The 288,358-nt window shown below is 39.9% G+C and overlaps 1 protein-coding gene across 35 annotated transcripts; it reads left to right on the top strand.

Moving 5' to 3' along the window:
* The first annotated feature begins 70,120 nt into the window (after positions 1-70,120).
* On the top strand, positions 70,121-267,669 carry MBNL1 (muscleblind like splicing regulator 1). Of its 35 annotated transcripts, none has more exons than XM_077826805.1 (12): positions 70,210-70,661; positions 108,293-109,234; positions 230,911-231,081; positions 232,459-232,551; positions 239,693-239,893; positions 246,655-246,912; positions 248,145-248,198; positions 248,998-249,151; positions 256,660-256,695; positions 257,407-257,501; positions 260,975-261,049; positions 264,225-267,669. In XM_077826805.1, exons 2-11 carry the CDS (start codon positions 109,061-109,063, stop codon positions 261,029-261,031), a joined length of 1,293 nt encoding a protein of 430 aa, XP_077682931.1. In that variant the 5' UTR covers positions 70,210-70,661; positions 108,293-109,060; the 3' UTR covers positions 261,032-261,049; positions 264,225-267,669. The 35 variants fall into 35 exon arrangements, with proteins under 35 accessions (XP_077682920.1, XP_077682923.1, XP_077682931.1 ...); XM_077826825.1 differs by lacking the exon at positions 108,293-109,234 and adding an exon at positions 156,589-156,620 and having other exon boundaries at positions 70,215-70,661; XM_077826819.1 differs by lacking the exon at positions 108,293-109,234 and adding an exon at positions 156,537-156,620 and having other exon boundaries at positions 70,215-70,661.
* Positions 267,670-288,358: the final 20,689 nt, after the last annotated feature.

Below are 288,358 nucleotides of genomic sequence, written 5' to 3'. Positions count from 1 at the left end.
TTTTTTAATCACCCACTTCAGCACCTTCCCCTAAATGGCAATAGACTAGAAAAGCTTTAAGAAACTGCCCTACAAATGGAAGTAGAGAATAGGATTGGGCCAAATCTCCTGACTAAAGGTAAGTAAAGGAGACATGACCCTTATTTTAACCTTGAATTAACATTTTCATTGGTAGAACACTTTGAAAGAGATCCTGACTTTTATGCAGTAAGACTCTTCATTTAGATGAGCATTATAATGAATCTGGTGCAAAATTACCAGTCAGCATAATAACCAGCTTCTTTGTTTTATCAGAATAGAGAGGATTAACTTCTAGATACCTAATTAAATAATAAGGCCAACATTTTAAAAAAGGAAAGACTTTGGTATTTGTTCATATAACTTTTCCCCATGCAGTCATTTGTAATTAGGTAAACCCTATCTGATTTGTGTGAACAAATGCAGCTTGAACACACCAGTTAAAATATTTGCCCTCTCAAATCTTTGGGGTGCAAACTTAGAGACAACTTTTGAAAATGTTGGCCTACATTTGTATTAATAATCAATTAAATGCAAATACATAATGTTCACCGACTGGTATTTTTGTTTCATGTGGTCAGATCTCCTGAAGAGGTGCCCGAAAAAATAGGTGAGAAATATTTAAAGTAAGATGCAGCTTTTGCCAATCTGAGCTGTGAATTATGAGTGAAGAGGTGACCTTTTTTCAACGCTTTGCACAAGTTTTAATCACTGTTGGAGTGATGCAGACAAAACCGTATGCACCCCGCAGTGTCTGCATTGGGCGCTTTCTGCTGCCACACAGTCTGTCTTGTGCACTAATTATTTCAGAATAAAGTGATTTTTTTTTTAAATTCTGGAATAGAGTACCCACATGGGGAGCTACTCTGGAATAGCCATTGCAGAATACTGTATTCCACATGAAATATTCTGGTCAATTTCCCTGTGTAGACAAGCCCTTCGTACTGGAGCATTAATATTCTGCCAATACTTCAGTGTGAGTTTCATTGAATAACACTGAGTTCTTGGGTTTTTTTAAATCCTTCTTTTCTGCAGGGCAGTTGTAACTCTTCAGGAATGTATTCCTGTATCAGTAAAGCTTTCAGTGACCCTGAATTCATGATCCATAGTAAATAAAACCAAGCAGACGGAGTATTAAACACCATTTTTACTGTATAGCATGCAACTTGGCTAGTTAGATAGAAGTTGCACAGAGAAGAACAAAATTAAAGCAACTAACAGCAAACTATAAAATTTTCATTGTGCTTTGTGGATTAACATGACCCTTACAATACTTCATTTTACAAATGCTGTGTATAAAATGTCATTTCTCTTTGCAATGCTTTCTTCCTTTTAAAAGTGTCTTTTGTTCAGGTTACCATTGATATCAAACACATAATATTTTAATGAACTATCTTATATTGTACAACGACAAAGGAACATAAAGCCACAAGTGACTAACTTTGGCTAATGGGAACTTAAATTCTACCTCTATAAGAAATTATATTCTAATTGCAAAAATTAAAAAAACACTTCATATATTTGGATGGTGTGGTTTGCTGCTGTAAAAACATTGACAATTATGAATTAAGAGACTCAGCTCTCATCTTCCTCATGAAAGTCACAAGTGAGATAAGAATTTGACATCCAAGCTAGGAAATTGTATAGAAACAAGAAATCAAGTAGAAATTCAAATCTCTCTTGAGACTCTTGCAAGGAAGATATGAAAGTCACTTTCATAATGAAGTGACTTTTCACAGAATAATGAATTAGAATTTTAATGACATGTATATTCCAAATCAATATGACTTCAAAGTTAAAAAGTTATATCTCCTTAGAGAATTGTGTCCATTATTATTCTGAATAGGTGAATAAATGTTTATGATGTACTGCATGAAGAACAAAAGAAGGGAGGAAAAAAGGAAATCCACTACTGGTAACAAACATAGTCCTAAACAGATTGAGCTTTCAATATTTTCAGTATCTTCTAGAGCAATTAAATTATAACTTGTTGCAAGTTACAAACCATTACCGACTCCATAGACATTTTCATGACGTGCTAAGAACCTCTTGAGAAATGACAAACCACCTTAGCAATAACTGTCTTCACTGGGAATTCAAATCTCTCAGTAATTTTTGAAGATTGGCTCTAGAGATCACTTCCTTTTGAAGATTGGCTCTAAAGATAGTAACATAACAGGGGCCAAGGATGAAATCCTGGCCCCACTGAAGTGAATGGTAGTTGCACCATTGTGTTCAGTAGTGCAGGTTCAGACCCCAAGACCCTACATACAGAGTACAATAATTCTAAGACAGTCCAAGCCTGAGTTAGGTTACAATCCAGTTTATGATGAAGGCATCACAGTATTTCAGTCTTGCTAAAATGGCATTAGGACAAGAACTACTGGGAAACTATACCCCAGTCAGCCTATCTGAGATACCTAGAAAGATACAAATTACAAAAAAATTACAAAGATTACAAATTATTAAACAGTCAATTTGTAAGCACTTAGAGGATAATAAGTAATAACCAATATGGATATGTCAAGAATAAATCATGCCAACTCCTCCTGATTTACTTCTTTGACAAGAGTCCTTGTTTAGTGGGTAGAGGGAAGCAGTAGACTTGATATACCTTGATTTTAGTAAAGTTTTGACAGTCCCACATGACATTCTCATAAGCAAACTAGGAAAATGTGATCTAGATTAAGTTACTATAAAGTGAGTATACAGTTGGTTGAAAAAATGTACTCAGTAGTTGCCAATAATTTGCTATCTAAATTCTGGGAGGATGTATCTAGTGGGGTCCCTCTGGGATCTATCCTGGGTCCATTACTAGTCAAACATTTTCATTAGTGACTTGAATAATGGAGTGGGGAGTATGCTTATAAAATTTGTAGATTACGCCAAGCTAGAAGTGGTTGCAAGCACTTTGGAGGACAGGATTGGAATTCAAAAATGACCTTGATAAATAGGAGATTTGGTCTGGTCTGAAATAAGATGACATTCAATAAAGACAAGTACAAAGTACGATGATGAGGAAAGAAAAATCAAATGCAAAATGGGGAATAACTCACTAATCAGTAGTACTGCAGAAAAGGTTAGAGTGGATCAAGAATTGTATATGAACCAGTAATGTGACCATGTGAAAGGCTAACAGGAGTCCTGTACATAAGACGAGGGAGATAATTCTTCCACTCAGATACTCCTCAGATGGAGTATTGTGTCCAGTTTTGGGTATATCACTTTAAGATCACTTTAAGAAAGATGTGCACAAAGTGGAGAAAGTCCAGATGAGGGCAACAGTAATAATAGAAGGTTTAGAAATTTGATCTATGAGGAAAGGTTACAAAAAACTGAGTAGAGAAAAATTTAATCTAGTATGTAGAGAGACTGAGAAATCACCAGGCAGAAGCTAGTTTACACCATAATCAACAGGAATCACTAGACATATTTGTGGCATAGATGCCAGATGCCAACATACAGACTTCCACATGAAGTTGTCAAGTAGAAACTAGTGTGAGGAAATGAGAGCTCCCTAGAAACCTTAAGAAGGACACTTAGTAGATAGGGCAGAATAGTACATCTCAATGCCATGGAGCAATTGGAAGCAGCAGCAAATGACAGAAAAGAATGGAAGAAACTGTCTTCCGCCCTCTGTGCCAAAATTGGCATGCAAAGTTTTAAAAAAAACCAAACCACAGCATCACAGTAACAATGAAAACTGCGCTATTGCTTCTTACATCTTAAATACAACTTGGTTTCTAGGAAAGGAAAGATAATACAAAACATGCAAATATCTGTATTTTCCTTTGTAAAATTTTGTGTATTGTTTTATTTCCAGCACTAACATAATATCCATTTTGGCTTTCACTAACATCTCTGCAAAGCAATTCAGAAATAATGGAAAATCTGGATCTGATGTGTCTATTTCAACAGATTTAATTTTTTTAAACTACAGAACCTGTGTTTTGAAGATGGTTCCCCACTGTGTGAGTTAAACCAGTGTAATAAACAGCTCCCCATCTTTTCCTCTCCCTGATTCCTCCCTTTGCCTCAGGTCAGGCTTCTACATGTGCAACAGATCATGGTGGGCTCATAGCGCCTCCTTTTGGGTCACCATGAAGACACAGGAGCTATGCTATGCACAGGGTTGCTCCTTGCCCATCTTCCTATCAGGTGGCCAGCATTGCTAAATGCTGCCCCGAGCAGCAGCAGAATGTTTCATACTGGCCCATTTGGTGTTAGAATGCTGAAAGGAACCTGAATTGGCTCCACAAAACTCAGTATGGATGAGTCTGCTGATCTTGCATTCTGTTCTGTTTTGTAGTAGAACACGGTGGCATTCCATTTGGCACTTCAGAGATGAATATTTGATTCATGGGGCAGCACTAGACAGGTACAAAAATTAGCAGTATAACATATGTAGATTTGTGCTAGAAAGTTTTGGAGCAGATTTCTGCACAATGGGCCAAATTATGCCCCAAAATGCTCCCATTGAAGCTAAAAGTAGTTTTCTACATGCATCTCAGGGTAAGATCTGGCCCTAAATTAGACCTCTGTGGGCTAAATTCAGCAGTCATAGAATTATAGAATATCAGGGTTGGAAGGGACCTCAGGAGGTCATCTAGTCCAATCCCCTTCTCAAAGAAGGACCAATCCGCAACTAAATCATCCCAGCCAGGGCTTTGTCAAGCCTGACCTTAAAAACTTCTAAGGAAGGAGATTCCACCACCTCCCTAGGTAATGCATTCTAGTGTTTCACCACCCTCCTAGTGAAAAAGTTTTTCCTAATATCCAACCTAAACCTCCCCCACTGCAACTTGAGACCATTACTCCTTGTTCTGTCATCTGCTACCACTGAGAACAGTCTAGAGCCATCCTCTTTGGAACCCCCTTTCAGGTAGTTGAAAACAGCTATCAAATCCCCCCTCATTCTTCTGCAGACTAAACAATCCTAGTTCCCTCAGTCTCTCCTCGTAAGTCATGTGTTCCCGTCCCCTAATAATTTTTGTTGCCCTCCGCTGGACGTTTTCCAATTTTTCCACATCCTTCTTGTAGTGTGGGGCCCAAAACTGGACAAAGTACTCCAGATGAGGCCTCACCAATGTCGAATAGAGGGGAAACGATCACGTCCCTCGATCTGCTGGCAATGCCCCTACTTATACATCCCAAAATGCCATTGGCCTTCTTGGCAACAAGGGCACACTGTTGACTCATATCCAGCTTCTCGTCCACTGTAACCCCTAGGTCCTTTTCTGCAGAACTGCTGCCGAGCCATTCGGTCCCTAGTCTGTAGCGGTGCATTGGATTCTTCCTTCCTAAGTGCAGGACTCTGCACTTGTCCTTGTTGAACCTCATCAGATTTCTTTCGGCCCAGTCCTCTAATTTGTCTAGGGCCCTCTATATCCTATCCCTATCCTCCAGCGTATCCACCTCTCCTCCCAGTTTAGTGTCACCTGCAAACTTGCTGAGGGTGCAACACCATCCTCCAGATCATTTATGAAGATATTGAACAAAACCGGCCCGAGGACCGACCCTTGGGGCACTCCACTTGATACTGGCTGCCAACTAGACATGGAGCCATTGATCACTACCCATTGAGCCCGACAATCTAGCCAACTTTCTATCCACCTTATCGTCCATTCATCCAGCCCATACTTCTTTAACTTGCTGACAAGAATACTGTGGGAGACCGTGTCAAAAGCTTTGCTAAAGTCAAGGAACAACATGTCCATGCTTTCCCCTCATCCACAGAGGCAGTTATCTCGTCATAAAAGGCAATTAGATTAGTCAGGCATGACTTGCCCTTGGTGAATCCATGCTGACTGTTCCTGATCACTTTCCTCTCCTCTAAATGCTTCAGAATTGATTCCTTGAGGACCTGCTCCATGATTTTTCCAGGGACTGAGGTGAGGCTGACTGGCCTGTAGTTTCCAGGATCCTCCTTCTTCCCTTTTTTAAAGATGGGCACTACATTAGCCTTTTTCCAGTCGTCCGGGACTTCCCCCGATTGCCATGAGTTTTCAAAGATAATGGCCAATGGCTCTGCAATCACATCCGCCAACTCCTTTAGCACTCTCGGATGCAGCACATCCGGCCCCATGGACTTGTGTTCGTCCAGCTTTTCTAAATAGTCCCGAACCACTTCTTTCTCCACAGAGGGCTGGTCACCTCCTCCCATGCTGTGCTGTCCAGTGCAGTAGTCTGGGAGCTGACCTTATTCGTGAAGACAGAGGCAAAAAAAGCATTCAGTACATTAGCTTCCACATCCTCTGTCACTAGGTTGCCTCCCTCATTCAGTAAGGGGCCCACACTTTCCTTGACTTTCTTCTTGTTGCTAACATACCTGAAGAAACCCTTCTTGTTACTCTTAACATCTCTTGCTAGCTGCAACTCCAAGTGTGATTTGGCCTTCCTGATTTCACTCCTGCATGCCCGAGCAATATTTTTATACTCATCCCTGGTCATTTGTCCAATCTTCCACTTCTTGTAGGCTTCTTTTTTGTGTTTAAGATCAGCAAGGATTTCACTGTGAAGCCAAGCTGGTCGCCTGCCATATTTACTATTCTTTCTACACTTCGGGATGGTTTGTCCCTGTAACCTCAACAAGGATTCTTTAAAATACAGCCAAGCTCTCCTGGACTCCTTTCCCCCTCATGTTATTCTCCCAGGGGATCCTGCCCATCAGTTTCCTGAGAGAGTCAAAGTCTGCTTTTCTGAAGTCCAGGGTCCGTATTCTGCTGCTCTTCTTTCTTCCCTGTGTCAGGACCCTGAACTCGACTATCTCATGGTCACTGCCTCCCAGGTTCCCATCCACTTTTGCTTCCCCTACTAATTCTTCCTGGTTTGTGAGCAGCAGGCCAAGAAGAGCTCTGCCCCTAGTTGGTTCCTCCAGCACTTGCACCAGGAAATTGTCCCCTACACTTTCCAGAAACTTCCTGGATTGTCTGCACCACTGTATTGCTCTCCCAGCAGATATCAGGGTGATTGAAGTCTCCCATGAGAACCAGGGCCTGTGATCTAGTAACTTCCGTGAGTTGCCAGAAGAAAGCCTCGTCCACCTCATCCCCCTGGTCCAGTGGTCTATAGCAGATTCCCACCACGACATCACCCTTGTTGCTCACACTTCTAAACTTAATCCAGAGACTCTCAGGTTTTTCTGCAGTTTCATACTTGAGCTCTGAGCAGTCATACTGCTCCCTTACATTCTCTGAATGCATCCGATGAAGTGAGCTGTAGCTCATGAAAGCTTATGCTCAAATAAATTTGTTAGTCTCTAAGGTGCCACAAGTACTCCTTTTCTTTTTGCGAATACAGACTAACACGGCTGCTACTCTAAAACTTTACATTCTCTGCAATACCATTCTCCTTAATGGGACAGCAAAGGGGTTTTTAAGACTAGACTGAATTTGGCTCATGATCTTTAACTGCTGTTTCCATTTCAATAAGAAAAAGGTTAATATATTAAAACACATGCTTTTTGCTAACAAATTTATGTACCTTAATATATAAAATTACACATACTTTCCTCTTATGAGTAGCATCACTCTAGTCCTTTAGTCACTAAGATTTTCTTAAGGAGGGACTTTTGTACTGAGAAAACTCAAGTATACCTTACTTTGAAACCAAGATCCATTTGACCTCACATCTTAATTTAAAAATAAAAAAATTTACTTTCCACTTTTGCTGCTTATCAGAAGAGATGTTTAAATGAGTGTATTTTCTGACAGCCCATCTGCTCTTCTACTCAGTCTTGCAACAATCTCATGATGGAGAGAGTTGTGATATTAGTCAGTTTAAAACACAAAATTGCTAAGTTTTAAACACAGCAATGAGACGTTACCTCAGGACAAAGCAGGAAAAGTTGCGTTGTGAGGGAGCAGGTTTTTATTCATGTTGTATATACTTACATAGAATATAAACAGTAAAAATATTGAAGACCATATTTTGTGATAATGGATGTATGCACACACAGCTGTGAGAAATCGCCATGTTTGTTCGTGCACGTTGGATAACCGTGCACATAAATGGGCATTTAGCCGGCAGACATCCAGTTTGTATGTACAAATGTCCATTCACAGCTATAAATGTAGGTTTTTGCAGACTGAAGATACACTTGCATTTTTGCTTTTGATGTCTCTTAAGTGGTGTACTTAAACTTACAACTATATATCTTCCTGGGAGTATGTTGTTGGTTGGTTTTCAGGCTGATTGCATATTGAAATTTTTTTTATATGACAAACTTAGTTTGCAAAACTTCCTGTCTAAAGTCTTTGTGCTAATTTTAACTCCTCAAACACATTTAGGTAAAAAGGTCTCCTCAGATGTGGTGTTGCTATCTATTTACAGGGGGTCAAATTCTGCTTTCAGTTACACAGGTGTAATTCTGGAATAAGGTAATTGAAGTTGATGGATTTACTCCAAATTTACACCAGCATAACAGAGCACAGTTTTGCCTAATATAGCTATTTCCCCCTTCTATCTTTGCACATATTGCAGCTCAATAGTATTCTAGTTAGTCTGAATAAATAGACTGTAAAGGGTACTTCAGCTATCCAGCTGCAAATCTGTAAACTTGGATGCACATTTTGCACATGCCACTGAGTACACATGGAAATAGTATTTAAGTACAAATGGTATTTATGTGAACAAATGGGATAGGTAAGTTCTATTTAACTAATCTGCACACACTGAAATGCCCACATCTACTTTTCAGACAAGATGAAAGTTCAGTTCTGTACTTTCAAATAAATATTGCTAATGAAAGTTACGAAGATAGGCTGCAAAACCTAAAACCTCCAAAACATAGCTTGTTTAAATATACTATGGGTACCAAGGCAGGATTTTTCTTTTATTTCTAACAGGACTAAACAAGGAAATAAGTCAGTCCTAATTAAACCACTACACCCAGAATGTTGTTAGAACAGTAAATCTTTGCACATTGTGTACTATTAGACATTTTCTCTAATTTGTAATATGGGGCTCTTTTCCTGTAAATTATGTCAATGTTACAATATTTTTCATGCTTGAACTGGGCTGTAAAATCATGCAAGATACTTTGCTTTCATTGTAGTCTTAGTCTCAACCAACTTGGGAAGCTGGACTCAGTTAGGTGAAAATGTAAAGAATTACAGCCAGGAAGCTCTACTGTTGTTAAAAAGCTACAGAGCTCACACCAATTTTTTCCCCAAGTGTTTGAAATGTTCCAGTGGTGCTTCCTGATTTTTAACTGTTGATCATTTGAGTCCAACCATACTTTAACCCTTAGAAAGCTAGCTAAACTCCATGTTTTAGTCACCTGAAGAGAAGCTATTTTGTTTTGGTTTTTATGCAGATGCTCGGGTTGGAGGGAAAGATTTTTCATGTACTGTGTGGTTGGTAATAACATGAGAGGACTGCATGTTTCTAAAACTAAACTGGCTCTTTATTGAGAACTATTTAGAGAGATATTGCAACTTCAGCTATCATTCAAACCATATGCAAACAGTCTGACGTCCTAGTGCCTCCTTCAAACTCTTCCATCCTGCAACTTGTGCTCCTCCCTCCAAGTTTCATGTAGGTTGCTGCAGGTTTCTAGCTGCTGGGACAAAGGACAGGTTTAGACCTTTGGGACAAAGCTAGTCTCACTAGCTCCCGCCACTTTCCTGCAGTAGAGAACCTTTCTCCTTGCATGATTTGCATTCTTACCATGACTGCCACCTCTTTCCCTGCTCAAATCCCATTCCCCCTGTCAGGCCAGGAACTAGCAGGGACATGGTGTTACTTATACAAAGCTGATGAAGGTAGACAGTACTATCACAGATCCCATGGTCCTTACGCAAAGTAATTTGATTTGATTGATCCCTTGGTCCTTATGCAAAATCACCTGGCACTGGCCACTTGTGGAAGACAGGATACTGGGCTAGATGGAGCCTTGGTCTGACCCAGTAGGACCATTCTTATGTTCTTAAAATGTAGAGCTGAGATATATGGCAGTCAGCTTGACTGTAAAATAGAGGTGTTTGGGTTCTCTGAGAGTGCTGTGGTGAGAGGCACAAGTGTAGAAAGGGGCTCTATGTTGATCACAGAAGGGAATGAGAGATAGCAGAAGCTAGGAAGAAGGAGACAGAAGGGTTGAAAACAAATATAACCCATCTGCCAGATGGCATAGCAATACTAAGATGACGTATACAGGTGCTATTTAAAATAAGTAAGTAGCTTAAGTCCCCACCTAAAACCAGACCCAGTCTAGCTTTGAGAAACTTAACACTTAAAGTTTAGCATACCCTCACACCCATCCTAGGTGCCTTTCCTGGTTTTTCTTCCCCACCTACAAGCACTCAGGAGCGTTAGGAATATGAAACCACATAATCTTTAGTCGGAAAAATAAGCAATATCTATGTACATAATAAAATGGAATCAGCAAAATCTAAACAGTGTATGAGGGTTATGACTGACCCCACAGTCTCAGTTACTAATTTCCAGGCTTGTTTTGGGCACAGAACCTATTCTCCACTCACCTGAACCCCTCTCATAGATTCAATTAGACCTCCAAGTCAAATGGGTGCCAAGAGATGCTCTTGTCAGCCTGTCAGCTCTTGTCCTGTAAAGTCCATTACCCCCAGGTCCCACTCCACTCTGAGGCTTCCAGGTCGTGGTTGAGGAAAGTCACCTCCACTGTGCCAGGTTAAGTTCCAGGAAATGAGCGCCACCACAGCCAAGTTTGGACCCACAAAGTCAGCTCCATCCCTGCCTGTTCTACTTCCATAAATTCAGCTTTGTTGCTACGAGGTCCAGCCCTGCGAAGTCAGCTCCAATCCAGGTCCTATGTATCTAGGTGGGAAAACCAAAGCAAAGCACAACTCCTGGCTTGAGTCCCTGCTCTCTCTTGCTGAATAATCTACTACCTGTCTACCGCCTTTCAGTTTTTCCTCACTTACTTACATGCACCGTTTAACATCTTTTCCAAAAAGTGCAAACAAACAAATGAAACACTCTACAGAAATGCACTGAGGTGAAATTATAAATTAAGCCTGCTACAGACAGTTTTTCCTCTTTCTTCTATAGGGGGAGCAGAGAGATTCTTTTCCCTTTAAGACTTTTTTCTCTGGAGCATACATGTGTAGTCCTCTCTGCACTTCCTGTTCAGAGCACTGAGGATAGGTACTTAGAGGATGTATATATTTGGATCCAGCTATTTAAGGTTAAAAACAAGACTTCTAAGGGCTGGTCTTCACTACAGGGGATGCTGCTGCAGTGAAGACCTTCTAAATCGATGGCAGAGCACTCTCGGGTCGACCCTGGTACTCAGCTTTCCAAGAAGAGTAAGGGAAGTTGACCGGAGAGCGTCTCCTGTCAATGCAGCGTAGTGAAGACACCAGGGTAAGTTGACCTAAGCTACGTCGACTCCAGCTATGTTATTCACATAGCTGGAGTAGCCTAGCTTAGGTCGACTTACCCCCTGTAGTGAAGACAAGCCCTCAGTGAGTAACTGCCTCTGAACTAGAATGAGAGAAAAGGAACTGTATTTTGCAAAATACCTGAATGGATCACATGATCTTGTTTCTAACTTTTTGGAGTGCCAGAGTACTAGTTTTAACAAGGGGTGCTTATAGAAACTGATCTTGCTAGACACTCTTTTTTTAATGTCTATGTCTTTACAAACACCTTGACATCTGGGTGTTCCTTATTGACATAACATGGTTATAGGTCAAAGTGTAAGTATTAATCAAGTTTATGGGGCAACAAATTTATATTTTTTCCTGTAGAAGCAATAAATGCCATTAAAGAAAACATTTCTTACATTTGCAAATGTTTATTGTAAAGCTGAATATGGCAAAGAAACTTCAACACGTCATTCCTCAATGTCTTACATTTCAGTTGAGGGTGGGTAGTACATTACTTAGAGTCACAATCATTTAGTCGTTAAGCTGTTGAAAAGTCTGAAACACTGCAAAATAAAATTTACTTTGTTTGGCTTAAGCAGCAGTCAAAAGTATAATTTACTCCATTATCTCAAGATAAACACTGTTTGGCTTCTAAAAAATAAGTGGTTAAAAGAACAATACAGGGGCAGAGGGAGTTATGTAACTTGGAGGCAGCACAGGTAATATGGAAGAGAGCAATACTGGAAGACCAATAATGAGGGTAGAATTTATTAGCAACTGTGCAAAAGAGAATGAAGTCCCTCTAAAGGTTTTTATCTACACAGTAAATCAAATTTCATGAGCACGGCAACTATTTGTCTGATCTTGCTATGTCTGCCCAGTAACCTTGTCTACTGAAACCCTAAGGACATATGCAGATCTAGAAGTTCACTTAACGGTTCAAGTATTTTGAGTCAGGCATGTTAACTATCAACAGACATGATTAATAATGTGTCAAATGCATGTGAAACTAGTAGTTCAGGGCAGTTCTTCCTGCTAGAGAGATACCACTTAATTTGTTATGCGAGAAGTCTGTAATCGAAGTCCTATGACAAGGTTCTCCTCACTAGCATGTGAATAAGAACCAGATTATAAAGAAAACCATTCCTGATTGCATATTTTTATTTAGAAGAACCATGGTTCAGAAAAAAGATGTAAGGAAGTACCATTATCAAACAAATGTACAGGAACGTAGTCAATGCAGAATCATAAAAGTGTGGTGGAGTCATAACCCACTTTATTGCAGGCGATGCGTAGTCCTGCTATGCAATTTGTGGCTGTAGTTTTTGTAGGAGTTTATTTTATAGGTTCAAATGTGCATTCTGGTTACCAAAGCTTGCAGTCTTTAGAACTGGATATGGGGAGTGAATTGAAAATGGCAGCCATTAGATGAGGCTTCAACAGGGCCAGTAAAACCTCACCGTTTGGCCATAGGATTCAAAATTGATTTCAAATAATAGCACTACTTATGCATCAAGAAAACTTGTGGAGGACATGTCCATTAGTTTTTAAAAGACAGTATTTACTCTCAGTTACTAGACAGTGGCATCTGAAAATATTATTTTCCCCTTTTCTAGAGCAGGAAATAAGTATGGTAAATGAGTTATCTGTTCACAAATGTTGATTATTTGTTGGTGACCACTCTACCTTTATGGGTTTTAGGTAGGTCCTACATGTTCAGTGGCTATGAAGCATCTTCTTAAATTCTTGGTAACTGAAACTATAGCAATTCTTAGGTAGATCAGATTTGGACACTCGGTATGTTCATGATGCAGTTAGACACCCGTAGCTGGTCCATGTCTGCTGACTCAGGCTTACTGGGCTCAGGCTGTGGGGCTGTAAAACTGTGAAGTAGACATTCGGGCTTGCCTGAGCTCTGGGACATCATGAGAGCTCCAGCCCAAACCTGAACATTTACACTGAAATTTTACAGCCCTGCAGCCTCAGCTCCACAAGCCCGAGTCAGCTGATGGGCCAGCTGCGGATGTTTAATTCCAGTGTAAGACATATCCTAAGCCCCATATCTTTAAAAGCACATGCACAAAGTCTGTGAGAACAGACACGTGCACCTGACTTGTGTGCACACAAGTTAGGGTTGCGCTATATAGATGCATGCATGCACAAAACATCAACATGCAGTTTGGGGTTACCATTGTGCAAATGTACATGTACACTTCTGAATATCTGTGTCTAAAATTCTTGACCATGAAGGGAGGACTATTAATTTATAGCAGAACACGTTTTTAAAGTATATTTTGCAAACTATAACTGCCCTACTGGGAATAGGGGCATCTTATTTAAGTTCAAAGGCTAATGTTATTAAAAATAAGAAAATAAAAAAGACTTTCTTTATTATATACACACACAGCAAGAAATGCTGTGTACTGTAGTTTCTGTGGGAACATAGTGTTATCAAGAGATTAAATCTTTTTGCCAGTATTGCACTTTAAATGCAGCCTTGTGTAAAGTTTAAACTATGATCGCTTTCTTCCATGCAACAAATTCAGCCATATATTTTGCTATTTTCTACAGTAGTTATTGGATAAAATTTTCAGAAGTGCCCAATTCCTATTTTCAGACATGACTTAGGCACTTAGGGGTCCAAGGCACTTAGGTGCTTTTGAAGATTTTATACACAGTCTTTTATTCTTACAATATAATAGGAGGTAAAATGGAAATACTTTTAAGACACAAAGCATGCCTTTGCTTTTTCACACACCTTCCATCAGCATTTTCACTTGTAAGTTTTTATAACTGTCTTTGGCAGTGAAAGTGTTACATATTTTTCATAATGTTGAAACTGGTTCATTATAGATGCCGTGCATTGGAAACTGTCTCAGGAACTCCTGCATGTGGTAATGCCGGGTACTTATACAGGCCTCTCTGCCTTTCGTAACAGTTGACTTAAATTTGCATGTTTCAAATGTTTGACCTCTCTTTGTATTCTTTGCAGTTAGACTTGTTTATAGCCATCTCCACTGAAATGCACTCTTCACAAATTAGCTCATGTGCTCTAAGTTCTCTGTCTGTCTACATTATTTTTCATTACATCTCTTCTTCTAATTAAGATTTTTTTCCTTCTCAATCAATCATCCATTATATTAGTGATTAAAAAGCTGAGGATGCAGCACTCATCCCTGTGGTGTTTCACCATTAACATCTTCTCAGCTTGATAAATTCTGCAAATGACTGTTCATGATGATCTTGTCCTCCAACCAATTTTTTAGTTCAGTTTGGTGAGACACCTTTTTATTTATCCTATGAGTCTAGACTTTGCAGGGGGAGGAGTAGCCCGGTGGTTTGAGCATTGGCCTGCTAAACCCAGGGTTGTGAGCTCAATCCTTGAGGGGGCCATTTAGGGATCTGAGGCAAAAATTGGGGATTGGTCCTGCTTTGAGCAGAGGGTTGGACTAGATGACCTCCTGAGGTCCCTTCAAACCCTGATATTCTATGGTTCAAAAACTGAATGGTAAATTTAAAAATTCATGAGTCCATTCAGAATATCTGTGTTGTATCTGCTTCCCCAACTATATCCCTTTATCTACCCTCAAAGTTCACAGAATTCCTGAAGTGTAGTCAGGCATGACCTTCCTTTCCTGAAACAATGTATTTTAAGAAGTGCTTCCGTAAGTGTTATCCCCATGCGATTTAGTTAAAATAAATATAATCCTCTCTTACCTCCTTTTTGTTGATGTTACCACAGTTGTTTTTCCAGTCACACTTGGATAATTAATATCCCCCATGTTCCATGTTTTAGCCTTGGTACAGACTTTTCTTGTGTACTGTCCCAGGGTAGACCTTGGAAATATGTAATTGCTTCATATTGTTATCCTCCACTTTGTCCTCTGCTGATTTAGCACAGAAAGTATACTTTTTCAAGGTAGCCTAGAGAAAAAATGTAATTTCTGTATATGTGACCAACAATCTTGCTATGTGCTTTGTAAAATATTTGCTTAAAATCATGAAGAGAAGATGAAAATGCTTTAGCTTATTTTCTCCCATCAGTGAAGACCAGAGTTTCAATTACTTACTCAGGTTGAGTAGTGCTTTACTATGTATGTAATACAATTTAAAGTCTCTAAATACTGACTTTCTAATGGCAAATACTGTATGTGTACTATTGTCCTTTACGGGAGGCACTGTTTATGTTCATTTACCTCTCTCGTGGCTGGTCCATAGAGGCTATAAACTCAAATTACTAAACCTAACAGAGATTTTCTTTTAGTTTCCTTTAGTCACTCATAGGGGTCCAAGTTACTGTATGTGAAAAGACCTGGCTGTGAAGCTCATATGGGAGAAGTATACCTTAACATCTATCTGGTTGTAGAATCATTAGAAACTTGATGGCTGTTACAAGAAAGCAAGGCTGTACGAACTGGGTTTTCCTCAAATATCACTATTTCTCAAAGGACAGCAATCTGAGAGAAGAATATTGGAATCCAGCTCTGTTCTCCTTGTGTTGAGGAGTGCCCTACTCAGCAAGAAATAATTGTAGGACTGACCTCAAGAGGTCAGCTAAGTATTCTAGACTATCCCTGACAGGTGTTTGTCTAACCTGCTCTTAAAAATCTCCAATGATGGAGATTCCACAATTTGCCTAGACAATTTATTCTAGTGCTTAACTACCCTGACAATTAGGAAGTTTTTCCTAATGTGCAACCTAAACTGCTGTTGCTGCAATTTAAGCCCATTGCCTCTTGTCCTATCCTCAGAGGTTAATGAGAATAATTTACCTACCTCCTCCTTGTAATTAACTTTTATGTACTTGAAAACTGTTATCATATCCCCTGTCAGTCTTCTCTTCTCCAGACTAAACAAATCCAGTTTTTTCAATCTTCCCTTATAGGTCATGTTTTCTAGACCTTTAATCATTTTTTTTGTTCTCCTCTGGACTTTCTCCAATTTGTCCACATCTTTCCTGAAATGTGGCTCCCAGAACTGGACATAATACTCCAGCTAAGGCGTGGAGTAGAGCGGAAGAATTACTTCTCGTGTCTTAATTACAACACTTTTGCTAATACATCCCAGAATGACTTTTTCTTTTTTTGCAACAGGGTTACACTGTGGACTCATATTTAGCATAAAGCATAAACTCATATAAAGCATTTGCAACCCCTCCCGACTTGGTATTATCTGCAAACTTTCTAAGTGTACTCTTTTTGCCATTATTTAAATCATTGATGAAATATTGGAAAGAACTGGACCCAGAATTGATTCCTGTGGGACCCCACTTGATTTGCCATTCCAGCTTGACTGTGAACTACTGATAACTACTCTCTTGGAACAATTTTCCGACCAGCTATGCACCCACCTTATAGTAGCTCCATCTAGGTTGTATTTCCCTAGTTTGTTTATGAGTAGGTCATGCGAGACAGTATCGAAAACCTTACTAAAGTCAAGATAATGCTGCCTTAATTAAGGCAGCAATCGCTCCATGGCATCCAGAATCTCAACAGTTGTCTGGAGTAAGTCCAGAGCGGAGGCAATCACATTGAAGCTTTACAGTAGGATTTGTTGTGAACTTGGAAAATAATATCTTGATCTTGGTAAGAAACTGATCGGTCTGGCTGTCTATTCAATATCCAGCCTGTATCTACTTCCCAAGCATATATTCCCATGGTAGTAGAATAACTAATAGCACAAATGAGTTCTAATTCTTCTCCTTCTAGTGGGAAATTTCTACAAGTCTTGCAGATAATTACATAGCTGCCAGAGCTGGATCTGCTTTTACTGTTGTGTATTGGTGAAAGGTTGTTATGATGGTGGAAACTCAAAATGGAAACCCGAAAGCAATGTTTCTCTAACAAAACAGTGTCAGACCATCTCTGTTCTAAAGGGATCCCTCTCCAGCCCTAGAAAGAGAAATCTCACAGGGAAATTCCAACACACTACAGTCACTACTCTGAGAAGCTGTGTACTGATGGCTCATTAGGAGACAGCTCTGGGATCATGGACTAGAAAGGAGAAGAGCTGTCCTTAGCTTTTCTCTGGCCTTTGAGAGGTAGAGACACCACCACGCAGTTTTCATCTGGAAAACTGTACTGGTGTGTCTTCTATCAAGAAGTAAGTTGGGTCCAGGAGCTGGACAGTAGTTCTGAAGGTATCTTCTGTCCTAGGTAGAATCTTTCCTTAAGTCCTGGAGGCTGACACATCTGCGGGTAAGAGAGGGATCAGGCAGACAGGATCAGTTTCCAGAGGCTGTTGCCTGGCAGTGTTCTTTCAAAACATGAGTATTCCAGGAGATCTTAAATGCATGTAGTATCTAGAGAATGGATCTGTTCAGAGTTAGTGCTTACTCTAGCACATGGGAAACCGCTGTTGATAGATCAGGATTGCGGCAGACCTCTTGCTCTGCAGTTAAAGCCATCAAGAATAGCAAAACAGAAAAAAACAAAGAGAAGCAAAGAAAACAGGCTTTGGTTCAAACATGTGGCCATGTCTTCCCAACATGTGGACACATCTGCAGATCACTCTTCGGTTTTCATTCGCACAAGAAGGCACATTGAATAAAACTGTTTCTCTTTTGTCTACTACGATGGGAGACTCACACCATCTTTAGGCTGAAAAGAGAGATTCTACAGCAGGTTCAGAGAGACTTTGGTCTATGAGTTGGAGAAAGAATCTGCTTTCCAATCCCAAGTGCTAACATACATGATCCCTTCCCATTCTCTGATCCGTAAAGTGCAACAGAAGGTAATTTTCCCCCCCCCCCCACATCAACTATTCTGATAATGAGTATAACATGGTGTGCAATGGCTCTTGTTACTACAACCTTTTGAATCCTGACAAATACTGTTTTCAACCATTAATTTGAATCTCAAACAACTCTTTGATTCATGCCATATTACTATTCCTTTTTTGTGATCATTGTATGTACAGATTTTGTTGGCTTGGAATTTTGCAGAATGGCTCTTCTTCATGAATGCAATCCTGGCCCAAGTGAAATCAAGGGGAGTTTTCCATTGACTTCCAGGGGGATAGGATTTCACTCCATATGAATACCTATATTTACACATCAGCAAAGGTATTTGTGTGAACAAGGGTATTCACTGTTTGTTTTCTATTTCCTATTCAGGGCCGGCTCTAGGTTTTTTGCCACCCCAAGCAAACAAAAAACAAAAAACAAATCTCCGAGAGTGCAACTCCTGAAGAAAAGGAAAAAAAAACAAACCCCCACCCGGAATGCCACCCCTGGCCTAGAGCCAGTCCTGTTCCTGCTCCTGTTTATTTTTCTCCTTTATAAAAAGTTTTCTAATGAGAGAGCAGAAACAGCCTTATGACTTACGTGACCAATTCTGCACAATAAATTGGAGCTGAAATGAATAGTTCACAAGCAACTCATTTGAACAATAGCTATGAATAACAAATAAAGATGCAGTTATCGGATTAGTTTGTGAACAACTTGAAAATGACCAAACAAGCAACAAATATAATTAATAGTAAAAAATGTGTTTAACTAGAAACCACCCACATTTGATGTTAAACAGCAGTGATGTAAATCACACAAAACAATGTGTCAAGTGGGAGTGCAATGATGAATATATCACCAATGTTTATAGTCTACATTTTTGAGGAAAAAATACTTTAGGAACATAATGAGTAACATAAAAGATGGGTCTATCTGATCCATTTTCTGGCCACCAACATTAGTACCCGATACTTTAGGAAAGGGTAGCCTCTCCTGAAACCCACAGTATATCCTACAGTTGTGTAGGATTATATAGGTTTTGATGGCTATAGGATGTGGGGAAGAGAATACTTCTTTCCCAAGCTCTGCAGGGGATCACCTCTTCTTGGATGTAGACACTTGAGGTAGAATAGCCTATTTTTATAATCTGAAAACTACCTTTATGACTCTACATTCTTGTGATTTGATAATGAGAAACTATGATGAAAAATGGGGGGGAAAAGTTTCAGAAAAGATCATTTACAATATATATTAAAACAGTGCCCAAAACTACACCATATGCTTGTTCACCTGAACACAATTCAGGAAAGTGCAAACTGTTCTTACAATGCTGACAGAAGTAGTATGGATTTCAGCTTTGAACAAAGACCATCTCAAGCAGTTGGTGAAGCCAGCCTAATAGTGACATGGAAGTGATCGCTATTGTGCATTCTTCTTGTTCTTAGCATGATAGCAAATAGGCTGCAGATGCCAGAGATAGAGCTGTTAATTCCCAGCGTAGCATACTGCTATATGTATGCAGCTCCAGGAACAATGTTCTTGGAAGCTCTCTCTCTTCTGTTGGATAAGCACTAGTAATCTGGTATCCTAGCACTTCAAACCAGGTTCTCCTTTGGGTCACTCATACCTGATGGCAGTGTTACCGTTACCATGGCTGCTGAAAGATGGGTGTTCCAAATCCACATCATTGTCATCATCATCATCATAAAAAATATTTTACTTGTCAAATTCAGTTGAGTGGTGCGCAAAGTGTATAATGAAAACCAGGATGTTTCCAAAGAGGTCCATCAATCAAATCAAGGGCTTGAACTGGTATACAAAATCATCATAACCCAAAATCCAACATAATTTTTTTAAAAAGTGCACAAAATGCAGACATAAAAAAGGATGAAAAAAGTTTTCACTAGAAGGATGTCACTGATGGAGTTTTACACACCTAAATGAGAAGAGCTTTCCAAACTTGAGAGTTCTTGACAGAGAAAGTCTTGGCTCCGATCTTCAAGATTATATCCAAGTTGTGAAGGATGTCTAACAGCAGGCTGTTTTCTTGTTAATTGCACGATAGTATATGAATATAAAGCGGAGAAGACGAATCCTACCAATAGCTAACTATGCCAATGCATGTTAGCAGGAACCACTGTCCCTACTCAGTTAGGCAGACCTTCAGTTTCATTTTGAAACTTTCTGCAACTCTAACAGAGACATTTAAACTGTTCTTCAAAGAAGTTTATAGTATAACATATCTTGCAAAAAGGATTGCCTGTGTAAGTGTAAGGGTGATCCAAACCAACCTCTCTTCCAAGCAGTTCACAAAAATCAGGAATTATACCCCACAAATAAAACTGGACTAATGGTGAGAGAATTTTATATGAATGTTCATAATCTCTCCCCCTTCTTGTGTCTATATGTTAAAATACATAAAGTCATAGAACATCTGATGTATTCTACAATGCTTAAATCTTTCCAAGTGCCAATAGGTCTGAACTTACATTTACACTTCCACAATATTTTAAAAACATGGAATTTTACATCAATGTCATTACAGCTGCCAACTAAATTATACACTTCTTCATGAAAAACACACCAAATAGTATTATGTTTACTCATAGCAGTTCTTCAAATCATCAGAACAAGGTCCTTCTGCCTCAACTCCGAAGTTCTCTATATTGAGCTGATCCTTTATGCATCTATTAGATGCACCCCTTCACTACTCCACTATTCCTTCTGCAGCTTTTCTTTTGCTGGGAAAGCTGCTTCTTTTTGCCTTTCCTTTCAGAATAACAGAGATTTCCCCCCCCCTTTTTGGATTGTAACACTACCATTGTGTTCAATGATTTAGACCAACTTGGGTTTAAGTTAGGGTTAGATGCTGAACACTTGGTTGCCAACAAAAGTTAGTCACAATAAAAAACCCGAAGCATTAAAACAAGATGTAAATGATCATTTTAAAAGGAGGCAAAATTGTTGTTAAATGGCAGGTAAAGGCTCTATAACTCTAAATATTTATAGCCGTAGACTGTGATTTTGTGAGATCTCCTAGCTAATCAGGGTTGGGGCTGGTTGGGCGTTGGTTCGGAGACCTCAAAGGATAAGGCAAGGTACAGATCACTGTTAAATCAACATCCCATTTGCTCTTGGAGGCACTGCGTTGTTAAAGATGTTATCTTTTCTGTAAGGGGTGTTGACTATTCATAGTCTCATTAAACCTTTTTCAGACTTTGCATTTTTGAAGTATCTGTGCTGCAAAAAGCAGTAAGAAAAGAAACATCCATGCATTTCCCAGCAACCCCATTCTTCATATCATCTATCTAGAGAAAACCCAACTTTTTAATGCTGCTTTTTTCAAGGAATAAAACCCCCGGGTTTTAGAATAGGAAAACTGCACAAAATGCATGATTGGGGAGAAGTGTATGTGAGATCTAGTGTGCCTCAGTGTGCTCTGTATCACCTTAAACTCTTTTCATTCTTAGTATTCTGGCTTTTGGAGTTTTTCCAGTGTCAGTTTTTGAGTCTGTTTTCTGGATAGTTCTGAATGTGGAATCTCCTACAAGAAATCAGGCAATGCCAAGAGAAGCTTTGAAACCAATGTTAGAGACATCAAAGAAGGCTTCCTTTGCTCAATTTCCTCTATTTCACATACAACCAGCGTGGACATGGGTTTTGATCTCAGTTCTTTGGGACTTTGCATGTAGTTCTTGTGTAGTCCATGAGTATGATATAAGCTCCTCACACTTTGTTTTAAGCAAGGTGCTGAGTACAGAATTGACCAACTGTGTAGGTAACCTGAGAGGCAGCCTGAGGAGCAGAGAGTAAAGAATACCGGCATTTCTAGGGTTTCATCATGATCTTTCTCGACACAAGGGGAGGGTTGGGGAGGCAGAGAATATAGCTAATGAGGCAGATTCATCCCTGATTTACCACTGATTCAAATGGCTTTACACCAGAGATTGATTTCGTTCACTGTAGCAAATATGTGAAACAAATATTGCAACACTCAGTGCAGTACACCAAAATTATGATGTATTCCTGCATCCCGATTCAGTGAAGAAGCTGCTCTCTTGATCTTCAGGAACACTGGTGAAGGATATTGTTACTGGTTAAGAGTTTAATTCAACTATTACCAAAATGTCACTTCTGCATATGTGTGTTTGACACATTTAAAAATGTTGTCCACTGTTGATAAAAGAATAACAGTTCCTTCAAATCAGATGAAAAATTCATGCTGTGAAAATATAGCTTCTGTTCATAAGACACTGATTGCCCTAGCTTTTAAAGATAATAAAATGCGGAGCAACAGGGTTGACAAGTTAGAAAACAGAGCCAGGAAGACAAACCTCAGACAGATTGGCGTGCCAAAGGGAGAGATGGTTGCTTTAAAACATGGATGAAGGAAATACTGGTACTGTTTCTTTTGGTAGATTTTATTTGGTACTTTTATCTAGGAGAGCTGAATACAGGAAATAATTTCACCCACCCTCTTCCAAATTGTTTTAATCATCTTGCAAAAATGTGACTGTGAGCTATAGAATTCAAAAACTCTCAAGAATTGGGCAGTCTGGAATTCAAAAGTAATAAGGTTGAGATCTAGCTAGACTGCATACCTTCAGAGCTGACACCAAGGAATGTTTTCTCAAGAGCTTAATGAAAAGGGACCTCATGACTGAGCTTTTTAAAAAATGGCTGATTTTGGGTGCCTCAGTTTCTGCGTGCCCACTTTTAAACTCTTTTAAAGAGGCATTATTTGAATAGGAAGTTGTCTCAGGTCAGGCTCACAAAATCACTAATTGCTTTTTAAAATCTTGATATGTATTTTTATCCCTTCATAGGACAACTCACTATTCCTGATTTTTGGATCAGTCGGAGATGCCCATAATTTTTTTCCTTATTTTCTATGATCCACCTGTTGCCTTCATGCATCTTCAATTTAAAAAGAAAGAAATGTACTCCTCGTTGTTACTTAAAGTATTCTTCCTCCATCATATTAATGTAAGCAGTGTCAGGATGAGCTCCACCCTGACATCTGGTGGTGAGGTGTGGCAAGTTGTGGAAAAGAACTTCAGGGGCCGATCTCATTTGCATAGGCACACCCACCACGCCTAGAATGAGACCATAGCTGCCCAAATGGTCACTTTGGCTGTTGTGGGATCCCCAGTGTCTCTGTTATTGGGGCAGGAAGAATAAATTGTTATTACCCTGATTATGGGAACTGTGCTTGGAACTGTACGTGGCCTTTTGTTATGATGGAGGGATTCACCATCAACTAAGTAGCACTCGCTAGGCAAGGGTCATGGGTTCCAAAACTGTGTGAATGGAGAGAGGCTGTGGACAAGTATTAATACTTGGTAGTATGGGCCCCTTGGTGAGGGCTTTACATGTTAATTGCACTTCCTCCTCTCTCCACTGTGGAATATCAGAGCTAATTTTGATTTCATTAGAAGTCTAGTTATAGGCTGCTGAGCTCACTTTGGGCTGACAGTGCACCAGCACTGGGGCTCCCCTACTACAAGCTGAATTCACCTAAGAGCTGAAATCACTGGGTGTTGTGTTAAGTAGTGGGGGAGCCTGAAGATATATTGTGGAGCAGTTTGCGGGACAGCTGGAGTGCCTTGCGGACCGGCTGGTGAAGCAGTTCGACGCGGAGCAGTTTGTGGATGGCAGGAGCTGCTTGTGGGCCGTGGAGCTGAGCGAAGGAGTTCATGGGGCAGCTGGCGGGGCGGAGTGGAGCGCCGCTATGGAGTTATGGGGCGGTCAGCTTCAGATCATGTAAGGTGCCTCTTTCCCCCGTCCCACTTCCACCCAGGTTGGGAGGTAAAGCTCCGCAGATAAACTTTCGAACTCTGGGGCTGCCCTGACCAGGGACAGAGACTTTTGGGGCATTGGACTTTTGGGACTTTGGGTGATTTGGGGTTGCTGGACTCAAGAACCAAAGGGAAAAGGGCATGCCCCAATTTGCTTGGGGTGGGGTTTTTTTTTTGCTCATGGGTTGTGTTATGAATCCTGTTGGTGGTGTTTCCCCAACATAATGCCACATTGTTTCTCTCTGTTATTAAAAGGCTTTTGCTACACTCAGACTATGTGTTTGCGAGAGGGGAAGTATTGCCTCTTGGAGGCGCCCAGCGGGGGTGGTATATATTTGTCCCAGGTCACTGGGTGGGGGCTCGAGCCGGTTTGCATTGTGTTATTGGAATGGATCCCCTAGATATTGAACCCGGCCCTTGCTGCTGCCAACTCTGACGGGCAGAAGGGTTACATTACATTTGCCTATAAAGTCTTGCTTAATGTTGTGAGCTAATGGCATCTTACACAATGAATTTCCTGTGGTTAAATATAGGATATGAAATCAACTTTAGTTCTTGCTGTTAGAATATTGCATATAATTTGTGTATGTGGATATATTGTATGAATACTAATATTTATATGTCAAATATACAAATTACATATGAACCATTCTTCCTATTTTATTTCTTGACCTCACTATAGTGATATTCACACATTTATTATTCTCTGTAAACTTTGAGACTCCAATAATGAAAGAATCAAGTAACTGGGCTTTCAAATTGGCCACGGGGAACCTCAAGTGGCTTCAGCTTTGGGAATTAAGAAAACAAACAAACTTCAGTGCACAGAAACAGCCACCCCCTCTAGAGCCCTCCATTCTACACCAGAAAGCTTTTCCAGTATTCTTTACACTTCTGTTACATTTAACATACTATCTCCATGCACCTAATTGCCTGTAGTTTTTCTTCAATAGATGTTTACTACTGTGGTCACTGTTAAGAAGTCAACAAGTATCACACAGTGCTGTCTGAGAGAGCGTAGTACAATTCATTAGGAAAGGTACAATTTCAGAGTTCTTTTCAACTTCCTCGGCATATAAATCAAAGTTCAGTATGATCCGGAAGCAAATATGAATGCGTAAAATGCCTGTGATAGTTGTGAGGCTTTGGAAACATGGAATATTCAAAATCTACTGTATTGAGATGTTTGACCCAATGCTATGGACACATGAAAAATTCAAAGAGTATTGCATCACTTTTATAAATGTTATATGTATCTTATGGCTTTTTAGTGATTATATTCCTGGCTCAGTGGATGAGTTCACAGGTGTGTCCTGCAGGAATTCAAGTCGGGGGGGGAGGAGTAATTAATGCAAATTCCCAATGCTGAAACAATGCAGGTAACAATATTTCTGGAGTTGTGCCCCCTGGTTCAGGCAGCCTAAAAGTAAAAGGACTTGGAACTGTATAAAGTAAGAGCCCTGACCTGGTAGAGATGGTCTGACACTCGATCCAAGAGCTGACATGAGTCTGTGACCGGAGACAAGCCCAGTGAGAGTACCTGAAGTACTTTAAAACCTGCCAGAGTCTCTGTGCAGAAGATATCTATAAGCATGTCTATATGCTGTTTATTGCTTTTCAGATATGTTTTCTCGGGCATGTTTTTATTCTGAATAAGTAGTACTTTGCTTTATGAGAGCTGGCTGGTCACTGAATAACCCTGTCATTGCCCCTGAGAGAACAAAACCCCAAGTGCTGAAATGAAGTCAGATTTGCTGAGGTGAATTGCAGGGGCTGAGCCCTGGCACCTCTAGGCTTGGCAATTCATAGTCCCAGCTTGTTGCATCAGTTATGAATGTAAAAAAAAAAAAAATAGCTTGAGCCCCAGCACCTAATTGCTTAAACCCTGGCACCTCTTTCATTACAAATTAAGCATTGTCTAAGACTTTTAAGTGGGATGTCCTAAGAAAGATCATGAAGGCAGTTAACTCAGGAACTGTGGCAATGGCATATAAATGCAAATGCACAAAAGACATGGCACACATTTGTAGTTATCACAAATCACAATGTGAGTGTGTATGTATATCTGAGAGCGAGAGAGAGAGTTGTGTTGCCAGTGGCTCCATTAGCTGAAGCAAGGATGTGGTTCGGGCTCTCAGTGGAAATACATTATTTTAGAAAAATAGTGAAAAAACTTCAGAAATAATTGGGACAATGGAAAGTTTTCTGCTGGTGGCTGGAGTTTTCATCACCAGACTCTGATGTTGGATGTACATGCTATTGCTCTGCACCAGTACGGTGGGCTGGATTTAGTCGTTAAGATTTTAATGTGTTCTACCTTAAAAGACAAGGTCCTGCTGGCAAATAGCAGGAATATATCTTTGTTTTTCTCCCCATGTACGCACAAGGGAGCATCAGTTTACACCTGATTTTTATGACACTTCAGAGGTTCCCTAACACACTGTGGAAATAGTAAGTACAGTTCAGCCTTCTGTCAGGTTATGGTCAGAGGAAGAGTCTATACTGTGTTTCTTTCTACACAGTAACTATGGTATGAGAAGGTGCTTAAACTTACAAATATCTGTGTGAAGGAGGAGTGGGCCTATTTTCAGAGCTGTAAGTGCTTATGTAGGCTCATGGCTGAGCATGTGCTGTAGTCAAAATCATCTTGGTGCGGTGGAGGCTGGTGTCAGGCTCCCACAACACTTAAACCCTGTGGTGGGACTGAGAAGGGTAACGGGCTGCTGACTGAGCGGCAATGCAGTGGGACCTCTGCACTTCATGTGCATTGTGAAAGGGGTCTCCACACTTGCTCCCGAATAGGCTAGTGATACCGTAAGCTAGAAGAAGGACCACAGAATCTATGTTCACAGAATCTAACTTGCCTCATGAGTAGGGTAAATGATCTGTGGCTGCTATTTCCAGCAATAGGCTGGACCAGGAACCCCAGGGTGGTTGCTCTACAGGCTTACACACTGATCTCCTGATGATGGGATGGATTTAGCCTCTCCAAGCCGATCACTATCCTTCACCCATATAACATCTAATTACTCAGGTTTCAGTCAGGTGCAGTGCATTTTGGCCTCTGAGGAAGGAATAATTATTTTAAGCACAGCATTCTACGTGCCTTTGTTTGGTAATGATAAAAAGAATGCTGCTTCTCTCAGTACTACTTCTCTTCTGTAACCTGTACCCATCTCCTGTCTTGGTTGGTTCTGTTTAACTATGTGGCCCTTAATAAAAGCACAGTTTCTGTTTTTCTCATTTTCCTTTTTCCTTGATTTGAAGTTTTTATTATAATGTCATCTCTCTCTCTCTCTCTCTCTCTCTCTGTCTACATGTGCCGTGGTGCTGTTGTATTGATGCCACTGTGCCACTGCAGGGCATCTGGTGAAGATGGTCAGTGCCAACGGGAGCTCTCCCATCAACATCATAAAAGAAGCTCTCCTGTCTACACAGTGTTGTGCACAGGAGTGTGTATGTCGGTGTAACTGATGTCTATCAGAGGGGGTTATGCGACATAAGTTATGCCGACATAAGCTGTAGTGTAGACATAGCCTGAGAGAGAAAAGTATGAATGAGAGCTATTTGGCAGGGAATTCAAATGGGAGTTCTTCATTGTTAAATTATCGAAGTACTTGAGTGAAGTCAAATCCTATGTGCTGTTGCATAGCTTAAATGTTCTTGTGTGTGACTGTATTTGCCAAGAAACATTACTTTATTGCCACATCACTGCCTACAGGTGGCACGATCCAATGTAAGTATTTCTTAGACCAATGGTTCCCAAACTTGTTCTGCTACTTGTGCAGGGAAAGCCTCTGGCGGGCCGGGCCAGTTTGTTTACCTGCCGTGTCTGCAGGTTTGGCCGATCGCGGTTCCCAGTGGCCAAGGTTCTCTGCTCCAGGCCAATGGGAGCTGCTGGAAGCGGCAGCCAGTACGTCCCTTGGCCCGCGCTGCTTCCAGCAGCTCCCATTGGCCAGGAGCAGTGAACCACAGCCACTGGGAGCCGCAATCGGCCAAACCTGCGGACGCAGCAGGTAAACAAACCGGCCCGGCCCGCCAGGGGCTTTCCCTGCACAAGCGGTGAAACAAGTTTGGGAACCACTGTCTTAGACCAATTAGATGCTTCTAGACTGGGGTGAATTAGTCTGATTTTCAGAAGCACTGAGCACCTACAGCTCCACAGAAGTAAATTTGAACTGCTTGTCCTTAGCACATCTGAAAATCATGTTTGTTATTTATTATTTATTGTGGAGGGGATGCATAATTCTCAAGACTTATCTCCCTATGAAATAGTATTTGAAGAAATTACTTTTGAACCTCAAGTAACATGACTGTTGAAATCTAGGATAACAGTTATTCCTTGAGTAGAATATGTATATACAGTACTTTTAAATTATACCCTGCAAATGCAAAAGAAGAAAAATTAAATTCTGCTAATGTAAAAATATGAATCATATCTCAAAATACAGCAATTTAGATTAAATACCTTTTGTCTTTGACAGGAATATAAAATTACCTTAATGTGAAATACTTGACAAATACCAAAACAATTCTAAAATATTCATATGAAATTAAAAATCTGACTCAAGTCTTTTGGTCAACAGTAGATGATCATGAGGTATGTGCTAAGCTTCAAAGTTGTTAATGTTAGTTGGTAATGGCAAACTTGCAATTCCCCCCTCCCCCCCCCCAATGTCCTCTGTCAAGTAAAATGAATAGAGATGGGGATCTCATTCGGTTTGTTTGTACACCCAAAACTTCTCTTGATTTCTGTGAGAATTTTGGTTGTTCAGGATTTTGATAGATGTTAGCTATTTAAGTTCTTGGAAAGAGCAACATAGATTTTTTTTAAATGCATGTGTTCGGAGGACATTTCATAACACAGAATAACAATTTCAAGATAGGTCAAGATCTGGGTCTAATAGGATTAATGGTGTAATTTAAAGCAATGAAAAGTTAGGAGTTGAGATGTTTACTTAAGATACAGGCAGTCATTAAAGGGGCTAGAAACGAGTAATCTGGGTTGGAAGAGGCAACACATTAGAAATATATTGCAAATGCACTGGTGAATTTATCCTCATAAAAGCTAAATGAGGAATATATCCTTATCAATGAGACTTCCTGTACATATTAGTTTGTAAAGTAACTATGCTCTGGGAGCTATTTGCATGGATGTGTCTAAAAATCTCTGGAAATATAAATATGGTTCCAGTCATAACATTACAAGACTTTATTTCAAGCCTGTAATAGTAAGCTTAAGTAATGTCTAAATATTTGGGTTAAACCACAATATCCTATTTTCAGCTATGAACCTATAAACTATAATACACGGATTCCTCCTGCAATAGAATAATTATTCAGTAGGACTGCTCTATACTGCTTTAAACTCTGTTAGCTACAGCTAATATTAAAACATAACTAGCAAAAAGAAGTAGGGTTTGAATTCCACCCTGCTGCGGTACTGGGGCATGCACAGCAACTTAACTCAGCAGTTCATCTGGCATCTCTGGTTTGAGTGGTGTGTATGTGTATCAACTTAAGTGTGCAATTATACTCTGCCTGTAATGTTTGAAACTTTGTCTTTTAACTTTGGTGAAACACTGAAATGTAGAATTAAGTGAAAATTCGTTCAGTTATAAATACAAAATGGACCCGCAAAGAGCGTTAATTGCTTACTGGTGAATTCTGTACATGATGTCAGAACTCTGAAAACTTGGTATTCAGTTTTTGATGCTGCTTTCTTGTAGGCACATGTGTTACAGAATATGTAGTTTTAAAAATCTATCAAATTAACATTTTGTAATATTGTACCTATTGCTTTCACATGACTCATGCACAATTTTAAATCTGGAGATCTAGGGCTACCGTTGTGCCCAGTTTCTGCAGGGACACTGACTAGAAGAGGTTCTTTGCACTCTTTCCTCTCCCTTTCCCCGTCCTCCCTGGGAACCTAATGTAAAAAATCACAAGGTCAAGTATCATTTCACCCAGTGTCTTTTTATTTATTTTGCAATAGTCCCATCCATTCAAAGTGCTAGCTGACTTCTGGACAAACACTTCTGTTTTACTCAAGTGGTTAATCACTGCTTTGCCAAAAATAAAAGCTCTGCCTCCTCAATCTTCAGTAAATGAAAATATCTTCTCATGGACAGAGGCGTGTCATTGTGCAAATAGTCTTCCATTTTTAACAGTCATGGAATTTGGCATGAGTTGACTAATATCAAGCAAAAACCTAGTTTAACCCATCCAGTATACTGTATTGGGTTCACAAATCCAATACTAAACTTTATTACGCTACCACTGTGTTTGCAGCTGTGATTTCCTCATTGTTTTGTAGACATATATTGTATGTTTTCTCAGGAACCTGGTTGAATTGTAACTTTCTTTAGATGGCTACAAGGAAGAAAGATGGAGGAGAAAGTACTATTTGTATTAGTTTTGTTTATAAGAACATTCTTCAGCTGTGGGCCAGAAAAGTATGCAAAGCCTTCTACCTTATGTATAAATGACTGTTTTGGCACAGTGCCACCTAGAGTTGTGCAAGCATAGAAATGGAGATATGAAAAATATTCATTCCTAAATCAGGTGCCGTAAGAACCACCTATCCAAAAAGGAGAATGCGGCTTACATACTTTCCTCAGAGCACTTCTAGTATGCCTGCTAGAACTTTCTCAGATAGTAGGAATTTAGGAATCTTTAACAGGAATCAGAGTAACAGCCGTGTTAGTCTGTATTCGCAAAAAGAAAAGGAGTACTTGTGGCACCTTAGAGACTAACCAATTTATTTGAGCATGAGCTTTCGTGAGCTACAGCTCACTTCATCGGATGCATACCGTGGAAACTGCAGCAGACTTTATATATACACAGAGAATATGAAACAATACCTCCTCCCACCCCACTGTCCTGCTGGTAATAGCTTATCTAAAGTGATCATCAAGTTAGGCCATTTCCAGCACAAATCCAGGTTTTTGTAGAGAGTTGTCACTTTGGATGGGCTATTACCAGCAGGAGAGTGAATTTGTGTGGGGGGGGGGGGGGGTGGAGGGTGAGAAAACCTGGATTTGTGCTGGAAATGGCCCAACTTGATGATCACTTTAGATAAGCTATTACCAGCAGGACAGTGGGGTGGGAGGAGGTATTGTTTCATATTCTCTGTGTGTATATAAAGTCTGCTGCAGTTTCCACGGTATGCATCCGATGAAGTGAGCTGTAGCTCACGAAAGCTCATGCTCAAATAAATTGGTTAGTCTCTAAGGTGCCACAAGTACTCCTTTTCTTTTAACAGGAATGTTAAAGACAAAGCTTAAAAGATTTGTTTCAGAGTAGCAGCCTTGTTAGTCTGTATTCGCAAAAAAAAAAGGAGGACTTGTGGCACCTTAGAGACTAACCAATTTATTTGAGCATAAGCTTTCGATCCGATGAAGTGAGCTGTAGCTCACAAAAGCTTATGCTCAAATAAATTGGTTAGTCTCTAAGGTGCCACAAGTCCTCCTTTTCTTAAAAGATTTGGCATCGATTTTGTTGGGTTGAAAGTTCCAAGATGTGTTTTGAACTAGTTGAGCCATTAGTTCTTGTTGTGCTCAACTGACTTTTCTTGAGGTAGCACTTCCTCTGAATAACTGACAAGAGTAACAACTATAGTCCTGGAAATGCTTTATCAATGCAGCAGGAACCTTACAGCCAATGGGAGGCGTACATTCAATTTACTGGATTTTTGGAGTTGGTGTCCATATTGCCTCGGGCTTTGACAATTTATACTTAAAGCCCAAAGCAGCCTTTTAATATTTTGTAACAACTCAGTATATGATCTCTGAAATAAAAAACACCTTTCTGAAGTTATCCACTCAAATATCTGGGTATTGTTTTATGTTAAAAACACTTTTACAAAAAGCATATTCTTTGTCAAATTAGTGGAAAGAATAGCATGTGGTGGTGTGATTAATGCCTGTGTCCTAAAGCATATGCACTAGGAGGTGGACTTAAGGTTCCTCTGACATTACTGACGCTGGCTCCATTCATAGCCATGAACAAATCAAGAAGGGCCTGACTCAGCAAGGTCACTAAGCATGTGCCTAACTTTAAGCAGGTGAATAGTCACTGAAGTCAATGGGATTTGCATGATTATGTGCTTTTTTTGTATTGGTCCAAATTCTGCCATCAGCACAAAGAAGAACTATCAATTTGCACTTGAGGACAGAATCTGCCCTTTCAGCCAAACTCTCCATCTGTAAAATGGGTAGAGCTGGTTCAACCATTAGTTATTAAATCACCCCCAGTAAATTATGACAGGTTTACTATGCTGTGAGGCCTGCTGAGGGGCTGGGGTCAAGGTTCTGCTCCTTCCTGGCCATGTGCATGTGGGGAGAAACATAGCAGCTCTGCGCAGCACACAGAATGGCAGATAGACACAAGGGAATAAGTTGATGTTTTACATCCCTTTTATTTCCCTGCACTTGTGCGCAGGAGAGGTCACAATCTGGCCCACTGTTGTTTGTGTTTTGTGGTCGATTATCCAAGTCACATAAGAATGGTGCTGCTCTTTAAAAAGACAAATACTGAACCACAAATAAAAAAAATACATATATGATACTAAGTTTTAGACAAATTAAATTTGATGAATATTTTCATGGATACTTGGCAAAAGTGCAAATTGTCGTGACTGACTAATATGATTGCAACATTCATAACAACTGAACTTAAGGGTTTTACTTGCAAAAATACTTGTGAATGAGATGTTCTGCTATTCGACTAGCTCTTGTAATGGGCTCATAATATCTAACAGTGTTTCAAGAATTTTATGAGCATTAATTATTGTTTGTAAAGCACTTTGAAAATAAATGAATAAATGTCAGGTATTAATGTTGAAGATGATCATAATGTATCCCCTTCCTTGAGGCCCATTTAAATGGTTAACTGGGGGGGGGGAGGGGGAGCAACAGGGGAATTTCCTCCTGGACTTGCCAACTCTACTCCTTAATGTTTTACAGGGTCAATTTAACACTACCTTCCCCAGAGTAAGCGTCCTGGATCTGCAGTTCTCCTAGACTTTCCTGATTTATGTGTAAGAGACTTTGAAAAATCCATGCCTTGCTCTTTTTGTATTGGCATAGGACGCTATCACCATGCCATTATGATGGACTATTATTGAATTGCTGATGAAAAGTAATTCTGTTGGTCGCTTTTCTAACACATATTACATACATTTTTAAAAAGTACCCAAAGGTATTAATGTACTTTATAGACTAATCAACTCTAACTGTCATTTTTAAGATATAGAGGTGGAAAACAGTGTCTGAAACCAGAACACTGCCCTCTTTTCTGAGTGAGCAAATTATGTAAAATTATTATTTCAACTGAAGCTAATTTATTATTAATCCAGAAATATTTGTGTGTGCTCAGCTAGAGACACATATAAGTGAAGAAAGCAATAGATGAGCTTTGGCATTTATACAGTGGCCAGAACACTTCCAACTTTGGCAAGAAAGTGCTTGCTGACTTTATGATTAAAACCAGACAAGAAGAGATTCCACAAGGATAAAAACTCATGGCACTCTATTTAGGAAATAGAAGAAGGCGCAGTAAAAATAGAATAAAATGCATTGGTCATAATCCTAGTTGAACTCCCCCTGCTGGCCACTCACCAGGTGGCTGTATTTCGATTTCAGCACTGGATCCAGTGTGCTTAATGTGCAGGTACAGGCTCTGACCTCTCAGGCTCAGTCCTGCATTGTAGATTCCCTGGCTGGTATCACTTCTAGGGCATGGGACCTGGCTGCCCTGATCATACAGCCTCCCCAGCCTTCCACATTTGCAGGTTCTCTGGATTATAGTTTAGCCCTTCAGGAACATGTGATAGTTGGAGCAAGTAACACACAAAGACTTTGCAGAGAGATTTCTAACACAAACACACTTTACACATAGACAAATCACAAGTGACTTACCCATGGAAGATAAAAACTGCACACTAACCCCTCCTCAGTCTCCTCACCACTATTAAGTGTTCTTTGGGATTTAATCACTGTTTTTTCAGGCTCCCAAGACCCTCCTCTCTTCTTTCTTTCCTCATGCCCAGTCTTGCCTTCTTGTTCTGGATGGTTAGCCTGCTACCAAGAGTGCTCCTTCTCCTTTTATATCTTTTAGTTCCCTCCGCCATGTGACTTTCCTGGTCAGCCTCAAAGCCTTTACCAGGTGATCTGCTGCTTGGTTATTGTCCATCTGGACTGGAAAAACTGGTCTTGCAGCTTTGCCCATACTCTTTAGCATACCCATTGTATTGCCAGGGCAAAGTCATTCCATGGTAACAATGCTTCATTGCTCAGCATTGTTCGCTTTGTGTCAATACCCCTTGGAATTTTAGTCCAAGATGGAGGCAAAAAGACAACAGGGAAGGTATAGGACAGTCTTACAAACGAAAGATGCTCACAAAACAAAATGGTGTAGATGCCTACAGAATATACTAAATCAGGAGCGGCCAAACTTACTGACCCTCCAAGCCGCATGCAATAATCTTCAGAAGTTTGAGAGCCGCAAGACATGCACAACCTGCCCCATGGGTCAGCGCCTGCTGGGGTGCGGGGCTTCTGCCCTGATGCCCCCCGGCTGGGCTAACGCCCTTAGATACCCCTCCCTGCAGGGCAAAAGCCCCTAGTTCCACCACCCTGCCACAGGGCAGAAGCCCTGAGCTCCAGTCTTGCAGCGGAGACTGGGGGAGGGTGTATGGGGGGCTATGGGAGCTGCACTTTAACTGTAAAAGAGTTGCATGCAGCTCATGAGCCAGTTTGGCCACAACTGTACTAAATTGTCACAGCATAGTTTTTTATGAAATCACATGTAGAAAGCCCTTGAGAGACAGTGTGAAAGATGGATGGAGAAACGTCTACATAATGGTTCTCCGTGTGGTTAATGTGACCTTGAGAAAATCATTCTCTTTTAATAGAAAGTAAATAAATTCTCTAATATCAATGTGAGTTATCAGTTTTGCTGGGTTATTATACCATTTTCTAATCTATCTTAAAAGCATAGATTTGTGTGGGGATCTGCGTGTCAAAAACCTGGGTTCAACTCCCGGCTTAGCTAATGAATAGCTATGTGAATTTGGGCAAGTGATTTAACCTCTCTATCTCGGCTTCCCCCTAATAATAGGGGGATAATGATACTTACCCATATTTGCAAAAAGCTTGGGGGCTTTTCAGGGGAAAAGGTCTATACAAGAGCTATGTATTACCTTTACTATCTAATCTAATGCATGTGATCTTTTCCAGTGTGTATATATATGCTATGAATAGCCATAAAGTTTAGGCACCAATCACAATTGGCTCACTTGTGCCTGAGAAGTGCAGCCCTGCAATGAGGATGTTTGCACCACCTCAAGGGAGTTCAAGGAAAAACTGGTCCTCAGGAAGGCACAACCCCTCATTGAGCTTCTTAGTGTGTAGGAGGGGTGCACAAGCTACACCATCCTTAAGGGCAGGGCTTACATTCTTATAGAGTATTTCCTGGAGCTACTCACATTTCCTTCCCCACTCCCCCACCTCCCCCTACCAACATGCTATAAAAACTCCAGGGGGTTTGAAAATATTTAGCGGTGCTCCACCTCTGAATAGCTCCAGCTGAATTTAAGGCCTGCTTAAGAGGAAATGAACAGATGATATGCAAAATGTCTCCAATGAAATGTGTGTGTGTGAGAGAGAGAGAGAGATGAAAATTTGGCACAGATCTTCAAAGAATTAGCTGATAGCTCATCTAGACAGATTTTGTCAAGCAAATTGAACACTTAAAATCTAAATGGTATCTAACTGAACATAATATGCTGTGTAACAAGATATCTACTGTCAGTAAGATGATATACTGAATGTATCACTACTATATACTAGTGACCGGCACCAAATTTTAGGTCTGAATGGTAAAAGGCCCAAGTGCTCAGGCTTCATATCTGTTTAAAATCAGTATTCAGTATAGTGCAAACATTAGTTTTTAAAAACTAAAAGTTTTTATCAGCTTGATAAGGCTGAGTTGTAATAACAATGCAGTATCTATGTTTGGTAAAGTACATGGTATCAACAATAACACTGTTTCTGGCTTCTTTAAATAAGAAGGGCATCTGTCAAGTATTTTGGATAGTAGCAGACATGGTAAGGAAAGAGCACTTCAGAAAGTTAGGATATCAAAGCTGCTTGGCTAAAAGATAATTATTATTATTTTTATTTTTATACTTTCACTTTTCATAATCCCATTCCTCTGACTTAATTGGTACATTGCAGATATTTTGGGTACTTTACTGAAGAGTAGCATGTTCATGCGTAAGGCCATTTTTCTGCGCTGAGTGATGTGTTAGCAGTAAAGAAAATAAAATGCAAATTTAAAAAACTGCTTTAAAATAAAGTTTAGTATCTGATGGAATTGAACATGGGAAATTCACAATACAGACTGTCAGTGCTACCTCACCTTGTAACGCTAAGGTATGACATCTTGTAGCATATACTTTAATACTGCCAACTCTTCTGTGTCTCTAATAGAGCTACATTATCAAGGCACTTATGAGTCAGTCTCCAGCTACATTCTGAAAATTTTTTTTAAAATGTTTTGGTTTATTTACTAAATGCTCCAGATAAGTAGAATATAAGGGGACAGGCAAGATTATCTCTAAAGTTAATAATCTTTGTTATTTTTTCTAGGTGCTGAGTTGTGAACATACCAAATATTGCCAGCTCCATCCTGCTAACAATTCTTGAAGGGGCCATTAAATCATCTAGTATGACCTCCTATCTAACACAACCCATAGAAATTCATCCAGTTATTTTTATATTGACCCCAGCTTCATGTCATATCCACCACTGAACGTGGAGACTAGAACTTAGAAGGAAGGTAACTCACATTTTGTTTTCAAAGTTGCATGTATTTTAACTTTTCTTCTTTTAATATCTTTCTCTAATATCCTACAGGGCATTAATAATAATGGGCCAAATCCTAAGGTCCTTAACCAGTTCCTGTTACATCATGACTTGGGCAAAACTCCCATTAGAGTCCATGAGAGTTCTGTCTGAATAGGAAAGGAGTGAAATTTTACTTTATTTTTAAAATTAGGCCCGATAAAATCTCATTTTTATGAAGTGCCTTTCCCCAACTGTCCCAAAGAAGATCCCAAAGTCCTAAACAAGCTGCAAATACATATATAGAAATTACTTTACCCTCATTCCCAATGGGATGGAATGCAGTAGCTTTTAAACAACCCTTAGTAACACTACACATGAATAAAAGAATTACCAAAGAGCTTTTAGTACTCAGGAAAAATATTGCAAAAAAGTGGGACCTAACTTATTTATACCAATAGGCTTATGTGCGGCAAAATGAATGCCAATTTGTTACAGTGAACAGGAGCCTGTGTGTTGGGTCAAAGGACCCTTTTTTAAACATCTTGCATAGTTTGTTTGAGGGCCCAAATTTATCATCATTGCACTGACTATGAATAAAAAATAGACATGTTGTCCATAAAAGGGTGGGGGGAGGGATGTATAACGTATGTAGAGAATTTCTAATGCTAAAATAGGGATCGTAGAAGGAAAACTTAAAAAGTTGCCTCAATGCATAGCAAGTAGTGACATTTATTATCAGGGAAAGAAAAATGTGGGAAGCAGAACGGCTCAGTGTTTCAGCTTCTCCATATTTCTTCCCTCGTAAAGAAGGACAGCTAAGTATTCTTACAAGAACAGTCTAGCAAATCACACTACATTGTTAATCCCTATCATGATTTCCCATCAGTAATTCTGTGTGGTTCTGTATCAGTGCCACTATGTATTCTTTTTATTGTCTCTCGGTTCCAATTATTTCACTTTGTCTGAATATCCCACCCCCCATTTTTTTGTTTGTTGACATAAGTGTACCCGTTCAACTGGTGGCATTTATACAGAGCCGCTTCAGGAGTTCCAACAGGACATCATCAGGAATTAATATTATCCAGTGATTTGTTGTTCTGTAGACCCATTTTTGCAAGAATATTTGGCTGTCGTACTTTGAAAAGGGAAGAAATATGCAGAAATGTGGAAACATTCTACTAACCACATTTTTTAAACTTAATTTTTTATTCCTCTGGTAATAAAGTGTGTTACTAGGCAAATGGATCTCTAAAGACTAATTCCTTTTTATGGCAAGTAACCATGTCAGCTTTAAAAAAACAAAATAAAACTACTACTTCTTTTGGGGCAGGCATTTTGATCATTTTCCTGTTAAAGTGTTTATGTCTATCCTCTGATACTAGAGCTCCCAAAATACCCAAATTTTGGCACAGAGCATGGATTGCGTTTTGTTCTCTAAACTGGTGAGAACAAAAAAGGAAGAATATGTCTAAACATTTAGTTGTAATCATCTGTATAATATCCTTTGTTGATTTTCCAAACAAAAGGTCATCTTCTCCTCTTGATCTTTGTGTAGAACTCCTGTTGAGCTCAACAGACATGCCACAGATGGAATGAGGGTAGAACTTGGCTATTTACAAAAATATTTGTTAAATGACATCTACGGTAGCAGTGAAAAGACTTTGAAGTACTTAACAGTATAAACAATTGTCCTAGAAATATTGTGTTACTTTTGCTGCTGCAGAGAGTACTGTACAGTATGCAAAAGCATGTATTTCAGCCTGGTAAAACATTTGTAACAGAAACTTAAGATGTTCAACATTAGCTTGCTAAAGATTCATCACAATCTACCAAAACTCTCCTATTCAAGCCAGGACTGTGCAGAGAGCCATAAAAGGGAAGGAATATAATTTCATTTGCTGGCTCATACTGCTGAAATGCTAAAATGAGAGAGTAACAGAAATTGTGTCTGCCAGATCTGACAGAGGAGTGTGAAACCATATATACAAAACATGTAAGTTAATGTAGCATTTTCTTTAGCTGGAGTGATAATGCTACTATCATGAGATCTTCTGAACTTCCACATTAAAAAAATATGGTATTCTCTCTTGATTACTTTTAGTTTAAAACACTTGGGTTACTTAGAAGTACATTTATGTTTTGTACATGAAAATGAAATTACATTGTAATTTACTACAGGCTTTTTTTCCCTTTAAGATTACACTTTAATTCTGACGTTAGTGTCAAGCTTCCTCATTGACAAGAATTATGCTTACTAGCAATATACTATTGTGTAAGTTCCTTTAGTATTACTATACATTAAATGCCATGTATTTTATAGTAAATGAACTTACACTTACTCTGCTGTTGTTAGAAGGCAATAAAACACGGTTAAAGTGTTAAAATCAGTACACAAATTATTGTTGTGTTTTAAATTATGATAGTTAAGATCCATTAGCAAACGTCTTGTTTATTGAAAGTGCTGTATATAGAAATAGTTGCTATGTACTTTTCAGAATGCAGCTGACAGTTTTGCAACAAAATTCTTTGTAAAATTTGATTGCTTTGGATCACATAAAAATAAGGTCATGTGAAGCAAGGGAAACAGATGATAACATGTGAGAGCTTTTAAACAGAATATAACATTTACTTATTTTATTGTTAACACAGCAGCATTAATACTATTAGTTAAATACTAGAAGTGACTAACAAGTGCCTGGGTACAATGTCATATCATGAAGTATTTTGTTAGTTTCTAAATATGGCTATTAACCTATTTGTCACTTACACTCTAATTACAATGTAAAAGTCTATTTAACCTCTAAAGTACACAGCGGCATCTTATTTTACTTGTTAAAAAAAAAAAAGTCAGAACTTTTGACCAGACATGTTTGTGTTTAGTTTTTTAAATTTTGTATTTACTCTAAAGGGGAATGGGCAGGGGAAGGAAATGCTAAACTTTACATTTCAAAACAGGAGTGAAATCCAAAGTATAGCTGTTTAGTCAGTGTGGGCCATATGCTGCCCTGGGCTGCAAGGATCTGTGTGTGTGGGAGAGAGAGAGAAAAAAACAATCTTTTTCTTCCTATTCCTTCATTGCAACATCAGGACACATTTACTTCTGAGTCCTCAGGAGATCACCAGGAGGAATGCAGCTCAGCTTCCATGATGGTTGATGCACAATGATTCTCAAGGGTTGTCGTCTGCCAGCTGGGGAGGAGGCCACGTCCCCAGCCAACTCCACACAGGTGTTAGGCAACTGAATGCTAATCCTGTTAAAAGAGGAAATAAGGTACATGCAATATTGTGTCATTCCTACTCCCCTTGGACCATCCTGGCTCTGAGCCCATCCTGCCTTCTATTTAATATGAAGCTGGCAGTACTCTCTTTCCTGCCTCCCCCACCTTGCCCCTCCACCAACATCTATTGCTTAAGGGCCTATTCTTAACTGGAAGAACTGTAGAGGGAAGAAGCTGTCCCTTAATATGGGGCCAGATCACCCTTCTTGTCATAAAATTCTTGTGAGGGATCTGGAGAAGGAGTCTTCTCGAAGAGCCACTTATGGAGGTTCTGCCACATCATCCCATGATAGGAGAGGAAGGGCAGGACTTGGCACCCTGTGACCTGGTGTGTCCTCAGGGAGCTGCACAGATTCCAGGGCATTTACTGAAGCCCAGGGCCACCTGTATGCAGAGGCAATGTACTCCCACGCTGAGTCAGACACCCAAGCGTTTTCCATGTTCGTCCCCTCTTCCTTGGCTATGGCAGCAAAACTACATTGATGCCATGCTACCAGAGATATCATGGCTGACCCTAGAACTTCCTCGACATGGACTGAAGGTGCAGGCTGTATTTCTGAGGGTACTTTCAGAACAGTAACTCATAATGTCCAAGAAGTACCAAACAAGACTGTAGCATGCTAATTCAGATCAGTTACTTCTAATAATGTGGTCACCCATTATTTGACCTAGTATTTTGGCTAAAGAATAACTTTAAAAAAAAAACCTCTGGCATTTGGGACACAAAAGCACCTTTATTTATCCAATTCCAGCGTGAGTGTCTAAATGAAATTAAGTTATTAGACCACGAAGAAAATCCCCAGATTAACTGATACGATTCATCATACTCTGGCATATGTTTTAGCGTCTGGAAAGACTGTATAGTATTCTATGCAGGGAACATATGAATCTCACATGCAGTTGTGTGTGTATTGTCCTATAGACCAAAAGAGGACTTTTGTCTTCATCATTGATGGTTTATTAGTATTACTGCTCAAGTGTTCATCTTATTTTTTAAAAAGTCATTATAAGAACATAATTGCATTTATTTCTGTTTGTTATGATTAACAATAGGATATTCCTGGCATGAAAAATAGGTACTTAACATCTTTTGGGCAGGGGGAAATTTGAATAAAATGTGACCACAGAAAATATTTTTATCTAATATTATGCATTTGTTGCTAGGCTAAAAGCTGTCTATTGAAACGAACTTTCTACTCATCATATATTGAGGGCCTGATACTTGGAATCCTTTATTCATTTATTTCTTGGAGAATATTAAAACTTATTTTTTTAGAAAATAAGGTCTCCAGGATTTGGCTCATAGTAGGTGCTTAAATGCTAGAGTTATGATTTTGGTACAAATTGATGGGTAAATAGCTTGATATTTGTTATAGTTTTATCATATTCTTTCCCTTATTTAGTAGCCATATGAAAGCTGTTCAGCAGTTGTAGAGTATATTGTTTATACTGGGGCTTTGGCTTAAATGTACTGGATAACTGAAGAAGGCTGTAAATTTAAATTGTTAGATTAGTGGACATGAACATAAAAAGAGAAACAAGCATGAGATACTTTTCTCTTTTTCTTTCTGATGATATTTCCTTTTTAGAAGGGCCTATGAAGCTATCTCTAATTAACATAACCCAATGAAGCTTTTGTGATAGATATGGTATATGTCTGAAAATGTTATTTACGCCAACCTAACTCAGTACTTGGGAGTAACCCAGAAACTCTGTTAATCTATCCACTACTTATTGTTATGTTAACTCTTCAGAGGATAAGTGAAGATGTGTATGCATGAAGTTTGCCAAAGAATATATTCTCTAGCAGCTAATACTGGTGGAAAGTCTACCAGTCTCTTTGGTGCCTGAACTAGTTCTGCTATGTTGTAGCCAAAATTCTCTTTAAGAGTCTCTTCTGAAATTGAAATTGCAAAAACTAGGCTACATGTTTGCAACTCGGAATTACATATTGTGGCATTTTGTGCAAGAGATGATCTACGCATCCATATTTGTCCACTTCTATTAGAGAATTTAAGTTGCAATAAAGACAAATATGCAGCCAAATATGGGAAATGCATCAGGTTGAGAAAACATTCTCTGTAGCGCATAAAAGTCCCATAATGCTGTAACCAAACTTTTAATTGCTAGCCTGGAATATCCATTTGGCAGAAAAAGCTATAGTAGGCTTATGGCAGCAGCCACCAAGCTAGTCATTAAGAATTAGAACTGTCCAAAAAAACTTGCAACCATTAGAAAATGTGAAAAAAATGGTGGGGGGTGGGGGTCAGGGGGGAGGAAGAGAATGAAAAATGTTTGTGGATTTTTTGTTGTTGCAATTTTCCACTCCATCCTCCATTTGCACTTTGAACTAACTCTAGTGGAAATATATACATATGTGAAACATTGTTTGACCATTTATTATCATTTCGCCGATCACTAATTTCAGTTATTTTCACTGTGGTGATGGTGGGAGTCCTTCAGTGTCCACACAGATGATGGTTATTCTGGACCAGTTTGTTTTCGTGGTTGCAGGGCTTGTGTGGGCTTGAGAGGCATGTTTCCTGCCTGTTTTGATGGTCTGCCCTTGGAGGCTGAAGAAACTTGGGCAATTCCAGGTGGCTGTAAGGAAGAGTACAGTTCAGTCTTCAGACCACCCTATTCATGGTTTAGTACGACTGTATAATCAACTTTTGTACTCCATTGTTGACACAGTGGCCCTAAATGCTCTCTCTGCCAACTTCCGCATTAGCAGTCATCGTAGTTCATTAATGAACTGTGATGGATGAAACATGAGGGACGACTTTAAGGGTAGTAGAAATTTTGGGATTAATTTGATTAATGCTAATGAAAGGGATTAAGGAAATAAAAATGTAAGGATATGAAATTAATGATGTTTCTAAAATCATTGAGATACTGACATTTTTTACAATCTGTTTTTATCAGGAAAAATAAAAGATATAATGAAGATCTCAAATAAGCTACTCATATTAAAGAGATATGGAGGGAATACTTGGGAAATTCAGACCTATCAGAAACTATCAGGAGGGCTGGAAAATGTGCATTTCACTCTGTTAAGGAAATTTGCTGGTGAACTTGCTGAATTGTTAACAATAACATCTGAAACTGGGCAGGTGCTTGGCTGCAGAAAAGCAAATATAGTACCAATATTCAATTGGAAAGAAAGAAAGAGAAAGAAAGAAAGAAAGAAAGAATTATCCTCGTCTCTAGTAAATTTAATTCCAGTCCCTAGTAAAATAATGGAACAAATATTAAGACAGGAAAAATACTTAAGTATTAAGAGAAAATGGACCCATAAGCAATAAGCAACAAGTGTTTATAATGAACAATTATATTTGCATTCTTTTCAGGCATTTGATATTGTCTCATGAAATCCTACTTGCAAAATACGTATAATTTGCTAGGGCTATGAAAACTTGCACATAGATTAAAATGTGAATGATGGACCGTAAACCATGGCTAATTATCAGTGGCTATTCAGCGTGGTGCCACAGTAGTGTGGGCTAGGTCCAACCTTGTTTGACATCTTTATTCATGCTCTGGAGGTGGAGGGTTGATGAAATTATCAGACGATACTAACTGGGTAACACCAATGAATACTTGTGTGTTGGGCCAGGAAAATTTGAAACATGGAGATGGTAGCAAACTAAGATTCAACTTGAAAAACATAAGCTAAGATATCTAAGGGTAAATGATCAGACACAGATGCTCCATGGCAAAGAGAAACCTACTGTGATGGGGGTGTATAAACACAACACTAGTTAACCATGGGTTAACAGAGCCTGAGTCCATTAGGTGGCACCTGGAGGGTTGTTAGGCATAATTAATGAAGATGAAGAGAGAAGCCTAGGAGACTTGAAGCCTGGAGCTTGAACTAGAGAGTCCTAAGCCAGAAGGACATGTGGGTGGCCAGGAGCAGTGAAGCCTGGGCTAGGAGGCAGTAAAGCCCAAAAGGCTGAAATAGTAAAGCCTAAGGGGCATTTGGAACTGAAGCTTGAGAGACTTTCAAAGAGAAAGAGAATCACTGTGCAGTCACTCTTTGGGGAAGTAGGTTAGTAGGAAAGACTTTTGGAAGGAAGGCCTGTAGGGTGAGGAGGAAGCCTGGGGAGGGAAGATACAGGATCGGAGGAACTTCCTGTGGCTGACCCTAGGGCCAGGGTTGGAATCGGATCTGTGGGGAGAAGCTCTGGGAAGTGTTAGTTGTTACAAAGAGACCAGGAAGGGGCGGGGAGAAAGACCTGAAGAAAGGCTAATGGCAGGAGTCCAACCTGGCAGCAGCAAAGTTTCTAACAGAGTAGACTTTGGCTACTCATCTCAGGGTCCCTGGACTGGAATGAAGTGTAGACAGTGGGCATGGGTTCCCCTACCTTCCACTGGGAAGATGGAGTGACGCCCCCCGATGTAAGGGGATAAGGGCAATTGACCCAAAGTCAGGGGCAAAAGACTTGGCAGAAGGTCTTAGAATTGTTTGTTGAACTCTGGTTTGTTTGACTTTATTACCTGAGAAGGGGTGGACTTCAACATGACCCAGACAGAGGGCCGAGTCGGGAGAAGGCAGACCACCACAGGAGTGGAGCAACAGAGAGAGAGAAAGCAGTTGTTATACCACCCCTGGCATTAGGTTCCATGCCAACGGTGAGTCAACTTTTCTACACTGGTTTGGAAAGCAGCAATTCTGAAACAGATCTAAGGCTGATAGTAATCACCAGGTTAGATATTAATTTGCAGTGCAATAAAGCAGCCAAAAAGGCCAACGTGGTTTTTGGCTGCATTCTCGGGGCATGTGGCAGTAGGCAGGTGAAAGTTTCTCCTCTGTACTTATAGTGGAAGGGTAGCTGGAATATTGGGTTGAGTTTTGGGCACCACAAAACCAGAAATATATTAACAAATTAGAGGGAGATCAGAGAAGAGAAAATTAAAAAGATAATGGTTAGCAGGACTGAGGAAAGTTTGCAGGAGTTAATGTTTAACTTGGCTAAGCAATGACTAAAGGGGAACATGAAAGCTATCTAGAAGTATATGAAAGGTTTGAACATCAAAGAAGGAGAAGATTTATGTAAGTTGTTGCATGGGGGAAAACTAGCGGTGTGAGGGTAAAACTAAAAAAGGAACTTTTAGACTGAATACCTGGAAATACTTCCTGAGTAAGATGTACTGAAACGTAATCTCCTCAAGGAAGTGATGAAAAGCCCATCATTTGGCACATCTAAAACAAGACTGAACAAAGCAATAGAAAGTGTACTCTAGGAAACAATTGTTCTTGGCATTGGGATGGATTACATTGCTTAATATATCTTTGGATAGCATCTTTCATATCTATGATTCTAAGCTTCTAAATTCAGCAGTATGTAATTGCATTGCCAGAGCAGTGTAAAGGGGCCTTGGTGTAAAGGAGAATGAGACCACTAAATGGTTGAAAACTTTTCCTTCAGAAGTCTAGCAGCGACAGTGCTGTTGTAATAACCAAACAATATTCCTCAGGAAATAATAAATATGCATTTGTTTGACAATCCATTTGTTTAAAGTCCTTGGTATTTCAGAGAAATTAAAAGAAATAAATGATGGTTTCTCAGAAAGAATTAGAATTTCTAGGATTTATGGTGCACTCATAAATGATTACCCTCAATGTCCCAATGACTAAGAGAGAGATAATTTTAGAGAAGCGTCAGACAATATTGCAGTTTGAAAAGGATATCTCAGTGGGAGCGAGCTGTTGTGGTAGGTCAGATACTGTTGTTTTGATACTAATAAATACCTAAGGGACAGATTGCTGAGTATTCTTACCCGTCTCTCTCATAGCATCTTAATATTAACAGAGCCCTTCAACATTTACTACTGCAACAGCAAATAATAAAGACAAATTAGAAAAATTTAGTAGCTTGGAATTCACAAGCCAATTTAGTTAGAATATCCGACGACACGCATTATCTTGATTTCACCTTTTACTTGCCTTCTCCAGTATTATTAAGAAATAGATGCCTCAAAAAAAGACTGGGTTGCCTCTTTTAAACCCTACACTTACAATGGCATTTGTTCAAGGAGAAAGTTGCCTTGAGTATAAACAGATGAGAAGTATTAGCTGTTAGGAGGGGTTTCACTCAGTTACTGCAAAGCTCCCTCTCGCTCAGAATCCATGTGCTGAAAACCAACAGTAGTCGCTATTTAAATTGTATATAGAATATACCCAATCCCTTTGGCTCCAAATGCTATACCAGTTGAGCTAAAAGAAAATCTCCAATAGGTATCAGTGGTCGTAAGCAATTTACCTTCTAAAATACAAATCACAAAAGGGCAGTGGTACTTACAATAATTGACCTTATAGTATGCTTTCCATCTCAATATCTCGAAGCTCTTACACAGTCCTCTCATTTCAGCAAATCACATCCTTGACCAGATTCAAATCCCACAATTGAGTCCCAGTCTGTAATATATTAGATGCAGACCGCCATGGTATAGCTGATGACTATGATGTCTATATAGGTATTCAGCACATGGACTTATGAGTGTGGACAGTGCAACAATTACTTAAACAAGAAAAGGCAGTACAAGAAAGTTATACTCTGCCCCCAAATTAGTGTTAAAAATTCTGTTTTGTTTTTTTAATAAAATCACTGGTTCCTGCTATCAGTTCATTTACCAAGAAAGGAAAACTTTGTTCCTAATTTTGGGTCTGCTTGACATGAGATGGAGCAGGAAGACAAAAGCTGTTGTCTCAAAACATTGAGATGAAAATGATTGAAAAGGGTTGCTTTATCTCTAGACTGAAGAGAAAAGAGATTATCCATATGTTTCCCACATTTCCTCTCATTCAGATAATTGTTTCCAAATTAAATCAAGGAGTCCCTTCTATTTTTTTACAAAAAAAAAAAAAACCAAACCAAACAAGCCTCCCTAACTGATTATTGTTAATTGTTGGTGCGTAAGTGGAGAGAGACAGAATACAATATAAACTGTTTTTTAAAAAGCAGGGATCAGCAATCAGACCAGCATACAGCACTCAGTTTGTTTGTTTTTTAAAGAAAATACTAAGGACATTGATCTATCTATTAAGAACAGAAAAAAAATGAACAGTCCAGGCTCAATTTCTGGTGATGACAGGCTGGTGATGACAGGCTGAGGTTTTTTTCCTTCCATCCTCACTGCGGGAAGAGAATTCGAAATAAAACAAGTTACAAGGAAATATTTGCTTAGCTCTGACCATTTACTTCATTCAGAGTCAAGTTACATTTTTAACTCTGAAACTGTGCAGTGCTCCTTTTTTTTTTTATTGTTCAAAGAAAAAAAAACACTGAAAATTCAACATATTAACTTGTAATTTGAACACACAAATGTTCTTCCCTTTTTTTACTGTCATGTGAATAATCTCTCTCTGATCCACGCTTGTGCATGCTCACTCTCTCTCACATACCCTCCCCTACACATACACACGCTGAATATTAAGCTTCCATATAACATATATTGGGTCACATCCTCTTCCTTGTCTAAGCTAAGAAGCTACTGTGTTGTTAATTTGCACTTTCCAAAAGCTATCAGCTAATTTCTTATGTGAAAAGATATTGAACTGGTTTCTGTATTTTACCCTCAACCTGGCCAGCAAAGTTGTTTCTTGTGTTTAAGTCCAGAAATATCTTCTGTATTCAAAGAAGAATTTATTTTATCATTTAGATAATGGGTTCTGTATTTCAGAGAGAAGTTAATTTGCTTCTTTTTATATTTTGTGGATTAGACTGTCCCTTTACAGCACTGCCTTGGTGGGTCCGAGGCTGGTAGAATTCTTTTGGGGGAATTTGGGCCATGGTGCACGTTCTCCCCACACCTAGGACCAGGCTTACTGACAAGGGTAAAGGGAGATCGGGTCATCCATCATCTCTCCCCTTCCTAACTGCTTTGTGGAAGTTAGCACCAGTGTTGGCATAAGCCTGGAGCAATCCTTGCTCCCTGAGCCAAAGTACTGGAACTGTGTCTGGCCTCTGTGTGGGGATGCACAGGGTCAAAGGATTTTTGTGCCATTGTTCCCCAACTTGCATGCCTGTGTAGGGCCAGTCTCAGAATGTGTTTGAGTATATCCTTAAGTAAGGATTCTTGTCCTACTGCAAAATCGGAGCCCTAAGGATTGGTCATAGGTTCAACAGTATCAAAACGGCCTTTCACAGGAGCCTGTATGAAATCTTCCTATGAGGTGTTTAGGTATTAGACTGCGGCACTCTTCTTTACTGATGTGGGTTGAGCAGTATATTGTTGCCTGTGATATGTGTAGGCAGCAGGGGGTGCCAAAGAGATTCCTCTGCCTCAAGCACACACAGAAACAGGTGCTAGATGTGTAGTCATGTTGCTTAATGCGCTACTGGAAGGCGCTCAGATACTAAGGCGATGAGCGGTACAAAAACGTATAGAAAATAGTATAGAAAAACACCAAATGGGCACCACATGGGACTGATTTTCCTCTTACACCAGTGGAAATTGGGCTTCTCCAGTTTTCCAATTTTCACCAAAATCAATAGGGTTCTGCACATTGATGCATGGAACAGTCCCTGAAATTTTGATCAGAAGTGGTATTCAAAAGTGATCTCATAACAAAGTTAGTTTCCATTGAGTTTTGTGTGGGGCCTTGCTTCACTTGTCCAAATAAAGATCTGATCCTGCAAGCTGCTTGAAGCATCCTGAGGATGCTCGCTGCCTGCCAACTCCTATTGAATTCATCAAGCAGTGGGGATGCTAAACACCTCAGAGGACTTGGCCTTAAATTCAAATATTCAAGAAACTCCCAGCTGTGCTCCTTCCACATTCCCTCAAGTGTTCTGGAAGTGAGGAAATTTAACTGTGTTTCCTTAATATCTAGTTTGTGCCATTACATATGTTATAACATATTCTGATGATGTTTTAAGGGACAATATATCCCTAACCATGACCCTATCTTAAACTTTTTTTTTGTCTTGGAATTTGTACAGTACTGTGGGCATATTATTCAAGCATGGCTGCTGGTTATACTCATAAATTATGTTCCATACAGCAAACGATTTGACAAGGCCATGTCATTGCTTTTAGTACCATGACAACAGAGCATCAGGAAGTGGAAAGAGGCTCCGGGGTTGAGAAATTTGTGGTAGCAGAAATGTTAAATTAAAAGTGCTTTTGGTATGCCAAGGCCCTTCCCTGCTAACACTGTCCAATGATAAATGAAGAAAGGAAAAATGTATATTATTTTATAGTAGTTTATAAGCATTAAAATTTACAGCACTCGAATTTGATTTGTTTTTTAAGGAAGATATTAGCAAGAATATCCTGAAGTCAACTTCTGCGATATAATCTGCCATATAGACATCATTCTGTGGTACGACAGTCCTAGCAGACAACTAATTTTTTGAAACACATGAGTGATAACAAATAGGTAGGTTGGAAAATGCTATGACACACAGACAATAACTTGGTGTTACATGAATAAATCAGCAGCCAGGAAAGGAAGAGAAATCACAGCAATTTTTTTGTTGCTCAGAGAAACTGAATATACAATATTTAAAGACCATGAAATTACAGTTAGGGATTATGTCAAGCAAAGAAATGTTTAAAGAATTGAAGCTTTTGATCAGTTTTGTGCATTTCATAATGATGAATATTGAAAGACTATAATTTTATGCTGTCATTTAAGAGGCACACAATAGAATTAGGGGCGTTGGGGGTGACAGACAAACTGTATCACAAGTATGTTGAGCTTTCTAGCCCTTTCTGGCCAAGTAACCTTCAGAGATGTATTGGATTCAGAAGTATCGCCTATTTGGCATTCATCAGAGTCAACTTGTGACGATAGTTGCTACTGCTGATTTGTGAGGCAACAAAAATAATTTTAAAAAAAGATGTGGGAGAATATAAGCCACTTACAGAATGAAGAAAAATGAAAGCATATAATATGATCTTGTTTTGATGCTGTTGACCTTTTTCTATTTAATTTGGACTTTTGAGTTGGTACTTCTTGAACTGGCTTAAATCTTCTTGGCTTCAGCATACTCCCTACGGAATTTTTCAGTTTTATTTCTAGTTACTGCTTGGGATGTGCCATGCTCTGTTTTAGGCTCTATTTTGTTCAGAATTAAAATGTTTTCTTTTCAGAGTTTTCAGTATCATGTATGTGCAGATACTATCCAGTTATACTGTTCATACTGTACAAACCCTATAAGGAAGATTATTCTTATGCATTATATTTGTTTGACTCAATCACATTTTCTTAACAAAAGCAATAATGAGTTGCTTCCCAGAAATAAGATGGCAAATATGTTTATTAGCTACCTTTAGTAGTTCTTTCTGTATTCCAGATATTGCTTACGATCTTGGAGTCATTGTCCTGGTCTATGGCTAGGGCTCCTAGATGCTACGATGATACTGCTACTAATAAACAGAATTGTAATGCTACTGCCAGGTATCAATGACAGTTACTAGGGTCAGACTCATGATTTCCGTAGGGGGGATCCTTGCTAAAATTAGTGAAGTAAATCAAACTCCCACCTAAAAACTTTCTCCTTAGCTTTAGGTGCTTGCAATTTAAATCTTTTGGTCACCTTGCCAGGTGTTTCTTCTCCATTGGCAAATACTCAAGAATTCCTGGCAATATGAAACCGTTATTACCTTTTATTTGGGAAAACATAATTACCATATATTTACATTAAAGAAAAAAAACATTAGCAAAACCCCAGCAGTGTGCTGGGCTATGACCAATCCCACACTCCCAATTATTAATTGCCCAACTATTGAGGCCCAGAATTCTTATTCAGAAGACAACCCCACCTACCTGAAACTTCATTCATGAATTCAATGGTGGTCAAGTAGGCATCATGGGGTGGTTGCCCTCTGGCAGTTCTCAGCAAATCTTGTACCACTAAGTTCTGCTCTGAATTGCAGCTACCCATTCTGTTCTCAGAAAGTCAGCTGCACCAGCAACTGGGTCCAGTCCCACAACGTCAACTCTGCTACAGCCAGTCCAGTCACACAAGGTCAGCTATGCACAGGGATCAGAACCTCTGGGTGGGAAACGCAGAGCAACTTAGGACCCCAGGGTGGAGCCCTGCAGGTCTCATAGTTGAATAGGGGTTCCCTTCTCAGCCAGAATCCATTGCCTATCAGCTCAGGGTGACCAGTGAAAGGTATATGTTATACAATGCATGTACCCTTTCATAAATACATTCACATTAACAAACCATTATCGTTCATAAAATCAGAACATAAACTCCAGATCATGCAACACAACACACTATATGCAACTGTAGGTAAGCAAAATTGTATTTTATATAAATAAGATCTGCCAAGAGCTTGACTTTCCTCTTTCTTATATGCGGGGGGGATGCAGACCTGGCTTTCTGACTCTGGGGTTTACAAAAAAGATTGACATCCCCTGAAATCTAATCTCTGAGGTTTGGACAAGTGGTTTATAGACTGAACATCTCAATATCTTTATCTCCATGAGGTGGAACAAACCTGAGGGTATAAATATAATCTGTAATATCCATTTGCTTTTGTACGTCTCACTAACTGTTGAGTTCACAAATAGCTGCTTTACATGCTGGTGTGTTCATATAAGCATATTCACATGACTTTTAAAAACCACCCTATCAGTTTCTCCCTTACTCCCTTCCCCTCACAGTATTAATTATTAATGATATTTGCATAAAAAAAGGATTGTTCTTGGTCAGGAGTTCATCTGCTTTGGGTGACTTTTGTTTTGTTTTGTTTTTGCTTTCTGAAATCATGCTCCCGTGTTTGTGACACGATATCTCCACAGCAACAGGTCACAAACGGAGCATTATGACTTCTAGTGAGGAACATGTAGAAATCACTGATGGGCTGCCAAGCAACAAAGGTTTCGTTTCAGTACGAACACAAGGACAAAAGTGAAGTTCTTGATTGGGATTTAGTCCGTCCTTTTTCAGGTGAATTTCCACTGAAGACATCGTAAGTCGCTTGGGTAAGAAATGCTGCGCCAGCAGTACCAAATCCTGACTTGGGCAAAAGTAACGAAATCCCATAAAACCCGGCTACATGTGATCTGCGGAAGAAGAAAAATAAGGTAGGGAATGTTCAGGAAAATTACTCAGTAAGGGCTACATCCTGAAACCCTACTAAGTGCCTCATCATTCGCTCTCCTCGGGTGACCTGATGTCCTGATTTTCTAGGGACAGTCCCAATTTTTGGAGCTTTTTCTTACATAGACACCTATTACCCTCATCCCCTGTCCCAATTTTTCATACTTGCTATCTGGTCAACGTATTCTCTCCCCATTTGTGGTTGGAGGTGAAAATTACTCCACAATAGTACAGGATATCTATTAATTACATTTTTTAAAGAAATGAATGTAACATATCTAAATAGGTGCGTACATATATGCATGTATACATTGAGGAATGGGGGGAGAGAGAGCACCATTTGTTTTAAATAAGGATCTTCAGGATCCAGTCAGAAGACGTGACTTAAACAGATTCATGAGCTAAAAGAAATTTTGTCCCTTACAAAGACTGCATTAAATAGATAGGGTTGTGTTTCATTAACAGACAGCAGCATGAGACATGGGCAGAACAGACAGGAGTACTTTGTCATATCTTTTTAAAACAGAGATGCATGAGTAGATTGGATTAGCGTGTCAGAATATAAAAGTTGTATTCACCTTGCTGGGGATACAGTGTGGGACAGATGGCATTTCTCTTCCTCTCCCTCCTCCCACCAGCCCCATTCCCTCTATTTCTCTTTGCAGTTATCTCATGGGCTATAATTTGTTCACCACTACATTGTCTTTTCATTTTGTAGCTGACAATCTAGTATCAAAGAGCTTTAAAATCTTTGGGTCTAGGACATGTCTACACACACAGGTTGTACTGGTTTAACTAAATTGGTTTAGAAACTGATGTTAGGATATAGCTATTCAGACCTATCTGTAAAGGCCTATACTCTAAGAATTTAGGTGTATTCTTATCACTTGGCTAGTTATAGAGGTTTAAAAGAAAGAATCAAAATCACTCTCTGCCGGTGTAAGAGCCTTCTCTTACTGAGACAGTCTGAGGCCCTGTTCTTAGGCTAAGATCTTTGGCTAAGCAACAGAGGCAGCCATAAGCTGGGAAGCGACCGGACACATCCTCACATTCCAAACTAGTCACATTGAAAGAAGGTGCTTTGGGCTGTTAGGAATACACTCCTGTCCTGATAATGCCTATCACCTCTAGAGAAAGGGAAGTGCCTAGAAAATGTAAAAGGAAACTTAGTTTGATAGCATCCTGTCTGGCAAGAACTTACTTATCAATAGCTGGGATGTGAAATCCTCATTTCTTTCAGAGTAACAGCTGTGTTAGTCTGTATTCGCAAAAAGAAAAGGAGTACTTGTGGCACCTTAGAGACTAACCAATTTATTTGAGCATAAGCTTTCGTGAGCTACAGCTCACTTCATTGGATGCATACTGTGGAAAGTATAGAAGATCCTTTTATACACACAAAGCATGAAAAAATGGGTGTTTACCACTACAAAAGGTTTTCTCTCCCCCCACCCCACTCTCCTGTTGGTAATAGGTTATCTAAAGTGATCACTCTCCTGACAATGTGTATGATAATCAAGGTGGGCCATTTCCAGCACAAATCCAGGGTTTAACAAGAACGTCTGTGGGGGGGTGTGTAGGAAAAAACAAGGGGAAATAGGTTACCTTGCATAATGACTTAGCCACTCCCAGGCTCTATTCAAGCCTAAGTTAATTGTATCCAATTTGCAAATGAATTCCAATTCAACAGTCTCTCGCTGGAGTCTGGCTTTGAAGGTTTTTTGTTGTAATATCGCAACTTTCATGTCTGTAATCGCGTGACCAGAGAAATTGAAGTGTTCTCTGACTGGTTTATGAATGTTATAATTCTTAGCATCTGATTTGTGTGCATTTATTCTTTTACGTAGAGACTGTCCAGTTTGACCAATGTACATGGCAGAGGGGCATTGCTGGCACACGATGGTATATATCACATTGGTGGATGTGCAGGTGAACGAGCGTCTGATAGTGTGGCCGATGTTATTAGGCCCTGTGATGGTGTCCCCTGAATAGATATGTGGGCACAGTTGACAACGGGCTTTGTTGCAAGGATAGGTTCCTGGGTTAGTGGTTCTGTCATGTGGTGTGTGGTTGCTGGTGAGTATTTGCTTTAGGTTGGGGGGCTGTCTGTAGGCAAGGACTGGCCTGTCTCCCAAGATTTGTGAGTGTTGGGTCATCCTTCAGGATAGGTTGTAGATCCTTAATAATGCGTTAGAGGGTTTTAGTTAGGGAACACCACCCTATACCGGAAACCTACTGACCGCTATTCCTACCTACATGCCTCCAGCTTTCACCCTGACCACACCACACGATCCATTGTCTACAGCCAAGCTCTGCGATACAACCGCATTTGCTCCAACCCCTCAGACAGAGACAAACACCTACAAGATCTCTATCAAGCATTCTTACAACTACAATACCCACCTGCAGAAGTGAAGAAACAGATTGATAGAGCCAGAAGAGTTCCCAGAAGTCACCTACTACAGGACAGGCCAAACAAAGAAAATAACAGAACACCACTAGCCGTCACCTTCAGCCTGCAACTAAAATCCCTCCAATGCATTATTAAGGATCTACAACCTATCCTGAAGGATGACCCAACACTCTCACAAATCTTGGGAGACAGGCCAGTCCTCGCTTACAGACAGCCCCCCAACCTGAAGCAAACACTCACCAGCAACCACATACCCCACAACAGAACCACTAACCCAGGAACCTATCCTTGCAACAAAGCCCGTTGCCAACTGTGCCCACATATCTATTCAGGGGACACCATCACAGGGCCTAATAACATGGGCCACACTATCAGAGGCTCGTTCACCTGCACATTCACCAATGTGATATATGCCCTCATGTGCCAGCAATGCCCCTCTGCCATGTACATTGGTCAAACTGGACAGTCTCTACGTAAAAGAATAAATGGACACAAATCAGATGTCAAGAATTATAACATTCATAAACCAGTCGGAGAACACTTCAATCTCTCTGGTCATGCGATTACAGACATGAAAGTTGCGATATTACAACAAAAAACCTTCAAAGCCAGACTCCAGCGAGAGACTGTTGAATTGGAATTCATTTGCAAATTGGATACAATTAACTTAGGCTTGAATAGAGCCTGGGAGTGGCTACGTCATTATGCAAGGTAACCTATTTCCCCTTGTTTTTTCCTACCCACCCCCTCAGACGTTCTTGTTAAACCCTGGATTTGTGCTGGAAATGGCCCACCTTGATTATCATACACATTGTAAGGAGAGTGATCACTTTAGATAAGCTATTACCAGCAGGAGAGTGGGGTGGGGGGAAAGAAAACCTTTTGTAATGGTAAAAACCCATTTTTTCATGCTTTGTGTGTATAAAAGGATCTTCTATACTTTCCACAGTATGCATCCGATGAAGTGAGCTGTAGCTCATGAAAGCTTATGCTCAAATAAATTGGTTAGCCCTGGTCTACACTAGGACTTTAGGTCGAATTTAGCAGCATTAAATCGATGTAAACCTGCACCCGTCCACACGATGAAGCCCTTTATTTCGACTTAAAGGGCTCTTAAAATCGATTTCTGTACTCCACCCCGACAAGTGGATTAGCGCTTAAATTGGCCTTGCCGGCTTGAATTTGGGGTACTGTGGACACAATTCGACGGTATTGGCCTCCGGGAGCTATCCCAGAGTGCTCCATTGTGACCGCTCTGGATAGCACTCTCAACTCAGATGCACTGGCCAGGTAGACAGGAAAAGAACCGTGAACTTTTGAATCTCATTTCCTGTTTGGCAGCGTGGCAAGCTGCAGGTGACCATGCAGAGCTCATCAGCAGAGGTGACCATGATGGAGTCCCAGAATTGCCAAAGAGCTCCAGCATGGACCGAACGGGAGGTACGGGATCTGATCGCTGTATGGGGAGAGGAATCCGTGCTATCAGAACTCCGTTCCAGTTTTCGAAATGCCAAAACCTTTGTCAAAATCTCCCAGGGCATGAAGGACAGAGACCATAACAGGGACCCGAAGCAGTGCCGTGTGAAACTGAAGGAGCTGAGGCAAGCCTACCAGAAAACCAGAGAGGCGAACGGCCGCTCCGGGTCAGAGCCCCAAACATGCCGCTTCTATGATGACCTGCATGCCATTTTAGGGGGTTCAGCCACCACTACCCCAGCCATGTTGTTTGACTCCTTCAATGGAGATGGAGGCAACACGGAAGCAGGTTTTGGGGACGAAGATGATGATGATGATGAGGTTGTAGTTAGCTCACAGCAAGCAAGCGGAGAAACCAGTTTTCCCGACAGCCAGGAACTGTTTCTCACCCTGGACCTGGAGCCAGTACCCCCCAAACCCACCCAAGGCTGCCTCCTGGACCCAGCAGGCGGAGAAGGGACCTCCGGTGAGTGTACCTTTTAAAATACTATACATGGTTTAAAAGCAAGCATGTGAAAGGATTACTTTGCCCTGGCATTCGCGGCTCTCCTGGATGTACTCCCAAAGCCTTTGCAAAAGGTTTCTGGGGAGGGCAGCCTTATTGCGCCCTTCATGGTAGGACACTTTACCACTCCAGGCCAGTAACACGTACTCGGGAACCATTGTACAACAAAGCATTGCAGTGTATGTTTGCTGGTGTTCAAACAACATCCGTTCTTTATCTCTCTGTGTTATCCTCAGAAGAGTGAGATATAATTCATGGTCACCTGGTTGAAATAGAGTGCTTTTCTTCAGAGGACACTCAGAGGAGCCCATTCCTGCTGGGCTGTTTGCCTGTGGCTAAACAGAAATGTTCCCCGCTGTTAGCCACAGAGAGGAGGGAGTGTTGAGGGGGTAGCCTTGTAATGCGTCCTTGTAACGAAATGCGTCCTTGTAACGAAAGCACATGTGCTATGTGGGAATGTTAACAGCAAGGTTTACCCTGAAAGAGTGTAGCCACTCTTTTATAAAATGTGTCTTTTTAAATACCGCTGTCCCTTTTTTTTTCTCCACCAGCTGCATGTGTTTCAATGATCACAGGATCTTCTCTTTCCCAGAGGCTAGTGAAGCTTAGAAAGAAAAAAAAACGCACTCGAGATGTAATGTTCTCCGAGCTCATGCTGTCCTCCCACACTGACAGAGCACAGACGAATGCGTGGAGGCAAATAATGTCAGAGTGCAGGAAAGCACAAAATGACCGGGAGGAGAGGAGGCGGGCTGAAGAGAGGGCTGAAGCTCAAATGTGGCGGCAGCGTGATGAGAGGAGGCAAGATTCAATGCTGAGGCTGCTGGAGGACCAAACCAGTATGCTCCAGTGTCTGGCTGAGCTGCAGCAAAGGCAGCTGGAGCACAGACTGCCACTACAGCCCCTGTGTAACCAACCGCCCTCCTCCCCAAGTTCCATAGCCTCCACACCCAGACTCCCAAGAACACGGTGGGGGGGCCACCGGCCAACCAGCCACTCCGCCATAGAGGATTGCCCAAAAAAAAGAAGGCTGGCATTCAATAAATTTTAAAGTTGTAAACTGTTAAAGTGCTGTGTGGCATTTTCCTTCCCTCCTCCACCTCCCCTCCTGGGCTACCTTGGTAGTCATCCCCCTATTTGTGTGATGAATGAATAAAGAATGCATGAATGTGAAGCAACAATGACTTTATTGCCTCTGCAAGTGTTGATCGAAGGGAGGAGGGGAGGGTGGTTAGCTTACAGGGAAGTAGAGTGAACCAAGGGGCGGGGGGTTTCATCAAGGAGAAACAAACAGAACTTTCACACTGTAGCCTGGACAGTCATGAAACTGGTTTTCAAAGCTTCTCTGATGCATACCGCGCCCTCCTGTGCTCTTCTAACTGCCCTGGTGTCTGGCTGCGCGTAACCAGCAGCCAGGCGATTTGCCTCAACCTCCCACCCCGCCATAAACGTCTCCCCCTTACTCTCACAGATATTGTGGATCACACAGCAAGCAGTAATAGCAGTGGGAATATTGGTTTCGCTGAGGTCTAGGAGAGTCAGTAAACTGCGCCAGCGTGCCTTTAAACGTCCAAATGCACATTCTACCACCATTCTGCACTTGCTCAGCCTGTAGTTGAACAGCTCCTGACTACTGTCCAGGCTGCCTGTGTATGGCTTCATGAGCCATGGCATTAAGGGGTGGGTGGGGTCCCCAAGGATACATACAGGCATTTCAACGTCCCCAACAGTTATTTTCTGGTCTGGGAATAAAGTCCCTTCCTGCAGCTTTTGAAACAGACCAGAGTTCCTGAAGATGCGAGCGTCATGTACCTTTCCCGGCCATCCCACTTTGATGCTGGTGAAACGTCCCTTGTGATCCACCAGAGCTTGAAGCACTATTGAAAAGTACCCCTTGCGGTTTATGTACTCGGCAGCTTGGTGCTCCGGTGCCAAGATAGGGATATGGGTTCCGTCTATGGCCCCACCACAGTTAGGGAATCCCATTGCAGCAAAGCCATCCACTATGACCTGCACATTTCCCAGGGTCACTACCCTTGATATCAGCAGATCTTTGATTGCGTGGGCTACTTGCATCACAGCAGCCCCAACAGTAGATTTGCCCACTCCAAATTGATTCCCAACTGACCGGTAGCTGTCTGGCGTTGCAAGCTTCCACAGGGCTATCGCCACTCGCTTCTCAACTGTGAGGGCTGCTTTCATCTTGGTATTCATGTGCCTCAGGGCAAGGGAAAGCAAGTCACAAAGTTCCATGAAAGTGCCCTTACGCATGCGAAAGTTTCGCAGCCACTGGGAATCGTCCCAGACCTGCAATACTATGCGGTCCCACCAGTCTGTGCTTGTTTCCCGAGCCCAGAATCGGCGTTCCACAGCACGAACCTGCCCCATTAGCACCGTGATGCATGCATTGGCAGGGCCCATGCTTTCAGAGAAATCTGTGTCCATGTCCTGATCACTCACGTGACTGCGCTGACGTCGTCTCCTTGCCCGGTATCGCTTTGCCAGGTTCTGGTGCTGCATATACACTGGATAATGCGTGTGGTGTTGAATGTGCTCCTAATTGCCAAAGTGAGCTGAGCGGCCTCCATGCTTGCCTTGGTATGGCGTCCGCACAGAAAAAAGGCGCGGAACGATTGTCTGCCGTTGCTCTGACGGAGGGAGGGGCGACTGACGACATGGCTTACAGGGTTGGCTTCAGGGAGCTAAAATCCACAAAGGGGATAGCTTTACATCAAGGAGTATTTCAGGCAGGACTTCACGGAGGGTTCCAATAAGAAATGGTGCACCTAAGTTATTGTTCTTATTGGAACAAGGAGGGAGCCTGGCTTCTGATTGATACATGGCTAGATTTACCTCACTGCACCTTCTCTGTGAGTGACTGCAGTGTGACCTAGAGGAATGAGTCCCCTAGACGGGGGAGTAGGCAAATGAGTACAAAACAAATCTGGTCTATTTCTTGTTTTGATCCACTCCATCTATCTTTTACATCTTTGGCTGGCAGCACACGGTGCAGAAGGACTGCATGCCATCCACATCTCATGACTGCTCAGCAGAAGATGGTGCAGTAGGACTGCTAGCCATCCTCATCTCTTGCCTGCCCGGCAGAAGATGATGCAGTAGGACTGCTAGCAATCCGTATCGCCTGCCTGCTCACCATAAGACAGTTCAATAGGACTGACTGCAGGACTAAAGAGAATGACCTGGTCAAGTCACTCCAAATTTAGTCCCTGCGCCCATGTCTGCCCAGGCGCTCCCAGCCGACGTGGCCAGGAGCACCTCGGACATGACGAGGACGGCTACCAGTCGTACTGTACCATCTGCTGCCACAAGGCAATGGGTTGCTGCTACTGTGTAGCAATGCCGTACCGCATCTGCCAGCACCCAGGAGACATACGGTGACGGTTACCTGAGCGGGCTCCATGCTTGCCATGGTATGGCGTCTGCACAGGTAACTCAGGAAAAAAGGCGCGAAACGATTGTCTGCCCTTGCTTTCATGGAGGGAGGGAGGGAACGGGGGCCTGACAATATGTACCCAGAACCACCCGCGACAATGTTTTAGCCCCATCAGAGTGCTCCATTGTGACTGCTCTGGACAGCACGCTCAACTCAGATGCACGATTGTTTGCCATTGCTCTGACGGAGGGAGGGGCGACTGAGGACATGGCTTACAGGGTTGGCTTCAGGGAACTAAAATCAACAAAGGGGGTGGCTTTACATCAAGGAGTATTTCAGGGAGGACTTCACGGAGGGTTCCAATAAGAAATGGTGCACCTAAGTTATTGTTCTTATTGGAACAAGGAGGTTAGCCTGGCCTCTGATTGATACATGGCCAGATTTACCTCGCTGCACCTTCTCTGTGAGTGACTGCAGTGTGACCTAGAGGAATGAGTCCCCTAGGCAGGGTAGGGGGGGAAGCAAATGAGTACAAAACAAATCTGGTCTATTTCTTGTTTTGATCCACTCCATCTATCTTTTACATTTTTGGCTGGCAGCAGACAGTGCAGAAGGACTGCATGCCATTCACATCTCATGGCTGCTCGGCAGAAGATGGTACAGTACGACTGCTAGCCATCCTCATCTCTTGCCTGCCCGGCAGAAGATGGTACAATACGACTGCTAGCCATCCTCATCTCTTGCCTGCCCGGCAGAAGATGGTACAGTATGACTGCTAGCAATCCGTATCGCCTGCCTGCTCACCATAAGACGGTTCAATAGGACTGACTGCAGGACTAAAGAGAATGACCTGGTCAAGTCACTCCAAATTTAGTCCCTGCGCCCATGTCTGCCCAGGCGCTCCCAGCCGACGTGGCCAGGAGCACCTCGGACACGACGAGGACGGCTACCAGTCGTACTGCACCGTCTGCTGCCAGAAGGCAATGGGTTGCTGCTACTGTGTAGCAATGCCATACTGCGTCTGCCAGCACCCAGGAGACATACGGTGACGCTTACCTGAGCGGGCTCCATGCTTGCCGTGGTATGGCGTCTGCACAGGTAACTCAGGAAAAAAGGTGCAAAACGATTGTCTGCCCTTGCTTTCATGGAGGGAGGGAGGGAAGGGGGGCCTGACGATATGTACCCAGAACCACCCGCGACAATGTTTTAGCCCCATCAGGCATTGGGATCTCAACCCAGAATTCCAATGGGCAGCGGAGACTGCGGGAACTGTGGGATAGCTATCCACAGTGAAACGCTCCGGAAGTCGACTCTAGCCTCGGTATTGTGGAAGCACTCCGCCGAGTTAATGCACTTAATGCACTTTCTGTGGGGACACACACACTCGAATATATAAAACCGATTTCTAAAAAACCAACTTCTATAAATTCGACCTTATTCCGTAGTGTAGACATACCCTTAGTCTCTAAGGTGCCACAAGTACTCCTTTTCTTTTTCCTCATTTCTTTGTTGTTCTATCACTGTAGTCCCCATTTCCCTATTGTTTGTCTGTATAATCTCTGTCTGGTTCTTTGATTGTTTCTGTCTGCTGTATAATTAATTTTGCTGGGTGTGAACTAATTAAGGTGGTGGGATATAATTGGTTAAATAATCATGTTACAGTATGTTAGGATTGGTTAGTTAAATTTCAATAAAATGATTGGTTAAGGTACAGCTAAGCAGAACTCAAGTTTTACTATATAGTCTGCAGTCAATGAGGAAGTGAGTGGGTGGGTGGGTAGGGGGATGGGAACAGGGAATGGGGGTGGGGAAATTGGAAGCATGTTTGGCTAAGGGCAGGAATGGGAACAGGGACACAGGTGTAAGGCTCTGTGGTGTCAAAGCTGGGAAGGCGGACACTAAGGAAGGAAACTGGAATCATGCTTGCTGGAAGTTCACCCCAATAAACATCGAATTGTTTGCACCTTTGGACTTCGGGTATTGTTGCTCTCTGGTCATGCGAGAAGGACCAGGGAAGTAAGTGGATGAAGGAATAAGCCCCCTAACAACTGAATTAAATTCAGGCGTTGCGGAGTGCCATTTAAAGTGTGGGTGTGGGTGTTTGGGGGAGCATAGATTTGCTCCATACAGTACACTGCCCCCACTAGTCTGATCCTCTTCTTCCCCGCTCAGGTACCCACCCCCATCAACAGTCTGATGACTCTGTGCCCCTCCCCCCCACGCACACAGGTGGCAGTGCAGGTGAGGGGGGTTAGGAGTACTTCAAAGGCTCTTTGCCTCTTACCTTCCCATGAGGCCCTACACCCACCCTGTTCCAGGAACCTCCCTCAGCCCTTGAGGGAGAGGAAGCTTCCCTGCGATCATTGACACACAAGCCCCGCCTTTCCCCTCATGAGTCCCTACCCCTACTCTACCTCCTCCCAGGAGCCTGAGCCACTGAGGAGGGCCCCCTACTAGCTCTTGCCTGGAGCCCCTGCCTCCTCCTTACTCCTCCCTGCTGGCAAACCTTGGGTCCATCTGTCCTGCCTCTGACCCCTGGCACTGAGAGGAGCAGGAGGCTCAGCCACTGTGGTTTTGGCCTGTCCCACAAAGTGGGACCTGGGTGATGTGCCAGCAGCGCTCCCAGCCGTGTGACTTACGTGCTGTAGTAAGAAGAATGCTGCATGGCTGCTGGTGTCCCTGGCATGCTTGCTGTTTATGGTTTCTGGTTGCAATGTGCCAGGGTTTTTTTGTTTTTCTTCCACCCCCTATAAATGTGAACATTGCAACTGGCAACACACAAGGCCTTAAAAAAACTGGGTAGGCTGGTCAAAAAGTGGCAAGGTGGCAACACTGAGTGTTTAAAAGTGGTTGGGCCATGGCACAGTGGCCCCCCTGCTCCGTGGCCTATGAAACTGGTACAGCCCCCTTGTCCAGATGCTCTTAAATTGATTTGAATGCCTCTTTTTCTTTTTGAGAAACTTGGAAGAGAGTCATACTATGTGGTTAGAGTCTGACTCTATAATTAAATATGGGGAGGTTCCCTTTTTTCTGAATTAAGCTCTCCTTTTATAGCTCTCTATACTACTAATAAAGGGCCCTATCAAGGTGAAAATATATGCAGCCTTCTGGGGCAGGCAAATCCTAGAAAGCTGTATTGTCTGCACACTAAGCTGAACTGCTTAAGAGGCAAACTGGAGTAATGTGCAATGACAAAAAAATCTTAGATACCTGGAGTTTATTGAGTTGCTTGCAAAGGGAGTATGGGCAGCTGATGTATGTCAGCGTCTCAGCATGCTGCTCTTATCTCAAAGGACAGCTCCAAAGATGACATGTTCATGTCTAATCTTTTACCTTACAGTCACTGAAAGATAAATAGGCCACCAAGTTTGAGATTTCCTCCCCCACGTCCTGCTCACTACTGTCTGGTTCAGTACACTCAATCTTTCCCCTGTGATTAAGATACTACATATTGCCTTGATAAGTAAGGTATGCCAGCACAGAGGTTCAAAGCCACTCCTCACACAGGTATTCCCATGGTTTTCAAGGGGCATGCACTAACGTAACTCACTGTGTGCATCATTTTTCAGCATGGATTTTGTCTACAAATAGGGCTGTGTTAATAACTTATTTTTCAATTCAGTGGCCGAATTGAAAAAATCCAATTTGGTCAACCAAAAACAATTTCCCCTCTCCTTTTTTGCAAACTGATAAAGTAAACAATATTTTGTTTCAGTTTGAACAAAATGTTTTGTTTAACCCAAAACAAAAGACAGTTTTATATTTAACCTTTTAAAAAAATAAGACTGCAGTAGAATACAAAACCAGAAAGGAGTTACAAATTGAAGAAAGTCACAACATATTTTTCATTCTGGATTGTTTTTGTTTGTTTGGGTTTTTTTGACCAAAACAATTTTAATTCAACCCAAATTCATGAATTGTTTCGGTCAATCCAAATCCATGTTTTTGTCGGGGGAAAAAGTTTTGTGCAAATTTTTTTCACCCAGCTCTGATTACAAACAGTGTAAAACTCAAGCAGTGTGCAACCACTGAAGAGTCAGCCCTTCACCCAGACCACACCACACGATCCATCGTCTACAGCCAAGCTTTACGATACAATCGCATTTGCTCCAACCCCTCAGACAGAGACAAACACCTAAAAGATCTCTGTCAAGCATTCTTACAACTACAATACCCACCTGCTGAAGTGAAGAAACAGACTGACAAAGCCAGAAGAGTACCCAGAAGTCACCTACTACAGGACAGGCCAAACAAAGAAAATAACAGAGCGCCACTAGCCATCACCTTCAGCCCCCAACTAAAACCTCTCCAACACATCATCAAGCACATCAACCTATCCTGAAGGACGACCAATCACTCTCACAAATCTTGGGAGACAGGCCAGTCCTCGCTTACAGACAGCCCCCCAACCTGAAGCAAATACTCACCAGCAACAACACACCACACAACAGAACCACTAACCCAGGAACCTATCCTTGCAACAAAGCCCGTTGCCAACTGTGTCCACATATCTATTCAGGGGACACCATCATAGGGCCTAATCACATCAGCTACACTATCAGAGGCTCATTCACCTGCACATCTACCAATGTGATATATGCCATCTTGTGCCAGCAATGCCCCTCTGCCATGTACATTGGTCAAACTGGACAGTCTCTATGTAAAAGAATAAATGGACACAAATCAGATGTCAAGAATTATAACATTCAAAAACCAGTTGGATAACACTTCAATCTCTCTGGTCACTCGATTACAGACCTAAAAATTGCAATTCTTCAACAAAAAAACTTCAAAAACAGACTCCAATGAGAGACTGCTGAATTGGAATTAATTTGCAAACTGGACACCATTACATTAGGCTTGAATAAAGACTGGGAGTGGATGTGTCATTACACAAAGTAAAAGTATTTCCCCATGTTTATTCGCCCCCCCCCCCCCCCAACTGTTCCTCAGATGTTCTTGTCAACTGCTGGAAATGGCCCACCTTGATTATCACTACAAAAGGTCCCCCCCCACCAGCTCTCCTGCTGGTAATAGCTCACCTTAAGTGATCACTCTGGTTACAGTGTGTATGGTAACACCCATTGTTTCATGTTTTCTATGTATATAAATCTCCCCACTGTATTTTCCACTGAATGCATCCGATGAAGTGAGCTGTAGCTCACGAAAGCTTATGCTCAAATAAATTTGTTAGTCTCTAAGGTGCCACAAGTACTCCTTTTCCTTTTGCGAATACAGATGTCAAAGTCAGATTCAGGACTCACATAATTTGTCAAACACTCTGTTTATTAGCAAAGCACTTTGCTAATGCACCCAGATGTGAGCCCCTCTCTGAGGCTCAAGATAACTTATTTATACAGCTAAGCCAAAGCCAATTTAACATAAGAGACAAAAGAAAGCAGAAACTGACAAATACACATATATATCTTATTTGCATACTAACGTTTACCAATCTCCTAGCTCAGTACGAGCTCTAAGTTAATTAGTTTGAGGACCCATTGTCTCACACTCCTTAATGTTTCTCTTCCTGACAACTATATTTCAACAAACCCTTCAAGTAGCATTTCTTTAATGAATTATAATTTCAATATATTTCATTCTACTTTCACACAGACTAACACGGCTGCTACTCTGAAACCTTCCAAGTTTCTGTACTATAGGGCAGATCCTCAGCTTGTAAAAATTGGCCTAATTACACCAGCTATGGATCTGGCTAAATAATTCTGAATATTGCTATCTTTCATTAACTCCTTGTATACCAAGCCTCTTAGAATACCCAGAGATTATTCTCTCTGAATCTGATCCAGACCCTACTGAAGACCTCATTGACATCAGCAAGCTTTGGATCAGGCCCTTAAAAGGAAATTCAATATACCTAGTGGGTAGGTACAGAGGGTCACATTTTCTGCTGATATAACTCCATTGAAGTCAGTGGGGTTATGCTCGCAAAAAAATTGGCCAAGAACATCTGTTCACAAGAGCACAGTGACAGAAATAGGAAGCATGGCCAAAGATACTTTAACAGTTAAATTATTCAAGCTTTTAGTTATATAAATATAAAAAGATGCAGGGTATATAGTATTTCTCATGCAAGTCAACACCCTTTTCTCATTCAAATACATCCTAACAATCCCCTTTTGAAAAGCACATGAATAATAAAGTTTAAATAATAATAATAATTTAAAATAAAACCAAAACCAAACCCATCTGCCCCTCCTCCCCCATCTACAGTATTTCCTCTTAGAACTTTCCATTGTGTTCTGTCTTTTAGACTGTAAGCTTTTGGGATAGCCTTTATCTTTGTGCTTTGTACCGTTTGTGCTTTTAGCCCATTCACAAAATCAATAATAATAAGGGATCTCAAAGTGTTTCACTTCAATAATTATGTCTCACAACTTAAATAGGAAATATTTAACATCATCCATTGTAAACACCAGTAAACGGAGGCAGAGAGAAGTTTTTTGACTTGCCCGAAGACACAACGTGTGGCAGAGGAAGGAGCAAAAGCCAGGGCTGCTGACTCAGATCCAAGCTCTGACCATTAAACCATATTCAACAGTGAAATAGAAAAGTTGTGTAATACTAGATGCCAACAATCTAATACTTTGAACCTTCCACCTTCTACAGAAGCCATTGTCTTGGACACCTAATTTTGTGAATTTACAGTTAAACCCCTCTACCTGTGAAATAAGAGCAAATGTTTATTATAAATGCATTGTGTGAAGAAGCCTATTTATTTCTACTGTATATACGACGTATAATTTCTTGATAACAGATATTTGAAGTAAGGCATTCCTAGCACTCAAAATATTCGGTGAAAGCTTCAAACCACCTGCAAGGGTTAAAATAAAGCTTATTTTCTTCAAGTAAATGGGACTTCATGGAGTTCTGCTAGAGGCAATTTGTCCCCGATTTCTCTTCTCCTGTACTCCTTTGGACTCTCTCTTTTTGGAAACTTTCTCTTAGATATCCCCAAATACCCACCTAGGCTGTTTCCATAGCATGGTGGGGATTTGCACAAATAATTAATAACAACATGGCTATGCTTCCTGACCCTTTCCTCATATGCAGCCCCCGCCAAGACACTGCTTCTGTGAGCTCCAGAGGAAGAAGGAAATAGTGCAACAGAAGTGGCATGTATAGCCCATGTTTTTGGCCCTCTGCCAATAGCTTGGATCTCAGTTATGCTCATTATGAATGACTAAATTTGGTAACTTATATGATGAGTAAATGAGTAACTCTGTGGAAGTTACTAATTGCACCAGTGTAACTGAGGCGAATTTGCCATATCCACAGTGAAGAAGTCCTGTAGGCTTTTCTTATCCTTTTCAGTTACTGGAATGTTTTATGCAATGCTACATCAGTCTGGAACCCTGTAAATACTCTTTGCTGTAGCCAGCACTGCAGAGGCCTGTGGCTAAATACCTGGATGAACTGACTTATAATCACAGAGACTGCAGTTAGTGATCCCTTGTAGCAACATGACTCTTTATTGCAACTTAACCCAATTATTTAAAAAAAGAACAGATTTCAATCAACACATTCTGCCAAGAGATCAGGTTTTGGTATGTGGGCACGTCTGCATGGAGGGAAGAATTTGAACTATATTATGGATTTTCATTCCGAATATTCCATTGATTACGGTATCTTATACCCCCAGTGGTTAAGTGGGGAGCTCATGTGCATAAGCCTTCATGTAACAAACCAGCATTCTGACATGGGAGAGCTAGGGAGAGAGACACAGAAATGTGAAGAAAGAACATGTCCTTACACTGCTACTAAAAAAATAAAAATAAAGCACCTTTGTGAACTGGGATGCTTGAAGGAGGACAGCTAGGCATCTATTTCCTTCTCTTCCATCTCTATCATAGCCTTGCCTCCGTTTCTAGTTTATCACTTAGGTATTTACACTCTGCTCACCTCCATGGTATCTGTGGAGGGGGTGAAGGAACGTTAGCCTGGTGGTCCCATTTGCCTGACGCAGGTGTTGGCTCTGTTTTGTAGTTATGTTCTGAGTGCACAGCCCCTTATATTCAGCCATAGAGACTAAGTATGTGCAAGGTCTTCCAGACATTGTCTTCAAGAGCCTGTAGGCAGAGGCTATGGTTTGGCAGCCACATAATTGTTATGTAGTTGCCTATGATGATGATTGATGTATTTGTATGATAGAAATTAAGGAGTCCCAGCCAAAGGCTCCATTGTGCGAGGCACTGTACAAACCTTTAATTAGAGACAGTCCCATCATGAGCACAGTGTAATTAGGGAAGACTAACAAAGTGAGTGAGTTTTATTATCCCCATTTTACGGGACAATGACGAACAGAGAGATTTGACCTGCCCAAGGTCACATTGGAAGTTTGTGGCTGTCATAAATATAAAGGGAAGGGTAAACTCCTTTAAAATCCCTCCTGGCCAGAGGAAAAATCCTCTCACCTGTAAAGGGTTAAAAAGCTAAAGGTAACCTCGCTGGCACCTGACCAAAATGACCAATGAGGAGACAAGATACTTTCAAAAGCTAGGAGGAGGGAGAAAAAAAAAGGGTCTGTGTCTGTCTGTGTGATGCTTTTGCCGGAGACAGAACAGGAATGGAGTCTTAGAACTTAGTAAGTAATCTAGCTAGGTATGTGTTAGATTATGATTTCTTTAAATGGCTGAGAAAATAGCTGTGCTGAACAGAATGAATATTCCTGTCTGTGTGTCTTTTTTGTAACGTAAGGTTTTGCCTAGAGGGATTCTCTATGTTTGAATCTAATTACCCCTGATTTTACAGAAGTGATTTCTTTTTACTTCTATTAAAAGTCTTCTTGTAAGAAAACTGAATGCTTTTTCATTGTTCTAAGATCCAAGGGTTTGGGTCTGTGCTCACCTATGCAAATTGGTGAGGATTTTTACCAAACCTTCCCCAGGAAGTGGGGTGCAAGGGTTGGGAGGATTTTGGGGGGAAAGACGTTTCCAAACTACATTTTTTCAGGAACCCAGATAAAGTTTGGTGGTGGCAGTGGAAGTCCAAGGGTAAAATAGTTTGTACCTTGGGGAAGTTTTAACCTAAGTTGGTAAAAGTAAGCTTAGGAGGTTTTCATGCAGGTCCCCACATCTGTACCCTAGAGTTCAGAGTGGGGAAGGAATCTTGACAGTGGCAGGGGCAGAAATTAAGCCAGATGCCTCAGTCTCAGTCCAGCACCTTAACCACAAGACCATCCTTCTGTGTTTGTGGGAAGTGTTTTCTACCTCAGGTTATGTGTAGTGCTGAGCATCTTCAGAGCTATGCTAGGATGCAGAGATCCAGCCACCACTACACTCTACTGCAGAATGCAACAGAATCAGAATTTGGCAACTGTGTTGCCATCTGCAAATCAATCACCCTCACTTTCACCTTACCCTGCAAGGCCATAAATCCCTCCTACTAGATGGGAGAATGTTGAGGAAATTTAGCAAGGAGAACCACACAAAATTCCCAATGGAGCGGTCCCTCCTCACAACCCCTCCTTCCAGATTTTTCCACAGGAGGCCAACATCTGGCTTTGTCATTGAGTGATTGTTTATTGTGCTGTGTATTCTTGCTCTGGTACTTAGCATAGCGTCATCATTTTCGGTAACATCCCCTTGAACTTGGCGTTTAATTAAAAAGTCTGTAGTTTTATAAACCTACTTAGTGCCCAAGACATTAGATTGCCTGTACACATTATTTCCCCTTCATACGTAAACAATAAATATTTGCACACGTTTACAAAGAAACAATAGTTTTCACATAGCTCCTTATTTTTTAGACTGAACAGTGGAAGCATTAATTTTGTTAACTCCAGTAATTCATTAGGCTGCTGTCCATCTATTTGTGAAAGTCTTGTAGAATTCCAGAAGTGAATTCATAAGAGTGATGATCAGTTCATTCAGCTCATTTTATAATGTCTAAAATGTGGCTACTATACAAATGTTTGCACTGGAAGTTAGCTGTCGTTTGTGCAGGAAGCCCAAAGACTATAGTAGCTGTAATACAATTAACAAAAGAGGTTTTAATATATCTTGCCTGCAAAAGTCTGTCATACTTAAGACTTTGCACCTGCCCTGTGATGTTGGTGGCTGAAGGAGGGTGAAATGATAGTCTGTAGATAGTAGCAGTTTCAGTTTTGCAAGGCTTTATCGGTTGCTAACAGACAGCTCTTCAAGAGGAAGGAAGTACAAGACCTGAGGACAAAAAACAAACACCCCCCCGCCATTACCACCAAGTTTCCAGGAACACTTGTTGATTTTCTTGCCAGGCAGGGCAAGTCTGTCTTTTAGACCAGATGTCAGTCGTCAGATTAGCAGTTAGGCCAGACACTAAACATTTTTAACTGGTAGATTTTAAAACACAAGACCAAGAGATCGTTCTTTTAATGTGAACTGTACATGTTAAATTACAGTAGCTGCTTCAAATTAGGGATGTGGCTTTAAATACAAAAGTACTTCCTCTAGCATCTCTCTCTATTTTTTTTTTTAATAGCGGGAAGTAATTTTTGGTTCTTTAAAAAATACATATGCAAACCATAGCCTGTTGCCATGGTTACTACTGTATGCTAATGTGAATAGCTTATTTCACGTTCTTAAACCTATAGGGTTGGGGAAGCATAATTATTCTGGTCTTTCACTATTTCCCCTTTAGCTAGGCCACCATCCTTCTACTGCGAAGAAAGAATGTTGTAATTAGCCCAGAGTGCACAGCAGAACAGAGCTCTTCGAGGTGGTGGTAGCTGTGTCACTGTATTATTTAAGCAGCTTTAAGACCTAACTTACACTTGAGGCAAAACAGGTAAGAACTGAGCTCTCCCATGTTTGTTTGATTGTGTAAGCTGGCATTAGAATTATGGAAAACTGTCTACTAAGCTTCAGTAAGTAATTCTGGACTCTTTGTATTGAATGGAACGTTGTCATTTTGCATCTTGGTGATTTATCTTAAATGAGTGAAGATTTTAATAATAATTTATTATAGACAAGAAATTGGCACTATCTATTTGGAAAGGAAACTTTTTTTGATGTGAAAACTATAACTAACTAAAAAATTATATTCATTTTTATATCAGTACTGAAAAATTTTACTTGTGGATAATCTGTTTAAATTATACTTTCCAAACACTATTTGCAAATGAAGTCCTGCTCTTGCCATTGCATTCCTGTGGGCAGATCCGGGCACCCATGTGGAGTCCATTTGGGGTTCTGGACAGGCAAAGGGGCCACCTGCATAATCTGATTGAAGGATCTCGGCTTAAAACAAACAAGCAAAAAACCATTTTGGTGGCTTTTTCACTGAGCATTATTTTTGTCTCCCTTGTCTTTTACTTCTCTGGAAGTCTCCAAGCAAGTATTCTGATGTGTTTAAACCGATGAGCTGACTGTTTCACAATAGTTTCCACTTTTACTACTTAGTAGTAGTATTTGGAGTATAGTTTTATATTTAAGATGAGAACATAGCTGCCTTGAGGTATTAAGATAGGGTTATTTTATTCCTCCTTTTCATAATGGGGCTACATCCTGTTGACCCCAATGATTAAGTGGCAGGAATAGGGTAAGCAGGAGTTGGTATGAGATGTAGATACTGTTCCAAGTACATTTGTAAAATCTAATATAAATTAAAAAGACATTAATCCCTTGGCACCTGAGCTCCTAATTTCCTGGTATGAAATATTTCACTGCCAATGAATGTCCCACCAGTATTTGGTGACTAAATACTGTGTTGGAATGAAGCCAGAGTCCACCTGGGCTGAACTCTTGCACTTCTCATGACGGGAAGTCAAACTAAATGGAAGTGGACCCCCCATTTCTGACAGCTGAATTCCAGTGCTAATTAAAGGGTAATAAAGAAACCACCTTCACAGAGAACACAAGGGACATAGTGTATAGCATAATTATGCACTATAATATTGATAGGGTGCACTTTGCTCATTTATATGTTGTAGACTAGTGGACATTTGTCTAAATATGTTACTACTTTAAAAAATTAATTACTCTTTGCTGCCAGTTACTTGCAGAGGCAGTTTGTCATTAGATATCTAAGAACCTGCTTTGTGGGTGCTGGTCAGACATCACTGAAAATCAGATCTTAATTGTCAGAGTTAACTCTTAAAGCTGAATATGTTTGTAAAAGAGATTAATCAGTGTAGACACCTGAGCACACAAGTCATCTAAGAGAAACATGGGCAATGAAGTATTTAAATTGTAAACTCTTTGGAGTAGGAACCTTGTCTGCCTCTTTCTAAAGCTCCTAGTATTCATGTGTTCCTATACCAGTTCGTAATAAAAGTGTGCAGGACTGTACTGAAGTAGATTCAGAGACAGGAGTGGAAGAAGGACACAAAGGAGGTGGTTAGTCATCATGGGGCATTAAAGGGGAGTGAGCGAAAAGACACATGAGTAAAGAGGTAAGCTGGAGCAGAATATTTGCCAACTTTGGAGATGTTGGTAATAAGATAAATAGCTGGATATACCCATCTTAGTTACATCTAACCACTAGATCTTTCTTGATTTATATTAATATGTAGATGAAACTACAAATGAGAGTCAAATGTTCTACCCAGATTTCATATTGTAAAAATGGGAGCAATCAGTTTACCTTAAAATAAAGCATCCAAAAGGTGAGAAAACTGCCTTAGTTTCTAGACAAAGGGTAATTATGGTATAAAACAAATAAAAAATAATGCACAGATCTAAATTAAGCTTCTTGAAGACACAGGTATAAACTGGTGTTGTAACTTAGTTGGAAAATAAATAGTCAGGAAGCATGCAGTCAGCAAGGTTTTTTCCTCAAGTGATTACATATCAGCTTTTATAATAAGGATGTCAAATAAACAGAAAAGAACAGAAAACTCCCCAACTAAGCTTTCTAGGACCCTTGGTGTAGTGCCTGACCTTCCTGAAAGCATTCTGCTTCCAAGCAGCTGCTCTGATAGACCATCACCAGAGCACCTGTGAAAGGGAATTAAACTGAGGTTAACCCCTTGTTCACCAAGGATGTGGTTATGCCCCTGCAACCTGTCACAAGGAGTAAACTAGAACACGTCAAAAATCTAAAGGAAAGAAGCAAAGATGAATTATCAGTATTAGTGACAGGACCTTTAAAAGAAGGTAAAGTCTTAAGAGAGCAGAAGGAGATAGGATTGGTTGAACAGATTGTGTTATTGGTCTGCGAGAATCAATACAGCAGAATTCCTGATCAAAATTGAAGAGAGTGAGCTAACAAGGAATATATGGGAAAATAGGGAGACAACCTAATGAGTACTGCTGAGAAAAAAACAGTACCACCAAGTCCTGCTAATTTAATCAGAGAAAGTAGCAAACCTCTTTGGCTTGTGCAAAGAAACTGAATGGAAGTACCGAGAGGAAGTTGTTTTACGCAATGATTTAAAAATTTCAAAAAGTCACCAAGGGTTAAGATATGCAAATAAATCAAAAATCTATTAAACAACTGCTGAGTTACCACGAGAGGAACTATTCTTTTCCATTTATAAGGTTGTATGAAAATATGCTCAGGTCAGTTGGATCTGAGTTATAACCAGCACTGATCAGAATGAGGAAAGGAAACACCGATGTTCAAAGGAAAAGGCAAGGTTGAGACGGGCAAGTCCTAGGTGACCTACAAGTCAGAGGAGCCGGCTTCTCCAGCTCATTTGGTGGAAAACTTTTCTAAAGATGAAGCAAGTCATCAACAGCAGTAGAAAGGGGTAAATCAAAATGACATTGCTGTGGGCTTTCAAAGTTTGAGACCTAATGTGCTGACTATGCCCTACGGGTACTTTGTTCTAATCTCTATTTTTCTTATGACTTATCCATGGATAGTCCATGGGAGACACCTCTGGATCCACTTCTTTTTTCCTCAAGCGAAACAATAGCAATATTAATACTTCTTGTTAAGACCAAAAAAATTGGTCACAGGAGCTGCAGTCTGAAGAAAAGGGATAGAGATGAAAATAAATGTATGGCCTGAAAATGGGAGATTGTTCTTTGAAAGGAATTCATCAGGGCACCACTACATGATCCACAAGTGGTAATGGTATCCAGCTGAGTGTGTTGCTGTGGTAACCAATCACTTCAAGTTAACAGAATCTAGTAAGGGGGTTAAAATTCAGAATAGTAGGAATAGAGGAATGATAAAAATGCAGAATAAAAATCATCAAACATCATCCGATACAGGTGACAAAGTCATTCAGAAAGCTACTCATCAAATTCTTCCAAATAAAAGGAGGATAGGATGGCTGGTACAATAAAGGGCACTGAAAGGCCCTCAAAAATGCAGGGGAAAATGTGGAAACGTACCCACTACATGTTATAATAGCTGAATTAGTCTAAAATAATGACCTGAACCTTCAGCTAGAAGTAAGGACCAGGCCAACCTTACCTAAAATGATATTACGGACTGTTAATGACTTAAACCAGCAAAACTAGGAACATCTGCATTAAAGCAGCCACTTTGTGAGGGGTTTCTGCCTAAAGCAGATATTGCTGCAGTCTCAGAATATTACAGGTTCTGATGTGAGATTTAGTCATTTTTGAGGTTTGTAATGTACATGCATCATTGACAGAGTTTCTTTTGTTCTATTTTCCTTTATTTTAAAGAAACAAAGTTTAAGACATCAAATTCTCATCCTCTTCCAAGATGTTGCCATAACCATACATAATAAGTCTACTTATAAAGTATCTCCTCTCCCTCACTCATGCACTTGGATTTCTACAAAGACCGTGCTATTACAATAATGCACTACACATGTCTTTGAGTGTATACACACTTATTCTTTTACATATATTTGATAAATGACTAGATTACCTTCTCCAAAAATGGAAATTAATAGACAAATTAAATAGTATTAAGTAATTTAAAAACAATAATCATATAATTAAAGCCTTTACATTTTAAATATGCAAGGCATTATAAAATATACAAATTATGACCCTTCATAAAGCACTTAACACACTTTATGTGCATGTGCTTAAGTGCTTTACTGAATCAGTGATTACATAAGTTTATGCATTTAAACCATTATGGGATATTTTTGTTCTGTTTTTACAAAAAAACACCCCTGAAAATCCACTAAAAATCCCCACTACGTAGGGCCTGATTCTGCTCATTGACAGTTTTGCCATAGACTTCATTAGAAGCAAGATCAGGCCTAAAGCGGACCGCTAATATGGCCCTGCTGATTTTTAAATCCCTGAATAATAAGGAACCTACCAATATTAAAGACCTCTGCACTCTGACTCCACCTTTTGTCTTTGACTAATTGGCCTATCATTTAGTTGAGTGACAAAGACTGTAGAAATACAGAAAATGTTACTGGGAATGGAGTAGGATGCATGTCCTAAAAAAGCAGTGCAGATCAAGGAAAAGGGTAAAACTGCATAAGATTCCTACCTATGTGTTTGAGTCTTAAATACCATTGTGATGGGCAGAGTAAATGGATAGCTAGATGGGTAGAGTGTGAATCACCTGAATAACTTCAAAAAGAAAAGGAGTACTTGTGGCACCTTAGAGACTAACCAATTTATAGCTCACGAAAGCTTATGCTCAAATAAATTGGTTATGAAGTGAGCTGTAGCTCACGAAAGCTTATGCTCAAATAAATTGGTTAGTCTCTAAGGTGCCACAAGTACTCCTTTTCTTTTTGCGAATACAGACTAACACGGCTGCTACTCTGAAACCTGAATAACTTCAGCTGGTTTCCCTCTTTCAAAAAATAAGTAAATGCCAAAAAATCTGGAGTGGAAATTTTGACATGAAGTAGCTTTAAGTTATGTCATATATCTATAGTTAATTGTGGGTGGTGCCAGAAGAATTCCTGGGTTTGTATTTATCACACCATCCCTCTGCCCATCAATAAATACTTATTTACATATCCATACAGTCCAGTTTTCAGAGTTAAACACCCATTTCCGTATGTGGACATTCAAACTGGCAATGAAGTTTCCATATGTCTTTGAATACATGCTTCAGAATGAGCCACCATGATCCAATTACACATAATATAGGGGAGAGGCTCAGAAATCATGCCTTGTTTTGAAGAATCATGATGAACTTATGCAATGGCCCCTATATACTATGATGGTGGGTGACTTAAAAATGCATGCAATAATAAAAATAGCTTCCTAAGGCCTGATCTACACCTAAAACTTAGCTTGACTTGGTTACAGTACTCGGGTGTGAATTGAGTGAGAGACGTAGTTAAGCTGATCTAAGCCCTGGTACAGATATAGAAAGGCAATGGAATAATTCTACGAAGCTACCGCCTCTTGAGGGGGTAGATTTACTACAGCAATGGGGAAAAAACCTTCCGTTGCTATAGCATGTCTATAATACAACACTACAGTAGCATAGTGTAGACATACTTTGTGTTGATGTGAGCATCCAAGTGTGGAGCTGGGTGTCCTAAAATAGACATTCATGTTTGAAAACTGACTCCACGGTCAGTCACTCACACATTTTTATATTGCATATACAATACCGTATGTGTGATACTGCACAAGCCACGTACACTAAACTCTCTGGGTGAAATGCTACCCCCACTGAAGTCAAAACTCCGATTGACTTCCAGGGTTGCACCCTTATTGTGTGTTGGTAAAATATGACGGTACACAGCTTTGTGAATTAGAATGCTGTCATTGTATTTTAAAGCACTTGGGGCTAGACAGTGTCTGACTTTGTGCAAGTACATAGAGTTTGGAAAGGTTCAAAAGGAGACTGATGCCATGGTGAGGTTTAAGTTAATTTGTTTAGCCCCATAGCCCAGATTCCAGTTTGGATGCCTTAGGTGTTGGAGTAATCCTTGGGGTATTTAGTCAATAGCTGTGGCAGGGCTTATCTGCTTCTTCCATGGTTAGTGACGAAAACTGAAGTTGTAGCTTTTTTGGTAATAAATTGATTCTCTGGTGGCACAGGCAAACTAATTCTGCAATAACTAAGACCCTGATCTATTCAGGCAAATCCTTGTGCAAATGTGGAGATCTGATTAAATCAACTGGGCTCTGCATAGGAGCAGGGACCAGCCACATAGATTGTTGTGTCAGGGCCTTGCTCTCTTTGCTAGCAATGGTCAAACGGCAATATTCATCAAATGAATAATTTTTTGAAATTCAGGAAATGTTTCAAATACGAAATTAGAGAGTAATTGCTTTCACTATTCATTTTACTTACTCTTTACTCATGCATGGGGTAGTGGCACCATTGCGCTATTTCCTGAAACCTAGGGGCAGTGGATTGACACTTGTAGGTAGTGTTACTCTACAATATCATACAAGATCACCGTAAAGATTATTTTTCCTTTGCTAATGTGTTGTTCCCTACTCCAAAATTACCTGAACTTGCTCTCTTCAGGAGCAATGGAAACACCTAGCTAAGATCCAGTGGCCCAGAAATAGAAGCATACACAGGGCTCTTTCTTCACACTGAGGAAGGATCAGAAGAACTCTTAGTAGAAAAACAAAAATTCACCTTGACTCTAGTTCTGGTGTGGGGTGACTGTTTTTCCTGTTTCACTGAATGTGGAAAGAAATGTGTGTGTTATCTCATTAGAATTACATTGTTGAGTTTTCAGGGGGAAAAAATTGTAACAGCAACATAGACCAACATAAAAGGGATTTTAAAAACATTATAAGTACAAGCTGAATTAAAAATTCCAGGCCAAATCAAAGTTTATAATGACTGGTCATTTTAGGGAGGAATTGGGCTTTAAGCTGGAAGTTTTTTGTAATTTTCTTCCAGAATTATGAAAAGGGTTGGATCATGGAACACACTATGACTTAGAAAGTGTGTGTAGTGGAATATAATAGGGCTAAGGGTGTGATTATTTAAACAAACAGAAGATCTTTTGAGCTCTGGAAAAATACAGTAAATACTCCTGAGACCTAGGAAAAAAGGATACAAACTACAACAGCTGCCATTTTTAAAGTTTTTGTTGTTGTTACCAGAATCTGTAAGGTTGGGAATATTTTACATTATTTGTTTGTGCAAAAGTGTTGCATACTTGCAGTGGGTACTCATAAATCCATTTCCTGGAAATTTGCAGAGCTGAAGCCAATTAGTTGCAACAGAAAGACAGTCTTTTGCAGACCGTGCCTGTGCTTAACTAAGCACATTGGTCCACTGTACAGTGAATATTAAGCAGCAACACTTTACTAAACCGGGCAAAGTCTGAGAGCTTGGTTATATTCTGCATCTAACCTTCAGTCTAACCTTGCAGCCTGATCCTCCCTGTGTCTTTGAGAACCTTTGTGCAAAGGGATTTACTCATTGTCTGAACAGGCGGTCCTCAGGCACAGTAGCGTGCATGTGTCACATTTTCAATATAGTTCAGGGGTTATAATGTTTTACATATAAGATGGCACATACCAACACTCGCTTTTCGGGGATGATTTTTATCCAGATACCTTTTTATACCACATTTTGGTGAACGTCCTGCCAAGTAAAGCCGCTCTTCAGTGGCCCACGGTTATGTACTTGTGTCAGTCCCTCGGGTTTCACGAAGGCAAAACGCTGCAGCAGCATGAAAGCATTTTTTTTTTTTTTTCCTTCCCCCTTTGCATTCTTAAGGCTCGGCAAGTACGCCCAGCGCTTCCTGGTAGGTTTTGCTGAATGGGGGAGGGGGCAGTGCAGGCAGCAACGGAAACCAGACATTAGAGATAAGAGTCTGCACAGCTCGATGCCACAGTCCTTTCACGGCAGCTGAGTGAGTTGTGGCTATCATAATGCTACTGTGACCAGGGACATTTCCCCCCCCAGTCTTTTGTCATCCTGTAATAATGAATCCCACAATGCCTGGGGCAATCTGTCCACAGCCTGGTTGCCTCTGAAAAAAAAAAAAATGTGAGAGGTAAGTTTCCATTTCCACCGTGTCTCTCTCGCTCTCTCTGTCTCTCTCTCTCTCTCTTTTTGTTGTTGTTAATTACAGTCTTTAATTAATTAATGAATATCTTTTTCGCTGTGCAAAATGTAGCTGGCTGAATGAGGAAGTGAGATTAGGCTTTCACTGACTTTCAGTTGGTCAGGCAGGGGCTGGGTTGCCAGGGTTTATGGTTTCATATCGCACACCATCTAGAGCTAAAAAGAAAGCCGTAGGTCGCAATTGCCGTTCTGCTGAAAGCAGCCGCCTTCCTGTGCGGGTTCTGCACGCTCTGTCAGATCGCAGGGGGCCTTGCAGTCCTCAAAAAAGAAAAAGGCGGGGGAGGAGGAAGAGAGAATAGGAAAAAAGCAAACAAACAGGTGCATATAAAGTGTCATAATCACTTCATGATCTTTGTTTGAAGGGAACAGACGATCGAACAGCAGGGGCTCCTAATCGCTTGCAAAGATTTTTGCAGAGGGAAAAGTCTCATCACTTCTTCTCAGTCTACCGTCTAGCTTGGCTTTCATATGGGCCAAATATGTTCAGGGAAAGGTTAATTCTCTGCCTACTGCACATAAATTACGCATGACATGTTTAGCTCTGTTTCCTTATATGGAGAGTGCTGTATTTCAGTACTGGATGTCTTTTGCCAAGTTCGCAGGGTGGAGGACGCCCTGCATAAGAGGTTCTTTTTATTTATTTATTTATTTATTTATTCTGTTTTGTAGTGCGTCACTCAAACTGTAGGAAAAGTGAGTGCGCACACTGGTGTTTAGCAGCTAAAGTTCGGTTTGCATAGTACCATTCACTGAGTGTGAAACTTAAAAAACTACTTTGATTTTGGTTTTCATTCAAAGAAGGAAATAACGAGTCTTGTTTTCTGTTGGGCTGGAATTTTTTAATATTAGCACTATGCCATAAGGAAATATTTTGATACAGAATTCTGTAACGGTAGTAATGTGGTGCTGATTCAGTTTAATTTTTTATCTCCCAACTAGTTTACTGTCATTTGGGTGTAGAGAAACTAATGGAACCAACTTGTACTTAGAAGCTGCCAAGTCCCATTGAAAATAATGGTTCTTTTAAATTGTAAATTAAACAATTACATGGTTTGGTCTACCAAACCTGAAATGGTAGGAATAGCTGAAAAGTTCAGTAACTGTGTGTAGGTATATAGGTACATGCATACAAGTGCACATTATATCTATACAGCAGCATATTAATATATATAGTGTGCATATGTAAATATAGTGTGTGTATGTATATAAATACATCCACTCCTAAATGTCCTGGTCATATTTAATATATACATGTATGTATGTGTACATATAAAATTATTATAATCCTTTGAAAATTATCAGGTAAAGAAAAAAATTAGATCTATCCAAGTTATTTCTAGAGCATCTGTCAGTGTAATATCTCTTGCCAACATAATGGATAAAGGAAAATCAGTTGACATAATTTATGAGGACTTTCAGAAAAAAATCTTCGACACATCTCAAGGGGCTGCTAAGGAAATTAAGCAGTCATACGGTGGGAGGAAAAGTACTGTTGCAGATTTGAAACTAGCTTAGAGGTGGAAAAAGAAATTGAAATAAATGGTCAGTTTTCAACATGGCAAAAGATAAAAACCATTGCTTGTTTCAAGGTTACATACTAGGGCAGGGGTCGGCAACCTTTCAGAAGTGGTGTGCCGAGTCTTCATTTATTCACTCTAATTTAAGTTTTCGCATGCCAGTAATACATTTTAACATTTTTAGAAGGTCTCTTTCTATAAGTCTTTAATATATAACTAAAGTATTGTTGTATATATAGTAAATAAGGTTTTTAAAATTTTAAGAAGCTGCATTTAAAATTAAATTAACATGCAGAGCCCCCCAGACCGGTAGCCAGGACCCAGGCAGCGTGAGTGCCACTGAAAATCAGCTCGTGTGCCACCTTTGGCACATATGCCATAGGTTGCCTACCCCTGTACTAGGGCTATGGTAGTTTATATATTATTAGTGGCCTGGAAAAGGCAGTGAACCATAAAGATACAAAGTCTGTAGATGACACAATTTAGGAAAGACTAGAGAAGACTGTGAAGAACTTCAGAGGGATTTAATAAATCTAGGTGAATGGAATGCACATTGGCAGATGAAGTTCAGTATTGTTAAATATACATTGGAAGGAATAATTTGAACCATTCACACACTTTGTGAGGTTCTAGATTAACCACAGCGACTTTGGCTCAAAACCTGAAGGTTACTGGGGACAGCCTTTGGATGAAAATCTGTATTCGGTATACAGAGATTGTTTTTTGACCAACAAAACAAAATATTAGGATGTATAAATAATGGGATAGAAATATTATAATGACATTTTATATTAATCAATGCAGCACCTTCACCAGGAATTGTGCATTTGGTTCTGGCCACTTTACCCCAAAATCATGTAACAGAAGCAGGAGAGGCAAGTGACAGACAAATGATTGGAGGCACGGAGAGACTTCTGTGTGAGGACAGAGTGAAAAGATTCAGTATGTTTACTTTAGATGGAAGATTAATAAGAGAGGACATGATATGAAATAGGGAAGGTAAGTTGCGTTTTCCTTCACGGGGAACATGAGAAGAGATAATCATAGAAATAGAAAAATTGATAAAAGGAAACCCTCTTTTTACACAATAATAATTAACCCATGGAACTTATTACTGCAAGATATGATTGAGGCCAAGAGGTTGGTAGAATTCAGAAAAAAATTGGACACTTCTATGGACGAAGAGGACTTACACAGATACATTTGATAGAAAAAAATCTCCTGATTTTAGAAGGATTAGGAAGAAACTTCACCTATGAGCAGGTTATTGCATAGCTGTCCATTATGGGATTTATTTGCATTTTCTGTCTGGTATTGGCCACGGTCAGAGATAGGGTCCAGAACTGAGCATTCTATTGGTATGAAACTATGACAATTCCCATGTTTTTTGTAGATGACAGTGAAAAGTAAACTGTATAAAGTGAATAACTGTTTCTGCTGCCATTTAAACCAATGGCAGAGCTCCTGATTTCAGTGGAAGTAAGACTGGACTCTGTCACATTTAAAAAAAAATAGTGTCAAGCTACTCCCTTTTAGAGCAAAATATATAAGCACATGCATTATATATGCAATGAGTTGATGGTAAATCTGTGCACTCAAGCTCAGCACACACAAATCCTAAAGTAAATGTTTTTGTGTGATTGTTTTTGTTTATTTTTATGGTAACATCTACCATGGGCTAGGCACGTTGCAGACAGACACACAGATAACAAAGCTTGGTCCCTCCCCCAAGGAGCTTCCAGTCTAAGAACAGAAAGACAAACAAGTAGACCGGTTAGAAGAAAATGGAACAACAATTAAAATTGTGTGCTGTGTAGTTGTAGCCGTGTCAATCCCAAGATATTGGAGAGACAAGGTGGGTAAGGGAATATCTTTTATTGGACCTCACCACCTTGTTTCCTTAACAAATAAAATTACCATTATATGCATTGTAGTCTGTGTGGCAGAAATGGGTCTTCAGGAGCAGATGTGTTCAGGATGATTGTCTTGTACTAAGAAGCAGATCAGTTGGCGGGCAGGGCAGGAGAATTATGTGGGCGTTGGAAGTCCAGGACTAAATCCACTCCTAATCCACAGGTGAGGCATAGGGAAATGCAACAGCTCATGGTAGAAACTGTGCTTTTTGGGAGAAGTTCTATGGTGTGTGTTATAGAGGAGGCAGGACTAGATGATCATAATGGTCCCTTCTGGCCCTTGAATCCATGAAACTCTATGGTTGCTAAAACAGCCTCGAGGCTGGAATAGAGGCCCTGGTCCCTGTACACCTTCTCTATGGGTGTGAAATTCTCGATAGAGTCCTAAGTGGAGTATAGGATCATGTCCAAGAGGTGAATATAGCTGAACTACTAAGTAATAGTGGCCATAATATAATTAAATTTAACATCTCTGAAGGGTAAAATACAAAAGAACCCCATCACAGTAGCATTTAACTTAAAAAAAGTGAACTACACAAAAATGAGGAGGCTAGTTAAATGGAAATTAAAAGATACAGAAGTGAAATGCCTGCAAGCTGCATGGAAACTATCTAAAATCACCAGAGAGGCTCAAATTAAATGTATACCTCAAATAAAAAAAACCAGAGGATCAAAAAATGCCACCATGGCTAAATAACAGAGTAAAAGAGGCAGGTAAAGATAAAAAGACATATTTTTAAAATTGGAAGTCAAATCCTAAATTAAATGAGCATAAACTCTGGCAAATTAAGTGTAAAAGTATAATTAGGCAGGCCAAAAAAAGAATTTGAAGAGCAACTTGCAAAAGACACAAAAACTAACAGCAGTTATTTGAAGTACATCAGAAGCAGGAAGCGTGCCAAATAATCAGTGGGGGTCACTGGATGATCTAGGTGCTAAAAGAGCAGTGAAGGAAGACAAGGCTGTTGCACAGAAGCTAAATGAATTCTTTGCATTGGTCTTTACTGTAGAGGATGTGGCCATTCTTTACTGCAGACGTGAGCCATTCTTTTTAGGTGACAGATCTGAGGAATTGTATCAGATTGAGCTGTCAACACAAGAGGCTTTGAACAAATTAATCAGTTAAAGAGTAATAAGTCACCAGATGATATTCACTGAAGAGTTCTGAAGGAACTCAAATATGAAATTGCAGAACTACTAACTGTGGTATATAACCTATTTCTTAAATCAGCCTCTGTACCAGATGACTGGAGGACCGATTTATTTTTTTTAAAGGCTCCAGAGGTGATCCTGGATATTACAGGCCAGTAAACCTAATTTCAGTGCTAGGCAAACTGGTTGAAACTATATTAAAGAACAGAATTATCAGAAACATAGATGAATGTGATATGTTGCAGAAGAGTCAACACAGCTTTTGTAAAGGGAAAACATGTCTCCCCAGTCTATTAGAATTCTTTGAGGGGGTCAACAAACATGGACAAGTCGAGATAGTGCACTTGGACTTTCAGATAGCCTTTGATAAGGTCCCTTACTAAAAGCTCTTAAGTAAAATAAGGAATCATGGGGTAAGATAGAAGGTCCTTTCATGGATCAGTAGCTGGTTAAAAAATAGGAACAAAGGTTAGGAATAAATGGTCAGTTTTCACAGTGGAGCGAGGTAAATAGTGGAGTCACCCAGAGATCAGTATTGTGGTCTGTGCTGTTCAGCATATTCATAAATGATCTGGAAAAGGGGGGAAAGAGTGATCTAGCAAAGTTTGCAGATGATACAAAATTACTCAAGATAGTTAAATCCAAAACAGATTGCGAAGAGTTACAAAGGGATCTCACAAAAGTGGGTAACTGGGCAACAAAATGGCAAATGAAATTCAATATTGATAAGTGCAAAGTAACGCACATAGGAAAACATAATCCCAGTTATACATACAAAATGATGGGGTCTAAATTAGCTGTTACCATTCAAGAAAGGGATCTTGGCGTTATTGTGTATAGATCTTTGAAAACATCTGCTCAATGTGCATCAGCAATCAAAAAAGTTAACAGTGTTAAGAACCATTATGAAAAGGAGAGAAAATAAGAGAAAATATAATGCCAGTGTATAAATCCATGGTATACCCACACCTTGAGTACTGCATGCACTTCTGGTTACCCCATCTCAAAAAAGATATATTAGAATTGGAACAAGTACAGAGAAAACAAACAAAATGATTAAGGGTATAGAACAGATCTATATGAGGAGAGATTAAAAAGACTGGCACTGTTCAGCTTGGAAAAGAGACAACTAATGGGGGGATACGATAGAGGTCTATAAAATCATGAATGGTGTGGAGAAAGTGAATAGGGAAGTGTTATTTACCCTTTCACATAACAAGAACCAGGGGTCACCCAGTGAAATTAACAGGCAGCGGGTTTAAAACAAACAAAAGAAAGAAGTTCTTCACACAACCAGTCAACCTGTGGAATTTGTTGCCAAAGGATGTTGTGAAGGTCGAAACTGTGATAAGAAAAGAAATAGATGATAAGTTAATAGGTCCATCAATGGCTATTAGTCACGTTGATTCAGGGATGCAACTCCATGCTCCAGCTGCCCCTAAACCTCTGAAACTGGGACTGGACCACAGGGGTGGATTACTTGATTATTGCCCAATTCTGTTAATTCACTCTGAAGCAGCTGGCAGTGGCCACTGTCTGAAAGCAGGATACTGGGTTAGGTGGACCATTGGTCTGATCCAGTATGGCTGTTCTTATGTTCTTATAGCAGTTTGTGGCCAATATAAGAGTGACCACAATGGCAACATTGCTGCCTTTTCTCGACTCATCCCCAGAAATCCCTCCTTATGCACATCCCTCTCCGCACCTTCACAGAGGTGTTCTTGAGCCCAGCTGTATCACATTTGGGAAGTACAGAGGCTCCCTTCACTCCTGTTTTGACAGCTGTATTCTCCCATATAATGTGAAGTCAACAGTCTCTCATCTTATTATAGTGTATTTTTTCCTATTTCCAGCTAAACTTGGGAAACTTGAACAATAAAATTTGTAAAAAATGAAAATATCATATATTTTTGTAGCTGACAAATAATTCAGGCTTAATTTGGTTTTCGTGTCAGTCGAAGATTCAGATTGGTTTTTATTTTGCCTTATTCTTCCCCTTTAATGATAATTTGTTACTCAGGTAAATTAGAGACCCCCCACAACTAGAAATTCTCCATGTTATCCTGTTTTGAGTCTGTTTTTAATTTTTTCAAGTTTCATAGCTAAAGGCAATAACACACAAAAAAAGTACAGTTCACTGTGTGATCAGTAACTAACACTGAATAGTAATTAATATAAATATCAAGCTGTAGTCTCGCCATTATTCTGCCTAGTGTAGAGAGAGCAAGGACTGAATCAGCAAGGAGGCTGAATTCCCTTTTCATCTCTTAAACATTGATCCTCACCAGAACACTGACCGGTACTACATGTTCTGTGAATAAATTGGTGGCTTTACACTCTTCCATCTTGCATACCTTTCACGAGCACTTAAAAATGTCACCCTTTGTAGAGGAAGGGAGGGCCATGTTTACATGCACTTAATATTATTCAATGGAATCCATCCTGGAGAGCAGGGAACTTCTATTGGACGGATAAATTTTAAGGCTCTGGGACTTCAGGTTGTCTGGGTTAGTAGTTTAGCAGTAGCACTCTCGATTAATGCTTCAAGGCTAGCTCACTCACTTGCACTTTAGACCCATGGAACTTAGAAGCTTTTAAAAGTAAACTTGATCTACAGGAAAAGGGGATTGATGTTTGCTAAATATGTGCTTCGTTAGACAACCCTCCAAGGAGCATTGATCTATGAGAATGTTACTCAGAGGGGCCACTGAAAGTCCAGGAAAAACAGGCTTTATGGACTAAAAAATACTAATCCACAGAACGGAGAGGTGGGCAAGATGTAATTTATTGTCTGCAGCCAGAAGGAGAATAATTAAAGAGAGCTCCATGTTTTCTTGTTTTGTATCAGGGTATAGCAGCCAATATACAGGCTAACCACCTCCTATTCTCTGTTTTTATTTGCTTACAAGTACTGCTTGAGTTCTGCTTCTGGATAGTTAATACAGAGATGGTAATAACACAGGAGAGACCTATAATTAGGAGGATGAGACTTTACACCTCTTGATGACCAGAATAGTGTATGATTGCTACTTAGGAGCTCTTTGGAGAAACTACAACTGTCATACTCCTAAAAGAGCTAAAGCGAAGACAGTCATATTAATTGGTATACAAATAGACCTTGTCGTAAATATTCATTCTCTTTAAAGGCTTAGTATGTGTTTTAATGAAAATGCTATGAAGATTGCTGTAAAGAAAAAAATTTTCTGTTAGCAAAGGCCAGTACATTCTGCTAAAACTGGGGAAAAGTCCTTCCTTTTTTAATAAGATCTTCTGTGATCTCTAGATGTTATCCAGTTTGATGTAATTTTGTTTAGTACTGTATATTTTCACTCCTCTAGGACAGTGGCATTATAGTATAATGTCAAAGAATGGGTCCAATCTCATAATCTCTTATTCCTTCTGAGTAAGGGGTCAGTGTAAAGGGCATAATGAAATTTTATCTATGCATGTGTTATGCACTCAGATACTGTAATGAAGCCTATCTGTCTATTAGAGAGAGCAGCCTGATGTACAAGAATTGGATTGCAAAGTACTAAGATATTCAGATCCAGGATTTTGATTTGCTTAATTATAGAGGTAATAATGGTTAGTCATGACATTTGGTTTCCATAACCAGGCACAGATTCAAATCCTCTCTCCCTGCCCAGGTGAACCATGTTCAGGTCCAGGATTTTACATGCCATCTCCTATGTTAGTGGCTATAGGGATGACCAAGAAGCTTCCCCATGTTTACATGGATGCTCACATTACTGGTCTCTATACTTTCTGCTCCCTGGGGACCATGGAGACTGCTCGCTGTTGATACAGAAACATTTTAAAATTATTTTTCTAACTAATTCAATAAGAAAAACAACATGAAAAGAACATTTTCTTTCTATTAGGGCCATGATTACTTACCAAAGGCATAAACATATGTCTTTTCTTTTATCGCCATCTTCATGACATTTGGCATCTGTTCTGTCACAAATATACAAGTATTACTCCATTTGCATCAATGGGAGTTTGTACATTTAGTAAGGGAAAGAGCTGAGCCCATTACTGCTATATTTTGTTTGTGATGCAACTTTTAACATATGTCTAGTTGGTAAAGGATTATAAATTGAAAAGATGAGGATTTGGGCACGACATGTCATCCAGGAATTTAGTTTCTGGTTTTTGTGTATTAAAATAAATAATGAATACTAGCTCTTGTCCTGGTATCAGACTTCTGCTTTTACCATCAGTAATCTGTACAGGAGAGCAGTATGTGGACATCTCCTTATTCAACATTTTGTTTAAATACTAAGGAAACTGACTAATCTGTTTTTAAAATGTGTGCTGGTTAATGCTGCTAATGTTTTTCTGCTGGTCTCTGAGGCATCTCTGAAATGTTCATTCATGTTTTCTAAAGAAGCTGTCTTGCTACACAACATATGTCTGTGACAACTGTCAAACAAACCCAACTGTTTCAATTGTATATGGTTCTATAGCATATACATCAGTGATTCTGGGCGTATATAGCTCCCCTTGAAGTCTATGTACATTAGACCGTTAGTGGATAGTTTCTGTGAGTCCATGTATTATATGGTTATTGTTGTAAGAGTTCAGTGTACATTAAACTCATGATAAAATACAGGGATGTATCAGGAGAATTATTTTTCCACTGAGATAAATTATTTTTAAAAAGTCTACATACTGTCTGCTTCTATATCTCTGAAATATTCCCTCAAATTATGTTCTGTATTATATTATCACTACAGAAGATTGCCTGTAAAGTCTGACTCTAGTGCAGCAAGCTGGGATAACTGAATCTTTAAAAAAAGGTAAAGTTAATAGTTTCCCATATATATGTGTGTGTGTGTACATAAAGCAATATTTCACACTCAGTATAAAACACAAATAAATAAATTAGTGTTACTGTTCTAATTCTTGTTTGGTTTCAATGGGATGATTGCTACTTGATGTTAATTCAAAACATCATTAGCAAATTTAAAAGATAAAAACATTTCTAATATGTTAGGTAACTTTATTGTACTGTAAAATTAGTGTAGGGCTGGATTAACCCTTCCTGAATTAAAAAAAATAACTGCAGAAGAGAGGGAAAAGAGGGGCAAAAATTAACACTTGGTCCCTTAAAATGGAATAGGTTTTGAGGTCCAGAGAGTGGACAGGGCTATATGGCTGCCAGCCATCTGTTCTACAGTGAATATGCCCTCTCATATATTAGCAGTCACTGAGATGCTTCTTCAGTCTAGTCACCCACAGTCTCCCCGGCAGCACTGATTCCTCAGGAGCCATGTTTTTATTGGTCAAATCACCCATAACTTTGCACTAGCAGCTCTGAAGAGAACATCTCAAGAGTTAATGCTATGGCTGTATGCCTATGCAAGTGGTCAGCTGGGGACGATGCAGTGGAGGCTGGATTATTCTCACTACTCACTTTTAAGCCCCTACTCCTAAAGTCTTGGTGCACCTGTGGATGGCAGGAGTGGGTCAATGCAACAGAGGCAGCATTCTACCTCTTTTCCTGCTTTCAAGAGGAATTCAGCTTGAATTGTGTCTCCTCTTCATGGGATTTGGGGGAATTTTGTGTCATAGGGTGGCCTGATCCTATGAGATTTGCATGGCTGCACCCTTACATTCTCACAGAAGATCTCTAAAGGCAGTGGAGTTATCATCTGTGCATACAGATATGTTTTATGGCTGGGCCCTTAACAGCCAGTTTAAACAATGTTAGTTCTTCTGACTGTTGAGGCTCTTAGTCATTGCCAGAGAAGCGTAAAGGTGCCTTAATGTAAATGAGAATTCAGCCCACATATCAATGAATTGTGTGTGTATATGTATGTCTTTGTTTATGCATGTATATATTTGAGATTTCAGGCTTTGGCCTGTGATATACAGAAGATCAGACTAGATGATTTGGTGGCCCCCCGATAAGAGATTCATAGAAAATTAATATTGTGGACACCTCCAGTGTAAAAGCAAGCTGGACATAATTTTGTATTTGAATCAGAACCAGTTTTAGCATGATAAATTACAGGGTGGATTTGATTTAAATCATGATTTAAATCACTAGTCCGGAAGACTTGATTTAATCATGGATTTCTACATAAACGTGCATTCTTGTTGGTTGTTATAACCTTAATACATATTCTTCACAACTCAGAGATAGATGAGACCCAAATTGGATCTTTCTTATAGCCTGCTGTCATTACAGGTTTTCCCTTCTAGTGAGAGAATGGTATGGTAGATCTCAAATCAATGAAGGCTTCACTCAGAAAGACCTCAAGACTTCTGGAATATGCTGCTCAAAGAGTTTCACTGTTGTTTCTACTGCCTGTCCCTCTCTTCTCACATTTATCTCCAGACTTCTTCTCCTTGTCCAGACCTGTTCTGCCCCCAACAATCTTCTATTCATTGAACTTTTTGAAACTTTGCATTTTTAGAGAGAGGTAAGGGACTGACTCTGTGTACACACATTTGCAGAGGGACAATAGGGTTGAGGTCTGGTATTTCTCATCTCTATATGTTATTTATTTATTTAAAAACATTTTTGCTGTTAACAAGCACGTTACCTCTAGAGACACAAATCCGCAGTTTTAGAACTGCAAAGCTAAGCATCTCTGATGGTATTTTCTAGACTGAGCTCTGAGTCCCATTGGGTAGATAGAAAGATTAACCTAAATAATCTACACAGAAGTCCATGGAACCCATAAGATTGGGTCCCTAATCCATGAACTATTGGAACTCATTTACAAATTTTTTCTTAAACAGTACATGAATATATTGTCTCATACTATAGAATTAGAATTTATAATCCGTATTCCATGATGAGATACCTTTGAGCTACAATGTATAGTAATTAAAATTATTTTAGATAGGATTTTTCCTCAAAAAGCATTTTATCAAAAAAATCTGATTTTTAAAATTTTTTTTTAAATCATTGAATTTTATCCACCCTGATAAATTAGTATTGAAAAGCCTAAACTCTGTATTTTATACAACTGTACAGTTTAAAATGTGAAATGCAGTATGAGTCCTGAAAGTACTCAGGTCCCATACGGATGGCATTTCTTGCATCCATTCATTTATGCAGAGAGTAACGATGCTTTTCTTAGGTGTATGGATGGTAATTTACATTTGAATATGTTCAGTATTTTTTTCTGTTAGAAGCTATATGAATGCATTGTTTGGCAGTGGGAGAAGCTTCTGTTGCAAAAGGATACCCCTCCCTTCCAAATAGATACTGGTCATTAACATCACATTCATAGTTGGGTTCTGATAAGTGTGTCAGTTACACTTTGATACACAAAATGAAGTTTTTTAACAGAATATGCACTGAATTTTTCTTTTAACTTCTACACCACATTTTCTATATCTTGTAGTAAGAAGTTTAGTTTCTAAAGCTTTAGATTTTGTGTGCCAAAAGATTAATAGACTTAGCAGACCTGTTTGTTAAGCTTATTGATGATAATGTAATAAGTCAAGAAATGGTCACAGATCATTTGGTGAAGCAAAATATGCATCAGAGTTGAATTTGGAACAGGCATTTTTTGAAAGACTAATCAAATGTTATAGATAACATTCCCTGACTTTGCTAGCTAATCATACGTTCATGTGGTCTGCAGTGCTTGTATAGGAAGTTCAAAAGATTTATCGTGCAGTCGATAGACATTTAATAGAGTGAAGATAACTAGCAAAAGTGTTCCCTCAGTTAAACACATGTGCAAGTCCAAGTGGTATAAATAGGAATTCACATGCCTAGCTTAGGACCATACATAGCCCTTAGTTTTTACATTAGGCCGGCTTCTGAATTTCATAAAGTCAATATAGAGAAATCCTGAGGCCCTTAGTCAGGCAAGCTGTTATTGACCTTGGTAGTTCTATATATTTTTATTCTATGATCAGCTTCAGTGGGAGTTTGCCTGTTTTTAAAAAGTGAGTAAAACGAATTATGAATTGCATTCATTATCTGAACAGGTAAGAATAAAGGAAAACGCTTTACTTAGAGGGTAAAACTCCTACTAGCTTCCCTGGGAGCAGTATTGGACCTAGAGCCTAAAAATGGACCATATTCCAAATCCTGGAAAGTATGCACATGCTGCTTAACCTTAACCTTGTGAATAGACTTCAGTGGCACTACACACATTAACAATTAATAATTAGTCACATAATTAAGTGCCTGGCTGTCTTGTGGCTCAGGGCGCTCAGCACCTTGCCGATTCAAGCCCTAAAATTGTTCATGATAATTTCTGTCAGAAACAGATAACACATAGATTATGAAGGTTTTGAAAACAGTCCACGGCTTCATAAAACATAAGCTAAATGCAGATGATTGCTTCAGAACATAAAAGTTTTACAGTGTCTGATGTCTTTTTGCATCACCCTTCAAAATTAAACTTCAAGGTCTAGAATAATAAAGTAGCAATGATTCAGTCAAGAGATCCAATCATGTGTGGTAAATGAACAAAGATTTACTTCAAACCCTACTTACATTAACTTTTAACATAGGTTTATTCAGCAAAGCACTGGTCTTTGAGAGAGACCACAGTTCACCTATAGTTTAGGGTATTAAATGGAATGAATTTCATAGACTCAGTTCTACAGATCACCAGACTAACTATCTAATTTTGTAGAGTTTGGCAAAATTGACACTATTTCTCAAGAGATGTAATACTAAGTCATGAGATACAGCACTTCTTGCTGAGAGAGAGAGAGAGAGAGAGAGAGGTGTCATCCCCCAAGTTCTGAGTCCACAAGGCTTTCATTTCAAATATCTGTATTGTACATGCTACTTGGTGGGAGTGGGTGTGTGAGAGAGAGTGTGAGAGAGAAACACCGGTTGTGGCTCCATAGTTAAGGATTAGTTAAGCTTTTCACTTAAAGCAAATGAAAAGCTCAATACTATATGATGTATGAAAATACATCTCTGTATCCTCAAAATTTTTGCACTTGCTCTTTGAGAATAAAATGAATTTTGCTGAGAATATACATCTGTTAGTTTGTTTACAAGTTAAAATTAGTTAAAGATTGATCCTTTAAGAAGTGTAGCACCTAGTATCAGACCTTTTGTTTGGCCCTAATGATCTTAATAATGGAACAACAGAAACTCTTCAAACTTCCCATATGGTTAAAATTCAAAAATTAAAAATTGTGCATAGGGTATGTTGAAAAATTTGTTTAGGATTACTCATCATTTTCCCTATTATTTTTTTTGTAACCGAAAGATTCTCCTTCGGCACAGGCTGAGGAATAAGGGTCTACCACAGAGAATTTCACAAATAACTGACCTTTTAAAAAAATAGCTACCATCTTCCATTGTTCTCAGTGGGACTAAGGCATAGGCTATTTTTAGCAAAGATGGCTATTGTCTCTGTTCACCCATTCCATGTGGCCTTTCTCTCTGTTTCCTGACAGCAGTAGGGGCCACCATCTTTCCTAAGGGACCTTAGCTTCACTTTTATTGGGAACTGTGGGAAGTAGTGGCCATTTTGAAATCTTAACTGAGGTATCTTATAGTTTCAATCCCATTGAGAACAATTCAGTATAACCTCAGAGTTATGAACAGCTCAGGAATGGAGTTTTTTCATAACTCTGAAATGTTCGTAACCTTGTAATCTGTTAATGGTTGTTCTTTCAAAAGTTTACAACTGAACATTAACTTAATACAGCTTTGAAACTTGACTATGCAAAAGAAAAATGCTGCTTCCCCACCCCCTTTTTTTAGTACTTTATGTGTAACACTGTACTGTAATTGGATTTTTTTAATCTCTGCTGCTCCCTGATGGTATACTTCTGGTTCCAAATGAGGTGTGTGGTTAACTAGTCGGTTCGTAACTCTGAGGTTTTGCTGTAGGATGATGTTGGCCATTTAAAAAGAAGGTAATCCTTTGTGAATTATCTGAAGAAGATTTTGTGTACCACCTTCTGCTGAATTAAGAACTTTCAATTATGAAATATGACAGCAAAAATGACCACTAATTTTAAATATTTCTTTTTCAAAACTACCCATTTATCAAATCACTTGAACTCTGCCCTGTAATGACACCATGAGGTGGTAGGGAACTAAAAAAAAAATCTTTAAAAATCAATTTAATCCAACCTGGGTCCACAAACACTAAGATGTCTTAATTAAAATTATATTGTTATTGCATTGTATCAGTGTAAGTTATTTGTACTGAGGGCAAAGCTAAGGTTATTTTGGGTTTCCTAACTGTGCATTTGCATAACTTAACAGGATTTCTTTTAAGTTTAACTTTAATTCTGAATATCCTGGGTTCATAATGTTGGTTTGTTTGTTTTTTTTTTAAATTTAATTTTATAAATACCACATCCCTTTAATACATATTATTGATATGCATTCTCAACCTTAACCCAATTTTAGTGTATTTTTTTATTGGGAATATATGTGTATGTGCATGCATATACACATATATGCATATGTATTTGTACACAAAATATAGTTTTGTGTTATAAAAATATTTAGTTGTGGACATTCTTCTTGCAAATAACATCATGTACCAACTGCTGTGTCAGCTCTGAAAAGTAGAGTAAATATATCTGGAATTTGCCCAAAACGATCTGCAAAACGTTCTAGAGAAGTTGAATATAGTAATATAGAAAATAGCAAAATCCAGAAATAACCCCACAAAATCTTAGAGGGTTATCCCAAACAGTCCTGCAAACCATACTACAAGGTTCCATAGGGTTTCAAAGTTATGGCTTTGAAATTCAGTGTGTTTGGGGAATTAATCTACATGGTACATAACTACTTTACAGAGGACCATTGCAACTTGTCTGAGGTATCTGAGGGTGGTATATGCCACTGGGCTTTGCTCTATGAGAGGTGGCTGGGTGTTGTCTTTGCTTGTGGTACTTTAAGCTTGACCATCTGAAGGAGAGGTAAAAACTCACCTATGCTACCAACGTGGTGGAGAGAAGAGCTATTTTCCCTGTTTGGGAGTTCTGAAGAGAAACTGCCCTTCCCTGCTGCTCTCTCTCCCCACTGCTGGTCGTCTGTGAAATTTGTTGTGGTCCCTGCCTACTCTTCTCACCCCATGCTGGAGTTATTATCTGTGAAAGAATAGGAGATATCTCCATCTGAGTCATAAGGGGAGAAGCTGGGACTCTGACTGTCTCCCTGCAGCTGTTAAGATCTCCTGCCTGTGGTTTCATCAGAGCTTCAGTCTCCCAACCACTCACTCAACCAGGAAGTGAACTAAAGATTGAAGAATGAGAAACTCTCTCACGAAAGCTCATGCTCAAATAAATTGGTTAGTCGCTAAGGTGCCACAAGTACTCCTTTTCTTTTTGCGAATACAGACTAACACGGCTGTTACTCTGAAATCTCTCAGAATTGACTAGCATATTAGAATTAACCCAAATTGGGGCTTCACTTTAAGGGAGGCTTCACTTGTCTTACGCATATGTGTGTGCTCCATACTTAAAATTGATTTTGTTTTTAATCTGGACTACTTTATGGAGGTGGAGGAATATGAATATAGAAATGAGTGCTCAGTAATACCATTTATAAATAACTCTAGCTTTACATATTAACAGTAGCGCTGTCTTTTCTATAAGGCAATACAATTATGCCTGTTTCAGAATAAAACATGCATTTCTTTTAAAACCTGAATAAATTGCTTTAGAAGGAAAATAAGTTTGCTTTATTAATTGGGTCTAGATGCATCACAGTCTTCTAAAGCCTTTAAATTCCATTTTTCCCAGGGGTACCATAAAGTACTATTCAGGCTTCAGAAGCTTTGTAAACCAGGCAGATTTGTCAAGTTTTCCAAGTAGATTGCCAAGCTCGAAGCAACAGTAATTAGACCTGGACTCACCTTAAAAATATATGCTACCATTCCAACATTTTGTTTAATATTCATCTTATGAATTTGGGTATAAGGGCCTCTTTGCTTTAAGTTCTATTCAGAAAGTTTACACCACTCATCTTCATTGATGAGTGCCTTGGCATTTGTCTGATGACATGCACTTACAGTCTGAAAACTTACACTGGCTATTTCAGGCAAGGTACCACTTTACCCATGCCATTCAGTTTCCAGGGAACAAAAGTCTAAACACAGTGATAAACACAGAATGATTTACATATGAGAATAAGTAAATAGTGTTTTGCCTAGGGATACATGAAGCTGCAAGGAAATACATTTTTCAAGTATTTGGAAGTCTACACAGAATTCTTGGTTTTGTATAGTTAGCTTTAAAAAAAAATCTTCTTTTATACATAACCTTGTAGGGAAAATCCTGCAACCCTTAGCGCTTACTCAAGACAAACTCAGGATTTTATTCATAGTGCAATGACAAACGAATGACAGTGAATCAATTCTAGTAATAACATAGTATATACTATAGGTAAATAAAATAAAATAAAAAACATCTGAGAAATCGAAGAAGAGATTAGCGTTTGCTGGTTTTAAAATAAACATTTTTTAGTTTGTATCTCCACTGAAGGAAAGACTCTTGCTGACTCCTATGGGTGTTGGATCAAACTCCTATATTTTATAGCCTACCACGCTCTATAAGAAAACTTTTTTTTTTAATAAACGCACTGTTATTTTTTTTCCTGAAGAAGTAGAGGACTTATTTCTGATCTTTGTTTGTTTGTTTTTTTTAATAGCGAAGGCAAAAATTAAAGGATCTGACCCTTTTGTTGCTGTTGTTTTGTAAGTACTGTGCCACTGGCAGAATCAGTGTTTAAATACAGGGTGTGAGATTCTTTTGCTATATTTTTACTTCGTGTTTTTGCTGTTTGGTATTCTGTCTCTCAGTCTTCCACAGTCAAGATATGTACTAAAGCCTGCTTTGTTCTTGTTCAATATTTTCCGATAGTACTTAAGAATACTCCACTTTCCCGTGTAATGATTAAGATTGCATCAAATTCCATTTTTCAAATAGCAGATTTTTAAAGCTGAGAGAGCACAAGTTCAACTGGATTTATACTGAATAAATTTACTGTATTGTTAAGTTTCTCTATTCTCCGCAGTTAACTTTCATAAAAAAAATCTTTTTAATTAAGAAGAATTCAAACAGAATATAAAAGCTAATTTCATTTTCCTATTGGGGAAAACACTATGGAAAATTTGATAAATATAGCAGAGGTAGACAATAGGGAGGGCAGAAAATACTTTGGACTTAGTGCAGATTCCTTCCAAGGTGCAATGTGACCTTTATAAAAATAGGGTGAAATTGTAAGAACATTAATTGACAATACTGGCGAGTTTGCAATTGTTTAGTTGAGTATCATCTGATGGCCAGTTGTGCTGCTTGAACATGGCTATAAAGAACATGGACCCACACCCTGTCAATCTGTTCAGCAGAGAATCCTCTATTGAACAGTAATGCAGGTAACACCATTTTGCAATGGCTTCTTGGAAGAAAGAGGTTACAGATGTTATACGCTTAAGATGCCCTTTCCCACCATCCATGCAAAATTAAGTAAGACATAAATCTTTTATAAGAGGCCCTGATCCAGAGCATTTAAATGTAGGCTTAACTTTAAGCACGTGAGTATTCCCATTCAGTGGGCTAAAGGCCAGGATTTTTAAAGGTATTTAGCTGGTCCTGTGCTCAATGTTGCATTACCTAACTGATTTAAGAGCCCAAATCCTTTATTTTGAAAGGATTTGGGCACATAGGAGCCTAAATCACATTGACTGTCAGGGGATTTAGACACCCTTGCAATGCTGAATGCAACAATTCCAGAATCTGGTCCGAAGTGCTTTTCTGCATTAGCATCTTAAAATGCTATCTTTTCAATTACAGTATTTTAATAAATCAGTCTAGCCAGGAACTAGATTGCAAATGGCATAGAATATTAACAATATTAATAAAGTGCTAATAAATTAATAATACTTTAATAGTACTTGTGTAATGTAACCTTTAGCTTTTAGATATTTCTTTCAAGTTCTTTATATTTGATTTCTATGCATGATCCTATGGCAAGTTTACGTTAATGAATATAACTTTAGGTGGCCCATTTCACTAAGAAATGTGATAAATCCATAATTTATATGAAGCTGCAAGGACCATTTCTTCTGCAGGAAGGCCCTACATCTATGTTACACTAGGGTGACATGCATTGTATCTTGGTTGTGGACTACAAAAAAGATTACCTACAGAGTATCTGTGTGGAGAGGGGGAGAACGCAGTCTGCTTATGTCTATCAAAAGACAGGCTGTTTGGAAACAATATCTTGGTGTTATTGAGACCATGAGAGTCTTGCATACAGGTATCCTGTTTTAAAGCAAACTGTAAGTGAGTACTGTTACCAGGGACAAACGCAGCTAAGTGTCAAAATGATGAATTCCAAAACATAAATTGTCCTGAGAAATAAACAAGCAGAAGCTACACAACAATGCTGTTGTATTCGACTACAAGGGATGCAAAGATATAGGGAAAAATGTGTGGGGTATTCATGTTGCTTTTGGCTGAGAAGTACCTCTGATTGAGCAGGATAGTCTGATCTGAGCAATACTGTGAGAAGCTCAGAAGATAGTTCAGATGGCTCCCGGCCATACTGCTACCATAAATAGATCAGTGCAGCTGGTTACAACCATCCAGATCCATAACCTGGAAATGGCTGTTAGCAGAGACCTGGAAGGCACAAGCAAGAGATTTTGTGTGCTTAATAGTGACATGGGGGTGGGGAGGGACGGTGTTGGCACTGGACTTTGCCTTACACTGTGCTTTCCCTTTCTTTTGGCACATGCTTCATTTATTAAGTAGTGCAACTTAAATATAGACCGACTTCCAGATATGAGCCTAGGGGTGATTTTGTGTAATACACAAATGATGTGGGTCTAATACAAAGTGATGTTTTGCTCCTCAAATCAGTTTATATATGTAAATTTTATATTGCTATATAATAAATATAAATGTATTAATTAGCCAGATCTCTAACTTTTCAAACTGAAGTGGCTGAGTCTTGATGGACTGAGTCCCATAGATTTTTTTCATCTCAAAAAAGAACAGTCCCATCTCTTAGTTCTTTTGTTCGTTAGCAGTGTTGACTAATTAAGAGCTTTAACCCGACTCCCTAAAATACTTAGACCCTGATCTTGAAAGCACTTACTCATGCGTTCAACTGAAATCAGTGAAACTACTCCTGTTTTCAAAGTTAAGCATACGAGTAGGTCTTTATATAATAATGTAGCCTATGTTTGGACTGAACTCTGTTCAGCCAGTGGAAACGAATATTTATGACTGTACTCAAATATCAGTAGCCTCTCAATATACCTAAGAATCAACTAAAGGAAATTTAAAAAACAAAGAAGTCCTATCTAGGCTGTAGAGTCTTATACAGATGTTGATTTCAGGATCCCAGTATTTTTTTCTTAATCCACAAATAGGGTTTTTAATATGCTGGAAGGGTATATTGAGTACAACTAACAATATAAAATAGAATATATGATAATGAAAGGACAGTAGTTATTGTAACATACAAAATATTCCACTTCAGAAATTGTCATACTTAGAGAAATTGAAGTTCTGAGCTAACATGCGTTCATCCCCATATTATACCCTACCACAGCTGCTGGGGTAAATTTCATTCAGAACATTTAGCCTTGTGACTCCTGTTAACGTTAATGGGAGTCATACAGCTATATATCTCCATACATTAAACTGAAAATGTTTTGCACCGACTTAGTGTGTCCTATGTAAAACGTTCCAGCTACTGAAATGTTTGCGGTTTTTAAAATTGAAACAAATACATCAAATGGGTGTAAAAAGAATGTGAGTAGTACAGTATCGAAGAGTTTTATAAGAGCTGGTAGAGGAGCTTGCTGGGCTGTTAATGTCAATTTTCAATAAGTCTTGATTACAGTCTATAAGTATTTACACAGGAAACAAATATTAATAATGAGCTGTTCCATCTAGCAGAGAAAGATATAACAACCCAATGGTTGGAAGTTGATACTAGACATATTCAAACTGGAAATAAAATGTCATTTTTTAAATGGTGAGAATCATTAATCATTGGAACAATGTACCAAGGGTCATGGTGGATTCTCCATCACTGACCATTTTTAAATCAAGATAGGATGTTATTCTAAAAGGCATGCTCTAATATTAATTTGGGGACGTTTTGTGGCCTGTGCTTAACAGGAGGGCAGACTCGATGATCACCATGGTCACTTCTGGTCTCAGAATCTATTAATCTAGTGTCAATATTTCATTTCAGTTTTTAATTTGAACTATGCACTCTACGGTACATACATACTACAGAATGAACTACAGCTGCTGAAATACTGGTACATATTAGGGATTAGGATCAGACTTTCATGGAGGGCAGATTACGACACATCTGCCTACTGTTGTGTTGCTTGCATCTTGCTCTGAAGCATCTGGTGCTGGCCACTGTTGGAGACAGGATACTGGACAAGTTGAGCCTTGGCAATTCCTAATATTCTACAAATACTAGGGCTTTGGTTCAATTTGAGTGCGTTAGCATTGAGAAATGCTAAAGTTTGGAAATTGAGCTGAATGATTCGTTCAAGTAAATGCAGTACAAATTTAGCTTGCACCGGTTTGGACAACCAACTAGTTTGTCCTATTTTCAAGTAACTTTGCCATATTTTGGCAGGATCATATAGTTGCTACAGTATTTGCCCCTTGTTCTTTAATTAAATGCCCGGACCGTTGAAGATTCTGTTTATATATTGAGAGTGAGCAGAATGTGTTGCATTGTATTTGTTAATAACCAAATTCAGGGCCTTTTTCCTTTTGCCCTCAAAGCAGATGTAAAATAATGCTGCCCACATAAGAACCTGTGATGAATCGTCACTCTTGCCAGGACTCTTGATCATACGCTATGTACTAAAATGTTTTGATGACCTCTGGTCCTGACCTGGAAGGCCGCAGCCAGAGAGGACCAGTAGAGCATGTGAACTGTACCACATTTGGAAGTCAAGGAGATAGTACATATTTGTGTAATTAGAGGTCTGAAATTGGCTCATTACAATACGTAAAGGAAGGGAAAAGATGTATAGGTTTCAGGTAGGCTAGACAAGTAGCCCATTTAACCTCGGGAGACCAGGTTCAAATTCCAGTTTACTAGTACATCACAAATAAATGAGTTTGGTGGTCTCATCCAAGTCTCTAATTCATATTTATTCACACAACTTGGCACAATTCTGCAAGACTGGAATATGCTGATTGGCACTGGAAGAGTGTGGGTGTTGCCAGGCACATTAGCAGAGCTACCTGGAGAAGCTTGCTGGCTCGAGCAAATGCTACTGGCAATAAGTACTAATATTAGTAGTATTTTTGTCATTTATATTGCATAATCCAGTGGGAGCCCAGGGTGATCACCTCAGGATCATTTTGCCTCTTACTGGATTGCAGCCATTCTGGGATGAAACAAAGCCATTCTGTGCAAACGATGCTACAATGGCAGCCCTTTTAGGAAAGGAAGTTGAGAGCAACATACTCAGTTTCAGCTAAGTGAGGACATTTGAACAAATAGTTCTAAATGAAATTTATAAATTCTTTGATGAGCACTTCGATATTAGCAGATTTTTCTCTTGTGAAAAATAATATTTTAAATAATTATAGGGGGTCAGAATCTTGGGGTTATATAGCATCCAAATGAAAGCATCCCCAGCAGCACTTCGTCCTCTAGACACAAACTAAGGTATTGGTTTAATTCTGTGTTAAAGGGAAGCTACTATTAACTGTAATGGTGCAGGATCAGGCCAAAGGGTGGGGAATAAGGGCTTGTTTACATGGTGCCTTAGTCCACACCCACCACACTCACTAATCTGCCTGCGTGGACTCTCCTGGTGCACAGTAAAACTTCCCTATTGTATGTTAATGTAGTGCTCTTTGAAACGGGACTAATTTAGGGAACTTTTAGTGCGAACCGCAGGGTCCACAAGATACTGTGTAGACAAGCCCTAAAACTCAGGTCCCTTGACTCCGTGCTACAACTGCTAGACTAATCAGTTGGAAGGATGTCCAACAGTTCTAAGGAAATGATTTGTTTTTTCTTAGATCTCTAATACTATTTAATAAAAGTTTTGCTTTTTGAATATAATGTTTTAAAGAATTTATTGTGGAATGTTATTTTTATATGTCTGCCTCATATGACATGTTCAGATGAATAACTGCATGTCATTTATGGGCAGACTGGTGATGTTCCATAATTCTCGATACCTGATTGTTATATTTTGCTATCTTGGTAATTTGCTTTTAAATAATGTTGCCAATATGTTCTTACCTACTACCAAAATTGGTCTTAAAAATAAACCTGATTGGAATTCTGTATTAGCAAAATGATATATCTGTTGTAGTTCAGTCAGACTGAGTAAGGTTACACTATTCCAGATGAGGTTTCATAAGTGCCTTGCATAATGGTACTAACACTTACCTGTGTCTACTGGGAATACCTTGCCTGATGCATCCTATGATTATATCGGGGTACTCAAACTGAGCGTCGTGGGGGTTGCGAGTTGTCAGACTCCACCCTCAAACTCCACTTCACCTCTAGCATTTATAATATAAAAAATAAATATAAAAATGTGTTTTTAATTTATGAGGGGGAGTCACACTCAAGGCTTGCTGTGTGAAAGGGGTCACCAATGCAAAAGTTTGAGAACCACTGAATTATATTAACTTCAAAAGGCACTGGATCATACCTATGTGCCATACAGAAACTATTTTACATTAAAATTGTTTCTAATATAGCATATGTTGTATATTTACAATTCAAACTGACTCAAGTATAGAACCTGATCCTACAATTCTCCTCCTGATAAATTTAGTACAGAGGTTGTTGTTTAACTCAAGAGAGTTAATATGGGGTCATTTTGTTGTCTAATTCTCTTAGAAAACTTGACTGTTCTCTTTGCCAGCCCATTTCCTTGTGGATGATAGGGGCTGAAAGCGATATACTTGAAATCATACTACATCCGAAAAGCTTCGAATTCAGAGCTGGCAAACTATGTTCTGCTCTCAATAACAATATTTTCCATAATGCCAAAATGAGAAATGTGCCTCTTAATTTTTCTAGGACCTGATGCCTTGTGGGTCTAGTGACTAAAATTTCTACAACTCCAGACCAATCAATGCCTATCAGATATGTTTATTTTCTAAGAAGTTCTGATGTTCTTTTGGCATTGGCTTGTCTGACAATGTTGTGAGTATGCGAGGTTCTTTGAGTTGTATCTCTCTGGTCATTCTGCAAGACTTGTTTACTTCAAAATTTCAGACTTAGAAAGAGCACCAAGAATAACTTCAGGTTCTGTGAAAGAGCACACTGAAGATGCATGCTGTTCACTCTCTCAGCTCTGAAATCTGTGGCAAATTTGATAATTAGCCTAATTTTTTGTTTTCACTTAATCTTGTGACATTGCTATAATCACATCTCTCACTTGGTCCATGATGTAATTATTGCATTTCTTTCACATTTATTTAGATCTATGTTTAGATATTTTATTGGTAATAGTTACATAAGGCAGAGATATTTTGAAAATGCTATAATTCGGTCAGTTTTTTATATTTCTTGATTTAAATTAAGTCTAATTTGGAAACTGCAGGCTGTGAGATTACATTAACAATATAAATAATATATTAATTTAACTCCATTTCCCATTCTTATTAGAATCATTGTCATAAAGATAGGTTCATGTTGCATAATTCTGTTCTTGCTGACAATTCTCATGACAGTGAGATTAGTTTCTCTTGCTTCTTTGAGCCCAGAATAGTGTACCTCACTACTCTAACCTTTTTTAGTGTTGTGCATTTTCATTGTGTCTGACCTGTACATCTGTTTCTGTAAGGCTTCTGTGGCTGCAAATGGAGAAAACAGGAATGTCCAGCTACTCCAATTACAGGAAGAGTCAAAACAATGGTCCCGCATGGAGTATTTTTCAGTATAAATAAGGCATTCATATTCAGATACCTTATTCTTTTGACAAATTAGAATGAGAATAGAAAAATAGCATATCATTAATCCAGTCATATGACACTTCTTTGTAACAATAATAGGAAGTGATAGAAATTGAACACATTCAGTCATAAACTGGAAATCATAATCGGATGGTCCTCTTCTGTGTTACTTTAACTTTCTCAAGCATTTTCGGTTAACATTTGAATACTTGTTTTGATTTGTGAAGCTATTCATAACCAGTTGCATTGACCCAGTTCAACAGACAGTTAAATCAGTTTCACTTGAGGAATGATTTTTCAAGGATATGATATTTTCTCTCCACATATGTATTTAAACCTGTCCAGAGAAGTACTTCTTTTATTTGCCTTTATTGCATTGCTTTAGCTTGCATCTGCTTTTTTTAAACTAGCCTGTTCATATTTTTCTTTGGTTTCCATTTAAATTCCAAATAATTGATGAGCAAAAAACAACAACAAAATTGCCAAACATTGCCAAAAAGTAATGACTCTCACAGACTGTGGCAATTAAAATTCAGACTTATAGATGAAGTGCACATCAAAAATGAGAAAGCACATCCTTTTGTGCTGAATCCCCTAATAACTGGCCACTAAGGAGCTTCACCGCAAAAGTCTAACTAAAGTTCTTTAAAAAAACATTTAAGCCACATTTCTCACTCTTCTTCTCTGAAGCTATTGTGTTATTTCCTGGTTAAGTGGAGATAGCCCGGAAAGAGCCATCACAAATGTGTGAAGTCTCATTGCAGCCCATGCAGTCCTTTGGTATTTGAAATTTCACACAGTGATTCCTTCTTGGGTATCTTCATGAACCAGAAAATACCAAAAGAATTTCACACTGTGGGGGAAAATAGCTTGGAAGGGTTGGTAAATATATTTTTGTGCTGTGTGTCGTTCCCCCTCCCCCACTTGTTTAGTGGCGACATTCAGCAAATAAATCTGGCCTTAATTTGCTCTTTGTTTTTGCTTTGCAGATTATTTTTAAGGCTGACTCTGAGGGCTGTATTTTCAAAAATATTCATTAAATTCTACCCAAAATAATTTGTGCATAAGCAAGTAATTGTACAGGTAAAATGTGCATTGATACCAGTACTATTTGACATTTGTATAACACCTTCACTCAAAAGATTTACAAATATTAATGAATTAGGTCTCACAACTCCTCTGTGAGATGAGGAAGTATTATTACTTTCATTTTACAGATGGTAAGATCAGTGGGAGTTTTACCATTGACTCTCTGATTTCATCCAGAGAGATTAATGTAAGTGGTTTTCCCAAGATCACACAAAAAGTTCATTACAAGACTAGGAATAAAACCCATATCTCCCAACTCAGAGCCCCGTGCTTTAGCTGCAAGATTGTAATTTCTCCGTGATTTGTACACGCAAAACGGTACTTTTCTATGCAAATAGCCATTTGCATAAGCAATTGCCCATTCTTCATGCACAAATACATATTTTCCTGCACACTTACTGATTTGCATGTGTCCTCTCATGTTTCAGGGGGGGCAATTTAAGCAAGTAGTTTTGAAAACATGGCCCTTAGACCCTTTATAGTATGGCATAAACAGTATATCAGCTGATGTTCTAATACACCTCAGTATTTAGGCACAGATAGTTTGTACTATCTATTGTACTATGGGTATTATGTTAAATAGACAAAAGCAGGAAAATTTATAGTTAGGACTGTGTCACATTTTTAATATAACTTGTGGGGTGCCTGTCGTCTGGATCTACAGCGTCTCGGCTCAAGCATTTTTAGCTTTATTCCCACATGTAATACTGAGACTGAAATGCCTGTGATGAAATATCACCCATAAAATATTATGCGCTTCTGTACAAGACTGTCATAACATGATGAAACATTGGCAAATCAGTTGGCAGTAGATTTGCAAATGGATAAGGCAATACCATGTCAACTTGATTAGGGCCAAATTCATCTACCATAAAATTGTGAGAAAGAAATTGGGAATACTCTCAACATATGTTATCTGCCAGATTATCAAAACCTGGCCTTTTTTGCACCCTCAAAGTTTGAGTGGAAATAATTGCACAAAGTTGCATCCAGGGTTATTTGCCCCGGAATTTCAGTTCATCTAAACATTTAGTGCTGCCCATAGAAAAGTTACCTTGATGGATTTGGTCTACAACACATGGCAAGCCTGCTGAGTGTAGATATATCCTAAATGAAAATAGTGTCTGTGGATATTTCTTTCCAGAACTCCTTTTCTGCTGATGATGTCCATGATGCAAGTGTAGAAAGAGAAAAGTTTGCTGTTTATGGGAGTATAGCACCAGAAGCATAGAAGTATGCAGTTCTGTCACCTAAAAGAGACTGGATAAGTGCAGGATGTGTTAGGGCTCATGCTGCAAAAGAAGATAATTTAGAATTGAGTTATTTGCAAGACCTTCTTTTATGTCTTATTAAGTCATTTGAGATCAGCTGGGTTGTTCTTGTTCACTGTGCTAAGGTTCAGTTTGAATAGGACTGGGGGCAGGGACCCAGTCAGGAACTCATTTCCTGAGGATGTCAGTTGAGGGATCTCCGAAGATGTTTTCAGGGCTTGTCTTCCATATTTAGGTTAGTTTTTTCATGGTCATTTTCCAAAATTGTTTGCATATTTCTGGTTGCTTGTACAAAATATCGGCTTGGTTAAGAATGCACTGAAAAGCAAGCCCTATTTACAATTGATTTTTTGGGGTATATCTTCTAATCTCCAGTTCAGTTTTATTCCCCCTCTATTTTGGTATGCTTAAAACAAACTACTCCGCCACCAACCATTCTGTTCCTTATTGCTTTGCAACCATGCTAAACTGACAAGCACGTTTCCAGAGCTCCGTTTCTGCTGGTGATGTCCATGATGCAAGTGTAGAAAGAGAAAAGTTTGCTGTTTATGGGAGTATAGCACCAGAAGCATAGAAGTATGCAGTTCTGTCACCTAAAAGAGACTGGATAAGTGCAGGATGTGTTAGGGCTCATGCTGCAAAAGAAGATAATTTAGAATTGAGTTATTTGCAAGACCTTCTTTTATGTCTTATTAAGTCATTTGAGATCAGCTGGGTTGTTCTTGTTCACTGTGCTAAGGTTCAGTTTGAATAGGACTGGGGGCAGGGACCCAGTCAGGAACTCATTTCCTGAGGATGTCAGTTGAGGGATCTCCGAAGATGTTTTCAGGGCTTGTCTTCCATATTTAGGTTAGTTTTTTCATGGTCATTTTAACTTCCTCTATTTCTGTGTCTCCTGATTTGAGAAGAGGGAGAGGGTTCTGTTTATTAATTGAATTATTTTTATGTTCAGCAGACTGATTCTTCATAAATTATTGGCATGCTCAAAATATCATCTGCTGACAAGGAGCAACTCCTAATGTCCATTTCTCAAAGTTTCAAAGCTTAGTTTTCTAATGCAAACCTTGTTTAGCATGGACATAAGGTTAAATGGACAAACTGAATTTTTCCTCAATACTTCTCTTCTTGCTGACCGGCAGAATAGAAACGAACAAAAAAACTGCTGAGTTACCCTATTAACATATGAAAGCTTGCAGTTGTATCCTACAGTAACATTGTTTTATAATGTCTTGCAATATGCAGTTTTTTTATTAATGTTATGGCAGCCCATAAAGCAAACTCAGACAATAAGAAATGTAGTCTTATGTCACTGAAAACTTTGCTGTCTGTTAAAACAGTAAGATGGTCATAGTAAATAACCATAGGTTTTTTTCCCAGTAGAACTCAGAGTTCATTTGAATAAATAAACATTTAATAGCCTTCAATACAAGTTTTTGTCATGAAGCAACAGCGAAATCCTGGGAAATAAATATATATTTCATTTAAACTATGAAGATTGTGCTTGAAACTGTTAAACATCAGGAAATAAAGTTATGAATTTTAATGTGCTTTTGTCTGTAACAAGACTTGCTGCAGTTGTCTTGATTTTATAAATAATAATAATAAAACCATCAAAGTTAGCTGTTTCCACAAAGATATTATTTGAATATAAGTTTCTCAGAGGTGCAGAGTTAGAAGCATACACGTAAAGCTAAGACCAGCAGGCATCAGCTCACCGCACTACTTTAATTCAGAGGAGTGTCATTCTGAAGTGCATCATGCTGCTTAAATCAAATTCTGTGATTAATATTTAATGTTACCGTGATGGAATCACTTTCTCCCTTGAGGTTAACTTACATTTTGCCAGACATCCTGACAACACTGCAATTCTTATATTCCCTGTATGACCTGGGCTTTTCCTTGAGAAAGGTCAGAATAAAGGGTGCTTTTGTTCATATCTAGCCTGCCGGTGATATATTGACAAAGTGTCTGCTGGCTGAATGGAATAGTTTTACAGTATTAAACAAGTGCTGATTTCTGTGGAGAGGCAGGACTTATGGGGGTTTAGAAGGAAGTGAATTGGTTAGGTCAGGAGAATGTACCATTTGTGAACTCCCCCTTTCCTTTTATATTCATGTGTCGGATACAGTAGACGGTACGCTGGCTGTGCTCAAGGCAGAACTGGAGAGAAAGCAGCTTGAAAGTGATCTGCAGTTTGAAAGCTTGCTTTTTTTTCTGTCGGGATTCTACAGGCGCTTGTGCTTGTGTTGGAAGCTGTTTTAAAACTAACATGGTTTAATCCACTAACTGCATGTTGGGTAAATTCAAAACCCACATGCTCGTCCTCTTGCAGTGGAATAAGTCACATCTGATGGACATTTTCTGTGCTTATAGCATAGTAATGAACGTCTGACAGGCGCGACCTTTCATAAGACAGCCCACACTATTGGCTTTCTGCCCAGAATATTGCTGCAACACTATCTGTGATTGGTTATCTCTCTATCATGCATTGCTTCACAAGGGAAAACGGCCCCTTTTTTAATAAATCTACGATGGCTGGCTGCAATATGCTACACTGTAAGTATATTGTGTGAAAGAAACAGACAGACTATAATTCTGCATAGTAGTCTAGGAGCACATGGCAAGGCTGTAATGCTGTGGGACCTCAGTGGAATGCTGCTTGGTAAATTTTAACGTATTTGTTTTTTCTACAGGTTGGTACTAAGAAGTGCCTTTCCTGACGTCTCTGCTGCTTGGAACCGCTTCTAGAGCAGTCTCTGCTTTTTGCCTTGCTTGCTGCCAGCTAGACTGCGACGACAGCACATCCACCCTCCACCTCTAGCCCAGACACCCCCATTTCTACTTATAATCAAGAGAAAAGCTCTAAGTATCAGGCATTGCCCTAGGCTGCTTTAGTATAAAAATAAGTTTGCTGAAAAAGTAAGATATCTTCTGCCAGAAAATCAAGGAGAGAAAAAAAATTTCTCGATTGTTGCTCTAAACTGCTGCATCTGTCTATGCCAAACTAATCAATACCGATTGCACCACAAAACGCAATTGCAAATTCAGCTGTGTTGGAGATTACCTTTCAGACAACTTTACTGAAAGCAGCTTGGAAATTCTGTGTCAAAGGGTCTGCCACGTTTTCATGCTTGCATTTTGGGCTCCAAATTGGCACTCGGAATGGGTTACTGAGAGCACAAGGCTAGTTTCAGGCCACACTTTTTAACATTCATCTTACTTATGAACCTAGCATTTCTTTAAATACAAAACCTCTTTCAATTAGCAGTTTCATGCTGTGAATTTCTAGTTGGAAACCTTTTCTTTGATATTGTGACAACACAATTTTACATGTACTTTTAAAGTAGGGAGCGGGAAAAAGAGTATTTTGGAGGTGACATTTTCATCATTTCCAATCTATCAGTTTGGCTGTTTGTTTGTTTGTTTCACTGAAAATTTTAACTACCTGTAAAAATCTAAACATGGCTGTTAGTGTCACACCGATTCGGGACACAAAATGGCTAACACTGGAAGTGTGTAGAGAGTTCCAAAGAGGGACTTGCTCACGACCAGACACGGAATGTAAATTTGCACATCCATCGAAAAGCTGCCAAGTTGAAAATGGACGAGTAATCGCCTGCTTTGATTCATTGAAAGTGAGTAAATATTATATTCTTTTCAAGGATAAATAGTTAATGAATGAAACAATTATAATCAGCAGAACCATAGCGTCTGGGAGGTATGGATTGCTGTCTGTGCTAGAATGGAGATTTATGGCTTTTTTTTATTGCTGATTTGTTGGTTTTGTTTTTCTCAAGGGATGGGGGAGAGGAGAACAAGGGGGAAATAATTGTAACAGAGTTCAAGCTCTCTGGAATTGGTGTGTTTACAGTTACTGATTCCTTAACCCTAAATTGTTATTGGTCTGTAGCTGGTGTAAAAAGCAGTGTATATTTCGTTTAGAAATAGCAAAGTCATAGTAGAGATTCTTTTAAATAAATAAATAAGTAAAAGAGACTGGAAATGCAAACCATGTGTTCTAAATGATGATTTGTTGTTGTCTTGTAACTGCATGTGGATTGTTGCTGGCTCTGGACAGGTAGGCAGTGCATTTGAGATCAGTATTTTCCTTCATAAATTAGCATGGCTACTTCTGAAAGCATCTTTTTTTTCATTTTTTGGACTTCCATGATTTTTTCCTTCCTTCTTACAAATATAATTATTTAATGAAAGGAGTGATGCATTCCTTGGAAAACTTAACTGAAAGCCAGGTATCTCCAGTCATGCAAGGACGACTATAATAGCGAAGTTACAGATTTACTGCCACTTCCAAAAAATATATGCTAGGCAAGCTGTGTAAAGTATAGGACTGGTATTTTCAACTGTCTCTAGTTTCAGGGGTCAGTTGTGAAACATACAGATTTCCAGTTCCTTCTCTTCATTCTTTATTAATTAAATAATCCCAGACTTTAAATAGCCATCCCACAGACTGTAACTTAATACAGCACAGAGTCATAAATCAGAGGCTGATAGAAAAATTATGTCTCTTTGTTTTCTCTAGAATATAATATTGCTGCTCTTAAGGCCAAATCCCAGGAAGAGGAGCGAAGCCTGAGTATATGGGCATTGCTGTGGACAAAAATGTCATGGGCTGAAGGAGGGAATGTTCTGCCTTAGCTAGCTACTGTAGGCCGATTGTATAGCCAGATCAGGATCACAGCTAGAGCAGGGCAGCAAATGGTTTTCCCATCCCACTAAAAATTATGAGATTTCAACAAGTTTTCCTGTTCCAAAATGGAACAAAATGTCAAAACCTTGAAAATTTCTGTGAACCAAAAATTCTAAAGAATGTGGTTCAGATCAATCAAGCATTTTCATATAAATAAATTTGAACCTTTTGTTTTGACTGTGGCCGTTTTTAATGTAAAAACTGTTTTTTTTCATATAGCTTAAATTTTGAGATGAAAAGTAATTTTGATGTGGCAAACAGGATTTGTATCATTTCTAAAATTTAAAACAAAATATTTTAACAATTTCTAAGGCTTTTTTTTCAAAATGTTTTCAAGTTGAGTAATTTGTCAGAATAGACCCTTGCCCATGAAAAGTTTGACTTTTGACAAATCAGCATTTCCCTATGAAAAACATTTCACAAAAAAATTTCCAACCAGCTCTAGTCACAGCTTCGGGGCATATGGGTAGCAGTGGATACAACATACTGCTTCCTCTTCGTGGTGGGCTTGATCTAGTGCATATGCTCTGTGCATGGGCTTAGTCCCTGCCACCATGCTGAGCCAGCTCCATTTTCTGCACTTGTCGTGAGTAGTGAAGCTGTATTATTATTATTTTGTAAAAATATTCATATTGTAACATAGCTATCTGATATTCAGGTTTAGCTTATGGAACTCAATAAAATGCCTCCATATAAAAGAACTTAAGAATTGGAATTCATTTATTGTTAAAACACCATAACTAGCTACAACATCAACATATAGTTTAATTTTCTAGCTAATTGCTTCTACTCATTTGACTGTGCAGAGTTTCACATCCCCACTCCTGGGTTGCTCTACTAGTCTTAAGTTTAAAAAAGAAAATTTAAAATACAGCAGGTTCAGAAAAAATGTTAAAAGGTTGAAAATGAGACACCAGAGTTCAATAAAAACAAATCCTTGAAAACCTTAACATGGTTCATAATAGAAAGCTTCCTCCAAGTCTATTGCCACCAAAGAACTCTGATTTCCAGGTTAGAGAAATACCTTAAAACTTTCATGCTTAAGGCAGCAGTCAGCCCAGAGGAAGTGTGTTATGGGGAATAAGGCATAGGACTAGAAATCAGGAGTCTATTCTATTCCAGGCTGTGTTACTGACTCATATTACTTTGGGCAAGTAGTTACCCTTTCCTTGTAAATTAGATAATTATCTCCTTTGTAAAGAGCCATGAGATCCAGGGGTGAAAAGGACTAAGTAGTATATGACTCCGTTTCAAAATACTAGGTGGAGGTGATTATTCTTGTTGACCAGGTGGAATCATTAGAGTTGAGTGGGTTGTAAACTGGGGCAGAATTTGTTACAAATATTCTTTTACCATTGAAAAACATACTGTTTAATAGTTATATTTGGTGCCTACCAAATTCATGGTCCATTTTGGTCAATTTCATGGTCATAGGATTTGAAAAATTGTAAATTTCATTATTTCAGATATTTAAATCTGAAATTTCACAGGGTTGTAACTGTAGGGGTCCTGACCCAAAAGGGAACTGTGGGGAGGTTGCAAGGTATGAGGGTCACAGTATTGCCACCCTTACTTCTGCACTGCTGCTGGCAGCAGTGCTGCCTTCAGAGCTGGTCAACCAGAGAGCAACAGCTGCTGGCCAGGAGCCCAGCTCTGAAGGCAGAGCCACCACCACCAGCAGCACAGAAGTGAGATGGCATGGTATGCTACTGCCACCCTTACTTCTGCACTGCTGCCTTCAGAGGTGGGCCCTCGGCCAGCAGCTGCAACTCTCCAGCCGCCCAGCTTTGAAGGAAGCAGCGCAGAAGTAAGGATGGAATGGTATGGTATTGCCACCCTTACTTCTGCGCTGGTACCGGCATGGTGGTGCCTTCAGAGCTGGGTGTCTGGCCAGGAGTCACCACTCTCTGGCCACCCAGCTCTGAAGGCAGCGCAGAAGTAAGGGTGGCAATACTGTGGACCCCCCCTACAATAACCTTGCAACCCCCCTTCCTCCATAAGCACCTTTTGGGTCATGAACCCCAGTTTGAGAAGCTCTGGTGAAATCGGCATAGTATATGGTAAAAGCACACAAAAGACAAGATTTCAGCAGGAAGGAGACCAGATTTCATGGTCCATGACACATCTTTAATGGCCATGGATTTGGTATTGCTCTAGTTACATGTTTACATCTGTTAACCCCAAAAGGCTTCCTGTGGCCCGAACCTCGCTCTGCATCCTGGTCGAAGCTTTTTGCTGGAAGGCTCTGCAGGTGTCAGATGGAATTCCCCTTTCTGCAAGCTGCAGAGCACCAGTTCTGTAGCTCCGTGGCTATTATTACCACCCATGAGTAGACCAAACTGCATTAGTAAACTCGCATATAGTGTAATCTGGCTAGTATATGTTTTATAAGCAGATAGTTGAGATGTGGTTAAATTAGATTATTCTGACAGCTGCAGGAAAATCCCTTTGGCAATTTGAAAATGAAATATACATCTTCATTGAATTTCCTGACCAACTCAACTAGCAGCAAAACACCTGCATTTTTGAGTGTGTACTGGGCTAAAAAGGCCCTGTTTTTTTCCCCCGAAGTCACAGTTCCTATTGATCCTGTGGACTTTTTAAACAGATGTAGTAAAAATTAAACTACAGGCTTTATATCCAGATTTAAAACATTTAAATATATACTTAGTATTCTTACTCTTTACTAACGCCTTAGTGTCTCTAAAAGTTGACTATAAAACCATTAACCTTTAAACAGTTATAGAATCATTAATCACCTTATCAATACAAATAATAATAATAATAATAATTAGTAATGAACAATTATCTGAATAGCTCATATTACATATTGGAAGTAGGCCAGATCCTTAGAGTTATGGAGTCTTGTTTGTGAATTGGCAATAAATCTCTAATTCATATGATTTTAAAAAATCATCTGACAAGTACCGTGGTGTTTCTACTAGTTTTCTAGCTTGTGTGATGAGATGTGCAGTAGGTATTGCAGAATGCTTGTAGTGTCTGTCTAGTAAGAGTATTTGAGCACAAGGTGGATAGAGCCTGTGTGCTTTTCTATATTTAGAACATTAGACAGGCAAAGCAAATACTTTCTACGGGGACCCCATGAAATGGCAGTACCATTCTGCTGTGCAGTTTCAGACTTTGGCCACACTCCCACGTGCCTGACATTTAATATATAGGACAAGAGTTTCTAGCTTCAAGAGGAAAATGTAATTCATTACAAGAAGTAAAAATACTGAAGAAATTGTACATTTATATAAAGGAAAATCATCTCTGAGTTGTGGCCTTTTCAGTTTAGACAAAAATGAGTTTGTTTTGATAAATGAAAATGATAGATGTCTAAATTTGTGGTTAAGAGAATTAGGGAACCAGTCCTGAGACTGTTTCCATTGGTGTCATGTGACTGCTTCTGTGAGTAAGGGCTTGGAGTAGTGGTCTCCAGTTTAGGAAACATTCAATGTATGCAGTGAATGTTGGTTCACTATTATTAAAACCTACAGTTCTCGTTGAGGTGAACTCTCCTTGATTTCGACGGACTGGGTAAGAACTGCAGGCTTTGGGCCAAATAAAGGATTATCCTTTTAATGCTAATGTTCACCACATAAGCTGTTGCTTTGCTGATAAATCTTTGGTCCCTTAAGCTTATAGCACAGGGGTTCTCAAACTGGGGGTCAGGACCCCTCAGGGGGTCATGAGGTTATTACATGGGGGGTTGCGAGCTGTCAGCTTCCACCCCAAACCTCGCTTTGCATCCAGCACTTATAATGACGTTAAATATATAAAAAAGTGTTTTTAATTTATAAGGGGGGTCGCACTCAGAACCTGTTATGTGAAAGGGGTCCCCAGTACAAAAGTTTGAGAACCACTGTTATAGCATCTCCAGGATTTGCTACCTCATACTAAATTTCTATATCCTGATGGGATATAAAATGGGTTTGGACCTAAACTTGCCTTCAGCAGATGCAAAATCATGAGCAATCATATTCCCTTGTAAATACATTTCTCTTTTTTTCTTCTTTTTTGAACATTTTCAGTAAAAGTTAGATGCTAGAAAGTTCAGTTATTCTTGCAGTGTTTATAATCTATATAGAATTTTTAATGGTATAGTTATGCATATGAGATTCATAGATTACACAGGTTTCAGAGTAACAGCCGTGTTAGTCTGTATTCGCAAAAAGAAAAGGAGTACTTGTGGCACCTTAGAGACTAACCAATTTATTTGAGCATAAGCTTTCGCATCCGATGAAGTGAGCTGTAGCTCACGAAAGCTTATGCTCAAATAAATAGATTACACAGTAATTTAATGCTTAAAATTACATTCCATTGTAAAGACACCTCCTTTGCAATATGAACTCTCAGACTCTTCATAAATTCATAGCAATGTTCCATTTATTTATTGAGAAGCTTCAAAATGTTAGAGGAAATATTTTGACCTTGTAAAATATATGAATTCATTTTGTATTAATCTGCAGAGAATCTCAATTCTCCATTGCCTGAGAGATGGAATTATTAATTATGCATATCTCCACTCTTGGTCTCCTTAAATTAAAAAGAAAAACAACACTTTTGGGGTCTGATTTTGCAATGGGTTATGCCAGTATAAATTCACAGAATCAGGCCCTCATTTATTGATTTGAGTATAACATATAAAGAGAGAAACTATCATTGCCATGTAGGAGATAGTTACACATTTATTTTCCTTCTTCAGTATAAGTCTGATAATGGTCTAAGCTCCCAATTGGGGGAAAGAAATTGGGAAATCAAAACAAGCAAATGAAGTGGGTAAATAGAGTGTGAGGGGGAAATAACCCACTTTAAAAAAGCATACATAAAAGTTCCACTGTGGGAATATCAATGGCATTCAAAAATCTTACCAGCTAACCCAGACAGAGTTATAGCTCAGTAAGGCATGTTTCATATTAAATTGTTAAGCTCTACATCTGCAGGAAGAAATTAAAAACTTGTAATAATACATTTATACAGCATCTAAATGGAAGAAACTCTGAATAGATGCAGATACAACAGTAAAGAGGAAAACACTTTCTCATCTGAGAGAAAACTGTAAAAACACAAAATAAAAATAAATAAATAAATAAAAAGGCTTTTGACAGCAAAAGTTCACATACTCTAACTTGTCTCCAAAGTTAAATCTTCATATGAGGGATCAGGAGCAGCCTCTGAAGTCTCTGTCCTTTTCTGCTGAACCAAAATCTCAGCTTTTTATACTTTTCTAAATACAAAATGTCTGGTTTCCAAAGTTCACTCTTAATTTTGCTGGATACAAGAAGTTGCATTAAGACCAACATCTTATATATATTGTTCAACTTTAAAGAAGCAATAACATCGCTTTGTTAGCACTGAAGAATAATTATACTAGTAAGGCTAGAACTCAATTTGAGAAGTAGCAAGGAAGTAGTACCTCTTGCATTTGTTAGGAACTTATGCCTAACTGCCAGAAATTCACATAATGTGAGGACAGTCTGTGGAATCTTAGAATCAGATGATTTCTTCCCTGATAGTCTCCTGGCTAAGATCGAGATGACTGATCTACAGTCCTACTGACATTTTATGAGTTAGCTTTTGCTGAAAATAAACTTCCAGAATATTTATTGTTTGTAGGAAAATCAGCACCTCACAAATTCTTATTCCTGGCGTTAGTCTAGCTCACCTGTTTTATACGGCATGCCTTTGTTCTCTTTGGGCAGAGAACTGAAAGTCCCTTATGAAATGGCACAGGAGGTTTGGAGTTCACTTCATTGTTTATGTCCACGTAATCACTGGGAGAAAGATTTCACTTGTTTCCTATCTGTGGTGGAAATGGAATCTTACTAAGTATCTAGTCTTTTGAAGAATAATTCCAGACTTGCTTCAAGTAAAACAGTCCAGCCTCTCAGATGGAGAGGAAAGACAGCAGTTCCCAGTTCTCAAAGGCAGCCAGCCCTCTTGGAGTAAAGAAGGCTTGCTTGGAAAGCACTTCGTTTATTCATGAGAATCCTGCAAGTTTCCTCTGCTTCTTCCGCCCTTAAGTCACTTTCAAAGTGGGGGAAAAAAAGGAAAAAATAAAATTAAAGAATGAGTGGAGCATCTCAGAAGCATGTCTGTGCTCCAGTCCTGCTGGTGCCACCTTTACTTTTAAAGAGGCCTAGAACACATTAGAGCTTAAACTGTACAAGTTTTTCACAAATGCTAATTGTTTGGTTGTGTCAATTGCTGTACTTAATATATTGAATATAGTTCTCTTTCCTCTTCTAGTAGAATTTTGTCATAATGCCTGTGGAAAATGAGATGATGGTCTCAAGTTCTTAGTGGGCACGTGTCTGCCTCACTGAAGCCCGGCCATGCTATTTAGCAAGCTTATTGGGTGTCCCAGCAGAGAGGCCAAAGAACTGAATGCTCCTAAAGATGAAACTGCCCTTTTGAAGTAGCATGTTGGCAGGGTGGTATGTGGAAGTTTTCACTGCTAGTGACTGTACTGGACCTGGTCTGAGGATAAATAAAGCATTTCCATCTCCCTTGGTATGAATGCAGCTCCTTTCACCAGCACCATATTTACTTAAATTAAATACATTTAAAAACAAAATTAACAGAGATTCTATTTGCACAGACTCAAATTTTTGCTTTTTTCATGGATATGCACAACACCATTTATTTTCACAGAAAATTATAATGATGGCAATAGAGAAATCTGTATGCAATATTGACATGAAGAATATTTCACAACCCCCATGGCACAGCTATATTCAGTGGGGAATTTCTAAATGTTATATTCAGTTTAATAGTAATTATAGCTATGGATTTGTAGTTGAATGCAGGTCCTCAGATGTTGGGCCAAGCAAACATAGAGAGGAAGGAATAATCTGATTTTACAATCATGAATGATAAAGTGTTAGTATATTGGAACCCAGCTATTATATTAATAGCAGCAATATTTCTGATTAACATATTTAATTTTCTTGGCAGCCCAGGATTAAGGGTAAATCAACATTAAGCTTAATTTTAATTGGTGTAATAATGTCACCAATATAAAAAGTCTCTGAATTTTATCTAATGGGAAAACTAAAGGATAAATCCTTCTCTATGTGTTCAGCCCAAGTAAGTCCTCTGGATGGTGGGAGCTCTGTGGAGCATAGGGAGGGAAAAGTCTCTTCCCTTGAAACTGCAGAATAGTACTGGAGCTGCTCCATAGTAGCCACTCCAACCTAAGGGCTGAAGTAATTTCAGTGAGCCTTGGGCTCTCGCTTCAGTGGGAGAAGAAACTGGAGTATCAGCAGTGCTAGTGGCTCCCCAGAGACCCACTGTGTCATGCAGTTGCGCTAGAAGCCCCAAAAGCTAATAATTTACTTTAGTTGCCACTTAGTAGTCCTCAGCCAGAACGTCCATTGGGTTAACGAGTCAGTAGGAGTTTTGCTTTAGTAATAATTTGCATGTGTTGACATGACTGCCTTTTGTCTGAGGAAGATCTGTTAGATCAATTATTATCCCTTCGATATTGGGAGGTAGGATTTCCCAGCATGCTATGCTGTGGCAAAATTCATTGGCACTGACATGGGAACTCCCAAACCGCTGGTGCCAAGGGGTAAAACTGATAGCTGGAACCTGATCCCAGAGAAATAGAACTATTTTTAATTTGTGCTGAGTCTCAGGACACAATGCTGTTATGCCAGTGCAGTTAGACACATTAATGGATACATGTCAAATATTTGGAGTGATAAAGAGGCTCTGTTTTCACATCTTTTATTTTTCATCATAAAGTTTCAGTATAATATTTTTTTGTAGTTAGTGAGAATACTAGACTAAATGCACTCTTGCCAGCACTGAAATCTGGCATGTTTAATCTGTAAAATATATTAAACATTGTTTTCTAAGTATAGTCTGTTACAAAGTTTCCTGTGATGCCAGAGGTGGTATTGATATTTTGATTGGTGTCATTATTGGTAATTGAAGGAGTTTACTTAAAATATTTAGACAAGGTAGCTCTTCGACCAATACAGAATGTCTAAAGGGTCTAGTTGTGCTGGTGGCTCTGAAGTACTATATAAGCTTTAAAGGTCTGAGCCTGTTGAAATCCATGAAAAGACCCCCTTTAGCTTCAGTGGCCTGTGGCTCAGGACTTAATTTATTAAAATAATATAGAGTCAAGAAAAAATGATAAGAATAACTATTTGAAAAATATAAATTGTTTGGAAAGGTCACACTATTAAGCCCAAGTGATTCCACTGGGATGACTCATACTTAAAATTAAGCACATGTGTAAGTATTTGCAGGATTGGGGACTAAGTTTGTAAAAGGCAAAGGGCATATCGATAAAATGGCATTTTATTTAATTGGTCATTTTGTACTCTAATAAAAGTAAGTAAGTAAAGTAAATCCATTTATTTATGTCTGAATATTGGTGACATCACAGCAGAAGTTGTAGAAGCCTTCATGATCCATTGTAACTTTGAGCAGGTGACGATCCAGTGATTCTGCCACACACCATGCATCCACCTCATTGCTGTTCATCCTCTGCTTGTTAACCCTCCACCATTTCTTTTATAATAGCTTTCTCAAGGTTATTTCCATCTTTACGCCTAATGGGACCAAAGTACATAAGTTTGCATCTGTTGATTTCTGAAATCCAGTTCTGCTTTTCTCCAATAATAGTTCTAACTGACAGATTAGTCTTTTTTTCCATCTAGGAGATACACAAGAGTCTTAGCCAGCACCGCATTTCAAAAGCTTCAGTCTTCTTCTTGCCAGCAGCATTCCCGTGATTCACATCCATAAATTGCTATGGAAAACTATAGGCTTTTCCCCACTTGCACCTTCATAGATTTTGACATGCCATGGTTTGTCTATCCTTTCTTTAAAGGAGCCTGCAATCGAGTGAACATCCCTCGTCATCTTCTGATTTCTTTGGAATAGCCTCCTTGGTTGAATATATGTGAACCCAAATCATTAAATTAAGCTACTGCCTCTACAGCTTGTTCTTTAATAGTGATGTACACTTGCATCCTGTTTTTGTTAGTCCTGTCAATGTGCATGCATTTTGTCGTCATCACATTCAGGAATACTCCTTATTCCTCACTAACTGCTTTTACAGACTCCATCATTTGTTGCATTGCTTCAGTGGCAAAGAACATCATGTCATCAGCATATCTGATATCGGTTAAAAGGATCTCCAGTGGAAATCATAATGTACTATAGGGGTGGCTTTAAATTTTTCCCCTCAGCTCTTTGCCTTTGATGGACTTGTTGTCAAATGGATCCAGGTGTATCCCAATCAGAGCTTTAAGGAAGCAAAAAATACCCTGAGGTTTTGACTCTTAGCAGTCATAGGCTACATCTACACTGTGGTCTAGGTGTTTGTTCCCCAGCTTATGTACACATGCTCATGCTAGCTCTCATTGAGCTAGCATTAGTATAAACAGTAGTGTGGTCATGGTAACACGGGCAGCAGCAGTGGAAGCCTGCCGTGTGTAAACCTGCCTGAACTCCGTGGGTATGTACTCAGCACAGCTAAGCCATGCTGCTGCTGCAGTCCTACCACAGCTGCACTATTCATACTCGAGAGCTAGTGTGAGTGTGTGTACGTAAGCTGGAAATTACATTCCTAGTTCATAGTGTAGACACAGCCTTACTTACTGTTGTTGAGGTTCCCCATGTATCCGGACTTCCACACCAATCTCTTCTCTCCCCAAAGGGGATTGCTTCAAAACAGAAAGACAGCATCATCAATTTTAAAAGCTCAGTTAATTATACTTGTTAAACAGTATTAGGCATCATCACCTTTGACTGAATTTTGATAAGTGTATTATACCACATTTGGGAAAACTCTAACAGGTGCTGGTATGACAAAGGGTATAATAAATGCAGTTATTCCATGCACAATGTATTTATGCTAATAAGAGACCTCCTATCCATACAGTATGCTGTAATATACCTGATACAATGTATTTATGCTGTGGATCAGTTTTCTGATATAGGTACAATAAAAAAATTCTCTGTGGCTGCAGTGCTAGGAAAAGGCTACAAAGCTCCTTCCAATTAAATCTTTCAGAGCCTGAATGGCCTGTCACAGGGTTTTCGCTGCACAGAAGCCTGACAAATTTTTAGCTGTGTGTAAAATAACTACTGCTATAATGGTGGCAACGCAGGCATACATTCTGGCCCTATTCCACAATACGAAAACAAGAGAAGACTCATTTAATTTAAAGGTTAACAAATTTAAAATGCATAAAATAAATGACTCTTTTATAAGACATATTCTATATTTATGGGACTCACTGTTATTATTGCGACCAATAGCTTTCATTAAAAAAAAATTAGACGCTTAGGACCCATTTCTGTTCTACCACAGAACAGAATTTAGCCCTTACTGTATCAGCTGTTACTAGTTTAGAGTAGATTACACAAAGAGAAATAAGGCAAATTAAAGTTTGAAAAACTTCTTGGCTTTTCTATCACTTCCAATTTTCTGCATAAGCACTGATATAATCAGTATTTAGAACCAACTTGTGATGGATAAATTACATCTGTAATTCAGTTTGTGTATTAGTGCATATTCAAAAGGTAATCTGCATTCAGATATCTCTGCTTGTCCAATACTCTGTTAAAATCTTCGCTACATTGAAATGAGTCAGGTGAGCTCTCTCAGGTTTATGCAGTTGTTATAATTGCACAGAAATATACCTGGGGCTGGAAAAGAATCGTTGTCTTATGAGCACTGAATGATTGAAGAGACCAAATACAAACTAGCCTAGGCCTCCCGAACACTGCAGGAAACAAATGAATCTGATCCTTCCTATTTATTACATATTATTTTAGTGTTTATTGCGCACTGTTAGTGTACATTATGCTGTACAGAATGTAAAAGTAAATACTTCCTCTTTACAATCAGTTCTGAAAATACACTTCATATATATATGCACAGGATGTCCAGTCTCAAAGTGCTACATATTTTTATTACAGAATACAAATTCCTTTTTTTGGCTGGAGCATTGATGAACTGTTACATAGAAAAAGTGAGTTTTAAGGGTTTATTTAAAGATGGTCATTCAATGCCCCAGAGGCGCAAGCTCCAAACATAAAGAGATGCATGGAAGAGAATGTGAAGGAGAGAATGGACGGTAGATATGAGTGAGGGATTTATGAGGTCAGCTTGAGTGGGAAAGATATATGAGGAGAGATGTATGCAGGGACAAAGTTTTCCAGGGTGTTAAAGGTGAGTACAGGAAAATTGAGTTTGATTTGGGAAGCAAAATGCTAATAAAGGGAATTCAAAGAAAGGAATAACAAATTCAGAGCCGTGGGAGAGGAAAATTATTTCAGCAGAAACGTTTTGAAAAGGCTGTGGCAGCTGGGATGAGCTGAGATCTGGACAGGCCTGAAAGAAAGAGGTTTTAGTTGTCACAGTGAGAGAGAGAATCAAAGTATGGACAAGATTCTTATTGGATGGGTTTATCTTAAGTAGCTCCCATGGGCCTTGTCGTCTTTATTCTGGAACACATAATCCTACCAATTAAGACATTGCCCCTTTTAAGGGAAAAGGAATTGAGACAAACCTCCAAGAGAGTAACTGAAGCACACTCATATTTTATCTTTTGTTGGTTTAGCCTGAAACAGGTCCCTTTTGTCAAGTTAAGTGGAATCCAATTAAACTGAAGGGTAGCTCAGAGGAACTCATGATATGGTTTACTGGACAGAGATAGTTCTCATGTTAATAAGCTTTTATTGCACTGAGATCAATGTATGTGTACTACAGACTGGTAATACATAGCAAATATATAGGTACAGTGCAACCAAAGCCCACATCTGTAGATCTTTTTAGGTGACTGGACTAATATAAAATGCCGTTTAAAAGAACGGTACCAAGTGGTTTCAGCTAAAAGCCTGGCTAAATGCCTCTTTAAATAGTTATAAATAGTGGCAGAACTGTAACCAGATTGTAAGGTGAATTCCAGCTTTTCGTTATTTTGAAATCTTGAGGAAAAAATAGCCATTCTTTTGGTGGTGATTACCCCAAAATCATGATTTGAACCGGGCTGAATGGTATCAACAGTTGCTGGGCGGGGGGGAGAACTGGAGTTAAAAATCTTAAAATCATCTTTTTCAGGTTATTCCCAGGTTGCACACCAGACCCTAGTGCACACTCCTGGCATCTTTATTAATTATATTGATGCACAAACAGGAGTTATTTGTGTTTTATGCAGTGTAGGTAGAACAGTATTTGTCACATGGAAAATAGCAAATTTGAAGAAGGAAATTTAACATTGAAGAAGAACGAAGATTCAGAGGGCTAGAAATCCAGCTAGGATATAACTAAATAGTTAAGAAAATCAGTGTACTCACCACGGAAATAGGGATTATTTCAGAAGAATAAGGAAAAGGTCATTATTGGATGGTTGAAGTGAAAACTTACATCTAAAGATAGACAGGATAGTTATGGAATCAAGATCAAAACAGTATTTATTGACCCTGGTTAAACTCCATCTCAAATATTGTTTTTAGCTTAAGTTATATTCTCAGAGGATCTGAAAAGCAGTGTTGCTCTGAAAGGTTGCTGTAGGTTTGAAAAATGTCTGTTATCAGTATACTTTGCATCTGAAGATGATCTTGTTCTCACAAAAGAACAGCAGACTTTTGAGGTAAACTGATTAAAAAATAGTTAAATGAGTCAGGAGTCCATGAAGCAGAATGTAGTGAACTGTCTGGATGATTACAAAAATGACAGGGCCCAATTTAAAACCCAGCATTTTTTTAATAAAAGGGAATTCAGGTAGAATGTTCACTCAGACCATAGTAAATATATGTGGACTGGTTTTGCTCCTATTGAAATCAATAATACTTTTGCCACTGGGTTTAATAAGAGACAGATTGGGCTACATGGCATAAATTAGTATAGAAGACCAGTGAAGCAAATTAAATAAATGAATTTAAGAGACAGCTAGACATTCATATGAATAGAGGAATGGCGGAAGAGTACAGTGACCAAACCAAGAGATGAGGCCAAAATTGTACATACATAGGAGATAGGATGCAGTTGCCAACCAAATGGCTTTTTCCTATTTAGTAAAAGTACTTTTGTCCTTAGAATACAGTTAGGGGACAAACAAAAAATACCATTGTGAAAATGTTGCATACCTGCCTTTCCTGGCACTATTATTTTTCTTTTACAAATTCACTTGGTTGCTCAGTTTATGAGATCAGAGACTAAGATGTGTACGATTTCACTTGAATATTACCTTCCTAAAGCCTTGATATTAACTGCCAAGCAAACTTAAATAGTACACGAGGTCAGGATAATTCTATAACATGTTTTGTGTTCAGAAATCTTAGGGTATGTCTACACTACGAAATTAGGTCGAATTTATAGAAGTCGGTTTTTTAGAAGTCGGTTTTATATATTTGAGTGTGTGTGTCCCCACAGAAAATGCTCTAAGTGCATTAACTCGGCGGAGTGCTTCCATGGTACCGAGACAAGTGTTGACTTCCGGAGTGTTGCACTGTAGGTAGCTATCCCACAGTTCCCGCAGTCTCTGCTGCCCATTGGAATTCTGGGTTGAGATCCCAATGCCTGATGGGGCTAAAACATTGTCGTGGGTGGTTCTGGGTACATGTCGTCAGGCCCCCATTCCCTCCCTCCATCCGTGAAAGACAGGGCAGACAATCGTTTTGCGCCTTTTTTCCTGAGTTACCTATGCAGACGCCATACCACGGCAAGCATGGAGCCCGCTCAGCTCACTGTCACCGTATGTCTCCTGGGTGCTGGCAGACGTGGTACTGCATTGCTACACAGCAGCAGCAACCCCTTGCCTTGTGGCAGCAGACGGTAGAGTAGGACTGGTAGCCGTCATCGTCATGTCCGAGGTGCGCCTGGTTGCCTGTGTGAGGTCAATCAGGAGCGCCTGGGCAGACATGGGCACATGGGACTAAATTTGGAGTGACTTGATCAGGTCATTCTCTTTAGTCCTGCAGTCAGTCCTATTGAACCATCTTATGGTGAGCAGGCAGGCGATACGGATTGCTAGCAGTCCTCTTGTACCATCTTCTGCCGAGCAGCCATGAGATGTGGATGGCATGCAGTCCTTCTGCACCGTCTGCTGCCAGCCAAAGATGTAGAAGATAGATGGAGTGTATCAAAACAAGAAATAGACCAGATTTGGTTTGTACTCATTTGCAAACCAACCCCTCCCCCCCCCCGCCCCCCGTCTAGGGGACTCGTTCCTCTAGGTCACACTGCAGTCACTCACAGAGAATCATAGAATCATAGAATATCAGGGTTGGAAGGGACCCCAGAAGGTCATCTAGTCCAACCCCCTGCTCGAAGCAGGACCAATTCCCAGTTAAATCATCCCAGCCAGGGCTTTGTCAAGCCTGACCTTAAAAACCTCTAAGGAAGGAGATTCTACCACCTCCCTAGGTAACGCATTCCAGTGTTTCACCACCCTCATAGTGAAAAAGTTTTTCCTAATATCCAATCTAAACCTCCCCCCCTGCAACTTGAGACCATTACTCCTCGTTCTGTCATCTGCTACCACTGAGAACAGTCTAGAGCCATCCTCTTTGGAACCCCCTTTCAGGTAGTTGAAAGCAGCTATCAAATCCCCCCATATTCTTCTCTTCTGCAGACTAAACAATCCCAGTTCCCTCAGCCTCTCCTCATAAGTCATGTGTTCTAGACCCCTAATCATTTTTGTTGCCCTTCGCTGGACTCTCTCCAATTTATCCACATCCTTCTTGTAGTGTGGGGCCCAAAACTGGACACAGTACTCCAGATGAGGCCTCACCAATGTCGAATAGAGGGGAACGATCACGTCCCTCGATCTGCTCGCTATGCCCCTACTTATACATCCCAAAATGCCATTGGCCTTCTTGGCAACAAGGGCACACTGCTGACTCATATCCAGCTTCTCATCCACTGTCAACCCTAGGTCCTTTTCCGCAGAACTGCTGCCTAGCCATTCGGCCCCTAGTCTGTAGCGGTGCATTGGATTCTTCCGTCCTAAGTGCAGGACCCTGCACTTATCCTTATCGAACCTCATCAGATTTCTTTTGGCCCAATCCTCTAATTTGTCTAGGTCCTTCTGTATCCTATCCCTCCCCTCCAGCGTATCTACCACTCCTCCCAGTTTAGTATCATCCGCAAATTTGCTGAGAGTGCAATCTATACCATCCTCCAGATCATTTATGAAGATATTGAACAAAACCGGCCCCAGGACCGACCCCTGGGGCACTCCACTTGACTCCGGCTGCCAACTAGACATGGAGCCATTGATCACTACCCGTTGAGCCCGACAATCTAGCCAGCTTTCTACCCACCTTATAGTGCATTCATCCAGCCCATACTTCCTTAACTTGCTGACAAGAATACTGTGGGAGACCGTGTCAAAAGCTTTGCTAAAGTCAAGAAACAATACATCCACTGCTTTCCCTTCATCTACAGAACCAGTAATCTCATCATAAAAGGCGATTAGATTAGTCAGGCATGACCTTCCCTTGGTGAATCCATGCTGGCTGTTCCTGATCACTTTCCTCTCATGCAAGTGCTTCAGGATTGATTCTTTGAGGACCTGCTCCATGATTTTTCCAGGGACTGAGGTGAGGCTGATTGGCCTGTAGTTCCCAGGATCCTCCTCCTTCCCTTTTTTAAAGATTGGCACTACATTAGCCTTTTTCCAGTCATCCAGGACTTCCCCCGTTCGCCACGAGTTTTCAAAGATAATGGCCAATGGCTCTGCAATCACAGCCGCCAATTCCTTCAGCACTCTCAGATGCAACTCGTCCGGCCCCATGGACTTGTGCACGTCCAGCTTTTCTAAATAGTCCCTAACCACATCTATCTCCACAGAGGGCTGGCCATCTCTTCCCCATTTTGTGATGCCCAGCGTAGCAGTCTGGGAGCTGACCTTGTTAGTGAAGACAGAGGCAAAAAAAGCATTGAGTACATTAGCTTTTTCCACATCCTCTGTCACTAGATTGCCTCCCTCATTCAGGTGCAGCGAGGTAAATCTAGCCGAGTATCAATCAGAGGCCAGACCAACCTGCTTGTTGCAGTAAGAACAATAACTTAGGTGCACCATTTCTTATTGGAACCCTCCGTGAACTCCTGCCTGAAATACTCCTTGATGTAAAGCCACCCCCTTTATTGATTTTAACTCCCTGTAAGCCAACCCTGTAAGACATGTCGTCAGTCATCCCTCCCTGCGTCAGAGCAACGGCAGACAATCGTGCATCTGAGTTGAGAGTGCTGTCCAGAGCAGTCACAATGGAGCACTCTGGGATAGCTCCAGGAGGCCAATACCGTCGAATTGTGTCCACAGTACCCCAGATTCGACCCAGCAAGGCCGATTTAAGCGCTAATCCACTTGTCAGGGGTGGAGTAAGGAAATCGATTTTAAGAGCCCTTTAAGTCGAAATAAAGGGCTTCATCGTGTGGATGGGTGCAGGTTTACATCGATTTAATGCTGCTAAATTCGACCTAAAGTCCTAGTATAGACCAGGGCTTAAAGTGATTCATGCTACTTTGAAATCATTTATCTGTCCACCAGATGCAATTTTAGAACTATAATACCTTTCAGACATTCTTTTAAGAAATAGGTGTATGGTTATATTTAACCAGTTAGAGGCACTTGTAAAGGTTAGTGTTTACAATTCTTTGGTCACCGGTCACCTATGACAGCTACATATACTGCTAGCTGGGAGATATGACTTAAAGTAGCTATGAGTAATTAAACCATTTTAATGGGAGCGGTTTGTTGAGTGAGTCATGAGACAAATGTATTGAAGGATAATTTGTATGCAGCATTCATCAGTTTCTGTTTTAAAAACTTCTGTGTGTTAGACTGTAGTATACAAATGATAAGTAATACAAATGATAACTTCAAATAAAAGATGAGAATAAAGCTGTTTTAAAATGATATCTTATTTGGGTCTAAAACACTCCTTGAAATGATGGTACAGAACCAGATTCTCAACTGGTGTAAATTGGCATGGCTCCTTTGGAGTCAGTGAAGCTAAGTGAATGTAATGTAAGTGAATTTACATTAGCTCATGATCACATGCACAGTTCTGAATATCAGATGTGATATAAAAACACATCTGATGGTATCAAAAGGTATAAATCTTACTGCAATTTGAATGGGATATAATTTGGACTATACATGGTTCTGATTTTAAATTTTTTGCAAAAACATCTTAAATGTGTACGACTTCAGTTATCTAATAATTTCAGTTACCCCACATTCCCTGGTACTCAAAACATGTAATAAATGTTTATTAATTACCATGAACATTTATTTAATTATCTGAATCTTGTTTATTCAGATTTAGGGCCTGATCTTGAGTGCTGGGCAATAGAAGTTGTTGTTTAATACTCCTATTACAGTAGTGCCAAAAAGCCTCTGTCAGGATTGGGGCTCCATTGTACTCTATTTTATACAAACATAAAGAGACAGTACTTGTCCCAAATAATCTGCAATCAAAGGCTTCCAGTCTTGAAAAAACTTACACATGAGAGCATATTTACTCATGTAAGTAGTCCCATTGAAGTCCTTAATTAATGAATTCAGTGGAATTACTCGCATATATAAAGTTATTCATCGGTTCTAATGTTTGGAGGATGGGGGCCTTCGGTATTTAGAACAAAATTGGGGTATAAAGAGTTTTCTTTTAAAAAAAAAATCTCTGCACAGAAGGGAAAAATGTCATTTGCAGTTGCTGTGCATAGAATATTGAATGTACTAGCTCTGTTAATTAAGTCTTGTGTCCTGTTTTCAACATCTTTAAAAATCAGAAATTGGTATTTATCGTATGTTCATTGCAAAATAAATTCAACTAATCGTCCTTAAATCTGGATTTCTATAACTTTTTATACATTAACAAACTCACGCTACAGAGAGGTCCATAAGAGAGGTTTTTAAATTTTATTCCAGGATGCAAAAAAAAAAAAAAGATTTAGAGATGCTTATAGTTTTTGTGTGTCTGTACTTAACTCATCCCCCTGTCAGAGATGATTAAAATACTGATGTTCTGATAATGCCAGCCCCCCTGCCCATGTGTGTGTTCCAACAATTTTCAGTAAAAGTGGACAAAATGAATATATTTTGATATTGGATGAGACATAAGATGCAGGGGAAGAGGGAACTGATGAGGAAGCTGTGTGAATCACTTTGAAACCAGAGCAATCTGCACACTTGTCAGTTAGCAGTTCTTTGCAAATGTATTCTTATTGCAATTGTTGGAAAATACAATCAAACTGGAAGCTGTACATCATCTAAACCAGAGAACTTGCCTCGTAAAAATGGCTGGGTTAATTCTTTTTAAAATCCTCTAGAAGGAATATTTTCTGCGGTAACTACAGGCAGACAAAATAATGGCCTTTCCTTTTCTCTGTATTTTCCTGGGTCACAATGGGCTCATGCTCCTTTTTCATTCCATGATGCTGTATTTCCCCACCAAATCACCCCTCTTCACTTTCCATGATTTAGCAACAGAAGGACTGATAGTCTGCAGACTAAATGCTGGTTCAGGACCTGTATATGGACTTGGCCTAGAAGAGCAGAAACTTCCATGGGAGGATAGATGAGGAATCATCTCTGCAAGGTCTGCTACCTTTGGAAGATATGAGCACAGTCTGAAAGTCTTTAAAAAGGGTAAAAGCCTGGCTATATCTGTGTGTGGAAAGGGGGAGTAGAGGACAGGTGCTGAGCTGAACCTCCACTTCCAAGCAAGGCACTTACGAGGGAATCCCAGGGCTGGGGTTTAGGCCTGGTAAGTGGAAGCTGGATCCAGATCAGGTTGTGCAGTGTGCTGACGTAGGTGGAGGATCGGGAGTGTGAGCAGACCAGGGAAAGACAGCTGTCCATCTGCAAGGGCAGGCTGAGTGCCAGGTTGAACTGGTGATGAGAACCAACACTTCTGATGTTGGAAAGAGGGCTGGGACAGTGGAGGGCAGCTGGTTCAGGACCATTGCTGCTGCTGAAGATGTAAAAATAATAATACCTAGCTTTTATATAGTGCTTTTACAGATGTGGAAACTGAGTTACACACAGGTGAAATGACTTGCCAAGGTTGCCTGGCAAGTAACTACTATTATACAGGGCCTTCCGTGAACTGAATCACCAGCACAACACATACACAGGTATCTATCTATCTAAAATGTGGTATACCATACTCACATCCTACTTGTATCTGACTGCTCTCTCTCGCTCTGCAGTGACCTAGTTGTTCAAAGAAGTCTACTGGCTGCTTCATCCGTCCTCAGCAGCAGGATCATGGGGTAACCCAGGCAGTATCCTTCCATGTGCGGTATATTGCTTACCACTCTCTGCACCGTAGAGTGGGGATGCCTGCAGAATTTTGCCGTAGGAATTCAGTGCTTCTCTGTAAGTCACTGGGTGAATAGGATTGATGAAGTACAGTACCGCAAGTAAAGTTTGTATGTAATCCTGGAACATCTGAGCAATTTGCAAATAAGAAGCTGTCCTAATGAAGTCCCAAGCCTGCACATTTTCTCAGTTTTTAATAAGTTTAGTTTAGGATGGAACAATAAGAGAGTATTTACTGTGCTGTTTTTAACTGAGAACATTTTGCTATTCAAGTACCTTTCTGTAGTCATATTGTTGTTAGTACTTATTATGTGCAAAGTGTTATATGACACAGACTGATTCTGCTGCCATTTGAGTCATAGCGAGTCTCAGGATTGACCTCAGTGGGAGCAAGAGCACATTAATTATCTAATGACTTCTCACCACAGATTTGTTTAGTAGGTTATTACTGTTAACTCCATTTGACTGAAGGGGAAACTAAGGGATAGAGGCGAAGTGACTTGCCCGAAGCCACACAGTGAGTCATTGTTAGGGTTGTGATTAGAAAACAGGAGTTATTGCGGCCTGTGCCTGTGCTCACACCGCTAGATCAGCCTCAGTTTTTAGTCCTTTAAGCTTTTTGAATCACTGTTAGTCATTTATGCACAGAGAAAGGAGGATTTGTGGAATAGAAAGCCCACAAATTCGTGTTTGTTACATTCTCCTCTTTATAATACTTCCATCTGTGAAAACTACGGTCATGTTAGTTCCTGGTGCCCTGGGACAGCCTTAATTATAATTAAAGCAAACTGCTGTTTGTGACTTTATATCCCATGCAAACCCTGCAACTCTCAAGTCTTCAGCAGTAGGATTAAGGCAGAAGAAACAACTCATTGTCAAAAAGAAAAGGAGTACTTGTGGCACCTTAGAGACTAACCAATTTATTTGAGCATAAGCTTTCGTGAGCTACAGCTCACTTCATCGGATGCATCATTGTCAAATTCTTTCATCCCATGTAGTAATGGAGGTGGAAATGGAGGCAGCTCATGATCTGATTTCTCTTTCTCCGGCCCTGTGAGGCCATGTACTTTTTTGTTGCCCTGCAAGTGGTAAGGATGATCCTGGGGCTGATCTAAGAGAGGAAGAATCTATTGTAATGCTCCTTTTGCACTTCTGTGGTTGAAGTTTTGCCAGCATTTCCATTATCAGCTCCTGTTTTCAGGGTATTGCATTTTAACTTCGTTTTGAAAAGGTTGCTGTGTGGCACTGAGTTTGCAGGCATATATCTTTATTATACGGAGCACCAGGGAAGGAATACTGTGTAGAGAAGTCAATCATCCAAAACCCATTGAAGTCAGTGGGATTAAGAACACAAGAATGGCCATGCTGGGTCAGACCAGTGGTCCATCCAGCTCAGTATTTGATCTTCTAACAGTGGACACTGCCAGATGCCTCAGAAGGAATGAAGAGAACTGGGCAATTATTGAGTGATCCATCCCCTGTAATCCAATCCTAGCTTCTGGCAGTCAGAGTTTAGGGACACCCTGAGCATGGGTCCTTGACCATCTTGGCTAATAACTACTGATGAACCTATGCGCCATGAATTTATCTAATTCTTTTTTGAACACAGTTATACTTTTGGCCTTCAACATCCCCTGGCAACAAGTTACACAGGTTAGCTGTGTATTGTGAGAAGTAGTACTTCCTTACATTTGTTTTAAATCTGCTGCCTCTTAATTTCATTGCGCGACTGCTGGTTTTTGTATTGGGTGAAAGGGTAAATAACACTTCACTATTCACTTTCTCTACACCATTCATGATTTTACAGACCTCTATAATATTCCCCTTTAGTCGTCATTTTTCTAAAATGTCCAGTCTCAGTCTTTATAATCTCTCTAATATGGAAGCTGTTTCATACCCCCAGTCATTTTTGTTGCCCTTCTCTATACCTTCTCCAATGCTAATATCTTTTCTGAGATGGGACAACGAGAACTGCATGCAGCATTCAAGGAGAGGGTGTACCATGGATTTATATAGTGACATATTTTCTGTCTTCTTACCTAACACTTTCCTAATGGTTCTTAAAATTGTTAGCTTTTTTGACTGCTGCTGCTGCACACTGAGCAGTTGTTTTCAGAGAACTATCCACTCTGACTCCAAGATCTCTTTCATGAGTGTTAACAGCTGATTTATAACCCATGATTTTGTATGTATAGTTGGGATTACATTTTCCAATGTGTATTACTTTGCATTTGTCAACATTGAATTCATCTGCCATTTTGTTGCCTAGTCATCCAGTTTTGTGAGATCCCTTTGTAATTCTTCAAAGTTGATGTTGGACTTAACTATCTTGAGTAATTTAGAATCATCTGAAAATTTTGCCACCTCACTATTTACCTCCTCTTCCAGATCATTTATAAATATGTTGAACAGCACAGGTTCCATTTGTAGACTAGCCAACATTCCACTTTCTGTTGTGAAAACTAGCTATTTATTCCTGCCTTTGTTTCCTATCTTTTAACCAGTTACTGATCCATGAGAGGACCTTCTGTCTTGTCCCATGACTCTTTACTTTGTGTAAGAGTTGTTGTTGTGGGACCTTGTCAAAGGCTTTCTGAAAGTCCTTTCTGTTAGTTTTTGTGTCTTTTTCTAGTTGCTCTTCAGATTCTTTTTTGGTCTAATTATACTTAAGTTGTAAGAGTTTATGCTCCTTTTTTTTTTCCTCAGTAGAATTTGACTTGCAATTTTTAAAAGATGCCTTTTTGTCTCTAACTGCTTCTTTTATTCTGCTGTTTAGCAATGGCTTCATTTTTTTGGTCCTCTTGCTGTGTTGTGTTTTGTTTTGTTTAGGGTATACTTTTAGTTTGAGCCTGTATTATTGGTGTTTTAAAATAATTTCCGTGCAACTTGCAGGCTTTTCACTCTTGTGACTATTCCGTTTAACCTTCATTTAACTAGCTTCCTCTTTTTTGTGTAGAGCTCCTTCTTGAAGTTAAATGCTACTGTGTTGGGTTTCTTTGGTATTTTCCCCCCATACAGGGATGTTAAATTTAATTACATTATGGTCAAAGAGCTATATTCACTTTTTGGACCAGATCCTGATTCTCATTGGCTTCAAAGAGAGGTTTTGGTCACATAAGGGAAATAGAGATAGGTTACACATAAGCCTGGGAAATACAGATTTGTGGGGGAAGTGAAAGAACATGGGGGTTGAGGAGAAGGGGAAGAGGGAGATGATGGATGATATTTTTTCAGAAGGCGAACAGAAGATGTAGTGTAAAGCACTGACGATATATAAGAAGGGAACTAAAAGTTGAAAGCACTAATATTGAAAAAGGAAGAAAGGAAATAAGGAAATTAAAGGAAAAGTTTATATCGGGCAGAAAAGAGAGGATTTGAAGAGAGAGCAGCCATTTAATAATGTTTGAAAGATATTGAGGGGGAAGATGCTCTTTTATAAAATCTTGAAGAGACAGAAGGAAAAAAGAGAGGAGAAATACAGAAGACATTCAGGATTAAAATTCTTCAAGGTAATTCAATAGTTAGATATCGTTTATGAAAATATTACTGCCTTAACTGACTTGAAAAGGTGATATATTGCATTTTGGACATTGCCTTCTCATTTTTTACATATTCCCAACAATTAGGAAGTTGAGAAAGATGATTATACCTAATGGCTAGCTGAAATGAATGCTGGTGTGCTTTCAGATATCTCTGAAGACAAAAAACTAGTGATTTTTTATTGATAGGTTATGGAGAGTAGCTGTGTGCCCAGTTTTACTTTGGTAAATATGTCCATTCTCCTTACTTTGTGCATAGTTTGGACAAGATTGATCCATAACACTATTTGATTTAAGAGTCTAAGAAACTGAAAATATTAAGGAGGGTTTTGTCTTGTACTTAATGCTGCATTCACTTGTTGGAATATATTTGTATGCCATCGGAAATAAAACAATATAAAAATTATTTCAGAAATGACTAGCTTGTAATATTGCTCAATTGTTTCTGATGTTTTTTCAAAAAATGTAAATACCTGAGTGATTACACTTTAAAACTGGCTCCTGCATGTCTAAAGCAATTTCTCATGATAAAGATTTCCATTAAACATTTTCAGTATTCACGGTAATAGGAAACAATCAGTCATTCAGGCCTATGGGATAAATATTAGGCATCAGATCCTCAGTTGGTATAAATTGTCATAGCTTCATTGACTTCCAAGTGATTTCTTAAAGTCTATTGACTTCATAGCACCACTGAGTCAATTGATTTGAAGTCAATGTGTCAGGAATTGGGGCCTGCAACAGAGCCAGTCTCTGGGCAACCTAATGAGTGCAGCTGGCCTGTGGTAGGCTTCCTGATTGGTTATACTGCCTCGTTGGTTGGAAGAGTCAGCATAATGGCTCTTAAACCAAGGAAGCAGCAATAGTTCAGTGGCTGCTCAAAGAAATTTGCCCATGGCTGTGATTGTTCCTGTGCCTGCTTGTTCCCACACTGCTCCTGCCTTGGAACCGGTCTTGCTCTCGCCTTGCCTCACTCCAGATAACCTGGTCCTGAGCTTTGGCTTTGATTTCCTGACTTCAGACTCTGGCTCTGACCACTTGCCCTGGCTGTCCACATCCCGGTCACTGACACAATGGAACTGTGGCAATTTAAACCAGCTGAGGATCTAGCCCTAGAGCTGTGTAAACCTCAGAAGCTTTAGAATCGTGCTTAAATGTTCTCTGGTTTGATCGACGTGTGTTTGCATCCCTCAACTTTGGCTTTCAGTTTTAGTTTTAGTTGGGACAAACCCCAAACTTCAAAGTTAAACATTAAAACAGAGCCATCAAGTTTCTCCTGGTCTTGGCTTCAGAACTGTGAATTTCTTATGATTTGGATGCAAAATTATAATGAGGCCCAGATTTGGTCAAATATGGGCCCAAATTCACTTGAAAGTATCATAAACCTTAAGTGGAACTTCCATTTAAGCTGTTCTGAGACAGGTTTGTGGTTTAGGATTTTGCTGTGAATATTTTGCACATATGTTACGTTTTTTAACTGCTGATAGCTGTTCTTAGTTTGAAATTAGGCTTTGATATATGGGTACACATTATTGCATTGTTTGTAAGGTATATGTGTGTGAAGGTAGTGGTTGATTTTATGATCTGTGTAATGTTTTACAGGTACACATGGCAGTAAGCATATTCCAACCTAAAAATAATTCTGTTTGTATTGTTACTTATAAATTTACACATTGAAGCCCATGGGTGGTTGCTCTGGGTAGTTGATTGTTTTTTCTAACTGTATGCATTTTGAATATTACTCGCTTTTTAAAACTATATTTAATTATCTTTTGGGTATTCGATTTATTAGGGTGAAAAATGCAGAAACTAATTGACAACATATGAATAATAGCTATGCAAAATATTGTAAAACTCTGTTACAAAGTAATTGAAAACCCAGGGCTTTGGGATAAAGATGCAAACTTGCTTCCAGTGAGTCAATAGCAAAACTCCCAATAAGAGCAGAATTTGGCCCCTGGTATCTCCTTTTCATTGTTGATGCTCACGATAAGGTAATAAAATATATTTAGTATTTAATTTGTTTTCAAATACATATCTTAAATCAAGGCTCAGAACATAAAACAAAACGTTTTCATTACATACTAAATATACAAACAAAACTTTATCAGTAATGCTTAAATCTGAAGCAAGAGCTTCTAAAAAAACCTTTTCGGCCACCAGCAAGGTCAAGATTCATTAACAATCATCCACTCATTACCCACTATTTCCTTCCTCCCAGGAAAGCCTTGGGAGAACAGGTGACTCTTGCAGCATGTTTTGAAATTGCCAAATGTGGCATCTAATGAATTGAAGTGTGTTGCAGTGCACAGATAACCCCTACTGCCAGCCTCCTTTTATCAGGAGCGGGAATGTTAGCTTGAGTGTCTGACAGTCACATCTGCCTGGGTGTCGCATGGGGAGAGGCTGTCTCTCAAGTTGGGAGGTCAAAACAAGCACCGTAACTTTCACCCTGAAATCAGTTGTAGTGCGGTGTGGGAGCTGGAATTTCTATTCCACAGAAAATTTCACACTTCTAGAAAAAAATTAGTTCTAAGTTGGAACAAAAGTTCTGAGGTGCAAATTTTCCGGTGAGAGGGATGTTTCAGTATACTCTGTTTCTAAACAATTGAAATGGAACTCTTTGAAAATTTCTGGTGCAACCTTCCTCTGCTCCCAAGCTTTATGTCTCCCCAGGCTCCGAGTTCCTAGGCTAGCTGCTGAGGCACTGGGGAGCCTGAAGAGGTAGGCAGGTGGGCGACAGGCACAAAACCCACCTAAAGTTTAGCTAGAATGGACACATTACCATGTAATGTTTAGATTCTGTCAAGTCAGCCTTTTCCAATGGAAAAGTGTTGCACTGGAAATTTTCAATCAGATCTAATCAGTTAGTAGCCGGTGCAGATTTGAAAGTATCAGTGTTGTTCATACAAACTTTTACAGTCTGTTGACGCGTGCTTTCCACAATTGTTAGTTGTATATACCTCTTGTCTCTCATCTTGTTCTTAAACTGCAAGCTCTTTGGGGGCAAGGGTCGATTTTTATGTGTACATAGAGTGCCTAACAAAATGTACCACACTATTGTAATTGTAGTAATAATCTACACTAGCTCAGTTTTCTGAATGGTTTGAAGGTGTAGCCCCATGTACACTACACTGCAGTAATCTCACTTCAATGTGACAAAAGCTGGGATAGCCATAGTGAGGTCACAGCTGGAAGAAAAGTACTTAACCTCATTGTAAAGTGTAAATGATAAGAAGCAGTCCTGGCAATCGTACTGTCTGGAAATCCAATAATACCCCCACCATATGACCCTCCCAACAAATGACAAGATGTAGTTAATCATAGGAAATGGTTGCAAATATACCTCTAGGTGTTTCTCATCCCATTGTAGAACTATTATCTCAGTCTTAATCCAGCCAGCTAGCTTTTATTAATGCCTCATTCTTAATTTGACATCGGATAAATCAAACCACTGCACCTTTGGAGGAGATGGAGATAAACTGCCTGTAATCAGCATACCTACAACTCCACAGCTTGTGCTTTCTCATTAATAGCCCCTTCCCAATGGTCCCATTAAATATTGCATTGAAAATGTGAAAAGTTAATTATACAAGCTTATTTCCAACTTTCACTGTCACACACAAATACCGAATCTTCATCTGGGAAGGTGAGAGGAAATCTTCACAACCCTTTTAATGAAGGTAGGAGGCAGTTATACAAAGATAGCAGTGTAATTTAGAAAAACTAGCATCTGTGTAGTCTTAACAACAGGAAATTTACAATTGTTTGGAGTAGAAAACATTTACAAGAAGCTCACTGTGTCCTACGCAGTTCGGTAGTTAAAGCAGTGTTTCATCTGATGAAACCGTACAAAGGTGGATTTGTCAGGTGTAAACAGAGCCTGGAAACACAATGATGTATCCAGTCTATTTCTAACATGATAATTAATACTTCATATTTTTTAGGAACAGAGGATCCAATCAGAATGAAATAAAATCCAGACTGTTTGTTATATGAGCTTTCAAAATATGTTTTAGTTTTTCTTTTCATTTTGTTTTGGTTGATTTAAATTTTTGCACTCCATTTCCTAGATATGTCCAAGATTAAAGGCCAGATCCTGTTTGCTAAACGCATCCTATCAAAGTCAGTGTGAGTTTGTGTGAGTACAGTATGGCAAGCAGGATTTGACCCTGGAATTGGAAAAACTCACCTCTGTGCAGAGGCCCATGGCAAGCCCTATGAACCAGTTGTCTTCTAATAGTGAGATCTAAGTTGTGCATAGGCTTCATGTTAATTGTCTGAATTAGGAGGAATTTTACCCCATGAGAGAAAACTATTCTCATTGTATTTCCAGTGTAATTGAGAATGGGAAGTACTATAATTTTCAGAAGGTAACCTGTCTGATTTCTGGATTCAAAAGTTTGGAATAAACATCAGATAAGCATCGATGTTTGCCTGTTTAACTGAACTGATTTTTCCCCCTAGATTTAATGCTTGTCAGTAATATTTTCTTGCTGTTTTGTATTTATTGTAGCCTGAATTAATTCTTGGTATTTGCAGATTGATATTTCTGTGGTTTACCTTACCGTTTGACACAATATAAGCTTTATTTTTTATAAAAGCAAGAGTAGCTAGGCATGTTAGTCAGCACAGTCAAAGGATTTTAGGGACCCAGAAGTATCACTGTGAGTTATTGCATAAAGCTTAGCGTCTTGCATTTGGAATCAGAGCAGTGGATTCTCATTCTCAACCTGAAATATGTTTGTTGGATAATCCATTTTATGAACATTTTTTATATTTTGAAGTACAAGTTTCTTAAAAACTGTAGTCTGCGTGTGGCACTAAGCCAAGACTGTAGCTAGAATGCAGACTGTTTCTTTCTCCTCTCTGAGACATTGTGTGCTCAGGACACAATGCAGGTCATCGACACAGTAGCTTGCAGATCGCATTGCAGATGTAGACCCCTGCTGTAGTCATTGGATAAACAGATTGTCCTTTCTCTTGTGCTCAACCTCATTTTGATATTTTAGATATATTGGACTCAAGAGATATTTAAACTAAAGAAGGATGAAATTGAAAATTGCATGCTGATTAGTAAATAGACACACTTACATTATTGTAGTTTATTATATTCCAGAGCATATATTCTGATTATTTCTTAGTCTTTCTTGTGTTTGCCCCATCAACCTTACCTGGCAATCTGCTTCATGTTCTTATTATCCTGTGAATGGAACAGGAATTCTTCATGCATCTGATCTGACAAGAGTAACTGAGCTTGATGCTCATCTATTTTTATTTCACATGACCATTTTAAAAAATTTTTGTGCAAGGGCTACTATCAAGATATTTTTCAGAGTTTTATGCTTGATTCTCTTCTGATTCCAGTAATCCTTGGAATTTCAATGTGGAGACCTCTTTCCTTTCTTTTTGTCTCATTCTCTGTGTGTGCATTCTTGATACAGTATTTTTTTGGCTTTCGGTTGATTTATCTTGGTACACTTACTGACATTTTCTGATTTGTGTACATGATCCTCTATTTCTGCAGCTGCTCTCATTAACACCAGCACAGTAGCAGTTTCTTTCTTTGTATTAAAAAAAGACAATGTATGGCCCAATTCTGTTCCCAGTTACTGTGCTTTAAATGAGAGCAGAATTTGGCCTTCGTGTTTTTGAAAGACGTGGGATTGACAGCCTTTTGAGACTAAAGTTATTATTCATGAACAAGTGCAGTACGGATAAGAGCAGTGGCATCCATAAGGCATTACTATTACCTAATTTAGTGTATATTTATCAATAATATATGGCATTTTATATCTTCAAAGTACTCTGTAATATATTGTTTGTAATATCGCTACCTTCTCCTGCATCCTGTAGAAAGATACTCCTTAGCACTTTGGCTGCTGGAGGAGAATCTCCACCAAGACATGTGAGGCCTGTGGTTTTGGAGTAGAGGGAACTGAGCTCTCTTATGATCATGCTATCCTGACTGACCTCCTTGTGTGGAGATGTGATGACCATGAATCACTAAGAGATGTAACATTATGAATCTTAAGACCCCTGTAATTCAGTTTCTGTGGCCTCTCTCCTGAGACTTGTAATGTTTGCAGCGGGTACCAGTCAACGTATCTAGGTTGTGCAGTTTGTTGTGTTTTTGATGCTGACTGATTGGCTTCCTTGCATTTGTACTTAAAGGAATCCTTCAGGGGTATCTTTGCCAGCAGGAAGGATCTTTTGGTAAAGGCTTCAGAAGTGTTTGCTTAATTCCCAAATTTGAAAAATGGCTGCTGCAAGAAGTGGAACAATATTACTTTTCCCAAGATTTGGAAAATGCTTTCTGATTTGATTGATTTCTGTGGAGTAATGCAACTAGGTCATCTGTCCAATACTGCTTATGCCTGAAAGTGTTTTCCCCTTTCTTTTTTCCTCCCCCTCCTTTTATTTCTGTTCTATTTATATGGCTGTTCTGTATTGATCATTTGATACACAGTCCAATAGGTTAACTGTTTTTTGTTATGTTTGTTTCAGTGGGCTTGAATCAGGAGTCTGTTTTTTGGGGGGTGGCGGTTGTTGGATATTCTAATTATACAAATTGTTATGGTGCTTTCGTATGTTAATAGTAACAGACCCTGTGAGCACCAGTTGGAGGATATTGCTGTAGGGACTGATTCTTTCCACACTTACTAATGGAAGTAGTACTAACAGTCTGAAGTCTCAGCTTCAGAGCTAGAATCCAGGCTGGACAGTTTAGCCATTTCTTTATATAGCTTGGGCCTTTGATCTCCAGTCTTCAGGAACAGGTAGGCAGCAGATAATGACCCACTCCTCAGGGCTGAGCTTCAAAAGGCTGGGTTTTTGCATAATTGGAGGAGGGGGATCTGCATTAACGTCTCTAGATATTCTCCAGGAAATCTACGTAACAGTTATTCTCCCTAAAGTCCCTGCTTCTCTGCAACATTTCCAGTATAGTCCTTTGAACTCCCAGGTCTCACATCTGTCACATCTCCCCCCTAGAGGTTACACCTACCTAATCCTGACCTGAAGTGATACGTAACCATTCATTTAATTCACTGGGCCTCAACGTTACTTAATTCAGGTCTCCCAAGGATGTGGCAGGACATTGCCTTATCTGTCATGCTCAGCACTACAGTTGAGGCCAGATTTTCAAGAGCCCAGAATGTCAGCTGCTGAGCATTTATGAAAATCTGACCTTTAGTAGGTGCCTAAATTAAAGCTGACCTCTCCAAAAATCTGTTCCTATTGGTGGGTTTTGAGCACTTGAAAATCTGATCCTGACCTCTATGGAAAATGTGCCTGTGGTGTGTGTTTCTGGCTGTTGCGTAGGTGCCAGGAGTAGAGATTGTCAGAGCCTGGATACCAAAGGTCAGCTCTCCTACTGCAGGTACAGGATACAAGGGCACTAGAAAGATTCCTGCTGCCCAGGGGTATTTTTGGTGAGTGACTGTATACATGTGAGGAGAAAGGGAGAACTGGATGTTGGTGTGCTGATGTCATCTTGTTCAGCACTGCCTCTGAAGCCCCATATTGCCTCCCTTCCTTTCATTGGAGGAAGACATGAAGCTTCCGGGGTTGTACCAGACAGTACAGTGCATCAGCCTGATGCACTACCCCTCTTCATTCCCTACTTGAAAGCCATTTATAGAACAATATTGCTGATAAATGTTGGATAAGACTTTTGCTCATTATAACTAAAGGTTCACCTACACAGTTTTCAATATAGCAAGGTCTTAGTGTAGAGAGGTCTTGCTCACCTTGTCTTTCTGTGGCTGGCTCCAGATACAGTAAAACAATATACAAAAACAGTCCCACGAGGAAGGCTATTTGAAAGGGCAAAAGGCTATTTGAAGTCTGTTTTATTTGAGTTTTAGGCTCAGAATTGAGCATTCTCCTTTCTCACTGATTTGTGACCAACATATTAAAGGAGAATTTAGATTCTTAAAAAGCAAATACTTGAAATGCTTTCCTAGGGCTCATCCCAAAATGCTGACACTTTCATCTCTGCAGCGTTGATTTCACCTCACACACACACACTGTATATAGAGGAAAAAGTTGCATCTTGAATGAGATCACGATACACTGATCCGCATTCTGAATATTACTTCTTGTTTCATCAGCTCAGTTGGCTGCAGCACATGGAAAAGTTTTAATTTTCCACATCTTCATGGCAGAATATTTTAAGCAAGAACTGTCCAAGCCTTTAGGTTATAGAAAGCTTTTTGAACGTACATGTTCTATAGATAATATCAAAAAAGATTGAATATCTTTCTTCGTTGAATGGTGAGGAGTAAAAGTAAGTGTTGAAATGTTTTACAGTGGAATGTAAGCCACACTGTATAGACTCCCCCTCACCCAAAATGATTGCCAGCGCTACCCAGAAATAAATCCTTTCCTTTCATACCATTGCATTCAGGTTTTTTGATTTGTCTATCTGATCCTGAATGAGGCATAGTGTTCCATAAACAGTTATCTGAGAGTGCCTCATGTTTCTAGGCATCCCTACGTCTATATACTTGGCCTGGGTATAATATAGAAAGAGTGACTTGCAAGTTCAATGTGTTTAGCAGAGTTCTTACTGGCTCAAGCTGAGGGAGGCCCCTTTTTGGCTAATCAGCTAGAGTTGTTGTCTACGGAGCAGTAGAGAGCCAGCTTCCATTTTGGCTGTGGCAGAGTGGATGTGGGCCGGAAGGGGTGGTAGTTGTAACAATCTGTGCACCACCTATGGCAATATATAAACACCCATAATTGTCTGTCTCACTCACGCATTCCAACCAGCAGTTGAAAAAAAAAAACCTCCGAAGTAACAGGAGTAATAACAAATTCTCATTATAATTAGGGAATAAGTACAGAAATTCCTGTGTGCTGCAAATAGATATTTATTAGCAGTGTATTATTTTTCATATTTTCTTAGGATGACAGTAGAAAATTGTTAATATAATAGTACAGTAAAAATAACACCTAAGTGAGATGTTGCTTTCTGATGATATGAGGGTGACTACCCATTGGTTTATTATTGCTTTTTTGTTTCTCACGTCTTGATATGACTTCTTATTTGACTGTGGCTGAATGGCATTTCCAGTTATTTGGTGTTTGTCTATATACGTCATTCCTGTTGGCAGGCATTAGTACCATAGGATAAATATGAATCTGAGTATTAGTGATGACTTATGCAGCTGTCCACCTCTACATCAACAGTTCAAATCCAGCCAAGGTGCTAGTTTCCAAAAGATGTTACCGTCACACTGCTGTTATGGGTCAATTGGGTGGTTTTTTTAGGTACAAAAAATACCTCCACAACTGTTAGCAGCCTCACTAATAAGCAAGGGGCTGAATGGAGTAGTCATTCTTGCACATTCCATGGTTTTCCCCATGTCTCAGCAAAATGTCTCGTGGCCCGCAACCAGATTACCCTGATAGGCCGCAGGTTGCCCACCACTGACTAGCCCTTCCTGAATAGGACATTGTATAGCCTGATGAGCCAGTTTTGTCAGCTGGAGATGCTGAATAGGTTTAGCCTTCTTGCAGATGTGCTTCCTTATGGGGAATGTTACTGTTTAGAACACTCCATGTTACAGTTCTGGTTTTGTTTCTTGATTAACCACTGTAGATAGAAAATGTAACAAACATGATCTCTGTAAAGAAACAGCTCTTCTACCGACAATGCAATTTCTTATTCACGTGCACACGGCCACTTCCCCACTCCACCCATCAATTAAAAAATGCTCTTTAAGCATCTTCCACTTCTTTCTGTTGTTCCCCTTTCAAAAAAGCAGCAACTCTATTTCCACAAATGACAAAAATATTTCAACTTTCAGAGGTGACACTCATTTTCCCCTCTCTTTGGAACAAGCACCATTTAAGGTCCAGTCCAAAAAACCAGTGAGACAAAGATTGTTTTATCATTCTGACAACTTTGTCAAAAATCTTCCACTCATGTTTTGTGTAATGCACAGACAAAACTTTGGACAACTTATTTACACTTCTACAATTTTCTATGGCTAAGCTTGGTCTCTTAGGGCATGTCTACACTTACCTCCCAAGCGATCAATCCAGCTGGGGTAGATTTATCACGTCTAGTGAAGATGAGATAACTCGACCGCCGAGCACTCTCCTGTTGACTCCGGAACTCCACCAGAGTGAGAGGCGCAGACGGAGTCGACGGGGGAGTGTCAGCAGTCGACCTACCACAGTGAAGACACCGTGGTAAGTAGATCTAAGTATGTTGACTTCAGTTATGTTATTCACGTAGCTGAAGTTGCGTAACTTAGATCGATCTCCCCCCTCGGGTAGACCAGGCCTTAGTTGCAGCAAGGTCTACCAGCTCCATAATAAGTGTGAATATTAGCAGAAGAGATGTTGTTCCAGTATTGCTGATGGAACCTCTACCTAAGTATTTAAATAATAATCCAGAAATAATGTATGTACCTTGAGATAGAAGCTCCATTTTTATAGCCAAGACTATAAAGAGACTTTGCAATCAACAGTAAGAAGACCTGTGAAACAAGCTGATGTCATCTTGCTTTCTGAATTATAATTACACTGTCCTGGTATTGATTTTCTTTATTTGCATACCATAGCTTACTGTGGAATTTTTGTTCTTCTATTTCATTATCATTCAGTTTTATGTAGCAAGTAAGCAAGGCTGAATCAGTGGTGTAAACAATGAAAGGATACAAAGGATGTGTGTTTACAACAGCAGTATTGTTTCATATGGTTTAATTAGTCAGTGTAGACATCTGTCCTATGGCTTTATCTTTGTAAAATATTGATCCAAAAACTGGCAATAAGGTCTGGAAAGCACTTAATATAGGAAATCACTCTCAGGTCATGTACAAAACTGTAGGAAGATAGAAAGCCTGTCAGTCAACCTGAAGATGAGCTCTGTGTAGCTTGAAAACTTGTGCCTTCCACCAACAAAAGTTGGTCCAATAAAAGACATTACCTCACTCACCTTGTCTCAATCAATCTGACTGCATGGCTGAGTACAGCAGGTCCGGTTTACTGCAGCTTTAAATTGTGCAACCAAATAAAAATAAGCTTGTAACTAGAATTTCTGCATCAGTATCATAGAAACATTCTATATTAGTAACTTAAAAAAAAATACATGTTTAATGATTAGGAACAGTGAATCTGGTATCAATCCAAGGCAGCAGTTCCTGAACTTTTTACTGAGGCAACCCACCAACTTCATTTTATCTTTTTTGGGGACCCACCGTTGCCCCATACCCTCTTGCTGTCACTCTCCCAGCCCTGCCCCCGCCTGCATCCCCAACAGGCCCTTCTCTCCCCATGTGCTTGCCGCAGTTGCTAATAGGCTGCTGACTGTGCTCACTGGCTCCAGCCACTTCCTCTGCGCTGCTGCTGCCACCTTGATCCTGCTCCCCACGCCATTACCTGCTTCCCTGGGAAAGTGAGAGCATGGAGGGCTTAAGCACTTCCAGGGTATGCACAACCCGTGTAGACCTTTCCTATGACTCACTGGTAGGTCATCACCCACCGTTTAGGAAACACTGATCTAAGGCACAGAATTATGTAACAGCGCTCGATAATTAAACTGAATACATATTTTACTGTTTTATGGTGAAGCTAAAATCATGTTAAATCCCCACAGACTATATATTACAGTAAATATAAAGGCCAAATTCTACTTTCTTCATCAGTACCTCCACTGAAAATAGTGGAGATACTGGTTGTGATATACCCTAGTATCTGAGAGCAGAATCTGGCCCTCAGAGTTAAGCCTGAGTAAGTGGGCATTTCAAATGTGTGAGTATCCTGGCTCAATCCCCACATATGATTCCCACTAATGTTAGTTGGAGTCACTCATGCACATTCAGGGGAAACTATGGCCATAGGTATATCTGACCTGGGTACCGCAGGAAGACAACAAGATGCCAGGAATGTGATTTCACTTGGCTGGAGCTTGAATAAGTTAAACATCTGGAACTATCTGGCAATAATTCATTCAATGCAGGCTATCCTTCCTTTGTAATCTGTACCACCTGCTGCAAGACTGCCATGAGCCCCCCACCCAGTTAACCTGGTCCCAGTGCCATTGCTGGGATTCCATCACCCTCCGCTTGTATGAAGGTTAAGGGGAGGGTTGGGAAAAGGGGATTGTCTCCTCCCTGATGGAGTGTTAGGGGCCCCAGCCTGTTCTCCGCCTTCTTTAGGAGATGTCATCTTCTAATCTCCTTCCAGTTTGTGTTGGTCTGGGAGCTGGAACCCCTATTATTATTCATTTATTGTATTTATGTGTATTGAACAATTACCTGCACTGGGCACCTGCCAAGTTACAACCTAACTTCCCTACTGGATCCCCGGGCTGCTGAGAGGGAGGTAAAAACCCACCCCACCCTGGCCTGTCTGTCAGGGAGGAAAAAGTCCTTCTCAGCCCCAAAGAGGCAAATCCATGATGCCCACAGCAGGACTCAAAATACCCAGTCCTATTGTAATCCTAAAGCAGGAGAGATGGATGCAGTCCTTAAAGGGAGCAATTATTTACCTTCCCCCCCCCCCAGCCCAAGCCCCCTCTCACTCTGAGGCTGTGGAAGGGACATTAGCAACCTATACTATACCAAGATTCAATAACATGAGGTAAGAAAAGAGCTTGAGCTTTAACTCTGAATTCGCTTGAATGTGTAGATATAAATTTGTTTTCATTTTGAACAGTTTTGTGGTTTAATTTTTCTTTTAGATTTTTTTTTCTTTTAATTGCTGTAGGGTGTCCAGAGCTCCATTTTTATGGTGCTTGGAAGATGCTTGGGAATGAGCAGTTTTGGTTCACCATCACTGCATAGATCTTTGATGTGATACTTTATAAATACTCTTTCTAAGCCGTTACCAGATGTTGTGTTGTGCTGAAGAGTGGAGCCAGTACAATGAACCCATGTCTTTCAGTAGGTCTATCACTGTGAATGTGTGCATGGTGTTCTAGCCAATTTTAGATGTTAATGACCTGGGTGTTTAACTAGTATTTATAAATATCAATAAAAGCTCATCCACATTACATCTAATGCTGGCAAAGTAAAAAATGACAGCAGAAATCTAAATTCCATTAAGCTAAATAATCTACACTTTCTATTAATTGTTTTATTTGTATAATCTGAATGTTTTAACACTTAAAAATAATTTGCTGTATTCATTTTGAATTTGCATTCTTGCTAGGAACTTGGATGGTAAGTGTGAGCACTAGTATGCTGGTGATTAGTGCATCTCTAAAACAAAGAGTTTAGAATAGTAACCGTGAAAAACTGTAATGTATTGTGCCAATAGCTTTTCATCTCTGGCCACTGCTTCTAATACAGCCCATTTGGCTAACTAACATCATGACTGAGCAGTGTGTTGTTGTGAGTTGACTGCTTCAGTCCAGTTCCTTACTGAGATGGTGTCTACATCAGAACAACCACTAGTTGGGGTCCTCATTATTAGTTTAATCGGAAAGGCAAAAGGATTAAATGAGATCTGAATTTAAACTACTCATTCGCTCCTAGAGACAGTTGCTCCTGAAAAGGATTGAGAACTTTCGGTGAAGTTTGTATTGAAATTATGTGAAGGAAGACAGACACATAATAGTCACTTCTGGTCTTTAACTGTATGTGGCCAGATGCTCAGCTAGAGGATTGAAGCCAATGAAGCTGGGTGTGGAGTGGGACTGTAAGGCTATATCAACAAGGTGGCTTATTTGCAAGGATTTCCCACCAACATGGGTGCTGGTGGAAACAGAAATCCTAATGGTGGCAAGGTTCCCGTGGGTGCCCGCCTTTTTAACTCAGTATTGTTAGAGTGGGCTGATGTGTGCACAGGTTGTACCACTACAATATTGAAATGTTTGCGTTACAAACACTGCAGATGAACGTATTTTTAAATTCCTAAAAGGAATCATTAATAAATAAATAAACTCAGTAAATTATAGAAACACTGAGCTTGTATTTTTATAAAACTGTATATTTATGTCAGTTTTTACCCATCATTGGCCTTGTAAATACTGTACTCTTAAATGCAAAAAATGAAGCTAATGCAAGGCTGAGGTTGCCAGGTTTACTGTCCTCTTTAGTGTTTTTGTAGTACAAATTTGTTATTATCGATGCTTTTAACAATCACTTTTATAAACTTAGTATCAGAGTGTTAGTCTGTATCCACAAAAACAACAAGGAGTCCAGTGGCACCTTAAAGACTAACAGATTTATTTGGGCATAAGCTTTCGTGGGTAAAAGACTTATGCCCAAATAAATCTGTTAGTCTTTAAGGTGCCACCGGACTCCTCGTTGTTTTTCTAAATGTGTTATTCCAGTATGTTATTTATAATGAAAGACTACGTGGTTTCCCAGTGAACTACTCTTTCTGACTTAAATCTTTGTAGCTGTATCTCATTCTTATTGTTCTATCCTGTGTCCATTATATTCCTTCAGGGGCAGTCTTTTGAAGAGCATAATGGCCAGTGTACTACAATATGCTTTTGTGGAATAGTTGCATTAGGTGAGGTCTTACTTGGCAAAGTGAAAACTCCTCCTCTCTGATTTATTGTCTGTCCCTCTGGCAATACAGCCAGCTATTTGATTTTACCACAGCTGTGCACAGTTTATGGGGTAGAGGGTGAGGTTTGAAGGATTGTTTATTTAGTCAGTAAGCATGTATTGTATTTTAGCATTAGCAGACATTCCCCAGTTAGGCTTTTGTTTCTTGATACATTAACCTTCATTTATCTGTGAACTTTTCCACAATTGTGGCTCATTTCTTTCTTAATCTCAGCTATGTATGCTTTAAAACTAGTGTTTCTCAAGTTTAAGAATCTGTTTACTTCCTGTTACTTGTATTTCTGATTCCCACTTTGTTTACCACTGAAAGCTGAATCTAGATCTGGACAAATCTTCATTATATTAATTTTTAACTAGATATAGAGTAATTGTTAGGCATGGTGAAATCTGTCTTTCTCTAATTTCCAGTTGTTCCTTTATGATAGACTGTTCTTTTCTTGCATTATTTGCCTAGCAGATAAGCACAATTTATTGGAGAAATCTCTGCTCTGATTTTCATAGATTTTTTGTTTTACTTCCATAATTTTTTAATACTTATTTTTCCTTCTCAAATACACCTACTCTTTCCATTTACCAAACCAGATAATATGTTAAAATGCTACCTCAATATCTTTGATCCTGTTCTTTTTTAAAGATTTGTTTCTGGTGCCTCTTCTATCTGTTACTATACCTATGCATAATCTATACTCTGTAAGTCACTGCACATTGTATCTTTAAGGCTTCACAAATTTAAAAGATTATCTGACTATTTGATTTGATTTCACTTCATTTACACACACCCCTTCCCCCCCCCCAAATTCCAATGCTTGTAAGACGTACCCGTTCAATTTGATCAGTATGTTGCTTGAGACCCTTTTCAAATCTGTTAACTTTATGAAAAATGTAGGGTCCGACATATTCTCCAACTTTATCAGCTCTGGGGTTCTGTCTAAATTCCACTGTTTGACTTAAGGAACACTAGGCCTACCTTAAATCTCCCGTTACTTTTAGTTGCATAAAATACTCTTCATCCCGTCATGAATTATTTTGTATTGTTGCTGTGTACTGCATTCCAAGATTGAGTCAAGTGATTTCTTTGTATACTGTAGTCTATAAAGACCTTTGGAATTATTTCAGATTAAAGAATGATATCTCATTTGTCATATATGATTCACTTTCTACAGTTATTCCACAGTAGTTTTGGATGTTGCTGATACTCAGTAGATTGCATGAGAAGATTGTGTTTCAGCTATAGAAATACGTTGCTTCCTCAGTTCTTCCATAGTCACTATCCTAGTTAATTCCAGGGTCATTGAGATTTTCATAATTAAACTTATCTCTTAATTAACACGATAGCTTATTTCAAGGCCTCCTTGATCTACTTTAGTATTTCCTATCTGATCTCTTCTCTTGCTCCAAAATCTGTCACTTTGAGTAGTTGCTTGTTTTTTACATTTGCTTTGCTTTTTACATTGATCTAGGTTTTGTCTGTTGCACTACATACAATACAGCATATCATCCTTTTATTTTTTTTTAATTTTTCAGTCTTTAATCTGTAACAGCACACTTCCTTCTGTTCTGTTTTTGTTTATTCCTCTTATAAATTGTGTTGATATTTCCATATGCCAGTCAGATACCTTTTTTAGCTCAATTCAGTTAGCCCAATTAGTTCGTATTAGGGCTGTCAAGTGATTTAAAAAAATTAATCGCGATTAATCATGGTGTTAACAATGGAATACCATTCATTTTAAAGATTTTTGGATGTTTACTACATTTTCAAATATATCAATTTCAGTTACAACACAATACAAAGTGTATAGTACTCACTTTATATATATTTTTGGATACAAATATTTGCACTGTAAAAAAACAAAAAAAAATGTATTTTTCAATTCACCTCATTACAAGTACTGTAGTGCAGTGGTTTTCAAACTTTTTTTCTGGCAACCCAGTTGAAGAAAATTCTTGATGCCCGTGGCTCAACGGCGCTGGGGATGAGGGGTTTGGAGTGTGAGAGGGGCTCAGGGCTGGGGCAGAGGGTTGGCATGCGGGGATGAGGGCTGTGGGGTGGGGCCAGGAATGAGGGGTTCAGGGTGTGAGAAGGGGCTCTGGGCTGGGGCAAGGGGTTGGGGTGCAAGAGGGGGTCAGGGCTCTGGGATGGGGCCAGGGATGAGGGGTTTGGAGTGTAGGAAGGGGCTCTGGGTTTGCGGGGGTGCTCATGGCTGGGGCAGGAGATTGTGGTGCAGGCTTTCCTCTGGCAGCTCCCAGTTAGCGGCACAGCCAGGATGCAGAGGCAGGCTTCCTGCCTGTCCTGTTACTGTGGACCATGCTGCGCCCAGGAAGCAGCCAACAGTAGGTCCAGCTCCAGACAGAGACACGCAAGTGGTCCCCGTGGCTCTTGCCTGCAGGCATTGGCCCCCTCCCAGCTCCCATTGGCTGGGAACCAGCTAGTGGGAGTGCAGAGCCGGTGCTTGGGGCGGGAGTAGCATGTGGAGACCCATGGCCCCCTGCCTACGAGCCGGACCTGCTGCTGGCCCCTTCTGGGGTGCAGCGCGGTGTCAGAACAGGTAGGAACTACTAGTTTTTACTGGCCGACCACCAGGGTCCCTGGGTGCTGAGCAAGGTGACCCAGTGCCTTGCATTCCGTGACCTGAACTTTGAAAAACATTGCTGTAGTGCAGTCTCTTTGTCTTGAAAGTCAAATTCACAAATGTAGAATTATGTACAAAAAACACCCCTGCATTGAAAAACAAAACAATGTAAACCCTTAGAGCTTTCAAGTTCACTCAGTCCTACTTCTTGGTCAGCCAATCACTCAGACAAACAAGGTTGGTTACAATTTGCAGGAGATAATGCTGCCTGCTTCTTGTTTACAGTGTCACCTGAAAGTGAGAACAGGTGTTTACATGGCACTGTTGTAGCTGGCATTGCAAGATATTTATGTGCCAGGTGCGCTAAAGATTCCTATGTCCCTTCATGTTTCAACCACCATCCCAGAGGACACGCTTCCATGCAGATGATGGATTCTGCTTACTAACGATCCAAAGCAGTGCAGACTGACGCATGTTCATTTTCATCATCGGAGTCAGATGCCACCAGCAGAAGGTTCATTTTCTTTTTTGATGGTTTGGGTTCTGTAGTTTCCACATCTTTTAAGACTTCTAAAAGCATGCTCCACACTCGTCCCTCTCAGATTTTAAACGGCGCTTCAGAGTCTTAAACCTTGGGTTAAATGGTGTAGCTATTTTTAGAAATCTCACATTGTTACCTCCTTCTATGACAGGTGAATCCGATGAAGTGAGCTGTAGCTCACGAAAGCTCATGCTCAAATAAATTGGTTAGTCTCTAAGGTGCCACAAGTACACCTCCTTCTATGCGTTTCATCAGATCTGCTGTGGAAGTGTTCTTAAAACAAACATGTGCTGGGTCATTATCCGAGACTGCTATAACATGAAATCTATGCAGAATGCAGGTAAAACAGAGCAGGAGACATACAATTCCCCCCCCCCCCAAGGAGTACAGTCACAAATTTAATGCGTTGGTTTTTTTTGTTTTTTTTTTTTGAATGAACATCATCAGCATGGAAGCATGTCCTCTGGAATGGTGGCCGAAGCATGGAAGGAGCATACGAATGTTTAGAATATCTGGCATGTAAATACCTTGCAACGCCAGCTACAAAAGTGCCATGCGAACGCCAGTTCTCACTTTCAGGTGACATTATAAATAAGAAGCAGGCAGCAGTATCTCCCTTCAATGTAAACAAACTTGTTTGTCTTAGGGATTGGCAGAATAAGAAGTAGGACTGAGTGGACTTGTAGGCTCTAAAGTTTTACATTGTTTTGTTTTTGAGTGCAGTTACGTAACCAAAAAAAAAATCGGCATTTGTAAATTACGCTTTCATGATAAAGAGATTGGACTTCAAGTACATGTATGAGGTGAATTAAAAATACTGTTTCTTTTGATTATTATTTTTACAGTGCATATATTTGTAATAAAAAATAATAATATAAAGTGAGCACCGTGCGGTTTGTATTCTGTGTTGTAATTTAAATCAATATTGAAAATGTAGAAAAACATTCAAAAATATTTAATACATTTCAATTGGTATTCTATTATTATAAGTGCAATTAATCGTGATTAATTTTTTTGAGTTAATCGCGTGAATTAACTGCGATTAATTGACAGCCCTAGTTCTTATCTATCTTTCAGCACTTGCACTTCCAGTTCTGCATTCTTGTTTTAAATACCTTGCTTTCCCCACCCACTTCTCTTTCCCTCTAACTTTCTCTTTTGTTTTTTTTCCTTCCAGAAATGACTAAGCTTCCTGTTATTCCACTCCGTCAATTTTTCCCCCAATATTATTTTCATGTTGAGCAATATTTATTTGCCAGCAGCTTCCTTTGGAGTTTTCCTACTCTGTCTCCATTGTATTTCTATTTTTTTGCCAATTACTTTTTATTATTAGCAGACATTATGTCCATGCCTATGTTACTCAATTGAGCTCATGTCCCAAAGTGAAGAAGAAAAATAATAATCTGAAATTATTTTTCTCATAAATTCATAGTCTCCCAGAAAAGACTGTCAGAGGGTGTTTTCAGAAAACTCAACTTTCAGTCTCCTGAAGATATTACACTTTGCATTTTAATATAACAGATCTTTCATTGTCACTGTTTTATATACTCTGTCTTCAGTGGGATTACTCAGATGTGTAAAGTTACTTGTGTGTAATAGTTTGCTGGACCTGGCCCCCAGAATACAACTATGTAGTTTCTACTGTACATTCTGAACTTGCTGTTTTCAGCGTTAACCATCTTCAGGACTTTACAGAAGTCTGTGTGTTGCTAGACTTTTTTTTCTTCTTCTCCTCGCTGCACTACTGACTTTGTGCGGAAATTAACACCTTTTAGCCTCTTAAATTATCATAAAACCTTGGTATTTAGTAGAATCCTCATCACAACTATAGATTAGAGTTAGCTTTCTGAAACTTAGAGCTGATCACAAGAGATTAAAATTAAGAATTTAATCACCACAAGCACTTCTTTCCTAAAAGCAAGAATGAAAGCCTCCTCTGCACACACAAGATCTCAATCCTAAAAGCTCAGAGAATTCATTCAAGCTTTTTCCACACTGGAAAATGTGCTAAGGATAAAATTTTTCTTGAAATAATCCAGCTCTAGTTGAAATCAATGACAAAATTCCACATTGTTAAAAGGGAGAAAGACCATCAAGGACAAACTACAAAAAACAAAGCAATAATCAAGATACTGTTGATGAATTGTAGTGGTCAGAAAAAAAAAACCAGAGAAACATATGTAGCTAGAATTGAAAGACATAATTTGAACTATGTGTACCTCTGTGTGGCATTAATGAACCTGTGTGAAACTCAGCATGTCTTCATGTGGTTGTGTATCCCATAAATTCTGCTTTAAGTTTGGGGTTTCAGCAAGCCCCAAAACTCAAAGAAACATCTGAATTTCCAGCTGGTTTGCATCAAAATCAGATGTAATATAATGATTTTTGAGGTGTGGTTTTGTTGTAGAACCAGAAATAGGCCCACGGTTCAAAACCCATTTTGTAATAAAACTCTAAATCATATTGAGTTTGATTTATTTGGGAACATTTTGGGAACATAAAATATCTTCCAAAATATTCGTACACTCTTCTAAAATACATACAGTATAGGAGAACAGTATGTGCACAGAAAATATAAACATAGCACAAATGTATGCATATAGAGAAAAGGAGCCAGATTATCAGCCCCACTCTAGCATCCCAAAGCCAACTCATTCCAGCAGCTCAAAAACGAGCTTAACTAACCCCTCTTTTGGGGAATCCTCGGGATGGTGTAGACCTGCCATAGAGGCTGCTATATACCATTCCCCTCCCAACGGAAGGGTTGTGATCAGGATAAAGGACCTGTGGTTGGAGCGTCTCTATGCAGCCATGGGCAGTCAATACAAGTTAGAGCAGCCAGGCTTAGTGCAGATCAGTTAAAGAATCCTGATGCCAAAAATGTGTTGTAAAGCCACCTTTACCCTCCTTCTGCTTCTGGTCTTGTGAACAGTGTTCATCCCTAGATTTAGCAGATTTTCTGATAGTCTCTGGAGAGCTGGCTGGTCACATGGTGCTGGCTGCCCTCGTTTCCAGCTGCTCCTGTTGATGACCAGGCTAGTCACTGCAACAAAGAATTGTGGAGCTCTGTAAACAAGGAGCAGGATCCAGCCTAGCCATCTCTGATAGAGGCAATTGCTACATAAGAAGAGAATAGGAAACAGGAGATGCTCTGGACCAGTGGGAGTACAACTGCCAGCCAGGAGTGGGATAAGACTGTCCAGGGGTGGAAGGAATTAGGTAGCCAGACAGGCTGAGTAAATGGAGAAGAATACCAGATAGCTGAACAGCGTGTCAAGGAAAACGGGTTCAAAGGGGAAGGAACATATGTGCAAGGGGAAGTAAGGAGAAGATGACCAGTTGGTAATGAAACGTGCAAGAGAACAGGTGGGAGAGCAGAAGAGGTGAGAGAGAGCAGGATGAAATGCAGAGCATTGCGTTAACAACAGATGCATGTTTAACATGTTTAAAACATTTTGTATTCCTTGTAATCCATTGATATGGTTGCCACAGGGATGTTATCGGAGGGGATGTGGTCCGTGCTATGAAAAAATGTGAGAAACCCTGGTCAGGGTAAAAGTACAAATGCCTGGTGAAAAGTACATATTAGGTGGTCAAAGCAAAGTACAACCAAGAACTGATAATGTTTTTATGTACAAAAGAAAAAACCCTGTGTCTCTGCCTGTAAAAAAGACCTGAGCATATTTTGATTTAGCTCTAAGGTCACTAGCACAAATCTGACCTAGATTGGTAGTGACTGAAAGTTGATACTGTCTGATAGCTGGGTTCCATGTACAATGAACTGGTAGCCCAGTCCAGTTCTGTCTGATAACAAAATCAGCTACAGCCTTAATCGGCCTCAACTGGCCATCTCAGCAAAGAGGCTGAAGACTGAACTGGGCATGGAGACTAGTGGTGGAGCTTGCTGATGTTGTCCCTTCACCAGAGGGGATTACTCTCCAGAGCTTAATCGAGCCAAGATTTGGCAAAGAATCTAAGCACATGCCTATCTTTAAGCCTGTGAGTTCCATTGACTTCAATAAGTCTGCACCCACACTTAAAATTAGGCATGTGCTTAGGTACCTTACTCACTTAGAGTCTCTATGCACACAAACTCCTGTTGATACCAGGGGAGGTTTCATTCACGTAGGTGGAAGAGCCTCCCTAATCAAATTTACAGTTAATTACTTTGTAAAAGCAAATGTGCCTTCCATTCCGAATGTATGTTTTCACTAAAATCAGCAACAGCAAATAACCTAAGTAAAACAGAGCTGTCTAGGGTATAAATATAACACACAGGGGAAGAATCAGCAAGTTATTTTTGTATATTAGGGATGACCATGCATAAATGACTCGTGGCTCTGCTTTGCTCTGCTACTTATGACTTACGCAGTCATCCCCAGCACATAAAAATAACTTTTTTATGCTCCCCATTTTGTGCAATCTGCATTACAAGATAATTATTTTCTATCACAAATGTTATTTTGCTTGTTTATATCTTACTAACTAAATTAACATGGTTATCATGATCAGACTTTTAAACTGTGCTGTCACTGCATAGTGACCTGTGCCACATGACAGAACCGGCTCTAGAAAGAATTCTTCAAATCAGCTAGGAAGTTCCATAGACTTAATGGAGAGAATCACATTTGAGCACTGTTGAACCGCTGGAATCTAGTACTGTCTTCCAGTTGATTGGACTGTCTGCTCTCTAAAAGGAAATGCTCCAAATCATTGTTTTCAGCAACGTGCTTAAGCAAGTAGTTAATAATATGGACAATAAAAGTTAGAATAATATTACAACTTTTAGAATAAGCAGGATAACGTAAATGTTGAAAGTGTGCCTCCTTGGAGTTAACCCAGTCTGGGGTTTACGTTACACAGCTGATGTTCATTCACCCACACCCACCAATAAATTCTAAATGTATTGATATGTATTTGATGCATAATTAACTATATCATGCCATTTCAGTGAAGCTAATGGGTGTGGTTGGTACTCAGCACTTCTGAAAATCAGCCCACTTATTTAGGACCTTAACTGAAAATCTTAACCTGAATTCATTGACTGTGAATGGCTATAGTAATATTTAAAAATCCAGCCTATCAGTTAAACAAAAGGAAAATCCCATAGGAGAAGTCTTGTAGAATTTAATAGCAAATTAGATCTTTCTTAGATAATTTTTAAATTAACCTACAGAATTTAATAGATTATTTGTCATAGCTAATTTCAACGGCATGATCTTCAGTTTATGTTGGCTTCCTTCCTTTTTGAATTCAATAGGACTTTTTCATAAAGGAAGTCAGTGTTTTAAACTTGTTACTGCTTCTTACATGGAGATCACGTTTCAGATTTAATTTTTATCCATGTTTTGCTTACACAGACATATCTTTCTTAATACACATTTTCTACATGGCTGCATAAGAGCATTTGCCTGCATATTGTTCGTTGCTAAGCAAGCTAAAATATATGCAGGTATATAGCTCCATTTTGGCTAGAGTTTGACTGACTGCAGATTTCAAATATGATCAGAGGGAAACACCTCCTTTTGACCATAAAAGGTAATAGCACAAGTCCTTATAATTTGTTATTTGTAAACTTATAAATAGCTGTTCTCTGTATGTATAGTAACGAAGAATGCTTTGGCTAGTATTATGCAAGGAGTTGCCTCCCCAGAGTCTGCTCTCGCTTCTGCTGTTGCTGCTTCCATTTTTGCTGACCAAGGAAAAGCTGCTGACTTGGCATCCTTTGCAACTGATAGTATTGCAAACATTCAAGACATGAGTAATGGGTGACATCTGGATCTTTACCAGAGCAAGAGGAAGCCATCTCCTATCTACTGAAGGTAAGGAACAGAGATAGCTAATGGATGTTGGTGAGTGGCTAGGGCTTATTGAATAATAGGTTGGGGAAAATATCCAGACTCTGTGGAACGGCTTTTAGGGCAGAGTCAGGTGGAAGGAAGGAAGTCGAAACAACATCCTTTAGGCTTACAATTCTACCTTCCTTTAGAGTGCCCTAACTGATGTTACACAATCCCATCTGGGACAATTTTAATTACATTTAGGCAAACTGGGTGAAATCCTAGTCCCAGAAGTTTTTGACTGACATCAACAGGAGTGTTGTCATACTTCAGTAAGGCCAGAATTTTACCCGCTGTCTTTATTCTTCACATAGTTTACAGTAAGTTGCCTAGTCTGTATTTTCTGTTTTTTTTTTTCATTTAAACAAGTTATGTTCTAATACCCTGAGACTATGTTGTCATAACCTTACTCACTACAATTAGAGCTGTACTACTTAACTAGTCCCCTTGAAATCAGTGGGACTATTTGAAAAGTGTTGACCTCTTTATGGTGAGTGAAGGTTGCAGACTCTGGCCCGTAGGCATGCTCTCCCATCCTCACCCTTTTCTTTCTTTCTTTCTTTCTTTCTTTCTTTCTTTCTTTCTTTCTTTCTTTCTTTCTTTCTCCTCCATCTAGCACCTTCCCTTCCCCCTCACTTTTCTTGTGTTTTGCTGTCTTGCACATTCTTTCAATCCTTCACTCATCCATGTCTATCATTCCTTTCGTCCCGCTCTGGTCTTCTCTATCCACATCAGTCCTTCCATCCTTTTTGTCTTGTTTTTTTTCCCCCTTCACCATTTCCTCTGTAATTTCTTCAGCTTAGTGATTAGTTCTTCATAGGAAAAAAAAAAGCTAACAGGTTCAGGAGGCTTCAACAATTGTGGAACCAGATCTAGCTCCCTGCATTTCCTAGTGTGCTCCGTTTCCAGGTCTCTTAGCACAGTCCATCACCTACCCTCTCTTAACCGTCACTAGCTTTCTCTGCCTCCTCTCAAGTTTCTCTCTCACACACTCTCTTGCCCAGAAAAAAATCACACTGACCAGCCTCTCCTCCCAGCCAAAAACATCCATTTTTCCTTTTCTCTTGTTGGGAGTGGGTGTGTGGGGGAGAGGGGAGCAGTTAAATAGGGTCTTACTCAGGCTGCCCACAGGGCTCCTAAACGGAAGAAACAGGAGGAAGCATTGCATGCCTGTGCCTTTTGCTTCACAGCTATTTCACAACCATGGTTTGTGTCTTAGACCTGGGAATAAGCTGGAAGTGTTGGTGAGTGTGTGTTGCTCACCAAATTATTCTGTTAGTACATAACAAGCCAGAATTGGGGAATACTTCCCACGCTTTTTTATGATTTATAATTGATATATTTGTGATGGTGCCTAGAGGCCCTATTGTGCTGAGCACTATACACACACTTACCAAAAAAACAATTCTTGCCCCCAAACAAAAGCTTACAAAATCTAAATAATTTTAGCCGCGTGTGTGTGTAAAATGAAGAACCAAAAGAATTGTTTGCCCCACAAAAAACTGGTAGATAGTGAAATCTTTTCATTTATTTTATCTGAAAAGTTTCAGAGTAGCAGCCGTGTTAATCTGTATCCGCAAAAAGAAAAGGAGGACTTGTGGCACCTTGAGAATTCTTACACATGATATACTTAGATAACCTGTTCTTTAGTTTTTTTCTAAAATGTATTTATTCAATACTTTAAGTAAAATCCAATCTTATCCATGAATTGCAGTAATGAGCAAATCTGTCTTTGAGCCTTAACACCACTGTGGACCATGAAACTCCAACAGTACGCATGCACACACCCACATAAAAGAGGCTAGAGCCATGTTATTGTTTCATGTGCAGTAGGAAGGACACAAAAGAAGTACAATGTTTGGCCACAGAGAGCTTTCTTCTCTTGCACATTACAGGAGGAATGCAAGTCCAGTTTTCTGACAGCGTAGTCTTTTTTCTTTTTACTATTGCCATTGGATTCTGTGTTCAAAACCATAGAATTAAGCTTTTTTTTAAAATCAAATGAGAAAAATTAAAAGAAGTCAAGGGGATTTATTATAAAGCTCCATAGTCAGCAGCATTCTTTTTTCAGTATAAAATGAAGGGGAAAGGCTTCAGAGACACATTACAAGCTTCTGCTGATGTTGCAGCAATGAAATATGACTTTAAAACAAAACGTGACTAATATATGGACAACTATGGGCTTTAATCGCAAGAGTAATTCTATCTCATATGTTCACACTACTAGTTTCTTTGACTTCAGTGGATCTACTGGTGTGAATAAGGCTTGCAGAGCTGGATTCACAATGGACCTTGAATATAGAGGGACCTTAGTTATCCAATTATAGTGCCATGTGAGTGTGTGTACAAAATTGCAAGTGCACAATTAGATAACCTATTTTAACACACAGCCCACTTGACTGTTCCTCAAGTGTTTTGTCTATAGCAAACTGAGTACTTTTAACTACAGCAGTTCTACTAAATAGACATTTACAGGTGTAAATAGATCCATATGAAATAAAAAGAACATCAGCTGCTCTCGGGTTTTCTGAAGTGCTGCAACCTACAAAACAGTGAATTCTGGGCCCACCATGCACATGCTGCAGGGATACTACAGAATCTATAAAATTTGTTACATAAATTTCTTATCTTTGCAACTGAAATGGACAGTGAAGTTACTACTGACTCCAATAGGATCCCACTTACCTTTCTGCAAAGTAAAGCAACTTATGTAACAGTTAATTCTTTTTGTGGTACTTTTTATATAATCCATTGTTCAATCTGATGTATGATTCTGCGTGGAAGAGTTTTAGATATCACAAAACTGCTTACATTAAGTTTTCCAGTGGCAGAGCTAGTGTGGTGTTACCTACATTTCAGTTTACATCATTCCTTTTCACCTGGAATTGCTTTGTTGTTTCCTCAGTGACTCTTGAATTAATTTAATTAGCATGTTCATTGTTCAGACAGCTGTGGTAGAAATCACTGTGGGCTAAAATGTTCTGTTGGATCTGTGGAGCTCCTTTTGAAGTCAGTGGGAGACGCACACCCATATTGGAGTAAAATGTGGCCAATTAACATTCACTGTTGCTGTTAAATACCTCTTTGTTGATCTGGCATCTTTGGAAATAAGTTCTAATGCTGTCTTTTTCAGAACTAGATATTTATGTTTTGGGCAAAAACAGAATTGCTCTGACCCACCCAAGTTGTAGGAGACCCATAGGAGATTTAACAGGGTTTTACACAATTCAAATTAACAGAGGAACTTTAAACCAGTTTTTATTTATAGATCCATAAAATATACCCAGTACAATGTCTCCAGTGCATCTTCGCTATCTAACACAACAATACATATGCCTCTTAACACCCAAAGTCAAAAAGCCAATATTTGCAGTGCATCTCCTGGTTTCTTTAATCAAAGCATGGCAGACCAGTGTGATCAATGTCTGCTTTGTCCCTGATAAATTTTAAACAAGGGACTAACTTATAAAATACTGAATAAAGTTTGTTTGCTCTTAATACAACAACAGTAAGGACCAAAGGATAAAACAGTGGAAAACCCAGTGTGATACAGTTCATTTTGCAACATGATGTATTCCTTAACGTACACGCATGGGCCATGATTCTAATATTTATACCAACTAGCTGAACTGTTCATTCGGGTAAGTAGAAGGTATACATTAGATTGATATCAGCTCATGTAAAGTCTGATGCATGGTGAACTGATTCTGCTAAACTATCTGGGAGTGCTGCATTGTTAAAAGCTATGCTGCATAATTCTTAGGACCTAGTAATGTATACAGATCTACAAAGGACTTAGAAATCTGAAGTAGATCTCTCTGGCTCACTCTTTAAGATGTTCATTACTGTGAGGTATCTGGTCGTTTAGGGTGAAATCCTGCACCCATGGATGTCAAGGGGAGGTTTGCTGACTTCAGTAGAGTCAGGATTTCACCACCAGTGCTTAGAGATTTGTATCCCCTTACCTCAAAAACAACAAAAATACTCAGCAGAATATTTTCCTTCATTTATTACAACATCTAGAAGACTCAGACTTTTTGTTTTCCTTCTGGTAATTTTAATTTGTGTTTAATTTGTGAATCAACCAAAATGTGAAATTTAGTTGGCTACGTATGAGATATACCTTCTAAAGAGAATGTGGGGACTGAGTATGTATTGTAGTACCATAACAATATACATACACAAAATCAGTGCTTAACATGAAATAGTATCCACGTGTCTTGGTTGATTTGGCTGTCTCATCATAAGGCACAAATCAACTCCCCATTCAGAATTCTAGCTCGTGAATACTGTGTCAACTGCCAGTTTTCATCCTATATGTTTTTAGTCACTAATGGATGATATAAGACTGGCTATATTACTGAGACACCTTCCTATCTGATATGGGGTCATCTGTAGCTGTCAGCAGCTGAACTGTGTACTCACAATATGTGAAATTTGTACACTTCCTCAATTCCTTTCCACTTGCCAAGTGTTTCTTTTTCTTCTGTCTTTACTTAAACAAACATTTAGCTATGTTAATGGTCTCATATCGTTGTCTAAGACAGAGCTCATGACAGTTCGCTTTGGCTAAAATCTTCCGAGTTGCTGGGATGGGAGCTGAGCAAATGCACTGCGGGAGCTAAGGATAAAAGTAATCCATTTCCCCAGGCTGCAGAGTATCATCTGAGGTGCAGGGTGGAGCCTCCTCCTTTAGCTGGAGTAGGCTCCATGGCATACCCACACCCTGAGTGGAGAACTGGAGGGTTTGTACAGCAGCTGCTGCCATGCAGGAAGCCCACATATAGCTGAGCCAGGCCAGGTGTGCATGTTACCTATGTGTATCCCCATCAAGCTCTGACCTCCTCCTCCTTGCTCAGCAGAACAGCATTGGCCCTACTCCTTGGGGAGCAGAGGTGAGAGCTGGATTTTGGCTTGAGTGAAATAGTCAAAGCTTCATAATTAAGAGAAAAAAATGGCACACTGCACTATAAGGTAGATTCATGATTTCTGTCTGTCTCTTTGATTGGTACTTGATACTGATCATCAGAATGTTAATTATTAACAAAGTGAAGTCATTCATTACTGGAAATCTGAAACATCTGTCTGGCTTCTATAGTTCATCAGCCCAGGTTCTCTGTTTACTTCTCCCCCACAGTATGTGATATCTCTGTTACTTAACTTTGATAACTTATTTCGTGATGCATAGCCCTTTTCTGCCAATAAGGCACAAAGGGTCAGATTCTACTCTCAGATTCTACTTTCTACAATCCCAGTCACTGTAGTGGAGCTGCACAGGTGTAAATTAGATCAGAATTTGGTTTTGATCTTCGGGCTCAAATGTGCCATGAGGTCACAGCCCCATGCTGGGGACAGTGACAAGGTGAATTGCTGAAGCGTTAGCTCAAAGAAGCCTAAGGCATGGAGTTCCCAGGAGGCAAAGTCACCTCACCAACTTTCAGAACGCATGTACTTTCCTCAGAACCCTGTCTGCTCCCTGCCCTTCCCCACTCAAATAGCACAGCTAGCCAGAAGGAGTCCATCTGTTTAAAGGAATTCTGGGACTGCCGTGGTGCCCAGCCCCTCTCTGCTACATAAAGGGGGGGAAATGTTCCTTTTGCCCTCCCCAGTGATATACCTGCTGCAGGGGCTGACTTCCTTGGGTTTTGCAAATCTGTCAGCTAAATCCAATGGAAAATCTTACATTGAGATACAATGTGTGGGTTTGTAACACACTCTGAGCAACTCAGATCCCAATATCAAAAAATGGATTATCATGGTCTATAAGTGTAATATCTGTGATAGATGACATTGTGAATTTATATTTTGCTTAGCTTTTTCAGATAAGCACCTGGAAGCCAAAATAAAAATAATTGCTGGCACATTTTTAAAGTGTAAGGAGAAGTTGTATTATATGCTGGAGGAACCAGCTAGGGGTGGAGCTCTTCTTGACCTGCTGCTCACAAACTGGAAAGATTTAGTAGGGGAAGCAAAAGTGGATGGGAACCTGGGAGGCAGCGACCATGAGATGGTCGAGTTCAGGATCCTGACACAAGGAAGAAAGGAAAGCAGCAGAATACGGACCCTGGACTTCAGAAAAGCAGACTTTGACTCCCTCAGGGAACTGATGGGCAAGATCCCCTGGGAGAATAACATGAGGGGGAAAGGAGTCCAGGAGAGCTGGCTGTATTTTAAAGAATCATTATTGAGGTTACAGGGACAAACCATCCCGAAGTGTACAAAGAATAGTAAATATGGCAGGCGACCAGCTTGGCTTCACAGTGAAATCCTTGCTGATCTTAAACACAAAAAAGAAACTTACAAGAAGTGGAAGATTGGACAAATGACCAGGGATGAGTATAAAAATATTGCTCGGGCATGCAGGAGTGAAATCAGGAAGGCTAAATCACACCTGGAGTTGAAGCTAGCGAGAGATGTTAAGAGTAACAAGAAGGGTTTCTTCAGGTATGTTAGCAACAAGAAGAAAGCCAAGGAAAGTGTGGGCCCCTTACTGAATGAGGGAGGCAACCTAGTGACAGAGGATGTGGAAAAAGCTAATGTACTCAATGCTTTATTTGCCTCTGTCTTCACGAACAAGGTCAGCTGCCAGACTACTGCACTGGGCAGCACAGCATGGGGAGGACGTGGACAGCCCTCTGTGAAGAAAGAAGTGGTTCGGGACTATTTAGAAAAGCTGTCCATGGGGCCGGATGCATTGCATCCGAGAGTGCTAAAGGAATTGGCGGATGTGATTACAGAGCCATTGGCCATTATCTTTGAAAACTCATGGTGATCCGGGGAAGACTGGAAAAAGGCTAATGTAGTGCCCATCTTTAAAAAAGGGTAGAAGGAGGATCCTGGGAACTACAGGCCAATCAGCCTCACCTCAGTCCCTGGAAAAATCATGGAGCAGGTCCTCAAGGAATCAATTCTGAAGCACTTAGAGGAGAGGAAAGTGATCAGGAACACACAGCATGGATTCACCAAGGGAAAGTCATGCCTGACTAATCTAATTGCCTTCTATGATGAGATAACTGGTTCTGTGGATGAAGGGAAAGCAGTGGCCATGTTATTCCTTGACTTTAGCAAAGCTTTTGACACGGTCTCCCACAGTATTCTTGTCAGCAAGTTAAAGAAGTATGGGCTGGATGGATGCACTACAAGGTGGGTAGAAAGTTGGCTAGATTGTCGGGCCCAACGGGTAGTGATCAATGGCTCCATGTCTAGTTGGCAGCCGGTATCTAGCGGAGTGCCCCAAGGGTCGGTCCTGGAGCCGGTTTTGTTCAATATCTTCATTAATGATCTGGAGGATGGCGTGGATTGCACTCTCAGCAAGTTTGCAGATGACACTAAACTGGGAGGAGTGGTAGATACGCTGGAGGGTAGGGATAGGATACAGAGGGACCTAGACAAATTGGAGAACTGGGCCAAAAGAAATCTGATGAGGTTCAACAAGGACAAGTGCAGAGTCCTGCACTTAGGACGGCAGAATCCAATGCACCGCTGCAGACTAGGGACCGAATGGCTAGGCAGCAGTTCTGCAGAGAAAGACCTAGGGGTGACAGTGGATGAGAAGCTGGATATGAGTCAACGGTGTGCCCTTGTTGCCAAGAAGGCCAATGGCATTTTGGGGTGTATAAGTAGGGGCATTGCCAGCAGATCGAGGGACGTGATCATTCCCCTCTATTCGACATTGGTGAGGCCTCATCTGGAGTACTGTGTCCAGTTTTGGGCCCCATACTACAAGAAGGATGTGGATAAATTGGAAAAAGTCCAGCGAAGGGCAACAAAAATGATTAGGGGTCTGGAACACATGAGTTATGAGGAGAGGCTGAGGGAACTGGGATTGTTTAGTCTACGGAAGAGAAGAACGAAGGGGGATTTGATAGCTGCTTTCAACTACCTGAAAGGTGGATCTAAAGAGGATGGATCTAGACTATTCTCAGTGATAGCAGATGACAGGACAAGGAGTAATGGTCTCAAGTTGCAGTGGGGGAGGTTTAGGTTGGATATTAGGAAAAACTTTTTCACTAGGAGGGTGGTGAAACACTGGAATGCGTTACCTAGGGAGGTGGTGGAATCCTCTTCCTTAGAAGTTTTTAAGGTCAGGCTTGACAAAGCCCTGGCTGGGATGATTTAGTTGGGGATTGGTCCTGCTCTGGGCAGGGGGTTGGACTAGATGATCTCCAAAGGTCCCTTCCAACTCTGATATTCTGTGATTCTATATGGCATGCCTCTTAATGAAATGAAAGGTGAATGTGTGAGAGTGAACATGTTGCTCTCTCTGGATTGGTTGCTGCTTCGATAGGATATAAGGATTCTCTATAGTTAATGGAGGTCTTCTTTTAGCTCAAGTGGTAGTGTTCTGGTTTTTTTGGAGATGTAGGACTAGGGTTCTAGACCTGCCTGTGCTGGTGGGTGCGGTATATTGCAGAGGTGTAGTAGCCTCTCTGTAGTTAAGGGTGAAAGCAGGATTCCATTTTGTACGGCTAGTTTTGGATTTCCTTTTCTAACTTCCATCTCCAACAAAAGAGAACGAAAAGATTAAATCCTTATCCTTTCCGATTTTAAGAGCTGAGTCTCCATGACAATCTATTCTGGAAATTTTGAATAAATTGAGCATGAACTCTTCAAGATTAAAAACCTTAAAATTGGCTCCTTTTTAAAATGCTGGAAAAGTCTCTTATATTTTGGTCTGTCCCTCTGTTTGTCCAACAAAATCATATTGCAGCACAACACTGGAGACCGGTGGATTTTGACATTGTCACATGCAGTAAGCGCTTTCAGGGATGTAAACAATAGAACGTTTAGGGCTAAAGATGGCAGCCCCCTTATCTTGGTGAGGACTCACTGGCACAAGCAGTCCAATTTACTTCAGTGGGACTACTCCACTAAGTGCTCAGCCTGAGAACAATCTTTCCCGTAAGAGATTGCCATTGTTTGAAAACTAGCCATGATTCTCCATCATTGAAGCTGATGGAAAAAAATAAAAGGCCAAAGAATAATATTCTTTGATAGCCATTACCATTGACAAATTCCTACGCCAGCCAAAGCAAAAGTACTGGACTCCTGTAATGTTTGTACTGGGAAGCGTACAGACAGCCTGATTGCTCAGCAGGGTGGCACCCACAGAGAAGCTGAGCACAATCTAATCTTAGATGAACAAATAATGAAAAGGCAGTTTGAGGCTGATTTGTGTTGGGCCCCTTCCATTTTCCCTTTAAAAAAATATAAAAACTATTTAACACTAAGCAGTGAAAACAGAAGCAGCTGTTTCAAGCTGAAAGCATTTTCTTCTGAACAAAGAAGTTAACTTAGTTATTGAAGCTTCTTCAAGGAGGTGGTGGCACAGTCACACATGTTGCAGTTTAATGCCCTGCAAAAAGTGCTGCAGAAAAGCTCTTGCCCCATCGCATCCAATGAGTTTTAAGCGACTACTTTGATTTCTTTGTCTCTTTCTTTGTCTACTGTTTCCAGTGAAGGACAGATGAAAGTGAGTTGAAAGCTATTTAAGCACAGAACCCAAATATAACATGAGCATAACTAAAAAGCATACAGACTTTATCAATGATTCATTTGCTCTGCTTTAAGGTAACATATTATGTAGTATAGTTACAATGGGCTAAATTAATCTCCAAAACCCTGTGCAGTTACGCCAGCATTAATTTGACCAGTGCATCCTACCTAGACCTTTATTTGATGGCTAAGTATCTTGGGGGAAAAAACCCTCCGTTTCAGTCAAATCATTTTTTCTGAGCAAACTGAATTGCCTTAATTTAACAGTATAAGTAGAGCCCTGCAAATCCGTGGCTGTCCGCTTGAGATCCGGGAACCATTTTTGTGGATCAGATGTGTACAGGGCTCTAAGTATAAGCAGACTGTCCTAAAAGGGTTAACATTTTAGCATTGTTGAACGCAGAACACAAGTTGCATGTTAAAGTACAAAAAATGTTTCACAGCATGTTCTGAATAATTATTTAGTTGTCATATGCCAGTACAAGTGATACCTATTTGGCTATTCTGATGGACATAGAAGCACTGTTTTTCTACTGTAATGCCAGAGACACTGTCTATGTTTCATTCCCCGAGATTTCTCCCCCTTTTCCTCCATATTGGCTGCCTTCAGTTTACTTTCCAAATACAGTATGTGCACTGGAATTAGGTAGCATGTTTCGGATGTTAGTGAAGCAATATGTTTTACTTTATTGTAAAATTTCTTACACATGTGGGTGTTTAGCCACGTGTGTGTTCTTTGTATTCCTAAAAATATACTCAGGTCATGTCATTCTATTTCAGTTCAGCAGTTTAAAATACATAGTGATACCCTGCACTTGGTGGGGTTTTATAACAAGTAAAATGTGTTGGATTTATTTTGTCTACTTGGAACTAAAAATGCTAGAAAGCTCTCAAACAGCTGTGAGGAGAAGCACAACTCATATTTCATTGGAGACTTTAATTCAGTTGAGTAGCACTCTTTTAAAAGTAGGAGATTAAGATTTCTTTTTTTGAAACTGTTTCTTTTTGAAGAGTGAAATTTTGGTAAGAGATAGGTTCCTAATATTGAGCCTGATGGTGAAAGTCTTGTGTGCATGGAATTTCCATTAAATTTAAATGGGAGTTCTGCAAAATGCAGCGTGTGCAGGATCAGATCCATTGTCTAATTGTGTTTGATATTAAATTAATATAATATAAACAATGACTTCTTAGGACACTTTATAAGGACTTTCAGCACATGGCTTATTTTGTAACCAAACTAATCTGAATGAAAGCACCTATTTGTTTTTCCAGGTAAAAAGAACAGTCTGTCTCCTTTAGCCACCTAGATCTATGTACAGGGATTCATTTGAACCTCTGTGCATTTGCTCCACAAAAATTCACACTTCCTAAATTTCACTTTGAGTTTTAGATTGAAACAATACTAGAATCTCAAAGGCAAGCAAAACTCATTAGAAAGCACCAATTTTCCCTGGTTTGGTGCTGAAATTGTGTGACATTGAATTTCTCCCGGCTTCAGTGTGAGATTCACAAATTGGTTCAGATTTATCTGAATTTGGGCTCAGGTTCACTGGAATCTTTCAAAAATAACAAGGAGTCCAGTGGCACCTTAAAGACTAACAGATATATTTGGGCATAAGCCTTTGTGGCTAAAAAACCAGTTCTTCAGATGCATGGAATGAAAATTGGTCTGTCATTTTCACTCCATGCATCTGAAGAAGTGTTTTTTTTACCCACGAAAGCGTATGCCCAAATAAATCTGTTACTCTTCAAGTTGCCACTGGACTCCTTGTTGTTTTTGTGTATACAGACTAACACGGCTACCCCCTGATGCTTGGAATCTTTTGGTGAACCTGAGCTAAATTTCATATTTGTGATATGCCCCAGAACCAACCAAGCGTCACATGCTTTTTGTGTTTTATATCCCAAGTTTCCCACAACTCTGTCCTCTCACTCTAGTTATATCACAGCTGAAGATGAGTTGGGTTTGCAATGTGTTGATAGCTGTGTTGAGAGAGCTTGCACAATACCTACCTTAAGTCATGTCTATTAGCCCTACATTTTTATGAGCACTGAATTCATATAAAACACCCTTTAGCCTACATAGAGAATTTCATAAGGTTCTGATACATTATATACTTCTATAAAACTGTATATGTAATTGTTAGGACTATATTGAAATAAATTTGGTCAGTCTAAAATCCTTGGGGGTTGTGGGAGCAGCCTGGCTCTTCCAGTACAAATGGGAAGTGTGGTCACTCTGCGTTTGGGGACGTTTATATGGCACGAGGGAGCAGAGGTCTAGCATTACTTAGATATTGTTGCTTTTGTCCTTTTGATTTAGATCCGTAACTTTCAATAACTGGATCATAACGCATCAGAAATGCACATGTGATTCTTGGGTTCGAGAAAAGAAACTTTTCTGACAATTTAACTCTCTTTACTTACAAGCAAACTGTGTAGCCTAATGGGCTGCAGCTTTTGACAATAGCCAATTGAAGCTGGCCCTCAGGCAAGAAGTCCCTTCCCTACCCTGAACCATTGTACAGTACGATCCCCTACAGAGTTGTGGGGTCAGCTGTGCTGATTTCCTGAGGCCAGCACAACTGGTGATTCTGACCGCAGAACTGACTACTCATGCCCAGGCAATGATCCAGTATGGTATATGAGCCTTCAAGTAGTTGCACTTTCCTCATCATGAGTAAATAATGAGGCTTGTACTCTCTGGATGTTAAGCAGGTTTAACCCATTGTTTAACCCATGGCTTTTGCATGAGTTACTTGATTGATCTACCTCTCCAGGTCATGCTCTGTTGACAGCCCTTGGCTGCATCCTCAAACACATGCCTGCCTGGACCTCACACATCCCAAAGCTTTGTCTGTCAGATGCACGTCACTTGGATGGAATAATTCAGTCTGCTATGATACTGACTAACTAGAGGCAAGAACTGGCCACTAGCCTTTTCTGCTGATTGGTTATCTTTCTGCATCTTCCAGGTGCCTGAAGATAACCCTCCAAAATCCTGGGGAGCCAGACAGACCACCCCAACATCATCACAGAGAATACAGCCTAACTCAGTCCAGTATTGCCAACAATGGGTGCTGAAATAGATCTTCAAGCCACCTTAAAAAGCCATTCTTGAAGGTGGAGTGGGGCCATAAGACTGTACCGAGTCTATTAGGAGAGCCAAGGGTTGTGCTCATTTCACAGCCAACAAACCCTTCTACTAAGGGTTGAGATGAGCACAAGACATCCTCTATTGCAGGATGTCAGAGTCCCATGTTCTTCTGGCTGGCCAATTATCTGACACTGTAGCGGCAGATTCAAATGCTGTCTGCTTGGAGAGTGGGAAGAGGCTACCGCAGAGGCAGCAGGGAAGGAAAAGGCTGAAGAACATAAACTGACCAGCAGTGTAGCACAGGTCTGGCAGGGTACTACTGTTTCTATGTCATTCATTGACCCTATAGAAAATACATTGGAAGATCATGAAACTATAACTAAAGACCATGACCAAATTCCCATTGAATTCACTGGGGCCAGTATTTCACCCTATAATTGTATTTACAGTACATGGCAAGGGGGAATAATAATAAGCATTTATGTAGTGCTTTATAACAAGTTAACTAATGTAAAGCTTACTCGGATCAAAGTCCTAGTATTAGAATGCCAAAACCCAGGGCAGGCACTGCTGTTACGCAGCAGATAAAAGTGATCATTTTAGTTGTTCCCTGTTGATGCATATTAAAATCATCTCCTTTTCCCCCTACAAGAGTCTGCCTGTTCACAAAAACAATTGCTCCTGCCAGCTGAGATGTGCCATCTGCATCGAAGTGCAGAGTTGTGACCGTTTGCATTGGGTGAAAGATTCTTTCAAATTCTGAGTGAGATTTTATATTGCTTTGTTGGAAAACACCACAGAACCATTCAAAACAGGCTTGAGATACTTACAACAGCTGACTTGAAATTAGAGTATGTTGAGTGGAACTTTACTCCAAATGAGTGAGACCTGCAGGTATGCTACATATTAAGGGCCTGACCCTACCAGGAGCTGGATACCTCCTGTGAGGTGCCGAGAAACCTCAACTTCCATTAATTTCAGTGGGAATTGTGGAAGCATCCACTAGGCAGAACTCTGCTGGCCTAATCCAAAACTCACTGAGGTTAACAGGAGTCTCCATTATTTTTAATTAGCTTTGGATCAGGTCCTAAATGTGTTCTATGTGGTTTTGTTCTTTTATATGGGAAGTGCAGTTCCAGTGGTTCCAATACTAAAATTAAATGTTTTGCACCCTCCTTCCAAGTTAACTTGGTATGCCTCTGCTCAGAGCAAGGTGCTACAGGACAAAACAGTCCATTTTGTGGGTAACTGGTGACAGGAGTGGCTGCAAAAGTGATTCTGAACCTATGCAAAAGGCTCACTTCCATTTTTACCTATGAATTTTTAACTGTCAGAAATGCCCATTTAGGAAAAGCATTTGCCTGAGAGTGGAATGTTGCCAGGAGCAGGAAATCAGAGAGCACAGAAGAAAGGAAGTGCAAAAGCCAAAGTAGCAATGGGTGAGAATTTAGAGTCCAATCCTGCCAGATGCTGTGTGCCTGGTGCAAAGTGTTGAGCCTCCTCAACTTTCATTGCCAGCACCTTGCAATAGGATTGGGCCCCAGGATAGCAGTAAGTGCTGATCTTTCCACTGCAGCCACCTGTATTTCAAGGGCCTTGTCTTTGATTTCCGTGGCTAGACGTTTTGTTGGCTTATTTTTAATAACTTTTCCCCACTCCCTGTTTCTACTTAAAGCGTTAGAAATTTGGTTCTCTCAAACCGTTTGACTACAATTTGAACATGCGACCTGAAGCCCCAATCCTGCAAGCTGCTCTGCATGAGGAGACCCCTACAGCTGCACAGAGCCCCCCGCCTTCATGTTGGCAGAGAGATCTGCCAGCTGAGAGAATCTTGCAGATTGGGGCTTCAGGTTGCATGTTCAAATCTTAGTCAAACCGTTGGGGCCTAAGCGAGGGTCATACCCCAGGACAATTTAGATTTGGCTGTTTCTGTATAAATGATGCTGTTCTATGCAGGTTGGAAATTTACTGCATGAATAATGTATAAGTTGCAGTGTAAACACTCAGATTTCTTTCGTATCATGTATAAACTAGTGAGAAGATTTAAAATCTGTTACTGTACTTGAGATACTGCAATTTTTCAGAACCAGAAAATAACGCTATTTGAATACATAGCAAGTTTTAAAATCTCTACTTGCTAGGCAAGGAAACAGAAAACTTTATAGTTTTTATTTGGATTATGCTAATAAATAGGCTTGGTATTTTCAGGACTCTATTATATGCATGGTTTCAGTCAGGCCCACCGACAGCAATTCCAGGCCCCAGGGCAGAACAGTCAATGGGCCCCCGCTGGTGCCCAGCGAGCTGCTGGCTGCACTACTGGGTGCTCTCTTCCAGCACAGCCAGGGCTTCCACATGCCTGCTTGGCTGCCTGTGCCGGTACCACCCCGCACGTGCCTAGGACTAAGGCACCGACTTCTAGATTTCCTGGGGGTGCTTGATCCCCCACTCTGTTCTAGGCCCCTTTCCCCATTGCCCCACTCCACCTCTTCCCACCCATGCTCTGCCCCCTCCCCCGAGGGCACCTCATATAGAACTGGTGCCTCCCCATAATGGGGAGGGACACAATTTAAAGCTCAGGTCACGTGTTCCTCCTGTGCCCAGCCCAGGGCCACCATGCTCTCCCTGCCCCATGTTACCTGCGGGGGAGGGGAGGGTGCTTTATCCTCCCGCTGTGCCTCCTGGCATGTTCTGTCACGCTCCCTGGCAGGCAGGAGCCCAAGACAGAGCCGCTTTTAACGCTGGCCCCTCCCGGTCATTGCTCTGCAGCTGTGCCCGGCAGCTGCCTGAGAGAGCCTGGCTGGGGAGGAGGCGGCTTCTGCTCCCTGCCTGGCTCGGTTGCCAGGGACCCTGGCACCTAAGCCCGGGCAGGGAGTGGAAATCACCTCCCCAGCCAGGCTCTCTCAGGCAGCTGCTGCACAGGGCTGCAAAGCAGCGCCTCAGTGGCTGCAAGGGGCTGGTCCCACCACTTCCACTCCTGGCATCTGGGCCATGCGTCGCACAGGCCTGCCCCACCTCTTTCCACCCTCCCCAACCCTCCCGCTGCTCCTCCCAGTGCCTCTGGCACACTGCCAAACAGCTCACGGCGGCGGGTGGGAGGCAGTGGGGGGAATGGAACGAGCTGATCGGTGGTGACTGCCGCTGGCGGGAGGCGCTGTGTGGGGAGGAGGGGCTTATGCTGCTACCGCAGCAGTGGTGGTGGCTGGGGGGCCCAGGCCCCTGGGCAATTGCCCCCTTTGCCCCTCCCTGTCGGCGGGCCTGGTTTCAGTTCTGTTGTATTGGCTTGTGACTGGCAATGTAAACAGCTGTGCTTTAAATCAATTTCTGCTAACTAAAGGCCCAAATTAAAAAAAGAAAAATAACTGAGCTTTAGATTTAAATAGCACTCCATGTATTGGGTGAAAATGGAGAACAATTCGTCATAAAGTTTTTTTTTTTAACAAAGCTGTTAATTCAACATGCAAACATGTACTGTGCAATTTTGAAAAAATAGTTTCTCATTTGCATCTTACCACATATAGTAAAGCGTAAGATTTCAAGCTCTACCCTCATTTTACTCAGGGCTTGATCCTGCTCCCATTCAAGGCAGTGGGAGTTTTCTCATTGACTTGAATGGGAGAAGGGTCAAGCCTTCAGTGAGGTTATTATAAAATATAAATGTACATCATGTAACAAACCAAATTGCTTAGGGGCCAACCCTGAAAGGTTTTCTGTTTTTAAATGGCATGCCCTGTTAGTTGATCGGGAACCCTTTCTCATGTGCCTCCCTTTGTAAATTTCTGGTTGTTTTTTTTATAAAAGTCACTTACATGCCAAAGACATCTGCATAAGTAACCCATTTTCTGCAATACTTAACACATCTTCCCTTATTTGAATTATGTAGCAGTATGTTGTCGTTTTCTTAATTGAACCCTCGGTATACAATTCTCTAAGCTTTTCAATATCTAGAGAAGAAAGCACACATTTTGGCAGCTGTAGCAAGAATCATAATACAGTTTAGATCCAACTGTTATTTTATCCCTGAGAAATGTTATGTTTTCTGCTCAATTTCCTTTGCTACTGTGACAAAGTTCCTGCTCTACCTTGGTGGGTCTTGCGCTTATTGGCGGATTTGCTCGCTTTGGAGCTTCACGGCAGCCCTCAGCTTGGCCGTTTTTCTGAACCCACAGTCCAGGTCGACTCCTCCTGTGTCTGACCAGGAGTTGGGAGGATTTGGGGGAACCCGGGCCAGCCCTCTACTCCGGGTTCCAGCCCAGGGCCCTGTGGAATGCAGCTGTCTCGAGTGCCTCCTGGAACAGCAGAGCGACAGCTACAACTCCCTGGGCTACTTCCCCATGGCCTCCTCCCAACACCTTCTTTATCTTCACCATAGGACCTTCCTCCTGGTGTCTGATAATGCTTGTACACCTCAGTCGTCCAATAGTCAGCATTCTCACTCTTAGCTCCTAGTGCCTCTTGCTTCCAGCTCCTCACACGCACACCACAAACTGAAGTGAGCTCTTTTTTAAAACGCAGGTGCCCTGATTAGCCTGCCTTAATTGATTCTAGCAGCTTCTTGATTGGCTGCAAGTGTTCTAATCAGCCTGTCTTAATTGTCTCCAGAAGGTTCCTGATTGTTCTGGAACCTTCCCTGTTACCTTACCCAGGGAAAAGGGACCCACTTAGCCTGGGGCTAATATATCTGCCTTCTATTACTCTCCTATAGCCATCTAGCCCGACCCTGTCACACTACATTAATTCTACATGCATTACCTAGCACCATTACTGTAGGCACAGAAACTAAAAATACACCTTTAACTCTTTCTATGAGTGAAATAATTAATATTAAATAATTTGTCTTATAATTGCTGAAAGATTTTTGTTTTGTTTTGCTCTGTTTCTTTGACTGGACATTGGAAAGTTTCACTGAGGGCTCTAGTCTGAGCTATTTCCTCACTCAGCGTTTCTTTCCAAAATGCTTTGTGTAATTAAATAATACAACAAATGAGTTAAATTATTGTTTTGTTTTGTTTTAAAAAAAAGGAGTGGGAGAAAAAGAAATTAAGAGTTACAGGCAAAGAAAAATGGGATTTCCCACAGGCATTTGAAATGAGATGCAGAGTTATAGAGGAAGAGAGATAGGGGAAGTCTGTTCCAGACAACAGGAAGGGGAAAGCTCTCATGCCAAACAATGGCAAGCTAGTATGTATTTTGGCGGGAAAGGATTGAGATGGGGAGAAAATGAGGAGCCCAGTATTAGAGGCATGATCCTGTTGAAGTCAAAAGGAGTCTTTCCACTGACTTTAATGGGAAGTGTATCAGCTCTTTTTGCAAAGATCTGAACTCCTGCTCTGGCTCCTTTATGCTGGGTAAAAGGGCTGAAGTAGTGTAAAGAAGATCTACAAGCCCCAGATCCAGCCAAGAGAATCTAGCACAGGTACTGGGCATTACAGCTTCAGGCTGATCTCCTAGCTCAAGTGTAGAATGTGTGCCTAGGCATAGAAAAAGACTATTACATCAAGACAGGCTCCCAGGACTCTAAACTATACTGGGGGCCATTCCAGTCCTGAGAGCCGCCTGGAGTCAGGTGGGTGCAAAGGTGGCGTAAAGCCACCATAGTCTGTCCCTGTTCCACATTGTAGCTCCATATTCTATGTTGTGACTTAGAGGCAAAGCACAGAATTTCACCCTAGATCAGCAGTATGAGAGGTAGAGAGAAGCGCGGTCTGTTGGGTATGGTGGAACTGAGTCTCTGGGAGATTTTAAAAGTTACAGGCTTTCTCCCAGACCTGACTGTATTTTAAAGAAACCTTACTGAGGGCGCAGGAACAAACTAACCCAATGTACAGAAAGAATAGCAAATATGGCAGGTGACCAGCTTGGCTTAACAGGAAAATCTTTGCTGAAGCTTACAAGAAGTGGAAACTTGGACAGTTGACTAGGGAGGAGTATAAAAATATTGCTCAAACATGCAGGGGTGTAATCAGGAAGGCCAAAGCACAATTGGAGTTGCAGCTAGCAAGGGATGTGAAGGATAACAAGAAGGGTTTCTACAGGTATGTTAGCAACGAGGTCGGGGAAAGTGTGGGACCCTTACTGAATGGGGGAGGCAACCTAGTGACAGATGATGTGGAAAAAGCTGAAATACTCAATACTTTTTTTGCCTTGGTCTTCACAGACAAGGTCAGCTCCCAGACTGCTGCATTGGGCAGCACAATATGGGGAGGAGGTAAGCAGCCCTCAGTGGTGAAAGAACAGGTTAATGACTATTGAGAAAAGCTGGACATGTACAAGTCCATGGGTCTGGATCTAATGCATCCAAGGGTGCTGAGGGAGTTGGCGAATGTGATTGCAGAGCCATTGGCCATTATCTTTGAAAACTCGTGGCCATCGGGGGAGGTCCCAGATGATTGGAAAAAAGGCAAATAGAGTACCCATCTTTTAAAAAAGGGAAGAAGGAGAATCTGGGGAACTGCAGGCTGGTCAGCCTCACCTCAGTCCCTGAAAAATAATGGAACAGGTTCTCAAGAAATCCATTTTGAAGCACTTGGAGGAGAGGAGGGTGATCAGGAACAGTCAATATGTATTCACCAAGGGCAAGTCATGTGTGACCAACCTGATTGCCTTCTATGATGAGATAACTGGCTCTGTGGCTATGGGGAAAGCGGTGGACGTGATGTATCTTGACTTCGGCAAAGCTTTTGATAGGTCTCCCACAGTACTCTTGCCAACAAGTTAAAAAAGTGTGGATTGTATGGTAAGGTGGATAGAAGGCTGGCTAGATCGTCAGGCTCAATGGGTAGTGATCAACGGCTCGATGTCTAGTTGGCAGCCAGTATCAAGTGGAGTGCCCCTGAGTCTGTCCTGGGGCCAGTTTTGTTGAACATCTTAATTAATGATCTGGATGATGGGATGGATTGCACCCTCAGCAAGTTTGCGGATGACACTAAGATGGGGGGAGAGGTAGATATGCTGGAGTGTAGGGATAGGTCAAGAGTGACCTAGACAAATTGGAGGATTGGGCTAAAAGAAATCTGATAAGGTTCAACAAGGACAAGTGCAGAGTCCTGCACTTAGGACAGAAGAATCCCATGCACTGCTACAGGCTGGGGACCGACTGGCTAAGTGGCAGTTCTGCAGAAAAGGACCTGGGGATTACAGTGAACAAGACGCTGGATATGAGACAACAGTGTGCCCTTGTTGCCAAGAAGGCCAATGGCATATTGGGCTGTATTAGTGGGAGCATTGCCTGCAGATCGAGAGAAGTGAGTATTCCCTTCTATTCGGCACTCTTGAGGCCACATCTGGAGTACTGTGTCCAGTTTTGGTCCCCCCACTACAGAAAGGATGTGGAAAAATTGGAGAGAGTCCAGCAGAGGGCAATGAAAATTATTAGGGGGCTGGGGCACATGACTTATGAGGAGAGGCTGAAGGAACTGGGCTTATTTAGTCTGCAGAAGGGAAGAATGAGGGGGGATTGGTAGCAGCCTTCAACTACCTGGGTTCCAAAGAGGATGGAGTTAGGCTGTTCTCAGTGGTGGCAGATGACAGAACAAGGAGCAATGATCTCAAGTTGCAGTGTGGGAGATCTAGGTTGGATATTAGGAAAAAGTATTTCATTAGGAGGGTGGTGAAGCACTGGAATGGGTTATGTAGGGAGGTGGTGGAATCTCCATCCTTAGAGGTTTTTAAAGGCCCAGCTTGACAAAGCCCTGGCTGGGATGATTTAGTTGGGGTTGGTCCTGCTTTGAGCAGGGGGTTGGACTAGATGACCTCCTGAGGTCTCTTCCAACCCTAATCTTCTATGATTCCTACTCCTTTTGAAGAGAATAGCATAATTCCCATTGACTTCAATGAGCACAAAATGAGTCTAAAGGACAGTTTTGAGCTGGAAACGGTTGGGAGGCCAGTAGAACTGCGACAGTGGATGTTGATGAATTTCCTGTTCATGTGTATGTGTGAGAAAGCAGGGAGCAGCACAGTGCACGTTCCTGAGGGAGGCTGTAGAAAAGGGAAGTGCAGTGGTTAATTATGTTTAATTTTACAGCAAATAAAATATTTGAGAGCTAAAAGAAAAATAATAATCAGCCTCACTGTTTTAATTGCAAACACTTGTCGATAGGAATTCAGGAAAGAACCTAAAGTTCAGATACAGTACATTAGTCACAATCAAACAACCATCAATAATTAGTAAAAATAGCTGAATTTTGATACAGCCCACAAAGTATCTTGACTAAAATGACAAAGAGAAGCATTCCACTTTTCCGAATACAAAGTTGTTTTCATAATTAAGTTTTTAATTGCTCTGACTTGATCACTCAAGGACATTTTCAAGGACAGACAAGTCCTTGCTGATACCTCCTTTTGATTGCGTACAATGGGACAGATCCTCGGCCCCTGCTAAAGCTACCCACTCCTTTCCAGTGACTCAGGTGGGCAAAGAGTAGGATTGTAAAGGGCCAGAGCATACAGCCAAAATAACTGAGAGAAGCCTGAGACTTAGATCCACATTTTCCCATTCCTCAGCTGCTCCATGTAAGCTTGCACAACTGAGGATCTCATCTGGCCCTCTATTCATAGCCAATTACCATGAGTGGCTACATCCTGCTTTCACTGACTTCCATGATAGTAGGATCAGAGCTGTAGACACTTCAGTTGCCATACGGATACATCTAAAATGAATGTGTGCTATAATAAGAATATAGTATAAACATTTTCAAGCACTGGGAAATCAAAATATGGACAATTACATGGAATTATCTTAAGAACTGCCTTCAAATTATTATTCTTATAAAAAGTCATTTCATAGAACTATGCAGACATGCAGGCAAGCACAGCTGTGAGCTTAGTTATAGCATCATAGATATAAAATTGTTGGAACAACATACAGATAGTGAGCTACAAAGTTTAAAGAGGGAAATTCATTTTATGTATAATTAAAATATCAAATTATCGAAAAAGTATGTTAGATATTTTAAAAGGGATTCATTCTGTTTTTGGAGTTAACCCAGGACATTATAATCTATTTATCAAATGATTTCTATTAAAAAGGAACAGTGCATTTTGCAACTGTAATTACCTTAACATTTATTTGTGTTCTGATACTGTAATTTTCAATGTAATGACATATCATTGCCATAAAATCAAGCAAGATACTGTATGCACCTTAAGGTAGGGGAAAATGTTTTCCCCCTTTTAAATAAAGAATTAACTATAAATGGGGTGAGTAATTATTTCCTTTTCACCAGACTTTGTTGTAAAAATTACAGCTCGAGCCCTATATAAACATAGATTCATAGATACTAAGGTCAGAAGGGACCATTATGATCATTTAGTCCGACATCACAGTCCACGTACAACACAGGCCACAGAATCTCACCCGCTCCTGTAATAAACCTCTCACCTATGTCTGAGCTATTGAAGTCCTCAAATCGTGGTTTAAAGACTTCAAGGAGCAGAGAATCCTCCAGCAAGTTACCCATGCCCCATGCTACAGAGGAAGGCGAAAAACCTCCAGGGCCTCTTCCAATCTGCCCTGGAGGAAAATTCCTTCCTGACCCCAAGTATGGCGATCAGCTAAACCCTGAGCATATGGGCAAGATTCACCAGCCAGATACCCAGGAAAGAATTTTCTGTAGTAACTCAGATCCCACCCCATCTAACATCTCATCACAGGCCATTGGGCCTATTTACCATGAATATTTAAAGATCAGTTAATTACCAAAATCATGTTATCCCATCATACCATCTCCTCCATAAACTTATCGAGTTTAATCTTAAAGCAAGATAGGTCTTTTGCCCCCACTGCTTCCCTTGGAAGGCTATTCCAAAACTTCAATTCTCTGATGGTTAGAAACCTTCGTCGAATTTCAAGTCTGAACTTCCCAATGACCAGTTTATATCCATTTGTTCTGGGGTCCACATTGGTACTGAGCTTAAATAATTCATCTCCCTCTCCGGTATTTATCCCTCTGATATATTTATAGATATCTTAAAGGTATCGGTCAAACACTTAAGCCATGTCAAAATATATTTTAATCATTGTTCATAGATTGGAAGGGTCAAGCCACTGGAAAGAGCTGTGCTGAAAATACAGTTGTGTTGCTCTTGCATTCTTTTAGAGCCAAATCCTTTACATTAGTCCTTACACATGCAAATAGTGCCATCAAACCTATAAGTGTTCTGGGACCCTCTGAACTCAGTGGAAGAAATATTCCCATTGATTTCAATGTGCTCTGGCTCAGGATAAGAGTCTGGAGGATTAGGTCCCATACTGTTAGGGTGACCTGTGAAAAAACAACTGTGAAAAAACAGGACAAGGGGTGGGGGGCAGTAGGCGCCAATATAAGAGAAAGTCCCAAAAAATGGGATTGTCCCTATAAAAGCAGGACATCTGGTCACCCTATATACTGAGGTAATTGTAGTCCCTTTAGTTGGCTCAAACAACCCTTCCTACCAGTACCAACACAGTAACACAAGGGTCTGAATAAGCATGAGTGGGACATCGGTGTAAGTGCAGGGTCTAGAGAAGCCTGCAGGATATGGGAATTAGTAGTTGTTCGCTGCTATTATGATTTTATTTTATTTTATTATTATTCATTTATGTTATTATTTTTATTACTATTTATTTGTATTATCATAGCATCTGGGAGCTCTACTCAGGACCAGAACCTGATTGTGCTAGGCGCTGTACAAACACAGAACAAGAAAAACATGGCTCCTGCCCCAGAGAACTTACAATCTAAGACAAAGATAACAGAGGGATACAGATGGACAAATGGAGGAATACAAGGAAACAATGGTGGTCAGCATAATAGGCAGTGATCTTAAGACACCATCAGCCTTAGATGAGACATTGGCATATTCAAGTATACTAGTAGTCTTCTAAGAAATGTATTGTCCTGCTTGTATTCAAACTAGAAAAAACAGCATAACTAAATAGTGTAGAGAGAATATATATCTTTGAAATGGAAACTTTTTGTTTATTGAGGGGCTGTGAGGAAAATGGGATGAGCAAATTCTACTGTTCTGCAGATACGTTGACATATGTAGTGCCAATAAAACAGTATGGTATGAAGCATATAAAGTAAGCACTGAATTATGCCACTGTCAAATAGGAATGTTCTGAGCGCCAGAGAGCTTATGTTTTGGACAGACACGCAGTTTTTTTAATATTGGAAAAGCAAACTGAAACTGGTAGACAGAGAAGGATAGTTTCAGGAACTGACAATGAGTTATAGTTTTTGATCTCTAGGTCAGAAATTTATACTTAGCATAGGACAGATGTGGCTGAAATGCATCCCTCATATGGCTGTTCATGGTTTATTCGAAATGTATCAGTGTCCTCAGTCTAGTTGCTGTTGACCCATTTAGGAGTGTAAGTTTCATTCAAAGCACTTAACCACTTTTGAAAATTTCACTCCAGGTATCCGGATCACCAAACCATCCATCACAAATGGCTCCAATTTATAGTGGTGATCTCAGTTTCAACAGAGACACCAAGAAGTGAGAGGATTTGGAAACTCAACTCATTTTTGGTGCTGGTTGCCCTCTCCCCCCATTCAGGGTTGTAGCTATATTGGAATACTTGAAGTATATGCATTCTGTTCAGAGAAGAAATAATGACCTTTTCCAGGGCATCAGCATCTTTACTAAGCATTAAATTAACTTTCTTTTTTTTAAAAAAATCACGATTGGACCCTAGTACCTAGTTATGTAGTCAAAATGTTAGCAACTGAACTTCCCAGCCCCCTTCACATTAAGGGAATGACACAAAGGCACCAGAGTGAGTGATCAGCATCTGGCCCAAGGTATGGCATTTGTTTGCTTTTCTGAGCTGTACATTTCTTTTAAGTATTGTTTATTATGAGGATTACATAATAATTGTGTTGCATCTGAGCAATATCTCCAGGAAGGGAAAGATTTTATAAATAAATGGTCAGACTGTGATACTGTTACTTATGTAGAGTGATGAATGGAACTACTTACAGAGTAAAGTGCTACTCAGCATGAGGAAGGATGGCACAACTGGGTCCAGAATTATAAATTTTACATATGTCCACTGCAAAGTGATCTTTTAAAATCATACAAGCAAGATTTTTTATTTTTAAACTGTAGCAGTTCTATAATAGAGAATTCTCCAGTGTATTTATACTTTGGTGAGGATACTAATTATCCAATTCAGATTTCCATGACAACCATCTTACTTTTGTCCCCAGGTAGAAGAGACCAAAACAAGCTTAAAATGTTGTTGTACCTCATTTATGTATATATAAACTTTTTAAAAATAAATGACACTATAAGACAAATTTTTAAAATGTACACTCAAAACAATGAGTCCCTAAGCTGTCATGGCACGCTTTTTGGAAACACCTTATGGCACAATAGCAGCTTGGCACTGGTGATGTGTTTCAGAGAAATACCTAACATATACTGACTAAATTAGACCCTTCTTAAAGTACTGTATAACAACTTCAGAGGAGTCTAAAATATGATTGTGCTGCTGCTTTCCTGGAAGAGTATAAATTTGTATATGGGTAGATACATTAAATAGAGAATATAGTATAATCAAGATGTGCACATTACCTAGAGTTTGAGCCAGTGTCCATTGAAGTCCAATGGAAGGACCAGTATTTGTTCCCTTGAAGAAATATATGGCCTTGCTTTTGTAACCATATGTTCCCTTCTCCTGAGCAGGGAGCTGCTCTCTTTCATTTGTTTATGAAGCACCTAGCACCATTGTACTAATAAACAATTTAAAATAAACATCTCTGAGACACCACACAGTATCCATCCTTTAAAGGATTATTTTGGGCACAGTACTGTAGAACTTCTGTATTTTCCTTCATGTAATACTGAAGCTGGAGAAAAGTTGCATAAGTGTTAGCAGCATTGCAAATGTTCTGTGCAAAACATCCGTTAAACAATTGCAATCAGTCGGAAATGATAGTTCAATTGCCTAGTACAAATTTTACTCATTTTCTCAGAACTGTTGGTACCTTAAAAGAAGACTAAAGACTGAGTAACAAGTTTTCAAAGCAGTTGACTATTTCATGGTTAACTGGGTTGAGTCATCCTCAGGGAAACTGTAGACAGTAGACAGAATTGTTGATAAAATAATCCACAGTACCTGCAGCTGGTTTAGCGTTGCACAGTGCTTCTTTGTTCAGAGCCTCTTGCTGGTCTGTACAGTGCGAAGCTTTAATGATAAATGAAGTAAATCCTTCATGTGTTTTACTCGACCTTGAAGTACAGTCACTGCTTTTACTATTAAAATGATAGTTCTCAGATACATCAGGTTAAGGATCATATAGATTAGTAGAGATTGCTACCAAAGGACTGTATGGCTTTAGGATTATTTTTCTGTAAAAAGTATAACATGGAACCATTTTCTAGAGATTTATTTGGAAATCTGTATAGTTTTCCAGTATTTGCTGTCATTATCCATGTGTGAAACTATACACATAACTGTTGGCAAAATAAGCCAACTTGACAAATTGCACTTGGATTTTAGAAGTAGTAGGGAACTAGATTTTCTTACTCTGTACAGACCTGGAACATTGAAATCCCACCTCTCCTGCAGGACTGGATGTATTTTGTTGTTTGTTTTTTTAACCAGAATTTTTAACAAGAATTCAGTGTTATTCAATGCAAATCCCTGCAAGATTGATGTAATTTTAAAATACCAGGACTATAAATCTGAGATGATACAAATAAATCCAGAATTGATATTAAAATCTACTAAGGGGTTAGATAAATATTTACATTTTCAAATAGGTAAATATTATTTGAGGCATTTTTAAAATGGTTATGAAAGGAGGCATTTGATTGGCTGGTGAAGATTCCATGTATGTGTTACCCAGTATAACCACTCAGGTTGAGCCTACTTTAAACCAATCACTGAAAGTCCCATTACAGATGCTGAACAGACTAGAACTGGCACCAGCAAAACTCCCATAGAATCATTAATATACGTGTGTTTCTTCATAATTTTCCCCATGGTCTAAGGGCTCTCTGTTCTGTGAGCTACTGACAGTACAGTGGGAGTTGGAGATATTCTTTGTTTTGCAGTATCAGGCTCTGAGCAGTTATACTAGGTGATAAAGGGATCAGACCTGCAGTCCGTACAAAAGAGGAACTTCTGTTGACTACAGTAGGTGTTTTGCCTAAGAAGGACCAAAAGATTTGGCTTTGTGTTTCATGAGAGGAACTGAAAATATAGCTAACATGCCTACAACCTTGCTAGTTTTAAATAGATGAAAGGGAAGAAAAATAATGGATTGTCTTGAAATATAGTGTGGACCATGAATATTTTGAATAATTGACTTAACTAAAAGATGCCAGAAGAAACTTCTAATATTTCTCCAATATGGAACGAAACCTTTTGTATTTAAAAACCTATAAAGGTCCCATTAGCAGTGGAATCCAAACTGTAATAAAGAAGATTTAATATTTTTATTTACAGTATATTAAAAAACAAACAAACAGAAAGATGTCATTAAGTGGTCACTTTAGTATATTTTATGGTAACCTGATTATGGCACACAAATAATGACAAAATATAAAAATCATAGCTGAATCTATGTAACTATTGTAACAGAGATAATAGCATGACAAAAATGTGAGACAAACTATTTTAGCAAATTTGCAGACTAAACAAGTCTGCTCTTAACAAATGAAATATCTGTCCATTCATTTGTATGGAAATGGTTAATTCCATGTCTGATACCTAAATATATTGAAATATTCCTGTGTTTGCAATATGGAATAAAATTAGGTTTTGTTATCACTGGGAATCCTGCACATCCTACTGTTTTATCTAATTTATTTCATGATTGCATGGGCAATGCTCAATTATTTATGTTTTAGAGAATATAGTTGTAGCGCTGGCATTATTTGCTCTGCAATGTGCCTTATATCAGGAAGAAAGAAAAATAATTTTGCAAAGATTGAACTAAAAACAAATTAAGATTTTAAATGGGAGTTCAGTTCTTATGCGGTGCTAACAAAACCCATGGAGGTAGATTGCTGCAGAACTACTATTCCAGTGGAATTTAAGAAAACTCACATACACAATTGATCATATTTCAAAGTAATGTGACTTATAATTTATCACGACTGGTAAATAAATCACTTGTCCTTATCAGAGCTGCACAATCAAAATATATTTTGAATCAAAAGACACAGATTGCTTTTCTTATATACATTGTGACACCCATACATGCTGGTGTCAAGCTGCGCTGCCATGGCTTCCACAATTGATGGCAGCTCACACAACCAGAACTGGGTGGAAAACTGTTTTCTTGTCCTAAATCGGGATGAAAAATCAAAATCTCAAAAATGTTCATGTATCAAAAATACACCCCCTCCCCCCCCGGAAAAAAAACCCTCAGTTCCAGTCAATTGAAACCTTTCATTTTTATTTTTATTTTTTGATTTTTATTTTCTTTACCAGCATTAACTTAAATTTTTAAACAAAAAGTTGTTGTTTTGAATCGAAAAACAGGTTTTTTTTTAACACCAAAACAGAACATTTCAAACCTTTTGCAAAATGGGAAAGTCCTCAAAACGGACCCTTTCCCAAGACAAGTTTCAGATATGACAAATCAGCGTTTTTGACAGAAAAACATTTAATCCCATTGTTCCTGACCAGGTCTATCCACAGCCCACTTTAAATGGCACATCCCGCAAAGGCTGTATTTCTGCCCTGAGCGCCATGGGATTAGCGGGTAGGAATGTCATCATCTGCTGCCTTCCCCTTCCCTCCCACACAGATCCTTGGAGCCAGAGAGCACCCTCTGTGTGGCTGAGGGAAAGGGAAATGCACAAATGGGCAAGATCTACATGTGGAGGGGTCTCACAGTTCACAGATACAAGGGACACAGTCTGGTCTACAGATTTGTCAATCTTATTTAAACAAATTCCCACTGGCATACCAGACAGAGTATAGCTGGCCAAGAAGCTTGAAATGATGTGGGTTTCAGGCAGGGCAGATCTTGCCATCCCACCATTAATGTCCACATTGACTCAGTAAGGAATACAGGTTTTGAGAAGAAATGTTTCTTTTATCACATTTTTAGAATTCATCATCTCAATAACTTACATTAATAAAACAGTGAGATGCCATTAGGTTTCTGTGTGATGGAGATAAATTTGGGTCTAATACTTTGCTAGATACAGTTGAGTTAGTTATGTTTTCTGTGAAATTTGCATAACTCTCCAGCGATCTCTAGAGCAAGATGGGTGTAACACAGAGCAGGATTTGTTCCTTGGTTTTTAAGAAAGTATCAACTGCGTAGCACTAGCAAGCATGAGCTACTCTTCCATGCTTCACAGAAACCTGCTTTTTCTCATTTCCAAAACCTGCATTTACAGAGGCTGTAACCTTTGCAATTCCTGCTTCACAAGCTGAATGTTAATGTTAATTTATTTTGGAAATATATTCAACATTACTTTACAAATATCAATTTTTAAAGATTTTGAAACTACCAAATTGCTATGAAAATGAGGGCTCAGAAGGCAGAACAAACAAAATTCATCCCTGGAGTTAATGGAGTCACCTGAAGGATGAGTTTGGCCTACTGTTTTCAGTCAGGTATGTGCTAATTTGTTCTTGTTCAAGGTAATGGACTAGGTACACTAAAGCTGTTGCACCAGTCAGGGATCATTCTCTCATGTGTCTTGCATTTTTCATTGGAATGGAGTGGCTTCTAGAGCCGAACTAACCTGATGAAAGCAGAAAGCTCCACAGCAATTATAAATACATCATGGAACCATATAGCCTGTTCAAAATGGGGGAATGGATGTGGAGACACCAAAGAAATGCATGCATGATTTGTAAAATACTGATCAGATGCTTCTACCTTTTACTCACTGGGCCTTAGGCATTAGCTTATGGAAAAGAACAGTTTAGCAGCAGGCTTGGACCTTGAGCCTAGTACTATCCTCTGATACATCCCGTCAAAAGGAGTGGTGCATGCATATTGGAGGGCAGAATTAAGGATATTACTTCACTGCAAGAGTTGATGATCATTTTAAGAAACATTGGGCCAAATGTATTCTTGGTGAAACTCCACTGAAACCATAGAATCATAGAAATGTAGGGCTGGAAGGGAACTTGAGAAATCATGATGTCCAGCCTCCTGTACTGAGGCTGGACCAAGTAAACCTAGACTTCTTCCTGATAGATGTTTGTCTAAACTGTTCTTAAAAACCTCCAATAATGTGGATTCCAAAACCTTCCTTGGAAGCCTATTCCAGACCTTAACTATCCTTTCAGTCAGAAAGCTTTCCTAATATCTAACCTAAATCTTCCTTGCTGCAGATTAAGCCTATTACTTCTTGTTCCCACCTTAAGTGGACATGCAGAACATTTGATTGCATTCCTTTTTATAACAACCCTTAAGGTATTTGAAAACTGTTATCAGGTCCCTCCTTAGTCTTCTTTTCTGGAGATTAACTGTGCCCAGGTGTTTTTTAGCCTTTCCTTGTAGGTGAGGTTTTCTAAACCATTTATCATTTTTGTTGCTCTGCTCTGGATTCTCTCAATTTGTCCCACATCTTTCCTAAATGTGGTGCCAGAATTGGACATAGTATTCCAGCTAAGGCCTCACCAGTGCTTAGCAGAATGGAACAATTACCTCTGTGTCTTATATACAACACTCCTGTTAATGCACTCCAGAATATTAGCCTTTGTTGCAACTGCAGCACATTGTTGATTCATATTCAATTTGTGAGCTACTATAACCTCCAGATCCTACTCCATTATACAAGTCATTAATGAAAATATTGAATAGTACTGGACCCAGAACTGGCTCTTGTGGGGCCCCATTAGTTACACCCTTCCAGTTTGACAGTGAACCATTGATAACTACTCTCCAAATATGGTCTTTAAATCAGCTGGGCACCCACCTGATAGTAATTTTGTCTAGACTACATTTCTCTAGATTAATAAGGATTTCATTCTCCAAGGTTTGCACTTTTCCTGAGTACTAAATTCATTAAATTAATTCAGAGAAAACAATGTATATAAATATTTTAAGCCCGTTTAGTGGTTGGTATAACTTGCCTGGCTTTTCTCTGAGCCATCCCAAAAAGGGAAAACAGCATTTACAAACAAAGCAAGAATCTTCCTCAAAATACACAGGTCAAGGATAAATGGAAGTTAGTCAAGATTTTTAATTCAGTAGCGTTACTGGTCAATATAGACACTAACTTTTAAAATGTGATGATCTCTGATCATAGCCTATTATTTTTCCACTATATTATATGCTGATCCAAATTCAGAAATGCTTGCTTATGTTTTTTATATCCGTTTATACTGGTATAAATTTGGGTTATGAATGTAAAATGACCCTCACTGGGCAGCAGTAGCACAAAAAGGCCCATTTTCACCTCACTAATAAAACATAAAAACCTTCAATAAGGAAAAAGTATTAAATCAATGATTGAAATTTGGTAATAACATTGCTTAGCTCACTTAACTGTATAAATGAGAATAGCTGATTGCAGCTTTTCATAGATAAAATAATGTGTGGTGGTGGTGGTTGTTTTGTTTTATTGTGGGTGGGATCAGCTGGTTGAAATCGTGGCATGAGCAAGCTGTTCATAATGACATACCTTAAATAAAACTGAACAAACCTGTTCTTTCAAGCAGCGTTTCTGCACTGCAGCAGAGCACCAGAGTGAACTGAAATGGTGAGAGTCTGAGGGTATGTCTACACTACGGAATAAGGTCGAATTTATAGAAGTCGGTTTTTTAGAAATCGGTTTTATATATTCGAGTGTGTGTGTCCCCACAGAAAATGCTCTAAGTGCATTAAGTGCATTAACTCGACGGAGTGCTTCCACAGTACCGAGGCTAGAGTCGACTTGCGGAGCGTTGCACTGTGAGTAGCTATCCCACAGTTCCCGCAGTCTCCGCTACCCATTGGAATTCTGGGTTGAGATCCCAATGCCTGATGGGGCTAAAACATTGTCGCGGGTGGTTCTGGGTACATATCGTCAGGCCCCCGTTCACTCCCTCCCTCCGTGAAAGCAAGGGCAGACAATCGTTTCGTGCCTTTTTTCCTGAGTTACCTGTGCAGACGCCATACCACGGCAAGCATGGAGCCCGCTCAGGTAACCATCACCGTATGTCTCCTGCGTGCTGGCAGACGTGGTACGGCATTGCTACACAGAAGCAGCAACCCCTTGCCTTGTGGCAGCAGACAGTGCAATACGACTGGTAGCCGTCCACGTCGTGTCCGAGGTGCTCCTGGCCACGTCGGCTGGGAGCGCCTGGGCAGACATGGGCGCAGGGACTAAATTTGGAGTGACTTGACCAGGTCATTCTCTTTAGTCCTGCAGTCAGTCCTATTGAACCGTCTTATGGTGAGCAGGCAGGCGATACGGATTGCTAGCAGTCGTACTGTACCATCTTCTGCCGGGCAGGCAAGAGATGAGGATGGCTAGCAGTCGTATTGTACCATCTTCTGCCGGGCAGGCAAGAGATGAGGATGGCTAGCAGTCGTACTGTACCATCTTCTGCCGAGCAGCCATGAGATGTGGATGGCATGCAGTCCTTCTGCACCGTCTGCTGCCAGCCAAAGATGTAAAAGATAGATGGAGTGTATCAAAACAAGAAATAGACCAGATTTGTTTTGTACTCGTTTGCTTCCCCCCCTCCCCTGTCTAGGGGACTCATTCCTCTAGGTCACACTGTAGTCACTCACAGCGAAGGTGCAGCGAGGTAAATCTAGCCATGTGTCAATCAGAGGCCAGGGTAACCTCCTTGTTCCAATAAGAACAATAACTTAGGTGCACCATTTCTTATTGGAACCCTCCATGAAGTCCTGCCTGAAATACTCCTTGATGTAAAGTCACCCCCTTTGTTGATTTTAGCTCCCTGAAGTCAACCCTGTAAGCCATGTCGTCAGTCGCCCCTCCCTCCGTCAGAGCAACGGCAGACAATCGTTCCGCGCCTTTTTTCTGTGCGGACACCATACCAAGGCAAGCATGGAGGCCGCTCAGCTCACTTTGGCAATTAGGAGCACATTCAACACCACACGCATTATCCAGCAGTATATGCAGCACCAGAACCTGGCAAAGCGATACCGGGCGAGGAGACGACGTCAGCGCGGTCACATGAGTGATCAGGACATGGACACAGATTTCTCTGAAAGCATGGGCCCTGCCAATGCATGCATCGTGGTACTAATGGGGCAGGTTCATGCTGTGGAACGCCGATTCTGGGCTCGGGAAACAAGCACAGACTGGTGGGACCGCATAGTATTGCAGGTCTGGGACGATTCCCAGTGGCTGCGAAATTTTCGCATGCGTAAGGGCACTTTCATGGAACTTTGTGACTTGCTTTCCCCTGCCCTGAAGCGCATGAATACCAAGATGAGAGCATCCCTCACAGTTGAGAAGCGAGTGGCGATAGCCCTGTGGAAGCTTGCAACGCCAGACAGCTACCGGTCAGTTGGGAATCAATTTGGAGTAGGCAAATCTACTGTTGGGGCTGCTGTGATGCAAGTAGCCCACGCAATCAAAGATGTGCTAATATCAAGGGTAGTGACCCTGGGAAATGTGCAGGTCATAGTGGATGGCTTTGCTGCAATGGGATTCCCTAACTGTGGTGGGGCCATAGACGGAACCCATATCCCTATCTTGGCACCGGAGCACCAAGCCGCCGAGCACATAAACCGCAAGGGGTACTTTTCAATAGTGCTGCAAGCTCTGGTGGATCACAAGGGACGTTTCACCAACATCAAAGTGGGATGGCCGGGAAAGGTACATGACGCTCGCATCTTCAGGAACTCTGGTCTGTTTCAGAAGCTGCAGGAAGAGACTTTCTTCCCAGACCAGAAAATAACTGTTGGGGATGTTGAAATGCCTATATGTATCCTTGGGGACCCAGCCTACCCCTTAATGCCATGGCTCATGAAGCCATACACAGGCAGCCTGGACAGTAGTCAGGAGCTGTTCAACTACAGGCTGAGCAAGTGCAGAATGGTGGTAGCATGTGCATTTGGACGTTTAAAGGTGCGCTGGCGCAGTTTACTGACTCGCTTAGACCTCAGCGAAACCAATATTCCCACTGTTATTACTGCTTGCTGTGTGCTCCACAATATCTGTGAGAGTAAGGGGGAGACATTTATGGCGGGGTGGGAGGTTGAGGCAAATCGCCTGGCTGCTGGTTACGCGCAGCCAGACACCAGGGCGGTTAGAAGAGCACAGGAGGGCGCGGTACGCATCAGAGAAGCTTTGAAAACCAGTTTCATGACTGTCCAGGCTACGGTGTGAACTTCTGTTTGTTTCTCCTTGATGAAACCTCCCGCCCCTTGGTTCACTCTACTTCCCTGTAAGCTAACCACCCTCCCCTCCTCCCTTCGATCACCGCTTGCAGAGGCAATAAAGTCATTGTTGCTTCACATTCATGCATTCTTTATTCATTCATCACACAAATAGGGGGATGACTACCAAGGTAGCCCAGGAGGGGTGGTGGAGGAGGGAAGGAAAATGCCACACAGCACTCTAAAAGTTTACAACTTTAAAATTTATTGAATGCCAGCCTTCTTTTTTTGGGCAATCCTCTGTGGCGGAGTGGCTGGTTGGCCGGTGGCCTCCCCACCGCGTTCTTGGGCATCTGGGTGTGGAGGCTATGAAACTTGGGGAGGAGGGTGGTTGGTTACACAGGGGCTGTAGTGGCAGTCTGTGCTCCAGCTGCCTTTGCTGCAGCTCAACCATACACTGGAGCATACTGGTTTGGTCCTCCAGCAGCCTCAGCATTGAATCCTGCCTCCTCTCATCACGATCGCACCACATTTGAGCTTCAGCCCTGTTTTCAGCCCGCCACTTACTCTCTTCAGCACGCCACCTTTCCTCCCGGTCATTTTGTGCTTTCCTGCACTCTGACATTATTTGCCTCCACGCATTTGTCTGTGCTCTGTCAGTGCGGGAGGACAGCATGAGCTCGGAGAACATTTCATCTCGAGTGGGTTTTTTTTTCTTTCTAATCTTCACTAGCCTCTGGGAAGGAGAAGATCCTGTGATCATTGAAACACATGCAGCTGGTGGAGAAAAAAAAAGGGACAGCGGTATTTAAAAAGACACATTTTATAAAACAGTGGCTACACTCTTTCAGGGTATACCTTGCTGTTAACATTACGTACATAGCACATGTGTTTTTGTTACAAGGTCTCATTTTGCCTCCCCCCACCGCGTGGCTACCCCCTCAACCCTCCCACCTCCCTGTGGCTAACAGCGGGGAACATTTCTGTTTAGCCACAGGCAAACAGCCCAGCGGGAACGGGCTCCTCTGAGTGTCCCCTGAAGAAAAGCACTCTATTTCAACCAGGTGACCATGAATTATATCTCACTCTTCTGAGGATAACACAGAGAGATAAAGAACGGATGTTGTTTGAACGCCAGCAAACATACACTGCAATGCTTTGTTGTACAATGATTCCCGAGTACGTGTTACTGGCCTGGAGTGGTAAAGTGTCCTACCATGAAGGACGCAATAACGCTGCCCTCCCCAGAAACCTTTTGCAAAGGCTTTGGGAGTACATCCAGGAGAGCCGCGAATGCCAGGGCAAAGTAATCCTTTCACATGCTTGCTTTTAAACCATAGTATTTTAAAAGGTACACTCACCGGAGGTCCCTTCTCCGCCTGCCGGGTCCAGGAAGCAGCCTTGGGTGGGTTTGGGGGGTACTGGCTCCAGGTCCAGGGTGAGAAACAGTTCCTGGCTGTCGGGAAAACTGGTTTCTCCGCTTGCTTGCTGTGAGCTATGTACAACCTCATCATCATCATCATCTTCTTCGTCTCCAAAACCTGCTTCCGTGTTGCCTCCATCTCCATTGAAGGAGTCAAATAACACGGCTGGGGTAGTGGTGGCTGAACCCCCTAAAATGGCATGCAGGTCATCATAGAAGCGGCATGTTTGGGGCTCTGACCCGGAGCGGCCGTTCGCCTCTCTGGTTTTCTGGTAGGCTTGCCTCAGCTCCTTCAGTTTCATGCGGCACTGCTTCGGGTCCCTATTATGGCCTCTGTCCTTCATGCCCTGGGAGATTTTGACAAAGGTTTTGGCATTTCGAAAACTGGAACGGAGTTCTGATAGCACGGATTCCTCTCCCCAAACAGCGGTCAGATCCCATACCTCCCGTTTGGACCATGCGGGAGCTCTGCGATTCTGGGACTCCATCATGGTCACCTCTGCTGATGAGCTCTGCATGGTCACCTGCAGCTTGCCACGCTGGTCAAACAGGAAATGAGATTCAAAAGTTCGCGGTTCTTTTCCTGTCTACCTGGCCAGTGCATCTGAGTTGAGAGTGCTATCCAGAGCGGTCACAATGGAGCACTCTGGGATAGCTCCCGGAGGCCAATACCGTCGAATTGTGTCCACAGTACCCCAAATTCGATCCGGCAAGGCCGATTTAAGCGCTAATCCACTTGTCAGGGGTGGAGTAAGGAAATCGATTTTAAGAGCCCTTTAAGTCGAAATAAAGGGCTTCATCGTGTGGACGGGTGCAGGTTTACATCGATTTAACACTGCTAAATTTGACCTAAAGTCCTAGTGTAGACCAGGGCTGAGCTGGGATAGTCTGCAAGTTCATCACACTTAATTGGCCTAATAAATAAAAACATACCTCAATTATAAAATTCCCACCTTCGCTGTCATGTTTTCATTGATTAGTTCCTTCTCATTTACCCAACAGAGAGACAGTTTTGCACCAAGAAGTGATATGTTTTGGATACCATTCACTGCCTTGCAAAGCCGAGTTACTAATTATAGTAACCTTTCTTAATTCAGTGGTACTTTAGCAGCAGAGTGAGACTAGCGTGACTTTGCGGAGCAGTTAGCACCACTTGTTATATATTAACTGAGAAGAGTTAGGAAAATTCTTTGGGGGGCAACTATTTGCTGTTTGTTTTAAGCTTAAATGAGACATTAAAGTCCCAATTCAACAAAGTAGTTAAGCACACATCTAGTCCCACTGACTTTAATGAGACTTTTCCTCTGTTTAAAATTAAACACACACTTTGTAGGATCAGGCCATTGTGCTCAGCATCTTGCAGGATTGAGCCCTTGTGGCCGTTACACACCCACTGACTTCATTCAGGTTACATTGGATATAACAGCCGGATCCTGTACTAAAGAAGTCAATGGGAGATTTGCCATTAACTTCAGTGGCATCAACATCAAGTCCTAAATGAGCACAGATTTTAGCCAGGCAGAATTAATCAGTGACTGAGGGTAGGAGGATTGAGCCTCATAAAAATAACAAAATTTGCTGAGCCTAAAAGCCCTTTAAAGGCAGCTTAATGCCTGCTCCTACTGAAGTCATGACAGGACTTCCATTGACATTCCTGGAAGCAGGATTTGGCCTTATGTGTTGTGCTGTATCTGCTGACTCTCTGTAATTTTTTGAAAGGAAAAATCATTCTTGTACAGGATTTCTTCAATTAGTGTCTAAATAAGTGTGCAGGCACCAACTAGATGGTTTTGTTTGAATGTGTCTTGTGTTCTGGGTCCCTTAGGGTTTGGACTCAGCTGTGCCTGGCCTTAAATAAGTGCACAAGTTGGAGCTCCTTGTGCAAATGCGGGACACAGTGGCAGTCCTAGTTTCTAGGAAGCGCAAAGAGAACACAGTTTGAGCCAGTGCCAGTGCTTGATCCCCAGAATTGGCGGGGAGGCAGCAGGGGCAGAATTTCTTACTCTTTACTGCTGAGATCCAGAAAAGAATAGCTTAAAGGTGATTTCTTGCTTCTGTGGTCTTTCTAAACAAGAATGGTTTACTGAATCAGGGGCTAAAGGCACAATAGAACCCTTACTGTTTACTGAAGGAATTTACTGAAATTATATAAATGTGTTAAAATCAATAAAGGCAAAAGTTGTATTAATACTTTAAAACCTTGCATTGTTAACACTGTGACTAATGTATTGGTTTTGTGCCACAGATTTGTAAACAAGTTCAAATATCTTTGAGAAAATCTGTATGTTGCTATTTATCTTGTTGTATCAGTCAATAGATATTATTGCATTTCTGCAATTTTAAAGAAGTACAGGGCTATAAAAATCAGTTTCAGTTGTGAAATTCTCAGGGCCATCATCATGAATAAAGTACTTTTAATTTGGTACTTTTCTTTAGGAACAGAATACATACATACTTCAACCACTTAATTAAAACTCAGAGTGGGTTTTATTGGTTTGGGGTTTTTTAGGTCAAAACTGTTTTCTTCTTTTCTGTGGTGAAATATATAACACTATATTACAGACTTAGACTCCCTTAAAAGACACAGATTTAAACCGGTGTGAGGGTTTGAGAAAGTCAGTCTGATAAGCAGGCTCGAAATTTTTTGTTTTGAGGGTTTTTTGTGTTTTGTTATTTATTGCTTATGTTAAAAAGTTTGATTTTTAGGGAGAACTTAAAGTCAATGAAAAATAAAAACAAGGAAGAAGTTAGGCCTCCAAGAACTTCATGAAGTAGAGGAGAACTGATTATAAAAATAGCCTCTGAAAAAAAGATTCTTACTGATATATTGAAACATATCAAATAAATCTCCCTGATAATGTAACCCCTTGGGCATATACTGTTCATATATTAACAGGTCAAATATACATAATATATAGCTGCTATACAGGGATCTGACTTTTTTACTAGTCAAGAGCAGACACACTCTTGAGATCGTAAGGTAAGCAATGGGATTACTGTGCATACAATTGTTGTATAGAGAAACACTTTCACTGACAAGCCTTTTCCTTAACAGGCTCATTACCTGAGCACAAATCAGAATCATTATCCCTTCCCTCACCCCGTGCTGAGTCATTATCAAGTTCCCTGCCTTTCTCCACAACTAATGTGGCTGGAAGTCAAAAGGCAAAGGCACTGTAATGTCCTAACACACACTGAAGTGCTGAACAGCTGCTGCAAGTTCTTAAGTTCTTGCTATCTCAGCAACAGGTTGTAGTCTTGCACTGTCAACAGAGAGTGCTCTATGGAATGTGCTGCAGTCTTGTACCAATGGGACTATCACTCAAGACAAGAGGGTAAATCAGTCCCCATACCCATTCATTTCTTGGCGTCTCTGCAAGGACAGCTAATGAAAGGGCCAATTAGTGGCCCTTGATATTCATTTTTGTTCCTTGAGGATACCTGTTGAAGTTATTGTGCCAGGTCACCAGAAGATAAAGACTTTCAGTCACTATTGACCATGTGTCAATGCTAACAATCCCAAACTGAGCACCAGGTTCAAATATTTTAAAAAGAAAAACTGTAATTGCCCCTTTTCTGACTCAGTCCATACTCTCACACAGACAAAAAAAAATTACATTCCTAATGAGATCATGATGCAGTCATTTCATTTTTAATCTTACTTTATGGTTTCAGTAGTTTCCTTTGTTCCTGCACTTGGAGCCATTCCAGTCTCCTTACTAGGTGATGTGTGCTTTGGAACAACTTTTCATTACCAGTTGAATGGGCAAGCAGCAGTTTTAAGATTATTATGAGGAAGGGAACCTATTAGGTAAGCAGTTGTCAGCTAGCAATCTTGCACAGAGTGTTACGCCAAAGTTTGACTCATATAAACAGCCTTCTGCAGCTCAAATTTAAATGTCATCTCTGAGTTGTACTGCAGACTATCCCACGACTGCTCTCTTATGTCACCTAGGGCTCAGTCCTGTAGTCTTCACTCATTCACCAGTCCCAATCTCTCAAGTTATACCTGAGTAAGGACTGTACTTTTGGACACTTAGTTTGGTTTTTACATTTATATAAAGTATGCACAATTTGACAGATGTGTCCCCACCCACCCCTGCTACCTCCCCCTTTCCCCTTCGCTCAGTAACATACACAAAGATCTTCATGGATCTTTCTGACATATGGATGTGGAAGTGTTATCTTGGGGCTAAACTAAAGCATAGATCGGGGAATCAGGAGAGCTGGGTTATGCTCCCATTTCTGTGACACACTGCCTATGCTTCCCTCAACCTCTCTGTCCCTTTAAAAAATGGAGTTAATAATACCTCCCTGTCAGGGTTTTTCTGAGTCTTAAGACCAGATCCAGTGGGAGTCTTTCCAATAAATTCAATGGACAATGGATCCGGCCACTGATCGTTAATGTTTGTAAATACTTTGAGATTCTCAGAGAGAGATGAGGTATAAACATGCAAAATATGTTGGTTATTAACATTTTTTTCTTTTCTGCCTATGTGAGATATTATACTTTGCAAAAGCATCATCTTCCTGTTTCCCACCTGTCTCCATAAAGCATAGAGTGATCATTCATCTGAAGGGCTCTGTAAATTGTCTTGTTATGCTACATTTATTTTTAAGTGGGGACATATCTAAATGTTAAGGAAGTAGTTAGCTTATAGTTTATTATTATTATTGGTAAATGCCAAAATCTGATATAATTGGGGATATAACTGAAGGTGCAAAATCAAATTAGAGTTTATATGAATAATAATGAACAAAAAATATTGCTTTCAGTTAGGAAGGTGAACAAGCTCTTGAATGCCATCTTCCAGTCATTCTCTGTAGATTTTCTACTTGTGATGAAAATGAGTAACATTAAATTCCTTATTCAGTAATGTCACTTATTTTGGTTGTTGAGTTGTTAAGGAAAATTATCTGCAGGTAGGGCTTCATATTTTTGCCATTAATTAACAGAAATAATATGATACTTTACAGTTTAGAGACGGCAGCTGTGCCTCTGGCATCCATTTAAGGAATATGAGAAGCGTCATGTCATAGAACATGGTAAAAAGTAATTTAAGTAGACAGATACTATTAGAAAATAGCTCATCACCATTCTATGATTTTATGCAGCTACCATAAAATAAACAGTCGTGTGCTACTCAGTTTCAGCATTTAAAAAGAAAATATTCAGCAAGAGCACTCTGAATAGCTTTGCCATCATTCTGTGAAAACATTTGTTTAGTAGAAATTCACAATACTGTACTATTTTTGTGGGTTATTCTTTTTTTTAATTCTGAGTCTACATTAATCATCATATTTCTCATATTATTTCATCAGTCCTTCACGTTTTCCTCTTTTCCCTCTTTGGCTAAGGATTTAAGAACTGATTTATGTGCTGCTGATTATTCAAACCATTCACTGGAATCAGTGACTCAGCATCTCATGCTGTCAGGGTGTGTCTGTGGCACAGCTATGGTGCTGCTTGTGTGCCATTGTAAATGCCATAGTGTAGATGCTTCCTACATCAACAAAAGAGTTTTTCTGTCAATCTAGGTAATCCTCCTCTCCTAGAGGTGCTAGGAAGGATGATGGAAGAACCTACACCTAGCTGCAGCTACATCCAGGAGGAAGCAGGTGTTAAGTTGACCTAACTACAGAGCTCAGGGCACAGCAACGTAGCTAGATCAACCCAAGTTTTAGGTGTAGACCAGGTCAAAGACCCTTATTGAATGGAGTATTTGCCATGAGCTCAACTGATGTAATACATAAAGGCAGGGGCCAAGCAAACTCATGTCCCTGGGGCTTAAAACAAAGTTGAGTTTAATCAGCACAGAGTTGGGAGTATCTGAAAAAATATATTTAATCTAGCTTCCTGTCATTTTTATTTTTCTGGTGTAACATGCCATGTAACTTTCCTGCCAACTCAGAAATTCTAAAAGCCATGAATGTTGACAGGTTATAAAATGCAGCTTATCTCCTGCGTGTGTTAATGAATGTACTAAGCATGCTATTTAGTATGATTTCCAGTAATTCAAGCAGGATCCTGCAAGCTTCTGAGCACCTCTTTTCAAGCTCCTGAGAGCTTCTGAAGGCATTGCAGGATTATGCTCCTAGTTATTACAAATAAGAAACTTCCTTAGCTTGCTTAGTCCAGTAAAAGTTATCACCTAGAACCTCATTGTCTTCCCCCCTGCCCTATTTGACTCCTGGATGTATATGATTAGTTCAGCTGTCTCCTCCTGTTACATCAACAGAAAACAAAAATGTTCGGAGACATCTTCTGCTGGAAAATGTCTGTGCAGATTTCTGCAAGCTGTGTCAGAGACCAATATCTCAAGGAGTAAGTAACAGCATTGAGAGCAGTATTTCCTCAGCTCTATTATATATTATCAGAGAGCAACACTACAGTCACTCAAGCCTGTCGTGGTGACAGATCCACAGTGACAGCTCCCATATTTGCTTTGATCAGCTAGCCTGTGGTGTCAACTTGAGATCAGAGGATACAGGCTGAAAATGGGCAGGATGCTATTGTCAGGGAAGTGAAATGGATCTGTCATTCACTGGACAATTTAGATACAATTTACCAAACAAGAGAAGTGTGTCTAGGGTGGATCAGAATGTGGTGGTGATAATTGTGAAAACAGATGAGGTCTTGAAGGGCTTTTTGAGCTGTTAACAAGACAGATAGACATAGATTGCCACATCTATCATCATCCACTCTCTTTTCTGCCAGCAAGTCCTTTGACTTCTTGCATATCACAGGAGAGTTCATTTTAGTTAATGGAGTAATACTTTTCACAGAGAGAAATTAGCTGGTTTGAAATATTTCTTATTTCTATTTTACTAATTCAGTGATTCCCTGAGGCAGCCTCAATTGTTTATCTACGCAGTTGGAACTGTAGCTCAGTTCCAGAATCCTGATAAATTATCTCCAGTTACTAAAGTGCTCCTTTCTTAATTGGTGCAAACAATACTGAATCAAAATAAATTGTCTGCAAGAATACTCAGTATTACTAATACAGCCAGTATTACTAATCTTAATAATCAGATTCAGTTGATTGTATTTTTTTAGAGGTTATTAGTGTCACCTGTGGTTCTGAGAAAGTGCTTTTGCAAGTATTGTATTTCAGTGATGGGACCAGAGTTTCAGTCCCAGCCCTCCACTTTTGCATGTCCAGGTGCTTGCACCCACTATATTGGGTATGCATCTGTTTTCATTACTGAAGGGTCATTGGCATGTAGAGATCAGGCAGCTGGTCAACATAAAAAAGTTAAGGGACAGCTCTCTACAGTGTTTTGTTAACAGTATAAAATCACACATTTGCATTACGGTGTCTGATCTGTTGCATGCTTCCTGCTTGGAAACATGCTTTTTTATCTGATCAAATGCTCCCAACTGGGCATGTTTCATCACATCAGATAATAGAAGTCCTTAAAACAGTGGTTCTCACCTTTCCAAACTACTGTACCCTTTTTAGGAGTCGGATTTGTCTTGCATACACCCAAATTTCACTTCACTTAAAAGGTATGTGCTTACAGACTCATACATAAAAATACAAAAGTATCACAGCACACTATCACTGAAAAATTATTTACTTTCTCATTTTGTCTGTATGAAATTTTAGTTTGTACTGACTTTGCTAGTGCTTTTTATGTAGCCTGTTGTAAAACTAGGCAAATATCTAGATGAGTTGGTGTACCCCCTCGAAGACCTCTGTGCACCCTTGGTTGAGAACCACTGCCTTAATATACAGGATGAGTGATCATGCTCTCAACAAAGAATGCTCACTTAATCAAAATCTTTTAACATGAGTAACAAGTTTTTTGTTGTCCTTTCAAAAACATTTGTGTGAATTCATTGCTCATGAGAATGAAAGCTGTCATCGCTCCAGACAAAGTGTAGGTCGGTGCTGGGAGTGCTCTAGCCATGAACTGAAAAATCCCTGCCAATCTAGTCCTTGGCTTCACTTCTGATCTTGCCAAACTTTGTGCTGGTTTTGTGACTTTGACAAAAGGATGAGGTCTCCAAACCCATTTCCCCTTGGGACCTTAATGCAGAATTTGAACCTAGATTTTCTCCAGTGGAGAAGCCAGTGCACTGAGAACACCTATTGACATCCTTGTGTGCCAGACACATAACTGGGATAAGGTAAATGGCATTTAGGAGATGAGTGCACAGCCTTTTCTCTCTGGAGACCTGAATTCACTATCTGGATTTAGGTCACATGTGAAAATGACTGTTTGGAACATCCAGATACCTGTCCATGGGTCTTACAAAGTAACCACACTGTTTAGTGTCCACTAAAAAGAGGCCCAGGACTGGAGTAGTAGGTGTGTTGCTGCAAGTGAGGTCTAAAGTGCATCAGCAGAGCTGCGTAGAGAAATTTGGACACTGCCTTCCTTCACTCTGCTTCATTCCACTGCTGTGTGTCTCTTACTTTAATGACAGTCTTCAAAAAGGTTCTGTGCAGAATGACAAAGGCTTTACTTGTGCTGGGGCATACCACTGATAAGCTTTGAAAATGCTAAATGAAAGGAGGGATGTGCAAGCAGCTGGATACCACAGGCTTTGCACAGATGTGTTTCAAAACTAGTGAAAACGGAATCAAATTCCTCTTCAGAGTTGACTGAGGTTAGTCAGTAATTTACTGTGAATCTGTCTAGAGATCCAAATAACAAGTGTGTAGTAAAGTAGTTAAATACTAATTGCAAAGGAAACAAAGGTAACCCCAAGGTGATATCATGTTAAATAAACTATTTCCACGGTGGGCCCAGTTTTCAAATTTAGGCAGCTAAACCAGGTGCTCTGCTTTCATACTTAACTCCTGATACAAATACTTGTTTTGTATGCCTCAGGACTCATTTACATGCACAAATGTGGGATTTTAGCATCCACATTTGAAAACTAAGCTCTGTGGTTCCAATTCTGATCTTGCTTACACTGATTTTGCACTAGCACAGATCTAGTCATACAGCTGATAGCAGTGGAACTTCTCCAGGTTTACGCCTGTGTACGTAGAATCATAGAATATCAGGGTTGGAAGGGACCTCAGGAGGTCATCTAGTCCAACCCCCTGCTCACAGCAGGACCTAATCCCCAATTTATTCATCCCAGCCAGGACTTTGTCAAGCCTGACCTTAAAAATCTCTAAGGAAGGAGATTCCACGCCTCCCTAGGTAACCCATTCCAGTTCTTCACCACCCTCCTAGTGAAAAAGTTTTTCCTAACATCCGACCTAAACCTCCCCCACTGCAACTTGAGACCATTACTCCTTGTTCTGTCATCTGGTACCACTGAGAACAGTCTAGATCCATCCTCTTTGGAACCCCCTTTCAGGTAGTTGAAAGCAGCTATCAAATTCCGCCCCCTTCCCCCGGTCCTTTCTTCTCTTCTGTAGATTAAATAATCCCCGTTCCCTCAGCCTCTCCTCATAAATTATGTGCTCTAGCCCCTGATCATTTTTGTTGCCTTCTGCTGGACTCTTTCCAATTTTTCCACATCCTTCTTGTAGTGTGGTGCCCAAAACTGGATACAGTACTCCAGATGAGGCCTCATCAATGCCGAATAGAGGGGAATGATCTTGTCCCTCGATCTGCTGGCAATACTCCTACTTATACAGCCCAAAAGGCCATTAACCTTCTTGGCGACAAGGGCACACTGTAGGCTCATATCGAGCTTCTCGTCCACCATAACCCTTAGGTCCTTTTCTGCAGAACTGCTGCCTAGCTACTCGGTCTAGTCTGCAGCAGTACATGGGATTCTTCCTTCCTGCAATCTACAGAAGTGAGATCAGTGTCATTTAAAATAGCAGAAACTGGCAAGTGTACAGGATTCTCTGAAAAGCCTCACATGGGGCACAGCTCTGTAGCTGTTGCACAGCTAGTGGTAAGGATACTGTCTTACTCCATATCTGCCCAGCACACAGCTGCTCAGACTGGGTGGTGACCAGAGGAGGTGACCCCAAAATTTTAAATACAATAAATATTGATAAAATTACTGTCTCATACCGGATTCAGCAAGTCCTGTATGAGCATCACTGAAGAGACTCTTCTGGGATGAACATGTTTATTTTCAGTTACATTCAGATGCTAAGAGCTTACTAACATCAGTTGTTTCAGGGCAAGGGCTGTTTGTGAGGGGGGGTAGGAAGGGGCTTGCAGTGTATAAAGTTAGCTCTTAACAGTACATATTGAGGAGCATTTGCTAAATGAATTTTTATTCTATGAAGAACAAGAGCTCTTCTGAACTCCTTGACCTAAAGACATTTTGAGAGTGGTGTTATCTTTCGTTTAATAAAAAGGATGGCAAACAGGATGGCAGGGCTTTGCTATTGACCCACCCTGTTAGCAATTGCTGAAAGAAGTTGCATAAAGCTGCTGAGTGAATTCTGCTGACTCATTGTGACCGTAGAAGCCTATAACTCCACCAGGCTGTCAGGCCAATAGGAGCTGAGGAGGGGGTGGGGCAGTGCCTGTGGACGGGGAGCCACGAAGGGAGGGAGCATGTAGTGAGCAGGGGCAGGGCCTCAGGAAGGGGCAGGGCTAGGGTGTTCAGTTTTGTGCAACTAGAAAGTTGGCACCCCAAAGAAAATTAGGGTCTGGAGCAGCAATGTCTGAGCAGGGAAATCCTTGCAGCAGACAGTCTTGGGGAGTATTACTTTGTGGTGGTGGTTTTTCAACTACCAATAAAGCGAAAGCACAAGTAGATGGTAAGATTGGGCTATGTATGGGCTGTGCATGCTCTGTTTTTAAAGCACAGTGGGAACTCCACCTGCTCACAGAGATCCAGAGATGGGGCTAGATTGTGCCGTGGCTGAATGCAGATGTGCAGGGCAGTTGAAGGAGGGCAGTTGACCCACTCTGTACTACTGTGACTGCAGCACCAGGCACACCAAATGCTCCCTGCATGAGCAAATGGACAAAGCCATGGCTCAGTTTCCTCTTGCATGCAGGCCAGTGGACCTGGCAGGGGAAATATGCCGTACCCTATAAAGGGCTAATGTAGATTATTCCTTGTCAGTGCAAGAGGAGAGCACCAGATGAATTGTGCCTGAATGGGATGTCCCTGGGAAACAACATCCCTGGGGGTTACTACTCAGGCAACTCAGCTTATGTAATACCCTTTACTCAGGTCTTTGCCTGAGACTAGTTCATGGTTAGCATGAATTTTCTGAGTTGAGTAAAAGAGAGATTGTGCTTGAGACTTACCAGAGTAGTTTAGTTGCATAGTACAACACATTAGAGTAACAGAATGAGAGAGGATTTATATAATCTTATTTACTGAACAGTAGGCTTAATGTATAACAGAATAGACAAATACCAGTGTGAAATAATTTGACCTTAAATCCTCTTAGCTGGAGAGATGTAAACCTACAGTAGTTTTAAGCAAAGCCAGTAGGAAATCTTCCCCCGCTTCAAAAAAATCAAGTGGAGCCTTAGCTGTACCAATGCAGAATTAGGAATGGCAACCGTCTTCCAAAACTCTGTTTTCTTCTGCCAAATACATGTACTATAAAAAGCAAGACTCATTGTTTATTTCTAGCTCCCCTCAATTAAAATTGATCAGTGCAGATTAAATTTCATGATAACCTGCCTAAGCAATTAGTGCTAGGGCACAGTTTGGGTCTCTGGTATATAGGCTGACTGCAGTTAAATTGTGATTGCTCTGAATTTACAACATGCAGCGATAGCAAAAAATATTTACTTGGATACTAGGAAAAATTATGGTAATTGGATAAATTACTTACTCAAACAGGGAAAGTATAACAGTGGATAATACCAGAAGGAAGTGAGGGCTGCAGTGCAGAGGCACTCTGGAAATGGGAAGCTGAATGGCTAGAGGCCATGTAGGTATATTGGATAGGAGGTAAACCATAGCATGGGCCAAAAGAGAGAGAGAGAGAAACTGGGGGAGGGGGCAGGATTCCCAGGTGGAGTTAAAGGGACAGTTAGTAAACCTTCTAAATGAGTGTAGCATTCATCAAAGATATGGACTGATTCCACTGGAAACTGAAGATCTGTGATGTATTATCCACAGATCAGTTTCATACAATCAGCTGTGCATATTTTCCCATAATGTCATGCCAGTGTGTTTCAGCCTTGCCCTGGAAGAGCCATTTCTAAGGAGGAAAAGGTAATTCAATCTCCACTGTGCATTCATTGCTTGACCTCTCTACTGAGACTGCCAAGAAGTGTGCCTAATAGTGCCAATTATGATAGTGAGTGTGGGTTTTTTTAATTTGGACACTCTTGCTAAGAACTGATTGTAGTCCAGCAATTCCGTACATGTAGGCCACAGATAATTAGGTCAGATAGGCCACCAGGTATATGATAATGAGACTGTAGGCCACCACTTCTCCGGGCAAGAATGAAAGGAAGGAAGGCTCCATATCTTTGTCCATCTCCTGAGTTGTCCAGTCCTTTAAAGCTTAATCCCTTTAACTAAATGGAACTTGAAACAATGTTTCCCGGGACAGAGTAGTGAGTTTTGAAATGGAACACACACGTTTCTTCTGGAGAGGAATGGATGAAGTTTGCTAGTAGGTTACGTGCTGAAGCAAGCAATGGGGGTTTGGGGAAGGAAGATTTTTGTTTACTGGAGAACAGAGAATAGACTCCAAAGTCCAAGAGGAAAAGCTGGCAACAGTGATAGAGTGTTAAAGTGTAGGTTTACAGTCTTTTGTTACTCAAGTTTTCCCTACGGGCTCTCTGCAGCTCTTTCAGTGTTGATTTCTGCTGAAAGTGGATAGTAACTTTGGCCCATATACTTTCACCTGCTGTGGGAACAAAGCTGCAGAGAAAACCTGTTAGGGATCTGCAGTGGGGGACATTGTCCTGTTCTCCACAAGGCCATCTTTCTGTCTGCCAAATAGGCATATGACCCATAGGCAGGGCAAGAAAAATTAGGCAGGTTAGTAGTGGGGAGGAGCTCGCAGTAGCATGTTTCCTATCAAAATGGTGGTAGATTAGCATGCAAAATCAACAGAGATAATGCTGCCTGAAGCAGAAATTAAAAGGAACCTGTTATCTGGATTTGGACCACGTTACAAGTAGATTGCAGGGTTATATTTTACATGAAGTCGTTCAAGTATATTAACACAGCGCTTTTGTGTGTTGTAATTCACAAGTATACGTCTTAAAATAAGCTTCTGCATCTTTAGTCCACCTGTGCTATCAATCACAATACAGTCCATCATACTGTAATAGACTGTGTGTGATTCTGCTAGATGGAATCAGAACTGTGTGTCATATGGGCCATATACAGCTAATAGCTAATGGAGATACTTCTTTAGCTCAAATGCTAAGGGCCTTTGCTTTTGGAGAAGCAGGGTCTGAGTTCTATCCATGCTAGCACTGTGATTTTATAAATGGCTATGTTGTACAATGTAGCGATAACCAGGAAGTTTCTAGGGGTAGGTCTGCATTGCAATAAAACACTCCACAGCTAGCACGTCAGCTGATTTGGGCTTGGGCTGGAACCCAGGCTCTGGAACCCTGTGATGGGGGAAGGTCCCCATTCCCGGGCTTCAGCCTGATTCTGAACATTTACTCTCTAACTTTATAGCCCCTCAGCCTGAGCCCTGCAAGCCTGAGTCACCTGACAAGGGCCAGACATGTGTGTTTTATTGCAATGTAGACACACCCCACGTGGCCCAGATTAGTTATACAGTATTGGCTTTTGCTATGGGATTTGTATTCCATTGAATCCCAGATGCTTGCAGATGAGCTTTGTCTAAACTAAGGGAGTATGTAATGAACTGGCTATTAAATGTGTATATCTCCTACCCACTGTTAAGTAGAATCAGAGCTCTTCAGCTGTTCGTCGTAAGTACTAAAATGTTCAAGTATTTAGAGTCTATACTTTTGGAACAGGAGCAGAAATTCTACCAATATGAAGTTCTCAGGCAGCCTGTTTTGCTACACTAATTTGTTACACTATGGAGTGTCACTGTTGATAAATATGCAGCAGTTTTTAATGAGCAGGATTTTTTTTCTGGGGGTTTTTTTTTTTTGGTTGTTTTTTTTTTTAAGATTATGGGTCTAATTCTGTCCTCAGTTTGGATTTGCACTGGTATAACTAATAGGAGAATCTGACTCAAAACATGCTACTTTATAAGGAAACCAAACATAAAGTAGGACATACTATATATTTGCAATTGCTATCTGATAGGGAGTATCCTTAAGATTCCAAGTTTACAGTTTCAAGGGAATTTTGAACATACACAAGTAGTATTTGCAGCACACTCAGTTACATGTGGAGAAAAACATATTTATGCATGACTGTTGAATATATCTTTACAATTATTGTGCATATCCAAATGCCCTTTGCACATGCCAGCGTGAAATTTTGCACCTTCATATATTGTAATTGCATTTTGGGAGGGGCTATAAATGTGTGTCTTATTTTAATATATACAACACTGATGAGGATTTATTATTTTAGAAAAGCCATTATTTTTGTAGGAGAAACAAAAAAAAAATGCATGTCAACTTCCCCTTCTGTTGTGTCTACAAACTCCAGCTCCAATGGAAATGCAAGGGAAAAAAGGCGGGGAAGTTGGGAAATGAGCAGTGGAAAGATTTTTAAAAAGCTGTTATAAATGAGCTCACTGTATCTTTTTAGGTTTACAAAAATAAATTAAAGCAAAGATATTGTTGTCTTCCACTACTACTGGATAACAAAACAAAATAGCTGTAGTTTATTTAGGATTAATATTTTCATGGACTCATATATGGTTACCCAAAATATATAAATGCGTGGGGCATGTAACAAGCTTCATTTTTCTCCCTTCATTTTTTGTTGATGTGAATCCCCTCTGCTTAAAAAGAAAAAAAAAAGCCCTCTAGACCTTCATGATGCTAATGCTGCTATTGTACCCCAGAACTGCAAACTCAGGGCAAAATCCTGATACCCTTTCAATGTGAATACCTGCACTTAATAACACCTTCATTTCTAACCAGTCCTGTTGACTTCAGTAAGTCAATAAAATCAATGGGAATGTTGGAAAGTCAGGTGTTATTAATCTGGCCCTAAAATATTTAGGTGTGGGGATTTTTTTAAATCTGTTTCATACATACAATATTTCTTTATCCAAAAAAGGTGTGGCTTTTGGATATTTGCTTGCTTTGGAGTCGTAAGCATGTCCGCTTACTCACTCAGAATGGAATTTGTACCTTTCATATCCAGCCAATGTCAATAAAACACATTCAAGTAATTATTTTTGTTTAACTAAAAATTCATTTGGAAAATGTATGCTCAGAAGATCAGAGACATCAGAACAACTGCCTCAGTAGTAAAAGGATAGCAATTTCTTATACAAAAAAAAAAGTATTAGATTGTACTCTCTGTCCTCTACATCCACAACAAGAGACATGTCTGTTAAAGTGCTTTTCTATGAACCAAAACAGATATGCATCTATACAGGTGGTTTTACAATTTACAGGCAAACTGCGGATTTTATATGGTGTCCATTTTCCAATTTTTGGTTTTAATGACTGAGATCTCTGTTGGCAGAAGGCACTTTTGCTTGCTAAAACAGAGATTCTTTTGTATTGGGTCAAAAATGTTTAACACTGTACAGCTACAGTGCGATGAGATTACTGTTCTTCAACAAAAGAATTTAGGGGTGTGGCAACAAGCTGCTCTCTTGGGTTTTTCCCCAGTTATTTCTAAACCAACTTGATTTTGATACAGACATCTAAAGATTCAGGTGTGAAGTTGAGTGAGTCCAGATTTTAGTTGATGACTGATTCAGAATACATAATGAAGCACTGTGTTAGAATATCATATAATTATTTATTTCTGTTAATGACAGAACCACCAGTGATAATCTGGAGTGTTTTTGAAAGATGTAGGATGGATTTAACTGGGCCTCTTTTTCCTGGCTGCGATAGGAGTGGAGTTAGAGAACTATCTTTGGGAGTATTTGCTTCAAACAAACCGAGGTGTCTGACCTCTTGGAGAAGGGTCCATGTTTTAGCATGATTACTGTTTTGAAGAGGACTTTGATAAACTGTGCCTGATTCTGATTTCAGATATGCTGGTGTAAATCAAGAGTAGCCCCACGGAATTCAGTAGAGTTATACTAGCATGAATGAGATTAGAATCAGAGCTACAGTGTTTTTAGCACTGGAGATCAGAAAATATTTATTTCTATTCTAGATTTTAAAATTGTTTGCCTCCTTTGTTCTCCAGATGAGCAAATCAATCAGCTTTTTCTTCCCCAGGATTAGTAAAAAAGAGAATATTTTCCATCCCAATTGACTCAAACATTTCCTTGATTTGGGTAGCATTGTTTTTCCCTAGAACGAATCTCAACACAGAGTGTGGGCGGAAGGGAGAAAAGCAAAAAGAATAATGAAGTATATATGATGGTAATGTGTTTTCAGGAGAAAGCCTTTTTAAAATGTTTAATGGGCTGATTCTGTCCCTATTGAAGTATATAGAGGTTTTCACATTGATTTCAGTGGTAACACTAATGACCCTAAATGTTGTTGTGTGCAGAGTAATATATTTAACCATAAGATAACAGCATTAAAGAGGGGGAGGGGTGTAAAATCTAGATTTGTACTGTTATAATTGAGAAAAATAGTTGGCCCACATTTCCGTTTACATTTGTTGCAATTAGGAAAAGAGAGAAGTTCATGTAGGGATAGGTCAGTTAATGGCCATCAGCAAAGACGGTCAAGGGTGTCCCTAAGCCTCTGACTGCCAGATGCTGGGACTTGACAAAAGGGGATGGATCACTTGATAATTGCCCTGTTTTGTTCATTCCCTTCGAAGCATCTGGCATTGGCCACATCCTTATGTTCTTCTGGACTTTATTTCTACTTCTTATGAACAAGGGGATATACTTGATAGATCATGGCCTCAGCTGGTGTAAATTAACGTAGCTCCATTCACTTCAGCATTTTTGATGCATGTACACCAAATATGGACCTGTCCCAATGTTCCCTAGGATAGCGCCTCTCTTCACACAATACATTTTCTTATTTTTGTGCTAGCATGCAAATGACCGAATTGTTAGCATAGCCAGCTCATATGTTCTATAGTACGTATTAAAACCTGTTGCTAAGGCAACAACTTTTAATTGGAGAATTATCATGCCAGCAGCGTGTTTTCTTTGAGTATGGTGCTATATTAAGAATCTCAGATAGAATGGAAAGGTAGGGTTTTTGTGTGTGTGTGCATCATTCTTTATGTACAAGATGTTTATGGTTAAGGAATTGTTTTGCTAATAATTTTACTCTTGTGTACTTGAAAGCACTGCATATTGTTTCAAACTAAGAAGAACATAGGCCCCAAAACTCTTTACTGAGTGGATTCAGAGTAGCAGCCGTGTTAGTCTGTATCCACAAAAAGAAAAGGAGTACTTGTGGCACCTTAGAGACTAACACATTTACTTGAGCATAAGCTTTCGTGAGCTACAGCTCACTTCATCGGCTGTAGCTCACGAAAACTTATGCTCAAATAAATTTGTTAGTCTCTAAAGTGCCACAAGTCCTCCTTTTCTTTTTACTGAGTGGAGTAGTTCTCTCTCAAGTGAATAGCTCCAGTGGGGCTATTTGTGTGAGTAAGGTTTTGCTAGATTGGGCCCTCTTAGACTAATCTTACTCTAGCAACCTGTTATATGTCTAACAAGATGCACAGAATTAGTACGGTCACTTCAGACTGTTCCCTGAAATTGTGTGAATGGCTAATTGAGTTACTCCATATGGGCAAAGAGGTTGAGCCTAATACCTTAGGGAAAGAACAAGCGACTATTCAAATAATGCTTCAACCCTTAATAAATAGCATATTTGTGCTCTTTAGTTCTCTTATGTCTGTGAACATCTATAGAGATACTTTAATGGTATAGTGTTGGTTGACTTATGAAAAACAAGATGCTTTCTGATTTGCCTTTTATAAGCAATATTTCTTGAATAAACACAGAGCAGAATGGTATAGCAAGTATTCTGTGATTTGGATTATGCTACTGCAGTGTTTTAAAAATAGCATAAGTAAACAGACCCAGCAGGCAGACGCAGGCGCAGCTTAATTTTAAGACCTTCCCAGACCAAATACAGCTATGAAATGTGTTCTTATATGTGATTATAAAGTAAATATTACCTAATTATAGCAGAATAAATAAATATTACACATTGGATACTCAAGTTTAAAATGAACAAGCTGAGCTGTATTTTAAGGTTGCAAAGCATACAGTGCACCAGCTTGCTGTCTGTTTTATTTTTGCTGTTTTTATATCACTTCAGTAGCAAAACCTTATATGATACTTGCAGTAATGTTATGCTTTATGTGCACTGTACAGTGTTTACAAAATCAAACCCCATTACTGTGATGTTGTAAAATAATAATCCTCATCTAGAGGTAGATCCTCTAGAATCTGGTTTAAAAGGGAAAGCTGTGCAGAGCACAAACTGAAAGCAGTCACTGAAGCTTTCTTCACTTAAAAATGCCCACATTTATCTTTATCATTTGTCTTTTTAATGAGGCATTTTCTCCATTTGTCCAAGGTTGAGCAAGGTCATTTTCTCTATTTATCATAAACTCTGATATACACCTTAGAGATAGAAGAGATTTACTAAATCATCTAGTCCCTCCTTGCTGATGCATGATTGTTTGCATTGGTACATTTTCTGTTGTGTTATCCAGTCTAGTTTTAAGAATGCCAAGCAATGGGCTTCCACCTCTTCCATGAGGAGATGACACCATAGACTAATGCAGCTCAGAGTCAGGATGTATTTTCGGATGCTTATCCTAAAATTTTCTTTTCTTAATTTCATTCAGTTGTTCCTGTTTATACTTATGTAACTCTTCTGCCCGTCAGAGTTGGCAGCAACAAGGGCCGGGTTCAATATCTAGGGGATCCATTCCAATAACACAATGCAAACTGGCTCGAGCCCCCACCCAGTGACCTGGGACAAATATATAGCACCCCCGCTGGGCGCCTCCAAGAGGCAATACTTCTCCTCTCGCAAGCACCTAGTCTGAGTGTAGCAAAAAGCCTTTTAATAACAGAGAGAAACAATGTGGCATTATGTTGGGGAAACACCACCAACAGGATTCATAACACAACCCATGAGCAAAAACCCACCCCAAGCAAATTGGGGCATGCCCTTTCCCTTTGGTTCTTGAGTCCGGCAACCCCAAATCACCCAAAAGTCCAATGACCCAAAAGTCTCTGTCCCTGGTCAGGGCAGCCCCAGAGTTCAAAAGTTTATCTGCAGAGCTTTACCTCCCAACCTGGATGGAGAGGGGGGTGGGGGTAAAAGGCACCTTACATGATCTGAAGTTGACCGCCCCACAGCTCCATAGGCCTTCGCTCCGTTCCGCTCCACTAGCCACTCCACGAACTGCTTTGCTCAGCTCCGCTCCGCAGCCCACAAGGAGCTCCTGCTGTCCCACGAACTGCTCCACCAGCCAGTCCACGAACTACTCCGCATCCCACCAGCAGTTCCCGCCGTCCTATGAACTGCTCCACCAGCCTGTCCACAAGGCACTCCAGCCGTCCCGCAAACTTCTCCACAATTTGTCTTCAGGCTCCCACACTACTTAACACAACGCTCAGTGATTTCAGCTCTTAGTCAGTTCAGCTCGTTGGTGAATTCAGCTTGTAGTAGGGGAGCCTCAGTGCTGGTGCACCATTAGCCCAAAGTGAGCTCAGTAGCCCGTAACTAGACTCCTAATGAAATCAAAATTAGCTCTGATATTCCACAGTGGAGAGAGGATGAAGTGCAATTAGCATGTAAGGCCCTCACCAAGGGGCCCATGCCACCAAGTATTAATACTTGTCCCCAACCTCTCTCTATTCACAGAGTTTTGGAACCCATGACCCTTGCCTAGCGAGTGCTACTTAGTTGATGGTGAGTCCCTCCATCATAACAAAAGGCCAAGTACAGTTCCAAGCACAGTTCCCATAATCAGGGTAATAACAATTTATTCTTCCTGCCCCAATAACAGAGACACTGGGGATCCCACAGCAGCCAAAGTGACCATTTGGGCAGCTATGGCCTCATTCTAGGCGGGGTGGGTGTGCCTATGCAAATGAGATCGGCCCCTGAAGTTCTTTTCCACAACTTGCCACACCTCACCACCAGATGTCAGGGTGGAGCTCATCCTGACACTGCTTACACTTACATGTACCATTCTACAAAAATCCTCTGTAATCTTGAGTTTTACTCCCTTAGTGTATTTATAAATGGTTACACACTTGATCTGTTGTCGTCTTTCCCAGCTATATGTATTTTAACTCTCTGAGTCTTGCCTCAGAAATGATTCCCTCTGTGTGATGCTTGTCTTTTTTTCTAAGTTCTTCTAAAGTAATAAAATTCATTTTTGGTAATGTGGTGCTCAGAATTGAATGCAGTGGTCCAGGTGCAGTCATTCAGGCGCCATGTAGAGAGGGTCTGTTACCTTCGTGCAGCGTGACAGTATGTCTTTGGGTAGTCAGTCCAAAATTGCTTAGGCTTTTTTTTTTGCATCCGGATCACTTTGCAAACTCATGTTTCATTTGATAATTCTGAGGTCTCTTTCAGCATAACTGATTCCCAGATTTTGTCCTTTTTCGGATTATCCCCTGTATGTTAGCTTACAGTTTTCCTAGCTGAATCTAATTGTTATTTTCAGTCCTTGTTTCTAAATCATACAAGTGCCTTTGTATTATTGTTCTGTCCCACCTGATGTTTGCAAATTTCAGAATGCCCCTTCACATATCCCCCAAAAAGATGAATGAATAACCACACATTTATCTATCTATAAACTGCTACCAGCTAAAAATACTGTGTTCTATGTATGAATGATTGCAGTATAACCTCCTCTCTACGAGGGCTACTAGAATACAAATAACACTAATGAATAATAATAATAATAAAAATATATATATCTATCTATACTATAGGATAGTTTCAAGGCAAAAACCTGTTATTACTAACCTGAGCCATGCAAGAGAATGGGGGCGCAGGAACTGGGCAGGGTAGCTGGAAAGGGTGAATGAATGGACTCTGAAGTGGACTCTACCATTCCTCTGAGCCAAGAATGATATTTTGTACGACTCGGATGACGTTATTGTGCAGTGTGAACTCAATTTGAGCTCACTTCTATACGGGACAATGAGCTTAATTTATGCTCAAAGAACCCACACGACAAACCTCTGGCAACACTAAGTTTGCCTGAAAAATGGGGGTGTAATGGCACAAAGTATATGTAACCCCCCCCACACACACACACACACATTCTGCTAATGGACCTAAGCCTGGTGAGAACCCCCAACGTGGAGTGGCCAGAGGAAAAGGGGGTGTGGCCAGGCCAGCAAAAGATGTGTTGATCTATCACAGTGGTTCTCCACCGGGGCTACACCTACCCATGGGGGTACACAGAGGTCTTCTAGTGGGTACATCAGCTCATCTAGATATTTGCCTAGTTTTACAACAGGCTACCTAAAAAGCACCAGCAAAGTTAGTACAAACTAAAATTTCATATAGACAATGACTTGTTTATACTGCTCTCTGCACTATACACTGAAATGTAAATACAATATTTCTATTCCAATTGATTTATTTTATAGTTATATGGTAAAAATGAGAAAGCAATTTTTCAGTAACAGTGTGCTGTGACACTTTTGTATTTTTAGGTCTGATTTTGTAAACAAGCAGTTTTTAAGTGAGGTCAAACTTGGGATACTTAAGTCAGATCAGACCCCTGAAAGGAATACAGTCACTAATTTAGCAGAACTCCAGGGTAGTCATTGCCATGAGACTCTTGTGGCACCTCAGGTGGCGTTTACACCTGCTTTCTGCTGATGAAATCCCTATGGGAGAGTGGCAGAAGTGAATTTCTGCTCCAGTAAAGCTGTTCCCGTGGGTACAGATAATTTGTACCCACAGGACTGAATGAGCTGTGATATCAGATTGCTAATTAGAACTCATTTTTTATATAAACACACAGGGACTGCCAAGAAAGTTGTAATAAGAAGTCAAGATCATCAGCATGATCAATTTGCTATTCTTCCCTTTGCAATTTGAGCATACAGTGCTAGTACCTTTTTAACTTTTTGCCCCTCATGCATCTCAAGGGATATGTCTGAACAGCCCGTACCTTATCCAGTTACTGAAAACAATAAATGTTTGTGAGATTTTGGAGCCATCTTTAAGTCCTGTGTCCAGACTTTTCAAACTTGGGTATCTAAATTTAGGCTCCAAAATAAAAGCTTTAATTTAGATGCTCAAAGATGGATTTATTCACCCAAGTATGAAAATTTTCACCTGCATTTTCTAAGTGGCCTCAACCCAGCCTCTAAGCTAGTGGTGAATTTTTGGTGCATAAACTTATTAAAGGAAACAGATAGGGAAGCAGAACGAGCAAGCCTCCGGGTCACTCTCAGATGTAAGTATACGTCAATATATGCCGGAGAGATAGATGCCACATTTAAAGGAACTAGAATTGATCCAGTCTGAAATGATTCATTAAAATCACATAGTAGGAGCAGGGCCATTTGGGTGCCATTAGTTTATAAATCTGAGCCTGAGGCTGGTTTCAACAGTGAGATTGCTGATATCTCTGTTGCTCTAATGTTGTTTCAGGGAATATGAGGAGGACTTATAAATGTCCTTTGAAGATTTTTACATGACGCACAGTTTTGCAAAAGCTAAACGTAGGATTCCCTTGAGTCTTAGGGTACAGTTGTGATAATATACAGAATGCGTTGTAGAATCATTAATGATATATATTTTTGTCATCTACGGTAGCACAGTGACAGAGAGGGTTCTGTAAACACTAAGCAGGAATTGTTTTCTGTTTATGATGCTGTTAATCAGATACTGATATCTGTGGATATTCCTCGAAACGTTCACTCAAGAAAAAAGGAAAAGCTTTCAGTCCCCATGTTACAGAAACATGACTACAATTGGCCCCGTTGTTGGCAGTTGCAGAAGTGAATGGCAGGTTTGTTTGCCGTCAAACGTGAAAATCAGAATCACTTCTAAAACATAGTGCTGATTCTGGAAAACAGCCGTGTACTGCATACTAGGAAGTGTGGTACATTAAAGGAGGAGAGAGAAAGCATGAAAGTGGGAAGGAGTTGCTCCAAAGGAGAAGGTTGCACTTATTTTTGTCTTTTGTGTGTGTGCACGTTTGGAATAGTCAGGCACAAAAGTGTTTGGCAAATACACACATTTTATTGAGGCCTGGCCTGGAAAATCCCACTCCTAATGTTTGATTTCTCCTTTCTTCCCCCTCCAGCTGGGCCAATCCAGCTCTTATTGAAGTTAATGAGAACTTGCCCATTGACTTAAATTGGAGTTGGATTGGGCCTCTTACAAATACCTCTAGCTTTCAATGCTATAATGCCTTTGCAGCTGTTGACATTATTGCTCTTTTCATCAGGAGTTGTTTTGTGTGGGTGTGTGTTGGAGGTGAGTTAGATTATCTTTATCTTGGTATGTGAAAATCCAGAGGGAGCCTTTTTCTCATTTTCAGCATGCACTGGTGTTGGAAGCCCAGTTTACTGAGGTTGCAGCTTTCAGTGATTTAGAAGGGACACTACTGGATTGTACTGAGATTGTCTAGCCCACATTTCCTGTCAGCCAAGTCTGTTTCTTAAACAGTCTTATGGTGCAGACTGCCTAATTATGGATTCTTCAGAGGTGCCTCCTCACTGCCTCAAAACAAACGTCAAATTCTTCAGCTTCATGTTGTCCACATTGCAGGCTGAAGCAGTGACTAAACACTCCTAAAAGGAAAACTGCACATAATAGAGAACACAGTTTTTGTTTCTAGGCAAACAGGGTTTGTTTAGTGTTCAGTGCATATACAGTATTCGTAAAAAAGCCAGACAGGGCAAACTTGTGGTTGAAGTACAGGGCTGTAAATCAGGGGATCTGGTTTGTATTCCCACTTCTCTGACTCATGTTAGTACGGTGCGCTAAGACTAAATTAATGTTTGTAAAATGTCTTGAGATCCTTTACTGTCAGGCACAGTAGAAATATAAAGCATTATTAAGTAATGTTTGTGGGATATAACACACATAAAGAGAAGTAACTTTATTTTCTCCAACCCAAAATATATCATCTTTATTTTTAGTATTCAGTTATTTGTAAGGGGCATTTGTGGCCTGTTGTTCACCTGTGGTTCAGAGCAAGAGTTCCTGAGACCCCTGGGTATGTCTACACAGCAAAGAGAAACCTGTGGCTGGCCTGTGCCAGCTAACTCAGGCTTGCGGGGCTCAGGTTGTGGGGCTGTTTCATTGCTGCATAGACTTCTAGGCTTGGGCTGGAGCCCAGGGTCTAGGACCCTGTGAGGTGGGAGGGTCCCAGAGCTCAGGCTCCAGCCCAGGCCTGGAAGACTACACAGCAATGAAACAGCCCCACAACCTGAGCCCCACAAGCCTGAGTTAGCTGGCACGGGCCAGCCCTGGGGTTTCTTTGCTGGGTAGACATACCCTCTGAGAACATTACTAGCCACTCACTAGGGTTAACAACAGATCTACCCTTTTTATTCAGTGAACATCAGTGAAGAAATGAGATAGAAATATCAAACTTCAATATTTACATTTCCCGAATACAAGAGTCATACTGACACTCAATGGTGTCAACAGAGTTGCCCCACAGCTGGCCCTTCCCATTCTCCCCAGACACTCGTGAACTTCCTGGTCTGGTTTATCTAAGAAAGCTTTGGTCTTGTCTGTCCTGTCTTGAGTAACCCTTCTGGTGCTTTTCCCTCAGAATGACATTGGCATTGTCCAGAATCTCCCCTTCACCAGGTTGCTTGGGTGGGATAGAAGAAAGTATTGCGTATGTACATCTTGGAGAAAGCATAATGGGCCATAGTTTGCCTTCAGACATGCACACTCCTTTGGCCTTGTAAATTAGTAGATACACACAGTATTAATTTAGCAACAAGCCCTGTGATGGGGGGAAGCAGTAGATGTGTATATCTTGACTTTAGTAAGGCTTTTCTACCTACTCAAACAAACTAAGAAAATACATCCTAGATGGAGCTACTATAAGGTGGCTGCATAATTGGTTGGAAAACCATTCCCAAAGAGTAGTTATTAGTGGTTCACAGTCAAGCTGGAAGGGCATATCAAGTGGGGTCCCACAGGTATCAGTCTGGGTCCAGTTCTGTTCAATATCTTCATCAGTTATTTAGATAATGGCATAGAGAGTACACTTACAAAGTTTGCAGATGATACCAAGCTGGGAGAGGTTGCAAGTGCTTTGAAGGATAGGATTAAAATGCAAAATGATCTGGACAAACTGGAGAAATGGTCTGAAATATATAGGATGAAACTCAATAAAAAAAGGAACAATCAGTTGCACAAATACAAAATGGGAAATGACTGCCTAGGAAGGAGTACTGTGGAAAGGGATCTAGGAGTCATAGTGGATCACAAGCTAAATATGAGTCAACAGTGTAATACCATTGCAAAAAAAAGCAGACATCATTCTGGGATGTATTAGCAGGAATGTTCTAAGCAAGACACGAGAAGTAATTCTTCCATTCTACTCTGCGCTGGTTCCGGAAATATGTGGACAAATTGGAGAAAGTCTAGAGAAGAGCAACAAAAATGATTGAAGTTCTAGAAAACATGATCACTGAAGGCAGATTGAAAAACATGGGTTTGTTTAGTCTGGAGAAGAGAAGACTGAGGAGAGGACTTAACAGTTTTCAAGTACATAGGTTGGTACAAGGAGGAAGGAGAAAAATTGTTCTCCTTAACCTCTGAGGTTAGGACAAGAAGCAATGGACTTAAAATGCAGCAAGGGCAATTAGGTTGAACTTTAATAACAACTTCCTAGACTGTCAGGGTAGTTAAGCGGTCGTATAAATTGCCTAGTGAAGTTGTGGAATCTCCCTCACTGGAGATTTTTAAGAGCAGGTTAGACAAACACCTGTCGGGATGGTCTAGATAATAGTCCAGTCATGAGCTCAGAGGACTGGACTAGGTGACCTCTTGAGGTCCCTTCCAGTTCTGTGATTCTACTAAAGTGAATCATATTTAAGAAATGGCTTCAATGGGATTTTTATGCATGTATCTACGTGGATTCTTTGAACTTTTAAAACAAGCTTTTAATTGTTCCAACTTCACCCTAACACATATTTCACTTACTTGGAAACCTTTCCTCACAAATAGCATTTGATTATTGAGGAATAAGCAAACATATATCCAAATGCTATAGCAATGGAGAGGTGCTTCTGAAAATCCTGTAAAGTGGCAGCTTACACTGAAATGTGGTCTGTGAGCTTTATGGACCTGATCCAAAACCCACTGAAGTCAATAGAAAGACATATGGATTTCAGATCAAGCCCCGACTGCATTTACATTATAACCGTTATCTTCTCTGGTCAAAGAACTGGCCTTTCCTGTTTACTTCAGCTTGAATCCCGTTGATTGTTTTCCTTTCTTTTCCCCTTACTCACACTCACAGTAAAATACTAAGAATGGGGGGGAAATTATAAAATTTTAAATAAATATTTTTCATTTTTACCAAAAAGTGAGGCGACTCAAGATAGACAGACAAGTTGAGTAAAAAAGAAATAAAATCAGTTCTGTACTGGTGGCATGTACACCTATTTACTTTCCTGTGTTTTTTTAATTTAAAATTATGACATTATGCTATAACTAGAGCTGGCCAGAAAATGAGAATTTTCCCTGTGAAAATTTTAACAGGAAAAAAGTCCATTCAAAATGTTCATGTCAGATTATAATGGTTTTCCCACTAGACAATTTGAAAAGTTATGGAAGTATGGAAGTCCATTTTCTGACTCTTTTCCATTTTTTTGGACCATTGGAGAACAGGTACAAAGTGTGGAAAAATGGGCTTTTCCCCACTTTCTGACTGTTTTCCAAGTGGAAAAAAAAGAAGCCAGTATTACTTCATGTTACAAAACCCTGAGAAAAGTTAGGCATTTCCCAACTATTTGAAACAAAAGTGTTTTTAAAATATGTAAAAAAATTATTTCCATCTCAACAGGGTTTTGGGGTGTTTTTTTTTTTAATATGGAAAAATTCATTATAAAAGAGATTTCTTTTGTGGGGAAACATTCATTTTTGACAAACCTAATTTTTCAACTAAAAATATTTTTACTGGCATTGTTGATAATGATAATACGCAACAAAAGACCTGTGATTTTTGTGGGTAGGTTATAGCTCTTATAACTAAACGGATCAAAAACCTGTTCTTAATACTTTCAGCTCTGCATGTGTGTTGGCTTTAAAAAAAATTTCTTAGGCAATTATACCCGGCCAAGAAAGGGTAGAAATAGGTCAACAGTGCCGTTTGCTCTCATGTAGGATTCTACTATAAGTGCCTCTGGCCGTTCTGGGTCGGTCTCCCCGCACCCTGTGGTTGAGCTTTGAACTGGACTCTTCTTCTAGATCTCACCCTCTGGCTGTTGCTGTCTTTGCAGCTGTTCCTGCGCGTGCCTTTTCATTTATTTGATGCTTGTATTTTTGGCCTTGATGCAAATCCAGCTCCCTTTGAATGATGTCATCATGCCTATGTGCTCTAGAATTGCTAGCAACACCAAACATTGTGCAACTTCTGTTTGGGCAGCATGGTAACTTCTGTTTTCTCTCAATACTAGTAGCACGGTTTGCTATATTTTGTGCCCCAGTGCAAATGAAAGCCATACTTCGGAGAAGGTGCATGCAGGGCCTTATCTCCCACTGACTTAAGTCAATGGCAAATGTCCCACTGACTTAATTTAACTGGCTGTTAACAGGCATAAAGTGAAAGACTGATGTGGACATAAGTACTTTTTTTGTTTCAAGGGCTTAGCATGTCATTGGGTTATAAACCAATTCTTCTGAGTGCCATCCACATCTCCTGGGAAGTGTGTTGTGGACAGAGATGTCAGCTTTTTGGCCAAGTGTCACTTACTGGTGTGAAATGGCATCTCATAGGATATTGTTGAATCTCTGTGAGGAAAGAAAATGGAGTGATTTATGATGTTAAAAAAAAAAAAGATTAGTCAACCAATGTCAATATTTCAGTGTTATACAGAAAATATATTTCCTCTTCCAGCCCCTACTCAGTCTTCTTCAATTCTACATAAATCAGGCATTTAAACACTAGAAATTATGTAAATATACACAACATGGGCCTGATCCAAAGCCAAGCCAAATCAATGGGAATCATTCTATTGACAGTGGGCTTTGGATCAGGCCCTTTATGCATAAGCTCCTATCTTGAGAAGTACCAAATGCTCTCAACACAAGTCCCACTCAGTGGGAATTGAGGGAGCACAGTGTCTCTCAAGCGTTACTCAGCCTCTCACAGGATTGGATCCTTAAGGGCCGAGGTTGCAGCACCTATTGGCCAAGATAATATTCCTGATCAATCAAGGCTGTTACAATGAACTTGCTTTTTGTGGGATGCATAAAGTAACCTGCTCCTAAATCATCTGTAACTGTAGACATTCAACAGAAGCATGCATTCCCTATGCAGGGAGGTGGGGCAAGTAACGCACTCAGCAACTGACTGGCGACTTGATTTTTCCCTCCCCTTTAGCATGATAAAATATACACAACAGTGCCCAAGTATAACATGGTAAATACACGAGGGAAAAGCAACTCTGCAGAGGTATTATAGTATTCTCTTGGACTGGGCAAATGCAGGCCAGCTACTTCTAATCCCAGTCACCTACTTTTGCCAAGGCTAGACAGTTAAAAATATTGCAGACATAACGCTGCCCTAATTTAATGACACTCAGGCTGGTTGTTTAGCACAGCCTGGGCTTTCAGCCTAAATGTCGGTTGATATGATAGCAGGAGAAAAACATCATGTGATAGCTGTCTGTGCTTTCCCCTCTCACTTTCACATTCCTACTTATTAAGATACATTGTTACCATGGCTGACATTACCATAGCTCACAACAGCTCCGTATTTTTTCTCTCTTGTTTTAATGCATATTTATGAATAGTCTGCGTAGAAAGTCTAATTATAATATCAAACATTGCACTATCTTTGTAACACTGTTGTCAGGAGTCAAGCACTTTGAGTGTTGTAAAGTGGTGTTATAATACGGATGATCTGGTTTATGGGAGCCAAATTACATATTGTGATACAGTAGCCTTATGGTTTTATGAAAAATTATGCAATGATGAAGAAATATCATATTTTGACCAAGTAACATATACAATGCTTGTGTTTTAACTATATGAGTAATGTAAATTGGCAGTAAAATCTGTCTGATTGGTTTGCTTTATATGTTGTTTTTTGGGGTGTCACGTTGTCTACAGTGGATCACAACTGTGAGTCCTACCTCAGGGTAGATTGTCAGAAAAGGTCAGACACCCCAAACTGGTGGTGTGTTCTGAAATTAGATTTAACCAAGCCAGCAACACTTGTGAACATCTGGATCACTATAACAGTCTTATCATGGAGTCACAGGCAGTCCCTCAGGTATGATCTCCAGTCTATCATGCCACCTAGACAAACTGGACTTAGTGATAAATGGTCAATCACACCACATCAGGTTGCTTCCAGTCCCAAGAGACCTATCACTTAACCCAGATCAACTGGTAACCTAGATCTTACACCAAAGACCATGCCTGTAGCCAGTCCTGGAATAAACCATCTAAAGGTTTATTAGCTAGCAATAAGAGAGTTATTTACATATTCAAACAAGCAAACATATACACACAAAGGAGTTAACATCTAAAGACTGACAGAGCTGCAGAGATCTGTCTATTCAATGTGTGTTTCAGGGCAGACCCAGGGGGTCCCAGGGGATCTCTGACTTCAGTTTGGTGTCTCTAGACCTGTCACAGTTCAAACAGTGAAAAAGATCTCATCAGCTATTTTTATTTCCTTCTTCCAGCATTAAAAGCGATGGGAGGAAGCCTCCAGCACATAGTCCTCTGTGGGTGCGATAGGGCCATTAACCATTAATTCCTTCTGGATTGGCTGGGGAGGTGTCAATTCCCATGCCTCAGTTCACAAGTTCAGAGCAAACATTTTCAAAGTTATAAAGCAAAACGTACAAATTTTCTTATAACACAGAATACAGACATTATAAGTGTGATTAATGCATGCAGCAGCCAACAAGCATTTCACAGACTCTAAATGTTAAATACATTCTTATTAGGCTAATACCTATTCTGAGCAAAACTAACGTATGGGTGAACTGGTCTGGTCTCCAGCTATAAGTTTGTCAGTTCTTAACTAACGACTGCCACCTGGGCACGAGCTGGCATCTGGCCTGCCAGTGTCACAGCAGCGCTATCGGTATTCCTTAGCATGAATATGTTTGCTAATTGCCTAACAGTAATTTGACCTCTTCCAAACTCTGAAAAGGATGCAACATGATTAGATATGTTAAATTGCTAATGCACCTGAAATGTGATAGCTTTTCTTTGGAGTAAAAATAGATGGCATCAGTTATAGAAGAGTTGCTCTTCCCTCCTTAACAAATTTCTTAAATTATTTTTAAGAGTCAGATGGTAGAATTCTTTTGTGTTATTTAATCCCAAATATATTTTAGTTAAGAATACTGACTTTGCATGGAGAGGAAATGTGCAGAAAAAACTTTTATCACTGCTGATACACAGATGGTATCCTGAATCAGGAGACGTTCTTTGGTTATTATGGCCAGACCCTCAAGACTTCGCTACAGCCCTAATGGATGAGAACATTTTAGTAATAAACTTGGCCAAGATGCATGTATTCTGATGGTTCACATATTGAAGCACCGCTATGCTTGCATTCCAGTAGCAATACCATAAATAAATTCTTTGCCTGACATCTCTGCTTGTCCCTAACATCTGAGGGCAGAAGGAGGGGGAACTTTTTCCTGGTAGCTCCTCATTTACTGTCATCCAAATGCATTTTGTTGAAGTACCATAATATCCAAATTGAGACTGTTGGAGAACAGTACCAGTACACTGAGAGTTAGGTTTACTATATGTCTGGATTTTTCTGGACATTGCCTCCTTTTTGAGTCTCCGTCCTCTGTCTGGGCATATTTTCAAATAACAGGAAATATCCAGGGTTTTTGCAGATCAGAGGCTGCGGTTCAGAAAGAGCCACGATTGATCCACTTCGCTGTTGGTCCCTCCCCAGCATCTGCAGTTGATTGGTCCATTCCCCTGCAGCCACAGCTGCCAAATCCCACTCACCCAGGCCCCGGCTCCCAGCCCTGGGGGGAAGGGGTCCTTCCCAGGGGCACTGACTGACAGCTGTTGTCAGAATCACCAAGAATCACAGCAACGTTCAGTTTACTCCTAATCTCAAAGGACGAGTAGTTTACCCAGGTCAGTTGCACTTTAAGTCTCACACCAAAGATAATGCTTGTAGGCAATTCTATAGTAAACTATATGACGATTTATTAAATAGATAAAGGAAAGTAGGGAGTTGTTTATAAGATTAAAGCAAGCAAACAAACATAGACAAACCAATTAGTTTACAGTCTCAGGTTTCAAAAGGAAATACAGGTTTCTATAATCAGCAAGCTCTTTTTGACCTTTAGGGCTAATCCAGGCTAAGCAGCTGGGGATCTCTTGCTTATGCCTAGAAACACCTTGTCCCTGCAGAGTCCAAGCAGCGTAGAGTTTGTTTGGGGTTTTTAATCTCATCCTTCCATGTGCTTTGAGCTGCAAACTTAGCTGATGGGAGGAGTCCACTTGCATGACTCATCTTAATGGGGAGGAGTGCAGAAAAAAATAAGTCTTTAGTTCTTTTGTTGACCATTGCTTAGTCCAGATATAGGACAGTTTCAGTTGTAAGATCCACCCATAGCCTGTCAGGTTTTGATGGACTTCCTCTTTTGAAAGGGGCATAACAATTACTGTAGAGCAGCTCTTCACACAAATTAATGTCCCTTTCCTGTATGGCGATTCATACAGTCACAATACAACCGCTCAAATACTATGTTACAATATGGAACACAAATATTTTTACAAGTACGTCACAGTCATTTAATAGAGTCTAAACATTAAACATTTTCTTAGAATGCTAATATTGATTTTATCAATATTAACCCATAAGTGATCTAGACAGATTCCAGCTGTCAGTGTCCACCTGGAACATGGGGACCTTGGCATGAGCTGGCACCTGGACTGTCAGCATCACAAGGTGAATCAGTGACATTTCCCTATTTGTAGCTCATCTCATAAAAATCCCCCATAAAATGGAAGGAGTGGGCAAGAGACAATGAAAATCTATAGGGAAAATAGGAAGGTAGGAGACTAATCTGTGTCCACATTGTATCTGTGAATCAAGTTCTTCTTTAGTCTAAAAATGGGGTAACTCACAGAGTGCTCATACTGTAGTTTCACTTCACTCATTTGACAGTAATTAAGTCTGATTTTCTACACTGCTTTAGTGTAAAATGTCATCTTTCAGGCAGCTAGTAAAGATCTGTTGTTTTTTTCTGTAAATCATCAGCAGGGATTATTAACATGGATTTTAATATAAAAAAGTTAGACCAAACTAAATATGGTCCAAAGACTCTGGTTCTTTTACAGAATATTACAACTTATATTAAATATGATTGGAAAGTCATGTGTTGAAATGAAGTTGGTTTATTTGTGCAAATTTGATTTAAATACTTGTCCATGCTGTCAGTGTGTTGCTAAAAAATCAATCAGGATTAATCAGTTCTAAAGAATCTTTCAAGATTAAGGGCCATATTCCCTCCTGAGCCAAGATAGCTTGGTACAGGAGAGAGGGGGACGTAAGACTTCAGGTTGCTGGTTACAACTCCATGAGTCTTAAGTTCTCCTGATCCTTCTGACAATTATAGCAGCCTCGGGGCTACTCTGTACTTCTGACAGCTGATTATGGTCCCAAAGGAGCAGAGCTCTGTTCCATTACTGGCTCTTCCCCTCCCTCCTTTGACAAAGCTCTGTCCTGGGGCATTGCAGTTGGCAGAGGAGCCAGCCCCACCAGCTTTTATGCCTGTTGGAAGTTCCCATCTGCTAGGGGAATTCTCAGCTTGGTAATCATGGTCAGATTCTGGCTCCTTTGTGTTACTTAGTGTAAAGGAGCCAGACTGCAAACTAGAATCTGGACCATAATCATCTGGAAATGTAGTAGTTATGCCTTCCCATTAAGTCTTTGAGAATTATGCAACTAAACCCCACAAGCACTATCACTTGTTGACTTAGGGGCAGATGTTTGATTTATTTCAATGGCAGTTAGGCACCTAAATACCTTTTTAAAATCTGTCCATTGGACTTCAGAGTGAAAGTTGCAGTTATGTGGGGTGATGATATTACTCCAGCTTCAAAGGTGTTTCAGGACTGCTGTAATGTCATAAGATCACAGGAGTTGAAGATTATAAAGACCTACTAAACCAATTGCATCCTTCTGCACATGCATGATATATAGTCCTGTGCAGAAGGATAGAATATATCAGATTTGAGGGCATGTTTTTTTCCAGCTGTATTTATAGTAATGTTGAATATTGAGATTTATGTACTCATTTTATGCTTGAAATAACAAGCTAAAATTCAACACTTTGCTCATTTATGGATTTTTTTATTTTTATGCTTTTAATGTACCTCCCTCCCCCCACAAATCTCTTATTTATTACATAGGATTTGATTATCACATAGTGTTCTAATCTTTATTTGAAATATTAAACTGGGTCCCCCCAGATAGTCAGTGTCAAAATGCTACATTATTTGGTCAGATTACACACAGTATTTCATATCTTATCTACAATGTAATTGTTGCATTTTTCTCCGTTAACTGCACCCTGACTTTATTTTTTTACCTGCTGCTGACATTTGAGGATATATTGCAAGGGAAGATGACACCAAGCACAGCTTACTATGTATACCATTGGCCTGTTTTTTAAAGTTTTAACAAATTTTTAACTGTTTGAGAACAGATGTTCTCAGCTAAATTGTCATCTGCCTTAATTTGATCAAACGTATGCTGTCACTTTTACAGGCTAACAAGAAAATCCTTTTATTCATAGTAGAATCATAACATTACATACAGCCATTAACTGAGACTTTCCCAATTGTCATTTAACTGTATCACACAATTATGGAGGACAAGGACTAACAGGCTGATTCTGCTCTGAGTGGACTAACTCAGGTATGAGTCCATTGACCTAAAAGAAGTTAGGTGGCTTTGAAACCAGTATAAGTGATAACAGAATCTGACCCGATAGCTTTAGACCCTGATTCTAGCCCAGACGCTGCCCTACACAGTCCCACTGACTCCATTTGTACTCTGGCCAAGTGCAGGGATCTGTGGCCAGCTTGTCTGGCACACTACAAAGATGTGTAAATAAGAATCTCACAAAATCTTCACAATGGCTGGAGATGTACCAAACGCAATCTAGCAAATCAGTTACACTTACATAGTATAGGACAAGAAGCAGGCTATGCATGGGCCTCTCACTCCAAATATGTACGCTCCAGCAATTGTTTATGCCAAAGGAATGAAGCCCCTGACTGTGTTCATTAGCGACCAGATCCTCAACTTGAGTAAATGGGTACAGCTTTATTGAAGTCAGTGCAGCTATGGCACTTTATACTAGTGGAGGATCTGGCCTGAAAGTTCTCTTTGTGTGCTTTACCACTCACCCTCCATTTGCCTCTTCTTCTACCTAGCTCTCTATCACCACTGTATTCTGATCTGTAGTGTTGTGCTAAAGACCTGCTACAGTGACCTTGTATTGTACATAAAAGTACAGAAGTGATTATATGAAATTACTTACTGTGAAATTAATTACTTTTAACATATGAAGAACCTCCAAGTGGAGCTTCTTTTTGGCTTGCTTGCCTGTCTTCTGCAATCTCAGAATTGTATGTATTCTTACAATCCATCCAGAGCTTCTAGTCAGATTCTAAAGTGGATAATGCAGCTCACTGGATTGGAGTCACCTCCCAGCTATAAGAGCCATGCTGCTGGGGAGGGAGGAATCAGAGATGCATCTTAGGGCAGCCTTTTCTTGGGAATGAGGATTCCTTTCCCAGAGGATTCCCAGGATGCAAAGGGTTAGAAGGTTGCACTACAGTACTCTGCTGCCTTCAAGACTAGTCCAAACCTTCCTGCCTGAGGAAAAAATTGCAAGGAAACTGTAAAATTTAGTTTGTGGGCTCCCCAGTCTCTGTCCTGTGATCTTTTTAACCTTTACATCTTTTTTCTCAACATTCTGCTAAACTTAAAAAAAAAGAGTTAAAACAACATTGAGTCAGACTTTAAACTAATGAAAGAAAGGAGGATTACATAAAGTGACTCAGCAAAACAAAACTGACACACTGCAGTCCTTGTGTCATTAAACACGGACTTGTGTTTAATGCTGCCCATACATTATGTCTTCTAGATAAAGCCATGTCCTGTTGTAACATTAGACAGGATTATCTCTAGGTGTCAAAGATGAATAAGAAATCTGTCACTTTCCTGCCACCCTAGCGTGCAATTTCAGATTAGAATTTCTTTTTGGAAGAGGGAACTTTATTTGGTTTTGGATGCAAACTGTTTTACAGATCATCACAGTCTTGTTAAATTTCTGCAGTTTTTAGTTAGATATGATATTTCGCCAATTAGATCCTCCTTATGGTGGCTTGGAACATCATGAGGGAATTAAGTTGTATTTATGCCACAGCGTATGCACTGTGTAGATACATACGTTCTCTATGTGAGATCTTCATTGATTAGATGGCTTAGCAAAAACATCATTGAAGGAACTTTTTTTGTGGAGGTTTGTTTAAAAAAAAATGCAGTCCATAAGCCAGATGTAATATAATTTAGGGGGTGTGTGTGTGTAAATGTTGAATATTAGGAAATACCGGGTTTTGCTATTTAAGGATGAGACGTGTTCTTCTCTGAGATGGACAGGGAACTCTAAAAAAGTCATAAAGGTACTAAAATTAGATTTCTTCAATTTATCCAAATTTAACCTTGAGTTAATTTAAGAGTTCAGGTACAGTATGGGTACATTCTTAATATAGCCTTCCATTCATGTGTTTCAAAAAAGAATAACAAGGTATTTTTAATATTAAAGTGTATATTTGGGGGCTGCAAAATGGCCTTGCAAAGTCTGCTTTCTCGCTGTCTCAGCCCAATCCAATTGCCTTAGGTAGGTGTAAGGCTAATGGAAATGATGGAGGACTGTGTCCCCCAGATCCGCATGCAGAGGGAATCCTCTGAGGCATGGATTGTCTCCTCCCATCTGGTAAGGAAGGTGAGCTTCCTACAAGGAATGGCCTTCTTTCAGACTTCAAAGAGGGCTCTCTGCTCCTGAGATCTCTGTGGAAGACTGGGAGGGAAAGAGAAAAAGGGCAAGGACTGGGTAAGCCAGGGGCAGGAGTGTCCCACTCTGTCTCTGTGGACTTTACCTGGAAAAGATCTGGGGCTGTATTATCTGGAGCTTTTCTCTAGAGCCACTTCCACAGTCCCCTACTCCTTCCCCCAAAAGGGGTCCGTAAGGCAGCTGTAGCTGAGGAAAGCTCATGGAGCAGTGTGGCTCCAAAGAATACATGCCACAGAGAGTTGCTTTCTCTGCCTACATATGGATGTCAGGGCCTCCGGCAGATCCCAGGAGATCCAAGGGACTTGGGGGCAGGCCCTGTGACTCATTCTAAATGAGGGTAAACCACACAGCAGAGCAATAAGGAAGGAACTCTGTGAGGGGAATTCTCATTCAGATTTCCTCCACCTGATCCCCATGCCACAGGTTTTACCGTGGGAAGGGATACTCTGGGAATTTGCTGAGGCTGTATTAACTCCCACAGCTATTGTGATCCCTTCTGGGGGTATGGATAGATGCACAATTGGGAGATTGGGAGTATAAGTTCTTCTTCCTCCAGACAGGTCCACAGCTCCTCATCATGGAAGTATTTTTGGCTTTCTGTAGCAACGTATCCTTTCCCTAATATGCCTCAGCCTGTCACAGAACCATCGTCCATGACCTTCTGAGGGCTGCTAGCTCAAGAAGCTACAAGTATGTCTCTCAGCTTGACCAGCATGGTAGTGCTATTGTTTGTTCAATACCTGCATCCTGCATTTTTTCTATTGTGACTGTAATAAATTGGTAGATATGTTTATCCATCCTTGCTCTGGATAAACAGGATTTGGTAGATTGCACCTTGTAATGGAAACTATACTTCACTCATGGAAATGTTCTAAATAATTATAAATAGGTGCTCTGAAAAATACATTTTAGTGCAGTATTCTTTAGAGTGAATGCAATGGGTACATAACCCCAAAGCAATTTCAAGAATTATGTATAATCCCATTATCAGACATACTGCCTTATGCAAAGATCATTGAAATGCCAGTTGGCTTGCTGTGAAAACGAGGTTCATATATGTTGAGCTGCCAAGAGTAGAAAAAGATAGGTAGGAAAAAAAGGGGGGTTTTGACTAAAAAAGAGAGTTCAAATTAGCTTTGTGGTTTTTTGAGCAAAATTCAGTGTAAGGTCAAACTATATTGAGTTAATTTGTTTCCTGAAAAAGCAAAACCAAGCCAGATGAAAACAGCTTAAATTAAGGCTCTGTTTTTCTGTCTCTGCTCCTGCTTGGATTCATTTCAAAGATTAAGAGAGGAAGCAAAAACTTACAGTTTAAGAGATCGGTTCTCCCAACAATTGATTTTATTCTCCTTGTATTTGTGTTTTTTCAGTTGATTTAGTGTCTCAGTGGAAGAACGGTCTTCATTGTTGAAAGTTTAAGAACAATTATTGCATAGAGTTTTTCATATTGCTAATGAATGACGATGTTTTCTAACCTCAGTCCTATGAAATGTTAAAGGGATACCATCATCTTAAAAATCATACTTCTCTCTGGTAATGTTTTATCTAGTGTTGTGATATGTATTGTTACAATAATTACTATAACAGAGATTTACTGAGGGAAATTGTTTTTCCTGCTTTTCGCATTTGGCAGCATTTTTACTCCTTCTCCTGTATATTTAGTAAAACCAGCATTTTCCAAAGTGACCTGTGTTTTAGGTGCCACCTTTTTGGATGTCCAACGCGGGAAACCTTCAGCCTAGCTTTTCAGAGTGCAGTGCTTGCACAGTTTCCAGTGACTTCAGCTGGAGCCTTGAGTGCTCAGCACTCCCCAAAACGAGACCTCATAGTTTCACAAGCTGGGAACCCAGATTTTAAGGAAGGCACCCAGAAATCAGAGGTCACTTTTGAAAACATTTTCTGAAGTAATTTTCCTTTGTTACGTGTGGGGTCTTTCACACAGCACCAGGGAAGAGAGAAACAGTTCTGAAATAACAGGCAAAGTTGTCTTCTTGTCAGGAGGACTCTGGGGTAGGTGATGTACCTGAAATTACTTCTACCTCATTTTAAAAAAAATATGACTGAAGTTCACATTGATGCATCCTTTTAATCTAGACAAAATTAGCATGTCAAATTTGTTGCATAGAACATGCATATTACCGCCACAGTTGGTTTCTGCCTGTCATAGATGGTGTGTGCCATTGCAAAACAGAAAAAAAATGTATTTGATATGATCACCTTTTCCCAGGAGTGCCATGTGGTGGCAATAATCAGAGCTGTAGAACCTTATTGGTTTGCAGTGTTATTTCCCTAGTAATATTTCTACCCTTGAATGCTAGCCTAACCTTTCATTGCTTCCTGTTCCCCTTATTATAATGCAAACAGATCCGTCTTTAGCATGTTCAGAGTAGTATTTGTACTTTCTTGGGCTCACTTCTAAAGTTGGACTGCACTCCAGTAGTTGGATGTCTGGCTGTACAGCCTTTTGCCAATGTGGAGACTTGTGGAGGCAGGTCTGTGGGTTACATGAGTGCTTTGGCTAGGGTATTTTTAATTGAAAAAGATTTTGTAACCACAGAAAACAGTTGTTTTCTTTTCAAGGGAACAGCATTTTGCTCACCTTTAGCAACAGTAGTTCTCTGAGGACATGCTGTAAAAACATATAGTTTAGTGATACTACTTTAATGTTATCATTCTTTATTTATTGTTGCTCTTATAAATATTTGGTTATCCATATGTCACTTTGTTTGGTAAGTGACATAATGAAGGTGGATATTCCTGTGGCTGTTTTAACACCAGTTATGCTCATTTCTCCTATGTTTAGGGTCGATGCTCAAGGGAGAACTGCAAATATCTTCACCCACCCCCACACTTAAAAACACAGTTGGAGATAAATGGACGCAATAACCTGATTCAGCAGAAGAACATGGCCATGCTGGCCCAGCAAATGCAACTAGCCAATGCCATGATGCCTGGTGCCCCATTACAACCTGTGGTAAGCATGTTTTCAACTCTTACTTATCAACAGGGCAACATAGTGAAGAGCCACTGATAATTATAAAACAAGTTATGGCAAATAGACTAAGACTGATGCTGTAAGATATCCAGTATCAGATATCTAGTAAGATGCCAGTAAAATTTGGCATCAACCTCTAAATGATGGAGAAATCAAATACAATAAAGTGCTTTTCTGTAACCATTTATAGTGCTTTATTTTACCTTGTTTGAACTGTACTTGGAATAATATTATTCTTGTTTTGTTGATTTAATTATATTAATTTTAATTTGAAAAAATGTATGTCCATCCAGAGTGCCAGCAAAATAGATTTCGTTTGCACAGTTCACATGCTATAGGAATTTTAAAATTATTACATTTTCACAGTGCACTGTTAGACAAAGTTCAAAGCTGTCAGTTAGACCTGTGTGTTTAATGTAAATTTGATACGCCAGGTCAACACATCAGGCTTGTCAGGCAGAAGGATCAGTAAATTAATCCCATTTTTAAAAATGGGAATAATCAGGAAAACCTATCAGAAATCTGTTTTCTGGTTACAACATGACCTAATCATTAATATATATTGCCTGTCCTACTTTTCTGATACCTTGCTTAATATGCACATGGCAGTGTATCCCATAAGCTGGTCTCCAAGGGGATGAGTTAGTTTATATTGCTGCAATGATCCACAGCCTCAGTGTTTATAAATATGACTGTCATCAGCCAATTATATACGTACGCAGTTGAGAGCTGAACACACAGTGCAGGACACATCACTGATTTAATTCCACTGAAGTCAGTTGAGTTAAACTGAGAATAAATTTGGCCCCCAATCCTTCAGGTCCAAGCCACTAACTCAATTACTGGAGGGCACCAGTAAAGATGAACAGGACTGGTGTATTCTATGCAAAAAAGTACACAAGGCAGTCCACTGCACTGCCAGTTGCAGGAGTTCTTTTATTTCATATATAGGGGATGAAGGGAGGTAAAGTGATAGCCTATGAGAAGTGAATGGATGGAAAACCCTACATCTGCACTTTCCCCTGTTTGTTCCCCAAGCATCCTGTCTTCGTTGTGGGTAACTTGATGAAATAGAATTCACCCTTGGATACCTTCCTCTTGCCTGCTTGCCTCGCAGACTGCATTAATAATTTGTGATTTGTCTTTTTAACTTGGTTTTTATTTTAAAATAATGTAGTAATAATTTAAAATTCCTAAATGTAAAAGTAGAGATTGCAAAAATCAGAGCAGTAGCAAGAATTATCATAGTTGTGTAAAACAGTTGCAAGGTCCCACGCTTGCTGGGTTTAAAAATATCAGTAATCTTTTAAACATATTTTAATTAGTTAACTCAATACAATTATTATTCTCTCATAGAACTATATGCCTCAGTCATTCCAAAAAAGAGGGGGGGAGGGATCTCCATATTACATCGACATTGATACCAATTATCAATACCATACGTTCAAGGTGAGAAAATATTACATTTTAATTTTTGCTGTGTTGTGATAGGCCTTTCTTCAAATTAAAAGTAGTACTAGTTAAAGCAAGGAAATTCAGTAGACTGATAACAGCATACTAACTCCAGAATGTTAAGGTACCATACTAACAGTGGAGATGATATAATGTTATCAAAGTATAACCCAGACAGTACTCTACAATGTGGCCTACCAAAGGCCTCAACCTGTGAGTTGGTGCCCCCTGACTTTTGCCTGCTTTCTTATATGAAATAATTCCATTCTTTGTACCAGTCAAATAGCTCAAATGTAGAATATGTCTTCTGGGTTGTATATTCAAAATAGCCCCAAACTGGTCATCCAAGTTTTTGAACATCCAAAACCATAGATGTATTTGTGCAAATCCAAGTTTTGGACCATGCAAGAACTTGGCTGTGCAAGTTTAGGAGGGTGCTTTGGAAAAATATTGTCCATAACACATAATTTATTTGTATAATGCAGTATAACCAAACATAGCTTCCACTTGTCCTTTGCTTTGCGCATACTAATATATAGATGCTATAGCTAAGCTGCAATGACATTTCTATTTTAAAACAATACTAGAACAATAATTTTCTGCAAGATAAACAAATGGAAGTAACATTTACTTTAATATTAAAGTTGGTAGGTCAAATTCTGCCTTTTCTTACATCCATGCAGTCCCAAATCGGGAGCAGAATTTGGATCAATGTATTTTAACCCATAGCACAAAGGCGTCTGTTTATGTTCCAAAAAGCCCTTTATATTAAGGGACAAAACTCTTACATGTGCAATTTTTATATGTAATCACTTGAGTGCAAAAACAATAGAATTTATTTTTTCAAAGGCCATGTGCATTCAATATGTGCATGTACAATAGGGGGTTTTGGTGCACCAGCGATATTGTCTGCAAATGGATGCCACTCTAATAATCTGGCCCTAAAATTGTTTAATGGTTTCCTGAGCATAATTGAAACCGATGTTATTACAGAGTATTGTAGGAAAAATATATATGATCGCATTTGACTCTTGTTACAGTCTTGTTGCCTTGTGTTCTGTTTACTAAAAATCAATAACATATGATTTAACAAAAGTGAAATCAACTAACTTAGCGAAGAACCTGAAGTGAGGAAGTAAAGTGATAGGATCAATTCAAAAACCATACTTCTGTTTGACAAATGTTTTTAATTATTTTTGATACCAGTAATGGCTGTGAATACTATAACTGGAAGAGATTAGAGGAAAAACATTCTCTCTCTCTTTTTCAGTTTATTTACTTCATTCTTTTGTCAGCCTTTATGTATAATCTATATCCTCTGATATAGTCAGTTTCCCCAAAGTGAAGAGATTTAAATCAAGGTAAATCATTTATATCACATGATTTTTAAAAATCATTGGTTAAAATCAGGCTGAGGTTTTATAAAACTAATTTGAAAATTTGAGCTCTTACAACTTCAGATTAAAATTTATAATAAACTAAATGTTCGATGATGGGGCCACTGCTAGTAAGGTATCTTTTTGGAATTTTACAAACTGCGATAGCCAAAAATATTGAAAATGAATTGATTCTGTAAACACTTAAGAAAGTATATAACTTTATTCCCATCAATTTCATGTGCTTAAAGTTAAATATGTGCATAAGTATTTACAGCAACTGGAGCTAAAATTATAGTTTATATAGTTTATTATAGTTATAGTTATGACTACAGATAGTCATATCTGTGCAAAGTGAATAAAAAATATTATTACAATTAGTGCCTAGAAGCTCCAGGCAGGATTGAGGTCTCATTTTGATAGACACTGTACAAATACATAACATGACACAGTCCTTGCCCTGAGGCACTTACAGTCTAACTACGTATAAAACACTGCTGTTTTGACTTGCTTACATTCTACATGGGTAAAGTATGTGACTACACAAGACTCAACACAGTGGAGAGTCAGAAAGAACCACATCTGCAAACCCCACAGAAATATACTAATTCTTTCAGCCTTCTCAGAGCATCCTCCTTGTATTTATCAGGATTGCCTAAGATTCTTAAATTATTGATTTGTGCTTGTAAACCAGGCAGAGCCTCTAGCCTATGAGTGCTACCAGTGCTGGGCACAAATTTTGCTTCCAGTGAAGTTTCAATGGGAGCAAGTTTGTGCTGCAAACACCCTGATCCAGTGTGTGTGGCTTTTCTCAGTCACTTGAGGGTCCACTGCTTATACACTGCCAGAAAGTTGTGTCCCTTGATTTGACTATAATTGTCAGGCAACGGTGCATTCCATAAAGCTGCCTGGGAATTTATTCTAAGCTTTGAAACAGTGTGAAGTTTGGTTCTTGGACCTCTCTCTCACTGATGTAGCCACAAGGGAAGTTCTCAGCAGAGTGTGCCAGCCAGCACCTTTACTTTTGGTGGCTTGTTGATTAAAGAAATCCCCTTTTTGTTGTTAAAGTAATAACTTAATATTGCAGGCACAGGTAGTAGCTACTGAAAGCTATATTATAGGTTTTCTTTCTCATAACTTTCTCAGATTCCTTTTTTATGAAAATTGCCATGTTTGGTTTCAGTGCGGAGGTGTTGGGGGTTTTTTTGATTTGTCTTTTGTTTTTGTGTTGAAAAGTGAGCCAGTTCAGCCAATTTTGAATTATATGAGCTTGAGAACACATTTCATATGTGTTTTGATCAAAACTGGCAATTTTGTATGTGTATACTAGAAGTTTTCTGAACTCTTTGTTAACATGGGTTAAAGACATGTTTATTAAGGGACATTGTACTAAAGCCTGTAACATTTGCAATCTGAATAGCGTTCAAGGAACCCAGTCAGTTGCAGGCAGCTGTATTGGAGCGTGTTGGATTACAAATGAGTTTATCGTACCTACAGATCCTGGAATTTATTGGCATAAACAAATTTAAGTCAAATAGTTCTATGTTTTATTTATTTATTTTTGCTTTGAGGCGCCAAGGAAATTAAATGTAAAGATGAAAAAATAGAAATAACTAAATACCAACGTTAGAAAAATTAAGCTCTCAAAAGTCATGAAATTTCCAAAGTAAAGGTTATTCATACAATGTTAAGGCAGCCTCATTATCCGGCTTCACCAGAAGGAGAGTAGGAGACACTGGATGTGATTTAATTAGGCTTCAACTTTATTATTAACTGTCTGGGGGTACCCGATAGATAAAAGTGTACAGTGCAGATAACTCCATGATCATTTCAATAGCTACCTAGGGGCTTCTGTCCGCCCACCCTCCCTGTCCATCCTGCTCCCCAGCCAACCAGCTGCTATGACCTTATCCTCCCCCACACCTTAATTGAGGGTGAAGAGATGGTCTGTACTGGAGGGGTGGCTGGCTCCCTACTATTGCAGTCATAGGAGCCCAGAACCCCCAATGTTTCCGTTCCTTTAACAAATACCTCCCTTTAAATCCCTTACCAAGTCATTTATCTGATCACTGTATTCCTTCTGTACAAGCCCTCCCAGCTTGCACCTGTGTACTTTCCCTGCTCTTCCAGCCCCCTGGGGGCCGGGGGAGGGGGGAAGGAGATGAGTCAGCATCCTCATGCTGACCTGATCTGTGTCTGCAGCAACTTCCATGCCTCTACCCTTAAAGAGGTACACACCTTCCCCTGACAGGCTAGACAAGGCCCCCCCAGCTTGAGGTGCTGTGCGATCATTGCCAGATTTTGAAACATGTTGTGCAAATAGTTGCAGGAAATATTTTGTCCCTGCTTTTGTTTGTATGAACAGTTTCTGTTGCTCATAATATCCATCTACATGACATATAGGCACAATCAGGTGTTTAGATATCTGGGTAAAATTGCTGTTTGAAGCCACAAAATTAGATGCATAAAGGGAGAGGCCCAGTTCTGTCTGAAAATCAAGGTCTTCCTGTTTTCCTTGTTCACTGTAAACCTTCATGTATTTATTGTTTGCTTTTAATGTACGAGATCATTAAGATTTATGGGATATGTAATGAGAGCAATTAATCATTGTGGGTGGAGCCGGTTGGAAATTTTTTTTTGAAATGTTTTTTCACTGAAAAATGCCATTTTCATCATACAAAAATATTTTGAAAAAAAGTGTCTATTGTGATGAAAATTCCCATAGAACAAAATTTCAAAATAAAAAGAAACTTTGGGGAAAATTTTCATTTTGAATAATTTCAAAATTTCAGGTTTTTTTATTCTAATTTTTTTTTATTTTTATATAATATTTATGATTTTACATTATTTCGTGACCAGTCCATAGTACTCTGTGTCAAAGTGTTTCAGTGCAACACAAACCGCAGACAATGAAGGAAGAGCTCTGTGTAAGCTCAAAAGCTTTTCTTTCACCAACAGAAGTTGGTCCAGTAAATGCTATTACCTCACACACCTTCTCTCTCTAATATCCTGAGACCAACATGGCTACAACACCACTGCATAGTATTATGTACACTTTACAGATGAGAAAATTAAGGCATATCTTGGTAAACCAGTGGCTTCCCCAATAGCACACGATGAGTCAGTAGAAGAGATGGAAATAAAATATGGGAGTCCCAACTCCCATTCCTCTGCTCTAACAAACTATATAACCTCCTTGCCCACAAACCCCTCTTCTGACTTACTCTGGATTGCAGTAAATCCTTGTATAAAGGATTTAATGAAATGTTCTGAGCAATTGAAGCTGGAGCTTTGTGGGAACCCAAGGAGTTTCCTTGACTTGTTGTGAAGCATTTAGAAATATTTTGCCTCTACCCTGTATCCCCTTCCCTCAGTTTGTTTAATTACAGAATGTGAATTAATATTTTATTTCCATTTATTATGGCACAGTTACAAAATGTGAACTTTTTCAAAGAAGTTATGGTTTGTATATTTTTACCTTGTTTCTGTATCATACTATCAGATACTGTGTATGTTGATCAACTGCATCATAGTTTATTTACCTAGTTTAATCAGAAACAATTAGTACCAGGTTTTGTTGGATATATTTCCTATATTAACTACACATAAAGTTTATGGAAATATTGTGGTAGAAAGAAATGAATAAACTGAAATCTCTGGGACCTGGAGAAAATAGTTATTATAAGTAATACAAACTTATTCTTTGGAGAACTCTTTGGAGAAAATTAGATGTTAGAATTAGTTTTTAGAGTACAAAAATGGACAAATATCTCTTTGCATGATAATTTATATATATAATCTTCTGTGTGTGCAGTTCTCAGGTGTAACAGAAATGCCTTCAGCTCATCTAGGTAGCAAAGGTGGCTTAATACCATCTTTACCCTACTTCATCATGAGGTCAGCTAAGAGATAATTTAGCCTTGGTGTAACTGAGAGCAGTCTCACGGGTGCTGTAAGTTATGCCTACTCTTAATGGTTCTCTGCGGCCCCTGCACTGTCTGAGAATTGCTCTTAATGTATAGAGCTGGATTTACACACCACCTGCGAATTCCCCAGTCCAGGGGAAATGCTGTGCTGCCTGCTTGTCGCAGCTTGAAGTCACCTTTGCACCACAAGAGTGCAAAGGGACCTCAGGCTGGGTCAGTGTAATTAATTATTAATCTGATACAACAAATGTATACAGCACTTTGCAAAATACCTGTAAGACAAGGTTCAGAATGATTTGAGGCTGCTTTTGTAAAAGCTGCTACACTTCTCGTTGCAGTGATCTAAAGCCTGCAGTTTATTCCTAATTATCTAAATAGAAAACGAATAGAAAAAAATATTATTTACCCTATAGTTGGTATATTGAGCTGAAGGAGGGACTCTTCTAGCCATACATTGCTATCCATATAGTCACAGCACTAACTGGCCGGTTTTGTTGCTTGATCTCTCGTACTAATTTATCCATCTACTAACAGTATATTTAATGAAAGTACATTGTACATTAGATGGAATTTGTCAAAATGTAATTAATATGCTGCTACTTACACTAAATTTGCCTGATTCTCTTCTCATTGACATTGATGAAGATCCAGACACTGGGATTTACTCCCAGTTTACACCACAATGCTTTGTAAACGATCTTTGTAAATATTGTGCCCTTTTCTGATATTTTTAGCTCCAGGCTTGCTAAGCAATTGAGTGACTTCTTAGAGAATACAAAAACATATCCTTGTGTAGCATGCCTGGCTAAGAGAAAACAGTCGAGAAAGAGAAAGGGAGATCCTTTAGGCTTTTAGGTACATATTCATTTGTAGTCTAAGAGGACAGGTTTGAAGAGAGCTTTCATGGTGCGTTTACCAGCTATTCTACTCAGATATCAAAAGTACGGACTCTGGGTTAAATTCTCCTGTCAGTTATACTGATGGAGCAATTCCATTAAATTCAGTGAAGCAGTAGAGTTACTTCAGTTTTACACCAGTGTAACAGCACAGAATTTGGTCTTATAGTCTTCGTTGCGCTTCTGGACCTTTTTAAGTTCTCTCGTGACAGATGAACTTGAAGGAGCCTATAAAGGCTTCAGTTGTTGGCTTCAGTATCCAGGGCAGTGAGATTGTTTGTTTCATACGGAATGTCTGGATGGGCAACCTGTTTAGTTTTACCAAAAAGAATTATTGTTGTTGCTGTTATATTCTGATCTTGGACCTCTTTTACACTGGTGTAATTCCACTGCCTCAGTACTTATTTACAGTTGAGAAAATAAAAGGAGAATCTATGTCTGTGCTGTTTAACAATGACTGAATGGAAGGATGCCTTTTCTCACCCACTGAGATTCCTTTCTCATTTGTGGTTGTTTGTACACACTTCAAACCTGCACATGACGGTATCTGATATCACAGTTGTAAGATGCTTTTCTTACACGGCCATGTGGAAGTGCTGACTTGTGGCTGGGCAAATGAAGGGGTGATAGTCGAAGGTCAGTCATACTACTGCAACATGTCATATGCATGTTGGAATGACCATTTATAGAAAAAAATGAGTGGAGTCTTAAAATTGAATTCCATCTTAATGGAATTTTTACTAAATGAGTGTATTAAGATTCCATATATTTGCTGTATATTTCTTAGCTAGAACAAATGTTTTGTTTGTATTAATAGCAAAAATACACTGCTATCATGGGTAAAAAGACATCTAGAACCAGCCACTTTAGAGTATATGGTAGAACTTAATATACTGACTAGTATAAACATTAAAGAGTTGTTTCTTCTTTTTTTTTCCAGCCAATGTTTTCAGTTGCACCAAGTTTAGCCACCAATGCATCAGCAGCCTTTAATCCCTACCTGGGGCCTGTCTCCCCAGGCTTGGTCCCAGCAGAGATCCTACCAACTGCACCGATGCTGGTTGCAGGGAATCCTGGTGTCCCGGTTCCTGCAGCTGCTGCTGCTGCTGCACAGAAATTAATGAGGACGGACAGGCTGGAGGTAGGAAGTAATATGCTTTATTTCCTATTATTAATCTTATGCATTAGTCTCCTGCATCTTCAGTTCTGTGCTTGTGAAGGAAACTAACAGCACATAAATTACAATCCAGACCAGGGGTGTGCACAAGGCCGGGTGGGGGAGGGTGCGCTGGGGCAAGCAGGGAGGCCCTGGGACTGTGGTGGGGGAGGGGGAGAGCGAGCTCCTCCAGGCCCTGGGGCCGCAGCGGGGGGAAGCAAGCTCCAGATCCTGGGCTGTGGCAGGAACTGACAGCTAGCTCCTCCAGCCCTGGGCCTCAGTGCAGTCACAGAACGTGCTCCTCTAAAAGGGTCAAATTTAAATCCCTGCGCATGCTTCTGATCCAGATGGTTAATACGATGTCTTGATAAAAGCCTCTGAACAGAATGTGACATGACCTTCATGCAATCACTTAATAACACATACACTTTTCTCACTAACACAAAAGCAAATAGGTACCACTGAAACCTTTTAAGATTTGCTAAACCAAACACAAGAATAGCAGCACCTAAGAACTATGTTAATGGGTGTGATGGATAGATATTGATAGTCAGGACTTGGTATAATGATACTTTAGCTACCTGTATAAGAGATCTTCTTCAGTTGCTAGCTTATTTCCATTCTGGGTGTATATGCTGCTTGAATTCCCTCAGAGGCCTCCTGTTTATCTTTTGCTACAGCCCTAATAAATTCTAGTTCTCTGTAGCTGTTCTTCTCCCTTGCCCTGAATCTTTTCTTATCTGAAATGCCTGACAGTGTTTTCAACACCTTATGATGTCTGTGGCGACATAGGCCCTGAGCCAGCACTGTGCTGCAGACTGTCAAAATATGCTGAAAGATGGCTTTCCTCTTAACTGTAGTTATCAGCATAGTCTGCAGGCTGGTGTTTATAATCCCAAATTGCACAGACTTGATATTTATAATTAAATGTTTAGAAAGGTTAAAAGACCATGTTAGCAACATATCATTTGCTTTGTTGTTCTGTTTCATGCTTTTAATAGGGTATTCAGATATTGTGGTCCCACCCTAAAAAGGCAACATTTAGCCATAGTTAGCACACAATAATATCTGTAATCCCAATTCTTTCCTATGTTGTGCAGTAACTTTGACAAATGAGAACTTTTTAGTACCAATCTCTATATTATCTTACAGATAGAAAAATAAATCTGTAACTCCCAGTCCTGCAAACCCTTAATCACATGATAGATCTTTAATCACACAGGTAATATTCTTTAAATTAAGAGAGACTGATGTTCATGTAAGTTAAAATTTGGGGAGTAGAGCCTCAGCTGCTCTAAATCAATTTAGACCAGTTTTGAATCTGGCCCTTCAACAACAGTACTTGGAAAAAATGTGAGAGGTAAAAATGATGTATTGCCATTCCAAACATTTTAAAATAAGGGAATTCATAACTTTTGTGATTTTCTGCCATGTTTGGGACCTGCATCTGGAGGAGATCTGTCTCCTTATATGGAAATTAATTCCCTTCCCCAAACTCATCTCATGATTGCCAAATTGCAATGTAGAAAGTTGCAAGTTAGAAGCAATGTAGAATATCATCCGGAGTGTCATCACGCTCTGAATGTTTCCCAAGCCTGTCTGAACTATAATAAGAGTTTAGATCACCACAGTTTCCTCTTTTGAAAGATCACTTCACTTCCCTTTTTGGAGGCTTATTTCTTTTTTTTTTCTTTTTTTTTTAAGCGGGGGGAGAGCTTTCAGAAACCCAGCCAGATAACTGGTGTAGCAATTTTAGACCTATTCATGCAATGTTGACTCTTCTGTTACTTCCAAAACATCAAGGAAGGCTTTCTTTTGATGACTTTTAATCATAGTGTATACTTGCCAGGGATGAATTAAGACCAATGAAGATAGATAAATAAACAATGCAGGAATCTAAAATGAATCTCAGATAAGAGAGTGCTACTGTGAGAATTATTGTGGAATCTCCTTCAGAGTGCTGGCTAAGATCTGCTGATCTACTTGGTTGTGTCATAAGCATGCTGCACTCTTTTCACATTCAGGAAGTTCCAGAAGGCATGGTGCCTTAATGGTACAATGTGACCCATAACATTTCGGAAGCTGCTGAAATTTGGAGCTAAAGTCAGCGGATCTTCAAAATGGAGCTTTTGGTCAGAATGTGTTTGTTACAGTTCTTATGCCATTTTTGTTTAAAAACATTAGCAAAGTGACAAACCAAATTCTTCTACAACAGAGGACTGTTCTCCTCCCAGAACACCCAACGACACTAACCTCAGTCTGAACTAAGAGCCATTTTCAAAATTTAAAAAGCCCCAGAAAGCATCTGAAAGCAATAAACTTTAAAAAATGGCCAAGCAGGTTTCCTTTGAACTTTGGATGGAAAAAAAAGAAAAGGAAAGAAAAGTTACGGCCAAGTTACAAACCCCTGGAAATAGGCATTGGGGCTTAAGAAATTTCTCATTTGTCACAAGTTTTCTGATGGAAAATATTAATTGTTTGAGGACTTGTCCTGGATAGGTCTTCACTTTGACCTGAGAAAACTTTTACAAATGGAGGAGAGAGCAGAGCTTCTTTCTCTCTGATAACATTCACTTGTGAAGTAACACCACCGTATTGATGGTGCTTCTTAAAAGTTACATGAATGTTGATGTTTCAGGGAGCCCTCTAAGGAACCCTAGACAGTCGCATGGATTACTCACATTTCAGCCACATCCCCCATATTCAGTGGCACAAAACAGGAGAATCCTGTTCTGAAACAATGGCCATTTGAACCAGAGCTTTTACCTCTGTCCCTGCTCAGTTCTTCACAGATGCCCACTCATTCCCTGCCCGTGGAGCTTGGAAGAAATAATCCTCCACCCCTCGCTTCAAATCTACTGTCTGCCTTACTGTTCACAGACTCTTCTCCACCTTTGCTGTCTGTTACAAATAACAACATTACAGCCTGCTCCAGCAAAGCATTTAGTTTTTATATGCTCAATTTAGTGGAAGTAAATTCCTTACCAGCTTTTGCTAAAGTGAAATAAGAGTGAAATAAGTGAACATAAGGGTGTTGGCTAAATCAATTTAACTAAATAGTTTTTACACTGATTTAGTTAAATTGCTACAATTTTCTTGTGCGAACAAGCCCCTAGTTATGTGTCTGTATTAAATCAGCCCAGAGACACTTAAGAGTTTTTTACAAAAAGAAAAGGAGGACTTGTGGCACCTTAGAGACTAACAAATGTATTTGAGCATAAGCTTTCGTGAGGTACAGCTCACTTGCATCCAATGAAGAAAGCTGTAGCTCACGAAAGCTTATACTCAAATAAATTGGTTAGTCTCTAAGGTGGCACAAGTCCTCCTTTTCTTTTTTTGCGGATACAGACTAACACGGCTGCTACTCTGAAACCTGTCATTAAGAGTTTTTGTGCTGTCTGCTTGCAGTGGAGCTACTGCTGCGTTGATCTGAGTGGAGAGATGTGGTGAAGTTCAGAATGAGAGAGCAGAATGGAGGAGAAATGCCTGGAGGTGTCCCTGCCTTCTCAGACTCATTAGACAAGTCTGATATGCCACACTTTGTTCGGTTGGACTCAGGGAGCCATCTGTACAAAGGAGACTAGCTATTTGTGTTAAATGGGAAATAGGATTGCTAGTAATTCTTCTACCTCTGCTATTTTCACTGCTCCTGAAAGCAAACAGTCAGTCTGCTAGTTAAGCCAGTTTTCTGTCTTTCCGGTGGATTTGTTGAGATATTTCAGGACAGTGTTCTTTTTTTATCCAGGTGCTTCCCATCTTTGGATATTTTTGTTTTGTTTTGACTGTGATTCAGACTATATCTGAGTTCACTTAGTGGTTTCTCTACAATTATATACTGACCTTCCCTTCTCTCCTTCACAAAACCAGAAACTATTCTTATAGAATCTGATTTATTCTTCTTGCAGAATGTAAGGACATGAAATTATTTTGGTCTGGCTTCTAGAATATCTAGCTTTTGCAATGTGAACACTCACAAGGCAAATCTTTCCTAGTTAGCACCTTATTGACTATAAAAATGCTCTCCTGACTTGTAAATCTTCACATGTCTTTGATCCTACTCAGTGAAAAAAGGTGCTTTATCTGTACGGCATGTACTGGTTGTTCTTTAAGTGAATTTCTTACTATCATTTAATATCATTTGAAATTATATGATTATAGAGTGGTTCGTGGCTTAGCTCTCTGCCCTTGGCATTGTCCAGTAAAAAAAAACAGATGGGATTTTAGTGTCAGAACTTGAACATTATTTGTTCTGTTTTCAATTTTAAAAATATATTTTCAGAAGTAATATACTACATTGTTCATTAAGTTAACACACATGCTCTGGGAAGCTTAAATTAAGGCTGTTCTATAACTAAAAGCTTTTATTACTTTGACTACATTCATCAAAGGAAATTAAAACTATCTGGTTTTAAGACAAATCTAAAACACAACTGTATGCTGTGCAATTCATGGGAGCCCTTGAATCAATGTGAATATCCCTGCAATAAAGCGGATGATTGTTACTAGTAAAAGGATCAACTTGAAATGTTTTGAAGGTTGTGTTTGGTTCAGCTAATCATGCAGAAGTTTGGATGTTTAGCTAGATTTAACCATACCAGTCAATCTGGAAATCAAGATGGAGATTTCATGAGATTAAACTTTCCCAGGAGATTTCCAGTATACCATACATTTAGCTGAAAATACCTTGAGTAGAAGCTGCCCCTCTCTGTATTTCTACTTCTGATCCTGGCAGAAATCACAAAGTAGAAAAGAACATGAAACAGAAAAGGAAAAAATAAGGAACGGGTTGACTGAACTTTTCTGAATTTCAGAAAAGTTTGTTTGGTTTCAGTGTGGATCATTTTAAATTTTATCCAAACATTGCAGATCTGGCTGAATTGATACATCGGGCTCCCTTGAGCCACTGCTTCTTATCTGAGAAAGAGAGAGAATTTTCTCATGACACAGTGTTTTTTATTACCAGAAAAATGTAACCCAGAGATCATTGTAGATTTTAAGGGCATAGGTACCTGGGAGATCAAAGTGGAAAAATACAGATTTTTTTACATGTAAAATGTGCAGTAGGTTTGTAAAGTCGCTACTCAGTATAAAGAAGCAAACAAAGGGAAACTATTAGATATGGCCTGACATCATCACTTCGGTAGAATAACTGCCTAAATATGAACATAAAGATAAAGAGAGTCTCATTTGTGGCCTTGACTATAAAAATATGCGAGATGCACTGATGGCAAGTCTGCCACCAAATGGAGGACTTTCCAAATACGTCTGAGACAATGGCCAGATAAAATGTATGCTCCAAGCTGGCAAACTCACAATAGTGCTGCTATCGCCCTCGAATAGAGCCTCTTGCTCAGTTTCATGAACTGTAGATAGGAGTCTTAGATGACATCTAATTGGGGTTTTAAGGAGTACAGTGAATTGAAGTGTATCTGGAGAGCTAGTGTAGATGAAAACCAAAGAACACTATTTGGGTTGTTGTAAAGTTCAGAACCAGACTTCCTGAGGAAAAGCAAATGTTCCAAACTCATTGTAAAGAAAATTCTATCTGTTATGTTAGTTTTGTTCAGTGTGCAACCTTTGCATTTTCTAAAGGCTGTTGGAAGTTAGTATGTAAAACTCATTGCTGTGATTATTATTGGTCATGATTTGTAAAGAGCTGACAATAAAACTAAAGTTTGAATGTAGTTCCCTTAAATTTAGGATTTGCAAAGTTACTGAGAAATAAGCCCAATGTTTTGATGCAATAAATGAGAGGGGGGTTACCATTTACAGAAGTTACTGTTCTATTAGTGGGGGTTGTACATCCAATGAAAGATTTTCGTAGTTTCTGGCATCCAGTGGAAGTTTTTGTAATTGGACCAACTAGGTAGGGTGGCTGTTCTCCTCTGCCAAAAGGAATATCTGGATTTCTGATTCTTTAAGCTTTTGTTTTGATTGTGCAACATAAACACACGCCAGCGAGACCTCTGACTGCTTGGCTGCACCTGTATTGTTTTCCTAAGGGTTACCTACCTACTCTTAATCGCACCCCAGGGGTTGTTTAGCTGGCAGACTGTGGAACAAGAGGGAGGTTCAGAAAAATCAGACGGTGGGTTGTTGTGTGTTTTTGGTTGCCCTCTTGTGTTAAAAGGATGGAATAGCTGAGAGAATGCATTAAATGCTGTATTTCTGTTGATGCTCATGGCTGACATACCTCTATATAAATATTTATAAATGATAGAGGTAAAAGTATGTAATGCATTGAAGCCAAAAATGTAGCTCATGGGATTGATCTCAAAGGATTAGGAAGGTCATTTTGACAATAATTGTACCATATTTAGCTTAATAAGGCAATTCTTAACAAATAGTTCGCTTTAGAAATGTATTTGACAGTGAAGTAGTTTTGACCTTGGCTTATTGTTTCAATTATCATTCAGGATTAACATCATAAACCCATTTTTTCAAAACTAGTACACGTTGATGAATTGGACCAAATGTAGCCAATTATAGAAATCAATGGATTTGGACTCTCTGGGCTTGATTCACCTTTACTCTTTTATACCAGATTGGCAGTAAAAAGGAATCTGTAAAGTGAGTTCAAGATGCCAAACTTTAAGGCCCTTTTGCACTACCAGTTTTTGTTTTTGAAAGAGTTCCCTGAAAATGCTGACTATATTTTACACCTTCTCTGTGATCACTTTTCTCAAGTCAACAATGTTGTGTGATATCCAGGCACATGAACTGGTTTTCATTTAATGATGCTGCAGGTATGTCGAGAGTATCAGCGTGGCAATTGTAATAGAGGAGAAAATGATTGCCGGTTTGCTCATCCTGCTGACAGTGCAATGATCGATACCAACGACAACACAGTTACTGTCTGCATGGATTACATCAAAGGGAGGTGTTCACGGGAAAAGTGCAAATATTTTCACCCTCCTGCACATTTGCAAGCCAAGATCAAGGCTGCCCAGTACCAGGTCAACCAAGCTGCAGCTGCCCAAGCAGCAGCTACTGCAGCTGCCATGGTGAGTCCAGAAAACACCTTCAAAATGTAACATTGATGATAAAAAATGATTAATTTATTAACTATTCTTGCTGAAGATATGTTTGTTCAGGTATCCCATTCACTACACAGTGTAATGAGCTTTTACAGCATTTACAGCCAGATCTACTCTTAAATAGTTTCAGACTTAAAATATTTTACTAATTTTTGGCAGCCGATGTATACAGGGGGGTGTGCGCGTGTGTGTGTATGTATACATACATGTGTGTACTTATATGTAGACTCAAAATATGTATCTATCTATTTATATAGATAGATATAGATAGTGTGTGTGTGAGTGTATTGCTATAAATCTCCATTTATAGGGATCGTTATTTCTGTCTTTAAGTATATCCATCTAAATTACCATTAATGGTATTCCTGTTTCTACACTAAACTTTGTTTTCCTCTTCTTTAATCTTGGAGGTTTTTTGTATCACCAGTAATATGCTTAAAAATTACTTAATTTAAAAAATAAGATCTGAAACTTCTTAAGAGTAGGTTTTCAAGCAAATAGACTGTAACATTATTTGAGGGAGATTTAATCATATTTTGTTCATCTTAAATATTATGGTGTGGATGAATAATTGCACAACTAGGGATGCTTGAATATGGCAATTACATGGAGTAGGAAAACTACAGCACATTTGAAGGTATTAGAAATGAGTACAAACAGGCTATTTGCTAAAATGTATTCTTAAAGTAAATTTTTAACGTGATCTAAAACTGATTTTAATGGGTCCAGTCTTTGTTCTTTGCTTAGCTGTTAATATTGTCCTACATTTTTACATAACTACATGATGTGACCATTAAAATACTACTTCATGTAACACATGGTTTGCTATCCATAGCATAGTACAATAAACATGAGAGAGGCCTTTTTCTATGTTTGTTTATGGATACTTGAGCAAAAATACAGAAGGCAGACTCTCTTTCTCTCGCCTTTCACTCTTTTCTGTTAGATTATCTTGTTTGTAATTAACTACATAGAGGTTGTATCCTCACAATAACAACTTAGTAGTGCCTTTATTGTGCATGCTTAGTCTTGTTATTCGTTGTATATGGCATTCCGATGATTTGTTTTTTATTTGTTTTTTCTCACCTACCCAAAAATGCACTGCTGCCCCCATGATGCACCTCTGCTTGCTGTTTATGTTAATGCGCTTGAACCCCACTGGCCCATTGCCATCATGTGCTCGCTGCCTGCTAATTAAGACTCAGTCGGCTGTCAAATCACTGAAGCGACCCCTCGAGGCAACCTTTGACCTGGTACTATGACCTTTCACCTTTTAGCTTGGCATGTAGCTTTATTGTAGATACACTTTTTTTATTAATTTGTAAAAATTTAAATACAATGGAAAACTGAGTGTGGTTTCCTGTTCCAATTAGTGGGAAAGAATACAATATACACATAAATGTATATGCCAAACAAATGTTCCTAAAGCGCAGCAGCCCACATTCAGTTTGACCACCTTTTAGACTGTTGTAAATGAAGTACTTTGAGGACATTAAAATTGTATTTATTACTGTATTTTTATGTATCTGTTTGCTTGGCATGGCTTAGCAATATTCTTACGTAGATTTAACATTTGTAATGCAATGTTAAAGTACCAGCATGCTTTGGTACATTTTTGCATGTCTAGTTAGACTTTGGGAACTGTGGGTATAATTTTTAATATTATCTTGTTTCATTCACTCTGTGAGATTACTATTAACATTGCTTTTATTTGTCAATCCTCATGGAGCTAGCAGTGCAGCTTTCTTTTTTCCCAATATTGTTGCTTCTTACGGAAAACCTGAAGCTTTATACAGTATTTTAGCACATTATTATAACATAGAGCTCCAATACATTTACTTACATTACTTGATGGTTAAACTAAAGTAATGCGTCCTTTTAAAGCTGTCACCTTGCCTTTTTACCTGGTAGTTCAGTCTGCTCTGGTGCTTGCTTGCTCATGGATAAACATGGTGCTGCCTGCCTCTTTTTTGCCTTCTACTGATTTTTCTTTTTCTTTTTTCCTTTTTTTTTGGATTGGACTTTATTTTTTTATACTCGTCCACCGTTCAGGGAATTCCTCAAGCTGTACTTCCCCCATTACCAAAGAGGCCTGCGCTTGAAAAAACCAATGGTGCCACCGCAGTCTTTAATACTGGTATTTTCCAGTACCAACAAGCTCTTGCCAACATGCAGTTACAACAGCATACAGCCTTCCTCCCACCAGGTAAGTATTTCTTTAGTTTTTTGTAGAGCAAAGTATGCTATGAAATTTGTATTCAGCATTTGTAATACACTTCTGCAGGTATCTGTATTGATAGTCATTGATATATGCACAGTTGTAGTAGGATATTTTTTGCTTAGACTGAGGAAAGGAAGTCTAGGAATTAAGGTGTTAAGGATCAGGTAGGGATCATATAGAATGCTGTTTCTGTGTATGCTTGTCTTGGAAGCTGGGTAGATGTTCTCCAATCTAATGTGAAAATCAATATTTTGGAAGCACATGATCTATTATTTCAAAACAGATTCTTAAATCTGTTCTCTTCTTTCTTTTTTCCTAATTAATACTTTTTTACACATCTGTTGAGCTCTTTTGTATTACTCCTTTTTGCTGTAAGACCCCTTTGCCTTAACTTATTTAGCAACAGTACTTCTGAACCATATCAGTTTGTAAAGGGTGAGGTTTTGAATTTTACTTAGTGATCATGAAATGCACAGTTAGATGGCATTACAGCTAAACTAATATGGAAGCACACGGAAGATGTAACTGTAAAAGGAATCAGAGGATCAGACACCAAAATTTTTCCATTAGTTTCAATGTGAGCAAGATAGAACCCTCAGTTGCTTTTAGTAAAGAGTGATAAAAAGATATCTAATATTTTAGTTTGATTGTTTCAGAGCCCAAACCTGCACTCATTACTTCTAAAGAAATCTCGCTGCAGTCAATTTTTGTTGCATAAAGTCTGCACGACTGGATCTATAAGAAGTTTGTATCACTACTTGCTTCATAAAAATCCGTATTTCCAGTTTGTTTAAAACTCTGCTATAACTTTTTTAGTTAAATTGTGAAAGTCAAATTTTAACTGCAGAGAACTGGCATTTTAAAAAATGTAGGTAACAAAAATGAGAACACTGCCTATCAGAAACAGAAAAATCATTTCCTAACCATTTTTGACATGTGTTTCAGCCACATCAGCATGATTGACTTTTACCATTCCATTTTTGGTGGTGTGGTCTGTCATTCAATCAACATGTATACATGTAATTTACACATGTGGAATAGCTGCTTGACATGAGATATAACTTCTCTAGAGCCACTGTAGCCCATTGGGCGTCTAGGGTCTGATTCAAAGCCCATTGAAGTCAATGGAAAGGCAAATCAGTGGAAAGTCAATGGTCTTTGGATCAGGCCTCTAATATACATATTTAAAAGAGACATTTAAAATTTATTTACATAGTAGACCATCACAGTCCATCCTGCAGGCTTCACATATTTTAAAAGCTCCCCTGATCTTGGTTGGAGCTGTGCATCTCTGGTAAGGAGCCCCTCAGCTTCCCTTAAATCAATGGGGGTTTGGCACCTTGGCACTTTCAGCCTCCACAGAATCGGGCCCATTACCATTGGGATCATTAATGTCATTTGTGTAAATAAAATTTATAATTTGCATCACATAACTGACAGGGAATGTCAATAGTTACATGGGGCCTTTCTCGGACCTTACTCAGGCAACTTCATATTGAAGTCAGTGGGCATTTGGCCTAAGTAAGAACTTCAGGACTCATTGAAACTCCATTGGGACTCTGGATGCTGAATTCAGAGGGGACAGGCTAGTAGTTTCAGGATTTAGCCTGCACAGGCTACTGTACCAATTCTGTTTTTCATTTTTTTTAATTAAAAATTACTGTTAAGGGGCAGACTAGCATCCATTTTAGTTTTCCATTGATCTGATGCCTTCACAGAAACTTTAAAACAACATTTCCCACTAAAATAACACTTTTCACTTTTCTTTATGGCCCCCAGTTTTTATGGAGTTAAATTAGTTTAATTCTTGTTTGTGCATCATTATCATTAGTGAGAGCAGCACAGCTGTGGAAATAGTACTTTTCAATCAATTTCCAGCAGAACCAGGAAGGGAACTTACAGCATATTTTTGGGAGGCTCACACAACAGTCCCAGTCCTGAGAGGTGTTGGGTGTTCTCAGGCTTGTTGTCTTGACTTCACATGCAGTTGAGGATGCCCGGCACCTCCCAAAAGGCACTTGCCACATTTCAACATTAAGTCCTTTAATGGGAGTCGAGGGGGCTCAGCACCATTCAGGATCAGGCCCCAAAGAGTAATGAGTGGGGTTTTTTTTAATGTCTTGATGAAATTCACCAGAGAGAAGAGGGCCCAGAAGGCAAGACTCTCCCCAGGATTTGCACATTAAGGGTGTATGTGGTCTGGAGGCCCTTACATGGGTCCTCTGATCTGGGCTGAATTTCATCTTTGGCAACAATGTTGGATTTGTGTTTCAAACATACCTAGACATACCTAGAGACCCCTCCACATTCTAGAGCTCAGATTTAGCTGCCTTGCATGGAAAGGTGCATGGAGGAGAAAAGGGGACACATCTAGTACCTAAATCTCCAAGTGCCTCCAAGCCCTGTCCTCCATGGTTAGAGCTATGCCCAGACTCTTGTGGGACAGGGTCTGCTGCAGGGGCGATTGGAGCATTTTAGCATACATCCCTTGTGTCTCACACAGATAACTACACCTGCCTTCGCAGGCTTTGGAAAGTGCATGCTGGAGTGGCGGCTCTGCTGCCCTTTAAACAGGTGCAGCACATGCTTCCCCTCAGGCCTGGCCAGTGTAAAGGATGGGGCCAAGGTCTTATTGCTTTCCGGCCTTTTGTCAGGAGTTGGTACTAATAAGGAGCAGTGGTAATGCTCCCTGTGAGAATTCAGCTGTAAGCATTAGGGTCCTACCAAATTCACAGCCATGAAAAACGCATCACAGACCGTGAAGCCTGGTCTCCCACCGTGAAATCTGGTCTTTTGTGTGCTTTGTCCCTACACTATACAGATTTCATGGGGAGACCAGCTTTTCTCAAACTGGGGGTCCTGACCCAAAAGGGAGTTGCGGGGGGGTTGCAAGGTTATTTTAGGGGGGCCACAGTACTGCCACCTTTACTTCTGCGCTGCCTCCAGTGGAGGCAGGAGAGTGGCGGTTGGTAGCCGGAGAGTGGCAGCTGGTGGCTGAGCGCCCCGCCTGCAGAAGTAAGGATATCAGAACCGCAACCCCCCCGTCCCCTCTCCAACTCCTTTTTGGGTCAGGACTCCTACAGTTACAACACCATGGAATTTAAATAGCCGAAATCATTACATTTATTATTTTTTAAATCCTATGACCATGAAATTGATCAAAATAGACCATGAATTTAGTAGGTCCCTAGTAATAATGTCATTGCAGGTGAAGTACTGGCAGGGTGTGGTGTCATGTGTCAGTAAACTGACACAGGTGTGTCTGATTTCTGTGCGTGTTAGACACGTAAATCTCTTTGAGGATCTGGACCTAAAACACTTGAGATTGAAATGGTTCAGATAGTCCTCCTACTGTGAACCTCTGAACTTTTGAAGTCTTCCAGAATCTGTTGCTTCCGGGAGCTGTCTCAGGAACTGTGGGATAAGTACTCAGAGGGCATTTCACCTGAAACAGTTTAGAACAGCTCTAGTATAGATGTGGGACAAAACTGCAACACGTCACACCATGAGTCTGTCACATCCAGCGTGGATGCACTGCACCGTTTGTGCTAAATTGGTACCATCTTACTAGTTTGGTTCGGATTAGTGCATCTTTAGCATGACCTTAGATCAATGTATAAAGTTCCAAATGAGGCCCTAATTCAGGAAAGCATAATGGACCAGACTTTTAAAATAATTTAGGAATTTAAAGAAGCAGAGGCACACCCATTCAGATTTTCAAAAGCTCTTAGGTGTGTTCGTCTCCTTGAAACCAACAAGAGATAGAGGCCTAAAAAGCGCTTGTGAAAATCCCACTAGGTGCCTAGCTGAATTATTAGTTAGCTAAACTCCTTTTAAAAAGTATGTGTTTAAAGGTCTGATCCTGCACCACTCTGAAACAATGGGAGTTTTGCCACTGACTTCAGTGTGAGCAGGATCAAGCCCTATGTGCTTTCCTAACTAGAAATGGATTTAGACACATACCTAAGCATTTTCCTTAATTGGGGCCTCTGGCTCTGGAGACTAATTTTGCTCCCCTTGAAATGTTAACGGGAGCAGGATCAGGCTCTGTAACACTAATTCTTCATACAGATTGAAGCACTTATGTTCTCTACTAATAATCTGGTCTATGTGGTGGTGCTTTCTAGATTTAATTGAATAAAAAAACTGAGTGAAACAGCGAATCAGGAGTAGGAAATATATATAAAGAGGAAAAGGAACTGCTTAAAATCCCAGTGAAAACAGAGTATCCATCAAAATTACTGCATTCTCTCTAGACATAATTTATCTGAGAAATTATAATCAGTTAAATTAGCACATGCTTGAAATCAAATGCTGCCGTGTGCTGCAAAGCCAAGGAACATTTGAACTAGCAAATTCACTATTCATACATTCTTATTAGTAAATCAAAGCTTTTGAAGTCAAGATTAATATTTAGGTCATAGCAAAAGTGATTTTTATTATTGGCAAGTGGGTCCTACTGCATTATGTCTTCATATTTGCAAGTTATTGCACCCTAGCTAGTATTTTCATTGCTGCCTTACGTTCATTTGCTGCAAATCCCTCTCAAAACTGTGTGTACTGGTTATAACATTAATGATGATGATAACTCAAACTAAAATTTAAGGTGAAAGCTTTACAGTTATATTTCAGAGAATCATTACAAAAAGCTAACTCTTTTTTTAGCATGTAGACTTAATTATGCATGGACTGATGTAATATACTAGGTATAATAAAATATGTAAAACATAAGGGCATTTGTACTTGTCTAATAACATAGAGTGGCACAGCTTTCAGTTATACTCATGCAACTTCATTGACATCATGACGGTTGTGTGGGTGTTATTGAGAGCAATGTGTTTAGCACACAGTCTGTAGTTCAGGGTAAATCTGGGGCCACATATTCGCTCCGACAAGTAGTTCCATTGACTTCAGTAGCAATTCACCTGTGAGTAAAGCAAGCGGGATGAGGCCTTTCCTTTAAATAGCCCTCCTTTTAAACATCTTTCATGAATAATTACATTCTTTTTTGTTTAATAAAAACAGTAAAATAATTAGAAGGATTAATTATGCCATTTTCCCAATAACCTTAAATGTGTCTTCTAGTAATTACAGGCATTAACTTCCATGTTATCCCCAGCATTAATGATAGTAATTACTATTTTATTTCTCCAAAAGCTCATGGCTTTGGCATTGTACAAGTTGGTGCAACATGGCTTATAAATCTATACACCACATAGCACAAGCTAGGAAGATAACATGCATCACCATTCAGGCGCAATAATTTCCTTTTGTTATCGCCATATGGTATCAAGGTAATAGTGTGCAGTGGTGGTGTAGCTGTGTTGGTCTCAGGACATTAGACAGAAAAGGTGCGTGAGGTAATATCTTTTACTGGAGCAACTTTTGCTGGTGAGAGAGACAACTTGTGAGCTTATGCAGAGCTGAAGAAGAGCTCTGTGTCAGCTCGAAAGCCTGTGTCTCTCTCACCAACAGAAGTTGGTCCAATAAAAGATATTACCTCACCCACCTTGTCTCTCTAAGGTAATAGTATAGCAGTAGCTCCCACAGACAGTCATTCAGAGTCTGTTTCCAGTTTCATATGATCCCCATCTTCAGGACTTCATTATTTCGTTTATATTGATTCATATCAGAGTAAATTTATCTAACAATATGATTAAATAGGGAAGAAAGTCTTTTCAAAAAATGTTCAGTATGATGGATTATGAAGAATTGGGCCCTTTGTTTATAATGTTTAATTTTTAAGCTTCGGGTAGGAAACAAAAAACATGCAAATACTGATTTCTCAATATGGAGCTAGCTAAAATAAATGAGATTGCCCAAGTACTGGAATTTGAAAACTGGGAGTTGAGCATGCCTAAAAATGCAGTGCTTCTATTGACATTGATGTCTCTTTGGAGAATTGATTTTTTATTAATTAATTATTATTTATATAGCACAAGGAGAGTGACAGGCTACAAGATTGTCTCTCTCAACTGAACAATTATCTAAGAACTGTTGATGTTCTACAAAGGCCAATGGGTCCACAGACCCAACAACATATGGTCAGTTAAAGTGTGTCCTACAGTGTAGAAACAATGCCAATCAAGTGTGCTTAGCTCATGTTGGGAGCTATGTGGGAGACCTGCATTTCTTATCCTGCATTTAAAATACAAAATAAACAGTGTGAGGAAAAATCAGAGTTGAAGCTGACACTTCATCTTCAGCTTACCCCACAGTGTCTACATATTGTAAATAATACTGTGTGCAAAATTACCACTGTCCTTACTACAGCTGAGCAAACATTTGGCAAAAAATGCAGATTTGGGTCGACCAAAACATTCATGAATTTGGGTTGATTTGCCAAATTGTTTCAGTTGTTAAAAAAGAAAAAAAATCAAAATGTTTGTTTAAAAACTCTAAATCAAAATAAAATGTTTCATTTCAAACAAAACTCGTCATTGGACCCAAAATGATGGGTTTGTTTTAATTTTTGGAACTGCCAGTTAACTGAGAAACCATTTCTTCACACAACCCAACTAACACCTATGCAGTACCAAGACACATGAGATTCTTCTAGAGGGGTTGGAGGAAAAGACACAAGACTAACTCTGGGTCGATCCATCCCTTCCTATGGGAAAACCCACACAAGGTAGCCCTGAGTGGAAACTCCATGAGGATCCATCCCCTCATGTGGTTCTTCTCCCCTATTATTCGGCTGGCAAATGTGGTGAATACTCAGAAGAACTGCTGGGGTTCCACACTAGCTCTGGCCCCTGGCAGGCCCCCTACAACTGTCCCTGGCCCCATCTCTTCCTGGGACAACTGCAGAAAAGAGAACGTTTCCCTTAGCCTGCGCCAACTCTCAACCTGTGCACTCTCTGCTTCCTTCTTCAGCAGCATCAGAGACTGATGGGCTTAGGCAGGGAGAAAACTCTGTGTGGAGGATCCCCTGTGCATATGGATTGGATAACGGGTGAAACAATCCCACTCCTTCATTCTTTATTATCCTGCATATCTCCGTATAATCTTAGTGCTAGGATTAACATAAATTTGGGTGCTGGCTTACCCTGAGAGTGTTAAAGATAAATAACATGTTTGATCATTTCCTCTAATCTTAATAAAATATAGTTAAAAAGAAATATACGTTTATTTTTATGCTAACAAAGTTTGTCAGAAAGATAAATCAATCAGATTAAAACTGAATTTTGAAATAAGCCATGAGACCTTTTCTAGTAATATTTCATAGACAAATGAAATTATATAGAAATAAAGGCAAACAAAATGTACCAGCACACAGTTCAATCAGCTTTTTTTCTTCACTTAAGACTAGTTCTACTTGATCACTGTGCTATTGTATGATTTGATTGTGCTGACAGTTACATGCCACTGTTCCCATAATAACAATTTTTCTTCTTTGTTCAAATGAAATTTTCTAATTACACGTGTGATGGGTTGTTTTAATTCTTTTCCCTTTTCAAATCCACCTTCCTGTTGCAATGCATGATGGGCAGGCTCAATATTGTGCATGACACCCGCTACAAGTGTTGGTAGGTGCCAGCTTTGTTTCTTGATTATCTTAAACCTGTGGTGCAGCTCACAGACCCTCAAAATCCACTGCTAGGTTTTAACTTGCAGCTCTTGTGCCAGTCCATCCCCCCATCACACCCTCTGCACTAACACCTGTCAATTAAATGCAGTTGTTTTATTTAATTGACATGGACACCTAGAAGTTGGATAGTAGTGTTCTGAATTGCACATTTTTCCTTGGTGGATTTTGATTGGACTATGAGTTTGTGTTTAGAAACTATCTTGTATTAAGTAACATACTGTGTCTTACTAGAGTAATATAAAACATACTTTCATTCAAACTGATTTACTTTTGTGTGGTAAATACTTGGGTTGGATTTTCTTGTTTGTGTTTTTGTTTAGACATAAAAATGTAAACATAAGGACATTTTTAAAATACTTTTGTTGATTTCATATTGAAACAATTGAACTTGTTCGTGTTGATTTTCTTGATTTGATGGTAACAAGCATTTTTCCCTTTTTTTCCTCTTTCATTTCCCTTTCTCCCCTTCTCCCTGGAATGTTGTCCTGCTTTGCACTGTGATTGCATGTCACTCGCTGGCAATGATGTCTCGTCACATGGCTTATTGCTATGATAAATACCATGCTCAATTATTCTATCACATGTTGCCATGGTTCCCCTACTGCTACACTCTTCTGTATGTTGGCTTATGTGATTTTCCTTCCGAAAGTTCCCATGGTGCACGGTGCTACGCCAGCCACTGTGTCTGCAGCAACAACATCTGCCACAAGTGTCCCCTTCGCTGCAACAGCCACAGCCAACCAGGTTTGCTAATTTACAGCTTTGTTCCTTAAAAACAACTTGAAATTGGTGCTTTTAATGAGCATGGGGGTTTTGATTTTACTTCTTGTTGGCCTACACATTCTCTCTAAGAGTTGTAGCATAGCTTAGAAAGCTTTTGTCCAGGCTCAGAAGGTGCTACAGCTCCATTTCTGATGCTAAAAGTATTTTATATGAGACTTTCTGATGCACTCTTGACATTTCATAGGCCATGTAGGTTATTTATCTTTTCATAGATCTAAAGAGAGACAGGGATAGTACACAGAATCCAATTTTTCTGTGCACATAAAGCCTACAGTTCTTTTGCATGCAAAACTCTGGTCAAAGCCAGTGGGAGCTGTGCGTGGAGGGATTACAGGATCAGGAATTTAAGAGTCTGGACGTGTTTTGAATCTCTTCAAAAACAAAACAAAAATATTTGTGCTTACGCAAGCCAGAGGCACACTTGTAAATCTTTGTCTCATCTTGTGAATTAGTTAGGAGAGGCCTCATTAATTTTATAATGGACAAACTTTAACTAACTGAATGTCCATTAAAAACCTGACTAAACTCTTTCTAAACTACCACTATGAATGTTGTTTTATCTGGGTATAAAATGAGGATGAAAATAAATGCTTAACAAGCTAAACTGTAAGTTAAACTTCTCCTTGCACTGCCACAAACAACTCTGTAAAGATAAATGTTGTGGGCCACATTTACATGGGTGCATCTCCCATTTACTCCAATGGAAATTGCACTTACATAAATGAGGATGGAATTTGGCCCAGCGTTTTAGCTCACTAGATTGTTAAAAATTCAGTTGTTTTCTACTACATCATAGTTGGAACATTAACTATAAAGAATAAAAACATTCTAAAAGACCATTTCCTTTCTCTTTTATTTAAATGTACCGAGAAATAAATTTTATAAGCCATACTGCAGATTTAGAATTCCTGCACATTATCATTGTGCTAAAACATAGCACCAAATTCTGTGCTAAGATGCAAGTAGTGCTCTCAGTCAATTCACTGAGAGGCCCACAAGTGTCTTCAGGGTTTTTTGTTTGTTTTTTAAAATGTCCTTAACTCAGTTTCCAATTTTGTGGGGGATGTTTTGCATTCACAGTTAATTTCAGGGGTAAATGCTAGTATTTAAGGCCAGGATTTTCAAAAGTGCTAACCTTTGACCTAACTCTGCTTCCATTAAACTCTGAGCACTTTTTAAAAATCCAATCAGGTAGTCAGAGCTATGAACAGTAGTACTTGTGCCTGAAATCTGTTGCAGCTGCACCTCTAAACCTGCAGGCAACTGCACTTGTAAAATAGGATGCTAGTTCTAGAAATCAGGAGCCTGTTCCTGCAAAGTGTTGAGCACTATACATTTTTCGTTGAGAGTTCTGAGCCTTTTATGGGGTCAGGCCAAGAGCCTTAGTATTTGTCCTGGAGTATCTCCATTGTTGCTTGCTATACACCACCTTCTTTGCTAAGCCAACTGTAAACTTTTTGGTGGCATATGCAGCAATTGGCATCTCAGCCATCATACCTGAAAATCACACTGTTATAATGATTTATAAGTGTGCACATCAGATTCCCTTGTGTTATTTAGATATTTTAAAAACCCAAACCGGAATAATCTGGTCAGTTTTCACAGAAGCTGAATGTAATTTCTCACCACCTACCTCTTTGTGCTAGAGGAAAAAAGGCTTAATTTTGTTTTTCAGTGAATAACTAAAAGTCTCTCACAGATTTAGCCCAGAATAAGAATAATATCCAGGAATACTCATGGAGAAGTTATCATTCTTGTAAATAAGCGTCCGCTAAATAAATCTACTGTATGTCAGACATATCTTAACTGCATGAGTCATTTACTGCACAATTTAAATAATTTTGATTTTAAAGCCTGCATACCCCTGAGAATTGCTGGCGTGAGCAAAACCACAAAATGCCTGTTCTCTATGTGAGGTACCCTGCGCTTGCCCAAAGAGATTGTAGGGAAACTTTCTGTTGTAGAATCTGACCATTTCATGCATATCCTCCCTGGACCCTCATAACACACTTCAGTAAAGTATTGCAGCCAAACCTCAATATATACATATATAATTAATATATGTATATAGTATATAAGCAATGCTGAAATTGCTTAATGCCACACAATGCAATGCGCATGCATGCAGAAGGTCTTAAGATCTGGCCCTTCATCTTCATTGACTGGTGTTGAAGGTCCTTGGTATGTTTCGACAGCACTATCCCTGATGCTTCTACACAGTTGGGTGCAACATCTTCTCCTGCAGCAGTAGACAGAATGGTATGAGAAGCTTCATTATGCTTGGAGCACATTTCTGTGCAAGTTGGCAATGCTGTAAAACTGTATAAAGATGACAGGTAAAGAGAGGGCATTAGAGGTGGAAAAAAAACCCACTAAAAACATTAAATTTGTTTTAGAGAAATATTTCCACCCTCCCTTTCTTTTGCAGGTTTATTAGCTGATGGGAAATATTACTTGTATGACTGTAAATAGCTGTTAACCTTGAAAAAATCAGTATCACATCATATTGCAGGGCTTGTTTTTCTGTACATAAGTGCGTCTTTCCACTTCCCAGTCCTGTTTGTGATGAAAGTTTATGTACAATTCCTTTCATGTTTGTAGTTCAATGAAAATACAGTACTGTTTTCCCTGATTGAGGGCCCTATTCTGCAAGGCCTGTGTACATGCACTCCCATGGACTTCAACTATGTGCCACCCATTGGAGGGCTTGCAGGATTGGGCTCCAGAGAGATGGTTGACTTGTGCGCTTCTTTGCTACTTCTAAATATTATCTTGTGGTTTTAATTTTAAAAAAATACTATGGAAAATGAGTTGATAAACTTTAGGAGCCATTGCAAATTCTATTGACAACGTTTTGAGAATTGTTCACTAGTTTGGGGTGCCTTCCTTTTTTGATACCAAACTTTGACACTTTGTACCACTTTTTTATAGGGGACGAGGACCCACAGCTCAGCTCAACTCAACTGTGGGTCATCACCCTTTGTGAAATCAGCATACGAGGCATCTTAAATTTGGCACCCAAAAATGGAGACACCCAAAGTTAATGATCACTGCAAAATTTGGCTGAGGTTGTGTAACTGTAGAGTTTATTGTTTCAAATGATTAAGTGAAATACCCAAATCACAAAAGTTTGTGTAGGCCAACAAAAAGGGCTCTTCTCAATTACTGCACTGCATGAACTTTTGTAGATTTTAACTTCTTTTACTTTCTAAACAAACAATACTTATGTACATTGCTCAAACAGTACTTACCACAATGTTTTTCAGTTTTAAGTTGCTACTTTAGCACTTCAGTTTACTTTAACTTATAGTATAAAGTCCACCACCTCACAGCTGATCCCCACTTTTTTGAACTGTTATGTTCTTTAATAAAATGTTCTCTCTCTTGGTTGATTTGTTGCACATGTTATTCATTGTTTACATTTTTACCTATAGATACCCATAATATCTGCCGAACATCTGACTAGCCACAAGTATGTTACACAGATGTAGACATTTTGTCATCAAACAGTAAGTTTCCAATGTATTGCTTGCATAGTTTTCAAACTCTCTTTGTGTATGTGTATAACTTGGCGTTTTCAGGGACATATTGGATTTTTAAAAAATAAAAGCTATGGAAAAATGTTGTGAAAGAATTGATATGGGTTTCTTTGACATTACCGAACTTCTGGCACATGTCAGTCACAGCATTCATATAGAAATGATTTTTAAAAAATATTACAGAAACAGACAAGTGTGTATGTGAAATGAGTTGGTGATTTCAGTCGATCCTAGTCAACAAAATCACAAGGCTGCTGCATCTGGCATGAACAGTCACCTTTGTGACACTCTCAGCAGAGGCCAAGGGTTGAACTGGCAGAAAGCTGAATTCCCCTCTTCCCAGAAACAGATCACACAGATTCTTCACAGCAGCTACTCAGTAGCCTGTAATCTACAATACTTACCAGAGTTCCCCCCACTCTACATGTGCAGGTGATGTACACGATGGTGGAAACAATAATCTCTTCCCCTTCCCTCCTGCTACCAAACCCTTTATGCCAGCCTATTTGGAGTTGGTGCAGAGACTCTTTTCATACGTGTGTGAATGGTGAGGAGATCATTCCTCAACCATTGGGCTTAAGTGATGATGAGAGTCTTGCTTCCAGCCTTCTGCATTTCACCCTTAATTATGTGATCTGCTTCTTAAAACATCAGCCTCCCATTTTCAGGGGGCTCAGGATGTAGCAAACTCAGTTTTCTTTTTATCTGCCCTGTGTTTGTCCCCTCCAAAAGATACAGCAGTTATCAACTTTAAATTAACGCTGTTTGTACCCCAAGTACATGAAAGGCCTTTGGGGAGGGGAGGCCCCAGGTTGTTAGCAGTGACAGTCACTGTGCTGGGGTACCAGTATTGGCTCTAATAGCCCCACTTTGTTCGATGGAATTGGAAACCTGCAGGGAGTGCCACGTTAATTACTGTTGACACACTATGGCAGGTATAGGGAGGCGGAGTCTGATAAGCCACATCTACCCCAGTGATTTAGCAATAATTGACCTGCAGCTCCCTGTAAGGTTCCAACACCTTCTGACAGGGTGAAGTAGCTGGAGAATGCTGCCATCTCATTAGAGTGGGCTTCAGCTTGTACTGCCATCTTGCTGCCCTGCTGGGGAAAGTAACCCTGGGACCAGCCAAGCTTAGGATGGGGCTCATATAGTATTATTTCGTTAATAAAACCAGAGTTTATTAAATGAAAAATTAGCTTTTGTTTGAGACTGGCAGAGGCACCACTAGCTCCTATGCCCCGGGGGCCATATGTGGGACAAGTCACTTTACTGAGAGTTGCTTTAGAAAGACCTATTAAATTGCAGTGTCTGCTAAGCCAGCCTCTGTAACTGAGAATGAGAATTTAGTCATCAGCCTAACTCAGCCTGTGGCTTCTCTTGAGCACAGACTGCCAAATTATGATAAATTATGTGTGGTATTTTTGTGAAATAGGTTACTTAGTAGAGAGAGGTCATGCTGAGAATACAAGCTCAGTTTCTACTTGCATATGTTTGGCTTGAACTACAGCCCTAGATATTATGTGTCAGATCTTTATAATTTAACCTTTCTTCACAAAGAAAGACTTTTACTTGACTTACCTGTAGCGATTTCCCCACCGACCTTTCTATGATGAAATCCTAGTTTAAATTTATGATTTGGGCTGTTCATTTTTCTTTCTGTCTGATATAGTATCTTACCCAACTACACTAGGCTAACTTAATAGCTGCAGCAAGTAAATATGCCACTTCAATCCCACCCCCTATCCCACGACAGAGGTACTGTCCACTAGTCAGGTTCAAGCTGTAAAAAACTTATCATTCACTTTGGCCAAGATCCTCTGTAGTATTTAGGTACCTCGTTCCCATTTTTATCAATGATTTTCATAGCCCCTTCATTGTAATCTTTCTTCAGCAGAGGAGGAAATTTATTCTTGACACTAGTTGATGATCAGTCCTGAAGGAAAAGGATTGATACCCCTTGTAACTTTTATCCTAGCTGGAGTGATTTCAGATATTATTGTAGTCATAGTCCAGTCCTTTTTAAAAAAATTCACACTAAGCTATTTGCCTTAGCATTATCCTACAACAGTGACTTCCACAGGTTAATTTATTATTGCATTAAAAACTACCTCCAGTTATTCCTCTCCCCTTACTTGTCTCCTCACTCAATTATATCATCTATTTTATTTCTCCTTATATAAAACACCACCTTCCCCTTCTCAGTTTCTACTTTTTATTGCCATTCTCTGGGCCTTTTCTATTTCTGCTATGACCTTAATGAAATGATGTGCCAAAACAGAATGCATTTTTAAGGTGAGACTGTACTATTGGTTTAATATATGGAATCATACAAGTTCCTTATTATTCTGTTAGGCCAATTTTTTCAAATTTTCAAAAGCACCTAAGTGACTTAGGCCTAAGGGCTCAGGCACCTAACTCCCAGTGATTTCAATGGATCTTAATCCCTTAATGGCCTAATTGTCTGTCATTTTGCAAATGGGATTTAAGTGTTTACGTCTGATTAAAAGTCACTGGGATTTTGGCTCCTAAGTTGCTTAGGCACTTTGGAAAATGTTACCCCAAAATCTTGGTTCCGATGAAGTCGGTGGGAATACCATCTACTGACTCCATATACTCCAGTGGGACCAGGACATGGCCCCTAACACAAAGCCAGTAAGTGAGTGGTATACTGTCAATCCTACTAGGTAGAGGAGGCTGTAAAATTCAAGAGTAGGGGTTCTCAAACTGGGGGTCGTGACCCCTTGGGGTCATGAGCCATCAGCCTGCACCCCCAAACCACACTTTTCCTCCAGCATTTATAATAGAGTTAAATATAAAAAATGTGTTTTCAGTTTGTGGGGGGTGGGGGGGTTGCACTCAATGGCTCTGTGAAAAGGGTCACCAATGCAAAAGTTTGAGAACCACTGTTCAAGAGCAACAGAATACTATTTTATTATACATGGTCAATATGTATAGTATGTCTAACATGTCTGCAAAGAAAATCTTTTCTGTGAAGAAATTGTTTGAGGGTCAATCCTGTAGCCTTTTTTGTAAACAAAATTCCTCTTGACTTCAATGACTGATTCGCCTCATGTTGAGATTGCTTTAAGAAAATGAATGAATATGCTAAATTAATTTTCTTTCTGCCTGCTTCCCTTTCTAGATCATACTAAAGAGAAAAGGACAGTGTGCTTGGATAGAGAAAAGGACATGAGCATTAGCCATAATGTATATACCGTCAAGCCACACACAAAAATTCCCTCAGCAGTAAGACATCCACATACTGCATGTTAACAAGATGAAACGACAACTTGGAAATCCACTGCACACTGTTGCCTATATACTTTGTACATTTAATTGATATTTGTGCTGAGGTGATCTTATTGTCTAAATCTACAACATTGTCTATCTTTTCTAGCACAGAGGTATGCCTATATATTTAAATATGCATACATAGTCTATTTCCTACATAATCATGTATGTCATCTTGAAAAGACAGACTATGATGTAATCATAAATCTATTATGTATTGGTACGTCTGTAGACCAAGATATAATTTTTTAAAGTAAGTTTATTTCTTTCAAGGTTTACAAATAACAAAGGTGCACCTTGTATTTAAAATTGCCATTATAGATGAGAGCGTGCATGCACAGTAATTTTTGTTTAAGAGTAATATTTTTAATGTAATAGATTGTAAGAAGTGGTAAGAGAGGTATCTGACAGAGATGAATGTGCCAAGCAAAACCACAACTGTGTATATTTTAAAGCACATCAGTGGCTTTAAGTACCATGTTGTTAAGGATTCTCATGAAGTGCCATAGACTGTACATCAAATTAGAGTATTATTTCTGCAGTGTTATTTTCAGAGCCACATTTTTGCTTATTTTGTTAGTACTATTCAGTCAAAGGCACCATTCTGTTTCCAAAACCAAAGCTGTCTCAGAAATGGCCAATTCAACCTATAATAAAAGTAGACAACAGAAAAACAAACTATCAGTACAGATTAACGTAATACATACTGGACATATAAATATATATAAACTATTTTAAGGCGTTGTAGTGTAAAATTTATGCATATTATTACTGAATAACTCAATATACAAAAGGGAAAAGCCATTTCTGAGACACAATAACAAAAATGTTTGAGGAACTTATTTTGCTTCTATTTATAGCCTCTGTCAAAAGACTATAAATGCTTTGCAGAGATGGATTTCACTTTTGCTTAAATGTTTCATCAAAGTCACACTTCAAAATAGTGACTCTAAACAAAGAAGAAAGAAGCACTGACATCAGATGCATGATAAACCAAAATATGAAAAAACTGAGATGTTAATTAGCATAGAATTGGGTGGGTTAAATACCTGGGTGAGTTTTGTGAGTTTTTTTTGTTTGTTTGTTTTGTTTTGTTTTGTTTTTGGTTCAGATTAACTGCTTATAGCCTTAGAAAGCCTTTACAAAATAATAATAATAAAAAAATAGATGTGCATTCAAGTTTTTAAGAATGGATTCATCCAAAGGAATTCCTTTTTGTGGTTTGGATGTTGCAGTTAGTAAAGGATATTTTTGCTCTGTTCAGCAAACTGCTGAAGTGGGGGCCAGGTCACTGGTAGTATAGCATGGAGTGGAAGAAGTGTGAGTTCAGTTATAGAACTTTCCATACTTCCAAGTTTACTGCAAGTTTTTATGCTTGAGAGAGATGCTTTCTAGTATAAGAATGATGTGTTGATTTTACTGATTGTACTGTACATCTATTAAAGCCTTAGATTATTACATTACGGGTTAAAACCCATACCAATGTAATTTCAATCATGTTAAGAAAGTATAGATGACTTCACGTGTTATTGTAGTTACTTACATTACAGAATATTACTTATTTTTTTCTTTTTAAAATGTAGTTTTTATTTCTTACATTTATTAGATCATTTTCGTTTTCTATTACCAGTTGAATACCATTTCAGTTTATAGAATTTTGTTTTATTAGATTATACTGATGACTTTTTCAAAATACAAAAAAAATTAAAAAATAAAAAGTAGGTTTTTTTCTTCATAACATATTCAGTTTTGAATTTACATGTAGTGTCATGAGTATTTGTATTATTGTTAACTAAATGATTTATATTTTACTGATTTAATATTACAATGTAAGAACGTCAGTCATCGTTAGTTCTTGTCTAGTTTTCATTAAAAGAACAAAGATCTTTTATATGGATATCTTATAATTATATAATCATTGCTAAGTAAGAGGTTCAGTTGTTGCTATCGCAACAATCCTGGCAGACAATTGAATAATATTTTGATGATTTATTTTGTTTGTAATTAGTTATTATAAGAAAATCTAGTTCCTAGATATTAGAATAAAATTTATTTTCTACTGTATCCATTTCAAATGTTAAAATATTGTTTAAATATTTTTTGAAATCCCTGAATATCAGGCCTTGTTATAAATAAGCTGCATAATCAATAGATCAAGGGACTTTTTGTTGATAATCCAAATACTCAAAGTTTACGTAACAAGAATTAAAGCGTGTGTGCAAACTCTTGAGGGTTGATTATGCTGCAGTTTAGCATGTGGGAACGTATAGAGAGAAGGTTGACTTTTTGCACTTCTGTATATAGTCAAAAAAGAGAGAAACCTGTATAATAGTAAGATCTTATTTTGAATAAAAATGTCTATAATTACAAGGAGTTTTGTTAAGGCTAATAAAATGACAGGCTGAACAAAATTGCTTGCAAAAGTGGCACAGAGTTAGCACTCCATACCCCTTCAAAAAAGTTGCTTTGCTTTATGTGGACAGCTTGTAGTTTGCCAGGATTTTTTCAGCTGGAAAGATATGCCATCCTTCCAAGATCTCATGACTGACAAAAAAGCTCCACCGGTTCAAATCTGCCTGAAAATCATTACTTTAAAAAAAAATTTTTTTAAAAAAGCAGGTATTTCAGACCATCAAGGTGAAATCATGGATTAAATATTCCGTACATTATTCAAAAACTACTGCATGTTTAAAGTATCAAAAACAAAAAAACAAAAAAAAAAACAAAAAGACAAAAAAAAACAACAACCAACAACTATATTAAGGATATATTCTATTCAAAGCAGTTTCTGACAATTTCAGTGGTTTATTGTTCACAAAACAAGAAACTTCAAAACAGATATTGACATTCACAAAAATTAAATTATGAACAGGCAAACCAAACAGCACACTGTAGCTGTAGTTATGTGATTATTTTTTTATTGTAATGGTCCTGTTCTTTTAGCAGGTGAAAAACAAAAACCTATCAAATGTTACCATTTGAATGAAAAGCACTCAAGAAACCATGTAATTACATAAGCAAAAGGTGGAAATTAGGCCATTATTTTATCTGGAATATTCAGTATTCACACTGATTAATAACGTTGCACTTACTTGCAACCCTGCAACTTTCATCTGCTGAAAGGACAGATGTGCTTGGTTTTACTATTATGTAATCACAGACTTACTTTTTGCTTGTAGTTGCTGCAAATTATGTACTCTGTCCTGGGCTGCAATTTGTTTCCATGCTTATTTTATTATTACTGCTATAGTTGACCTTGCTGTATGGAAAAATAAAGTGAAATTGCCCTAATAAAACTTCTCTTTCTTAATTATATTTTTCTATTTCAGATTAAAAATTACATTGTTTTGTTTTGTGTGCATTTTTAATGGATTCACACATTATGTCCAAGGGAGAATCATTTAAATGAAAAAGATTAACTGTCTGCTATCATATGTTTATTTTACAGTGTGCACCATATTACATATGCAATACAGACCATGAAACAGTCTATTCTATCCAAATCAGACATTTACAATCCTTTACAGACCTGTTCCATGCATTACTGAAAATTCATTTTCTGAGTTCCTGACTATAGATTCATAGATTTTAAAGCCAGAAAATACTGTTTTGATCATCTGATCTAACTTTCTGCCTAACACAGGCCTGAGAGCCTTACCCAATAAGTTCTGCAAAAAGCGCATAACGTCTGGTGGAGCTATAGCATATATTTAAGAAAGATATCTTGTCTAGATCTAAAGATTCCTGTGAGGGGGAATCCCTAATTTAGTAGTTCCAATAGTTAATTACCCTAATGGTTCAAAATGTGCACCTTATTTTTGTACACCTTATTTACACCTTATTTGTGCAGCTTCAGTTCACAGGCGCTTCATAAAAGCAAAATATTAAAAGTAGATTATTTCCCTAAAGAAGGTTATTTCTGCTTCTGAGAACTTATATTTATATAGGGAGGCAAAGTACTAAATTGTTGAGGGTTTTGTCCATTCAGTGTTGTATATATTGGAGACATGAAGCCATATCATGCCAATCATTTTTGAGTAGCATTCCCCATGGGAAATTCTACTTAAAAATTGATGGTATTATACAGCACTGGTGCCCCCAAGGAAAATACCAACAATGTCTTGCCAGTTACCCACGTGAGGGCAAACCCTAACTGTACCTCTGCAGAACCTTCCAAGCACTCATTTTTAAATAATTTGGTTTGTTTTTTTAATTATGTGAATTTTTGGCACCTGGGAACGAGAGCTAATAGGACTGACTACAGTCAAGCAGAATTTTGCCATTGCCTGTGGAATTATCTGCCCACTTAGCTCAGCTACTACACCTCCATCTTAACTGCAGAAACCCTCATCCAAATCTGGTCATGTATCAGTTTGAGATGTGGTCTGGCTGTTGTCCAACAGGGCTCCATCTTGCAAACAGATTCACAAACAGAGATTTCCACTATCCACCGGACCCATTCTATTTGTCAGTTGCTCAACCCTGTGCTATGCAGTGTTGTGGTCATGTTGGTCCCAGGATATCAGAGACACAGATTGGGTGAGGTTTATCTTTTACTGGACCAACTTCTGTTGGTAAGAAAGATAAGCTTTTGAGCTTACACAATCAGCAGACATGTAGAAGAGCTCTCTGTAAGCTCAAAAGCTTCTCTCTCTCTCCAGCAGTAGTTGGTCCAATAAAAGATAGGACCTCACCCACCTTGTCTCACATGTGCTGACATTTGAACCTATGTGAAAGGGGAGTTAATTTACCAACTATGTTGCTTAGCTCTGTTCTAAACCTCCTGTTTACTCAATGCCTAAGTTTGGAAGTCGCAGCTAAAGGCAAGAGATTCAAAAATTCTAAGGCCAGAAGGTACCATTGTGATCATCTAGTCTGACCTCCTGTATAACACAGACCATAGACCTTCCCTGAATTAATTCCTGTTTAAACTAGGGTAGATCTCTTAGAAAAACACCTCCTGCTAATTTTAAAAAGTCACCATTGATGGAGAATCCCCCACAACCCTTGGTCTGTTATTCCAGTGGTTAATTCTCCTCACTGTTTAAAAATGTGTGCCTTATTTCTAGTCTGAATTTATCTAACTTCAGCTGCCAGCCGTTGGATCTTATTTTACCTTTATCTGCAGGATTGAAAAGCCCATTATCAAATTTCTGGTTCCCCTATAGGTACTTATGAAGTGCGGTCAAGTAAACACCCCTTAAGCTGGTCTTTGTTAAGCTAAATAAAGTTCCTTGAGTCTATCACTATAAGGCTTGTTTTCCAATCCCTTAATTGGTTTTGTAGCTCTTCTCTGAACGCACTCCAATCAATCAACATACATTTTGAATTGTGAACACTAGAACTAGACATTCCAGCAGCAGTTGCACCCATGCCAAATACAGAGGTAGTATAACCTTCCTACTTTTACTGAAATTCCCGTTTAAACGTCTATGGATGGCATTAGTCCTTTTGGCCACAGCATCATACTGGGAGCTTACATTCATCTAATTATCCTTCGGCATATGAGGTGGCCCATGGGTACTACTTCATCATTAGTGAGGAACAGGTTACCTTCAGCTGAGCTTCACTGCAGGTGTTCAGGGCAAGAGCTATCAGAGTGGTTAAGGCAAGGAGAGTATGGGTTCACACCTTGGTTCATAGGACTGGCTTGAGTCCCATGGTGGGGGAGTTTTCTGTTTACGTTCTATTTGTGTTAACTGATTATATTCTCTTGATCCCTGGAGGAAAAGACTTGATGCTCTGTGACTTGTTTTGACCCTGCCAAGTCAGCCCACCAGCTGACAATGCTGATTTCCAGTGAGTGCCGCAGGAGGGCCAGTCAGAGAATGTTTAACCGGTTCAAATACAAACTACTTATACCCGTAACTCTAACAGGATGGCCATTTAAGACCCAGGTGGCTTGGGGCCAGTCAGCCCTCCTTAATTAGCCCTTCCCTGCTATGTCTCTGTAGGTTTTGGGACTTAAAAGGAGGAAAAGGCATCAGGCATGGAAATCCCTGGGCAAAGCTACCAGTGAAGAGGGAGAGGAAGCAAGCAAGCAAGCAAGCAAGTTAGTTATGCTGGCTGAGGAAAGCTGTTGTAGGGACTTTCCTGTAGCTAGAGAAGAAGTCCTAAAGATTAACAGCTGAGGGGCTGGCCTCCAGAGGAAGGTACTGCTCTGTAAGCAGAGTGGGGAAAAGACTGCACAGCTGAGTTGGGGTGAAGTACCTACAGAGGGTAACTTTGGAGCCTGAGTTGGAAGAGGAGCCCAGGTGGGGCAGAATCCCCTGACTGGGGAGGGATGTGGACAGACTGACTGAGGCAGAGGAAAGCCTTGCAGTTGAGAGATGTTGGGAGGAGAGTAGACAGGCTGCTCTGTTGTGAGGTAATAAGCTGGGCTCTAGCTTGGAAATGACAGGGCTGTGTCCTACCAGAAACCCTGGATAGGAGGGTCAAGCTGATGAGGAGATTGAGTTGATTGGAGCCTGGAAGGTGGCAGCTAGATAATGAGACCAGGTGTTGCCACTGGGAGCCTGTGTAAAGTAGGGGGCTGAAGGCTGAGCCCAGTGGAGCAGGAGACTCTTGTTCTGATGTTGTATTGGAGTGGGGACTAAAGGACTCTGTCCCCTTGGAAGGGGTTGAACACTTTAAAATGTCTCAGCCAGACAGCATCTGGAGTAAGCCAAAGATGGTTGTGGGAAAACTGAGATAGTGCTGCAACCCTGTTTTGCTGGGAGTATTTGCAATGAGTGTGGTTGGGCAGAATGTAATTATCTAGTAACTCTAGAAGCTGGGGCCCTGGTTCTTAGCTCTGCTCTGCCAGTCTTATACTGAGGCAAATGCAGTTACCTGGCAGGGCCTAATGCTGTTTTTACACAACTGTAATGCCTTTATGTTCAGTAGAGGTTACACCACCCTAAATGAGATCAGAATTGGGTCCATGGGGCTTCTGTAGATTGTGCTCTTTTACTGGAATCAAATGTATATAGCAAACTATACTCATTACTTTTATTATAAGGACAGGTTTCAGAGTAACAGCCATGTTAGTCTGTATTCAAAAAAAGAAAAGGAGTACTTGTGGCACCTTAGAGACTAACCAATTTGAGCATAAGCTTTCTTGAGCTACAGCTCACTTCATCGGATGCATACTGTGGAAATAGGTTACCTTGCATAATGACTTAGCCATTTCCCCTTGTTTTTTCCTACCCTCCCCCCCAGACATTCTTGTTAAACCCTGGATTTGTGCTGGAAATGGCCCACCTTGATTATCATACACATTGTAAGGAGAGTGATCACTTTAGATAAGCTATTACCAGCAGGAGAATGGGGTGGGGGGAGAGAAAATCTTTTGTAGTGGTAAACACCCATTTTTTTCATGCTTTGTGTGTATAAAAAGATCTTCTATACTTTCCACAGTATGCATCTGATGAAGTGAGCTGTAGCTCACGAAAGCTTATGCTCAAATTGGTTAGTCTCTAAGGTGCCACAAGTACTCCTTTTCTTTTTCTTATAATGAGCACTTTACAAACAATGCATGTTCAAAGCGCTATGCAGACATTAAGGGACAAAATCTGCTCTCAGCAGCAGTAAATTTCATATATGCCATAACACTGTCCCTATCTTTATAGCTAGGATTGACTGAATAGCTATTGATTGACTGAATTATTGGATGTGAGGAAAAGAAGTGCTCGGAAGATAAAAGTAAGTGCAATATATTATTTATTTGAAGTGCAAGAGAACCTTGGAGCCCCAATCATGGACCATGACCTCATTACATTCTAGTCATTCATATTTTACAACTGTTCTATGTGTTATGCAAATCTGGAGAAAAAGGACTAAACCAAAGAGGGAAGATAACCAAGGTGTAGGACACAAGGGGAGGGTGATACTCTGACTACAACATGTCCGACAGAAGAAGTGCTAAGTGGAGCCAGGAAATTGTTGGCCTATAGCAATTCTGAATACAACTGCCTGTAGCGCACACTCTCCAGACCCATATGCATTGCCCTTCCATAGTTTTCATTTGCTCGTTATTTTTAGTTGTTTGTTTGACAGGTATCATGTTTATAGCGTTTCCCCTCTCTCTCTTATATGCTGCTCTGTGAAGAGTTGCCATGTCACTCAGTCAACTGTACTGGTGTTCCATCGCAGGAGGTGCATTTCCAGTATGGTAGGTTTCAGAGTAGCAGCCATGTTAGTCTGTATCCATAAAAAGAAAAAGGAGGACTTGGGGCACCTTAGAGACTAACAAATTCATTAGAGCACAAGCTTTCGTGAGGTGAGCTATAGCTCACAAAAGCTTGTGCTCTAATGAATTTGTTAGTCTCTAAGGTGCCCCAAGTCCTCCTTTTTCTTTTTCCAGTATGGTAGTGCCTGATTTGGTCGCTTGAAAGAATGAGGGTTCCTGTGAGCTTCAGGTTGGCAGGCCGTAGATATAAATACATCTGGCTGGAACAAAAGGTAAGTCCTCACTTTAATTCTGAAGAGTACCAAAGGGTCCTGATTTTTGGACAGCTCCATCACAGATGTAACCCTATCTAAAAATTTTAGAGAGGGCTCAGAAGTAAGCATGGGAGCTAGAATTCCTTCTACAGTCACACTGAGGGAAACGGGATAGGAAAAAGTTGTTCAGGGGCTGGAAGGCAGGGAAGGTTATGTACCCATCTTGTGTGCCAGTTGTTTGGTTGTATCAGTATGAGTTCCATAATATACGTGGAAGGATGTTGGGGATCCTCCATGGCCACAACACTTAAACATCTCTACTTTGGACATACAGACTAGAGAGAATTTTTTGGTGAATCAGACACACAGAGGCCTTCTTTGTATTGTCACCCCCCTGCCAAGTGGTAGCCAATTTCATTGCCTGGCAGGTCAGTTTCTCGAAGAAGAAATCTGTCTTAGCAGCAGGGTGTTTTCCTAGTGTAACTTGCTTTGTTTACAGTGAGAGCAGTAGACACCTGAAACAGCAGTGGTCAAACATCTAGGAAATTCCTCCTGGGAATTCTAGCCAAAACACCAGTGCCTGGTTTTCCCCCTCTGCTCTAGGTACTGACTGTAGTTTGAGAGGTCACATCACAAACCCTTCTGCTGTTTGCAACAAACCCCCATAAAGAAATTGTCTTAGAAAATGAACAACAATACAGCATGTCTTTGAAGACTGAATAGTGCTCAAATGCTAAGAAAAAGAACTTGTAAAACTCTGTGGAACATTGCCACCTGGTGACTTCTGTCATAATAATAATATGCCCACTGCTTTCCCATAGCTGTGTGGTTAAGAGGCCGGGAGATTCCTAAATCCTGATTCCATTTATACTGAAATGCGTCTATACTTATCCCCCTACACCTGTGACCTTTATTGAGGTAGGAACATACTGATGCAGGCCTGACATGCTGTCCAATTTTAGCAAGCCTGGGGATTCCAGGACTGCTATTGCAAAACACGACCAAGGTGATTGACTAATAAAGGTCTAACTTGTAGGTATAGCTAAAATCCATCTTTTTTTTTTTTTTTTGAGGGTGGGGTGGAGCATACAACTTGCTACAGCACATCAAACGTTTAAAAAAAAATCCAGACTAAGCATGAATCAAGGCCAAATTTTTGATCGTTAGAATTAACAACATTTAACAAATAAATAAAACCAACAGATTTTGCTCCTCTTTGCTGTTCTGAGGCTTTAAGAAATGAAGAACTGAAATCCCTTTTGTAAAATGGTACTCTACAAATATGGATTACTGCAAAACTGCTGTCTGCTAAGCACCGCTTTCCTTTCCAGTTTGAGGTGTTCATTCTCTCCAATATGAACACTGACGGGGACAGTACTACAGAGAACGACAGGTGTTGAAATAGAAAAATATTTGCCATATGCAGCAAACAAGTAATCGCAATCTTACCCTTTGTTCTGCAGACTTCTAAATGGAGCTCTGATTTGTCCAATCTTTAAGATGGCTTATGGAGATGAGAGAATGTTTAAATACAGGGAAATCACTTGAGCACAACCATGATGGGATTGCTTTTAATCGGACACTTCTTTTTAATTTTGTAGTAATCAGAAAATAATTACCTATAGATGATACCGTCAAGGTTCCTCCCCCACTCTGAACTCTAGGGTACAGATGTGGGGACCTGCCTGAAAAACCTCCTAAGCTTATCTTTACCAGCTTAGGTCAAAACTTCCCCAAGGTACAAAATATTCCACCTGTTGTCCTTGGATTGGCCGCTACCACCACCAAACTAATACTGGTTACTGGGGAAGAGCTGTTTGGACGCGTCTTTCCCCCCAAAATACTTCCCAAAACCTTGTACCCCACTTCCTGGACAAGGTTTGGTAAAAAGCCTCACCAATTTGCCTAGGTGACTACAGACCCTTGGATCTTAAGAACAATGAACAATCCTCCCAACACTTGCACCCCCCCTTTCCTGGGAAATGTTGGATAAAAAGCCTCACCAATTTGCATAGGTGACCACAGACCCAAACCCTTGGATCTGAGAACAATGAAAAAGCATTCAGTTTCTTACAAGAAGACTTTTAATAAAAATAGAAGTAAATAGAAATAAAGAAATCCCCCCTGTAAAATCAGGATGGTAGATATCTTACAGGGTAATAAGATTCAAAAACATAGAGAACCCCTCTAGGCAAAACCTTAAGTTACAAAAAAGATACACAGACAGAAATAGTTATTCTATTCAGCACAATTCTTTTCTCAGCCATTTAAAGAAATCATAATCTAACACATACCTAGCTAGATTACTTACTAAAAGTTCTAAGACTCCATTCCTGGTCTATCCCCAGCAGAAAACAGCATATAGACAGACACACAGACCCTTTGTTTCTCTCCCTCCTCCCAGTTTTTGAAAGTATCTTGTCTCCTCATTGGTCATTTTGGTCAGGTGCCAGCGAGGTTACCTTTAGCTTCTTAACCCTTTACAGGTGAGAGGAGCTTTCCCCTGGTCAGGAGGGATTTCAAAGGGGTTTACCCATGATGGGATTGCTTTTAATCGGACACTTTTTTTAATTTTGTAGTAATCAGAAAATAATTACCTGTAGATGATACCGATACCTATAAATGATAAACAGTGTTTGTTAAATATTTTTAAGGACTTGTAAAGTTCATAAAGCTGCAACATGCTTTAAAAAAAAAAAAAAAACCTCCTGTTTTTGTCTCTGTTGCTAAAGTAGCTCTGACCAGCATAGCATTCCAGTAGATGTCAGTGTTGGTATTTGGTGAGCCCTGGGAATCTGTCCAAGCCCAGTGCCATGCTAAACAGATGGACAGTGTAAGCAGTTCTTAGAGCATCGCCAAATGGCAAGGGTATTTGGGGAAACTTTGGCTTGTTGAGGGACTTCTGGAATGCATGCTACCTTGCTAGATTGTGCTTGTGTTTTAAACATTAAAACATCATGTGAATATATTATAGACTCCTCTTAAATCCTGATGGTGTGTCCTTGCTATCTGAGGGGGTATCAACATAAATGCGTGGGTTGTTTTTGTTTTTTTTTTTATTTATTCTGCCTCATCTCTAACACACATACTGAATTTCTGCCCAGGATGTAATGAAGAGAGAACTTTGAGCCTCTTAATGACTTGAAAGGTTTTAATGACAGTCTTATGCTGCTGCTCTAAACAAAGATCACAAGTCATGGATGTGAGTTAAGGAACAGTGTCAAAATCAGAAAAGCACCAGTCCCTGTAAGACAGGAGCAGTTTGACAATGGTAATACTAAAACATTTGTTTGGCTCTCTTGGACCATACTGTATATTGATGTAGATGTGAATGCATTTGGGTCAGGAGTCTGTGCTTAAGAGTTCTGCTTGGCCTTGTCTTTCAACTACTTTGAGATTTATAGTGTACTTCACTGTTCATGGCATTATTGATCCTACAGTATGCTACAAGACTATTTTCAGGGCTGTTATTGTGACAATAGGTAGCTCTTCAGTGATAAAAATGTTGGCACAAGCCTCTTAGCTGGGGCACCACCAAGGATAAGATTGTTGTGGGAGCGGGCAGGGGAATAAGAGTGCAAGAAATGTACCATTTGAAAATAAGAATTGTAGTACAAATTAAGAGCTAGATTCAAGGTCCCACTGGGGTTCGCAAAATCCCTGCTCAGCTGCCCTTGAAACCTGTAGGCACCTGCAATTGCTCAGTGCTTAAACTTTTACTGCAAAAGTTTTCCTAGGCACCTATGTTTTGGCCGCTGATCATGTGCGCCACAGCCCCACAGTAGGAGTCTGGACTCCTCATCCCCAGTGCAATGCACAAACTGGAGGAAGATAAGTGTTCCTCACGTAACTACTGCAGAGACCGATCAAGTAAGCAGGCTCAGACCTCACCTACTGTTTTGGGCCCCTATAGGTGGGCCTACCGAAAAGGGCCAGGTGGGAGGATCACTCCTTCACAACTTTTAACCCAGTAGTTAGGATACTCAGATGGGTTGCAGGAGACTCCCAGTTCAAGTCCCCTCCCTCCTAGAGCGAGGGAAGGGATTTGAACAGGGACTTCTACCTCTCAGCAGCTGAGTGCTCTAACCACTGGGCTCTGAGATCTTCTGATGTGGAGCTCCTTCAATCTCCCCTGGTGCACTGTAGATAAATAACAAAAGAATCATAGGGCCAGAAGGAGAGAACAAGCATGGGTGACTTTGTATCCTGGTGATCAGAACATTCACCTGGGATGTGGGAGACCAAGAATCCAGTCCCCCTGCACCAATCTTTTATTATTGTATTATCCCCAGTGGAACAACTTCAACAGGAGAACCAAAGGGAGCCCCACATCAGCATATCCCATAGCTCAGTAAGTAGGTCATTCACCTTGGAGGTGGCAGATCCCAGGTCAAATCCCTCCTTCCGTTCGGGGCAAAGGGGACTTGAACTGGAAGTCCCACATATCCCAGGTATGTACCCTAACTGATTTTGGCCACGTGCTGATGAACACTGATCCATGGACCCTCCCCCCCCCCCCCGACCTATTTGGAGGAGGAATTCATTGTTTCAAATGAGAGAAGTTACTTGGTTTTGAAATAATAAGAATCCAAACATAATGGGCTGAGATCTTCAGATAACGTAAATCAGTGTCACTCCAGTGACCTTTGCGGAACTACCCTGATTCTCGGTAGCTGAGAATCTGGCCTTAAAAGCCAAATTCTGCTCTCCTTTGCACCAACATTAATTCAAAATCACACTCTAGTGGTTAGTGGAGCCACTTCGGATTTATACCAGTTACTAAGAACACAATTTGTCTCTATGTATTCACTTTTTTCCTTCCTGGCTGATTACTGTGATCTGACAGTTCTGGCATTACTGGGATTAATACCTTAATCTTCTGACTTTCTGTAAAATAGCTCTGTGTAAATAAACTAGACTCCTTGTTCTCCACAAACAATACACAGCCTAGGTAGTGTCAGTGCAAACTTACCCACATTGTCCTGCAGTTGTGCCTCAACCCAGACCTAGGGGAAACCACTTCCCTGTTTGCGCACGTGCTGTTCTGCGGGGTTAGGCACATTGGACACCTTTATCTTTCAAGCATTGTAACTGCTGTGAGTGGAGGGTCTGAGTCACTGTCTCTCATTCTTCTACCACTCTCCCCTCTTTGAGGGTTACGCCCAGCTGGGGTGCAGGTGACAAGCAGTCTCTTGTGGATACGAGGCTTGAACTCTCCCTGCGATTAAATGTAAATTTCTTATTCACACCTTCCCCCTGCTGGAGAATGGCCACGTAAGCAAGTGATAGCCCTTTAACACCTGGCTGGGGCCAGTGTCTTTGTCTCTGAAAAAAATGGCTTGTGGGTGTTACCCAGAATTACAGCATATTTCAATAACAGTCTTAGAGTAGAATCTCATAACTTCATAGATAGTGTTGCTACACACATTTCAAAAGAATAATGATATTCAGCAGATTATAGCTTTTCAAATGATACCTCAGAAGGCATAATTGTACAAAATTTATCATAGGCTTGTAAAAGTTGTGAACATAATATTCTAGACGGTCACAGGGTGGCACTATGATACACTGAGGATGACCTCAGTTAAACAGACTATTTTCATCTCTATTAGCTATTGGTGTGACTCTTCCATCCCTCCCCTAGATGATGGAGCTGGATACTTGTCGTGTGTGTGTATATATACATATATAGTCAGTTGTGCTATGTTACAAACTGTTGTAATCTGGGCCAGTCAGTCATTTATGTGTGTGTGGCGGGGGGGGGGGGGGTGAGAGAGAGACTGTTTGCCATTTAAGCCAACAATAGTAGAAAAAGTACTATGTAATTTTGGACACCAGAGTACAAGCAATTAAAATTTAGCATGCTGTACTGTTGCCAGCTGTTCAGTACTGATCTAAGGCTACTGAAAACTTGTCCACTGATTTATACACTTTCAATCATAGGATGGAAGGGAAATCAAACATGAACTGCACACTTTTTGTTAACAAGTCCTGTCCATCTTTCAGCAACAATAGAAGGAAAAAGCTGTTGTAGGCCAGAAAATGCTGTCTGAAACTTAAATCTTGATGGAGACTGAGTGGTCTGTTTGGGTACGTGGTCTCTGCAACTTCTTGGCATTGCAGAAGTAGATTGTCAGTATGCTCCAATACATGTTTATGCTGTATCCTCCATGTATTGTCTAATAACCTCTACCTCACTTGACCTCCTAGGTTTAGCAAATACTTTAAAAAAAAAAAAAAATCCAACTCCCATGCAACTTGGAGACCTTTCCATTTACTTCGGTCAGAGTTGGATCAGGTCAAATGAATATATGGCACCAAAGAGGCACACAGGATCATTGAAGTTTGATTTCCAAAACAATTATAAATTCTATCAATCCAAGTGTGACTGCCACCCTGTCTGCTCATCTTGAGTCCACATGTATTATTCAATAATGCTTATTTATGACACTGGCTTAGAAATCTCAAGTTAACTGGGAATTTAGCAGATAGTGATTCCCACCTTTTCTTAATAAGAGTAATGGTACAAGTCTCATATTTATTCTACTTTTTATGTAGCCCACCTCATAATAGCAATTCACAACTCTCCCAGTGTATTGGCAAATCTCTTTCTTCCTGGCATCTGGGTTCTCATCCTTGTCAGTAGCAAGATTATAGTTCAGACCCAGATGGCTAAAAGGCAGTATACACATAGCAGATTACCATAACATGCAGCAGAAGATAGACTATAAATAACAGTAAGTATGTCCCAAATAAAAGGGGTTATGATAAAAAGTATGTTAATCATAGAATCATAGAATGTAATGTATAATAATGTAAGCACCAGAGTCAGAAGATTTACAGGGATGGAGCGCTCTGCTCCCTCTAAAGGGGAGAAGAAGAAGAAAAGCCAGCTCTGGCCAATTCCTTTTCCATGAATTATAATATTGCTCACCCACAATTCTACCAACTGAGTTTTGTTGCTCAGTTTGAAATTTTCTTTCTCTTTTAGATAAGAGTATTATTACTGCACTCATGAAAGGGAATAGGAGTTGTACAGGCTATGCTCTGGAGTGAGAGGGTCACCCTGACTGAATGGATCGTGAACTTTGGCTTGGCAACAAAATCCAAGTTCTCCTGAAAGAGAAGGAGAAAGGGCTCTGGGCTAGAGATGAGGGTTTTAACCCAAGGAGGGGGCATTCTGTGCAAAGATTCTGTTTTTTGCCTTGGGATCTCCGCCTTGCGATTCTGTGCCAGACTCAATCAGTAGCAAAATCCCTGGTGCAGCGTGAAGTGATACTGGCTGTTATCAGAGATGTCAAGTCATGTTTTGACTATTATGTTACTATAAAGATATTGTTTAGTGTTTTATTAAAAAAAAAAAAAACCTAAGAGCCGCTACTACTTTACATGCCTTTGATCTAGAAAATAAGATATTCCAATCTGCAGTAAGTTAACTTTTTCAGCATTTGCATTTCATGGGTAACTTTGAACATATTTATTTTTCAATCTGAATTGGAATGATAGCAAACTTCAAAATGTCCACATTTCCCCAGGAAAATAAATTCCATATTTTAACCTGCTCTGTTTTTAGCCAGCAAAGAGGACTATGCTTAAAAACTCTCATGCTGCTCTAACTTTAGCACCATCTAGCTAACTCCCACAGTAACTCATTCCGTCTAGGCAGATGTAGGCCAGGAGAAGAGGCAGAACTGACTTTGGGTTTGGAGGATGGGATTGACTGGAGGTTGTGGGGAGGGGAGATGTGGGGATAAGCATGTCTACAGCAGGGGCCAATAAACATTTGAGAGTAGGCAACACTGTTCACGATTTTTTGGGACATCTGACTCATGATTTTTGGTGGCTAGTATTACTGTAAATATAACGTTCTAAGCAGTACTTTGATAATTACCGTCATACACTCTTCAGTCCATTCTACATAACCCATCTGTCCATAAATATGAACACTGGCAATAATTTATTGCTTAAATCAAATTATTTTTAATTAGAAAACAGACCCTTCATTCTCAAAGTATCTCCTGACTGGGGAGGGAGAGGTTTAAGTGGCGTGTGCTTGGGATGTGTGTGTGTGTGTTGTTGTTTTTTTTTTTTTAGGGTCAGAAGGGCCACCGTGATCATCTAGTCTGATCTCCTGCACAACAGAGGCCATAGACCTTCCTTGAAATAAATTCCTGTCTGAACTTACACTTACAAGCCCTGATTCCCCAGGGCTGCTGAATCTGTCAGGTATATTATTCTGTTTCATTGTGACTGCAGTGGAACGCCACAAGAATGCAGCAGCCCAGATTCGGGAGTGCAGGAAAGCACAGAAGCAGCTAAAACATTTGATAGGGGGCACATAGCACCTCAGGGGATTAGTAATTGGATATGGAGTCTTTCACTTCTAGGTCACTCATATCCAGCTCAGGAAAACAGGAGCCAAAGCCAGTACCATCCAACAGCTGTTCAGTGGCTTGTCAGCTGATGGTTTCTGTCTATTTCCCAATGGACAGACATCCACATCACAAAAGCTACCATTACAAATAGTACTAATTGGCACTCGCACTGATACTCAGTAGAAAGAAGAGAGAGCACAAACTAAATTTATGTACAACAGCACAATCAAATAAGTAAAGACAGCTGAACAAAGAGGTACAGTCTGTGGGCCTTTTTTTTAAAGGAGCAGGGGTACAAACTCAGACTTGGTGCAAATTCCGTCACTTCAAAGGGGCTTAGACCATGCTTCTCTCTTCACTATTTATTTCTTGTTAGCTAGCTTAGGCAGCTCTTGAGTCAAAGCACTGGCTTTTGTAAATCTCAATCTTTGGCACTCAAGTCTCCCCCTGCATTGTGTAGGGAGACAGGGTGCCTAACACAGAGTTATGAATTCCACCATGGCGCTGAGCAGTTAGGCACTGCGGTCCCCCTTGTGAATTCCACTCTCAATGTTTGTTTCCCTCTTTCCTTCTCTCCTTCCAGTTCTCTTCTTTCTTCTGCTATATTCTATCCTTCCCTCACTCTTCAAATTTCCTCCTTCTCTTTGGCCTAAACCCTAATAATTGTCCCCTCTTGATTAACTCATTCTCTTTTCCATGGTCCCACCTTTCATCTCCTATCCACACACATGCTCCTCTTCCTAAAAATCTCTTCAGTAACAACCTGACTGCCTAAAATTCCAACCATACACAACCTCACATCCCTGCAACTTCTCATTCATAAGCTCAACTAAATAGAGGGTTGTCACGCTCAAACCCAGCTACAATGGAGCAATACTAGGCACTGGTTTGGACCGCAGCAGTGGGATTATCTTTCTCCAAGTGTAACTATAACTATTCCAGTTAAGCCATGCTTCTGTAAATACTCCATGGATCCCAATAGTTCTGTCCGACACCAGTTTCTTTACATGTGTATTTACTTATTGTACCTGTGCATATCTTTGTTTCAATCCTTCAGGTGATGAGGTATTTGCAATATTTAAAAAAATCTGAATGATTTACACAATAGGTGGTAACCACTCTATATTTTGGTGTTTATTTCACAAGACGCTGAGGTAGCAAATACTTTCCTTTTACACTGGGGGTTCGCAGTAGAATAAAATAGCAAGAAATTGGCATGAATTAGGTTGAGTGGGTTGCATGGAAAGGAAAGGTCATACCACAGTGGCATCCTTTGGTACTGTATAGCTGCGCCACTGTCTTATGAAGCTGGACTGTGAGATCTTGCATTACCTAGCCTGGCAGGGAAGGGGTAGTAAGAGGTGAGCAGTCTGGACAGTAATTGTTCTCTTCTTCTATCTTTGGCATAAAAGGGCTCTGTATTTTGCTGGGTAGCCTTCCAAAGCAGGTGGTATTGTAAATTTCAGGAAACTTAGGGCAAGAAATCAATCATAAGTAGGTTAAAGAAGAACAGGAGCTAGCATCAGTAGATTTAAAAAAAAAAAAATCCACTAAATGATGTTGCTGTACAGAGGGTCTCTTGGGCTATATAGGCCTGATTTCTTTTTTCCCCCCCAGATGTGCTGTACACCCACAAGGCCATCTGAAATGGGTGAGGCAGCAGGTGCTGATTACCTCTAAATATCAGGCACATCATGTCTATAAACCTCCTCTGTGCTGCCTTCCCTCCACACATCTAGCCTAAGTGTGTGCATTCAGATTGAAATTTGTTTTTGTGTTTACCCACAATCTACTTTAAGATAAAATCTAAGACCAGCTTCTCACTTCATCATAGTTCCACTGAAGCTATGCCAGTTTATGTTGTCTGAGAATCTTTCCCTTTTGCTTTGTTAGTAGTGCACTGCCAAAATCTGAAGTGGCTAGCAGCTGGATAACTCCCCCAACTTCAATGGCAGCAGGGAAAGGTCCCTATAGGATAGCTGCCCAAGTAGCCCAGTAGGAACCTTTCCTATTGGTTCAGTGGGGATATCCAGTCTTTCTTGTAGAATTCTTGTAAGAATCAGTGAATTTCCATAATCGCATAAATGTTCAGCCAATGCAGAAATGAGAAGTATACCCAAAGCACAACTGTAAATCACTGAATTAATGTGGTGTTTTTTTAAAAGTCACTAAAGGCTAAATTATCCAGATGAATTAACAGATCATCTGAAAACAGTCAATAAATGGAGACCCAAATGTGAAGAAATAACACAGTAATTTTAATTAACTGTACATTACACTATTAAGCCTCAGCCAAAAATAAACTATAATCAACACACCAGCAGGATGGAGCAAAGCATCCCTTAATCATACAATATCAGCATATCAAAACAGCCAGCTTGAAATTTCAGTGTGAGTCTTTCTTTCTGCCCATGAGAGGAATTTATGAATGAAGGGGAGGGAAAAAAAGTCAAGCACTTTGGCAAACAAGTTGTGGTACATACTGGAAATTTATACTGCACTTAAAGGGAAACACATGCATTCATTTAAGAGAAATAAGAGACAATTATGGGATGGAAAAACTGGTTAAGCCTTTTGATAGGTTTTATCACGTTAAGTTAACATTCTCTTCAAGGTGGGAGCTATGTATTTCATTAGATATTTCCTTTGATACCTGCCACAAGAAGTAGCGTTACCACCTTTCTAATTGCTGACAACTGGATCCCTGAGGTCCCACCCCCTTTCCCACCAAGGCCTTGCCCCCATAGCTTGCTCCTCTACCCTCCCTGTCACTCACTGGGTTGTCTCCACCTTCCCTCCCCCTGCCACTTTTCCCTCCTCCCCAGCTGGACTACCTCTGCTCCAAGGGTGGGACTGGAGCTGCTGTAGCCTGACAAGGAGTCTGCCTGCAGGTAGAAGGCAGCCCTGGCTGAGCAGGGGTTGGCACAGGTTAATGACCCAGTGCGCCCCCGCCCCACAGCACTGTGGTAACTGGATTTTCATATAAACCTAAATAGAAGCACATTTTGCTGTGGTCCATTCAGAGGCACATTCATAGAATATCAGGGTTGGAAGGGACCTCAGGAGGTCATCTAGTCCAACCCCCTGCTCAAAGCAGGACCAATCCCCAATTCTAACCTGGGAGTCTTTTATCTCTGTTACTTTGGTCTACTTATGGTCTCAAATGTTCAGGATTCTCACTCACAGTGCATTTGCCCCTTATCTCTGCATTACTCACAGGTTGAGGATCATTCATGTTGATTTTTTTTCCCTACCCTGCTGTATCCAAACTGCTAAAATGGCTGGCTCATATAGTTCCACTAGTTAAAAAGCCTCTTCCTCCCTGTGATTTGAATGTGGTGTTGCTTTCCTTAATGTACTCTCCTCTTGAAACTCATGTTCATTATATAATTTCTGTAAAAATGGCATTGTAATGGCTAACACTTCATCTTGCAGAGAGTATGAAATACAGGCTTTGATGGCGGGGCCCCTATATGACATATTCCCTAAAGACAGTTACCTCGGGCCACATGCTAAATTTTTACTGAAAATTTGTTTTAGGATTTTCATTTACATAGATTTATGTCTTTAGTATATGTCCTTCCCAAACCCCGTGACTCTCCTAGAGAGACACAGCTTCATACCTTTGATACTCTTAGAGCTATATCCTTTTGCTCTTCTAGAACAAAGCCATTTCAAAATCCGCTGCTGGTAATAAATCCCAGGGATGGGCTGTTTCTTCCCAGACGCTCTTGCAGTGGGTTTGGGATTGTATTAAGGTCTCTTATACATTGAACGAACTACCTCTCTCTTCCCGAGTTATGGCATACTCTATTAGGGCTCAGGCAACACCTGTACTTTGTTTTAGGGGTGCCCCTATTTCTGAGATTTGGACTTCTATTCATACACTTACCAATCCTTACTCCATCACCAGACACACTGCTTTAAAACTTATCCTTTGGTTTTCTTTCCTAATCTCCATTTTCATGTCCCTAGGTGTAATTCCAACTGACCTTCATTTTTTGCTGCCTCTTGTGAAGCTTTTGTTCAGCTTTGATTCCTGTGTCTTCCCACTAACTCTCTTCACCAGTCAGACATATATTTGCCTCTCAACAAAATATCCAAGCTGTGGTAAAGTTTCATAGCCAAGAATATTTACATGCCCAGCTGAATGTGAAAATAGGTTTATACACATCATCACCACCTCTCAAATGACAAATCTAATAATAGAAACCCAAAAGATTCCCAAGATGAGAGGAACAAAAAGCAATATGAATCTGCAGTGAAACACAGCCTCTCAGAGGGGTAAACACAAAATGAAGAGAAGACAAAAGTTACCGGTAAGGTAACTTTTATTTCATTGTGCTGCTGTGAGTAAACACAGGCTTCCAGCAAACCTTGGTGTGCTTCCCTAAGGTTCAGGAAGTTTTGACTGTTAATTAACTTCGGCAAATGTTTTACAACTTCTGAGTAGCCGCTGCACCCCCTCCACCTGCCAGGTGAGCTTCCTTTGGCCTTCTGCTGTATTTTGATGGGGATTCCCCACTCAGAATTCCCCCCTTCTTGAACTAGCCCTGCCCTGGTGTGCACACATGTGCTTTCTCTCTCCTTCCCAGCTTTTGCTGTCTTTGGGGGTAGGCCTGCCTTTTAGCCTCCCTCACTCCCCTTTCCATTGTAAGGGAATAAATGATAGGCCCACTCCTACTCCACTAACTGGCCTGTACACTTATCATTTTATGCAACTATATGACTTGAAACATTCCCCGTTGCTGCTGCTATTTGACTGTGCTGTTGAATGTGCTTGGGCTGAGATGTCCCACAGTGCAACTCTGTATTGCACTTTCCCATTTGTGAGCAACCCAATGGAGTTAAAGTTAAACCCAATGGAGTTAAAGCAACATCAGCATGGGGAGTTGGAGTATTTCCAGTCCTGCTGCTGCAGAGAATGGGGATGAGTTAGCCGCCTTCCCCACAGGAGATTATTTTCTGAAGTATAATTTTGTGGAAGGATAATGAAAAACATGTATCAGCTTTGATCTATGATAAATCCTATTGACTAGCTCAGTATAACCAGTACAATATTATAGCATGAAGCTGTTGGAAGAAAATCATGGTTTTATGCCATGAGGCACCCTGTGGTGTGGAGTGCAGGGTGGCTACAGTGTGTGTGGCCGGATAGAATTTCCAGTGTGAGGCTGGGACCATTCCAAATATGCACTCCTATATATTCTAGCAAACAAGATTTACAGACACATGAACCATTTTGCTGCAGGGCCCTCAATGTGAGAAGAAAATGATGAGACTAAGGACCCAATAAGCAATCTTTTTTTTTTTCATAATTATTCTATTTACTTGGAGTAGTCTGGAGAGCTACCATGGCACATATTAAATCTTTCAGTGCAAACCAACCAGTGGGGAGTAAGGCTGTATTCAATGTATGTAGCAGCCATTTTCTCTCTGCTTAAGAAAAAGTCACTTTTTAAAATCCCTGTAGATGCCTATTTGCATGCTTAGGTGCCTAAATACCTCTAAAACTCTGGCCCACAGTGCCTTCGGTTCCTAGCTGACGAGTGAAAAATCTATGGTTTTCCTTCCATGCTTAACACTGATGGCCCCAGTCACTCTGCATGCTGGAAGGATGGTGGACTGATTTGCTTGGAGCTAAGTCAAAGGCTATTATTTGGGAAAAATTTTAGAAAAAGAAACAGTGGCACATTCAGCTGAAATTTTGACTTCTATTTCATGGGGGAGAATTCTGACGTTCTGATGAGAGTCAACACTAGATATTTGATGGTTAAGCATCTTTAATTCAGGAAAGGCCAAGAGTGGCATTTTTTTTATAACTGCAATCTCCAAATATTGATGGGTTGCTTATTAAAAGCTTGACAACTGGTTTGAAAAATGGAAATATACTTCACTTTGTACCAGGTTACACTTAGTTACACTATGCAGTGTCATGAGATGTAACATACACTGCAATTATCTGTTACTGTGCAACCTGGGTAATTCCCGGGGGTGGGGGGGGGCGGGGGAGGAAACGTGGTCAGTCTAACGCAAACAGCAGTAAAAACAGGACTGTGTGTCCTTAATTTACACCTATTTCCCATAAGTAGCACATTTCCCTTTTTTGTAAGGTGAGTGTTTGACATCCTAATAGGCTATTTGGAAGTAATCACTGTACACTATTAGAAAAGTATCCTCTCCTGTTCACTTCAACAAAAATATTTCTGTCAATGCTGCTATTTGCCTTGTGAAGTAAGAAATATACTAGAACGTTATCCCACAACAAGCAAGTCAAATGGGAATAAGTTCTAAAGCAGTATGAACATTCTATGATACATGTTAGGCTCTACGTTATACCAGAAAAGATTGCTATGGATCCCGTCTCACTTACCCTCCCCCCCCCATGCCAGTCATCAACTGAGCAGATGACCATAGAGTTAAACTCTAAAAGGAAAAAACAAAACAAGGTAACTTATACTTCCCTTTCTGAACTCCGATGTTCACTTATAGATGGCAAATGAGGATAGCAGATGTTAAAGATGGAAAGGACTCACCTAAGTCGATTCCAGGAACTTGCTGGAGACAAATTGTATTGCACGCTAAATTGTGGGGCTTTTTGTTTGTTTTTTTGGGGTGTGGTTCTCTCCTTTTCCCTCCCCCCCCCCCCCCCGCCACAATGTGCTATATTGCCTTGTAGTGCATGGTGCCATTTGATAGCGCACTAACCTTTCACTTCTGGAGGTCTGACTCTAAATCTTTTTTTGGATAACAAGCAACAATGAATGCAGTGATCTCTACATATCCCAAAACCCAAATGTAAGTTAGTATGATTATCAGCCATTCTATAGTGCACAAAGGCCCTGGACTAGAATAGCAGTGGGATTGTAGGTTAGCACTGAGCCGTACTGGCAAAGATGTATTGGAAACTTGCATGATCCTTGCTCATGCTTTAAGTATGCCAGGCTATCGATCCCTCTGGGCAAGTCTAAAACTACAGTGCTACATCGGCACAACTTCAGGGCATCTGAAGATGCACTATGCCAACAGAAGAGTGCTCTCTCTTCTCTGGGAGAAGCAGAAGCTATGTTGGCAGGAGAGCATCTCCTGCTGACATAGCGCAGGTATAGACAGCGCAAAACATGCGTTGCTGGGGGGACTAGGGAGCTTTTTCACACCCTTGAGCAATGTAAGTTAGATGGACTTA

This window comes from Eretmochelys imbricata, chromosome 9, assembly GCF_965152235.1.
Source record: "Eretmochelys imbricata isolate rEreImb1 chromosome 9, rEreImb1.hap1, whole genome shotgun sequence".
Lineage (NCBI taxonomy): Eukaryota > Metazoa > Chordata > Testudines > Cheloniidae > Eretmochelys > Eretmochelys imbricata.
Note: the sequence above shows the minus strand (reverse complement) of the source record. Positions and strands in the feature narration are given on the sequence as shown.